Below are 288,358 nucleotides of genomic sequence, written 5' to 3'. Positions count from 1 at the left end.
CAAGGTGGGTTGCAATGAGATGACCTTTTAAGGCCCCTTCCAACACAAACCGTTCCGGTGACAAGGGCAAAATTGAATTTCTCTGCCAGTCGTTTGGGGCAGGAGAGATCATGATGCAAATCAAACTCTATTGTCCTGTATCAAACATCCTTTTTTATAGGAGAGCTCATTCTGCTGAGGAAATAAATCATCACATGAGAGGATGAGGGCAATGTCAATATTAGTCTATGTTTTTTAAGCCAAATTGAGCTACAATCCTCATTCAGTAGAGAGGTCTGTTGGAAAACACCTTTCCGAGGATGGGGATCACTGTTTATTGAAGTGTCCTGCTCTGAAGGAGGGTTACATAAACCAGGGCAGGTTCCAGAAGACTTTTAAGGACACACAATAGCTTGGCTTTTCCCCTGGCACAAAGAGATTTACCTCTTGTCCTAGACATGGCAAATTTCAAGTGGTAGCAGCCAGAGAAGCTGTGCCAGAATTGGGTCAGACCTGAAAACACCCAGCCTTCAACCTGAAGTTGATAGAATTGGACCAGGCATGTTTTGACATCAGAGAGCTGACCCTGGGTGCTGCTTGCAGGTGGAGGATGTTGACCTTTTGATGAACAGTTTTGATATTGAGTCCATGAAGAGCAACTTCCCCTCCTCTTAGATCTGTCCCAAATCCAGTGCTTGGCCTTACTTCTCACTGAACAAAATTGCACTTGAACAAGCAGAAAAAGGGCAAGGCCCTCCTATGAAGAGAACCTTGATTTATGATTACGTTCACAAATTAAAATTTTGAGTGATTCAGGCATGTTGCCATTTCTCTGTGAGGACTCTAATCACAAGGGGTTTGTGAAACCTGAATGTTTCACGGATTGCGCGATGAGTTATTATCAGTCCAACGGTTCTGATCAGAAATTGTAATTTATAATCAGAGCTCTCTGCTCCTTTTTCAGATGCTTCAATCACCCAGGTGAGAGAGAAACCACACATGAGGTCAATGGCTAATCACAGAGCCACCTATGAGGCAATCCTTTGTCACTAGAGCGTTATTCACCCCGACCATTGTGAGCATATTTATTAAAGAATACACGCTATCATAATCAGCTCAGTAATGACTCCCTTCCAGTCTGGATCATTTTCAGAAGAAGGGGGAAAGGACAGTGGAAGAATCATAATTGCAACATGATGAGAATACCTCCCGCCTTCCCCTCCCTCGCCACTCCAGGAGCTCAAAGGGGTAATTGGATATTCATACAGAAACAGGCTGAGCAGCTCAATCACTGCACACAGCAGCAGAATGCTCTGCCTTTTGTTCACAGCAAACTTGAGGCGACTGTTGCAAAGGCAATCATTTCCAAAAAGGCTTTTTATTTTTCTGAAAAGGCACCACAGTTACTGAGATGCTTCAGAAATCCTGAGAAAAGAAGGATGATCTGCACAGGATGTGCCAGTGCAAGGGATATTTGTCTATGCACAGCATTTGGGAAGCTAAATTAGGTAGCAGAAACAGGTGACAAGAGACACGTGGAACTGGAATTTACCTCTGGCATTATCATCAATATGAACTATGGAGACATTTTGTTGCCACAGGACTTAGCAGACCCTCTCAAACACACAAGTTACTCAAAAGGGCGAGCAATTACCCCAAAGATTTAGTGGCTTTTCTCTCAGCCCTTTATTTGTGAATGAATTTCTGACTCAAAAAGTTGACTGTTTCTTTTGTGCAATGTCAAATGTTTAAGTGGATCCTATTGTATGTGGCATGTTGAGAGTACTGCAAATATTTATTTCAGTAGTAAATTATAATTTCCTGTTTTTCCACAGTGATTGAGGGAGAATGCACATCAATTTTACAAAATTGTTGTCATGGTACCAGGATGATTTTCGTTGTCTGTGCCTGCATTTCCTTTTTTTTTTTTCTTTTTGTATTGCAGGTTTTGTGTGGTCATTCCCAGAATTTTCTAACATGCCTATTTTTCTTCCTGGAAAATACCTCCACCTCAGTGCATTGAGTTGTATGAAAATATCCTGAACTGAGGATCTGATCAGTAACAGAAACAAGTATTTTCTCTGACCAGTAATAGGTAGAAATAATTCGCACTCAAATGCACCACAGAAAATCAACTGAAGCAACAAAGCTGGTGAAAAAAAAAGGCTAAATTGAGCAAGATGCTTGTTTCTGTGTGTCCATCCTTTCCTTTTAAGGCCTGACAACCCTGAAAATTTTGTTTCTGCCTCTAAGCACCAGCAAGGTACGATGAAACAAGCAGCACCCGGCAACAATTCTGAACCTTGAGCTGAAATGACAACTGCAAAAGGACCAGAAGGGGAGGGCAGTTTCTCCAGGAGATTCCCCGTCCGAAGCTCCCAGGTCATTTGGACAAGCCATGGGGCTGCAATACGCAATCCGGGATGGTATCACCACCGCTGGAAAACATTTAAGCAGGGTCAAAAAAACCCCAAAAACAAAACCATAAAGGGAAAAAAAAGATGTTGGAAGACAAGAGAAGAGAAAAGCCAAAGCACACAGCTGTAAGAGGTAACAAGGAACACGTGAAAATGAAAACCAGCTCCATGTATGTCAATATTTGCCATCCCCGGCAGCACGACCCGCAGAACAAAGGCGACGGGTTCCCCGCTGCCTAGTGACAGAAAGGAAAACAAACACTTCCTCCAGCCCCGGCCCGGCTGCAGGGCCCGCCGGTAATCTCGTATTTATGTATTCGGCTCCGAGGCTAACCCCAGCTCCAGAAAGGCCCGGCATTCGGGCAGAACAAGCCGCTCTTTGGGAGGCTCCCGGCGGGCGGCCGGCCGGCGCGGCGCTCCCCGCTGCGGCCTGCAGGAAGGGCCGGCGCTGCCCCGCTCGCCGTGCCGGCCCCGGCGGGGGAACTGCCGCTCATTGCTGGCAACAAAGGAAGGAACAGAGCCCATATGTTCCCTCCTTTCTCTCCCCTGCCTCGGCGGGTTTGGCGATTACCGCCAGATCCCACGCTGGAGGCAGGGTGTGGGGGGGGATGACTTCTGGCCTTCGTTCTCCTATAAAAAAATGATTTTGCGGGGTGACTCCCGGCCAATTAGTCAAATCAATGATGCATCTGTCATTGGATGGGAACAGAACACAAAATCTCATTGCTTTTCACACTGCCTCGCCCCCCAGAAAGAACTGATTGGAATGGTGCAGGAGGATGAGGCCTGGTGGCTCTTCATGGCCACCTTTATCCGCCATGCCACTGTCCCTTCCCTGTCTCAGGAGCACTCATGCCACAGGCAGCTCAGGCCCCACAAATCACTTGTGACTTTCCTTGGTAAAGATCAGGATTTGGCTAGTTTGGCTCCTAGTTTGGCTGGTTCGGCTTTAAGCCACCTCACACCGGCCATGGGAGCCGTGAGGCTGCAGGGCCGAGGGGCAGAGGAGAGCAGCAGCGGCCAAGGCCTGGTGGCCATGTGGAAAGGAGAGATGCCGGAGGAAAACCAGCGTCTGCCAGCACTGTCCCCAGCCGAACTTTTCATTTGGGATCTGCTCAGACATCCTACACAGGTTTTCTTGTCACCCAGTCACATCTCGCCAAGGGGCAGGCCCGTGCTGCTGGTGCTGTCTCCTTCTGCTCCCTCGGAAGAGGAAGGGGGAGAGTGTGGGAAGATGGATTCATTTGCAAATGTAAATAGTGGCTGTCAGAGAGGGCAAGGGATTAGCTTTACATAAGAAGGGAGAGGTGGCACTGCATGCTGTCAGGCTCATTAGGGAAGCAGGAACCGTGTAGCTGGGCTGTTTGGTAATGATCTACCCACTCCGGCCTTCCTTTGTTTCTCTAACAACACCTCCAGCTCAGGCCAGGCTCCCACAATTTCCCTTTAAAATACTATAGGCCTGAAACATTTCAAGGCAGGTCAAGAAATCTAATGCACGTGCAAAAAAGTGTCTGTACAATCTGCTTTATTTTTACTGTAAACCTACATTGTGTTCAAGCTATTTAAACACGGAAAGGAAAGTACAACTGGGAATGGTGCTTACCATGAACACACTCCAGCCAGCATCCACCAAGAATCATCCAGTGGTGGATGCACTGACACATGGAAATAGATTTAGGTTGGATATTAGGAAAAATTTCTTCTCAGAGGTGGTTGTTGGGCATTGGAACAGGCTGCCCAGAGAAGTGACGGACTCACTGTCCCCAGAGGGATTTAAAGGACACTTGGGGACTTGGTTTACTGGTGTACTTGGCATTGCCAGTATTGATCTTGGAGGTCTTTTCCAACCTAAATGGTTCTGTGATTCTAAAACCCCTCAGCTAGGTCCAAGCTCTCATGAAAAGTCATCCAGACAGCAGGTGAGGGAGCCCTAAAGGCAGCCTCAAAGCTCAAGCAATCAGAGGAGGCCCCCCCCTCTCCTCTCTGCCCCTGGCTGTGTACCTGTCCATCAGCAGCCTTGTCTCAGTGCAGGATGCCATGGCAAACGGGATCAGCTCACAAGCCCAGCCAAAAGCCAGGCCTGCAGGAGAAGAGTGGATTTTAGCAGGATCAACATACCGACTGTGCTCAGTGCACAGCCACCTGATGGAACACAAAACACCCAGTGTGGAGGTGCAGCTGAAGGTGGGAGAGTGCAGGTGGGGAAGAATGGAGACTGTGAGCTCAGCAAAAGCTAAATTACCTTGACAGGAACTCAGATTGTGCTACCCATTTTGGGCCCAACAGGTGCTTCAGGCCAGAACAGATGTGCTGCAGAAATACACCTGGGAATTTCACCATCCAGCTCCTGAATCAAGCCCACAACTTTGGCTAAAACCCAGTATTTTTTTTTAAAACATCTTATTCATTACCACTGCAGCTGTGGATGGCTGGCTTTTGAAAGCATCCCCCTACCCCACAGTTCTTTTCTCATTGAACCCTCTTACTTCTCTGCAGGCATTTATACCCATGTAAAAGCAAAATTCACTTTAAGACTTCTGTAAAAAACAGCTGAAAATTGGTCCAAATTCAATACTTTTAAAGCTTTTAGGAGGGGTTTTTCTAGGCAGAGAAGTAGGTGCTGGATGGATTTCTGTTCTTTCTTTCGTATTTAATGGGAGAAAAGTGCATTCTGAATTTCTTTTTTTCACAGGGACTAAGCTCCTCATAGTGTGAAGGTGGGGAGGGGAGTTAAAATAAATAAATTTTCTAGTCCTTCAATAAATGCATGTGGAAGATTTTCTATTAAAAGTCCCTTTTCACATTCACACAAAGGAATTTGCATTTACATGCTTCCACGCTCAGGGAGCCTCTGGCTTCATCACCTTGTCTTCCCGACTGTGAGAGCTGAGGTCATGATGCCCAGGTTTAACTAACCAGAGTTTCTCATCCTCTAGGAGATAGGGTTTTGTTATTTTTTGCTAACAACTGCACATTTGCTTGCAAATGCCACATTCAGGTGCAAACAATAGCATGTAGAAGAATATAAATTTTCTATAACAAGTCATGCAAACAAGGCATCATTCGCATCACAGCTCAGACAGGAATACATTAAAATACATGCAAAGCAGCCAAATGAACTAGATTGCTATATTGATGGGTTTATTTTATTTATTATTCTTTCAGCTCTGTCTTTGAGCTAATAAAGCTTTATTATGCACCTCTCTGCACTGACAAAGAAAATAATTATATTTACATGGAGAGAAAAATACTATAATATATCCCAGACCACCTAAGACATTTTCTTATTTCTGGGGGGTCTACAAAGGCACTTTATATCACCTTGAAAATATGTTAATTCAAACATGAATAAAAATTATTGCCAAAAAAAAAGAAAAAGGAAGCTCTACCTGTGTTCTCTGAAGACAGCTAAGGGTCTGCACAGTGCTATTGTTTTTTGAGAGGAGACTAGCAGTAAAAAGGTCAGAACAGTATGAAAAGGAGAGAGTACAAAATAAACAGAAAGCATAGCAGTTCAAGGTTTAATGCAATTTTCATTTAGTTTCTCCTAGAAGTGGTGAGAGTTTCAAAGTACAATGGATTTTTGCCCAGGACTTGAATTAAAGTAATCTTTTAAAGTGTGTGATTATATTGTCTTAATGCAATGACTTCTTGCTTTTACACCCTTCTGTTCTTCTGGTCCCTGGTGTTCAGCATGCTCCATTACCACTGAGGAAATGCAGAAACAGGACATATGAGAAACATAATTAAATTGAAAATCTTCTTAGAAATCTGTGCCATCTACTCTTGCAAGCTAAAACTTGTTCAAAACTGTGTTGATGATTTTTTGGATCCATATCTGAAATGGACAACACCATTTTCTTTCCTTTTATGATCTGCTGAGTTTTTTTCTCCCTTTTCCAATCTTCCTTTCCTGGAAAAGGATCTAAGCTCTTCATTAGAGAACAAGCTGATATTTTTGGCCTGTAAAGTGCAGCCTAGGTTTGGTTTCATTTTGAATTTCCTGAAAAAGTGTTTTACTCAATTGAAGAGAAAATGAGAATTCATCCAGCATTCTTCCTCTTAAATTCTAAAGTGTATAACCTCAGCTAAGAGATAAGTTACTGTGGGTGAGCCCTATTTCCTGGAAAATGAGGCACAGTTTTGTTTTGTTTTGTTTTGGTTGAGTGTGGCTTTGCAAGTGGTAACTTTGCTGGCTTTTGCCTGTCTCCCACATCCCATTCCCGTGCTCTCCCGAGCCGTTGCCACTCTTTTGGCTCTCCCTACAGAGGTATGTAAAAGCAAGGCATAGTTTTTCAGGCTTTGAACTTTAATTAAATAGGTGTGGGCTACACAGTGCAAATATTTCCTCTTGCCCAGGAAAGTGCAAGATGACACCAGGTGTTATTTGTGCTCTACTTCCTGTGCCCCTCATCCCACTCTCTCTCTTTCTGCTATCCATATGTAATTCTTCAAGACTAAAGATGAAACCATTTGCTCTGGGAAGATTGGCAGACTTGATAGATAAACAGACTGATTTAGGGAAATTAATGTTTGCTAAATATCAAACTGTTGTGAGGCTGTATGATCATGAAATCTTAATAAAAGCATGGATTGATTGCTGTCCATAAGCATAGAATCATGGAATCGTTATGGCTGGAAAAGGCCTCCAAGACCCTCAAGTCCAACCCTTGCCAGCTAAACCAGAGCATTAAATGCCATGTCTAGTTGTTTCTTGAAAACTTCCAGGGATCACCAGTGAATCCACCACTTCCCTGGGCTGCCCATTCCAATGCTTGGCAGCCCTGATGCAAGAATATCTCTAGGGAATCCTCTGAACCAATGTGTATTGATAGGCATCCAAAGCCAAAAATTATCAGATTTAATGGCTAATTAGACTTACATTTCACATTCATTTCACTGAAGAAAATAAAGATGCTTCCATGGAGGGTACATGGGCTAGCACACTATATCCTGGTAAGATCCACATTGTTAATATGTGGATTTGCCTCTTAATCTGAGGCAAAGAGACACCTTGACACCTACCTGACCTTGCCCAGGTACTAACCAGGCTAGTTTTACTCAGGTTTTATACCTCAGTAAAACTGACCTGCAGATCTCTGCTGCCATCAGGTCAAACTCAGTGCCAGACCCTCAAGAGGAATAAATATTTCAACAGAAATTAAGTTTTGACACCTCTTTAATAAGAACCTTTTTCTGTTCTTATACCTTCCTGCTCCTACCGTTTTAAAGGGTACCAAGGGACAGGAAGATTTTTTTTTAAAGCTAAACAGTGGCAAACTTTCTAATTTTTTGTCATCTATGATAACACCAGATAGGAAAACAGAGAATTGTACATATCTGCTCATATATGATGATTATGTCACTCTGCACTGAAAAGATTCCCTCATACGAATAGTCTTTGAAATGAGCTGTAGAAGAGTCATGGCTTTGTGTTGTAAGGGACCTTAAAGACCATCTAGCTTCACCCTCCCTGCAATGGGCAAGGAAGAACAAACTCTGCTTGAATTAAAAATGAGATAGTTAGACAAGTCTGGGAATCCAAGACCATTTATGTTTTCTCAAAAGTACTGACTAAAAAAATCCTATTTTAAAAATTTGTTTGGCTTTTCAAGCAAAAAAGTTTCCTTATTCACCAGTTTTCGAAAGAAAGTAGCTTTAAACATATTCCCTGTTAACCAGAAATTAACCCTACACAAACAGTAAAGACTTGGCTGTGAAAGTGGGTTTTGCCCTGCTTATGAGCCTCCTGAAGAGAAAAATGCAATATAAATGCATCAAAAACCCAACTCAAGAGTCTAAGTCTGCAAATTCTTGCACCTGCACTTATATGTGGCAAGTAAGATCACAGCTCAACAAAAATTAGTGGGATTTCTGCCCTTAGGTACAACGAGGTCACTGTTTCTCCCTGTGAACAGTCAGATTAAATGAGAAGGACTGTGCTTAATAGCTACTCTGCAAGTAAAACTACTTGCAATAGATTGTGCCCCTGTTTTTAATTCCCTCCTAAATTAAAGAGTAATTATTTCCGAGTGTCAATTTTATTATCTTGGTAATTTGTCCGTACATGAATCACTATGCCAGCTGGGCAGGCAATAATGTGAGTTCCACTTGTCTTAAAAAAGGGGTTCAACCAAGCAAAATGCTGAACATCCTTTGCAGATATTCTGCTCTTTTGAAGGAGCAGAGCAGGCTCTGCATGGCTGTGGATCCCCAGCTGTTGCCAGCACAGAGCTGAAAGAGCAATCTGCTGGTGTGAAAGTCTGAGCAAGCTTCTGGCTGGAAACATTAAGAGAAAAAGGAAGAGGATAGGTTTTTCCAGTTTACACTGGAAGAGGAATTTTTAATAAGCAGGTAATAAATAGTTTTCAGAGTCAAGAGGGGAAATCACAAGCCGTCTGCTTTCTTTGCATGAAGTCCAAGTTACATTTCCGCCCACATCTTTATCATTACACACCATGTCAGAAAATAAGAGTGGTTATTGACTTAAGCACATGAAGCATTAAAAGCCAGAACTGGAAACCAGTGCCATCCTGTCATGCTTTGCTGGAAACTGCCAGAAATGTAATGCCTTCAGCTTCAGATGAGCTGTGAAATGTGGACCTGAAGAAGCTTTATGGGAACTATCATCATTCCTGTTTGAGGCAGAAGCATTGAGCAGCCTGGCAAAGTGAACCTTAATTTAGACAGATTGGATCCAACCTGGCTTTAAGGAGGAGAAAAACTAGATTCATGACAAATTATTTATTTTAAGCCATTGCCAGGCCACATCTCAGGATTTTCTTTAAACCTTTCATATCAGATGACGTGTCATGTGCTGCGCTTCACCAGCAGCTGCAGCTTCCCTGTAAATATTTTATATGGCTTTGATTAAACATCTGTTTTGCTGGCACACGACAGCCCGTGCTTGACCTTGACTCCTGTCAGGATAACTCACACCTCAGGGCATGTCAGTGTCTGGAAGTGCATTTGAATCAATCCCCAGCTTCAATAAACTGGGACATCTCACCATTGTGTGTCCATGTGAGATGGATCTTCTCCAGGAAGAGCAGTCTGGTGGAGCAAGGCTTCCCCTCACACGTACTGCTGTTCAGCTCCAGCAAACATGTGCAGCACAGACGATGGCAATATGCAGGAACAGAAGGTGTCCGTCTTCTGGAGGAAGCGAGGCCTGAGTGGGAACTGGCTGCTGCAGGTTTCTTCCAAAGAAAATCCAAACAAGGACTAGAATGTGAGAGCTTCAGAAATAGCATCATGTTGCTGCTCAGCGGGGAGTGAAGTTATTCACTGCCACAGTGAAAATTACCTTGTGCTCTCACTGTAATGGTTTTGATATCTCTGTGTCCAGGTGAAGATAAGATTGATTTTTTCTTCCTTCCTGAGTTTGATTTAATGCAAGACAAAATATTTTATAGGGGCAGCAGTCATGCTGTTTGTATCAAAATACAAGTAGAGAAAGAAGCTACAAGCTCTATTACAGGGCAACCAAAAATAATAATAGGAGAACTGGGAAAATGAAGAGAAATAAATAAGATGCAGACTGAGTTTGCTGCACTACACGAATCAAGCTGCCTGTTTAAGGCCAGGCTGGATGGGGCTTTGAGCAGTCTGCTCTTGTGGAAGGTGTTCCTGCCTGTGGCAGGGGGTTGAAACGAGATGGTCTTAAGGTTCCTTCCAACCCAAACCGTTCTGTGATTCTCTACAGCTTTAATTAATCACATTTATCAGATTTGAGTTATTCCAAGAACTCAAAATAAGGCTCTGAATTCTTATTTCAGCCTTTCCTTATCTGAACAAAATACTCTGCTAGTTCAGCAGAGAAGATGGAGAGTGTCCGTCAAGGATCAGAGGTGGCTCTGCCCATGTCCCAAAAGCGCCTGACACACTTAAAGAGCTGGTTTCGCACAGCAGCAGCAGACAAGCTGCAAAAAATTAGGTGCCAAGAACTGAAAATCTGTAAATATCAGAAGATAATCACATGCCTAAGAGCAATCCTAAACATAGTTATAAGTAGCTGTTTCTGTGACCTGGAAGCTGCTGAGCGCCAACAGCTTCTGTCACTCGGAACCTTCCCAATGCATTTCCAGTTAAAACTGCTGTTAGCAGCAATGCAAGACAAGCTCTGGCTTTCTGTAGTGGACCAAAACCACCAGTGGACCAAACACACCAGCCTCCAGCTTGTCAGCCTTCTCAACCTCTACCTCTCCTTTTTTTGTGGGGCAAGGGAAAGAGGTTGTGCATCTCATTCCCACTCTGGTAATGGATACAACCGTGGTCAAGGCTCCCCCAAATCCTCGGGCAATTACAGGACACATTCTTCAGCTATCAAGTAGCAGGCTTGAGATTTTTCAAATGCTGTCATTCCTTCTTGCTGTAATGTTGAAAGCTGTAAGGTCATGAGCAGGCAAGTGTTTCCACAGTGAGTCCTCAGCACTTGTTGCAGCTTCAAATCCACCACAACAGCAGGGGCTTTATAAGCAGAACAGCTATCAGAGCTTCAGGTGGTGAAAGGAGAGATGTGTGTGCTTGCCCCGTGTGTTATATGGCTGTGCACACTCTTGCTAAGAAAGCTGGACCCGTTAGCAGATTTATGACTTGCTTTGCAGCTCTGTAGGTGACTCAGAGAACAGCACAGTAGCTTCCTGTGCCGGTATTTTAAAGCAGGTTTTCTGTTACTGTCGATCACAGGAGCCGTCTGTAAGCTGAGATCTTTCCAGGGCTTAATTCTCAATGTGAGGGCTCAGAAGGAACCCTGCTTTCAAGGGGGAGTGGGGGTAAAAATAAAGTCAGCATAAGCTGTTTGTCCTTGAGCAGCTACGACGGTTTCAATTTCCTGACAGAAAATGTTGTCCATGACAGAAACGACAATTGCCTACAATTCAGTGAGGAAATGGTTCCTCCATGCATCCAGTAAGATTTGAGTGCCTGTGCCCTGCATTCTTTCAGGGTTCAATATTCCACTTCAGGGATGCTCTTGCTAATCAGTGGGTGGCTGCAAGTACAAGTGCTTTCACCTGGCATCTTGGAAAACATAATTTAGATGTGAAATGTAGACCGAGTTTATATCCTAGAAATGCATGTGTGCCTTCAAATGTATCTCTTCAAAGAAAAAAAAAGAGAGATAGGTTGAGAATGAAACTTAAGATAAAACTTTGTTGAATATTTTCAGGTCCTGGTGAACTCTTTTACAAACACACAAAACAGTGGCAGAAAGAACTGTGAAGACAGGGTCCATGGGAATCTGTGCATCTAAGTGTTCATCCCCACGGGGTTTTTTTGGTGACAGAGCATACATTTCCAAGGTAGAAAATTAAGTCTTTCCTCAAGGCTGCTTGAGTACAGGCCCACACATTTCTCAGATCCAAAATCAGTTCCTCCTAATCACCTGCCTCTGTCCTTTGCTTAAGACAGGACAAACGGATGTTCCCAGTTCCTACACATCCGTTTTATAAGGGATTATGATGAGAAAAGCTTATTAATCTTGTCAAGTTGTTCAGAACAGTACTCAAAGGATTATTTAACAGCGGGTTCTCTCTTTTTTTCCACCCCTCTCATCCATTTTATGCCTTTTCTGTTTGCTCAGCAGTTTATAACCTTAGTCATGGTACGCTGCCTCTCCCATAGAAACGACAGTGCTTTCAGTGACAGGCATTTGACATGCTACAAGGAGCAAACATAGGAAAAGGTAGGGCTAACAGGATACCAGGCAAAACCAGGGACAGCTTTGCCTTTCTTCACATGCTAGAAAAGTAGAATTTTAATTATCTAAAGGGAATTTTAATTACCCAAAGTTTTTTTGCAAACAAGATTAGTTTGGGGCAGTTTTAATAAGGTAAGCATTTTTCTTTTCTTTTTTTTTCTTTATAGTCTGTGTATGTGTCTCTTTCTTCACGTTTCTGTTCTTTCCCTACTTTTTGGCTGTCCTATGTGCCTTAACAGTAATTAATCTTTCCTCTTTCAAAAGCACTCTCCATCTGGACCTTCTCTCAAACTACTTCTGGTCTGTCATGGGAATTGTGTCCAATAATTTCTCACCATTTTAATGTGCTGGTTTGGGAGAGTTCATTTATCATAAATCTGGTTTCAACAAGAAAAGAAAAAGAGATGGCAGGTTCATATATCCAAAAGGAAACAACACTGAGAGTGATGGACCTGAGATATATTAAAAACAACTGGAATCTGTAGCCACACTCAGTTATGATCGATGAGTATCCAGAATACTTTTTAGCAGCAATAAAACAGATGTCCTGTAGATGAGCTGCATGAAAGTTAGAAATAATTGAATATCTGAGTGTTAATTTCACTGTTTTATTAATTAAAGGCTAACTGCTGTCACCCTGTGTTCACAAAGTTTCTTTTATCTACCTGTGTATCTGGGATATGAAAGCGAAATGATAAATGGCATTTAACACTGCTGTTAGAAAGGTTTTACAGAGAAAGACTACAAAACTATTACAGGAATAATTTGTGTTTCTTTTCTGGGTTGTTCTGAAATAATCTTTTATTTTGGGAGCTGTACCATAATGTAGAAAGATAAAGTACACCAGAGCCATAGAAGAGCCGAGGAAGGGACCTTTAAGATCTTTTCATTGCAAGCCCCTGCTCTGGGCAGGGACACTTCCCACCAGACCAGGTTGCTCCAAGCCCTATCCAACCTGGCCTTGAACACTTCCAGGGCTGGGGCAGCCAACCTGTGCCAGGGCCTCACCACCCTCACAGGGAGGAATTCCTTCTCAAAGACTGATCTATCCTCTTTGTTTCTTTCGTGGTTCACCCTGCTTTTCTCAGTCAACTTCTTCTGAGATCACCCCGCTGTCTCCAAGCCAGAACTGCCTGAAGCTCCCCAAAGCAATGAACTTAAATGTAGGGAGAAAATAAATCCCAGGGTCACAAGACACTGAGTTTCTGATCACTGAGAGCAGTTTTTCCTATATCTCCTCTATGGAAGGCAAAGAACAAAACAAAAAAAAAGCTGCAGATTGTTTTGGCCTCAAGAAATAAATCTGATGTTTTATAGGTTTTCATGAGGTCTCTCGTTGTTCTCTTTTTGCAAATCGCTTTCTGCTTTCTCCAGAGCTATACATACTTTTTTCCCTTAAGATAGCCAGCTTTTTCTTTAGTGGAACTAAGGGGTCATAACTCTAGCTCTGTGCCAAAGAAGCAGACAAGTATCTGAAGTTCCCTGATTAATATACATATATCCCTGAGTTTCAGGCCAGAGCGAGTGTAATTTAAAATTACAAGCCTCCAGCTTAAAGAATAGCTAACAGAAATGCTGACAGAAACTAAAGCTGCTCTAGCAGCAAGCAACTGCAAACAACTGAACGTTTTTATGCCCTTGAACTATTAATTATTCTGCCTTAGAAGGATTAGAAAGGACTTCTGAGTGACCCAAGTTCTCCTTTGAAAACAGAGAGAGAGAAATACAGCATTCCCTGAGTCCCTGACTCAAGTTTAAGGACTTATTTGTTAAATTTAAGGCCTGCCAAAACCAAGCTATTATTTTCTAGCTGCTTTGTATCCAGCAGCTTCTTATAAGAAGTGACTTATGGAACGTTTCAGGGCTTTTATACCAGCAACAATAACCAGCATAAAACTTGTGGGATAGGATATTAGCCTGAAATGTCCACAGGATATATTCATACACAACAGTTTATGTAACAGCAGAAAATATATGAGGGGTTTCAACATAATTAACAATGCCATTAAAATTGTGGAATACCATTAAATTTGATTGACATGCTGTGAATAAAAATAACCTAATTTAGCTTACTTTGAAAGGTCAAGTATTATTTAGAGAACTTGAGTGGACTCTCCTGGTAGCACAAGGATTGGGTTTAACGAGTTCAGTGTCAGTATTAGACTCCTCTTCATCTTTAAAACAGATGATATATTTAATTTATCAGCTCATTTTGACTAGGACAATTCCAGTCAAATTCCAACTTTTAAACTAAACCTAGTTTTCGTTTGGCTCTGAAAAGAAATGTAGCAATTTGCACTCAGGAAGAAATAGTAACAATAATTGATATGAATCGATTAATCAGTACAAGTGAAAATAGGTCTAAATTTCAGCCTCCTGTTTTTTTAAATCTTGTCACTTTGATGCAAGATTTCTGAGATTTCAAAGGAGCCAGTCTAGAGCTTAATGCAGATAAAGTGACTTTGCTTTTATTTACTGGTACACAGGAGCTCCTTTTTGGAGAGGAGTACAGATTTTTACAAATGTTTAGCCCAGGCAAACATTTGATGACAATTAGTAAGAAAGAAATATTTTCTCAGAAATAATTTTCCCTCTCCGGGGAGAGGAAAGAAAAGAGTTTTATTTTTGTGGGAAATAGTTGAAATATGAGACAAAAGTGTTTTGTAAAGGTCTCAGAAGTGTGGTGTTTTATAACTTTTGGTGGTGTTTTCCAGCTCCACCGCTCACGTTTCAGCGCACGCAGCCTTATCCAACATGGTATTCATGCATCTTCAGTGCTTTATGTAATGTGAAATTCCCAAGAAAAAGGATGGGATGACTCAGCCTGTGGGATGCAGCTGCCTGAATGGCCAGGAGGAGAGAAGCTCTTCTGTTCCAAAGACAGTGGTGCACTGTCACACTCCTCGTGAGCACTGAGGGACAAAGCCCAGGAGATGGACAGTGGCTTCTGCTCTCCATGAAACCCCTGCATTAACTGCTCCCTTCTCCTGGAATTTCTGAGGAGAGTGGCACAGCTCTTGGAGCTTTCAATGCCAACTGCTGAGCTGAGCCATCAGCCCTGACCCCTCATCCCTGCAGCAACCAAGACTCCAAAGAGAATTCCCATGTCCCACTTACTTATGGGTCAGCCATGACCTTTCCCTTCTTGTCCCAATGTTGGCTGCTCCATGGTTATCTCCAGCTGGAGAGGACTTCTCCATATTTTCCCTCATCCTGCCATGGTAGGAGTAGAAAATTCAAGCTGCAGCTACAGAGCAATATCTGATGATGTGGTGGAAACAGGGCCTACTCTGTTATTTTCTTTGTTATTGGCATTCCAGTTCCAGCACAGAATCTGACCTGTTAAGGTTGATTTTCCTAAAACATTTGTTAATGATTGATGTTCCTTCTTCAGGATTAATTTTAAAAGGCTGAGAGAAGTTTGGACCATTACATTAAATTTATTAACATGTAGTTTTGAGAGCATTTCTGGGCATGCATGCTAAATTTAAAAATTCAATGTACTCGCAAAATTGCAAGGATAAATCAAATAACAACCAAAGCATTTCCTCAGACCAATGGGTTTAAGTGCTCTCAGCAGCTGGAAAAAGTGCAGACTCTTTGCTGTGCAAAATTGGCATGTATGGATTTGGAGCACAGACAGAGCTTTGCTAAACTACAGCGATCTGTCATGTTTAAATGTGTTTGTTGTTAGCAGGGCACAGGCAAAATTCCATTACTGTGGTGTGCTGAGAAAAAGAAAACTATGCTCATATTGAGAAAAGCAGGGAAAAAAAGCTTTTAGGAGCCAGCTTGAGGTAGAAGGGGAAGTTGTATCTCTATAGCATTTTCTATTTTAACTTTTTAGAGGGGATTTTTTTGGCAAGAAATGGAAAATAAATTACCAAAACACAAGAATTCACCACAGCACATGATCCTCAGAGTCAAATTTAGGACTGTACCACATGAAATCTCATATTTTAGAATTATGTATATAGTTTATAAAGAATCTTAGCTATTAAAAATAGCTCCTTAAGTTTTCAGTATGAATTCTGCTGCTGCAGGGTCTGATGGAACAATCAAAAACCAAAGCATGAGCAATTCTGTTTTATTCTTTATGTTAATGATGTTTCTAAAATTCCTTAACTTCTACAGGCATTCATCAAACTTGGGGAAATAAAAGAAAAAGAAAAATGAGATAGCACACAGAATCCAAGTAATATCTTCATTTTCTAATAAATTTTCTCTCCTCTGAACACCGTCAGTCCTTTGTTTGCCTTTCCAAGATGTAGCTGTAAACCACTTTATCAGATACAAATAAAATTTTCTTAAATTCACCAGCAGAGAATAATGATTTGGTTTTATGGGCCCATAAAACAACCCAAGTCTGTGGGCATTTTGATATAATGCTGTCAATTAGGATCTCTAATGTATTCTGGGAGATATCATAACAAAAGTGGCAGCAAACTCATTTTTCTCTTTCAAAATGATCACCTGCAATATGCAATAAAATGCAAGGATGTACTCATAAAAGAGCCATTGCTGTATCCTCCCTAATATATATGCAAATATTTCTTCACTTTGAAAACTTTGAGGCACACGAGAAAGCTGCTGGAAATTAATATCAGCTTCCAGTTGCCGTATAAATCAGAGCAACAGCTCTTCCCTGAATAAAGTACCTGCTTAGGGGAGTAAGCTGCTTTGATTAAATGGTGATGGGAATTGGCCCTGCTCGGCATCATTGCCCGTCAGAGGCAGAGCTGGCTCTCCTCCTTCCTCAAATCCTAGGATGGCTCCTGGAGCACCTTGTGTTGTTGTCCCCTTGTCACCATCACCTCTGCAAGGGGAGAAGTTCTGCAGTTTAAAGCACATTTTGGTCTTTGACCACTGTGTCAAACAGATTACATTGTTCTGAGGGAATCCCAGAAGTTGATAGGGCATGAAAATACCCTGGTTAAGGATGGCTGAAAACAACTTGGTTGAATGCATGGAAAGTATGCAGGTTGTCATCTGGGAACCTCCTCTGAAATCATTGCTAGTTGCGTGTTCTCTGCTTTTTGTACCAAAAAAAGCACAATAATTCAGCAGGAGACTTCACACTTCACAGCAGCAGGAGCCAGCAGGATGCTTACCCACACGGATGCATTTCTGGTAGAAAGCAGCCTGAAGGAGGTGATCAGCATTTTCCCAAAGTTTGGAAAGAAATACATATGGCTCTCTGGGACTGAGTGGTCACAACAAAATGATTGCAGGGGAGATGGAGCAGAAAGTCAGGAAGGTCACGTTGCGTTGGTGCCCACAGACAGGCTGCATAGGTAGGGTACAGCCAGGAACTATAGCAGCTTGAGCAGCAGCGATTTTTTAAGGTTCATAAAGTATTCTTGTCCTCAGTAGATGGAGAAAAAGATCATTTTATCTCTTAAGGAAGAGGGTAGAGGAGAAATAATTTGTTCACAATCGATGTGGAGGCACAGGGAAACGCGACATTTATTTTAATGGGCAGCAAGGACCAACAAATAAAGATAGTGCATCAAAGTCATTCTCACTTGTCCTCCTGGGTATGCACACTTTTCTATCCAAAATCAGCCTTTTTATCCATCCCTGCCAGAGGAACATTGAAAACAAAACCTGGTGCTCAGAACTCAAGCAGCTCAAGCCAGCTAATTAACAGAGGGGTTCATTACTGCTTGCAACCAAGTGTATTCTCTTTCTAGACTAACCCTGAGTGTGTCAAGTAGTGATGCTCTGGTGGAAGTTTATTTCACAGGACAATTGATTTCCATGTCAGAAACAGCCCTGAGAAAATAACTCACGGCAAATAATGCATTCCACGAGTAAAGTTTCTTCATTTTCCCATGCTCATCCTCCAGATAAGGAGTCCCTTGACTGCAGTCAGCCTTTGGAATGTTTGGAATACTGGCTTGCCAGCAGGCAGACAGCCACTTGTTGCAGGTGTGTTCTTCCAGAGCTGTTTTGGCTGCTAATCCACAACATTTCCTTGCTGGATGCAAAAATCGTATTCAGAAATAGAAGTTTGACATCTTTTGTTTTTCTTCCCTTTTGTTAGACAGATATCAGCCTTTCTGTGAAAGGTTTTTGAGTAGGCACATCTTGTTTTGCACACCCGGGTTTGTGCTAGCACAACACATTAAGTAAAAGAAAGAGAAAATGGATTCTTTCCATGGCATTTTCTCATTCTAACAGTTGCCAGAATTTCATGATACTTTTAAATGCTGCTGCTGGTAAAAGACACCACTTTGGATTGACAGAATCACTCCTTTTCCTTCACATAAAGGCCACCAAGTCCTTGACAGGACAAGATACTGAATCCCAGTGCAACATTACTGCCCCACATGGATGTTGGTGAGTTTTTGCTAGAGCTGGAGCTCAGCAGCAGTCCCAAAAGGATCTGTGAGTGTGGGGTTTTGTACCTGTGCCCCTTTGCAGCCTGCACGGGCAAAATCCCCCCTTTGAAGACCCTGTGTGTGAAACCCACAGGTAGCTCTGGCAGTCAGTGAGAACGCTGAGCTGTGCACAGGCAGCCAGCACCTCCCCTGGCTCTCAGGGCCAATTACCTGCTTATCTCACCTAATGGAGAGCTGAACCAACAGAGTTTAAAGGGTATGTTTGGAGAAGCACATAGAGCTCAACCCAGCTCCCGAGCCAACAAGAAATTGCACTTCCAGTCTTGCTGAAAAAAAATTTCAACCTCCTTAGGGCTGGTCATATTTTCATCAACAACGCATTTTTGTCCAAAAACCCTCTAAAAAAAATACAATTGCTAATGTTTGCAGCAAGTCTAAATCAAGCTCAACTTCTGAAAATCACTAGAGCTGTAGTTTGGCTTTTACTACCTCACTGGTAATCAGTAAAATCTGACTAAATACACAGAATTCTTCAATGTTACCTGCTGTGCTTGCTGCTGCTGCCCTGCCTTGAATATGAAATGCATTTTCCATTGTGGTGGATCTAAACAATTAAGGCAATGGGAAGAAGCAGTCTATTAATTGTGGTACCCATGACTCTGAAAATAAACAAGTGCCTGACAAAAAAAATCAAAATATGGAAAACGTGATATTTTTTAATTTCAGGAAGCACACTACTGAGGGAAATAACTCCAGGAGAGGCATAAAAGCATATCAGTTTTAGAGACATGAAATCTGCTACGTGGCTCTGTTTGAATGGCACTGAGCAAGCCTTCTTTTTAGCTGGTGCCTAGGAATACAAATTGTCTACTAAATATCTGCAGCTGCAGTCTGCTCTGCTGTTGAAGTGTCTGCCGAATGTCACTGCTGCTTGTTTTGTACAGCAGAGCGAAGGGGGAAGGCTTCAGAGGAAGGCAAAAGCCACAGGAGCAGCACTCAGACCTGTGTATTAAGCCTGTGGTTTTTAATGTTTCCCCCTTTCAGTTCCTCCTGGTTCTGGTGGTTGGTTTGGTAAGAGGCAGGGAAGGGGCAGCACGGGGATGACTGAGCAGCCTGCCCTTGGTCTTGGTGTTCTCTTTGAAATAGTTGTTATTTACCACTTGTAATACAGTAGGATCTGCAAGCCCTGGCCACGGCCCAAGCTCTTTTTCAAGGGACAAATGCAGACTGAGGGGAGTGTTGGCTTTTAAAGGGCTGAGGGTTTATTGATTTGGTTAGGAATGCCTGTTGTATGCAAAGCGTGTTGCACAGTGCGGCAGGTCCCGTTATAAATAACGCACAAATGGCACTGGCAGCCAGGCCGAGTGCAGAGCACAGCTTCAGCTACTGCTGGAAAAGAGTCACAGCCTGCAAAAAGAGTGCTCTGAGCCTCGAGGTACAGAACTCATGTAACCCTCTGGGACATGTATCCTTCACCTTCAAATATCAGTGAGTAGCAACAGCAGGAGAAGAAGCCACAGGAAGGTATATCCCATTGCATTCCCAAAGTCAGAGCTTTCTTTCAAGTCTGTCTTATCTCTAATTCATGACTGCTGGGAAACCAAAATCACTTTTCTTTTTTTTTCTTTTTTTTTTCTTTTTTTCTTTTTTCTTCTTTTAAAAAACTGAATCTCTCGTAATACAGTGCTAGACCACAAGACAGAGATCAAATGGTCACATTTTTAACATTTCAATATAGCAATTTAAAATAAGATCTCCGTGTTGGGTCATGCAGAGGAATGCTCTGATTTTGTGATATGTGTATGTGGAAACCTCAAAATACAGGATGATTCTCATAATCTCTGAATTCCTTCATTCAATATCACATAATATAACCACTGTTCAGCCGTGAAGTATTTCAAGAAATAGAGACAGACATGCAGTACTTTAAATAATTTCAGCTACTTGTATTTATCAGAAAAAAAACCCTTAAATAACAGACTTACTTAAGGTGTAGTTAACAAAAATCTCTCCAAGTCAAGGTATTCCTTAGTCATGCTTTAAATTCCAGACATTATACTATTTAGACACACTTGGGATTATCTTGGTTGTGTTTTGAATACCTAATCAACTAAAAGATTATTTTTGAAGCTTATAATTTAACTTAGATTCTCCAGCAAATATACCCCACTTGCATTTTGCTCATGTAACACTTCAAATTGGGGATTTTGATCTGAAAGAGAATTTCCTTTATTTCCCATAGTAAATATATTACTGAAATGTGGTTACTCAGAGCTGGGCAACATATGCTACGTGTAGTAGCATGAGTACAGATTTTTGTGACAAAATATGACAGCTGAAGTGCTAATGAGCGACAGAAATGTGCTGTTCCATGAAAATATCTGAGTTGTTTCAGACTCTCACATTTCCCAACAGGAGAGAAATGGGAGTGAATGAACCATGTACAGCAACACTGAAATGAAACCCCATTTTCTGCAGATTTTTCAGGCTGGTTGAGTATTTGTGGGTATATTAGAACCAGACAAATCTATGGACGACCTACTTTCTGAGAGCAGTTACTGAAGTGGGGTGCAATTCAGGGTTCTGTGCCCACATATGTCTAAAAACCACCTTCAGCCACCCAAAATTTGGATGTGCAGCTATAGGCACCTCTGTGAGATGTATTTTTAATCGAGTGAAAGAGGCAGACCCCTCTAAAGGCCAATGGAGCGTATAAAATATGCCCATAAATGTTACATCCAAGGTTCTTACCTCTGTCCATGACCCCAGGGAAAGCTGGGACACTGGTGACAGACAGCCCAGATAGCTGACTTGGCTTAAATGATTTTTTTTTGAGTGTTTTTAGTGCTAGAGGTAGGTGAGGAGTCACGTCCTTATTCCCCATATGTTCATTTATTCTGAGATAGTATAAAAGGTGATAGGGCTGGAATGATAGTTCTGCTTTTCCACCTTCTGAATGTGGAGATTTGCACTTAGACTTACCTATTTCATTACTCTTAGTGTTTTATTTTCTGTATAATCACACATGGCTTGTACCAGACAGGTACTGAGCATTTTATTAAACTGCAGATGGAAAGAGCTCAAAGTTTTTAGAGGCGACGCACTGAAATTTGATTTAATTTCCCACAGCTACAGGAAAGCAAAGCAATTGCCACTATAACTATTGAATGTTGGAACATTAGTGTGTTCTCAAAAACATATTGTTAGTTTATGGGGTCACTACCTGTCTCAGAAAGATAATTCTCCTCACGGTTTGGTGATTAGGAGTTGCTGAAAAGAAATGAAAATCTGAGCTAAGAAATAACTCCACAGAAGATATTTGTAAATATAACACTGGGTCGTTTCACTTAAATTAAAATTATTTAAGAATGTGCAATTTATTCTGGCCCATATATTGTATCTACATTTTAAAAATATTTTATCAGTGAATGGAAAAACTCACAACATAACTGAAAGCCAAGACAGATAATTAAATCTAGGAGAAATTGTTCAGTCTGAATGTATAAACACCATTGGTATTGCTGATAAATGTAGCAAAGCTGCTTTTCAACCAAAACCAATAGTTTTATTGAAGGATTGAATGTTCTGATAAAGCTTCAAAATCCCTTTGTTCCACAGACTTTTTGGACATTCTAGTGCTGCTTCCCCCAGGCCCGACTGCTGTTCTCCCCCTCACCTGCCCCTCCAGAGCTGAGGCATAAATCCATTGGCTCAATCTGCTTTTTCAAGCTGGGTTTCCTTCTCTTTGCCCCTTTTCCTGCAGGTGCTTTTCCCTGGTATTGTGAGAGCTCCCATTTATTTCCCTTTTGGATTTTAAACCAGCACTTTGGAGCAGTTCCCACACTGTTTGCTCCCCCAGTTGGCTACACAAAGCTGTTAGGGACTTTTTATTCAGTAGAGGCAGCTGGCTAGGCAAAGGCAACGTTAACTACTATCATAGCTATAAAAATAAAACAGAGTTTAAGACCATAACTGTAGCAATAACCTTGCCCTAAGAGTATAAAACAAAATGGGACCCATTATGGATACTTTTTTTTTTATTGCCATCTGTCACGATTTCCATTTGGGACGATTCTGGAACAGTTTAATATTTTCTTCACACTGAACAAGCTTGGAATAAAATGCAAGTTAGAAGGAAACAAGATAGCATTAAATCAGCTGGTATGTGCAAACATTGCCATCATCATCCTGATTTATTCCTTCCTGGCTTTTAGGATGATGGCATGTGGTCTCCATTCCAGTGAGAACATCCAAGTTGGGAAGCAGGGAGCAGCACAGAAGTCCAGAGCATTTCTGTTTGAGTAAGTCTCCTGGAAATCACAGTAAAACAGAAAGGACACAGAAAATAAAGCCTCTTACCTCTGTCAGTGGGCATTTCTGCAGAGTTTTGGGTTATTCTTCCTGATCCCAGCTTGACTCATTTCCTCAGTGTTTACTGGTCACCAGAGAGGACCTTCCCTGAGTGGAAATCTCTGATCCCTTCTCCCCTCTATGCCACTGACTGCCTATTCCAGGCTTTCCATGGAGAGGAGGTCCATCAGGAAGGAGCTGACCAAAACAGCTCTTTGTGCCACTGTGAAGGTCACAGCAGAGAATCTGAGATCCTCTGTGGGCAGCTAGGGAAGGGGATCTGACAAGAGGATAAGCAGTGGTATAAAAAAAACTTTATGCCAGAAGAGAATCAACGAATCCCAGAATGGCTTGGGTTGGAAGGGACATTAAAGATCATCTGGGTCCAATATCCCTGTGATAGATAGGGACTAGAGCTCTAGTCTATCTCTACATAGAGAGATAGTGAAAAGTACAAGAGATAGTGAAAAGAGAGGGGGTAAAAAGACCACAATATGAAAACCAGTATTCTTTCCCTTTTAAAATGTCAAAACTGTTCTTAGGAATGAGGTGAAAACTAGTGAAAGGACCATTATAAACAGAAGTAATGCACTGAGGGATAAATATGACCTACTGGGAAGGAGCCAGCCTAACTTGTGCAAATGACAAGTGTGAGCCATGTCACTGGGTGTTTTGAGATTAATGATCTGGCTGGAGGAAAAGCAAGAGGACATCTTCCAGAGCAAGGGAAAACACACTGCTGTCTCCTCATTGCAAACCCCAGCCCTGCATCATTCTGGCAGCACCCAAAACCCACTGCCTGCCCCCAAAAAACTTCTCTCTGCACCCAAAATCTGCCATCTGCACCTGCTCTGTGCAGCAGTTCAGATCTCACCAGAGGGACAGACAGCACCTCTTCATTACCCACTGCTTTGTCAGCCTGTGGGCCACCTGGAAGCTAGCTGTGCCATGATTGTAAGGCTTGCTGGCCAGGGCACTGCTGAGCATCACACAGCCAAACTTTCTGGCTGTGCCCTGGCTGTTCACTGCGAAGATCCACAGGAAATGCTGCCAGCAGCAATGAGTCCCCATTTGTAATTAAAGAGCTGTGCTGGAGCTGTCAATGCTGACCCCACTTAAGGCAGGGCTGCTGTATGAACCTCTGCCATCAAACCTGTATCCATTCCAGGCCTGCAGAGCTGTGGCCTGTGATTTACACCAGCTGAAGAGCCCAGCCTAGATGGAGTTACACTATCACTGTGTACACATCTCATTTCTATTCAATCCCACTTCCACCTACGAGACACTACAGGCTGCTCGGGGTAGATGGAAAAACTTAACTACAAATACAATCAGCAGTTTTTGATAGCATGGCTGTGCAGACCCACCTATGCTAGAATTACTTTTATGGAGTCTAGGAACAGAAAGGGTCACACAGCAGGTGAAAACAGTCCTTATCAACCCCCAAAATATGAAACTAAAGGATTTTAAGGGTAGAACTTGTCACTATATTAATATATCCTCATCTGGATTGGTGCATGCAGTATTTTTATATTTCAGGTGAAATGATTTTAACTTTACAAGGTTTGTTTTTGAGAAAATAGTTTAAATCCAAGGTTGTTTAATCACCAGAAAACTGAGTTAAATTAGGTATATAGTTAAAAATTCTTGCATACACTTGTAATTTTTGATTTCACTGACTCTTCTTTCCCAATGAGAGGAATTAATGTAATTTAGCTGTAGAGAATTTCCTTGACTTTATCCCCTCCTTTTCTAAGGAAATCAATCTGAATTTGAGAATTTATTATTACCAGGACAAATTTTCAGTGCCACTAAATTTAGGAGTGAAACAAAGCACTTGGGCAGAGATCCCTGGAACAAAGTAAAGCAGCTGCTGACCTGTCAGTATAAAATATCCTACAAATGCATAATTGTGTGACATATGTTCACTGGAATATTTTGACACAATTTTGGCTCAGCATACTGTGTATATCTTTCCCTAAATGCTATATATAAACTCTTGTTTAATATTCAGAGAATTGTGTACCATTTCCCAAAAGCATAAATTACAGAGATAATATTTCTCTGTCATTAAATGTTTATGTCCTGAAATAAAAATTCAAGGTTAAAATCATCTCCCAATGCCTCACTAAAAAGGAAACCTCACAGAAAATACACATGTAAGTGTATTTTCAATTCACTTCTTCCTGCAGCAAAACTCTATCATTGAATAATTCATCCCCTCCTCTCCAAGCTCCAGTTTGCCCTCTCCAAACAAAAAAATGCTTCCAAAAACCAGAGGTTTCCCCCAGCAATCTTCTTCTTCCAAAGGTCTTGACCGGGTCACAGCTGTCCCCAAGGAAACACAAAGAAATCCCAAAGTGTGAGGCAGCCTGCAAGTTCCCCAGCTCATATTGTCACCTCTGGCTTGGCTTTGACCACAATTTAGTGTCACAAACATCTTTCCCCTAGTGGTGTTTCCAAAGAGTTTCCTCTGTGAGGAAAGCATCATATCATGGAATGGTTTGTGAAGGCACCTTACAGATCATCTCATTCCAACCCCCTGCCATGATGTGGGACACATTCCACTGGACCAGGCTGCTCGAAGTCCCGTCCAGCCTGGCCCTGAACTCTTCCAGGCAGCCATAGCTCCTCTGGCAACCTGTGCCAGTGCCTCACCACCCCCAGAGTCAAGATTTTCTTCTTCATATCTAATCTAAAGCAGATAATCTCACTTTGAAGCCATTCCCCCATGTCCTATCCCTTCATGCCACTATCAGTCCTTTCTGTCTCTCTTGCCCTCTCTGATGGGGCATAAATAATGGAATATTTACAAAGGGGGAAAATTGTTTGCATGTTTCATGACAGACTTTATTTGCTCACCTTTCCAGGGTCAAACTGAGTTTTCAGCATCCAGTTCCCTTGGTACTAGGCAGACATGTCAGAAAAGTAGCAAGATACACAATGTGAGTTTTCAGAGGGAAAAATGTAAATTTTCCCCATAATTTTTTATGTTCTAAAGATCCTAATGTTTTACTAAGTAATAAGTTCCATACTATTAATTTTTATATGATCTCCATACTGGTGAATGAGTCTATGCCCAAAAATTATTTCCCATTCTGCTGCTATTTTGCTAGTATAATGTTATTTCGGTCAGGAGCAAAGCTGCTACAGTCAACCATTGTCGTCAGTGAGTTGAATCAATATGTTTCCAAGTCTTATTTCAGTCCCTGTCATTCCCACTGCAATTTTTGTGGGTGTTCTGGTACAAATCCCACATGCAGAAGCAGCAGCACAAATTGTGAGAGGCCAGTGTCTGGATCCACGCTGTGGGTTTGGGTTTTTGTGCTTCCAAAGGAATGAAACCCTTAATTCTAACAATAACTGTCTTTTTCAATCGGGCCACACGATTACTTTTGTAATTTAATATGATACCTTTGCAATGTTCTCCTGTCATTTGTTGGTTATGGACCATTGAAAAACGCCCAGAATGAGAGAGATACAGAAAATTGCTTGCAACTAGTGGAAATACCATTTCATTCTGTATTGGGATAGGATGTGTGTGTCAGTCAGTGCCCATGAAAAATTGCATGTCTTTTCTTTTTATGATCATTATTAAGGCAAGTCAGAGAAGAGACATTATTCACCAAGTCTCATCAGCTCAGGCTGTGCTGCTGCTGGAATGTGCTATATGCTGGAAGCTATATGCTGGAAGCAGTTGCAAATTCATTTTCCAGTTTCCATAATAGCTAGAATTGTACATGTTATGTTATACAGCTGACTACTAATAGTAAAAGGTAACTGAAATCTCCTAGTGTGAGCAGAGGGCTAAAACTACTAAGACAACAGAAATACAGAGCTTAGGGTTAAAGAAAAAAGAGCAGATGAGGGTCAAGAAATGGCTTAAAGTAGGTATAGTCTCTGCCTCACTGCGAAAGGAACAAGAAAAATTCTGATTTTTGAAGATTGCCTAAATATCTATGAAGGTTTCTCCATTCCTAATGTTTACTTTTATAGATAAACCTGCTTTTAAGGAAAAGGGCTTGTTGCAGAAATTATGGGGTGAAAGCAGATGGCCCATGTTATGTAGCTGGGCACCTTTGGTGGTCATCATGGCTCTTTCTAATATTAAAATAAAACATTAAATATTCTTGGATTTACCGAGCAGTTTGTGAAGCTCTGTGACAGTCTGAGCAAAAGCTGTAATTAGGATTATCTGGTAATGTCTTAGCAGGGAGGGACAGTGATGTGGCCACACTCACACTGAGAGCTGAGATCGGCATTAATGAGTGTCCTTGGGCTTCTTTTGCCTTTTGCCTTCTCAGTCCCCAGCATTTCTCCTTCTCATCCGGAAATCATCCCTGAAAAATTCAAGGCCGAGGGGAACCATGTCCTAATTGAAAACAAAGCCCTGTTGACTAAGAGGATCAGTGCATTTTACTCAATTAGAGTCTGTGTCTGAAACAGTGAGCCATAATTTATCTGGGAAAATTCTGCCTGTAGTTATCCAGCAGCCCTTCAGGCTGACCTACATCCTTGGGGAATGAGGTTTGTTCTCGCATTCCTTTGGACCTGTGTCTACTGAATGCTGCTGATGGCTCCAAGGAGAGGTTTGGGAGCTGCATCTCCTTTCACTGGGCTCACTGTTTTCTGTTGTTTGCAGCTGCAAACTGAGCAAGGGGAACAGAGCACAGCAGTAACTGGTAACCAGTTGACTTCTCAGCCTCTGTGGGCAATAAGGTCAATTTAACAGAAAAAAAGGGGATCAGCAAAGCATTCCACAGTGCCTAAATTTAGACTTGCTGTTTGGGTTCAGTTCTTTGTCAAAGCACCTCTTTGTTTAGTCATCACTTAATCCTTTGACTGATGGAGGTCTTCAGGGCTTCTTCTGAGTTGTTACTTTCTCTGGTCTCTCTTTAAAGCATTTAACATTTCTAAATCTCTATAAAAGGACTCTTATGATTATCTGCTATTTTTCTATCAGTATTCTGCCTCTTTGGGTGCTTGGAACTGGACACATTTGGGTGTCTGGATTGTGTCAGTCACCTGTGCTTGACACTGGCTTACAGTTCACACATTGACACCTCTAGAAGATGAGCTGTAAAGCTCCTTGGTACCTGAGGGACATCACCTATGACGCTGGTACAGGAGCCAAATATATCAGTGTTCCTTCTTGGCAGCGGAATTAAAGGCACTTCACCAGTAAAATGACAACAGAGGGTGGACAGAAGTTTCAGGATCAGTACAGAAGAAAAGATCATCCTCAAGGTGCTGGTAAATGGCAGAATAAATGAAAATGGTTACTGGAGAGACATGGTAGGGAGAGAAACATTTTTGCCTTGTAGGGAAATTTTAAAGGCTTAATGTCTCTCTTGTTTCTTGTTCCCCCCCCTTTTAGATGAGGGTTGTGTTCTGCCCTTTAGCTGAGCCATTACTCCTGTTGATGTCAAACTTTTCAGGAAGGAACAGTGTATTTAGGAGTGAGGCATCTGAGCTAGCTGTTGCTCCCATATCCTTCCTGTCTGTTGGCCACCTCCACACCCATACATCATTTTCCCCTTCCCGGTACCTTTTCCGCTCCCTCTTCCTTTCTCTGCAGTTTTCCTGTTTGATTCCCTTTATGGCCACATTTACCAGTTCTCTCTGGCTCTCTCTTAGATCACTTTGTGTCTGTGAATAGGAGAAAACCCCAAACACAATCACCTTCAGGGAATCCCTTGCCACTGGAGGAAATAGTAACTTTTTGTGTAAGAAGGTGCCAAACCAGGTGACCAAACCAGCTCTCAGCCCACACAGCCACTGCCTTGTATCAGGGCAGATTCCAATTTATATTTGAATGAAATATTTGCTTTGTGTGGATCACTGGACACCAAGAAAAAACTCTTCACTGGAAGGGTCACCAAGCATTTTATCAGCCTGCCCAGGGCAGTGGTGGAGTCACCATCCCTGGAGATATTTAAGACGTGTAGATGTGGCACTTGGGGACATGTTGGACTTGGTGGCCTTAGGTGTCTTTCCAGCCTAAACTTTCAATGCTTTTATGATTAAGGTCTAGATATGGAACCTACCAGTAAAAAAAGTTCTCCCAAGATGCAATCTTTTTTTTTTTTTTACTGCTAATGTGTCTGCTGTTGTACTTATTGGAAAACCTCTGGGCACGTGGCTCCTCAGAGGGGTTTTGGAAGGCTGGTGGAGAACCTGACTGCCCTGCTTTTCTGCCTGAGGCTGCCTGAGGTAGAGTGCCAGGTGAAGTGCTTACTGTGGGGTGAACAGGAGATAAAAGTGATCTAGCACTCCGCTGTGTTTATTGATCACGCTCAGGATGTGCTGGCTTGAAGACAAACAGCCCAGAAATCTCAGACAAGAATAATCTTTATGTGAATCTGTAGCTATGAAATACAGATTTGGAAACTTCCCATATATAATGAAACCTTTGCACTGGTTGGACAGGTTTATTCCCAGCCATGGGGATTGCTCTCCTGCTGTCCCTTGCTGCATCTCCCAGAGCCAGTCATGCAGCGCTCCAGAGGACTTCACATTTTAACAATCCTCTTTTCCCCTTGTACAGCTGGGAGGGACTTCCTACATTTCATGTAATCAGCATGCAAATTTGAGAGCTGCCCATAAAATCCTCCAGTAAACAGGATATGTTTGCTCTAAACAGATTTCATCCAGTAACAATTCACTATAAATTCAGCTACCATCAACAGACTCCTGTTTTCCCTCCTGCTTCTCTAACATCTTCTTCCTGATGTAGGACAACAGGGGAAAATTACTGCTCTTTGTCCCCAGATTGAGGTATTTAAATAAAGCTGAAGACACTACCAATAATGGTGATACTTTGGGAGTCACCTGCACTCCTTTTCATTGTAAATGGAAAGCTGTAAATGGAATTATGATCGGAATCAATTGGATTCAGTAAAAGTAGTTCATAGGTACTTCAGAAAACTGAAATGGGCATAGGTTATTAGACATTTAATACCTGAGATAAAAAGCAATTTCGCAGAAGCTCTGTTTACTGAGGTGTTCTAACAAACTATAGATAAAACAGGCTTTTAGTGTGTTATTTAATCAATTGTCCCTCAAATTGACTCTGCCACTCTGTTAGAAAGGAAAAATAAGTCAAAGGGGAAATTCCAATCCTACATACGCTGAAATTCCTACCTGATAGTTTTTGATGCTGCAGATATGGATAACAACACATTAAGAAAGCCATAAAACCAGTGAAGAAAAAACTTCACTCAATGGATTCAATGCTGTGAGAGGTTGGGATGTGGCAATGAGTCTGACTGGCCACTTACAAAGTGTGGGTTAAAATGTACTCTCTTGGTACTCTCTTGATTCATAAGCGGATGTTTTGAGATAAAGGCTCTCAGAAGTGTGGGTTTTTTTGGTTTCTAAGTAGTCTTTTTAAGGGGTAAATGCACAAAGAAAGTAGATGCTCAGAGACAAACCTCAACAGCAACTTGGGCACCAAGCTGGCGCTGCATTAAAATGATTCAAGGCTGCTGGCAGAGCAATGAGAGGGTAACAAAATGGGCTGATTTATTTTAGAGGGAACCCAAACTTTATGTTAATGGTGACAGTTGACAGTGAAAACACTGCTGAAATTGAGTGTGAGACAGAGGTTTTTTTCGATAGCCACAGGATGTCCTTGGAACAGAGTCTGCATCTCAATGAGCTGGGTGCCACTCACAGTACATTAGAAAGAAATTAGTTAGGGTTGAACATAATTATAACGTCAGGGTAGTTTCCAGTCTGAGATCCATCGTTCTGGCTGGGAACCCTGTCATCTTGAGCAAAAATTAGCTTGCTTACAAATACACAGCAGATTATTTCCAGACCTAGCATGATGCTTCTCTCCACCTTTCTCCTTCCTCCCACTGTTTCTTTTTGTTTAAAGCCCGGCTATGAGACTCACATCCCATCTCAGTTGCTTTTGTCAGGGCAGCTAATGAGCTGGGGTGGGATGGGAAAAAAAACACAGTGGAAATGGGGTCATGGAGAGGTTAAACTTCATGAATTTATTCATTGGGATTCAGCTCATGCCCTCCTGAAATGAGATGTCATCATTAAAATTGTGGATGACACTGTTGCATAACGACGCTAGAAGGACCTGGAGGAAATTGTATTTGTTTTGACTTTAATATATGACTGCGATAGGAAAACAAGCCCAAATTGTACCAACCATGTCAGAAACATGCTGAAAACAATCTGTGTAAGGTGTTTGTAAGGGAGAAATGCTCCAATTTAATTTAAAAAAAGCCCCAACAGCAACAACCACAAAAAAAGCAAGCAGTGATATCAACATTCTTTTCTGCTTTTCTGGAATTACAGTTGTGAGATGTGAACAGCATGGGTCTCTTGGGAATAAAATTGTTGTTTATTCCATCACAGTACTTTTCATATAGCAGAAATATTGACTGTGTTGTTAACAAAGGAAATTTGTTTGAAAAGGGAAGAAAGCAGAGTTACAATTGATTGTGGTGGAGCCTGGAACGGCCAAACTAATTGGAGGTGGTACCTGGAGCTGAGCAAGGGATCACAGGGGTGGAAGGTGCCCAAAAGGGTCAATCCTTTGGGAAATCCTTCCCCCTGACCCAAGGCAGAAATCAGCCAGACCTGGGGCAGACCTGACAGGTGACATTCTGGCTTCTTCATAAAGGCTTGGAATCCTCTCCCAAAATGTTTGGTTTAGAACATCATTATCTCCTTGTCTTAGGTGGTTTTCAAGTGGCTAAAAGAAGTCTTCCTTGCTGTAACATTGCTGAGTACATCAGTTTGTGCTTCATCTGCAATTAACCTTTTTCTCTTTGACCTCTGTGTATTAAAAACTGTCCTCTTATCCCACCCTTAGTCTTCTGTCCCTTTATCTTGCAACACCCCTTTCCTCATGCTCATTTGAGGGTGTCTCCTGGCTCCCATTTCCTTCTGAATCCCTGAATTCCCCCTTGGCTCCCATCACTAAAAACATCTCCAGCCCTTTCTGGCTCGTTGCAGGATGCAAATCTAATAAGCCAACTCTCAATTTGTACATCCAGCTCATTATAACTGGAAGTCTCTGTTATGAGTGGTATTTTCCCAACCATCCTTGAGGCTGCCTTAATTTTTGAGAATTTATGGGGCTCTGAAGGTAAGCGAGTTGCCCACAGAAAGGTTGCTGGCTCATCAGTGAGATTTACAGCCCACTAATGACTCTGTAATAAAGTAAATACAGAATTGCTGGGCCATTGAGGAGCTGTCACAGGAGGAAACTGACAGCAGTTTCTGTTCCTTTCCAAAGCCTCTCTTGCTCCTGATGTGAAAACAAAGCAAAAAAACCCATGCAAACCTAAAAAACCCAACAAAAACCAACCCAACTTGGTCTGTGTTTCAAGAAGAGACTTGAGTTATAACAAAATAGAATCTTTCCAGTTCAAGATAAAGCTCAAGCTTCTGGTGCTCTGCTTTGAACGTCGTCGATGAGATGAGAGGAAGCCAGGCCTGAAAAAATACTGTGGAATGCTAAACAGGATTTCTACGAAACAATAACGAAATGCCCTGCAGAAGAAAGCCTGCTTGCTGATTATCCCCCAGCGCTGTGTAATTGCCATCCATTGTGTCATGACTCTCCCGTTTGGAGCAGCCTGGCTTTTACAACTGAGGAAACAATGTATAGGAGGCAACGTCCCAGGAGATGCCAATTGTACTGGCAGGGAAGGAAAATGTGCACACATCCAGTAGATAAACCAGGCTGTAAATTGATTTTAATGGAATTGAGATTTCCTAGGAAACAAAAGCCTTTATAATTTTCTAGCAGTGCCTATGGCGCTTTCTCTGCTCTGCATTGGTGATGCCTGCTTGGATTTTGTATTGATCTGGCAGAGATTGACTTTCTGGAGAGCCCTTATCACCACACTTCATTGGTTTTGTACTCCTGGGCTTTCAAAGGCATTGCTGGAGCCTTCCTCTTCTAATCAGCTACCCTGGGAAAGAGAGAGACTGTAAATCGATTTTTCTTTTCTCTTCTTCAAGTCCAAACATTATAAGATGAAGAAAATACCATATTTCTCAGTGATATTAGCTAATAAGTGATAATGCATCAGAACACGAGAAACTTTTTAATCAGAGCCTGCATCTGCAGAGCTCCAATGCTGAGAAGTGCCAAGCACCTGAAAGGCAAACCCTGCCTTTGCAAAAAGCCCCTCACACATTGAAAAGAAGCTATTTTCCACTTGTCTCAGTGCATTTAAGGACTGTAACTGCATAACCCTAAGCAAGACAGCCACAAAACGCAGGTTCTTTTAGTGGCACTTTGCTTGGGTGACTTTTTCAGAATACTGTATGAGCTGAGGGCTTTTTTTTTTAAAGCTCAAGTAAACAGATGAAAAAATTTGGTGCAGAGAGGCAGAATAAAAAATCTGACCTGGAAAATATCACATAAATGGAACTGCAAAAACCAATCTTAGTAAAAACCTGGAGGAAAATGCCAGCCAGAATTACACATTACCCTGAAAAGAACAAAGCTCTTTTTCCTAGAGCTACTGAAGCTGCTATTCTACATCTACAGGAATATGGTATGTTTTACATCCCAGGCATCCTCAGCTCACTCACTTCACTCCTTGGGACGTTCAATCTGGAATTTGTTCCGTGCAAATTGCCCGTACATGGTGGACAAGTGACAGAATTCTGCAGATTGTAACAAATTAGTCCATTTGCTTTCATTTGCTCTCAAGTATTACTTGGAGATGGAGGAGGTTGGTAAGTGGAACAGCAAAGATTTTCCAAGGAAATGGCAAAAACTTGCAGACATAAGCGCATGAAAGCTGAACTGTAAGGTGGTGGTAGGGTACAAACTGCTGTCCAAACTACAGACAGCTAGGGCAAGGAAAATCTGTGTCAAAGAAGGAAATTTGGGGGAAAATTAACGCTGAGATACTCCTGGAAGACCTAATTCTGCCAAGGGGCTGTTTGAAGTGGGCAGCTGGTAAGTAGGGCTTGGAGCAAGGTACAGAAATGTCATAAAACTACTTCTTTATTTTGAATGATTGCCCTTTTCCCACAAAGAATTATGATGTTGTTTCAGGAACTCCTTACAAGCTGAAACAGAGCAAGCCAAAATCAGCAAGGCCCATACACCCCTTCCTTTGAGGAAGGCAAGATATGGCATTTCAAAGCCTCAATCTTCTGGTCTCTCAGAAGGCACTGCTTTTTCCTTCTGCCTTTGAAATCCTGTTTGAAACCCACATTAAATCATTTAAGCTGAAGGATGATAGATTTAGAGTAGATTTTAGGAGGAAAGTCTTTGCTGTGAGGGTGGTGAGGCACTGGCACAGGCCACCCAGAGAAGCTGTGGCTGCCCCATCCCTGGAAGTGTTGAAAGCCAGGTTGGATGGGGCTCTGAGCATCCTTGTCTGGTGGAAAGTGTCCCTGCCCATGGCAAGGGATGAGAACTGGATGATATTAAACATTCTTTCACACCAACCTGTGATTCTATCATGATTCTATGATGATTCTAGGATGATTCTATGATGATTCTAGGATGATTCTAGGATGATCCTAGGATGATTCTATGATGATTCTATTCCCATTCCAGGCACAGCCTGTAGGGACAGAGGGAAGGTGGCTGAGCCATGTGGCCATGGAATGATGCCAAGGTGCTGCTTGATCATTCAGTCCCTCACCTGGGGGCACTGATACCAGGGACAGAACGTGTACATTGCCTGTGAAGTGTTCCACAATGGTGCCTTTCATGCACAGGTAGAAATTACATCTGTGCTAAAGCTCCTGACCCCAATCCATAATCTCCATCTGAGCTCCCTCCAAGAAGGAAAAAAAAATAAAAATGTTGGCATAATAAAGTTATGCCTGACCTCAGATCTTAATACAGAGAGACAAGAATCAGAAGGCAGAGCTCTGGAATGACAAGAACTACCTCATATTCTCATTTCTGGCAACATTTCTGCTGGAGACCCGAGGGAGTCATTGTGTCCCTGTGTGCCCTGCTTTCTCCATGTAAACAGAGGCAGCAGTGCTTACCCTCACAAAGGTATTTTGAGGTCTGTCACCATAGATTGCTGTGGGCATTTGGAACTGCCTGGGAAAGTTTGTGGTTTTTGTTTCCTAGAGAATAACCAGGATGTGCAGCCTCTACACAGCTTTGAGCTGTTTACACATGTGTCTTCAGCTCAGCCCATTGCCAGTACAAAGTTCATGAGGACTTTGGGAACCTCCATGTATTTATTGTCCCTTGACATGCATGATAATCATCCTGCAAACAGCAATTTTGGAGCTCCTGGCACGATTCTGGATCTCTCTTACAGGCAGTTTCCACCCCACTTGCCCTTTTGCACCTGGTGGAGAGGGAGGAGGAGGGAGAGAGATCTGAGCAAAGACACAATTCCTTACAGCCCTGCTCCATCTCTCTGGGAACTGAGGCACTGGGACAGACACCTTTCTCCATGCCCAGCTGTCCTGAAGGGGGTCTGAGACCTTGGCTTGCTGAATGGTGCCTCTCCATGTTGTCACCCTGGTTCAGGCTTGCTGTCACCTGCTCTTCAGCCCAGCCTTGCTCTCTGCTAAATGAATTTGACCTTTTTAGCTCAAAGAAAATCCCACGTGTCTGTATCCACAAGGATATTATTCTCCTAGAGGAGAAGTGGGCTGAGTCATTTTGGGGGATCTATTTCCTAGACCTCCTTACTCAGTCTGCTCCTTAAGTCTCCCTCCTGCTAAATTTGCAGTGCCTCTCATCACACGGGGCACAGACACTTCAAGTCCCTTTGAGAGCTCCAGATCTTTGTTGCTGGGGAGAAAAAGAGAAGAAAACAAAATAGGAGAAAAAACCCCTTGGGGAGATGTGACCAACATGTTTTAGTTCCCTGTGCATGGCAGGGGCTTGGAAATAAATTATATTTAGGGCCCTTTTCAACTCAAACCATTCAATAAGTCTGTGAAATTCAAGGACCAGAAATGCTATGCAGAAGCACATGGTTGCTGCTCCAAAGAGCTGTTCTTAAAGGCTCGGAGATAAAAGATGAAAATACAAACACTTTATTCCCAATCTAACCCTCCTTTAACTCAATCATTTTTCTAGTTTCAAAAGTTCAGGCAATAGTCTCTTGTTTTATGTGGGTGATTAGATGGTGTTTCTAGTGCATTGTCATTGTGTGATTTGTTGAGGATTTATATGTGAGAAAGCTGTACTTTGCCTTGGTGTGAAAGCTTGGAGCAGAATCATTTACCTCCAGAAGGTTGCATCGGTCTGACAAGTGCACACTGACAAAAAAATTCATTGCAGTTGATTTTTCAGGACAGTCAGATTATTACACATCATTTTTTTCCTTTTTGGTTTGGCTTTACTCTGTTTTTTTCCTCCCTTAGTTTGGTTCATTAATCCTATCCTTTCCATCCTCTTTCCTTCTCCTACACACCATCCTCTCAGGTTTCCTGAATGATGGTTGAAATAAAACAGGGAACAGCTACTTTTACTGCTACCTCTGGCAGCATAAGTAGAAGCAAAAGGCTGATGAGGCTTCAAATAACTGCCACAGGTGCCTGCAAGTTGATTTTTAGTTTTTCTTTCATATTTCTTGATTTGGAATTAAAGGCAAATCAAACAACCCAACGGCTCTTAGATGATCTTGAAGGTTCCTTTCAACACAAACCATTCAGCGATTCTGTGATACTGTGGAGAGACAGCTGGTGCTCACCAGCTCCAAAAGTTTCTTTCTGTGAGGCATGTCTCTTAGCAGTATAATTTCTTCTGCTGTGGAACCCAATTATCATCACTCCTGCTTCTCAGATTTGAATGGATTTTCACCGAAAGTTTTAAAGCAACAAATGGCAGAGCTCATACGCTACCCAATAATTAAAAAACAAGGGGAAAGACAGACCACTTAAAAGGGTTTCCTGCTGTGACAAATCCCATGGATTATAACATTTTCATTCTGCTCTAAAACACTGTCCCACTGGCAGTAAATTCTCCAGCAAGGGTAGTGAGTTGAAGGAGAGTTTGCCTTTCATTTGTTTTGTGGTCTGATGCACAATCCCCTCTGCAAATGAAAGCATGATGCTTGGTGATCAATTGATCCAAAACATATCTTAAAGGAGCAGCTCTGCTCCCCCTCCAGTGCCTAATTTCAGTTGTCTAATTAAAGCAGTAGCATTTGCATTTCTGAGGTACGTGGCTTTTGCTCTGCACAAATAAACACCATGTCTGTGATTTAATTCTCCTCTTTTTTCCTCTAGCAGCTCACTTTTCATATCTTTCTATACATTGGCTTCAATTTATTTATTTATATTATCTTTATTTTTAACTGAGTATCACAAGCACTCCCATCCCTCCTTCCACCATAAATTTTTGTGGCAGGGACCAACTTTTTTCCTTATCTGCCAGCAGTCTCTTAGCACAAAACCCTAGGTAAAGCCCACTTCACAGTAGACAGCACTCAGATCTTCATGGGCTCAACCTTTACCTTTCATTTATGTCTTTGTTAGCCTCAGAATAGACCAAGTTCCCAGCTCATTTTCTCTTTTTTTTTTTTTTGTCTAAATTCTAATGAAAGGCACCACTCCTCCCATCCTCCCATTTCCTTCTGAGATTAATTGAAATGCAGCCATCTAAACCCCTACTAATTTGTTTTGAAGCCAGCTATTTCCTCAAACAGTTGCAGAAGATGAAAGTTGTTGATAGGAGCTGCAAAGATTTTTTTTTTCCATGTTCCATTGCTGCATGCCACTTAAATCCCTGGCTTTGCTCCCCTATCTCCTGACACATGTATCTGAGCTCCCATGGATAAACCCCACAGGGCTCACACAGTCCTCAGGCTGACCTGCCCGGGGTTTGGTTTGCTTTCTGCTGAGCACTGTGCTAAGAGGCTGTGATTGTGGCAGCAGAGGAGCTGGGAGCAGGGTTTTTAGCATTTAGGGTTATCATTTCACATGCCACTCCGGGGGTCACGTTTTCCCACCCTTTCCCAGCCTGAGCAGCTGCTGAGCCAGCTCTGGAGGAGCCCTGTGGGCAAGGCAGGGAGGATGGAGGGCTTTCTGCTTCAGCTTGTAAAAATTACCAATGACAAGGAACATTTACTGAAAATGGGAATTCAGGGTAGCGCCAATTCAAGGGAATAACAGGGCAGATTTAGGTAGAAAGGAAGAGAATTTTTGTGATGAGGGTGGTGAGGCACTGATAGAGGTTGCCCTGAGAGAGGCAGGGGATGCTGCATCCCCAGAAACATTCCAGGCCAGCTTGGATGGGGCTTTGAGCAACCTAGTCTAGTGGAAGGTGTCCCTGCCCCAGGGTTGAACGAGATGATCTGCAAGATCCCTTCCAACCTGATCCATTCTGCCATTCTAGGATTTTATAATTTTACCAAGTCATTCACTGAAAGGTTAAACCCTGCCTTTGATATTTGCATGGTTGCACTGTTGTATCACTAGCTATTCTCTTCCTGAAGGCTGCATGTGACCAGATTGCTGGAAGAAAGCTCCTGCTCCTTTTTGTTGTCCCTGCAGTTAGCTTGGTTTCATCTGAGCCATTCCCATTCTTTGCATGTCATGCTCTGCAGGCACTCGCTGCCAAATACACATCCTAAGCTGGCTGTGTCAAAACCTTTGCACAATTATTTTCTTTCCCCCTTCTCAGATTTAGATGTTTTCTTTCTGGCACTGAATCCTAATTTCCTTCTTTTTGTTGCTGTCCATAGTTTTCAGCATGTTTGGGGTGGTCAATCCTGTTGGTGTTGGGAAGTTGCTTTCCACACAACCGACCGTAAAATGAATCCTGCATTCCTAAAACCTTTCAAATCACTGTAAAAACTACCAACTAGGTCCATTTATTTGCTGTACAGGGTTGTGGGTTTTTTTATTATTTTATTCAATTTTTTTTTCTGTTCTAGTCTAGGACTTTGCATCTCAATGCTCCCATTGGAAAAAGATAAAAGGGGCACCTAAGGGCCACATAAGCAGGGAGACATGTAACCAGTGGGCTCTGAATCATGTTTTTTTCCCCTGCTTTTGTTTCCACTGGCATTGGCAGTGTTCATAACCCAAGAGATTCTGTTAGAAAATGGTCTTCAAAGTGCAATTCCGTTGCTGCTTGACTGGATTTGTCTATGGGTTTTTTGGCCGTCGCTGAAGCGTCAGCTTGAAAATCACTAAAAACCAACAATTTCTAATGAGTCAGACTTTACCAAGAAGGTATTTAAATAAAGAACAACAAAGTCCACTTTTCTCTCCACCCCAGCTGCTTTTGATCCCATTGAGTACTGTCAAATGGGTTGGAGTCATGCGTGAAGTTTGTCACTTCTGAGTTGCTGACGGTGCCTACCTCAACGCGCGACACGCCGCGAATTCTAAACGGTTTTATTGAAATTTATTGAAGTATTGCCATCTGCCTGGTGGCACTATTCTTCCCTAAGGCAACTGGGAAAAACGGGGCAAAGTGGCTGTATCTTGTCATTAGGGATTTTATTTCTGGGAATATGAGCATTCCAGTTGCCCAGCAAAAGCAGTCGCTGTGCCATATTCGGCTCCTCTGTTCCATCACAAGTGTGCTACTGAAATTCCATTTCCCACTTAGGACCTTCTGTAGTTCTACATACATAAATAGGCAAGAGGAATGATTTTTTTTTCACATTCATAGTTTTATAAAGACTTCATAGCTGATAAAAATGGCCTTCTTGTTTCCAGGTTTGCAAAGGACACCCTCACTGTTTCCCAGCATGTTTCCATCAGTACTGAAAGACCATGCACAGTGAGTGCTGCCCATCCATGATTTCACACATCAGGAGGTATAACATCTCATTTACAGATTCCTTCAGATTCCAAAATATTACTCAGGATTTTTTGTGTTGTCCTGAAGACTTTTTCCAAGATATCAAAATAGTTTGGGTTGGATGAGACCTTAAAGAACATGTAGTTCCAACCCTCCTATTTTGGGCAGGTACACCTTCCAGTAGACCAGGTTCCTCAAAGCCCCATCCAGCTTTATCACAGAGGAGAATAATCAAGCAGAATAATAGATGGCTCGGCAAAACCTAAGTTTTTTAATCAGAAATATGTTCATCATTTACCAAAGAACACCTATTACAAAATACCCATCCCAAGCACCACAGTATCACTGCTTCATTATGTGCTTGAGACCATTTTTCCCAAGGTAATGTAAGGATGGAAACTCATTGGGAATGGCATCCTTGTGGTAAGATATTAAATGGAGTTTTTGTTTTGTTTTAACCTTCAAACCCACCACAAATTACGGTATCATTTTAAGTGGTGAAATGGAGAAGGTCCTTTTTAATTCAGTCTCTCTGCCTGTTCCACACTAGAAAGAAGAGTTATTTTCTTTGGAGACTAATGCTTCGATAAGATCTGTCTGTATCCAACCATCTGATAGGCTGGGAACTCGAGATCCAATGTCACCTTTCATTTTACTTACTCCTTTATCTGTCCGTGGTGCAGGGATCTGGGGATACAGTTACTCCAAAGTTTTCAGAATATTTTCTTAGCCATAATTTATAACTCAAATCCCTAAATAATTATATTTTTTAAATCAAAAATTAAATAGATTTCCTGAAAGTAAAAATAAAATTTAAAAAATAATAAAAAAAATGTTTGAAAGGACCAAAAGCTGCAAATCATATCTCCTAGGGATATCTCTTAGCTTTTGGAGTGTAAAAAACATGAAGTTTTGCCACTGTTACTCAGTGGCCACATATGTTGTACTGGCCTAGAATTTTGACTAGAAAAGTAAGAAATTGGTTAGTTTGGTAAAACATTAACCAAGCTAACAAGCTGATCCTGGCTCCACATAAGTAGATGTCTACCTTTTTAATTTGTAACAAAAATTTCGTGTAAAACACCTTGGACTAGGATTTTGATATGCACCTGTTCCCAGTATTGTATTTTGATCTGACCACCTGACTCTAATTTAATGTTTAATGCTCTGTTTTGAAATTCAGGCTCGCTACTTCAAAAGAAAATGGCCTGGAAAGAGGATTTAAATAAATAATGATCAGTCAGTTATTATTATTCAAGAGAGGCTGCAACATGATGTATATTTTAACACCAGCGGGGTTTATATAATGAAATTAATGGACTAGCAACACAATTACTAAAAATTGCAAAACAAAACACGGTTTGGGGCCACTTATTTATTTATTTCTGTTACTGTGGCTGTATCTAAAGCAAGGCTTTACACAGATCCTCTGTGTGGCATTTTTTCTGCTCTGATTTGACCATATCCTGCCTTCCCTGATTAACTCACAGACTTACAGCCCTGCCTCCTCTGTTTAAGCTTTCAGATTAGAAGGGGTTGCCTAGCACGTCCCTGGGCATTCCCACTCCATCTCCTTTTATCAGACAAAGTCATCAGGAAGGAGGAATCGCAGGAATCTCACTCTGGGCTCCTCCAGCCATTAAAGCTTGACCTGTGACTCTGGCATTCCTCAGTCTCCTGTGCAGTCATTCCTCTGGTGCCACAGAAATTCCCAGGTCCTGCTGGCAGCAGGGCCAGATGCTTTGATCACCTGCCTTGCAGGGCACACACTTCCTGAAGAAGAAAATGACCTACACTCTTCCACCTCTCCAGCTGCAAAAGCAAAACTCAGTGGTTTCCTCAGCTTCTTCCTGAGTCAATAGGGGGTAAAATAAAAATACAAAAAGTTTAGGCATTATTTTGACTATTTATGTCTGCCCAGTGAGGAAGATGCTCAGCTGATGGGATTGCTTTAGAGGGATGATGAGAAAAACAATCATCCCACATTGGTGGGGGTTCCCTGCACTAGTTTGGTTGACCATGGGAAAGGTGGCTTTTATCTTTTTTTTCCTGACCTACCACCTTCCCATGGATCCTTCAATTCAGAGGCCTATCCGTAAGCCTATTCCCTGTCTTACACTAGATTTTCACATACTGCTACTTCATACTCCTTTATATAGCAGCATGGATATTTACATAACCAAATGATAATTTATATTTTCAGATGTCTTTTGTTTTCATTAATTTTTTAGAAACATCGTTCTGGTGCTTTGTTTCACGAACACAACCTCACAAATGCTACTGAGAAATAAATCAAAACAAATTGCATAAGGAACACAGCCCCAGTAGTGCCAAGGTTTTCTTTTTTTGCACTGCACATGCAAAGTTTGTCTAGTTAATTAAGAACAAACACAGCACAACTAGCTCCTACAACAGGAATTTAATTTCCTTGAAGCTAAATAGAGCCCAAACAAAACCCTTCTTGTTACAATTCCCATCTTCAAAGGAGTTTATTTATTTCCTTTATAGGTCTGGACAGCCTTGAGCTCTCTGTGTTTAGATTAAATCAGCTCCAGAATCCTCCTGTCCCTCTTAGCTGTAAACAATGCTGGAGTGGGAATGATACCTCAGGATTGAAGCTGAAGTCAGTGGGATGAAGTGGAAAATGTGCCAAGAAGCTGGAATAGCCCTGGCCTGGAATCCCACAGCCTTGAGCCCCAGCAGGTCTCCAGCACTGGGGAGCAGCTGAGAGCAGTGCCACAGCTCCCTGTTTATTTGCTGGAAGGGGAATCTGTTCCAACCACAGCAGAGCAGCACAGTGGAAACAGCACTTGGAAGCACGTGAATGTTGGCCAGTCTCTGTGATGCACTCAATGACCTTCTTCATTTTCTCTTTTTATTTGGTCTTAAAACTGAGAGCTGCCCCTCCAAGTTACAAAACTTAAGCTACTTTTGTCCACTTTATTCTTATTTGCAATGGGTTTTTTACATCCTTCACAGATTACTGAAATAAATCCCAGCACCAAGTCTAAATTTTTGACTAGCCACAAATATTCCAAATTTTTTCTTTACAATATTAAAAAATAAAAATATTCTTGAGCCTGTGAGGAAACCAAATTGTCCCTTTTTTTCTCTGCAGGCTGTTGGTGGTGAAGCAAGGTGGAGGAAATGAATCCAGCCCAGGAGTGATGAGTGCTGGGGGTCTGGTGAGGGGCCCAGGGGCGGCACAGGGAGGGGCACTGCAGCCTCAGAGGTCACCTGGTGTCACCCTGATTTTTTAAGATTTTCTGAGCCTTCTGATGTTGACATTCTTGTAACAAACTTTCTCACACACTTTCTGTAAATAACTCATTGTTTTGCATTCTTTTACGGAGGAGGAGAAATTTGATGGGCTGTTGGTTTGTTCAGTGTCATTGGAGAGGTGGCACTGTCACCCTCCAACCCACTGTCACTTTTGGAAAACTCTGAATGTTGGAGTCAGAAAATAAACGTTCCCTCTTTTCCTCACCTTGAGAGCAGCAGTGTGCGCTTGTGTTCTTTCGTGTCCTATGGTGACAGCCTGGCACTCATTTCTTGTTTCAGGACACCTTGGGATGCTTTGGCATGCAGAAACTTTGCCTCTAACGGGCCAGGGGAGGCCAGGGATTGTGTGAAAGTTGGATGAAGGAGGGTGGGGAAATTGATTTCAGGGCATGGTATCTTCCTGTTGTCTGCAGGGGCTGTTTAATGGTTTTTGATCATTTTAAAAATAGCCTGGTACGTGAAAAGTTCAGTTTTCATCACAAGGTATGGCCTGTGCAGAATGGACTTCTGCTCAGAAAGAGGGTCCCTGAAATTTAATAGCCTTGGCTCTCCATCTTGTAGCTCCTGGAGCCTAGAGTTTTCCAGCCCACTGGTAACCTAGTTTAAGTAATCCTTTGATAGAACACAGGTCGTGCTTGGCATCCTTTCATCAAACTGCTTTTTATGCCATTAAAGCAAATAAATAATAGGCAAATTGGATTGCTAGTAATAAGCAGAGAGTAAAACAGTGTTTATCAAGAAAATGATGATGAATTATCCTCTGAACTCTGCTTAGGATGAAGAAATCCATGAAGAAGAAAATGCTAATTTTATTTTAAATTAAGATGAGTTATAAATGTATTTTAATACTCCTGGAACCAGGAGTATTAAAGATTGCCTGCATTGACTCAGAATGGAAAACCTTTCAATTATTAAAATAGAAATTACAATTACAGGATGAATTAAGGGGAGAACATGCTACACATCAACTGCATGTACAGCCCAACAAGATTATTCTCCTCCTCGAACAGGGAACTCTTGCTCTGGGGTGAGCACTGGCCAGAAGAAGCAGAAAGCTCACACCAGGACAATGCCATGCTGAGAGTGCTGCCCTTGGAAGAACAGGAGGCTGATGAGGTCCCTGATGGCATTTCAGTAGCTGAGGAGAACACAATAATCATGGAAAACTTTAACAGTTCTTTTAAAATCATTTTTGAAAAGGACTTATTCTCCTCAGGATACAGTGGTGTGTGAGAAATTCTATTCTCCAAAGGCCATTTCTTTTAATGAAAATTATGCTTAATTTATGTAGATAGAATCATTTTAAGCACTTTAAATTCCATTTTTTATTATTATTGTTACAAATATCTGATAATTTTTAGTTTTTAAAAGCCAGAAAAGGTGTCTATCTCTACCAAGCCTGTCACTAAATTCTGTCACCATACTGGGCATGTTTTGCAGGTTGTCTGCCTCTTAATCTCTTCTTATAATTGCAGAAATAATTGCATGTACCCTCATTTGCACAGTACTTTCAGATCCAGGGGGGAATATACTATAAAAGCATTAAGTGTTATCTTACTGGTGACAAGTGTATTAAAAAATTACTTCAAATTCTGCATGGGGAAAATGCTGCCAGACCTGAAAGCGATTTTTATTGCATCCTTTTCGTATTACACAGCCAATAATATATCTGTCATAAAGCTTTAACACATGCCTCTTTTTTTTTTATTTTTTTTAATTAGATGTAATTTTGCAATTAGTTCCACAGTACAGCTCAGGAGACAAATGAGACCAATAAAAGTATTTAGCTGTTTCATCTGTAAGCGTGCATGATGGTTCAAACATTACCAAACTGAATTTCCAACCCTCCTCCTTGCAGACTGGCCATGAGCTGCTGGTGAGCTGCACCTCGCCTGGAGAAGTCATTCCTGTGCTCTGAGCTGTCCCACCATCATCATCATCACCATCAGCACCATCATCTGTCCCACTCTGGGGTCTGGGAAAGCCACATAACCCACCACTGAAATGGCCTGCTTGTTTTTCCAGTGAAGAAAAGCAGGAAAAGTCGGATTTGGATGGGAAACATTTCCAAAAGACAGAGTCAGTCACAAAGAAGGCTTTGGCACGATAATGCTGGAGAGGAAATCCTATCAGTGTGAGCAAGAGCTAGAATAAACAAGTCACTACAAATACTTCTTTCCCCTTTAATAAATATTTGACTGAGGTCATCAGCCTTGCCTGAACTGGACCTGTGTTTGATAACACAGACCATTCCTCCCTCTCACAGCTGAAAAGTGGGTTTGCTTGTTTTAGAAATCACAGCTTGCAAATCTGTTTGCTCCCAAAATCTGCCCTGTACATCAGCAAACAACCAAGAGCTGTTAGTACTCAGGTATACTGTAAAAATCCAATTACATGGTCTCTGTCCTTGTTACTCAAAGGTACTTAGTGAATGTTTATTCTCTATCCCAGCCCACAAATCCAATTTTTTTACTGAAAAGTCGTGATGTTCACAGCACCCAGAGCCATGTGCCCAAACTTCAGCAGTCCACAGCCATGGCACCGTGCCATGCACACCACTGATGATGCAAAGGGGATTAGGGGACATGGATCTCCACTTTATTTGTCTCAATGACACTGTTTGGCTTGTAGGAAAGAAGTAATTCAAGTATTCCTCTGCTCCAAACTGCTTTCCTTTTGTTCAACACAGTTTTAGATTGCTTAGGTACAGGGGATGAAGGATGGGAACAAACCTGAGAGGCTCTGAAGTTGGTTATGGCCAGTTGCAGTGTGTTCCACTTCTGCTTTGCTTTATTCCCCTTCACCTTTGACAGCTGATAACTCCTGAGGAAACTGCATGGATTCCTGGTGGCCAGCAACCACAACAGCCTCATTTTCCATACCCTGATCCTGCTGGAGCAGAAACTTGTAAAAATGTCATGCTTCTATCTGTAATGCAGTGTTTCACAGAGCCAGAAATTCACAGGAAATACAGCAAAGCTGTTGCAGTTCTATGGGAGAGACTTGGCCAAATACATTATGTCCTAAAAGCCAAAGAAAAACACAGCACAAATTTCCAGGCTCTCTGAGAGCCAAGGTGTTTGTTAATTTTTTAATCTCAAACTGTGTTTTGTAAGTTTGGCAGAGAAAAGACTCAGAGATCAGCAGAGTTTGCAGATTAAAATACCACCACCATTTATTTTAGCTGAGGAAAGGGCATTATGGGCTGGAGCTCCATAAGGAAATCCACAGGGAGGGAAATCCTCAGAGCCCAAAAATTTGTGCTTGCCATCACATCTGCTGCCATACCACATCAAGTCCCCCTTCCACAGGCCATGGGATAGATATTGAAGGGGAGGAAAATTTCTCAAGCTTTTTTCCACTGCTATATTTCTTCTAATATTATTTGAATCAGTTTCTCAGTGTGTTCTCAGCAGATCCAAAGAGTGAGCAAAGTCTTTCTGTGGCTAATCTACTGACCATAAATTCTCAGACAGCAGTGAAAGCTGGTGTGACCTCATGGATAAAGTGTTTGCTTCGTATTTTGAAGGTCATAAATTCAAATCCTGTTAATAGTCTCTTTTTATTAAATGTCTCATAGCTTATTTTCAGTGGTATAATTACACACTGGGTCAGTTAATTATCACTGAATTCCTCCAGCAACAGCAAAAAGGGCAAACCACCCGCTAAAAACAACTTAGAAAGTAATACTTACAAAATGATTAGCAATTTAAACAGTCCTATTAAATGAGACAATTAAGTTTAAGTAGTTTTCTCATTAGAGTGATTTTCTGTGCTCATAAGTGTACAGAAGCCTTATAAGGCTTTGTGGGACCTGGGGAGCTCGATGCATTTCCATGAATGTGTGTTCCAGGACTGGGGCTCATATGTATGTAGCTGATGAAAGGATTTGGGCTGGGGGAATTTATAAACAGGCACAGGGGAGAAGTCAGTCAGAGAGAGAGAGAGAGAGATCTATTTTCTGTAATAGACTCTGATTTACCTTGCTGAAAGAGATACCACAGGCCTTTCCTGGGTTTATTGGGAAGGGCAACCCTGCCCAATGCTGTGAGAGCAAATAATACCTTGTTGTGAACCCATGTTGAGAACACAACCCACATAAAACCTCTGTTCTGTGGGCCTTTGGGGTTGTGCTGCTTCCTGAAGCAGCTGTAACACTGTGGGTGAGAGCACCTCAATTTTCCCAACTTGGGGGAACATATATTTGTTTCTTAGGGCTCAGTGCCAATGTTTTGGCTTACACTAAATAATGCTTAAAAAAATGGATAAAAATCCATGAAAAATGTATATATATATATGTATAGATGAAGTACAGCTAGAAAGTCAGCCTGTGTCCTTCAGTAGTTTTTTGGGGTGTTTAGGAGATTTCTGATTCCCAGTTGTGTTTTATTTCCCAACAGCCTCTTTCTTTGCAAGCATTGGGAGTATGCAATGATGCCAGGCAGCATGGAAATGACAAATTATTCAAGTGGCCCCCTGGGCAAACTCAGGCAAGCCCAGCCTGGCTGTGACTCCTGGGAGAGCTGGGTGAGAGCAGGAGAGCTCTGTGTTCACCATCAGGTGTGTGCCAAGAGAGGGCCATGGAGCAGGGGAGAAGAATTTGTCCTTGCCCTGCAGCTCTGCCAGCAAGTTGGATGAAGAGAGCCTTCAACAGCTGCCAAAGCCTAAAGCAAACCAGCCCTGAAGGGTTTTTATACCTGTATGAAAGTGCACAGCTTTGTATTTAGAGAGCAGGGCTTTTTTGTGACAATTTTATCTTAACGCGTCAGAATTTAAAAAGAGATGAGTGGCATGAATAGGGAAACAAATGCATTCTTTCCAGAGGTGACTTTCAAACTAAAGCCAGGACCATTTGTCTTGAGGTTCACTTCACATTAGGATGTTTTTCTCACAATATGTTAAGCCCTAAGGGGAATGCTAAGATGAAAAATGCGTTTTAATTATTTCGTATGGGTTAAACAAAGAGACTTGAAACTTTATCTCCTCTTTCTGCAGCCATCCATGCATGAAATTAAGAGAATTCTATAATGCACACAGCAGAGAAAGAGAGCACCAAGAATACAATGAGGCTGAAATCCAGAACAAACTCTGCCCTGAATAAAGAGGGGAGCAACTTCTCTGTGTGGAGGTAATGGCACAAAATTCCCTTGCGAGGTTTGTGCACGAGACACTTGTGTGTCTCTGCAGTTACCTTGCCCTGTATTAAAGACTGAATTAATTGCCAGTGGCAGAGAGGAATCTATCAGAGCAAATTGAAGCTGTCAGTGGCAACACACAGCGATATTGATAATTTCACAGGTGAGGATTTGCTTTCCCCATCTGTTGCTCAGCGTGGAAATACTTAGTTATCCCAAAGATGTGGGACATAATGTCTGGGGCAGGAAGAGGAGAAGTGCTATGAGGGAACCTCATGTTTGCTTCCCTTCTCTGGGGTAAAAATCACAGAAGGGTTTGGCTTGGAAGGGACCTTGGAGATCATCTGGTTCCAATCCCCCTGCCATGGGCAGGACACCTTCCCCTAACCAGATGAATCACTCTTGTGGTCTCTGTTCACCCTCCAGGCTGCGTGGCTGAAGCCAGAAAAGTCAATATTCCCTTCTCCCAGCCCTGGGGCTGGTTTGGCAGCCAGGGCTGGGCTTAGGCAGCAGCAGAGGCTGAAATAACACTCAAAAAGTGCTCAGTGATCGTGCTGAGCTCTGCTGCAGCGGCTCTGAGGTCCTGACTTGAGGTGCAGGGATAATGGGAATGAAATACTGATGAGCTGAGGGTAGCAAATGACATTTTGGAGTGCTCTCTGGGGGGAGATGAGCAATTTTCAGACACCTCTATATTGCCCTACACAAATGTGCAATCAGGAAAGGCAAACCTTAATGTTATGTTTTCACTGGGAATTTAAAACACCTGTTATATCCCAGAGGAACTGGGCACAGCCTGTGTGTTTGAGGAAGATTGGTTTGGCTCCTGCACTAGCACGCTTTTTGATCATTTCTCCCTAATTGAAATGTAGCTCCACCAATGACTAACTGTTTCAAAAAAAAATCTACTGTCACAAATTTTAATTTATAAGATGTTACTTGTCAAAGAAATTTTCTGTGTTGCTTACATGATTGAGTGCCTAGTGATAGCTCTTTCGTTTCCAGAAGACTTTTTTAATGGAAAAAAAAATAAATTAGAGAAGATATTAGAATAGCTAAATAGGGTTCATGAGTAACAAGAAAGCAGAACTGTGTATTAGAATACAAGCTGGGTAAATCATTCATTTCACATTCAATTAGGAAAACTATATGATAATTCAATTTTTTTTCATATGTTTTATTTCTCATTTGTTAACTTTTTTGTTCCCTAAGCTGCAATTCAAGAAGGCCTGAAAGGAAGAAAGTGCAGTAAAACTGGTACACAGGACTGTTATATGCACAGAAACTCCTTGAAAATCAACTGGGTTTCTTTAGTCTTGGCTTGGATGATCTTTACTGGGGTTGTAGAACATACAATCCACTGCCAGGAAAGAATCCTAAACAGGGTGAACTGAGAAAATGGCATTCTTGCCCTCTCCCAGCTGCAAAAAACCCAAATAAAGTCGAGAGCAGACATATTCTGTTACAAATCAAATGTCTGAATACCAGTGCTATCAAAATCCATGATTTCACTCCTCTGTGTCAAACTGTGGCCACGATTATGGCTCCCTGAGAATGGCTTCATTTGCAGTTTTTCCTCAGTCTGTGTTTATGTTTTTAATTTTGTTTGAATTCCATGACTTATTTCATAGCAATGCAACAGTGAGCAAAAGTTAATTAGCCCAAGCAGTGGAGAAGGGCAATTAGCACTCCCTGGCTCCTTGCAAGAAGACAGTGCATCTTTGGAAAGCATGGGAAAAAAGCAGGAAGTTGGGGAGGGGTGTGGGGAATGTCAGTATATTTACCAGATAAGGAAAGGAAACATTCTAAAAACAATGCTGCAGTGCAAAGAATCATGGCACTAGGCTCTCAAGGGGCACCTCTTCCTCGCTGTGGATGCCCTTTATTCTGTACCCACTGCTGTTTCCCAGCCATGCTCAGAGGCAGAGATCAAAGGCAGCAGGCTGATGTGGGGTGCACTGGATGGGAGCAAAGAGAAGAAGCACACAAGGAGAGCAGCAGCAGGTGCCTTTACTCTTTTTGCATTAATAGAGTCAGACACACACGTGTCTGCAGGCTTGGAATCAGATCCAAACAAAAACTGGGAAGGGAAGGACCACAAGGAGTTAACAGCTGCACTGAGCAGCTTTGCTGAGTGGGTTTGCTCAGGAGAGACAGTTCATAGATTCTGAGCATTTGAAAACCCTCAGAAATGCCTGCCTGCCATCAGCTGTCTGTCTGCAGGCAGCCCCTGGTGCTGTGTGTGTTTGAACTGTTTATTTGGATTGTGTTTTGTTTACTTCCTCTGGTTTGCTCCCGTGCCGCCCACAGAAATCTCTTGGCTCCTGTCCCCAAAGGACAAATAGTGCAGCAAAATAAATATGTAACATGAGAGAGGAAAAAATACAAATGGGAGAGGCCACAGATGTATCTGATATGACAAAAAAAAAGGGGATCATGAGCTCAGTTTCAGTTCAGCAAGAGAGCTGCTTGCCTGGCAATTGCCTCTGCCCTCCTCCCTTGGATTTGCAGTCTGAAAGCTGCCGCCTTTCAGATGAACCAACCCCAAAACCTACTGCTGAGCAATCATGCAGTGCAAAAGGTGAGAAAATGGGAGAATTTGTCCCAAGGCACAGATGAAAATGTGAGACAGAGGTGTGCAAACCAAATGGGGGTGTGCAGAAATTGCTGATGGTCATGATGTGTGCAGGGAGTCAGGGCTGTGTGCTGGACTCTGGAGAATGAAGGTTTCAGGAACAGCCTGAGAAATCCTTCTGGAGGGATTTGTGCTGTGCCAGCGAAGGTTCCCCACGCAGATGACTGCTCCTCAAACCCTGCCACTCTCCAAGCTCCCAGTAGTTTCTATAGATAAAATCATCAAATCACTTAGTTGGGAAAGACCTCAAAGATCTTTTAGCCCAACCATTAACCCGAGGCCATCACTGAGCCATGTCCCTAAATGCCACACCCACATGTCCCCAATGTCTGCAGGGATGCTGACTGAACCACTGCACCAGGCAGCCTGTTCCAGCACTGGATGAGGCCTCTGGTGAAGAGGTTTTTCCTAATATTCAGTCTGAAGCTCCTCTGGCACAACTGAGGCTGTTTCCTCAACCTGTAACTGGTTGCCTGGGAGAAGAAGCTGGCCCCACTTGGCTTGGCTCCTTTTAGGGGGTTGGAGAGAGGGATGAGGCTTCCCTTGAGCCTCCTTTGCTCCAGGCTAAACACTCCCAGCTCCCTCAGCCCCTCCTCTGGAGATTTCTGCTCCAGACCTTCCACCAGTTTTGTTGCCCAATGTTTCAGCTTTAAGCTGGCCCAACAGCAGGGATAAGCAGGATCAGCTCCTTGGGAGAATCTTGACTCGCAAGAAAAGGTTTCAGGAATGCTGAATGGAATGGGTTTTTTGCCGAGCCTCAGAAGGACAGTGAGGTGTGCATTTTGATAGAAAAGAAACCAAGGGGGCAAAGAAGTCACCTCAGTGAGCCCCAAGAATAGGATTTATCCCCTGTCCTGCTGAAATCAGTGGGCACAGGGTCACCGACTGCTACTGCAGCAAAGGGCTTCAGTCCACTTATGGAAATAAAGAATGGCTTTCAGTTCTACTGGTTTTCCATGGACTATTTATAAAAATAAGTCATTTCAGATGGTTTTAGTTGCTGCCATTCATTCTCGTGTCCCAGAGCTCCCTGGAAACTCGCGGTCCCGAGCTGTTTCAATCAACAGGAGCCTTGGATGGCAACAGCGCTCTCCATGACTTCCAAGCAGGGAAGACGGAAGCTTGCAGCAGAAAACAGCACAGTGTAGTCCACATTAAAGCATCCAGTAATGGGCACACAGGAGAAATGAGGGTAAACAAAGCAGTGTGCTTTCCTGGAGGTAGGCATGATGTGCCTCAGGGGTGCTGTGAGCACAGAAATGAAGTCCAAGTGACTCAGCATCCAAGACAAGCACATTTATCTTTGGGACATGTTCATTGTTCTGCCTGCATAATGGCACATTATATTCTATTAAGAGCAGAGCACGATGGCAGGAGTATTTACACATCTCTAATGCATACAGCCCTTTTGTACAATAAACCTTCCCTTGTTTTCCCATCCATGGCAAATGCAGTTGCTCTGCTCGTGTATTTATTTTTCTCTGCGGTGATCTGTAATTCTGTTCAGAGTTTCAGTGTGTGTCTCATACACCACAAGTATAACCAAGTCCTTCATGACTCCCAAATTAACTTTTCACCTCCAGTTTCCTATTTCCTATGAATAAATACCAGCTCCATGACCACTGGTGTGCAACAGTCCTGGAACCCTTTGGTGTGCACTGCTACAGGAAAGAGGAAGCAGGGCTTCAACTCCTTGGGACTGAGTCATCTCCAGCCTTTGGAAGTGTAAACAGTGGGAAGCATATTCAGAAATCAGAAATGGACAAAACAAAAGTCTGTGGAGACAGAGGAATCCACACTGCAAAGGAGTGAGCCCACTCCAGAGATGAGAGAGCTCCCCTGTCTGAAGGTGGTGTTAAAACAGCAGCAGTAATGAGGGCATAGGAAAGGCAAACCAAAACAAACCAATTAAACACACTGTTTTATGTTTTGGCCTCCCTTTAAGCCAGCAACATAACAATTATGGGCAAAACTGTTTTTAAAAGACTGCTTTACTCAGGAAAACTTTAAAACCTGATGTGCTCTGATAAGAAAGATTCTTTTAAAGTAAACCTGAACCAGGGGTTTAGGGGTAAATAATAGAGGCCTGAATTAAAATTCTGGAAAGGTTTTAGGTTAGGTCAATGAGCTTACTGGCACCTAGAAAATATATCTGTTGCAAGAGAAGAAGCACAACATAGCTTATGACAGGATATTCCCTTATCAGTTTGAAAATGAGGCTCCCAGACCCTCTTCCACAAGATCTCAGATATTTTATTTAGTGATGATTCCTTGCAATGTGAGTGAAAAAATCCTATGAAGAACAGATTATCCCTCTGAGGGCTGGGACCTAGACACTAACACACAAAATCATTTTCCTATTTGCTTCCTTTCCTGATGCCCTGGGAATAGAGCAAGAGAAGGGGTTGCTGTTGCTGTTAGGGCACTCTCTTTATGAGAGCTGCTTTGACAAGAGGGCTAGCACTCCTCTGAAATTTTTCAAGCCTTCTCCCAATGTTCTGCCTCTTTACATCAGCCTAGAAGTCTAGAAAAAATCTGGAGAGGGACTGGAACCCATGGTTCTGGTGAGGGATGCTCAAATCACAGCACCCAACTGTCTGCCTGCAGGGGATGCTCCAGGTCCCCACTGCCCTTTCCTGCAGGTGCACTCTGCCCCAGAGCTCAGCTGTAGCTGACACACAAAATGCTGATCTGCAGCCACAAAGCCCAAGTAAAGCCCCCTACAACAGCCCTGTTTTGATTTTGCCTGTTGTTGTTTGGTTTTTTTTTTGTTCTTGCTTTCAAGGATCCAGAAAATTATTAAGTGCAAGTGACTAAGAGAGATTAATTTTCTCAGAAACAAGATTATCAAATGCTAAGAATCAGTATAACCCCACTATGTGAAAGATTCCTCCACAGTCACTAACAAGAAAAAAAAAAGAACACCAAAACCACAAACAAACCCACCCACCCCATACCACACTCCCCCAAAACCCCTCAACTCGACCAAAAACCCCCAAGCCCAAGCTAAAAGCCTTTTCTGCCTTGAATGCTCCTTTTATGGATTTTAACTCCCCTGGGCTTCACCCACCATGCCCGGTGAGGGACACAGGTTCTGCAGGCATTGGAGCAGTGATGGATATATTTATATCAATGTAAACCTTGGAGAAAGAGTTTAAAAGGCAGTTTTTATGTCTGGGGGTGAGCTCTGAGCAGGGAAGAGCCAATATCTGGTCAGAAGGAACAAGGTGAGCCTATTTTCATTTAGTTAGAAGGCAAGTAAAAATAAGGAATATGTGACGTTATTTCTTATAAACTACTTTTTCTTGCAGGAGTGAGCTGCAGTCCTAGAAGAAGAGGGGTTTTATATTTCTTGGTGCAATGAGTGTTCAGTGAGACTGAAGGCTGGCTTCTGTCCTTGAGAAATGTCTCCTGTGACTGCATGTGAGGGAAAAGAAAGATAAAAGGCATAGTGAGGGTAGAAGAAGGGTGGGAGATGATTCATGGAACTCCCCAAGGTTTCATTCAGAGGTGTGGGAAGAGAGGTGCAGACCCCTTCAGTGTCTCTTAATCCACCACAATGGTTCTCAGAGTGGGTAATAATGTTTTAGATTGCAGTTAAAATGTGAAAAGATTAAATCCAGGATTCCACTGACAAAGGAAAGGTGTACTGCTGCTTTGTTCTCTTGCTACTGATTACAAGGTCTCTTGACTTCATGATGCTAAGCCATGAAACAGTTTTAATAAACCAGCATATAGAATTAAAAAATAAAACAGAGCCTTATTGCAAATATAAATTTCCAAGGCCTGTGTTCTGTACTTAATTTGTATTTTTCTAATGATGCAAAAGATGTGTAAAAATAAAAGACAATTATGGGAAGGGACTTGGCTGTTAAAGCCATATTTCTGCAATAAATTGCTTGCAGAAACATGATAGTAATTCTGTTGAGTTCAAATACAGTATGATCATGAAAAGTGTAATTAAATTACAATTTAAAATATGTGCACCATCTGCACTGCAGTGTGGATCGTAGTGCTACACAGGGAATATTGACGATGAGTTCTGCATTGTGTAGTCAAATAAAATCTACTGAAGCTCTGCCTATTTTCCAGTCCCTTCAACATTTGTTATTAGCAGAGCATTCCCCTTGGCTCTGTCTAACTTACTGGTGTTACACTTCCATGCCTCCATTATTGCCTCCAAGACTTTGCAAAAGCTGAACTTGTTTTTTCCTTGTGTATGGTTTCCCTGAGATCTTAAAGTAAAAGGAATAGAGATGAACTTGCAGGAGAAGTTCTTGCTGGGCTGTGCTAATGCTAGTACCAAATAGATGAAAGGGCAGCAGCTGAACTGTTGCTGTTAGATTTTCTGGAAAATCCCTTCGCCAGGATTTCTTCTCCTGGGAAGCTGAGAAGCCTCAGAGAAGAAGGAAAACAATATTATCTCATTTTCTTCTCCTGTGTTTTGCTGCTTTGGAATGTGGTTTGGAGGTTGTTTATCCAACAGGAGCCTGTTTCATTGGTTTCATGGGAATTGTTTTAACTTACTGACCAATCCCTGTCCAGCTGTGTCAAACTCTGAGGAGACAGTCACGAGTTTTTAATTTTTCTCCTTTTAGCCTTCTGCCTGTATCCTTTCTCTACTCTTTAGTAGAGTTTTAGTACAGCATTCTTTAATATAAAACCATAAAATAATAAATTAGCCTTCTAAGAACATGGAGACAGATTCATCATTTTTCTTCCTTTGTCTGGGGAACCCTGAAAATACCACACTGAACTTGGTTTAGAGCTCTGCTGGGGACATGGGGTTATCTCTTATACTGCTGCTGGGTTTTTTTTTGACCTTGAGAGAAAACCACAGGAAACACACCAGGAAAAGGGCTGAGCTGCTGAGCCAGCATTTTCCAGCTATCAGAAGATGCTTGCTTGGTTTGATGCAATGGATGGGATAGAGCTCCAGCAGCATGTCACCAGGCAATGGTACACAGGCACCTCCAGCTCCCACTGGGTGCTGCTGCAATTCCCACTGCTGGTGGCTTCCAGCAGGAGCTCAGGCTCATTCCAGGAGGATGGTGTGGAGGGCAGGCAAACAACAGAGCCATCAGGGGCTCTGGTAGAGAGGGAGGAGATGTAGGCACAGTTTGTGTGATTGGGAGTGGCTGATGGGCACAGCTGTGAGCAGCAGGTGAGCAGCATTGAAGGTAACGAGTGCCCAGGGCACTGACCAACCACCAAAGGGAACAGAGGGCACACAGGTGCAGGGCATCAGCGTGAGGGGATAAAAGGCTGGGCTGAAGGACAAGAAGGGCAGATGCCTGCAGCCTTCTGAGGTGGTGGGGGTCTCTGTGGGCAGATGCCTGAAGCCTTCTGATGAGGTAAGGGGTGACTCTGTTTGGGAGGATGCTTAAAGCTGTCTAGAATTGTGTGGTGTTACTCTCTGTGTCCCGGCCATCTCAGCTGTGACAAGGAGAAATTAAATGGGGGCACTCTCCAAAGGGAATGAACAAAAGCAGTGGGGGATGGCTTAAATGTTCCAGGAAGTCATTTAAGGAGACTGGGCCATGCACTTGGGCATCCTGTTGAATCAGAAGTGCAAACTGAGCTGGTACCTTGTTGCATGGTTCCATGAAATTTCTCTCTCATGCCTTTTCTGTTTAAGAACAACCACGGGAGAATTTTGCTGCTTTGTTGGCTGAGGTATATGGAGCAAAGCTTTTTGTGTATTGTGGTGAGTTGGTGTTTTCCTGAGCTACTTCTCTGCTTTAGTGCTAATTCCTGAGAATCTGAGTACTTTCAGGACTGGATTTGCCACCTCATACTCTTGCAGACTCGAACAAGGGGAAGAACTAAAAGTAGGGTGGAAGGGGCAAGCACAACTGGTTTTTCAATGTTTGTTTGGTTTGGTTTTTTGTTTTTTCCAACTGGTTTTGAGAAAGATAAAAGCTTTATTTTGAGGCAAAAGAAAGGCAAGAATGAAGAGGGCTTCAAGCAACATATTTCACACAGGAATGTTATGTAAAATGATAAACAAGGGGGATTAATTTAAAGGAAAGAGAAAACAACCAACCACTGTTGGGGGCTGATGCAGAATTGATGCTGCATCAGGTGTCCCTATATATTATGCATTAATGCCACAAGGGAGCTTGGCTAAATCCAGAAATATAACCTCAAAGCTGTGATGTCATAGCTCAGTCTGAGGTGACTGCATCTTCTGCAGGACTCATTTTTGCATAGATTTTGATTTGAAATTAACGAAACATTAGGCAACTTTCAGTAAATTTTGAAGTACACTGGGTAAAATCAGTCATGAGTAGAATCCCACTACAGCAAGAAAATTGCCATAAATACTGTGGGTCTATAAAATCCATTGATGGAGAGTCTTTTCTATTCTAGTTTGGGCAGGACTCTACTGATAATTAGCACCTCTGAGGGGATTCCTGTTGCCTGTGTTAGCTGAGAACTGTGATCAGCTGTGGTCAGAAAGCTGTGGAGCTCCTCATGCTGAGGAGAGACTGTTTCAGTAAAACAAAACCACTGCTTGTGCCCTACAGAAAAAGTCAGAAATGCAATTGTATTGAAAATTCTAGGTAAAGATCTCTTCTTGAGTAACCAAAATATGCTATGTAGAAAATTCTAAGTGGTTAAAGGAATGTAAAAACTGATTGCTTCCTACTTCCTGTAGTGTGCTGGCATCAGGGTGTGTGCTCCTGGTAGGTATTTTTATTAATTGTATGTGGTCTTTCTTGTGCATTTAGAAATATTTCCAAGTGATGATTTCCTTACACCTAAATGATGCTAATTTGATTGCATAAATATCATCTCCTAGGACTAAGAGTACAAGTAATGCCTGTTGATGTGATTTTTTTTTTTTTCTGTATCAAACCTAGGTTTGCATTTTTATCAATTCTTAAACATAGATCACAGGTTATTTCCCTATTAAGATCATTTAAAAAGTCCCCCACCAAACCATTGAGCTGACTGTTCTATATTGGCTGTTTTCATTTTATATAAAAGAACAAGAAAACTTCATGTCCTTCTTCAGGGTGAAACATGGCTCTATTAGACCAGTTTTTAAACAAATTTATTGTTTGTCCAGAACAATTATACTTAGCTCATTAAGATTATCATGCATGATTTGCATGTCTAATAAATAATGCATATTCCAGCAAGTCCCTGGAACCCCCAGAACAAAGACAAACTCCCAGGGGACTTCTGGCAGATAGAAAATTAACATAAAATATATATAAATGTCTCAATAACTTAGCACTTAGGGCTTTCATTGGGGTGCCTGAACCAGGTCCCTGCCTGCTGTGCTGCTCCTATTGTTCAGGGCTTGCCTTGCCACAGCTCTCTGAGCTGGAGAGGCTTTGCCTGATTGTTGTGGTTTTGGAGTATAGCAGCTGGCTGGTTTTATGTGCAATGTTTAGCATTGTGTAGTGCAAATTATTATTAGCAGTTGGGTCACAGCAAAGCTGGGTGTCAGGGGGGCAGAATTGGCAAGGGGTGTTCCTGTGAGCTTGTGTCTTTCAGCTGCAAGGGGCAGGCAGTTGTGCTTACCTGGCCTCCTGGCTGGGTCTAAAAGTCTTTTCCATGCCCTGGGTGGGTTTTCCTGTGCCCCTTGCTGTCATGCCTGCCTGCAGAGGCCAGCCAGAGCTGGGACATTCAGCTGCTCTGGCACCAGACCTCTGGCCAAGGCTGCTCTTGCACCTGCACGGGGAGGCTGCAACATCAAAGGCAGCACATGAAAGGGAGAAAAACCCCAGTAAATTTGATTATTTGTGTAAATCATCATAGATAGGGCATCTTTCTTTCTTTGATGTAGCCAGTGCAGCAAAAGGTGGGGAGGTCATACTTGAATGTAAACTGCTTTCCAGCCCCAGCACTGATCCTCCTCCAGAGCAAGGCTGTGGTGCAGTGCCTTCCCCCTCTCATTCCTCCCATCAGAACTTCCTTTCTGCTCAGTCATTACTCATTCCTCTGCTGGAGAGGGCAGTACCAAGAGATGCAGTACCAAGAAATATCCCAGTCCCTCTTTTGGCATCCTCAGGGCTTCAAAATAACCCTCCAAATATGAATTGTAAGGATATTTCAGTGAAGCTTCAATGTGCATGCTGAAATCTCCTGGGAATTGAGCTAGAGGTGCCACAATAAATGGTTTTTGCCAAACCAGGTTCCTGCTGGAGGCAGGTGCCCTGACCCTGGGAGATGCAAACTGGGCTCCTCTCGGAGCTGCCAGGCAGCCCGGTGCTGGATGTCACTCTGATCTCAAGTCTCACCCAGATCAGAGTGAGCATACTGGTTTTGAACCAATAAATGGTAAATTAAAAAGCTTCCTCAGTGTCCAGAACCTTTCATAAAAAGTATCTGCTGTTTTAATCATACTTGATCAAGATAACTGTAGCTCATTTGCTTCAGCTAATTAGCTGGGCCATTGTTATCAGTGTCTGGCAAATAGTGTGGAGTTTTATCCAGGGGAAGTCTGCATCAAAGGAACAGGGAGAAACCCCACGTTGCTGGTGCATGGCACAACAGGCTTGGTAAATGAGCTGCAATCTTCTCTTTGCTGCCCTGCATGGCTTGGAATCCCCAGGGCAGGCTTGCTGCAGGAGCCCTGGTGAGCACAGAGCCTGAATTGCAGCTCAGGCTCACTCTGACCTCACTCCTGCAAGCTCCTAATCGTGAGAGAAATCCTGGGGAAGTCTGGGTTGTCTTAATGGAGCAAGATATTTTTAGGGTCTGATGTTGTTCTTGTATTTCTCATGCCACAAGACCTCTGTCCTCCTGTGTTTTTAACTGAAAAGCATCTTCCAAATACAGAATTCCAAGGCCATTTTTCTCCTCTGTGTAATGGGGGAAATGTTTTAGGGCTGTGAACTTGAAGGGATAGAGATGTTCCTGAAGTGGAACTCTTTATGCCATTCTGCCATTATCATTCTGTGGGTGTGGGTGAGTTATCAGTAATCACTTTGGAGCTGCAGGATGTCCAAGCTCAAGTCCAATTGTTTCTGTGGACTGGGCAGACAACTGGAGAAAAGCAGAGATGTACAGACAAATTACCCATGGGATATTACAGTGATCTGTCCCATAGGGCTGTTGAGTGGATTAATTAGTGATGCTTGGTAAAAGAGTCACAATTAATGTATTTTATTAGTCTGCTTTTTTTCTTTTTCCCTTGTATTTCCCCTCTCCATGAAATTGCCTGTGAGAAGCCTATGGACTTTTAAAAATGCATGTAATTGGGATAACAGTCTGGATTTCAAATGCTCAGACAGCAAAGCAACCTTCCTGCCTGCAGGTCACAGTCCCAAAATGATGCTGCAAATGCTCCCTAATTTCCTCACCTGCCCTCTGAGCTGCATAGCTAAGGGAGGAGCTGGCTCTCACCTGTCTGGGGCTGTAACACCTCCAGCTCTGCCCAGCTCTAGGACACAGGTGAGTGTGGGACTCACTGTGAGGAGGGCTGGCTGCTCACCCAGCCTACAGCCTGTGCTCCACTCCAAAATTTTTGCCATCAGGCAGCAGCAGCAGCATCCTTCAACAGCTTGTGCATCAGTGGCTGAGTTTGCCTTTAGCAATGCAGTGATGAGCTGCTGCAGGCAGTCACCTACCCTCTTAAATCCATGGAGATGGCTTGGAGGGAAAAAATGCCAGTGGTGGTGAGTTTAGAAAATAAAAAGCACGTTGTTGGGGTAGTGTTTGAGCCTGTACTATTGAGGGGAAACAGATGATCTTTCAGATCAGACTAGCAGCGACTTAGAGATATTGTGGTGTTTCAATCCTGAATTCCAGACAGCTCTGAGAGAGGAAACTGCCATTTCCTATCCCATAATAATGCATAATTACTTTAAAAATACTTCAAATGCATCCTGAGGCACAGAAAAATATCCTACATCTTGAATACAGATTATGCACAGAGCACACAGGATGAAACAGGAAAAGTGTTCTTTGAAAAGCACGACTCATATACATTTGTTTGGCTGAAAAAAAAATTTTGGCTCTTCTAAATTAATTTTAATTGTGCAGTCAATTCATGCTGGAGTGGAAGTCTCTAGTGAGGTAGAGAAAAATACATAATGTTTTCTTTACATGCAAGTGGCATTTTAAAGCATCACACAAAGAAAGAAAATTACATCTGCATCATAGATTTCCTATTTCATAGCAAAAAAAGTTGCACTTTAAATCTCATGATTTAAAGCAATGGATTAAATAATATGCATGAAAAGAGACCAGTCACTATAATTTTGGAGAAATTATCCCTTCCTGGTTTCAGAAGGAACCAGGCACTTTATGGGGTGCTGTGTCAGGGAGGGGAATTAAAATTCTCAGCAGTTAATTGCTTGGGATTAACTTTTAAATTCCCTGAGAGATATATCCAGGAAAAATGTTTGTTTATTTTTATTTCTGGCAAAGCTGTTTCTTATGTGAACATCTCACTGAAGGTAAGATCCAGGTGTAATTTCCAGAGGATTGAAATGAAACAAAGTGCCTCCACAGATGCACTGATAAAACAGTGATAGGGCAGTGAGTGCACACATTTGAACTCCTTCTGGCTTTTATCCCATCTGATTAATCGTGGGATTAAGGAAACATCTTAGGAAAGGCTGCAGTGTTACGGTGTTGTGAGGGTCCCCAGGACAAGGTGAGAAATGAGAATTGACTCCAAGTTCTCAGAAGGCTGATTTATTATATTATGATATTATATTAAAAGGAATTATATACTAAAACTATACTAAAGAAAGAGAGGGTGCATCAGAAAGCTGGAAAGGAATGATTAATAAAAACCTGTGACTGACCAGAGTCTGACACAGCTGGATTGGGACTGCTCATTGAGTAAAAACAATTCACATGGAACCAACCCAAGATGCACCTTTCAGGCTCTGCAGTGAGCTGGCTGCAGCCTTGGGAGATATTGGCTGGCCAAGACCCCTCTCAGTCAAGGTAGCAGGAGGATGCTGCTCCAAGTGCTGCTGGAGAGAGCTCTGCCCTTGAGCCTGCTGGCACTGATTGGCCCTGATGGGTGAATTGCTTAGGACATGGTGTTAGGCATCAGGGTGCCCAAAGTGAGCCTTGCAATCCCCCACTGATGTCCTTATCCCTGTCCTCTCTCTGGCAGGGTTTAGTGGGAAGGGAGAAGGGCAGAGCTGGAGGCTCAGCCCTCATCAGGAGCTGCTGCTGCTCAGATCCGAGGGGCCTGACAACATCAAAGTATTGGAAATTACATGAGCAGTGCTGCAGGTAGCAGCTTGTGAAATAGCCAGTGACTGATGCATGTGAATGACCAAACCCATTAGCTTTTCCTGCTAATATTCCCACTAATGATTTCCAATTGGTTTCTCTAACAAGGGAAGCAAAACCAAACCCATTTGGTCTGTGCTAAGCAAAGCTGCAGAAAATGGTAGAGTTTTCATAATTGCACCTTTTCTCCTTGCCTTTCTTCCCCTGAAAGCATGCAGGAAAACTGATAATGGGCTCTGTGCCAGCCTTCTGTAGGAGGCACTGAAGGGACAAATCCATCCCTGCAGGGATGCAGCCAGGCCACACTGTCTGTGCCTTCAGCCCCTGGGCTGCCACTGCAGCTGTCCCCTCCTGTCCCAGCTAATTGTCCTGCCCTAGCACAAAGGGGCTTTGCCCTCAAAGGAGCCTCTGTTGAGCTGCCACACAGGGGGTTTTTGTGGCACCCTTTTCTGCCCTGCTGCACCTTGGCTTTTGCAGCCCCACCACATAGAAAACTCAACTAGGACGGAGTTTTTGCCGTGGCCTGCTTTCTGAGATAGCTGGCATCAAGCTCTTTTTAAGAGACTGCAGTTTTCTCTTGAAACTTGCAGTTTCAGGAGAAAAGACCCAGGAGAAGCCTGGGTTGTGCTGGGGTGGGCGCTGCTGCTGCCGCTGCCACCTCAGACCTTGGTGCTGTCAGGTCACCCAGGTGATGATGCTCTTTGCTTGTACCTCTCTTCCCAGCTTGCTTTGCCAGGGATCCCTGGGCACCCTCTACTCTCATCAAAAATGCAAAAAAAGGGAATGCCTGGCTGTGTTTCTGCTGTTCCTAAAGGTGCTGTGCAGTGCTCAGGGCAGTCACCTCACTGGGCAAAGGAGGTTGAGCACTGCCCTTACTCAGGTACTTTGCTTCAGGGAGGATGGTGCTGGATGGCTACAGAATTATTATTTACACATCTGTGTACTGGGTTTGTTTATCAGAGCTTGCCCCTGAACTGAGTTGAGGGAAGTTGTTTTAAAATTGCAGCCCCTGTACCCTGGAATGAGCCACCCAGTGCTCAGGTTACCCTATTTATGGTTGTGTCTCAGACCCCTAATTAAAAACAACAACAAAAAAAAACCAACCAAAAAAAACCCCAACAAACCTCAAGTAGACATATCCAGTTAATCTGATAAAATGTCAGAGTACTTCTATGTACAAGATAATCATCTGCAGACTTCCTATGAGTGCTCTCTGGGAATAATGGCAGCCTTGTTCAGGGAAAAGACCTGGATAAAACAGCACCTTTTGGGGCAGGTAATCACTGTGATAAAACAACCTGCATCAGAAATCAGCTGTAGCTGATTTCCAAATAAATAGCTGCATCCCAATATCACTAAAATTAAATGAACATCCATCTGCTGTATGTAAAAGTGGGTGTAGCCCCTGGTCCCCAGTGCAGTCCCCTCTAAACCAGGGAGGCTGTGAACTGATGTAGTTAGAAACTGTCTTGAGAGGCAGCTCCAGGCAGGGCAGAAAATGATGGCTGGGGGCTGGACCAACTCTTCCTGCACTTCCAAGTGCCTCTGTGCTTGTGGTTTTCACTTCTACAAATACCATAAATCACAAGCTGGAATATTCCTTGTTAGAAGTCAGCTTTGCGGTGGGTTTATTTACTGCTTATTCCAGAAACAGTTTCTTAATTCTGAACAGGAGAAAATAGAGTATTTTTTCTTATTAAATAATTCTGGTGATCCTCTTAATATTATTAGCTTGTTGGGTTTTCTTGTTTGTTGGTTTTTTTGGGTTTTTTCCCCTAACTGTTCTCATTTTGAGGCAGCACATTTATGCGTGGGAAGGGAATGGTCTCAGTAAAAGAGTTCCTGACATGGTAAAATTTTGTCTTACAAATGGCATTACTTCATTTCCATTCAGCTTCTCTTTTCCTGTCTCATCCTCTTCTGGACAAAGAGACACCAGGAAACATGACTTGTCAGAATCATAATTAGAAATAACTTCTTTCTGTAAGGCACAGCTTCCAACATGACTTTCTCCATTTCAGATGAGATTTTCAGCCCCCTTCTTCCCTATGCAGATTGTTAACAGTGGAACAATAAGGAGAATTAAAAATATATATATATATAAAAGCAGAGTTTCAATGCAAGGAGTATTTTGCTTCAGGAAATCCCTCTAAATCAGAGGCTGCCTTGAAGGCATTTTGTAATTGCCTGGTTTAGATTTTCCTACACCTCTGTCTCCCATCAGAGCCGGGGTAGAATTGATCAGAAGCATGAGGATGACTGTATTAACTTCCTTTTGAAGCTCATTTTGAGCTGAAATTGGAAACTCGAGACAATCTTTGCTCTTGAGAAAGTAAGAGTTGCTTTATAAAACTGTGAATGGAATTTAAATTCTGGTCCCTTCTTTCTTAAATTTTCTTTTTCTCCTCCCCCAGTCCCTCCTCATTTTCATGAACAAAAGCTTGTGAGGTGATCACTTTTAGTACACTCCAATGATTCTTGCAGGGAGATATTTCACTGTCAGATGTACCACTCAGAAGCATGAAGAACATTCCACTGAAGAAGCTTATTTTCAAATTAAAAGCAAGTCTTTTCCTGCTTGGGGAGCAATGTTTCAGTCCTTCACCCAGGAGAGCAGCATCTAACTGGTGTTTTAGGGGTACTTATTAGCAATAAGTCTAAATCCTGTGTGATGAGCTCAACGGGCTGGGGCATGGTGCTGACAGCACCAAGGTTTTGGGTTTGATCCCCCCTTAAGAGCTGGACTTGATGATCCTGGTGGGTCCCTTCCAGCTCAGAATATTCTGGGGTTTAAGTGATCTGTGATTTAAGTGATTCTCACATTTGTGCCACTAAAGATGAAATGCCTCAGACCAGAGGCAGCAAATGAGGACAATTTTATAAAAATTTCATGTGCACAGGAAGTTTCAGATAGTCTGGCTCAGATGCAATTTATTCCTTTTCTTTGGAAGAAAGAGCTTTCAGCTTATGCCTGAGAGAGGGAAAAAAAAAATAGTGTTACATCTTTCTCATGTTGTTTTGGATTCTTTTTGTTTCCTTTTCATTACCAGGATCACCTAATTACTCCCTGTACATGTGTGTTTCCTCTTCACCCCCCCATCATCTCTGCTGCATCCTTCCTGGGCTTCCCCTTCCATTTGTTTTCAGCTTCAGCCCCACTTCTGGGCTTACTGATCCCTATGTCCTTGTCCTAATTTCTTTTCCAGACTGAACTCATTTCCTTTCTTGGCCATATTTCTCCTGACCCAGTCCAAGCTTCCTTTACACCTGCCCAGAGCTGTTTTCCTGCCAGACCCCAAATAGAGGAGTTGTGCTATGAAAGCCTCTTAAAAAGGCCAAACATTGGAAGAGAAAATGGTTTTGTTTTCTGCACTGCTCTGAATTCATACAACCTGCAGTGATCCAGGTGTGGGTGCCAGTGAGGGTTGCATCAGACCTTGGGTAGCCTGTGCCCTGAAAACATTCCTGAGCACAAAAAGGCAGATGCACAATTTCAATAAATTAGTGTAGCTCAGTTGTGATAATCAAATTCTCTCTTACACCAGATGTGGATTTGATCCCTGGAGGAGGAGGATAGCAGGGATTATGAAATAAAGCACATTGTGTTTGCTGCTTTGTTTGTTTTCAGTGCAATAAACTTCCAGAGCTTTGTTTTGCATTATGATGACATTGCTGGCACGTCTGCACTCTGTCCCACGGAAAAAATTCATCCTAGCCTGTTCTGCTCTGAGCACAAACTTCTCCATTTACACTGCCCTTTCTGGTTTCCTGTCCTGCTCTTGGAACTTTGGTTTCTTTGCTCACTTTAACTTAAGAGTCCCCTAAAGGCTGGTCAAGCACAGTGCATTAACCCTGTTGGGACCTCAGTCTGACCAGAACTCGTAAGGTTCCCTTCCCTGCAGCTCCCCTTGCTTCAGGATTAGTTTGGTGCAGTGTTTCCTGCATCAGCCCTGTGTAAAAAGCATCAGAGGAAGCAACCTGGAAGTTCAGACTGGAGGAGGAGTCTGCAGTCCAAAACCAGCTTTTGTTTTAAACCAAAATAATTCAGAGAGTATCCCTCTGCACTCCTCCTTTTATTGTGTGTGTGTGTGTCACCTGAGGAGGGTCACAGAGCTGGGGCTGTGCTGTCTCAGGCTCTGATCTTGCCACATCTTAAAGGAATGAGGCTTTCAGGGCTGGTCTGCCTTTGGGACACTTCCAAAGAAAAGCTAAGTAAGTGCTAAAATGAGTGACTTTGGTGATTTAAGAGGTGGAGCTTCTGTTTCTGTGCTAATCTCCAGCCAATGCCCCAGCATGGTGCTAAGGAGAATTATGCTTTATTGCTGTTATGTTCCTGAGGAAAGGAAAAATGGGGATCTGTTGGCTCCTGTCTTTGTTTTCTGTCATTCTAGGATATATGCTATAGGGAAGTTTTGTCCCTTAAAAGCAGAAGAGCACAATTATTCTGGGGCCAGTTAAATTTGCACAATAATTTGTTTTACAAGTTGTGAGGTCTTTGCAATGCATCATTGCAGCATTATATTTTTATGGCAGGTCAGGCATAGTGAATGTGCCCACACTGGCCACTGCCTCTGGGTGATCCTTAATGAAACAGGGAACAGAATCCAGAAGAATAATTTGCAGGATGCAGCTTGGTATGCAGCCAGGTGTTCTTGCTGACTCTTTATACAACAAGCTGAAACTTCAAACCCTGGTTCTTGTATCACTTTTGGGAGGTGTTTTTGTGTCCATCTTCAAGCCATCCTCCTGAGCTCACATAAGCAGTGCTTTGTGCAAGTTCTTGTTTTGGTTTGATGCACTTAAATGGCCTTGCAATATGCATCTGGTGCCTCTTTCTGGGAATGCATCCTAGCATGCTGTGGGTATGCAGGGACAGATTAAAAAGATAGCTGAGGAAAAGTTACTGGCATAAGGAGCCTAATAACTTGTGTTGGTATCTCTAAGGTGTAAATGTGGGGAACAGCAAGAGGTCCTGGCTGGTTGTGGCAGAGGGCAGCTGGCAGCCAGAGAAATGGAGCTATTTACAGGCCAAAGATTGTTTTCCCCACTTGACAGAACAGCTGTACTACTGAAAAAAGCAAAATGTCAAAGTCAGGTAAACACTGATTTCACACTTATTTCCTGCTGGTTCACGAAGCCCAGACAGGGTCATGCTTGCAGTGTTGTCCTTTAGCAGATGCAGGCTGAGTTTGATAGAATATCTCCTGCTGGACTGCACACTGTCCAGTGCATTCCCTGGGCTCCATCAGCACCTCTGTGATGGAGATCAGCTGCACTTCCCAGATGGCTACAGAGCATCTCACTAAACTCATCTTTCTTCTTGCCTTTTGAGGCTCAGGGGATGTTTTTGGAGTTGGAGGGAGTTTCTCTACCTCTAAATACAAATGGCCATTTCAGTTCCAGCCTTTGGAAGTCATCATTCCCTCTGGGGTGCAAGTCCAGAAGGCTCTAGTGACAAAAACCTTAAGGTATAAATCCTTTTTTTGGAGCTTTGTTTGCTTCCTTTTGCAGACACTTCACCCAGCATCAGGCTGATGGGCTGCAGGCACAGAGCAAGGCAGGTCAGCATGAGGAGAACTTGCAGAGGCAGCTGCAAGGCTTAAAATTGAAAAAAAAGAAAGAAGCAGAGCTTTAGCAGAGCCTAATTCATCACCAGGCAGCAATCACAACAGTTATATATAAATGCAGTCTGTGCAAAATGGAGCCATGGTAATTAAGCTTGTGGCTTCTTTTTTTGTCTTTTTTTTTAATGTGGCTGGAGAAGAGGTTTTAAATTGTGGTGTTTAAAAAACCCACCCTCCTCCTGTTTTTAACATCCATTCTGAATGTTTTACTGCTTCTTCCCAAAATGAATTTGCCTCCATGTGTCATAGCCATTCCCAAGGAGAGATGTCTGCTAGCATTAAAGCCAATACATGAAACACTTGGGCTGTGATACCCATTCTGAATATTGTGGGGCTTACTGGCCTCAGTCACCATACAGAACTCTGAGATTTGGAGTTGGGTGTCTGCAATGCAAGATGGAAATGCAAGGGAAAAAAATTCAGGCTGTCAGACTAATCTGATGGAAGCTGGACAGGCCACTTTTAGATGCTAAAAGAGATACAGAATGTGTTGTACTTAATAACTGGAAATTTTGTGGCTTCTTTTTACCTTACTTCTTCAGTGTCTTAGTTCACAAAAAGCTTTACAAAATCAGCATGCTGAGCTCCAACCAGATCAAAAAGCAACATTAACAGTTATTGTAAACCAAAACATGGTATAAAAAGCTTTATTGCTTCCAAGATAACATAATAGCTCTACTTATAATAGGAAAAAACATTTAAAAAAGGATGAGGATCCTACTTATAAATCCATGGCTAAACCTAAGAAAGTTCTTGTTTGCTGTTGAGGCAATTCCAGACATTCACATGCCAACCTACATTATCCTGTTTCTTAGGCTGTAGGAAATTCCACTTACATCATTGACTTCCTGCTGCTGTGGAAAATGGGTTTTGGTAATGGTTCAGAGTTAGAATTATCCCTCACCTGCCTTGTGCTTCAGCTCTCCACCATGCCAGTTTAATCACCCAGAAATTATTAGCGTAGTCTTTTTCTTTCTCCTCCTTTCATTGCCCAGCATTTCCCTCCTCCTATTTAACAAAATCAAGTTTCTGCAAACCAGTAAGTGCTTTATTTGGCTTACATTCCCAGGCCCAACAGTGGATTTCAGGAAGGTGATCCTTACCTTAGCTCTGGAATAAATATTTATGGCTGTTTACAGTGAGCATTTTGCAACTCCTGCATTCCCAAGCAAGGGCACTTCCACATGAGCAGGAGGTGCCATGCTCATCCCTTCCCACCCCCCTTTTTTGGGTTTGCTTTACATCTGATGTGTTTGACAGAACCTCCTTCCAAGGGCAGAGATTTCCAGCCCAGGAAATATTCTTGTTTACTCAGATGATTTTGCTGAGAAAAATGCCCTGCTGTGATATCCAATGAGAAGAGAACAAAGCAGGAGATGTGATTAATGAGCTGATTGTGGGGATGAGTGGGCAGATTAGGCACAAGGGCAAAATGAACCAGCTCAATCTGGGTGCAGAGAGGGTTCCTCAAAGTGATCAGGTATTTGCATGTGCTTCATTCTCGAGCTGCTGTCATCATTCAGGATCTTGGATGCCACTCATTAATAGTGAAACTGGGAGGCTTTGCTGTTTGCCAGCCTACATGGGTAGTAATTAGCCATTGGAGTGGAGTCCTGTTTGTTGTAATTAACTCTCTGTCAAAATTTCTTTGTTCATTATCTGTGGAGAGCACTCACAAAACAATCAACATCCATTTTACTAGATACTATTCAATGACCTAATTGTCTTCAAGATATTCCCTTCTGGTGTTACCCCAAACTCCCTGACTGCTTGCTATCTGCTTCCCCTGAACATGCCTTGGAAGGACTGGATGAGGATGGCATGAGTCTGAGGGCTTTTTAAAATATTATTTATTTATGGCATGTGTATGAACATGCTGGAATATCTGAGAAATTTCATGCAGAGTAAGTAGATAACACATAATTTTAGTATTTGTGTTTATGGGCATATCCAGAGGGGTCTGTTAGAAAGGATTATCAGAGGCAAATATTCATGGCAGGAATATGAACCCCTTTAATCACCCCCACGAATCACATAGTTATTTCACCATTTCAAGAACTCCAAAACCAGCAGAACCTCCCTGTTTCCCAAACCTTACTCTTTCCACTTCCCTCTCACCAGCTGGAAACAGGTGGATTGCTGGCTTAGATATCTAGGTGGTAGAAAAATATCTGCCTCTGCAAATGCAGGCAGGGTCATCCTGTCATGCCACCAGACAAGGCAGTCCTCTGAAGGACCACTTACCTGCTGGAAATGTCACCAGAAAAGGAACTTAGTGATGAACAAAGCAGAAATGCACTGAGGGAAATGAAGCCTAATTGACCTAAAGGACATTCTTCTTCTGCCAAATTCAAATGGAAACCTCCATGAGGAATTGTGTGCCTTTCTCATCCCGGGGCTCCCTGATCTGCTTCCATGCACAGCGCTGGGATTCACAGTGTTCACAAACCTTCCCCTGTTTATCCTTAGGCAGTGCTTGGAGAAAAGGCATTTTTAGGGATAACTTAGTGTATTTTTAAGAGCTCCACCCAGAAGCTCGAGGTATCATCCAAGGTTTCTCACTCTTAGATCACTTATAAAGGAACAGCATCAAGGTCTCTCCAACACCTGGCCCTGTCCCCTGCTCCTTCTGTCCCCAGCCTCTCCAGTGACCTGCTCAGCCCAGCATCAGTGTCCAAATGCTCACAGAGGAAGGCTCTCCACAGGGAAACTCACAGCAGCTGCTGTGTAAGTCCCTGCAAAGCGTGGCTTAGCCGAGCCTTGTCCCAGATTTTCAGCCTCTGAATTTCCCTCTTAACCTTAAAGGAATTGAAAAAGGTGGAATACAGGGAATTCTTCTGTTTCAGGCAAATAAACCACCTCTTTAAGAAATCAAACCAGATTTCTCACAGAGCTCACCTGCCTCCATTTCAACAGCAGGCAGCCACCAGGTAGAGCGTTGCTGCTGTCTGTAATTGTAAAGCAGCTTGGATAGTATAACACAAATTGGCTCCCAGGAGTCATACAGGCTAAACATAATAGTCCATCAGCTCTAATTTTCTTTAAAAGTGGTTGGTTGGAACTGCATTAGAGGAGGATGTTAAGGATTGTGCATTACAGAAGCTGCTTGCTTGAACTTCTCTCCCAAAGGACAATTTTTTTTCCTAGGTATGCACTCTTAATTGCAACAGCCCCCTTCTGTACCTGTGTTCTTAGGTAGGGAGATGGTTTTTTTCCCCTCAAGTTTTGATTTAAAAAAACCTATTTTTTAAATTCATGCTGAACTTCTCAAAATGTCTCAGGGCAAGTTCCACCATTCACTAAGTGAACATGTGTTTTCCTTAAAATGTGGCAAAAAAAGAAAACTCCTGCCCACTGAGTGGCCCTTGCCTTTTCTGAAAGTGAGGAGGTCCAGTTTAGATACTAGGGAAAAATTCTTTACTGTGAGGGTGGTGGCACAGATTGCCCAGAGAAGTTTTGGCAGCTCTATCCCTGGAAGTGTTCAAGGCCAGGTTGGATGGAGCTCAGAGCAGCTTGGTCTGGTGAAGGTGTCCCTAACCAGGGCAGAGGGGTTGGAAGTCAAAGATCTGCAAGGATCTTTCCAACCCAAACCATCCTAGGATTATTTTTGTGTTTGTAAGAATGGCAAGCCTAGCTCACCTCCTTTATTTCCTCCTTTTTTCTGCTTTGTTGCATGTTTACTTTTAGTCATCTCCTCCATAAAGTGAGGGACTCAGTCACTCAGAGCAGTCCTCCCTGCCCCTGTGTGCTCACAAAAGGGCTTTTTGTGGGCTGACCTGAGGGCACTCATCCTGCTGCAAGGTACATTCCCATCTCCTTGTGCCCCAAAAATACAGCAACCATTCTAAAAGGAGAGTATCACATTTGCTGGCTTCAAAGCAGCAGCCTCTTGGCTTTCTCCTTCCCAGCTCTCCCAGCCAGCCTGACTTCTGAAAAGAAGAGAATCACTCCACTTTAAGGGTGGATTTTTGAGGTGAGTGGTGTATAGGGTACTTTGTGACATAGCACAGAAGACCATAAAGCTTTAGAAAAAAGGTTTCCTATTTATTGCAGAACACCTTGTTTTCCTGTGAGACTAAAAGACACAAAGACCTCCTTTCCCTCTAATCAGGTTACAGCATCACAATATGGCTCTCTTTATAAGGGGCCATTAGATCTTTTCTTTGGGGCAGAGAGAGTTCTTCCCATAGCTTTGATGAATTCACTCTTTTGTCTGCACCAGAAGGTGCTTCCCTCCAGCAAGCTTTTTCAGGCTCCACAAAACAATCTCAACTGCCTGGAAGCTGCATGTTTATTTTACTCCCTTTGTTTGCAGAGATGCTTGCTTACTTTCTGAAGGAAACACCACACAAGCTTCACACTACCTCCAGTGACTTTTTACCTGCTGGCTGCATTTTTTATATGCCACTAGGTCTCTGGAGAAACCTGGCAAAACTATCACAGTACTCTAACAGTGTAAAACTTTTCAGAAAGGCTGTCAGGGAAAACTTTGGTGCTCACCACCCAACCTGAATTCTGGACAGCAGAGGCAGCGTGCTGCAATTTCTATCCAGCAAGGCCTCAACTTTAAGAAGGAATCCTTTTCAAATTAAATATTTGTCCTCATTCAGTTGAGTAGTGTGTGTATGGCTTAGTATCATATGAGTTTGTTCCTGATTTGCAGCTTCTCTTCTATTTAGAGTTAAGCTCTAAATAAATAGATACAGATATGTAGAGGTTAGAACAGCCTGTTGCTACAGCTTTCCATTAAGGAAAGTCATAACAGAAAGTTGTTGTTACTAGGTACCTTTTTACATGTGAGGAATTTTCTGCCAGAACCATTGAAAAATGCTAAATGTTCTTTTGAGCTGAGATTTACCTATCTGCCTGAATTTATGGTCAGAAATAAAAACCCTCTGTGCTTTTTATTGTGGGATTCTTCCATTATTGAAGTGACATTGGCTTCACAGGGAAAAGAGCCACCATGAAGCAACTCCTTTCTGAAAAGAGGGTAAAAAATGGCATAACTCAATAGGCAGAGGAGATGTTTTGAGGGAGCTGTAGTGACCTTGGATGGAGCAGCACTCTCCAGGAGGGAAGCACACCAGTCACCTTGCAAGCATGTGAATATCCAACAAGTGACAGGTTTTTCTGTAGCCCCAGATGATATCTACAAAATGAACAACATCTCATTGTGTTATACCCAAGGAGTTTATAAACTAGCCTGTGCCATTTGTGGATACTCACTGCAGCAAACAGGGAGAGCTCCAAGCCCTTGGACTCTCTGCCTGTGCTCTGCTGCTGCAGAATTAGTGGGCAAACAACATCCAGGCTGGTTCACTGGCTGCAGATGCTGAGGAAAACAGGTGCTGGGTGGGATGAGGGTGAAGGAAATTGGTTTCTTGGCTGCCCTGCTGACCCCTGGCACTGACCTGGTAAAGATTTGAGGAGAGTGGCCCAGTTTATCCCCTGTTGGAATTAGAAGTGATTCTATTCCACCTCCCTTCTGTTCTCTGCTCTGTCTGGCAGGAAACCTTTCTGCTGGCAGTGCCTGCACCTCACCTGCTGTCCTGTGCCTGCTCCTCCAAAAGTACCAACACTCCTCCTGCTGTGAAAGGCTGAATTAGAGTGGAAAATGTCAGTCAAAAATCTGCTAACTCCTGTTAGGTACTCTGAACTAGTCAGTGGATGGTGAAATAGGGGTTAAAGATGCCCACAATGAGATTGAAGGAAAATTGGAGGACACCACCTAATTGTGTGTTATATTTAAGGGGAAAAAAAAATTGAGGCATTAAATTTGTGCTATTAGGTGCTTTCTGTAAAGCCAAAATAAGATAATGGCATCTGAGTAAAGGCTGAAAAATCCATGTTTTCAGTCATAAAATCACATCATGAGATGTCCATGGTGCACTGCCATGTGTGAGGCTCCCTCTGACTACAGCCCACACAGGATCTGGAGAAGATCCTACCTACAGCTGCCAGCCTGGGCAGGTTAAGTTTTGCAACCCCCAGCACTCCTTCAGGTAATTTGAGGTTTATCTGGCTCTGCTGGTTTATTTTTGTTAGACTTTATTTTAAAATGTAGCTTCACAAGTCATTCCCCATTCTACATCTGTATCAAAATGATTTGGAATTTAGAAGGATAATTAGAGTCTCAAGGATTTTTGCTGGCAGTACTTGGCACAAGTTAAAATGTTACCTTTCTTCCCATCTCCTTCTAGATAGATATCTAACACATGACAATTTTTTTTCACCATTTTAATAACACTTTGAAAAATGGAACAATAGCACAAATTATATGTTGCTTCCAAATTACTTCTGAGACAGAATGAGATTGCAAAAATGTTTTAACCTCATGAAAAGCATTGGCTGCTACTCAGTATTCTGCTCAACTTTGTTATCACAGGCAGAAATGCATGATTTCTCTTCCTTGAAGCCACTCTAATTCTCCTTGCGTGTTATGAGGTCTCCTTCCTTCAGGAAATGAATCTTTGTTCCACTTGTAAAGGAAATTTTCTCCTTCCTAGATCACAGTGAAAGAATTTTAGTGGTTTTTACAGAATTTAGGGTTCCTGTCACTGCACTTTAACTCCAATTCCAGCAATTCCATGGGCTTTCCCCATTTTGTTTTAGAGCTATAAGGGCTTTTCTTGTTGTTTGTGACTTTTTTCAAGCTTGTTTAATTGAAATCTTGAAAACCTTCTTTAAGGATCACCAGAAGAGCTTTTTTGTTATTTCCTTTTACCTTCAAGAGCACATACCTTCAGTACAGGTCTGATTATTTCCTTTACTCTTGCAGATTGCTGAGCTCCTTCAGCCTTAAATCACCTTGTTCCATTTGATTTATTTCCCACATACCTAAATTTGCTAAACAGCCTGCATAGCCTTGTCTTAATTAACAGCTTCTGGGCCAAGCAGCCCTATAATTTAATTTATTATTCTTTGTACTTCAGAACTTTTAGTCCTGCCTTTGTGTGACTTCTGAGCTGTGACTCTGCTGTCCACCTTTAAAACTGGGACAAAGATGCTCTTGGGGCTGCATTAAGAGTAGAGACATGCAGAAAATCCCAGCTGAAGCTGGGGTGCTTTTCAGGCACTGCTCCCTCTCTCTGAGGTGTCTTCTGTGAGAAGCTAAGCAGGAAAATCAGATGTGGGCAGAGTGGTCAATAGAGGGGATATGCTCAGGCTCTGCTATCATCTCTGCAAGGAAGATGATGCTGTTCTCCAGGCTACCAATTTAATAGCATCCTTTTGATCCCACTTCCTCCCAATAATGTGTTTTGCTAGCAAGCAATACTAATTATTATGGCATTGAGTCGAATGACCCAAACCAAGGAGAGTAAGTGCAGCCTGGTGGCAGAAAACAAACAAGAAAGCTGTGGCAGCACAACTGAAAAAATAATGGGCTGCTCTTCAAAAGTCTTCTCAAAACTGATATTGCCATGCTGCATTCATTCAGCAACTTAAGGACAATCCTTTTCAGCCAAATATTACTCTGGCAGGAAAACTTAAGGAGAAAGTTAATAAATCTAGCAATGTCTAAGAGCCTTTTGAAGGATATTTGCAGGAAGATGCCCCACTCAGCTGCTGGCAGTCCATCAGAGCTGCGGGTCCCCTCTTTGGCGTGGCAGCCCTGGAGCACACATGGTGCAAGGCAGGGATGTTCTGATCCCTCCTGTGCCCTGCAGCATGATCACCACTCTGGTTCTCCATCCATGCACACATAGCTGTCTCACTGTCTCGTTTATTTGTGTCACATTTGATACTTCCAAATCTGTCAAACACCAGCCACTGCCTTTGGAGTCATCCAAGGACTCAGGCTCGAGCTTATGACTGAGCACACAACAAATCAAGCAGCAGAGATTTGGTGATGGTGAGGGCTCACTCTGGCTTCTCTATGAGGTCAGCCCAACCTGATTTATTAATGTTTTCCATTCATAAACCTGCTGGTCTTCACCACAGCTGAAAATACAGCTGCAGACACTGAGGTGTGCTGCTAATCTTTGGGAAGTGCATAACAATAATTGAATAGATGCAACTGCCTCAACAAAATCCAGCTTTAAGGCTGGTTTTGGACTGGCAGATATGTGACCTGTGTTTGCCCTGATGTTACTGGAAATACCCACAAGTGGGGTCTGTCAGGAGTGTGTCTGCTGGGGAAATAGCAGTTGTAAAAGCAGGAATGCAGGTGGATGTTTCTGGATCTGATGGAGAGGGGAAGATGAGGAGGAAGCATCTGCCTGAATCACCCTGGGTGTCATTTTTCACCAGTACTCTTGAAGAGCAGCAAGCTGAGCAGACTTGCTCTCATCTCCCTTCTGGGTGATGGCCGCTGTTTTTACGCTCAGCAATTTCATACTGTAGCTATTTGAAGCAGAAATTATCTCAAGATTGACAGGTCTCCTTTTCACAGTTGTAATTATTCTAGAATCTTCATGAAGACACAGAAAACCAGGACTATATTCTACTTCTTAAAAGGAAAAAAAAAAAGAAATGAGCACTTTTTATCTTCACAGCTGCTGCCCTCTTTTTCAGGGAGACAGCTTTGCTGTTCCAGTCTGTTGGGTTTATTGTATTTACTTTTTTCCTCAGATTCATTCATTACCACAGATAACCTCAGCTTTACCTCTTAATGATCTCAAAACAAGTTGTCAGAATACCTGGGGAAAAGAAATGCTCTGAAATTACTGTGAAATGCTGGTGAAATTGTTGCTGGGGGTGTCTTTACTATTTTGACTATGACTATAGTCATAGATTTTGACTCCTCTCCATCTGTCACCTCCTAAAGCAGCTAATGCACACCATGAAGCCAAAGAGTGGGGCAGAGCTCACTTTTTGTGCTGACTTAATATCTTCTGTCCTACCTTTGACCTCAGCTAAAACACTTAGGAAGGAAGAAATTCATCATCGCCACCACATCAAAACTTCTGGCTCTGTAATATACACTGGCAGTATTTATTTTTCTGTGCTACTCATCTTTATAGATCAGTCTTACTGGGATTTTTTTTTTTCTTTCCCTTTCTTCTTTCCCAGGCCTACAACAGTTAATTTTCCTTCTCTGGGGGAACTACAGAAAGTGGTGAACCTAATTATGAGAGAATAGCTGTAGCTACAAAAATTATAATTTCTGGTAATGACTTCTTCATTATCTTGTCTTCTGCAGCATGAATACAAGACCCATTAGCTTCTGTTGCAATTAGGTGTGTGTTGATAGGCAAAGAAAAGAATATCCTCAGCCTGAAAATAATAAAATCTAGGGCAATTCAACTAAACATTACACTGACAACAGACAAATAATTGATGCTTTGTCTATGACTTGCAGAACAGCCCAGTTGTATTAAAATAAGAAAAATAAGAGCTGTATTTATTCAGATGCTTTTGTTTTTCACATGTTCCTTCAATATTTGAAGCCACATCCTTAGGAAAAAAAAAAGCAAACTGGAAAGCTGTAAGCTTGCCAGCAACTTTGCAGACCTCAACCTTCAAATCATCTCTCTGCAACTAGGTGACAAATAATTTATTGTTTTACTGGATTATGCAGATGTTGAGAATAACATGAGGTTTTCTTGGTTCCACTGTGTCCTGCTAGGCAGCTTGGGCTCGCCCCCACAGCCCTGGGATTTGGCTGGCCTGGCTCTCTTGGATTCTTTGATGTTCATATGCTCTGCTGGACTTCCTGGGATTTGCTCCTTCCTGATTAGAAAAAAAATAAGTACTTTCCCAAGCCCATCAATTCCTGGCACTTCTCTGAGCCATGAGTCACAGGAGGCTAATTGAATCAGTGGTGCTCAATTCCCTCCATCCCGAGACCTGTCTCTGGCAGCCCACACTGACTTCAGGGAATTGCAGCTGAGAGCTGCTGATATGCTGGATATATATAGGAGAGAGGAAGGAGGATTGTGTGTGAAAAGGAGTGGAATGGTGACAGTTAAGTGACACCTGAGTAAATGTGGCTTTGCCACCACGTTTGTGAGGTCTGCTCTTTGGGATTTTTGTTCAGACTGAGACAGATTTCACACCTCCCTGATTATTTATTCTTTGCCATCTCTGCCTGAGCTTGCTGTGTTTCTGTGCCTTGCCCTGTCATCCCTGGTTTCAAACCAGACAGACGGGTTCAGCCATGCCCCACCTCAGAGGGACCTTCGGGAAGCATGGCCAGAGGATGCTCCCAATTCCAGAGATGCTCAGGGCTGTGAAACTCAGGCTAGCTAGGTAATGCTCCCAAAAAATGAGTCATCAGCCTCTTCCCCCAGCTCCTGTGGTAGCTGTTACACTTCTCAGAGGAGAGGAGAAATGCCGCAGTCGGGAGCCTGAGCCACACAAGAGCCTAGGGGATGGAGGGGAGGCCACAAGTCTCCACCTGCCAGGCAGGGCTGCAGCCATGGGGCAGGCAGTCGTGTTCCTTCTTGCAGGCTCCCATTGAGGCAGGTTTTGCAACACCTCTGGTTGCAGTTCCTGAGGTTTTCAGAGCGGCCAAAACACGCAAATGATACAAAAGAACGAGAGAAGTTGAATCTTCGTGTTTAGCTTGAATTTCCACTGGGGTCGGGAAGGAAAATGAGAACTTCAAGAGGGTTTTGTTGGGATGGGTCCCTTTAGCACATCCTCTTCCTCCTGGACAGACAGAACTTCAGGCACTTATTAGTTCTCAGGTAGTGACACTTTTTTTAATGCCAGAAAAAGCCTAGAAGAGAAAAACCTGCCAGCTGAGACGATCTTAAAGAAAAGCCCTATTGATTTGCATTTACGTGCAGCTGTCACTGTATATAGCCAGCAAAGCAGAGGCAACAGGGCACAGTGCTAAAACACTGCAGGAGTCTCAAAAATCACCTTCCTCTGCTGCCATCCCAGTAGCACAAGGTGCCAGGGGGAAAATGGGATGCAGAGAATGCCAACACATGGTGTTGGTGAGGGGCACAAGCAAAGCCTGGCCAGCTCTAGGGGTGGCCTGGGGACTCCATTTGTGTGCAGAGCAGGGAGGGTGGGTGGAATGGGGCTGGACAGCAGGAGCTGCAGCTGCTCTCCTCCTGGCTGCCTCTCCCCGTGTCCTGTGTCAGCCCCTGCACGCATAAAGCACTTTTGTTCCAGCCCAGAAATTGTCAGGGGAGCGCTGGACAGCATCCCACCTCACAGCATTGGGAACCCCATGTGCTCCCTCTCACACCCACACAGGCACAGATGCAAGCAGTCAACGCCTGGGTCCCACCAAGAGAGTTCCCAAAGAGAGCTCCTGGCTCCAGGCTGTCCCTCAGGGAGCACTTGGAGGGGTGGGAAGGGATGGACATCTCAGGAACTCCAGCTGTATTCGTGGGGAAAACCTGTGTCATGACTGAATGAATATCTGGTAGCAGACTGAGTTAATTCATTGCTTTTTTTGTTCCTCACTTGGGATGGAATATTTGGCCTTTACGTGCGGTTCTGGGGTTTTTCGAGCCCTCTGAAACACTTGTGAGTGTAGAGTGACATGTACCAGCGATAAAAGGGACCACTTCCCCAGCACTAGGTTTTAATTCTGCACATAACAAACACTTCTTTCTTTAGTATTTCTTTCAACTCCACTTTTGAAGTTGATTTATATCTGCCTCCTGTTTTGCTCCAGTTTCAATCTCCTGGCGGCATTCCTGGCCAAGCCAGCCTAATGCCCACATGAGCCCCATTAAGCCACATGCTTCTGTATAGGCAGCAGTACGTGTTTTTTCTGGGCTGAGCTTTGTTTGCCAAATCTGGGCCTGTATTCACAGATAATGACTTCCTCTTTGTCTCCTTCTCCTTCTGTGAGCTTTTTTTCCCCCCCCACACGCAACCTTTTCAAAATGTAATGTGACCCTCATAGCTCATTTTTATCAGCCTTATAAACCCAGTGTAGTACAGCATATGATGTATGTAAATTCATGCACCTAAAGGCAGCGAGGAATAAATATTCTTGTCCTCTGTCAGGAACAGAGGATACCTCGATGTCATTCAGAATCAAGGTTTTTTCCTACCTGAAAGTATTAGCTACAACAGTCCTATATTTAGAATAAAAAAGTAGAAATACCTTCTTTTCAAGATGTCACAAGTCATTTTTTTCAGATGGCTTCAGATGATTCTTTTCATTTTGAGATGTACTTTTATGGTATATTGAAAGGGATTTATACAATAAACCCCTTTAAGTCAAAATTTTAAAAAAGGGGGACCGAACAAATAAAATTTGCAACATTATTTCACAAAATGCCTGGGAGCTTTAACCTGTTTTTCTCACTGATGAGAAAATATTCTGGGGGAATGCAAAAATATACTTTCAGCCTGGTGTTCACCACAGCCATATTTGCAGAGTTGTATCTCCGTGCTGGATACAGGATGGGTTACCAAGGCAGGCTGGGTGAATGGCTTGGGCACAGCATCATGGCATGTTTTGGGGCTGGAAGGGGCCTTAAAGACTGCAAAGAAACTGATGCCTTGTCAAGGCTGACCTGGACAGAGACTAGACAGAGCTGAGGGATAAAGTAGGGATTTATGAGGAGGCCTCAATGGATCCACCTTGGGCAGCGCTGGAGCCCAGCCAGGGCCATGCCTGAGTCTCGGATGTTGCTGAGCTCTGCGACCCTGAGATGTGCTAAAAGTCTGTTTCAGCTTGCACGTTCAAAGGGTGAATCAAAGCTCTTCAGTTTTTGGTCTTGGAATTGTTTATTAAATCTTATCTATAAAAATTTCCTTCTTGCTCAGCCGAGGTCTGCTCAGCAGGACAGCCAGAGGCACTCTGCCTGCCCCTGGGGCAGTGTTATCTTTATATGCTAAAAACTACATATAACATGTTTACAATTATTTTCTAATACTTATCACCTGTAGACAGTGAGATTCTACTCTAAACTGATCTAAAAGTGCCAACATCACTGCTGAAGATGGAGGTAGAGAAGAAGAAGAAAGATTTAAGCGTGTCTAGCCTTTCTATTTTGTCCCTATAACCCTTATACTCAAAACTTACGTTTACACTTTGTGATAGATTTATTATTATACTATTTAAGTTGCTGTGGCTTTTAGATCTTCATGCAAAGCTGGTAATTTGTTCTAAGGTTGGTAATTTGTTCTAAGGTTTGTAATCAAATCTGCTGGTGTTCTGGGCTGTGTGCTAGGGTCTCTGAGCATCTTGGCAGGGCTCCCGGCAACTCCAGACTCCCAAAGGGGTGTCCTGAGTTCCGACACTCAAGATGAACCCAAAATGGTCACAAAATGGAAATCAGTCATGGGGTATCACACTTTTACAAGTTCTGGTCCATTTGGCATGTTGGAATTAATTTTCCTTATGAAGGTCCATCCTTCTTGTTTTCCTCTCTTCAGTCCACGTTGTTTATGCTCTTGGCCCTGACATTTGTGTCACTTGTCCTTGGTCCCCAGCTAGAGAAGGAATTGTTTTGTCTCCCTGCTCTGTGCAGAGAGCTCACCATCCCCTCATATGAAGCCCAGACCCACACACTAAAGCAGCACAGAATCTGAAAAATATAAAAGCTCAAACCTGAGGCATCTAACCCATCTTTGCCAGGGTAGCCAAGTGCACTGTCGAGCTGGAAGCTCACCTTTCAGGGGCAGAGTTGGTTCAGTTTGGGAATGCTGGGGAAGCGCTGCCGCAGGGAATGGCCGTGGCACGGCGCTGCGCCAAGGGGAGCTCGGGGGGCTTTGAGGTTTCACCTTGTCACACTATACCCCTGGCTGGGAGGCTCCCTGATAGCATCTGGGATTTCTGAGCACTGCAGGGACTTCTTGTGAAAGGAATCACCTTGCAGTGTTTGTCCTGGCCTGAATGCACTGGGGCAGGCAGCTGATAAGGGAGCTACGAGCTTGACATCAATGCACAGCGGTGCTGTCATAACAATGCAGCCTCTGGGTTACAGCTCCTCAGAAATAAGGAATGCTCATTAGGGGCACGGATAATTGGGAGTGGTTTCCCCAAAAGGAAAGCCACTCCAGGCACTGCAGCGTGGAGGGCAGACCTTCACAATGGTGGCATTGTTTAGAAGTCACTGGCATCCGCAAACAGAAATCTGTTTAACTCACTGTAACAGTCTAAGGGGGACCAAAAATAACCAAATCAGGAACCTGTTATCCTCCTGCCCCAAAAGGAGTCAACAGAGTCAGCAAATCTCCCTGCCTCTGTAGGTAGAACAGGGGGGTGTTTCTGAAGGTGTTAATAGGAGTGCCAGGGATTCCCTTTGAGTTGTCTCCTCTCCTCTGGTAGATGGGTGATCAGGCTCTCTTGGCAAATATCAGCACCCGTGAGAGCAGAGCTGTAGGAATATTTTTCAGCAACAACTGTAATGCAGAATACTGTGGTGCACCTTCACTTCAAAATATTTATATTTAGGCTTAAGTGCAAACGTTCCTTTGAAATCTCCTAATTACCCTATACCTCTCAAGCTCTTTAAAATTTACAAGCACAAAATAAAGCCTTTTGAGAAAACTAATCAACCTACAACTGAATTAAAAGCATTGTACAGACAAGTGCCTCCAATATACAGACACACAGATAGTCAGTCTCTACCCTGGAGCTCTTTATTTTGTCTTAAAAGCAGGGTCTAAAAGACCTGCTGGCTGAGCTAAAGTATCTTGTATCCTTCAGTTTTATCAATAATTATTAAGTGCTACAAGGGAGATCACACCCACGTCCTTTGGGCCATATCCTACACTTGTCTGATGCCCATGTTTGTTCTAACTCCTTTTCTCCTCTCTTTCTCTCCCCTGCCCTCAAGAGCCCTTCTCCCTAAATCCCTCCCTCTCTGTGACATGCACCCATGGGCACCCATTATGGGGAAAAATGAGAAGACAATGAAATAAAAATGAAAGAATTCATAGGAAGCCTCTGCAAGTGTCAAATTGCAGAATGGAGACAGTTCATTGCCTCTGTGGAACCAACATCGTTTTCAGTTTTAAAATGATAAAATCTGCAGGCATGCAGATGTTTCCTTGTCATAAATAAATAAGTTGATAAATATATGGCCAGGGAAAAAAAATCCTTGCTAGCCACCAGTTGCACCTCAGTAGCTCCAGTTCGCCTGACACTTGACAAACAGAGAGATAGAAGTGAGTTATATGTTGCTATGGCTTTATGGCCAAAAAAATAAGTGAAGGAGAACAGGCATTATAACATTTAGACATTTCTTTCCTCTCTGTCCCTGAGGGATTTTTTCAGTTTCTGCATTGAGAAATGGCAAAAGGAGCAAAGAGAGAGGAAATCCTTTAATCGCATCCTTTGCTTTTAATCCGATCCCTGGGACGCAGAATTCATGATTTGGAGAAGAGGTTTGTACCTGAATTTGTACCTGCCTTGCCAAGGTAGCAGAGTGGCCAAATTGCAGCCAGGGATAGCTACAGCTATCTTTTGAAAAAAAGCCTATCTTTTTTAATCCTTGCAGCTTCTATTCTATTATTATGGAGTTTTATGGACTGCTGCAGATGAATTGAGCTCCTTTTATTTTGGAAAGTTCAGCTTTCATCATCTTTTATTCCTTCTTGGGGAGTGTTAACGGGTACAAAATGGAAGGATTGCTGTGACAGTGATGCCACACTGGGAAGCCCTCGCAGCAGAGGCTCCTGAGCCAATTTGGATGTTAAAGCAGCCCCTCTCTGCTGCTCTTTCTATCCTGACAGAATTATGATATGCTCCTCAGCCTACCATACATTATTGAAGAGTTCTCTGGGTAAACATGTGCTGTTGCAGTCTCTGGCTGTAGGAGAGACATTACTCAGCTGAAACTGCTGTGACAGCAGCCAACTCCTTGCATTTCCGCTTCTAACTCCTGCTCAAATACAAAATGTGACTCCACCATCGCTGCTATGATCACAGGGAACGCACCCTGAAGACAGAGGAGAGGATTTTGCCTGGCCCAGAGTTTCCCAAACAGCCTCCAGCTGTGCCAAGGGAGGTTTACATTAGATTATAGGAGCAATTTCTTCCATGAAAGGGTGGTCAGGCATTGGGACAGGCTGCCCAGGGAGGTGATGAAATCACCATCCCTGGAATTACTCAAAAGGAGTGTGGATGAGGCACTTGGGGACATGATTTACATGGTGGTGCTGGGCTAATGGTTGAACTCAAAGATCTTAGAGGTCTCTCCCAACCTTAATGGTTCTGTGATTCTGTGCTCTTTAATGACAGGCTTTTGCCTGTCTTCACTGGCCATAAATAAATTTAATGCTTCAGTCTCTGCAAGACTGATAAAACTGGCTTAATTTTATCATCATCTCTCACTAACTCATCATGGACGGTGTGAAAATCATCACTGAATGAGCATCACTGAAGGTTTTAGATTATATGGACAGCTCAAAGGATCAGGGCAACTCTGATTACAAGTGCTTGATCCCATCCAAAGATAGTTCTGTCTCTAGTGCCCCTGCTGAGGAGGTGGAGCAAGACACACTCCAGGCTGCATCTCATTTCTACCTATGGCATATGAACTAAAGTACTGCAAATTTTGTCCAGTGTTTGCATGAAATAGGGTAAAGCATGCTTCTTGCTGATTAATTAGCATGGAAATTTAATACTAGCTGATTTATTGGCTTGCAAATATATTTTGGCCATTACAAGAACCTACTGGACACCCTTGCAAGGTGAAATCCTGGGAATTTTTCCAATCATTCAAATCAAGCCAAGATTGACTTTGATCCAGTCTCCTTAGGCATCTTTCAGTATGTTGAAACTCTTGCATGTATATTTCACATATGAACATAGACAGCATTTTATGGTAAGCTCCTGGCTTGATTAGTCCTATCTATACATTTTTATTCTAATTTACAACAGCTGGATACATGGGAAATGCTTGGAAACAGATGAATTTGCATAAGATCAGATTTCCTCCACCTAAAAAATGATAATAAGTATGTCAGTGAAATTCATGCTCAAATAATCTCTGGTATTCTACTAAATTTTAAAAAATTGAACACGCAGATTCCTCTTTGTTCACAGCACAAACATTGATTTTATTTTTCCCTTACCTCCTCTATTTCCAAGTATAATTTGTATTCTAGGTTCTGGTACCAGATGCTATTATCTTGAAAAGCACTTGATATTCCTAAGTGTGTAAGAGTCAATTCTATAAAATTTTCCACAGGTTCCCATGTTTCCATGCAGCACTGACAACTTTTTGCTAATTAGGAAAATCAGGTTTGCCCAAGGAGGGAGAAAACACTGTCAGTATAAACAATGGTGAGGTCTTTCTCTCATCACCTGAATCACACTTTTTGTAATAGGAAGGGAAAATGTGATGCTCTTTAGAGGATAGAAAGAAATGTAGTTTTGCCAGGAGCATGGATAGAGAGATGCTCTTCAGGCTATGATGAGCAAAGTGTTGTCTGAAGTGGACATGCAGCAAGCTTTCAGACATCATTTTAGGCTCTAGGAGGAATGATGGCAAAGCTCTGCTCCATAACACTGAGCTAGCAGTGAATAGAACAGGGTGTTTCTTTTTTGTGGTGCAGATTTCCAAAAGGTAACAGGATCCAAGGTGAAATTTGGCTCAATAGGGTTAACCTTGAATGGGAAAGCAATGCACTTATGTCCAGTTAGCAGAAACAGAGAGAAGAGCTCTGTAAAAGAGTGCAAGTGTGGCTGCACTGCTGGCACTGAAGGCAAGCTGGGAAGGACATGGGCAGAGTGCTGCCCTGTACATCCAACACAGTCCACAGGGCATGTAGTGATCATGGATGTCTGGCTTTTTTAAAGAGCAGGCACATCAGGTGGCATCAGCAAGGCTCTAAGGAAACACACCAGCCTGGGAAAGTGAAAGAAATCGAGATGTATTGAGGGTGCTGAGCACAAACACTGTAGGAAATGCGTGAACAGCGCAGGTGGATGATAAACAGGAGGCACCGCAGCGAAAGCAATTTATAGAGCATTTGCTCAGTAGCATGAACTGATTTTGTAATCAATGCTGATAACAGAGCAAGGATCTGGGCTGCTTTTACCTTGAGGGTCCTTTGTTCAGGAACAAAGGGATGCAGGACCAGCCAGGCAGCATGGGGTCCCAGAGGTACCTCTCGTGCAAGCAGGGCAGGATAAGCCTCGGCAACATTCTCGAAAATACGGGCACCTGCTTCAGTGCAGGGGGTGTCTTGTTCACCTCATGCACACAAATCCACCTGCAGCAATCATAGAGCAAAATACCAGCTCCATTTGCAGCATTTCGTGTTTATGCCATAAATTTATTGGGGATGAAGCAATGCATGTGGAATAAGGCAACAATTCCTTGTGAAAAAGGAGTCGGTTTGCTCTACAGCAAACTGCTCTAATACAAAGATAACGGGATGATCCTAATCAAGGATTGCAGCTATTGTTCTAAGAATCAGTTATGAATGATTATTTTTCTACATTTAGTCAGCATATCCTCCAGAATATCCCATCTGACAGTGGTCAGAAAGCTGGTGTGCGTGGAATTTGCCTGCTGGAGAATTTAATTGTGCCTTATGGGGATTCCCTTCTGTCAATGATTTGTTGGATATTGATCCATACAACTGGAGGACCTTTTCCTTTTCTTTTTTTAAAATAATTGATCTATAACCAGGCATTTGAAAGAAAACAGACCAGCCAAGGAGAGCTTTCATCTTTCAAAATTCTGCTGTTAAAAACCCTGCTAATAATCGATCGATATCTCGGATCATGTCCTTTGCTGATGGAAAAAAAATGAATATTATTTCAGGGAGTGAACTGCAGTTGGAGCCATCTTTTAGGGTTTTTTTTATTATTTCATAAGACATCCCATTATTTTTGTGGTGCACAACAGGTGCAGGGAAGATTATTCAGCCAAGGGCAGAAAGACCTAAGCACACCACGGCTGCAGTTTAGACAGTGCCACCTTGATTATCCAAGCATCGTGGGGACACTGAATATGTTTGCATAATTAAGGCCTTGGCTAATGGTAGTGCTTTTAAATGCAATTAATAGCTTTCTGGGGATGCAATTATTTTGAAAAACAAGGAGATTGTGGTAAATGAGGTCCAGATAACTGTGGTAGAACTAACAAGTGTGTTCATTTTTGATACGATCAAAACATAATAGCAGATGATTTCCAATCACAATATGCATTAAATTCAAGAGAAAGCATGAAAGCAAAATTACGTTTATAAAATGTTGAAAAACAAATTTAAAAAAATGTGTTAAGTAGGACAAATTGAGAGAATAATTTCATGAGCAGTTTTCATTCTTACTCATTTGAGAGGTGGTGATTCTCACTTTGTTCAAGGTACCTTCATGCATGTGTAACAGAAATAAGATACTTCCTTTCAGTACAATTTGCACTTTTTAAAAATGATCAGTCATAGAACAGTTTGGTCTGGAAGGGGCCTAAAAGACCTTCTAGCTCCAAACCCCTTGGGCAGGGACACTTCCCACTATCCCAGGTTGCTCAGAGCCCCATCCAGCTTGGCCTTGAACGCTTCCAGGGATGGGGCATCCACAACTTCTCTTAGGAAAGATATGCAAATATCATGCAAATCCACCTAATGCAGCCCCTTTTGGAGAAGGGAGGCTACACCTGCACAAAGGCAAAGCATCCCAGAGCTGTTTTCAGCACCCCCAGCACAGGGCAGACATGGGCACACAGGCTGGGGTCAGGGGCAGCCCCCAGGCTGGGCAGGGATGGGGGGACACAGAAGGCTGGCTTTGTGTCCAGAGCTGCTTGGAAATATAGCCCATCTTTTCATCTGCTCAGAGACAGCCAAAAGGGATGTACATAGATGCTCCAAGAAAATACTTAGAGTATTAGTTTTCGCAAAATCTTTAACTTTTTTTCTTCCCTCTTTTAAAAAATAACAGAGAGCTACTGTACCCTGCTGAGACCAACATCTGTGCAGACAATTAAACCCTTTGAGACTCTGAGCAGGGGGGAAACTCAGAGGAACTGGCCCTTTTCTACTACATCCTCTGAAGGATTACAGATAAAGAAAAGATTTTGCAAATAGCTAGGCACATACATAATTACAAAGAAGTCCCACTGATTTGTTTTTAAATAAATTTGGTTAACAATGAAGTTTTATTTTCTGAAAAATACTGATATTGGCACTTGGATCTGAAATACAGCACTAACATCTTTGTTGTAAACCTCTTTTGGTAGGGAGCCAGATCTAAGACAACAGAATAAGAAGCTGAATAAGTCCTTGGGTTTTATTCTTCAAACTTCTCAGGAAATGATTTATAAAACTTGATTCACAATGATATGACCCCAAGAGCTCATTATGCAGCATTGTGGTTTCTTCTTTTTTTTAATGTTGTTTAGCTAGAGTTGGGCAAGTGAGGCAGAATATTTTTTCATGGTATTTTCGCTATTTTTTTTTAACCTGGGATTTTACTTAAGAAAAGGATTTCCAGCATGGAGGGATGCCACTGTGGTGGTTCAAATGTGGAGTGAGTTCAGTCCCTGCTCTTAATGGCTCTTGATCTCAATGAACAAGGCAAACACTGAGAGAGGAAAGATAAAGGAAGATGAATTAAAAAGATTGAATTGCAGACACCTTTTTATGAGAACTTTATGCTGAAAAAACCCCCAATCTTTCTGTTGAAATTATTCTGACCCAGGGCTGAGTATTAATAGCTCTTAGTGCTAATTGCTTTTATGTGCTTCCTAGTGCACACATCATTCCACAGAAACAGATATCCATAAATCCATTAAATTACTTTTATTTTCCTGGGAAATGCCCACCAAGAATTTCAGGGTTCCAAGCAAACAGACAGATTAGCTGTGGTTCTCTTTCCCTGCATCCACCCTGCCTGCCTGTGCCCTCCCTAGTGCTGCAGGAGAGAGTGCCAAAGAACAGGTGGGTGTTTTTCACACAGGGATTTTGGCAGTGCTTTGTAAAGCTGTGATGAGTGGAGGCAACACTAAGGAAAAGTGTGCTGTGGGAAATATGTGCCATCTTCAATTTGAGATGCTGGTGTGTTTCACTTCCTGCCACAGAGAAAATCTGACCTGCCAAGATGCAACCCCTTGGCATATACTTAAAAAAAAAAAAAGGAACAAATCAGCACAATATTAGGAAATGATTTGACAACATTTCTAAACTGTCAAACAACTCTCTACATACAAATCCAGCTTTGCAACAGCCTGAGAAACTCCACGGGCACTCAAGAACAGTTCACCTGTGAGCAGTGATCTGCCAAACCCATTTACCCTAAACATAAACACAGCAGCTCCCTCTGACACCCACCCAGCACAATTACTGCTGCACACTCCTGATGGAGCGTGGAAATGGACACACTTCAGGAGAAGTCAAGTTAGTTTTAGTGAATTTTAAGGAAACATGACCTGCAGCAGGAAGAGTTCAATGCTGAGAAACTGCAGGGCAAGGAAGGGAATTATCTCATTGTCATGGCTCTGCTCCTGGTTCTCTGCCCAACAACCACATTTCCATGGTAGGGAAATCTGGTCAAGGCATGACCACCAGGTCCACAGCACACTGCTCTCCTCCTTGGCAAGGGCAAGGAAGCTGCTAAACCAAAAGCTTCTCTGCCTTCACAGGTCTTCTGCATCCCTGCCAGGCTTTGCCCCCTATTTTAAGGTCAGTGCTCTGTCAAGGGAGTTATAAAGGAAGATTGTAGGTAGAAGATAAGGCAATTAATGTTTGGATGTGTCCCCCTTGTCACCTGTGCTGTCACCTGGTTGTTGTCTGCAAACCTGAGCTGGGCTGGCAGGGGCAGCCCAGCAGAAGAAAAGTCCAGATAGGGAGAAAGGTTTGGTTATAAACACACAGACAAACCTGCCTTTCTGAAAGCCTAATCATACTTCTTGTTTAAACATAAACCTTCAAACCAATCTGGCTCACAATAACACTGAGATATAAACATGATGGTTTCAAAAGACACCAGAACTGGAGCGATGGAAATGTTTATTTCAGTGTGAAAAGACGAGGCTTCCTAATATTTAGTGTCTTTTAAAATATTTGCTTCAAAATGAGGCTTGGATTATAAAGACAAGAATTTTAAGAGCAAATAATTGTTTAGTTAAGGTTGCACACTGGATTAACTTCATAACAGGATTTATAGAACAGATAATTAGGAGAGTTCAGCTAAGAAATGCTCTCAAGGTGAAAGCACACTCCTGCCAAAACAGAAATAGAATAGGAATAGTCTGAAATAGTCAGTTTTAGAAACCTGCAGTGCCTCCCCATGGCCAGGCAGGTGCTTTCCCTGCTCTGGACTCTGCATTCAGTGCATTTTGTGGGGAGGAATTAGCTATGGCAGTTTGTAGAGTTACATTGGTTATGTTTATTACAATGAAGGGGCTGAAACTTGCTGTCCCTCTTTCCTGCCATGCCCTGGAATGGTGACTAGGGAGCAGGGTCACAAAACCAGAAACATTGACAGAAACATTTTAAGTGGGGAAGGGAGGGTGGTAAATCCTCATTACCTCAAAATTAAATGGAAGGAGTCAGCTGTAAAACAGAGGAATGGGTCAAATGGAATGGACAGTGGCATTTTCCATATGGATAGTGACTCCTCAAGAAAGTCAAGCAGCTTAGCCTCAAATGAAGATTGCATAAAAAGAAATAAATATATAAAAATACATAAATATATATAAATAAAAAAATATCCCCCACCCCTTGCTGATATAAGTGATTGTGTGCTAGAGAAAAAACTTCCAGACAGAATTTATTGGCCCCAATGACCCTGATGGATCCTTCCAACCCAGCAGATTCTAGGAGTCCACTCTGAAATAGTGCAGAGCATACACTGCAATCTATACAAGAGGCATTCTCTAAGGAAAAATCATGGCAGAAATTTTAGTGATTCCCAGTCAAAGACCATTTCAAATATTGCAGAGGTGTAAAAGAAACACCTGCTGGGCTCATTCTCCCTTTTCTTTCTCTCTTCTTATTGCTATTTCATTCCCAGACAGACCCACACACATAAATATCTATGTGAAATTATGCATACCAAAGAGGTTTATTATTAAAGTTTCTAACAACCTGAAACCTGGGACATCAAAGAGTTTTGGAGGGACTTTGCTCTCTGTTCTGGGTAGGGTTCAACTCTTGCTGTATTTGACCCAGGTTGCTCCAGCCCTCTAACCACCACCAAAATAAATTTCAAGAGAAAGTTCTTTTTTGGCCCATCTCTGGGTTAACCTGTCATTTTGGTATTTATATATAATTTTTTATATTTATATTTAAATTATTTATATATAAAATTTAGAAATATTTTATATTTGGTTCCTTTGCTGAGGACTTAGCCTCCCCAGCATGGCTGCTTCTCCAGCCACAAGTAATCATTCCTCATTTATTGTCACCTGATGTGAGTCCCAGCTCTCACTGACAATTCCCATTCAGCACTTACTGTGCTGTATTTCACCTTAGAGTAATGAAAGTACTCTTCAGGATGACATTAAATAGTGATATAAAGTGACTGTGACTTACCCTTGGGGTCCCTTCAGAATGTGTTGGAATTTTAACATTACTGGCAATTTTTGTAAAAATTAAGTTCTACCTTAGTTCCTTAATCGGTGAAAGACTAAAAGTTTAATTAACATAAAACATGATATATTTCACCTTCTGCACAGCCTAAAGGCTCCAAGGTTTTTCACTGGCATATCAAAAAGTCTTCCTTATAAATCACCATATGCTACTAAAAGTAAAGTCATAATAAACTTGTCCTGTGGTATTCTGAGACTGATTTAAATGTGAGATTTTTTAAAATCAATAATGAAATATAATAATTTACTTTAAGGTTATGTAGTATAAGGCACACTTACATCTCACACTACTCAGTACAGAGCCTGTGTGCTGTTTGCCCTTGAATGCTTCATAATTTTTCTTAATATCTTTTAAAAGACTTGAGGGAGGTTGTTGAGCTTTTTTTCCCCCTATAGAGAGTACACATTTCTGAATATTATGCAGATAGTGTCTCTTACCTAAATTCTTTCTAAGTAGACTTTTCCCCAGCTTTTTTTCCTTTATCTTCTAATATATCCACGCTGAAGTAAGCTGCTACTGTAACCACATTCATACCAAAATTTTATTCTTCTGAGAGCCAACTGATTTGGACACCCATGGCCTTACTTCTTCAAAGTTTCAGATGTTATAGGTACTTTATTTCTCTTCCTTGAGCAACTGGCATCATGGCAAGAGAGTCAGTAAAGCCCCACTTAGCATCAGGGTGACTAGCAGTAAAGCTGTTGGGCTGCAATGAACAGATTTGCCTTCCAGATTTGTAGATTTGCTGAGCTGTTTTACTGGATAATAGGTGGTATTTCTCATTTAGAGACTCTAAGAGGTTTAGGTTTTAGAGATTTTAGTTTGCTTGGTTTAATGAAGACTGAGTAAGTGCCCAGCAGCTTCACAGTGACTGTGTGCAGTTGCATGATGATGTGTTTCAGGTTTTCTGGATTCCAGACAAATAGTTTATTTTCCCAGTGTCTTACTGTCAGTAATTGCATCCCATCTAAACTCCATCAAGGGTATGGAATACAGATGCTTGAAGGAGTAATGAGGTGCATTCCTTCAAATAGAAAACAAAGCCAGAAAACAAAAGCTTTCCAAATGTTTAAACAGATTATGAAAAAAACCAAAAAGGGCAAAATTGTTTGAGTTTCTGGGACATAGCAAAATTAGCACTTTTAACTAGTTAGTGACTATGTGCTCATGATCCAGGCAAAAGATTCAGACTGGTTTCTCTCCTCAGCTGAACTCTACCATCTTGTGGGTTCCCAGGAAATTACAGTTTCAGTCTTAAAATCATCTTAATAAACCAGCTAAAATAGTTGACAGCACTGCTTTTGGTTTTTTTAATGACTAAGTAGCATATTATGGACAAAATACTATTAAAGGCTTTTTTAAAAAATTTATCCTTTCAATTTGTGGCTTTCCAAGCTATCACAATACATGTGCATTCCACATATTACAGTATTTCCCAGTTACTTTGCAAACTCCTGATTTGATCAGTGGGAGTTTTACTGTGACAATAGAAAAGAGAATTATACAAGCCCTTTGTTGCAATTTAGGGTTTTGCATCTTGCAACAAGGAAATCAGAGCACTTAAAACAAAATGAACCAAAAACAAGCACTTGCTTTGAGATTCTCTTTCTTTCTCCTGGTCATTGAAGTTATCCTTAAGTGCCAGAGATCAGTACAGTTTTGGCTTTGAACTGCAGGATTTCCACTTTTTATGTGGTAGGGATTTTTTACAGGAACTTTTTCTGTTCAGGACTGATGGGACTCATCCACTCATTTGATGGGAATCTGACTTTGAGTCCAATAATGCTGAATTTAACACTTGAACTGTAGAGGATAGTTTTCAAAACCTTTTAAAATGTGGTAGCTGCCGAGTTCAGCAGGGTTTTACCAGCAGCCAGGCCATGAGCTATTAAAAAAACCCCCAAACCTTAATTAAAAAAAAAAAAAAAGAAGAAAAGAAAAAAAAAGCCACAATATGCAGTTAAAAGCCCTGTGGGGTGCTCTAGCTGTTAAAGGAAAAAGAAAACATGGTGTTGCAGAGCAGGTGTTGAAAAATTAAACTACTGAGTTCAGACCAGTACATTTCTAGGCTATAAAACATGGCTGGAAAAACACTTCAATGATCTTTTTCCAAGTGGAGAGAGTCTATTAAGTAATAAATATCAAAAGGCCAATTCAGCTCTCATTAGTGTGACTGGGATGGGAACTGAGAATTGAATCAGGCTCTAAAAGTCAGATGCTGCTGTCCCTGTCTGGGAGGATGTGATGCTCAGTGACACATTATGACTACCCCCATCTGAATTGTTTAGTGTCAGAGCAAGTGAAATTTGACTGATATGCCATGTTCAGTCCTCATAACAACAGCAGGACTCCTGGTGTATTACCTATCTAATAATGAAAAGGTAAGGTTCAACACCTATTGATTTAAATCAACATTATTCTGCCTCAAGGACTGCTAAACTGCACCCTGAGAAAAATGTTCCAGTAATATTTTTATTCCTGGAGCATCACAGGATAAAGTGGTGGAGCAAAGGTGTCTTCCACTCTATCTGTCCCTAGCTGAAATACAGTGGTGTTAAAAATTCAAATGCAGTTAGTAAGAGGAACCAACAGAGAAAAAGTTCAGTAAGAGAACCAAAGAAAAATGGATTTACTTATTTACTTTACACCCTGCACCCTTTTAAGTAGGAAATGTCTCACATCAACGAAGACTTCAATGAAGTTGGGATCTGTAGATGGTCATGAATCATTTAGGTTGGAAAAGACCTTTAAGATCACAGACTAAACTGCAGTGATGGAAGTGTGGGCAGGATTCCAGCTGCCTTCAGGGAATAATGAGAATGCCCAGTGCCCAGTTTTGCATCACTCAGGAGGAGCATGGTGCATCAGACAGAGCCTTTGTGCTCTTACCTGCAGCTCATCAGAAAACACAGAAACCTGCCTGCCAGATCTGCTGAATTCATAACCAGTTCCTGTTCTGGCTGCAGAATAGAATTCTCTCCCTGTTGTGATATCCATTTGCAACCCTGAGACCTCTGAGGGCTGTGTGAGATAATAGGTATGCACACAATTTTCATTAGACTTACCCAAGGAAAAAAATTGCTTAGGAATCTTTTCTTCCCTACAGCGCTTTTCACTTCATTCATCAGCCCTCTGCTTCTGTACTGTCTGTGCCTTCCAGCACAACATTTCAGCAGCATCATGGCCCACTTTAGGCAAAAACAGCGTTGGAAGCACATTAAATGTGACAGCCAGATGTGTTGATCTGTTGACAATGGACACTGAGGTCGTTATTGAGACTTTGCAGCGGAGCATGAGCTGGACAGTGTTGGGATTGGATTGCTTCTCCCGTATCTGGAGGTGAAAGCCTGATGAAGTGTTGGGAGGTGTTATCAACAGAGCTGGAGGCAAGACAAAAAGTGCAAAAATGACCTATTCTTCACTTTATTTCCATTCCTGCAAGTTAAGAGCGGTGGAGCGCTTCTTAGCACAGCCTTAGCTCTGCTGAAATGTGTTTGTGTTAATCTAAAAGGGGTCAAAACTCAACCCACACTTATGCTGATGATCCACCAGAGTAATTCCACTGACATGCACAGACTTTATAATAAAGGTATTGCTTAATACCTCCCAAAGCTGCTTCAATTTTGATGGGCTTTTTCTTAGCCATTCAAATAACTTTTAAAAAAGTGCAGTTGGTTTTAAAACATCTTCTAAGTTTGGCTACATTTGAAACAGCTCTCAGTAAAAAAAAAAAAAAAAAAAAGCAGTTGTAATGAGAATTATTTTTAAAAAAGTCCTGCAATTATTTTCGTAACTGAAAATTGTCTGTAAAGTTTGTACAACTTTTTATAAACATTTGGATTTAAAAAAGTAACTTTCTGAATTGTAAGGAATGGAATTTTTATATATTGAAACACTTCAGAAATTTAAAGGGTGTTCTTTTTTCTTTTGTGACTGACTCATCTAGAAAAACATTTTTACATCTACAGGTACAAAAGGCTTAAGCAAATTATGTTGTTAAAGAAATTCTGAGATATTTACATTTATCATATCAGATCATTGATATAATTGCAAATATTAACTTACTGGTAAACTGGCAAACAGATTTTGTTTGATTCATTCTTGTTTGGTGCAAAACTTTGCAATGTATAATTTTCTTTTAATATAATGCAAGGGGAACACATGATGCTTCTGCGATCTAATATTGACAGACTTATGAGTTTCTAGAGTAGCAAAAAAATGGGGCTTTAAAACCTATTGTCCAGATATTCTCCTGTTTTCTGGGTATTCTTTCTTGCCCAGAATTTTAGCAATTATGCTTGCAGTATTTAAAAGGCTGATGTTTTGCTTTCCTATATTTGAATTTCCATACTTTTGCAACAGCATTTTTTATTTTGACATTTGAGAGAAGAACCCAGAGGGAAGCACAAACAATGGGCACAGAAGAGCTTGAACAATGTCAGGACAAGATTGTGCCTGTTCCACATGAAATATAGTTGGTTAGTAATTCTAATCAGAACTGGGGAAAGAACCAAAGCCCCTTTCAGGGGCAGAATGTTTATCTGTGCTGCGTTTTGGACTTGGAGGTCAAATTTACTTGGCAGATGTGAAAAATTCCATGTAGTGAGGAAAAAACTCCAGTGATTGGGAAGTGATGAATGCTCAAAGACTTGCTCTAGTGACGATGCTATCTGATGTTCTTGATGCTATCTTATGTTGGTAATCATCCCCCTCCAGCCCATATAATCTTATTTCTTCGTGGATCACTGTTGGATTTTGCTGGCCCATAAGACACGAGCATTTTTGCGATAGAAGTTTAAAAAAGCACCTTTCGAGAGCACCCAGCGAGCTGCTGGCTGCCGGCAAGGGTCGATGCCCGCCTGTAGGTGGAGTTAAATGTCAAAGAACCGGTGCAGCGCCGTGGATCCCGGCGGGCGGCAGCACGGATCAGCCGCGCTCGGTTGTCCCGTGGATTTATCCCCCAGCTCCTCGCAAGAGAGGAGGATGTGTTACACCAAGAATATCTTGCGGATGAATTATCTCCCACTGAACTAGCGCAGCTAGGAAAGGCGGAGCGCTGCGAGGCACAGGAGCCCTTCTCCAGGCCGGTAGCAGACGCTGAGAAATGGAAAGCTAAATACAGGCAGACCCCAGCACTGCCACGCAGGGAGAGGTGCTGTGTCCATGGGGTCGGAGCTGATCGCGGGTGTGAGGATCCATCCCTAGAGGGATTTGCAGGAATTACTGGCCCGAGGTAGCTCTTTGTGTTAGATGGCAATACGGAGCAGGAACCACCCGTTCTTCCTTACTGCTTCCAGTCAAGATTGCTGCTAATGGTCATTTGACCTCCCTTTCTTTAATCATATCCAGGGTCCTAGCGGGGAACAAACTGCCTTTGACACCACATCCTTCTACACTTTCCTGCTTTTTTTTTTTCAACTTCTTTTCTCACTTTTCCGTCTTTCCCATGCTGGAAAATACACTACCAGGTTCTTTAACTCACAGAGATAAATAAACTCTGTAATTTGCTGATCCGTTATGCGGCTATGCTGGATTTACCTTTTCACTTTAATTGCTAGCTTTACCTTTGGGACTTTAATTGCCATCTACAGATTTGTGTTTACGACCGTTGCTTGTATTTAAACAAAAACTCACACAAAATTAAAAATTTTGCTGCCTGCGCCGCCGCAGGGAAAATGATCCTCCTCGATTTTCTGCAGGCTTTTTGGGATGGAGGAAGGAGGGGGCTTTTCGCTCGGCACCGAGGTTCCCGCGGTATGCTCCGGCATCCCGGTGATGCTCCCGGGAGCCGCGCCGGGCGGCGGCGGCAGAGGGCGCTGCCGGCCCGCGGGAGGCTCGCCCAGCGCCGCATCTTCCCGGGATAACGGGACCCGCAAGTTCTCTCCAGAGCTGCCTCCGAAGTGAGCGGCGCCCGCCGCAGCCCCGTGCCCCGGTACGCGGGGCAGCCCGCCCTTCCCGCCGGGTTCCCGCCTCGCTGCCCGCTCCAGGCGGGGGCGTCCCGGGGAACGCGCGCCCCGCTCCCGGCGCGGCCGGGGCTCCCCCCGCTCCCCGCCCGTCCCGGTCCCGCCGGGGCGGCCCCTCAGGTGCGGGGGGCGGGCCGGGGCGGGGCGGCGCGGCGCGGCGGCCAATGGGCGGCCGTGGGGGGAGCCGGCCCGGGCGTCAAGAGGGCCGGGATCCATGAGCGCCGGGCAAAGTTGGGTCCGGGCGGCCGCGGATCACGGACCGGCTCGGCCGCCGTGCGCCCGGGCATGCCGGCGGGGCGGCGGGCACCGCGCGGGAGCGGCGGGCCGCGGGGGCCCCGGCGGTAGCGGCGGCTGCTGAGCGGCGATGCGGCGCGGCGCCCCCGGCCGCCCCCCAGCCCCGGAGCGGCGGCGGGAGGAGCGGCGGCAGAGGCAGAGCCGGAGCGTCCCGTGAGCGCGGCGCCGGCCCCGCTCCCGTCCGCGTCCGGAGCGCAGCGTCCGCGGGTGCCGAGAGAGGCGGCGGGCAGGGCAGGGCAGCGGGAGCGGGGCGAGCGGCGGCGCCGGGACGCCCCCTCGGGGCGCTGCGCCCCCGGGTCGCCATGGGCCGCCCCCCCGCCGCCCGCGGGCCGCCGCCGCCGCTGCTGCTGTCGCTGCTGCTGCCGCTGCTGCCGCCGCTGGGGAGCGCCGCCGCCGCCGCGGAGCCGCGCCAGGTGTTCCGGGTGCTGGAGGAGCAGCCGCCCGGCACTTGGGTGGGCACCATCGCCACCCGGCCCGGCTTCACCTACCGCCTGAGCGAGCACCACGAGCTCTTCGCCATCAACGCCACCTCGGGCGCCCTGCACACCCGCGCCACCATCGACCGCGAGAGCCTGGCCAGCGACGTGGTGGACCTGGTGGTGCTCTCCAGCCAGCCCACCTACCCCAGCGAGGTGCGCGTCCTGGTGCTCGACCTCAACGACAACGCGCCTGTCTTCCCCGACCCCTCCATCGTGGTGACTTTCAAGGAGGACACGGGCAGCGGGCGCCAGCTCATCCTGGACACTGCCACTGACGCCGACAGCGGCACCAACGGCGTGGACCATGGCTCCTATCGGATTGTGGCCGGCAACGAGGAGGGTCGCTTCCGCCTCAACATCACCCTCAACCCCAGCGGTGAGGGCGCTTTCCTGCACCTGGTTTCCCGCGGAGGGCTGGACCGGGAGGCCACCGCCACCTACCAGCTGTTGGTGCAGGTGGAGGACAAGGGCGAGCCCCGTCGGCGAGGGTACCTCCAGGTCAACGTCACCGTCCAGGATATCAATGATAACCCCCCCATCTTCAGCCAGACGCTTTACCAGGCGCGAGTGCCTGAGGACGCGCCCGTCGGGGCCAGCGTTCTGCAGGTGACTGCGGCCGATGCCGACGAGGGCACCAACGCTGACATCCGCTACCGCCTGGAGGGAGGCGATGGCAGCGGTGCTGGGGACGGGGCTGGCAGCCTGCCCTTCGAGGTGGACCCCGAGAGCGGGGTGATCCGCATCCGCGAGCGCTTGGACTACGAGGTGCGGCAGCAGTACTCGCTGACGGTGCAGGCCATGGACCGCGGGGTGCCGGCGCTGAGCGGCCGGGCCGAGGCCCTCATCCGCCTGCTCGACGTCAACGACAACGAGCCCCGGGTGAAGTTCCGCTACTTCCCGGCCACCTCCCGGTTTGCCTCTGTGGATGAGAACGCGGCCCCCGGCACGGTGGTGGCCCTGCTGACGGTGAGCGATGCCGACTCTCCGGCGGCCAACGGGAACATCTCCGTGTCCATCCTGGCGGGAAACGAGCAGCGGCACTTTGAGGTGCACAGCAGTAAGGTACCCAACCTCAGCCTCATCAAGGTAGCGGCCGCGCTGGACCGGGAGCGCATCCCGGCCTATAACCTTACCGTGGCGGTGGCGGATAACTACGGGGCCCCGCCGCCGCCTCCGGGCTCCCCCACATCCGTCTTTTCCCCGGATGGAGCGGTGGCAGCTCCCGTGAGCCGCTCCTCGGTGGCCAGCCTGGTGATCTTTGTGAACGACATCAACGACCACCCGCCCGTGTTCGGGCAGTCGGTGTACAGGGTGAACATCAGCGAGGACGTGCCCCCGGGCAGCTACGTGCGGGGCCTCAGCGCCACGGACCGCGACTCGGGCCTCAACGCCAACCTCAAGTACAGCATCGTCTCGGGCAACGAGCTGGGCTGGTTCCGCATCAGCGAGCACAGCGGGCTGGTCACCACGGCCGTCCCCGAGGGTGGCGCTGCCGCGGGCACGTCCAGCTCCAGCAGGCTGGACCGGGAGACTGCTTCTCAGGTGGTGCTCAACATCAGTGCCCGTGACCAGGGGGTGCAGCCCAAATTCTCCTACGCGCAGCTGGTGGTGACCGTCCTGGATGTCAATGACAACAAGCCTCGCTTCGGTCAGCCCGAGGGTTACCAGGTGTCCTTGGCTGAAAACTCCCCATCAGGAACTGAGCTGCTTGTCCTGAGTGCCACTGATGGGGACCTGGGGGACAATGGGACTGTCCGTTTCTCCCTGCAGGAAGCCGAGCCGGCGCTGGCAGCAGTTGGCCCCTCCTCTGTGACCCCTCGCCAGATGTTTCGCCTGGACCCCGTTTCAGGCAAGCTCAGCACCATCTCACAGCTGGACCGGGAGGAGCAGTCTCACTTCTCCTTGCAGGTCTTGGCCACTGATTTGGGCTCTCCTCCCCTTTCTTCAGTAGCCCGAGTTAACGTGACCATCCTGGATGTGAATGACAATAGCCCCGTGTTTTACCCCATTCAGTATTTTGCCCACATCCAAGAGAACGAGCCCGCCGGAACCTACGTGACCACCGTGTCTGCCACGGACCCTGATCTGGGCCCCAATGGGACCGTCAAGTACAGCATCTCAGCTGGAGATACCTCCAGGTTTCAGGTCCATGGGCAGACAGGGGTCATCACAACAAAAATAGCCCTGGACAGGGAGGAGAAAACTGCTTACCAGTTGCAGATCGTGGCCACTGACGGTGGCCATCTTCAGTCGCAGAACCAAGCCATTGTCACCATCACTGTCTTGGACACACAGGACAACCCCCCTGTTTTCAGCCAGGGCACGTACAGTTTTGTTGTCTTTGAAAACGTTGCCCTGGGTTACCACGTGGGTACTGTTTTTGCTTCCACCATGGACCTCAACACCAACATCAGTTACCTCATTACCACGGGGGACCAGAGGGGCGTGTTTGCCATCAACAGGGTGACGGGGCAGATCACCACAGCCAGCATTATTGACAGGGAGGAGCAAGCATTTTACCAGCTGAAGGTGGTTGCTAGGGGTGGGGCGATAACTGGCGACGCTGTGGTCAATATAACCGTCAAAGACTTAAATGACAATTCCCCACACTTCGTTCAAGTGGTGGAAAGTGTAAACGTTGTTGAGAACTGGAAAGCTGGGCATACCATATTCCAGGCCAAAGCTCTTGATCCTGATGAAGGTGTTAATGGCGTGGTCCTTTACAGCCTTAAGCAAAACCCAAAGGGCTTGTTCTCAATCAATGAACAAACTGGTGCTATAAGCTTAACGGGGCCGCTCGACATAAATGCTGGGTCTTACCAGGTCGAAATCCTGGCCTCGGATATGGGGGTGCCTCAGCTGTCCTCCACCTTTATCCTGACTGTCTCCGTCCATGATGTAAATGATAACCCGCCTGTGTTTGACCAGCTTTCCTATGAAATTACTATTCTGGAGTCAGAGCCTGTGAATTCCAGGTTCTTTAAGGTACAGGCTTCTGACAAAGACTCGGGAGTGAACGGTGAAATAGCTTACAGTATAATTGAAGGAAATGCTGGGGATGCCTTTGGCATATTCCCAGATGGCCAGCTGTATATAAAAAGTGAACTGGACCGTGAGCTTCAGGAAAGATACATTTTACTGGTCGTTGCCTCTGATAGAGCAGTAGAACCACTCAATGCCACTGTGAACGTCACTGTGATTCTGGAGGACGTAAATGACAACAGGCCCCTGTTCAACAGTACCAACTATGTGTTTTATTTTGAGGAGGAGCAGAGAGGTGGGTCGTACGTGGGTAAAATAAACGCTGTAGATAAAGACTTTGGGCCGAATGGTGAGGTCAGGTATTCTTTTGAGCATATGCAGCCAGATTTTGAGCTGAACACAGTAACTGGGGAAATCAGAAGCACTCATCAGTTTGACAGAGAAGCTCTCATGAGACAGAGGGGAGCTGCAGTATTTAGCCTTACAGTAATAGCCACAGATCAGGGGTTGCCAAAGCCTCTGAAAGATCAGGCAACTGTACAGATCTACATGAAAGACATCAATGATAACGCCCCCAAGTTTTTGAAAGATCTTTACCAAGCTACTATATCAGAATTGGCAGCAAATCTGACACAGGTGCTGCGAGTTTCTGCCTCAGATGTTGACGAAGGGGTTAATGGGTTGATTCAGTACTCTGTAATCAAGGGAAATGAAGAAAATCAGTTTGTAATAGACAGCAGCACAGGCCAAGTGACCTTAGTAGGCAGACTAGATTATGAGGCTACTGCATCATATTCCCTTGTCATCCAAGCTGTAGACTCTGGAGCCGTTCCCCTGAGTTCAACTTGCATGTTGAGCATTGATGTATTGGATGAAAATGACAACAGCCCTTCCTTCCCTAAATCAACCCTCTTAGTGGATGTCTTAGAAAATATGAGGGTTGGTGAACTCGTGTCATCTGTCACTGCCACTGATTCTGATTCAGGTGACAACGCTGACCTCCACTACAGCATTACAGGGTCAAACAATCACGGGACCTTTAGCATCAGTCCCAACACCGGGAGTATTTTTCTTGCCAAGAAACTGGACTTTGAGACGCAATCTCTGTATAAGCTAAATATAACGGCGAAGGACCAAGGGAGGCCCCCGCGATCCTCTACCATGTCAGTGGTCATACACGTTCGGGATTTCAACGATAACCCCCCTCATTTTCCTCCGGGAGACATCTTTAAATCAATTGTTGAGAACGTTCCCGTGGGCAGCTCTGTCGTTTCCGTGACCGCTCACGATCCGGACGCGGATATTAACGGGCAGCTAACTTACGCCATCATCCAGCAGATGCCGAGGGGCAATCACTTCCGTATCGACGAGGTGAGAGGGACAATATTTACCAATGCTGAAATCGACCGGGAGTTTGCCAATCTCTTCGAGCTGACGGTCAAAGCCACCGATCAGGCCGTTCCCGTGGAGTCCAGGCGCTTTGCCCTCAAGAACGTGACCATCCTGGTGACGGACCAAAATGACAACGTGCCCGTGTTCGTGTCGCAGAACGCCCTGGCGGCCGACCCCTCGGTGGTGATCGGCTCAATCCTGACCACGATCATCGCCGCGGATCCCGACGAGGGTGCCAACGGGGAGGTGGAGTACGAGATCGTCAACGGAGACACCGAAACCTTCATCGTGGACCGCTACAGCGGAGATCTAAGAGTCGCCTCAGCGCTGGTGCCTTCTCAGCTCATCTACAATCTCATCGTTTCTGCCACCGACCTGGGCCCTGAAAGGAGAAGATCCACCACCGAGATGACTATAATTCTGCAGGGGGTTGACGGACCCGTTTTCACTCAGCCAAAATACATCACCATCCTGAAGGAGGGCGAGCCCATTGGGACGAACGTGATCTCCCTGGAAGCGGCGAGCCCGCGGGGCTCCGAGGCGCAGGTGGAATATTACATCGTGTCCGTGCGCTGCGAGGACAGGAGCCTCGGGCGCCTCTTCACCATCGGGCGCCACACCGGCGTCATCCAGACCGCTGCCATCCTGGACAGGGAGCAAGGAGCACGGCTCTACCTGGTGGATGTTTATGCCATTGAGAAGTCGTCTGTTTTGCCCCGCACGCAGCGAGCAGAGGTAAAGGTTTATTCAGTAATTATTTGTCTTTTCACTCCTGTGTAATTCCAGGATTATGGTGGGTTCTTCACTGAAGTTGTGGTGTCAGTGTTGGACGTGAGCATTCAAGCATTCACTCTGAACAGCTCATGTCATGGAAGTTCTTGCCATCCCTGCCTGGCTAAGTCCTTCAGATGATAGGTCTCCTCACACTCCTCCAATTTTGGCTGCTTTTCTACCTAACTCACTGATGAGTATGAAAATGCTTTTGTGTCTTTTCCGGGATGTGACAGGTGGTAAATACGTAACGTTTTAGTTGGAAACTTCCCTTATCGCAAAGCCATTTGCCTTGACTGAAGGGTCTTTAAAGGTTTTCTGCCTGACTAACTTGAAAAGCAATGGGTGGAAATCAGGTTTGGAATGTCATCTGTGAAGTACAAGTGTTTTATTTGCTGTGTTTTCAGTCACAGAGCTAATCATTCACACTGCTCCTGCTGTCTTCTGTGTTAATATTGAGAAACCAGGTGTGAAAAGGAGTCTTGTGTTTGCTTTAAGTTGCAGCATCTCCTGGAGCTGCCTGCTGCACTTCACCACGGCCTTTGACTTGACATTCCTTTAAATTTGGGGCTGGCACTGCTGAGTGGGCCAGCCAGGAGAGGATGGTGGTAGTGTGTGGTGGTTTAACCATTTCCCTCTCAGTGCTTCACAGCCCTACAAATCCCCCAGCCATACCTCCTCCTGGGAATTAAGTGTTGGTTTTGATACTGTGGTGGTTTGGAGGTTTGGGGTTTTTTTTTGTTTGATCTTAGCAAAAGTGGTATTTCCAATTCTTACTTGACAGCTGTGGGTTTTTTTTCTCTTCATAGCTGCTTTTGTTGTTTCTTCTGCAGGTTAAGTATGATCTGTGTGAGATGTTGCTCTCCTATACTGTCAGGGACAGATCCTCTCTGAAGGGATTGTCAGGGATTTTGAGCACTGTTCCATCTCAAAGATGTGATCCCATCCTGCTGTGTGTGCAGTGTGCTGCTGATGGTCATATTTTGACCAACAGTAGAGTATTGGAAAAAGATCTGTTTTGGCAGTGCTGCTGGTTTAAGTAATTCATGTTATTTTAATGAGAATATTCCTGTTGTGTAGGGCTTCATACCCCTGCAATTTGTAAAAGATAGACCTTTATAATTTTTTCCTTACTATTGTGTTATATTTTGTCTTGGTGGACTGTTGTTTTGAGGGTCAGGCCTTTGCCATTGGGCATGTGGATCACGACCCTTCAGCTCTGAGTTTGAGCAAAGAGTTTCTTGGCTGGGGAAGGACTCATAGGAGACGCAACCCTATGGCTGCAGTATTCTTACATATTGTAAAAGCATTTAACATGAGTATTTGCTGAGCAGGGAAGAGAGCAACCATTGAAACTTCAAACAACTTTTACATTGTTGAATGCAAACCACTTCTGAAATCACAAGCAAATGTTTTATTCTGTAAAGAACCCTGAGAGGCATAATTGGAAGTTAGAATTTCCTATTACTGGTTGTATCTTTATAGCCCCTAAAATGTGCCTTCTCCCAAATGTAATTAGCTCACTGTGCTTCTTTATAAATGTATTATAAATTATAATCAGCTTTCAACTTTCAAAAACATAACCATATGCAGTCTTGCCCTTAACTGATGGAATTTCTCCGGAAGGCTTTTGCTGTCCAGCACAAGAACTGCTACAGGGACATTCTGTGTGCAAGCTCACTGTCAGTGGGTGCTGAATAAGCAGCTTTTTTTCACATATTTATATATATTTTCTGTTTGATTTTGTTTGTTGGTTTTGGTTTGGATTTATTTTTTTGTTTTGTTTTGTGGAGACGGAATATGAATATTGTGTATTTTCTTTCTTCTCTTATGAAGAGTGTTGGGTTTTGTGTCTCAGTATGGTTAAAGAAAAGGGAAAACCAGTAACAGGATAGTCTTAGCAATGTCTACATGATTATTCTTCATTGCCTGCTATGCTCTCTGCCCTGATGCCAGAAATCATCTTAATTGCAGTGTGGCATGTGAGCGAACCACTGAGCATGGGGATCTGCCCGGTGCTAGACGTGCAGTCTGAGATTGGCAAGGAGAGCAGCGGGAGAAAGGAAGTTAAGAGATCTTTTGTCTAATACAGACTGCAGCAGTGGGTTTGGGTGACAGATACCTGGTGTGAAATAGAGATATTTACACTTTTGAAACAGTCACTCAGCTCTGTCTGGCCAGCAGGCAGTATAAAAGAAGAGCAGGCTTGCGTGAAACCACTTGCCCGAGAAGTGAATTAATCCCTGTCCTTGGGAAGTGGTGTGATTTCCCCCCCTTAAATTCTCTCACTCATTTATTTACCTTCTAAACTAATATCAAATCTATGGAAAAGATCCACCTAGTGCCCTAACTGAAGAAGAAAGTTTCTTTTCAGTATTTCTCATCCATCCCTTGGAGGTGCTTTGTGAACAGAGTGTCCAAGGGCAGAACTTTGCAGTGGCAGGACTGTGGGGAATCCTTACTGAACCCAGAGCAGCTGACATGCCTTGAAACCGAAGGGTTCTGTTATTTTCAGTAAAGTAACAAGGAAATTTTAGGAAACAAAAATGTTTGTTTACAATTTGTGGTTTATTTTTTCATCGCTAGCTTTTTATCTTGTGTATGTTTCCATGTTTGTTGTTACTATATGGAAAGAAAAGTGGTGGTGGTGGTGGGGTGTGTGTCAGGAAAATGCAAGTAGTGAGGTAAGGCTTTCTTCAGATACCAAATATTTGAGATGCTAAAGGAAACTCAAGTGCTTCTTCCAGTGTATTTTACAGCTAGATGGTGTAATTTTGGATGGTAGTTATTGGATCTGAATGCTTGTTTTTTAATTTTATTTTGGATTTTTATCCTATTTATAATCTACAGAATGTGTTTGGTGATCAGTTTCAGCTTTTCCCCCTGTTGTATTAATCATTAGGTTAATACAATCATTGCTGTTGATCTCATGTAAAAATGAGTTATGTAGGTGTCCTAGAAGGGTCCCTTCAGTTTGCCATTCTGTACCTTTTTTAATGTTTCTGCTGGGGAAAAAAAACCCTCAGCAACTGCTAAACTCCTTTCTCTTAGCTTTCCAACATAAATCCTCTTTTAACCTTTTGGGCAGGGATGAGGGTGTTCACCACCATGATTTTCTATTTAATATAGAGTGGCTAATGCCTGCTGGAATCACTTGCACACCTGATGGCTCCCCTCAGCCCTGCCTCCCCAGACAAGGACTGCATGCTGTGGGAGATTTTGGGTGGCCCTGTGTTGTACCCTGCTTTGTGTCTGGCAGCAATACCTCAATAAAAAACAATACCTCATCTTCTGTGCTGTGGAACTAGGGATTAAGAGGAATTAGTCAGGATCTCCAGTTGGTGTGTTTAACCCTTCAGTGGGTGGCTTCCTTGAAGGCAGTGGTGGCCCTGTGTATATAATTTATAGTGATTTATGGATCATCTGTGCCAGTTCAGAGGGGGTAACACTTTGAGAGGTGAACTCCTCAACAGCTTTCATGTACTTTAAATAGGTTCATGGCTCCCAAGGAAGGGAGGGGAAGGGTGCAAAAGAGGAAAGTGTATAAACTTCAACTGAAAGATTTTGTGGTGGTATTGACTTGAAAATGGAAATACATGGAGGGGCAGATCAGTGGTCCTGTTGATGATTTTTACCTGGGAATGTTAACATCCTCTCAGAAGAGGGGGATTGTCTTCATTTGCAGGCAGGGTGAAATGAGACTCTGGGTTTTATTTTTGTAGCTTCATCTTGTGAGTGCTTCACGATTGCTGTAGGCACACAGCTTGTGGTGATTGGGGTGGGGCTGTGCCTGAGCCCCATCCCCAATGAGCTGCAAGTGTGAGCAGCAGGTGAGCAGCACTGACAGCAGTGAGCCATGGAGTGCCCAGGGCACTGACCAACCACCAAAGGGAGCAGAGGGCACACAGGTGCAGGGCATCAGCGTGAAGGGGGTACAAGGTTGGGATAAGGACAAGAAGGGCAGATGCCTGCAGCCTTCTGAAGTGGTGTGGTGTCACTCTGTGTGGGCTGAAGCTTTCTGGAATATATGGTGACACTCTGTGTGTCGTGGCTGTCTCAGCTGTGACTCATTGACACTGTTGGGAATCTTGGACTTCCAAGCTGGGGAAGTGCTTCTGAATCGGGTAAGATGTAGGGATTTCAGATAATGCTTGGTAAAGATCTTGAGGTTAATGAAGGAAGGCAGAGTGAGTGGCCCTGGTCCCCTGGAAAGGCAGTCACAGGAGGGTTTGCCTTGACTCAGCAGGGACTGCAGCCATTGCCATAAGCCTGGGATTGCTTGGTGTAAATAGCTGCTGTGGAGAGTTTTGTCTCAGCCTGGGCTGTGTCCTGTGGCTGAGCTAGCTCTCTGACCCTCCTGCATCCCTTGTGCTGGGTTCTGCTGCAGGGCTGTGGTGTCCCTCACCATCCTACTGAGAGAGGGAGAGGGGTGGCCTGGTAGCTCCAGACACTGAAGGTGCTGTGCTGCTTCTCCAGCCAAGCTGGCTAATGCAAGGCTTTAAATTTAGTAAGGGAATTAGAAACCCACTTCAGAGAAGTCTTATCTGGCATGTCTCATATTTACCAGCACAAATGAGAACAATGGGGTTCTCCTTGTATTCATGCTATTTATAAATTAGTTCGTTCTTTAATGATATATGGCACATCAATTGTTGCCTGAAAAAGGAAACTGCTTATGAAATGTTGGAGTAAACAATGAAAATCTGCTGCCTTGTCCCAGCTCCAAAGACACTTTTTTTTTTTTCTTCCTAAAACTGATATTGCTGGTTCTAAGAAATGTGTAATTATTTAAGTTACTGCTGTCATTTGCATGATCTGAAAAAGGATCTCTAAGCTGTCCTTGAACTAGAGTGGGAGATGAATGTTCCTTATGTGGAAAACTATTCAAAACCAATTAGTGTGTTTTGGTTCAAAGTTGGCCCTTTTTTCATCCTCTCTAATTTCTTTAATGAATCTGCCTCGCTACATGTTCTTAATATCTAGAATTTCTCATTTCTTTGCTATTTTAGCAGCCTTTGGGCATTTTTGCATGTGAGGTCACCTAATAATTTTTATGTTAAAAATCACTAGACTTCTAAAAACAACATTCTTTATTACGGAAAATATTATTTTTCATGCGTCTCTAGTGCAAACACTAGAAATAATAGCCAAAAAAACAGGGCAAAACGTTCATGTGCTTATTTTTGCTAAGTGTTAAATTCTTCATACAAATCTCCAAATGGTTCTGGGGTCCTAGAGATGTTAATAAGCGAGTCCTTTTCCATGTAAGATGATATCCCCAGGGCTGAGGGGGTGCAGTGTTCTTTCCATGTGCTAGGTGAAGCAAGGAGTGGCTGCCCATTTGCTCCAGGAGTTGGTCACCAAAGCCTGTTTTGCCCTCTTGGTGTGCCCAGCTCTCACTCTGACTGTGTTGGTGGTGTCTGAGACCTTTGCTGTTGTTCTTGTCCTGTTCCTTGTGCAGTTTCTCTGCACCTCACCAAAGGATGCTGGTTCCCTTTTGACTGGCAGAAGTTTCCATCTTCTGAGTCTTTCCCAGTTTGAATTGCCACTTCCCACCCCTCCAGGAGCAAGGTGTCCATTTAATTTCTATCCAAGCAAGCCCTTGGCATGACACAGTTCTGCTGGCACAGTTTGTTTTAGCTGTGTCTAGACTAGGGAGCAGCACTGCTGTTACCCCAGTTTGGTTTCTTACTCTGTGCAAGACCTTGTGTGGAGACAAGCCCCAGCACACTCATGTCCCAGTTTAAAAAAGGAATTGATGGGGACTAAAATTGAAGTGAAAAAAAGAGTTTTGCTCACGTGTTCCCCAAGTCTGGAAAAGCAATGCTAGATCAGAATGGTGCATCGGTGCCATACTGATTTGTTTCAGTGAATTTATAGCCTGGCTGGGCTTTGCCAAGAATAATAGCAGATACGTTAGAGAAACTGTGTCTTTGTTTTACTGCAAAGTTTCTCTCTACTCTAATAAATCTTATTTTTAATTAGACCCTCAGTCTAGACTGTCAGGCAGGTTTGTTTTTACAGTGCTCTATTTTTGTTTACTTCCTCGCAGGGAAAACATTCCAAAAGGACAGTAGAACAGATGGAAACTGATAGCCATGATCACACTGTAAAAATACATCGAGCTGCATTAGTTAATGCAAAAGAATTTCAAAGGGCCTGTTATGAAGTGGTAATTTATGTGCCAACAGCTATGCAGAAAGTAATGGAAACAAGAGTTTGCCTCAGCATTTCGTGTCTGGAGCCATCACACATGCATGCTGATGGTAGGTAGGCTGTGGCTTGTGTTGACACAGCCTTCATAAGTGACCTTGATCTTAAATAAAGGTGCAAGGGTTCTGATGCACTTAATGCAGCCATCCAGAGCTACAGACAGAAAGGCATTCAGCAGCTCTGAGCTCAGGCAGGTGGAAGGAGCTTCGGGGGCTCCTTTTGGAGAAGAGCATCTTAGCTCTTTTACCTTCTTCTCCTCTTCCCTCTGTCCCAAAGGTGGCATCATCCCAAGTCTGGGTTCCCTGCAGTGTCCATGTGAGGATAATATCACTGCTAAGAGCCCTGGGAAGCTGATTTGGGTTCTCTAATGGAGCTGAAAGATGAAGACAGGGTTTTTCTCACAGATGTTTAAGTGAAATGAATGGGAATAGGTTTGTGATGTGCCATCTATTGAGCCTTGCAAATAGTCCTTCTCCAGCTCTCTCGTGGACCCTGTAGGTGCTCTGAAGTTTCCCTGGGTTCTTCTCCAGGCTGAACAACCCCAGCTGTGTCAGTCTGTCCTGACAGAAGAGGTGCTCCAGCCCTCGTGTCATCTCCTTCTTATGAAATTGTTTATGAATGGCACTGATAAAGCTGATGAGCTGGAGCCTTTGTGCTTTACAAGTTACTTCTGACTCCTTTCCAGGCCCTTAGTTGGATCTCTCTTTTATGGGGCATCTAAGAGTGCAGAGCGTGACTGTCTCTGCTGCTGATGGGAACCAAGAGGGGATTTATGAGCTGGGTTAGGACAGCAGCTGCTCTTGGAGGCCTCCATCACCAGATGGAGCCTCACAGCCCGTTCCTGTGCCTCTCCTGGAGAGCAGAGCTGGAGCAGCAGCCCCCATGTGCCTGTCCTGCCTTTGGGAGCAGGCTGTGCCATCCTGCCAGGGGCTTGCTGCCAAGTGCCACTGCGGAGCTGCTCTGGACTGGGTCGTAACTCTGCTCTGATGCTGCTGCTGATGCTAGCTTATCATCCTCTGCTGAAGCAAAAATTAACAAAAGACAACTTTCAACCCAATGAGTTATGCTAATGAGTGCTTGTTTTGTTTATAAAATCGTTGTAAGTTTTTTCCTCAAGGATTTCTTTGGGCATAGTTTGCTTGAATTTCAATGCTTTTGAAGCCTTTTCAAGATGGTTTTTTTTTTTTTCTGTCTAAAATATAAATGAGAAAAACTTTAATTTAAGGTTTTAAACAAGTGCTTTGTACCTAGTCCTCCTCTTTGGGTTTTAAGGCAAGCTTTTTTTTTGTTCCCTGCAGTAGAATCCAGGAGAAGACTATTGGTTCTACGAACATGTATATGATATTTCACCTACCCAGATGTGTAGTCCTCTTCCTAGGCTATGAATAAAATTTATATCCTACTTGTACCAAAGTAATTTAAGTAGCATCCAGCACTGAATTACACAGAGCCATGCTAGTTGGCTTTCAAAACAAGAATTTAATCTGCAGCATCCTGAAGCATTTGGGGAGAGAAAAAAAAATATCCAAGTTCCCATCCCAGGGCACATATGTATATTAGGACAGAAAAACCACTTGTGTGTTTGCCATGGGCACTGTGCATGGGGAAATAAGTGATTCTGTTTCCCTCCGAGTGTGCTAGGAGATAAATTGTTCCTTGGAGAGAGCTGAGCTGAGTGCTTTTCATGTCAACTCCTTTCTGGATCATTTTTGATCAATTAAGAGAATTCTCCTGAAATAGTTCAGAGGAATAAATAAGATGCCAGAGCTGTGCTGCACATCTGTAGTATTTGTGTTTAAAGCTTGAATTTTCCATTGGGGTTTTCTTCTATAATCTTATCCTTCAGGGTTCCTGGTGTTTTCCCTGTTTTCATTCTTTTTTTCTTTTCAATACAACATTTCTTTTTAATCTATCAAAGTGTCATGCTTCCTGAAATATTGAAGACATGTTGCTATTACAGGGCTGTTTAGAAACAGAAGGCCAACTCAGTAGTTGATTGTACTCTTAATCTTTTGAGATCTGCATTTCTGAGTGTATTTAAATGACTTTTTTTTTTCCTGAGCATGATTCTAGTCCCTTTGAAAGTTGCCTTCTAAATGCTTTTATGCCTGCTTGCTTTGAGGAAAGAATTTGAGATTTCAGTGAACACATTAATGAAAATCCAGATTTTTAACCCCAGTAGGGTCATGTCAGATTGTCTGGAAACTAATTTATGGCAGTGGTGATTTTCTTACCACTGTGTTCTTTCTTTAGCAGTGCTCTTAGCTCCTGCATTTTAAACTTTTGAGGAATTAGCCTGTTTTATTTTTTTTTAACCTATACATTTCTAAACTCCAGATAATTCCTGAAAGTAGTGTGGGTTTTTTGGCACCTCTTTCTTTTTTGGGCCGAGCAACCAAGTGAAGTTGCAGTTCCTCAAAACAAGGTTGTGTGTTTGTGTTGAGATTGTAATTAATTAAACATATGCACCAATACCTTGTTATTTCAAGTCCTGGAATTAAAAAAAAAAACCCAGAACATTGCCTGACCTGCTCCAGCAGAGAGGGGAGGAAGAGGGAGGGGACTTTTGCTTGCAGGGCAGGATGATATGGGGTAGGAGCAAGCTGCATACATGCCTGCCAAAATGCTTGGATCAGACTAAAGGAACACAGATGGCTGAGGCTGATAAAGGTGTCTCTTATTGTGTTGGTTTGTTTTTTTGGGTGTTTTTTTTTTCTTCTTTCTCCTCAGCACTGTTTTGAGTTTGTGTGTGAGGGACGGGTAAGAGGGGAGGAAGACAACTGCATTGTATGATGTGTTTATTTTGCTACATTTTACAGCCTAGGAAAGGAGTTGTGTAAATTCAATACTCCTCAGTAGGACGCCAGAGGCTGGAGCTAAGCCCTCCTTTTTGGTTTCTGTAATAAATGAACAATAATGGATCTTCAGGGATTTATGTCATGCTGTCCAACCTTCAGTTCTTATCTGCTAATAGAAAAATCTCCATCCAGTGCCTAAAGTAGCTCCTAAAAATTGGACTTGGAAGCACGTGGCTGCCTCTGCTCATAACCCCCTCTCCTCTTACGTGGCCCCTTCGTGTCTCCTGGACCCCCAGGTGATTTAGCACTGTGATTATTTATTTACTGCCATGCTTTATGATATCTGTGTGTAAGCATTAGGTGCATGTGTGTATGTACAGATGGCACCCATGCACAAATAAATGTCTGACCTCCAAGAAGGTGGTGCCCAGCTCTGCCTGGTGCGGAGCCAGGCCACCGCAGGACAGGAATGTGTTAAGGAATAGCAAGTGCCACAAACTTCAAATCTGGGCAAAACCCAGTTCTTCTTAGCATTTGTTATTTATTGTTCTAGAAATTAACTGGTCACTGCTATCTGGAAGTGTTATGCCTGAACTTTCAAGCTGCTTGCAGAAATAAATCACTGCCACTGGCCGTGGTGGCTGTTCCAAGTCTGTCAGAGCTGTTCCACCCATGAGCAACACCATCCATCAGGGCAAGGCTGAGGAGAAGGGAGTAGAAGCAAGGTCTTTTTTCCCTCCATGTGTTTAAAGCAAAATCTTTAGAGAGGCAATTCCTTTAGAGGGCTCTAAGATTCTTGTGAATGATGGTGGTAGTGTAGCTGGAAATCTGCAACCTGTTCTTCCCAGTGAGCACGGAAGAAAAATGCTACATGAGACTTCACACTAGGGCAAATAAATTTTATTTTGGATATATTGTTTTTCAATTTGCAGTCATTAAGTTGAAATATCACAGGTTTTTTTCATAGAAACCAAGATATTAAAAACCTAATTGCAAAGTAATTAATGTAACTAAGCTTCATCCATATCAGGGCTACTTTGGTCTGTTGTCTTCTGGATGCTCTTTTTGTCCTTCCTTGATCATCCCACATATGTCTGTTTTAAAAGCACCCATGGAAATACAGTTTACAACAGTAAAGCTGCTCAAAACTGATAGAGGGAGACAATCTTTCCTTCTAAGATTTAGTGCCATGAAAATGAACGTGCTTTTCTGATGCCATGAGGTCTCACATGTGCAAAGAGTCTCTTCTAAAAATATACCCTAATATTATGATTATTAATTGTGGCTACCACTATACAAATAGAAAAATACATGCAGTCCCACTAGATTCCTTTTTCTTTAAAAAAAAAAAAGCCCCTTTGTGTGAGTAAGAAAATGCTACTTTTTTTTTTCCTGTGAAAATATAACATTGTTATTACAGCTTTGGCTCTCTAATGGATGTATGAGCATGAGAAGCTGGAGTATATGAAAGTAATTTTTACTAAACAGTGGACTGGCTTTCCTTTGAGTTATGCTAATTTTCCTTCTCTATAACTCTTTTATTTAGTTAAATTGCTCTTAATTTCCATTGGTATAACCAAGCAGAAAATAAGGCCGAGTACATGAGAAGGACCTGCTATTTGTGGAAATTAAAATCTGTATTGAAAGTGACATGGGGTAAACACTAAACATCTAGCAAAAAGCTTGGCCCTTGCCAAGGCAGTAAGGAAATCAAGACATTCTGCAGTCTCTAGTTAGGCACTTGACATGGCTGGAACTCTGTAGAAAGCAATAGAAGGCAATGGTGTTAGCACAGTACTACAGGGAAGAGAACTGGGGATAAACTTTGCTGTGAAGTGGGCTGCGTGATGGGGAACAGTTTTGTGGGAGCCTGGGTCAAGAAGCCAAACTCCAGAATGCAATTTGAAAACAAACACACTGCTCCCTTCTCATATAATTAAAAATAATTGAGTATTAATTTAGAGGCTTTCTGTTGTGGCGTGGTTTTAAAAAGACAAAAATTGGCTGTTTTGTCTGACTTACGTAGGTACTTGTTGTCCACAGAGGGACCTGTGTGCCTTGCATAAAGTAAACCAACTACATTTGGGATTTGGCTAAATTTCAGTAGTGGATCCCATAGTAGATGCAGGTTTCTGTTTACACTGGGAATAGCAACCAGGAAATCCTTCTGGAATGCTTGAGAATGGGTTGGTGGTGACAGGTCTCCTTTCTGAGGCTCTAACTTCACCTGCAGATGGAAGGGCATGAAATAGACTGTGTGAAATTCAGTGGTTCATAGCTACTTCATCATGTTTAGGTAGCAATCTCCTGATAAGAAATTCAATTTGCTAATAGTTCTTAAAACTTTCATTTCAGAAAGCTGTATTGGAATGAAAGAATTGTTCTTAGTGGGCTGAAATATACCTTTCACCACCACTCCAAAATCAATTTTAATATGATTACAGCAAGTATCCGTGTGTGTATTTCTTCAGCTGTGTGTGTATTTCTTCATTTGAAAACCAGAAGGCTGGTGTTTAGAATGAAGGATTCTGAAACAGAAACAGTGCATTAAATTTCCTTTGCAACTTCCAGAGACACTGATTAATTGGGACAGTCAGCATGGCTTGCTTTTAGAAAGAAAAAGCTTAATGATTAACTAAATTCTTTTTCTGTCCCCCCACTGAGCATATAAAACGGTTATAAAAGAATGTAGAAGAGGCACAGTTGGAGTTGTTGTTGTTGTGCACAATAAAAACACAGGCAAATATTTCACAATATACTAAATGTAGCCAGAAACATCAATTTCCATGTGATAGCCATCAAGATCTTAATATAATCATGTGTGCTCCAGGTCATTTGATGGTTTTGGGGGAGAAAAGCTGTCACACTCTGTGGATTTTAGGTTAAGTAACACCTACATTAAACGATTTAGCAACACTTCTTTTTGTGTTTTGCTCTGCTGGAATTACAAACCAGGGATTTGATAAATTTTTACCAATTCTAAGCCAAATGACATTGCTCTAGCCTGACATTTCAAAGTGCTTGGTGAAAAGTAACAAGGCTTGAGATGTGCCCTTGCCAACATGAGATTCCTCTTCCTCTCCTTCCTCTTCCTCTCCTTCCTCTTCTCTCCCCCCAGTCCTGTGTAGGAAAATAGTAGGATATAGCTGTGTGATTCATCAGCTTTACAAGTGCAAGAGTTTATGTAATGTAGTGGCAGCCTTGAATCCATTTAACAGATGTTGTGTATAGATTTAGGTGAAAGTTACACCAGGCTTTAATTTATATGTTTTGAAAGATATATCCTTTGTTGAACTACTTTATAAATATGCCATTGGAGGCTTACACAGTCAATGCCCATCAGCAGCTCAGTGTTCTCATCTAATAAGTCCCCTAAAAGTCATTTTCCCTCTAAGATGTTAAGCTCAGCCAGTGGTAATTTTCCAATTGGCTGCTTAAGCATTTGAAATTCCATTTTATCACAACAGAGGATGGCACTAGGTCTGTTAGGGTGGGTGAAAATCTCCTCAGAAAGATTTACAGCTTCAATCCGAGCCTAACATATACTTCTGAGGGATTGTTTGTGTTACAGGCTGATAGGTTTTGTCTGGCTCCCCTGGATTTTGAAAACACTGGTGGGACGGTGACACGCTGATGGGATGGTCTGGTGGTCCCTTGTCTTGAGGATTTACTGTCTTCTGAGGAATGTAAATTCTGCTCCAGGCTGGTTTGCATTAGTTTTTAATGATGACAGTGGCTCTGTTTTCTGAAAATGGGATACTCTGGACATTGGTATAAAGCATTCAACAGGTTTGGAGCATCTGGACAGTCTCCTGGGATTTGGTTCCTTTCTTGGGTGGCTGTTTTGGGGTGGGAAGGGATTCCTCTGTAAGGCTGGACCTTGCCCTCAATGGGAAGGGCCACCATACTGTGTATATATCCTTGACATGACTGGAGCCACAGAATAACCCATTTTCTTTAGGGCTTTCTCTATACTGAGCCTTCATCTGTTCTGTTCTCTGTCCTTATATCTTTCTTCACAGTTGCACTTAACATTTCTCTTTAATCAAGCCAAAACTCGTGCTTCTAATTTTTGACATCATAACTTCTGTTAGCAGCTGTTCTTTTGAAGCCAGAAATGCTGCAGTGGTTGGGTTTTACCTGTGCCTTGCAACAAAGCTGCCAAAAAGTAAGAAAGTTATCTAAAGATTTAGTGGTGCAACAGCTCTCTCATCCTGGGAGGATAATGGATTCCAGGAATGAGTGGCATGAAGGAATGTAGCTGCATCCCAGGGCTCCAGGACAAATCAGGGCTGTCCACAGCCCCAGTGGTTGTTGAGGATGAGCACTTGGCTGACTGCAAAGGGATTTTCTCCAGGCATGGAGGTTGAGAGCTCTGGCAGCAGAGCAGATAAAAACCCTTGTGTTGTGGAAATGTCCTCTGTCAGAGTGTAGAGACCCTCCTGTGGGAGAGCTGGGGAGATGAAATCAGGGCAAGGAAATGGGATGTGTCACCTTCCCCAGGGAAAGGGATGGAGCCTCTGATCCATTTAAATACCTTTACTGTAGAAGACAAGTACTGTTCTTTTTTCTTGAAATTCTAGTCTAGTTTTCTCTGCCATTGGTGGCACCCAAGGGACTTACTCCACTGTTAATTTCCAAATGTTAATTATCTATGTTTGTGTGTGTTTGAGTGAGTAATCATTTGTATTTATTGTTTTTGTTTAACACTTCTTCCTGTTCTGTTACTGGCAGCGGTATTTGATTTATTTCTGTGATTAATTCTTGCCCCTTTGAAATCCAGAGCCTTTAAAAAAAAGAAGAAAGAAATCCTAACAATAATAGTAGCATTCAAACTCCTTTATCTTCATTTTGTTCCAGTGCAGTGGTGGATATTCCAAATTCTCCATGGTAATAGAGAAGTATTTCAGAAGCAAATATCTTGCCAGATCTTTGCATTTTCACTACAATTATTGCTAAGCAGAAAGAGTACTTTATCAGCCATAGGCTTTGTAGCGCCAGAACACGGACGTTTCAAGCCGATGCAAATGAGAATTCTCTTTTCATTGTGAGTTTGCTGCTGAAGCAGTGCAATTTTTTTAAGAACCAGGGTCCTTTTCTTAGAAAAACTCGCCTGGCATCTCTTTGGTAAGCGAGCGGCGCAGGGCATCCCTGCGGTTCCTTCCAGGCAGAGCAGAAAGGTCTCTCCTTCCCTGGGCTGCCTCTGTTCCGCAGGGATTATGTGCTTTAGCTGTTCTCCCTTTGTGTGCTGCATTCAGGGCTCTGCTGCTGGGGCAGCACCGGCCACAGCGGGACTGTCCTGCTGACACGGAAAGAGCAAAGGCAAAAAAAAGAGCTGAGCGCTTGGCTGCTGCAAAGACAAGTAATTAACCAAGGATTTTTATGGGTTTGAATCATGGAATGCTTTGGGGACAAGGGACCCTAAAGATCTTCTAGTTCAATTCCCACAGGGACACGTTCTGCTAGACCAGGGTGCTCAGAAGCCGCCCCCAAATCAGTTCAGCATTTATTTTTTTCTTGGACATTTGCTGGTCTCAGGTAGACATCTATGGGATCCACATCTATGGGATTCACATCTATGGGATTCAGGGCGGCCCCGATGAAGGGGAGAGAATGATGAGGAGGCATCTGACTCCACTTTATCAGAAGGCTAATTGATTACTTTATTATTCTATATTATTCTATGTTACGTTGCATCTAAACTGAACCTGCCAAGCACTCAGCTCTGCACACCTGCACTCCTCTGGTGACTCAGACCCAACACACACACTCACACTTGGCCCTGATAGGGCAAGGAAACAAAACCCCATCACTTTGGCTAAACAGTCTCCATATTGCATTCTACTTCTGCACAAACACAGGCACAACAAATGAGATAAGAATTGTTTTTCCTTCCTCTGAGGTTCAGAGAATGTGAAGCCCAGAAATATTCTTGGGAAGAACTGTGCCTTGCATTTCTCTGTGAGGAGAAATGTGGGGCTGCAGACATCTCCCACGTTTGGTGTCACATCTGGCCTCCACTGCAAGCAGAGAAATCATCTGTTGCTCCTGGAAGTTCTGCCTGATCTTCCAGTGGCACGAATAAGGGTTTGCTCTTACACTGTAAATCTTTCAAAATCAAGGGTTTGGAACTGCAGAGCTTCTCTACATCAGTCAAAGGCACATTTGAGTTGCAATAACAAGTACATTGTTTTTCCTGTGATAATGTTGTGTTTTTATTGTTTCATTCCTGTCATTTAATTCCATAACTGACATTCCACTTTGGACAGAATTTAGAATTAGCACTTGTATCATTAAACTGGTGTAATATCTGTTTATTTTACTTTGAGACTGAGATCAACACTATCCTTTCAGAACAAATATTTATGTATTTATTTATTTTAATTTAGGCTTTTTATACTAAAAATAGCTCTTGTTGGATAAGGGGTAGTAATGAATGCAGCACTGTCCTTGACCAGGCTAATTACCAAATATTTCAAATCAAGGATATTCATCAAGTGAACCCATGAAAGAAATGATCTAATAAAAAAATTATGCTTAAAGAGCTTTCATCTCCAGTGAGATTACTTGCATGAGTCAGTTGAAAAACATTCACCTTTGTTCACTGACATTTAAGAAGTAAGTAGCTTGGAGCTACATGTTATGTTGTAGTTATTTAACACTTGTTTAACTACCAATTGTTCTGTCTGGAATACAGAGGATTAATTCTGGAGAAGTTATGTATGATAGCTAATTTGATATTTAAGGCTTCCTTAATTGCTAGGGTAAAGGATTACTGATGGTGAAACTTTAAAAGAATTGTTTTGCCAGTTATTAGTAGTAATAAACCCACCTCAATTCCCTTTATTAATATGGCATAATATCTTATTAAAAGTTTGTGCACTTACCAAGTTTTGCCTGCAAGGCAGTGGAGACCTGGGCAGACACTGAATCCAGCCACTCCAGTATAATGCAAGACAGAGTGCGTGGAATGGTCTGCATTTGGATTAATGCTTTAAGAGTCTTTTTTTTTTTTTTTTTTAATTAAACTTCCCCCTTCACCAGGGTTTGATGGGCATTCCTGCCAGGATAAGAACATGCATGTTGGGTGGAAGAAGAAGCTAAAAAACTGTTTAATGTGTTTGTGAGAGCTGAACTTTTATGAGAGTATTGCATTTGGGTCTGTGATGTATGTGTGCCCCTGTGTCAGCTAAAAGAAATTTGTGGAGAGGAGAAGGAATTTTACCTCTCCTTACCAGCTTCAACAAAAGTTTCATGTTGACAGATTACTTTTTGAGACGTAATTTTTTTGTGGATAAACATCTCAATCCAAATGGAGTTTGGATCAAGTGTGGAGGATTGTAGAAATGGGTATCATCATTGTATCATCACCTTTGAAGTATTTTTATGGCTGGCACTGCAGTTTGTGTTGCTGCTGTGCCCCAAAAATGATGGTGTATCTTCCTAAGGGTGATGTATGGATAACTCCTGAATGTTCCTTAGGATGTGCTCCTCCACAGCTTTGTGTCAAGGCCCAGGAAAATTACCAGGGAAGCAGAGAAAGGCCACTGTAGGGAAGGATAAACTTCTGGTGCAGGTCCACAATGCTGGGCTTGAGTCCCAGCACGGGCTCTGTCACGCTAAGGGGATTACTCAGTCTGTGCCATGTCAGCCACCCAAAATGTGTCAGAAATATTAGTCACCTGTTAGTTCAGATTACTGAGCTTTCCATCTTTGTGTTTGGCAGGTTTGGAATAGGTGCTGCCAGTATTTCCCTGTAGTTTGAGAGGTAAGTTACCTAGCAGCACACCCTGTAGGGAAGTGATCTATACCAGCGTTTGAAACCCCTGCATCTGCCCTGTTTGCTGGGACCTGGCCCCTAAAATCAGAGAGCCCTGGTGTCTGCTGCCCATGGTCATGTCTAAAGGAAGTTTTCTATCCATTTGACTTTGAAATTCTCCTTTTAGCTAAAGGATTGCCAAAGACTGGGACTCTATCAGTTCAATGTTGTGCTGATTCTGTGCTCAGTCTAGCTAAAGAGCCCGCATAACAAGAATATAACCTTGCTACTGAAAAAGAGCCATCTGTGTGGGAAGTGTTTGTACTGCACTGCTTTGAAGTATAATGAAGACACTAGAATAAGCAAACCAAATTTTGACTGCCTTCTAGATGATCTTACTCAGTTCTGAAAGCTCCCTGCTTGGCTCTGAAGCGTAATGTTAACTTCTGGAACTGTTCAGTCCATATTGCAGGATATTTTCCTGTTACTAGTGATTGTTTCTAGCAGGTGGTTCTTACACCCAAAGGATTTTTGAACTGGTATAAAAGACAAAGCCAATACTTGAATAAGCAAAAGAGGAATGAAGATGCAGGAGTTAAGATTCAAAAGGATGATGCCTATGAGCGGAATCCTTGCTGCATGAACCTGGGGAGCTGCCCAGAGCTGCAGGGGGTTGTGTTGAGAGGAGCAACAAGTTTTAGGCATAGAATACCTGGTGTAGCTCTGTAGACAGAAGCAAACTGGAGGTGATGCCTGTTGGATAGAAGTGATGGTGCCTTGGGTGAGTAAATATTTTGACTGAGCTGTGACTTGGGTAACCTTCTGATTAATGACAGATGTCATGTGGATGTAACTTATTTTCAGTGTTTTTTTCGGTGTCTGTTTTGGCACTGCTGATACGGATAAACACCCTTTCCTAATGACCCTTGTTAGGTATTTGTTCTCATCCCTGTTTCATTGCATGGGGATATTAACTTCAAAATAATATTCTATATATTTCATTCAAAGTTTGTCTTAAACTGTCCCGAGTGAAAGCAAATGCTTGGTTGTCCACATAGTATAAAGCTTTGGAGATTTTTATCTAATATGAGCCTGCTTCTAGAGACATAGTTCAGTTTGTGTTCTTGTGAGCTGCATGGGATTACTCATTTCTTGGAGGCAATCAAGTTTTTCTTACTTAACTTGCTGTTGACAAGTGGCTTTTTTTAAACGTAATGCTCTTAGAAGGTCATTTGACTTTTGAGGGTTATTCACGTTGTTAGCCCAAACACTAAAACCTTGTGTCCTTGGGTTCTGATTAGTGACACTTTAATAAAGTCATTTGAAGTTCAGTAGACTGAATTTTCCACCTTTTCTAATGTTTCTATGGTCACAGGGAAGCGACCTGTATTCAATCTTTTAAATGCAAATCTTTTGAAAGTTACTGTGCAATTTTGTGTACCAGGCTTCTTCATGGGTTACAGAGAGTCCCCCTATTTTTAAAACAGCTACAGCAGTGTCTTTTCTCTTTCTTTTCTGTTTTCCTCCTCTCTTTCTTTCTAGTGATGTGACAGCAATTGACTAAACTTGGGTCTTTTGGGTTAACAAAGGATAGAGAATAATCTTAAAGGTTTTTATTGCCTCACTTGTTTTTTTGGCAGGGCCGGGACAGACGAAGGCCTTTCCACTTGATTAGATAATAAGGCTAACGTAGTCTTTGAGTGAAAAATATCTTTGCATTCTGCTTGTCTTTTTTCACCAACCCCAAAAGAAGGGGGGGTGGCGAAGGAGAAAACTATGCCTAATCAGCAACAATTAAATCTTTCATGGGGAACTCACTTTGGAGGAATTAATGCATTTTGTATTGCCTAACAACTCGAGTGAACATTAACAACACGTGAGAACTGAGAGGAAGAAAAATTATGGCTTTTTTCTTCTTTTTTTTTTTTTTTTTTGGTTCTTAAGGACCAGGGAAGGGCAGGTCATTGACTTTTGATTTTCATGGGAAGATTGACTCCGGAGCGCTCGCATATCCAGGAGCAGAGCGAGGGGGTATTGACAGCTGGGCTTTGGGGAGGGGGGCTGAGGGAGCAGGCATGGCTTGGTGGGGAAAAACAAGGGAAGATGGAGAACAAAGCCCAGAGAGAGGGAACAGTAGCTGCAGTGTCCCAGGCTGAGGGGCCGCTGCTCCTTGGGGCTGGATGTGTGCTGTGCTTGGACTCACTGAGCTGTGGTAGAGAAGTATCAGTACAGTGAAAGGGGCTGCCCTGAAGTGAGGAATAGTGTGCTGTGAAAGGAGCTGGAGAGGTTGTGCCTGTCCCTCCATGTGTGCTGTGGAAGGGTAGAGAGGGTGCTCAGTCAGCCCTTTCACACCTTCTCATGGCTGGAGAGCAGCTTGTGCCAAAGAAATCTGGGAAGCCAGGTGTGTTCTGCCAAGATGTCTTAGTAAATTCTACAAGCTAAGAACCAAAAGTAAGGGTTTTTTTTTTAATCAATATTTTCAATATTTCTTTCATTTGACACCTGCTTTGCTTGTACTCTGTGATTAGAAATAATCTGAATGCTGAGGCATGCTCGTGTAACTATACCAGTCCATCTGTTCCCCCTTCCCATGTCCTGGATGTGGACACATGGATGGATATTCATCCAGTCTTTGTCACCCCCTCTCCTCAGAGACAAAAATGCACAGCCTGTCCTGTGCTCCTTGTGACCCTCCTGCCTCTGCCAGCACGTCCCAGACTTTTCCCTCCTCCTCCTCCCTTCACCCTGCGTGCTCATTCCCAAAACGGTCACAGCCCGCAGGACCTTGAGTCGTCATTTGTCTCCTTTTATCCCATTAATCCCGTGTCTTTCTCATCCCTCCCTCTACCTCTGCCATTATTTCCCACCCTCACTGCCTGCCAGCAGCTCTATCCCCAGCCAAGTTTCCCTCTTGCAGTGGTTTTTCCAACTTTTTCCTCTGGAAGGTTTTGGTCCCTTTTGAGCATCACGTGTGGGATACAAGATTGTTATTCAGAATAAATGTTTTTTTGCCCTTAAGAAGTCCACACTTGAAGTGAAGTTGCAATTCATCAAAGCCTAATCTCATAAACTATTACAGTAACTTCAAGGCAAATTAAATTTGTGTGTGGTTTTGCAGGTAAAGGAAGCATGGAAAGAGCCAAAACAAACAAGTTTGGCCCTTAAATGCTCCCTAAGGCAGGACTCTCTCCACTTCTTTAGGCTTTTACCTTTATTTTGGGCTCCAAAATGTTGATACCCTTTGGAGCAGCTAAACAAATCCTTCTCCTTGCTCAGGGTCCCACACCTGGTTGTGTGACCTACTTGTGAAGGTTTCACCACTGCATGCTGAAAAAAACCACCACCTAAAATCTCAGAACCATTTCCTTTTTTCTTTTTTTGTTTTTTTTTTGGTTTTCACCACTTAACCAAGTTTTGGCAGCAAAAGCCTTGTTGGCTGTGTCAGAAGTTTCTTCATTCAGTTAATTCAGGTAATTTAGAGCTTGGAAACTGATTGGAAGCTGGGAAAATACTGAGAAATAATAATTTCCTTACCCAAAAATAATGAAGAAACTGTGAGGAAATCAGATGTGCTAGTTGTGTGCTCCTGGAGACCAAGGGTGACAAGAGGTGATGGCTGGGTTTTTCCTTCCACTCTCTGAGGCCAAAGGAAAGGCAGGGAGGTAGGAGCTGTCTGCTAGTAGCTTTTTTCCTGAGTTACAAACCAATAACTGTGTGTGTGTGTGTTTGTTTTTTTAATTTTTCTGTACTTTTCAGACAATTTAGCACAGTTTCACTGAGTATGAATTCACAGATGATGATGCATCTTCATACATCTTCATAGCCTGATCTTACAGGCAAATTTTCATGAATTCTTTTGAATTGCCTGTAGTGGGCTTGTGAATATGTGTCAAGATATGCAAACATATGAAAGTTGTTTGTTTTATTTAGATGTGTATGTGATGTTCCTCTGAGAAGTGCTGCCTCCTTTAATAAGCAATACTTCTTGCTGTTTATTTTTGGCTTTTTTAAAAAATGTCTGTTTTGTCATTAATTAGCTGGTCTGGTGAAAGTATTATTTAAGTTTTTTTAAACTCCTGTGAAGTCCATCAGCTGAATTTCCCTTTTTAGAGAGCTGGGGTTCCTTTCACACATGCAGCCCTTAATTTACAGAGTTGCTCTGAATTGGAACAGTTCTCTGCAAAGGCACAGAGCAGCAATCCAAGGCAAAGTCCATGGTTTTTGATGCTGGCTGAAAGCAAACCGACCCACACTGCCCAGCATCCAAAAAACCCTGGGGTTAGTGCTGCACAAAGATCACTATAGGAAGTGGCTGAGTTGTTTCTTTTTTCCTTTCCTAGCGCTGCCTTTTATCTGAATCCCTGCTTTGCTTGAGCTTTAGAAGTCAAATGAGCAGAAGAAATGCAGGAGATGATTTGAGATGTGTGTGGGAAGAATGGGAGCTGAAAGATTGGCTTTCTGGGGACTTCGCTCAGTTCCTGCCATCCCAAAGAGACCACGGGGAGGTTTATTCTTCCTGACTGCATCTCTGCAGCAGAATAATTGCTTTGAGGATGGTGCTGTGGAAAAACATTTATTTGTCAGATTGTCTTTGTTTTATTGGCGGTTAAAAAAAAAACCCAAACAAAAAACAGCTCCAAAAAAAGAGGAAAGGCTAGCAGCAGTGAGTAGGGAATTGGTTTAGCTAAATGAAAGCGTTTTATGGATAATTTAATAGGTGTAAATGGCATTGTGAAAATCAAACAGGAATGTGGGCTCCTGAGCTTTAATGAATGCTCTGTGTTTCACAAAGTGGCAACTGTGAGTGTTGGAGCATCGCTGTGCCTTGTGAGCTCCCCAGTCTGGGTGGGAGCAGGGATCTCTCTGTGCTGGTGGTGTGGTGCGGGTGGAAGGATGCAAAGGAAGGAGAAGGATCAGGAGGCTCTGTGTATCAGGAGGCCCTGGTGCACTGGAAGCTCAAGGCAGCTGTGTGGGCACCACAGGAACAGGACTCTGGCAGCAAGTGCCTTCTGCCTGCTGGGGCTACCCCTTACTGGGTATTTTCCATCTGGAAAATCTGTGGGCAAACCTGGATTCCTTGGGATCTCCATAGCACCTGCTGATCAAATGCTGTCCTCAGCTTAGACCTAAGGTGCCTTAATCAATTAGTCCTGGGGAGCAGCTCCCAGCTGTAATTGGCCTGATCTGTAATCTTTATCACCTCGTCCAGCAGATTATCCATTTTTAGCTGATTTGTGGGCCAGCAGCCATGCCCATGCTCTCTCAGGTCACCCCCTCTGCTTGCAGCATTCCCGTAGCTGCCTCCTTCCTTTCTGGCAGCTCGGTGCCTCTCTAAACTGACGAGGAGAATCGACTGGAAAAGGAACATCAGGTCAGGAGAAGATGATGTTTGAGTGTTCAGAGAAAGCTGTGTATTATTGCTGCTCATTCAAGCAGCAAAAAGAAAGAAAATCTGCTTTCGTTGAATCCAGAGCTAATGTACTAAGATGACAAACCGTGCTGCTCCGTGCTGTAGATGGACAAATGTGGTGCAGTGATGCTACATAAAACGCAGTGATAGCTGAAAAGAACTGAAGGCACAAAAAGTGAAAAATTAATTTGTGAAGATTTTGTATTTCTGCAGCAACTGCCATTTTCATAACAAGCTGTTTCATAACACTGTGGCTGTCACCCAGCATATTTCTTAAGTTGTAGCCCTTTTGTCTGAAGTGGAATGAAAAATTTCTGATCCAACCCATTGCGTATATTTAGTGAAATTATTCTAACAGGACAGTTAGGGTGGAAAGTAATTCCTAGACATTCCTAGTTAACATGATCCAATTATTTGTCACACCTTCATTTCTGTCTGGTTACAAAAAGTGAGAGTGTTTTCACTGCCACCCCCATCCTCCAGACTTCACTGCTGGCCTTTCTCTACCCCATGCTTTCTGACTTTTTGCAAGTGCTGGCTATTTTGTATTTCTACCCCTTTCTAACCTCTTGCACACTGAAAGGGTGGAATCTCTGATTTATCACTCCCATTGTTTGTGTTATGCTAGGCCTCAAGTAGATCTATTCTCTATCTTCAGCTTTTATTACTAATAGTTTTCCCAAGTTTCCTGGCACTTTGTTTTTAGTGGTTGTGTGGTTGGCTATTGCAGAACTGTAATTTTTCTGGAGTCAGTAAAAATCCCATTGCTGTTGGTAGCAATTAGGATTTCAGGATCGTGATGAACAAGCTTATTCTCTCTGTGTAGTTTCTCAACTTTTTTCCTCTGTGCATTATTAGAATAAAGGCACACATTGCTCCTTGGAATTTGGGATAGGCAACTGAGCTGATGCAGTTCTTGTAAGTTAGACAGCTTTTATTTCCAATGCATGTAAGTGATTAAGTGGCTTGGCAGCTGGTCAGAGTGATTGCTTAAGGACTGCAGTATCTTTCAAATGGAAAACAAGCCAGTAATTTAGTGATATCATTGAGAAACATAACATTCTTTCAAAGCAGGCAAAGATGTTATGCACGAGGGATAGACATCATCCCTGCTTTTGGCCTCTGCTAGCTCTTGCATTCCTATATGCTGCTTTGCTCCACAATAAGCAAAAATGAATGTTGAGTATTTTCTTTAATCCAGTGCAAACTTTCCTTTCTCTAAAGCCATAGGAGGCGTTAGAGCACATCCACCCTGGAATTACAGACTCTTGCTTTGTGCTTTGTGTTAATTGGATTAAGTTGTTAAGTGTTATCTCTTCAAGAAGAAGAGACAAACTCTCCCTGGCAGTGTTAGTTAGCGTGGGGCAGCCTGTTTGTGTGAGTGGCTGGGCTTCCTTGCAATCTTTGGGAAGCAGACTGGCAGTGGCAATAGATCTTTGCACCTATGAAAAACAGTACAGGTTATGATCCAGAAATCCTTATCCTTCACAAGGCAAGATGAGCAGCAGCATGGGAGGACACAGGCACACCAAAGTGAGTCTTCTGAGTCTTACTCCAGTGCCATCCCCGAGGTTTGTATAATTTTAAATTCCGGATGGCTTTTTTACTGACAGTGCTTGCACACCAGGCGAGTGTGGTCCAGTATGGACGGGGGAATTTCTGTTCTAGCTGCAAAAGCCACCTCATGGTTGTACAGTGTTGCTCTAATTGCACACTGTTCATTTTCAGGGCTAAAATGAATCACTGTCAGGCTTGTACATAATTCCACGTTTGCTCCTAATGCAGTGGTTGCAGAGCTTGTCTTTAACCACACACACACTTGTTCCATGGGAAATACATTTTCTCAACAGTGGACAAGGGAAAGCTAACACAAAGCGTGTCTTGCTCCGATTTCCTTCACAGAAAGGCTTGGAAGTGTGAATTGCCTTTTGGAAGGCCCACAGCAGTGCAGGGCAGTCTGGAGCACTGTGTGTTTTGGGTGGTGCTGCAGGTCTGGCCGTGGCAGTGCCCAAGGCGCTGGGGATGGCTGGCCCGGCCGCGCTCTCTGAGCGATGCCCCACCGCGGCTTTCCTTACAAATCAAAGCAGCTCTTAGGTCCTGCCCAGCACAATTCTCATGTCTCATTATTCCTGTGAAGGTAAACCAGTCTAAAATTGGCACTGGCTCGCAGACAAGAGCGGGGCTGTTTGTCCGAGAGCTGCCTGCGTCGCAGCTGCTTCCTGCGATTGACGCCGTGGCATCCGGAGAGGAGCAGCCTGGCTGCCTGCACCGTGCATGGTTTGGTCTGTGCTGCGTCTCACACGCTCTCCTGGCTGGGTGCTGTGTTCCCCAAGGGGATAAAAAGCCTCCTTGTCAGCGTCTCTGGGTTATTTGGGAGATGAGGTGGGTGCTGTGGCAGTGCTCCTGCCAGCACGCGCTGCAGTGCTTCTCCATTCCCTCTCCTCTGCCTGGCTTGGGTCTTCCCTGTCTGTTTTATCCAGCAAAATACCAATTACTGGATCATTTGGCCTTGCTGGAGGGAATCAAAGGCAGGAACTCGTATGTGTAATCTTTAGCAATGGGGGAGGGCACGATGATAGCTGGAGGATCCGTTTTAATGGGATTTCAGATCACGCTTGCATTCCTTGTGTGGCTTACAGCTCCTTCCTTGGGCAGGGCAGGGCTGTCCGGGGTGAGGGATGCTCTCTTCCCCCTGCCCATCAGCCTTGGAGGTGACCACCAGAGGTGTCCCTGCATCCCTCAGGCTGGTACCCAGCCTGGGAGCACTGAGGGCAGAGAGGAGCAGCTGACCACAGGCGATTGGGCAAATCCCACTGAGGAATTCCTGTAAATTGAGCCTTGTGGTCCTGAGAGCAGGAGTGAGCCTGAAGGCTCAAGCGAGCCTGATGTTTAACAAGTCACTGTAATCCAGCCCCTCAAGCTTTATCAAATGCCAATTGCTCTGGTTTTGGTCTGTGTGATGTGATGTGAGCTTCCTTAAATTACATGGAGTAAGGGCATTAAGATAACTTCTATTTTTCTTTAAGTCCCCCTAAAGGAAGGTGTTTCCTGAGAGAGTGCCAGAAAAATTCCTATTTGTTTGATAGGAAGTGTGTGTGATGTTAGGAGAAATTACAGCTTTAAGCAGCCAATGTTTGTGGAGAACGTTTGCTCTTGAGGAGGTTTCTTAACAGTACAAACTGTTAAGGCACACAAATGCTCTCAGTAATGACAAATGACGAGAAAAACCCCAAATCATGTAACTAGCAGACAATTTAGGCAAGAATTTGTTTCTTAAGCCCAGTACTCCCAGCTAGTAATTTACCTGTAGTCTGGGATATCAGGGAACTGCTACCAGGTTTTTTTTTCCTAGCATGGCAGATTGTAGCTGCCGACTGCATTGCTAATGTATCAGTTTTGATACATTAATTGAGTCATGAGGTAATTTGTTCTGAAGAAAAGCCTACCTTATAACTGAGTCAGAAATGGAGACGAAGCTAGAATTTAACAAATGGTTTTTCATTCTGTCCTACTGGTAGAAAGTAGTAAGAGAAAAATTGATTAAGAGTGAACCAGAAAAAAATTTATTTGAACTTACATTGCAGGGAAAAAAAAGTACTAAAAAGTCTATTAGCTTGATTTAAAAAAAAAAAAAAACAAACAAAAAAAACCCCTTGTTTTCAGTCCTATCATTCTTCTTTCCATTAACAAAATAAACCCTCTAGACCCTTCCCCCAGCTAATGTTATCCTGCACACAGCGACTTTCAAAAGCCCATTGACAAGCTGCAAATGATGTGTGAAGCAAACTCCAGGATTAAGTTTATAACCTTTCCCCAGGGGGAAAGAATTTGGAGGCAGGAATGAATTTGGGATGGTGAAACAAAAGGGTACGACTGAGATGGTTCAGGAAAACTCATATTCATATTTAGCTAAATGAAAAATACTAGCCAATCCTAGTTTATGTGGTATCCCAGGGGTTTTCCACACAGGTATGTAGGACATTATTCTACAGCTCCTTCTTGCAGGTTTTACTGCTTTTGCTAATGAGAAACCGCATTTCTCTCTCTTCAGCTTTGCAGCTGGGATTTGGAAGCACAATAAATAAAATACAAATGGTAGAAGACAGAGGGTTTGTGGATATTGTTTGCCTCTTGGGTTTTGAAAGGCATGTACCTTCCTCCTGGGGGTGTTGTCATTTCCCACTGAGTTTGTTGTGGGGTGGGTGTGAATGGACTCTGGAGGCCTTTAGACAATTTAAAATCTCAGCTGTTAATGAAGTGATGGAGCTAGGGACCCTCTTCTCTGCAGTAATCAAAGAAACAGCTCCTTCCTTCACTTATCCATAGGATTATTTCCTTTCATCTGCCAGTATTAGTTTCTTTTAAAGTCGTTTAGTCTTTGCTTCCCCCCCCATATAAATAGAGAAAAGTTGTTTTAAGCAGCTCGGTGGGGAAAAGGCAGCCTCGTGACAGATTGTTGACAAAAAGAGGTCCAACCACTGGAGATACCTCTGTCACCCTGGCATCACTGAGGACCCTCCTACTTTGTTCTTTGGTTGGTTTTAAAATGGGTTATAAAATCAGTAAGAGGCATAAATGGGTTCCTGGGAGAGTTACAGGTACTCTGAAGCAAGGTAAACCTGGTGGGGTTCAGCCATTCCCACAAGGTGAGCTCACAGAAAATCAGGGAATGGTTGGAGTTGGAAAGGCTTTTTGAGGGTCATGTTGCCCACCCACCCTGCACTGAACAGGGGCACCTTCCCCAACACCAGGCTGCTCAAAGCCCCACACAGCCTGGCCTTCAATATTCCCAGGGATGGAAGGTTTCCACCTCTCTGGGCAGCCTGTGCCGCTGCCTCACCTGTCCTCATCATGATCAACTTCTTCCTTATCCCAGGTCTAATCTACCCTCCTTTAGGTTAAACCCATTGCCCCTTGGCCTGTCCCTAAAACTCTGTCCCTGTTTCCTTTTAAGTTCCCTTAGAGTCCTGGAAGGCCAGAGGGAGTTGTGGTGGTCTGACCAGAGCTGGCTTCCCACGTGTTGCTCCACAGAATCTGACGCTCGAGCTTTTGGCTCATTTTTGTTTCCTGAGAGCACACTTAGGAAAATGAAAAAAATCAGGATGACTTGTTAGCAGCTGCCAAAAATAGGAGTGGGGAGCTCCTCTATGAAGCTGAGCTCCATCAGCAGGACAATACAGCAGGACACACATTCCTCTTGCCAACTCAGATGTATGCTTGGAATGAGAGGTCAGGCCCCTGCGTCCTTACTCCATCTGATGCTCTATTATCAGAAATATGATGAATTACTGTCCTCTTTATGCTTGTGCCAGTCCTCTCCCCCTCTAGATATCGGAGCCTTGGATCACATGTCTCCAATTTTAAGGACAATAGCACCTTTCCTCTCTGTGGGTCACTGTGTGGTCTTGGCACTTCTGCCTGGGCCACTATTTTTCAGGGGGGATTGTAGTTTGGAAAGCACAGAAATGTGTTCTTTTAAGAATCTAAGACAGAAAATATTTGGCAAGGTTTTTTTGTGAGATATCCTTTGGAAATATGATAGTTCAAAAGTAAATATGAAGTAATAAATTCAGATTGACAGGAAAAAATTTTTTAGTAATAGCCAGTCTTTTTCATATAGGAGTGAAGTTGGTATCATCTATCTTTTTAATTGCAAAGCATGAGTTCATATTTGTGTTTCCAGCCCTTCTCTCCACTCTCAGCCCTCATTCCAGCCCTCAGCCCTGCCTGCATTGCAGATGTTCCTGCTGTGTCCACATCAGGGATGATGGAAAGAGGCAACAAACGGCTCACAGAAACTGGCCAATTGAATTATGGAAAATATGCAAACACACACATTGTCTTCTGCTTTTCTCCCAACTACAAGAGTTTCACTCCCAAGTAAAAGAGTAAGCTGTAATGCCTCCCAGAATTTGAGGGCTGCTGTGGCTGATCCCTGTCTCCATGTGTCACAGGGGGTGCTTTCCAGTGATCTGTTTGGTGTCTCCAGGTGGTGACCTAAAGGTGACAGGCTGTGTGTCCCTCCCCAGCTGTTGTTCTGTCAGGGATGCTTCTGTGGGGGAGAGTGGGGACAGCAGGTGACGTTTTGCTCAGAGGTGGAGTTACCCTGAAGTGGGAAAACAGGGGAACAGCTGAAGGCTGTGTTTGTGTTTGGCACCCCGCAACAGCCTGCTCCTACACCCCCCACTATTTTTCCTGTGTTCACTGTCAAGCCCTGGGTGTGATATTTTGGCTGTGTTTACCAAATATCATGGTCAAAAAGCCATATGGGTTCTTGTGTGGGGAGAGGCCGTGTGTCATCCTGTGGCTTTGGGCTGTGATACCCACCCAGCACTCACTTCTGTGCTGCCACTTGAGCTCCCTGCATCAGCAAAGATGTCCATCCCACGGGCTGTCCTGTTTGTGTGTCGGTGTTGTTGCACCTGTTGCTGTTGTCCAAGCCAGAAGTGGAGGTGATGGCAAGAGCAGACGGAAGCCGCAGCCATCCGTGGGGAGATGTGGCAGCAGCCAGCTGTGAGAGTCCCTCAGGCTTGGATGAGAAGCTCTGGCTGTGTGTCTGGCTGCCTTGTTTTCCAACAGGCCATTTTTCCCCTTGCTGTTCCTTTGTAGTCCTGTTTTATGAAAGAAATCAAAGAGCAGATTACTGTTCTCTGTTGGGAGAAAGGAAGGGGAGAGCGTTGCCCAGATCTTCTTTAGAGGTTATCTCAGATGGTTTTCAGATGATGGTGGAAGGGGGAGTGTGCCAAGAAGTTGAATCATACAGTGTCATACCAGAGCCTCGAGTCTTCCAGAGCACTTTTGTGTCGCACATAATGCCCACATCTTGGATGCTGAGCTCTGAAATGTTTCCTCGGTGTTCCTGTGGTGCTTTGATGAGAAAAAGTCTTTTTGAATTACAGGGATTGGTTAGCTGTCTTTTAGAAAAACAAATTCCAAGTGGTCTTTGTTAACCACTGAATGATAGGGTTTTTTGTGGCATAAAATAGGAGTTCACTTAGACTGCACATTTTTGTTCTGAAATCGGCAGGAGGAGGAAATGCTGATATGGGTGTATACTTGGGAGGAAGATTTATCAAAGAAGCATACATTCACACACCCTCTCTTTTTTAAAGTTATGGTCAGTAAATGATAGGCTTCCTTCCCTTGTTTTTGTCTGCCAAATAGATTTCTAACGAAATTATTTATATGCACTTCCATTTGAAAAATATAAAGCATGGCTGGGTCAGTGCAAGGCCTCAGCATCCAGTTTAAAGTGGGAGATTGGGAAACTTAGGCACAACCTCCAGCCTTTCCTGCAGTACAATTTCTCTCTGGGAAGGGAAGATGGATAAAGTGAATTTCACATTTTATTGTGGGTAGTTTGCATATCAGTTTCTTCCTGTTTAATTTAACGTGCATTGATTGCAGTGGATGTTCCTTGCTGTTGGCTGGCTTAGCTCCGTAACTTGGACCATTTTTATGACTTTTTGGCTGCTTCTGCTTGAATAAGGCTCATGGTGATTGTGGCAGTAGGATTGGTTGTCATTCTCCACTCCTTGCAGCATGAACAGGTTTTCTCCTGCCTCGTCCATCATGACAGCAACTGAGGGTTATGAGTTGTTAGTCAGAATTGTGAGTTAGAGTTACTTAAAAAAAAAAAAATACAAGCAAACACAGAAAAAATGCATCTCATCCAATCTGCAGTCCTAAAATCCTAGATACTGAGGGAAGTATTTTCCCCACACCAAGCAAAAATGCATGTATAGAAATGCTAGACTTCTGCTATTTATATTGTTGAGCTTGCCAAGACAGTCAGGATGTAAGTTTTGCAGCCAGTGAACCTGTGTGTGTGTGCTTGCACAGCCTTTCTGCATCAGGGACATGCTTCCTGTTTTCTTCTCAGTGTTCCTCCTAAAATTAGTTTCTTTAGGACAGTTGACAAAATACTATGAGTGAAGGGGAAAAAATGTTACTGATCTTAGTCTTCCTGTGAGGCTGATGCTGGTGGTGATTAGTTATGCCACTTGTTTTAATTGGTGGTGTTCAAGCTGTAAAACCAAGGATGTGCTTAACCATCAACGACCAAACCTTCTCCTCAAAGGCTTGGTTTGTACCTGGCTTGAGCAAGATGATGTCATTCTGGAGACATGTCTCTCTTCTTACACTTTACCAGACTTTATACTTTAATGGGCAGCCACAGTTAGTTTTATGGTCCCCCTTTGTCAGAAGTGTCACGCTCGCTCTTCCCTCCCTGCTGTCCCAAAGGTGCAGTGGCAAAGGCAGAAAGCCGGGCTGCCTGTCACTGCCACGTTGGCAATGTGCCACCCTGGCAGGGCAGCAGCCTGGGGGATGAGGGCTTTGTGGGTGCTGCTCCTTCATACACCCTTCAAATGGCTCTGCATCCCCCTGACAGGAGATATCTCAAGCCTGAACAGCAGGACTTTGGGATCCCAAGGGACTTCTCACCTGGATCTGTCATCTCAGAGATCACTTGGTTTAAAACCCTGCGTGTTTGCGCACTTCGGTACTCTGTTTTAATATCTTCCTTTTTAAAAAAAGTGCAGAAAAAATAGTGCAATGGACTGAATGAAAGAGCAGGAGCCCCAGGGATCTTTAGGTGGGATCCAGCTGTGCTTTGCTGTGCTGCAGCAGGAGCAGCAGAGGGAGCACAAGCTAACACATCATTCCTTTACCAAGAGCTGTGCTGTCATCACTGATGGCATTTTGCTCGATGGATGAAGATCAAGACTGAAAAAAAAACCCTCCAGACCAGTGAGTTTGCCATAGGATAGGAGGATAATATCCCCTGTATTAAATGTGGAGGGATAGCAAATGGAAAAATATCCTATTACAGCTTCTGTTTTAGATTTTGTGCTCTCTGTGAAGCTCCAGGTTGGATGATGTCAGGGCAGTTTCACGCCAGGCTGCAGCTGAGAGGGGATTGATGCTGGGTGGTTTTGGAGGGCTGTGGTGCCATCCTGCCTTGTGGTGTTCTCCTGATAGACCTGAAGCAGCAGATGAATAATTGTAGGTATTGAAAAGGAAAATGATGATGGCAAACGACTGCTTGAGCTGTCTTTGGTGGGTGAGATCAGAGCCATGAGCTGGTCAGGTTCTTTCAGCGCACTGGAGCCTGGCCTGGCCTCCAGGCAGGATTTAAAGCAGAGCTCTGTCTTTGTTGAGTTTACAGTCATGCACAAAAATTAAACATCTTTCCCTTGAAGTCCGTTGTGTCCTTTCAAACCTGGGCAGTGTGGGCTCTCTTTGTCCATCCTGCCAGGGCTTTCAGAGTGGATTGTCATCAGCAATGTCACCAACTCTTATTTGTCACTGTTGCCTTAACCCTTAGGCGTGCAGTTTTGTCACTTGTTTTCCCCATAATCAAAACTTTGGACAGCATTGGATTTCCTCCTGCCAGTTCCCAAAGCAAAGTCCCAAATAAGGTCAAAGAGGAGAGATGTATTATCTTTTTTCCCCCTCTGGGAGTTTTAATAAACCAAATGCAAGCTTTAGTTTTTTCCTTTGGATTAGGAGTTGCCAATAGCAAATCTTTGCTGTGTTGAATTATTCAGCAGAAAGTAAAGGTTACTGAAATGTGCTCAGATCGCTCTGGCTGGAGACCAAGAGCAATAACTTCAAAAATCCCTGGCAGTGCTGGGGGCAGGAGCCATTTTTGGTCTCAGAGAACAGAATTGTCTTTGTGCAGATAAAATAAAAGCAGTGGTGTGCTTGGGCAAATTCACCCTTTGCACCTTGCTGTTTCATTCAGCAGTCTGCTTTGTTCCTGAGCCCGCTGCTGAGTGTACATGCCGATAGGCAGGGGCTGCTAGGAGTGCACAGGTTATCTGAGCAGCTCAGGCAGCAAGGGCATTGTTTTCCAGAACATTTGTCCAGCATGCATTGCACAATGCTCAGAAGTTGCATGCAGCCAGTGGCCTTTATAGTATTCATTCCCTGTGAAATTAATTACCAGCTCTATAGATTTTTTTTAACTTGTGATTTCCTTGATGGCTGCTTGCAAGTATCTTCTGGGAGCAGCTCTTTATTCTCCTGAGTGTTGATTTTTGGATGTTGGAGAAGCTTCCCTGGTGTATCTCATTCATAGTTCTCCCATGAATCTCCGCAAGGATCAAGTGTACTCTGAGCACGTCAGCTGCTCTTCCTGAAGTTATCTAGGGTTTTCTGTGGTCTACTGCTGCCCAGGAGCCCATCTCCCATGGCCATGAGGAGGGGATTAGGCAAGGAGTAGCATCAGGCTGAAAGGCTGGAGAGACCACTGTGACCTCCAGCCTGATCCCTGGCTTTCACAGGCTACAGGGCTCCTCTGCTTATTAAAATGTGTCCCTGGGATATCTGGTCTTCTCTAACTAGCTATGTACCTCCAGCACAAGTAGGAAAACCTTGCCTGGTTTTATTCATGCCAGTTGTTTTCATTATGGGCAGTTTCATAATAGAGCAAGGTGAGATCCAGTTACAGATTGGTTTGTGTGAAGAATCTACTTAGAAAAGCATGGAAAGTCTAGTGGAAGACTCTGGCATTGAATATCTGCTGCAGAACATGGTGACCTGTTACAGTCTGTGTTCTTACATGACTCCCTTTCATCTACCAGAAGCAGGAAACTTAAGGACCAGAAGCCACAAATTGACACCACGATGGCCTTTGCTGTTGCCAACCATTGGGAGAGAGGTGACTTTATTCAGTGTTGGTGCTTTACCCATAATACTCTTAAACACAGTAGTTTTAAGGAAAACCCCCAGGTGCTGATATTGGAGAGATAGATTTTATTTTTCTCCTTTAAAAATGATGTTGGCTGTGTGAGTATGATTTGTCATGACTTGGTTTAGCTATAGCCAGCTGTTTTTTATTGAAAAGCTGATCTTGTTTCACCAGCAGGAGAGATCAGAAGTGAGAGAAGTAGCACCCAAAGAGCAGAATTCTAGCATCATCTATAAGCTTCCAGCACTGGCTGGTTTTGCTTTTAACCTTTCCTGTTTGTTTAATATAGAAGCTGGAGATTAATCTGTGTCATTTTTGTGTGAGTGAGCTGTGAAGGTAGCTCTCTTCATATGTGCTTCTGTCTTACCAATATCCTGTGTGGGGAGAGAAAAATGGACATTTGCAACAGAAAACCACTGTAATTTGTGACTTAAGTTACTTTTTGAGGTAGCACAAAAAGCATTATATGAGCATACCCACCTGTGCAGTTGTTAAAGAAAACTCGGAGCTTTGGGACTGGATTTACACAGACGGTTTTGCAATTGAAGGATTTCTCTGTAAATAATGAGGCAGCCACAATTGGCTTTGTCACTTCTCATTTCTTTTCCTTTTTCTGCCCTGAGGAGCAGGTTTGGCTCTGGGTCTCTGCTCATGGGCAGTGTTTGGCAGCGTCCCTCCTGGTGCTGCTCACTGCTGGTAGCTTGGCCTCTCTGCCCAGGCTGGATGCAGGGCACCTCTTGCCAGGAACAGTAAGGAACTGAAGAGCTGTACACCTGGCAGATCCATTTGTTCATTTCCTCAGATCCAGGGAGAGTTTACTTTACCCTAATCCAGTGTTCAGTTAGTAAATTCTGCTGAGGCATTGATCCTGTTTCCAAAATCCTTTTGCTGGGTCTTGAGGGAAATTGAGATGAGAGCAGGATTACTTGATCTATCAGAGCAGTACTTGAAACAGCACATTTTAAAGAAAAAAAAATGTGATCTAAGAAGCTAGAAACCCCTTTAGTCTCCAGAGGAGCTGGAAGGAGTGGTGGTTCTCTGCACAATTGATGGAGCTGCACAGTAGAGCTCCCTGCCAAAAAGCATTGTGTGTGCTGCAAGTCAAGGTGGGTCCAAGGGAACCTTGGACAATGTATAGAAACCACATCCTGCTCAAGAAATCCTTGAACTGAAAATGGCTGGGAGCTGGGAAGTGTGGGGGGATTTATTCTTCTATATGTCCCAGTGCTTTTTTTTATTTCCATGGTTTTACACTTGCCTTTTCACTCAGAATTACAGAATCACAAAATCATTTCAGTTGAAAGAGACCTCTGAGATCACAGAGTCCAAGCATTAACCCAGCACTGCCATGGCCAAGCAAACCCAAACCCCAGCAGGGTGATCTATTTTTCTTAAAAAAAAAACTTTTCTATGCACTCTTTTCATAAATTCTTTCACAAAATGATAGCTGTATGGAATTGCAGTTGGGCACTTTTACTGCACTGGTGAAGGCCTGAGCAGGTGAACTTTTGGTCTGAGCATTCTCATGCTGCTGCAGAGCAGTAAAGGCAAGGAGAGAACGGCTCCTGCAGCTCCATCTCTTCATTGGACAGCAAAATAAATGTCACTTTGGGCTTGGAGCATCAAGGGAGGGATTGCTTAGTCAGTTGGACAACTTTTTAATGGCAGAGCTACTGATGCTTTGTAAAGACATGTCCAGGGAGTTTATAAAACAGTTCTTAGCATATCTATTTCTCAGTGTGCTTGCAGCAGTGCCTGTCTGGGATACCACAGGTACACTTGATCCTCTCTTTGGGCATGGGGATGAACCAGCCAGCTGATTTCCAGATTGCTCCAGTCTTACTTCTTTTGTGTTTGTAATGCAGGACAGAAGGCCTTGGCATTGCTTTGAGGACTGCTAATCCTAGCAGGGTTGAATAACTCAGATGTACTCAGATTTTAGGCCAAGCCATGGTATAGTACAAGTAATAAATTGCAATTCAAGCTGCAGTGCCCTAAAATAGGAACAAATGTGTTCTAAGCTGGAAAATCAATTAAGGTGTTTACAAATGAATAGCAGTCAGCTGCAGGAGGTTTCTTTGTAGTGGGTTACCTTTCTCCCTGTTAATAACTGTGGGTCCTGTAAACCTTCTAGGTAGGTTTAAAACAAATAAAGACAAGATGTTTCTTTTCCCCTCTTCTCCAGTAGATTGAAAAGGAAGGAATGGTTCGTTTCCAACCACTTGTGCTTCTCTAGCAAATGCTTACCTGGGATATTCTGTTAAGGCACATGCAGCCCAGGGCACTGCATTGTTCTGGCAAGAGCAGGGGCTGCCAAAAACAATACTGAGCTGAGGTTTCAGGTTCATTCCTTATCCACTGCTGCTTTCTTGATGTGCATCCCTTTTTCAGTCAAGAGGATGTGCTTCACAGTCTCAGGACGGGCAGTGTTTTTCTGACCCCTGGGTTCATTTCTGAATCTTTTTTTTTTGGCCATAATGAAAGCTTTGCAAAAATATTTCTTTTGATTTGAGTTCACAGTTCTTCAGCTGCTGCATCTGTGCAGGGGTACAAGAGGTTGGCTTTTACAGCATTGTGGGAGGCACAACAGAAATTCCTAATTTCAAAAACCTGGGCAGAACCTGGTTAGCTGGCTGCCTTTCTCAGAGCATCTTCTTTAGCGTAAAAGACACCAAGGGTGTATACATATATTAGGGAAAGACAGCAAATAGATTTAAACTCCACAAAGGAAAAAGCCCAACCAAACCTGAGATATTACTATTATAAATATCAGGTTCTTAAAATTTAAAAAGTTATTATTTTAAATTTCGTTTTGGTGTGTTTCTTTGATTAGAAGTTGAAGAAGCTGTCTTCCATCACGTACTCTGTCATCTAAATAGGGTTAAGAATTTCAGTCTTGGGTAATGATTTGTATTTTTGTGAATGTTTTGTCACATGATGTAACTGAAGCTTGAAATCTTAATGTCCTTTACAGGTGGCGTGCCAAAATAGATGATTAATGTTCTCTGAACTTTACAGATGATAATATGTCTACCAGAGACAGATTTCATCAAGAGAGTGAAAGGGGTAATTAGAATGAAGGACAGCCTTGCAGAAAGGGGAGACATTTGTTATTAAGAGCGCTATAAAAATATTTCCTTCTGTAAACACAGCTGCTGTATGAAATGTTATTTTAAAATATATTGTGAGTGTCATGTAAATGTCTAATTGACAGCTGAGATGTTGCAGAATGTGATCTGTGCATGTGGGTCAGCAGAAGAAAGTGATAATTCACTGATGGGCCTTTTTTGACACAGTAGTCGCAAATGCAAACTCTGTGTGCTTCATGCCGGCAGATTTAGATAATATTTAGCTTTTCTGATGGGATTTAAGTTGTGCAGGATGTGCCTCCTGCCTGCAATGCTGGTTTGAGCTCCATCAAGAGCCTGATTAAACCCTTGTGCAGGGCAGCAGAGCGGTGTTTCCCTGCGTTTTCCCTTGCAAGCCTGGCACAGCTGCCTTCGGTTGGCCATGTGTAGATGGCAGCATTTACCTACCGTGCTTTCCTCTTCAAAGCCTTCAGGTGATGGGGATGAGCAGTTCTCAGGGCTCTGAAAAGCAGGCTTTCAGAAACAAAAATAAAAGTTGGCTATTGGGGCTAGAAAAAGGCAGTGCTGGATGTTGGTGGGTCCTGGTGAGAAGCGCTGCTCTTGGAACCTGCCTCTGGGCCATCCCACTGGAAATGGTGACTTTTCCTTTCCCAGAAACAGCATTCCTATTTGTTGGGGTCCCATCTGAATCTCATTGTTTTTCACAGTGAAAAATCTGTGTGAGGGCCTTGCAAAGTGTTTTTCCCTATTAGAGATTTGCCCTTTTTTGTTAAATGGCTGCTTCCTCGTTATTCAAGTTTAACTTGCATAAAAAATGTGAGGAATACATAAATTCTTACATGTGTCTCTGACATGTAGATTTTTTTTCTTATGTATTTAAAATATTTTAGGTAATTTTGTGCATAAGGATTAGATTTCCCCCCTTTCCCCCCCCAAAAAAAAAATCTCTGTTGCCCTGAAGTCCAGATTTTCAACAATTAAGATACAGTTTTTGAAAAGTAAACACTGCATGGCTCAGAATTTGAATGCAGCACAAGGCAGCCTTTTTCATTTTGCAGCGCTAGTACAAAATTAAGGAGAATTTTCAAATTGTATTGCTCTTTTCTTTTTACCCTAGTCCACCCCCCCACTCTGAAGGTTCTTCTAATCTGTTGAACTGTTATTATTACTCCTCCCATCATGTGCTCTTGTGAAGCTCTTATGCTTCAGAGCAGGTGAGTTCCTGCCACTTGTCTAATGCTGCGAGAAACCCTCCAAACTTGTGATCTCATGGGAACCTTACTGAAAACGACCATATCTCTTTCCTTCTGCCAGCATCCCATAATCATACTCCATCAGAAATAGCATCCCAGTGCTGCTCAACCCCTTGTGGCCAGGTCGTTTGTGGAGCTACCTTGGTGATTTCCACCTTGTGAAATGAAACAAACTTGTGCTGTATTGCTAATGCACTCACCTGGGGGGGAACACCTTTTCACTTTCAGATTCCAAACCAAGTGTCATGATTGGCATGTTGGCCTGAGAGGAAGGAGCTGAATCTATGTATTTCCTATCTTGCTGATTCTGTGTTGTTTGATTTAAAGAAAGTACCTGTTCCTGCAATCTAATGCAAACTCTGTTGCCTCTTGATAAATGCAGTAATCTTATTTTCAGACTGTGGTTGTGGGAACAGTTTTACTGCAGTGGGCTCAGCCTGCTGGACAACACTTGGGTCAAATGATGAGGGAAAGGTTCAGTATTTGCTAGCAGGGATCACAATTCATCCTTCCACCTTCTGTAAACTCAGATTTGGAATGTACTGCACAGACTGCCTCTGCCCCAAGGAGTTTGCAGTACAAATAAAATCAGAGCAGAGTGCACCGAGGAAAGCAGAAAGGAAATACCTAAGATTGAGGGGGAAAAAAAAAAGAAAAAAAAGAAAAATCTTCAGCTTACTATTGTTGACTCATATTTCTGGCTATTATATTGAATATAAAATGATATGAGAGCAAAAACAATACCTGGAAACTCCGTGGTGTCCAAGAGTAGGAGAAATCTCTGTACAGGGTTTTAGTGTTATAAGATTTTTATAAGAGTCCATGACTTTGCAAGTTCTGTTGCCATAAGGATTGGCAGCGAAGCATAGTAAAGCAATAAAAGGGCAAGGCAGGGAGCCAAATACTTCTGTTTGTAATTGTGGTGGTGATGTGCAGAGCAGCAGGAAGAGCAAATCAAATGCAGATGGTTTCTGTATGGAGGCCTGACTTTGATTGGTGATAGTGCTCAAGGTGGTGGTGATACTGCCCTACCCCTGAAAAAAGGCTCTCACTGGGTATCATTTAAAAGGGATTGCAGGGAAGTGTCCTGCACGTCATGGATGGTGCTGAGCTGCAGTCTGAAGCTGCACTTTGGTTACCCTGCTCTCTCACTGAGGTCTCTGCCAGGTCTTACCCACCACTGGCAGTCACACTTCACCTGAACTGCTTCCTAAACTGCTGTGGCATCGACAGAGAGAAGGCTGGGAGGAATCCACACATTTTCCAGCACAGAGGCAGGACCTCACGTGCCTTCAGTGCTCCTGGCAGTGACTTCTCCTGCTCCTTCCTAGACTCCTTCCTCCCAGTGCTGCAGCATTTCCTCCTAGGTGCTAACCTAAGCTGGTTTTATGTAAGTCCTGTAAGTCCTTTGGTTTCTAGACAAAAAAACCAAACCAAACCTTTTTGTGCTTTAGGGCTATTATAATACAATTTCTCCCCATCTTCATTTTCCAGACTGAATCCCATCTCTTTCAATATCAGTTTGTGGGTCATGTCCAATGACTGTAGTCATCATTGCTCCTCTTTTCTGAGTATTTTCCTTTGGTTCCAGGTAGGCACACAGCTTGTGGTGATTGGGAGTGGCTGATGGGCTGCAGCTGTGAGCAGCACTGACAGCAATGAGCCAGGGAGTGCCCAGGGCACTGACCAACCACCAAAGGGAGCAGAGGGCACACAGGTGCAGGGCATCAGCGTGAGGGGTGTACAAGGTTGGGATAAGGACAAGAAGGGCAGATGCCTGCAGCCTTCTGAAGTGCAGTAGTACCTCCACCATCATTTCCATGAAGCTCCTGGTGTCCTGCACTGGAATTTGATGCAGGGTTTGTAGCCAAGGTGAGCCTGTGAGCAGCAGCACAGAAGGCTTTTTCCCCATGCCATATGTGTGGCTGGCCTAGCCTACATCTGGGGCACGTCACTGGCCTGTGTTCAGATGGGAAGAACGTGTGACATCTGTGGCTCTTCCCCTGTGGCAAGTGTTTGTTGCTCCCTCGCTGCGGGAAATTAGGTCTGTTGTACACAGTTGGCTGGGTTTTATCTCCTGGTTGTCTCCTAGGTGCTTGTGAGCCCTTTCCTGGGCTGGCTGGGTGGTGCCTCTCCTTTTGTGTTAAAGATAATATGTTAAAGAATGCTATACTAAGCTATACTAAAGGGTAGAGAAAGGATAGGATACTTACAGAAGGCTTAACAAGCTACTAATGAAAACTTGTGACTGACTCCTCAGTCTGACACAGCTGGACTGTGGTTGGTCATTAAGTCACAACAATTCACACCTTGGATAAACAATCTCGAACCACATTTCAAAGCAGCCAAACACAGGAGAAACAAATGAGATAATATTGCTTTCCTTTTTTTTTATTTTTTTCTGAGGCTTCTCAGCTTCCCAGGAGAAGAATCCTGGGCAGAGAGGATTTTTCAGAAAATATGACAGTGACAACCCACAGTGCTGCCTGCCTGCTCAGGAAGGGTGTGGAAGCATACACACAAGAGCAATAAAAGCTCTGAGAAGAGTGCAGGTAGAGAATAGGGCTGGTGAGGGAAGCCTGGGGGAGTTGATTTTTCAGTGGTTAGAAGACAGACACTTTCCTGGTTTGTGTACTTAGATACAGAGAGAGACAGGTATTAACAGCAGGGGAATCAAAGTAGCAAGGTTCAGGAAACTAATCTTAGGCTCTTCATAAATTCTTCATGTTCAATTCTTCATGTTCAATTCATGCTTTTGTACACCCATAATGGTGGTAGCTCAGCCCACTGACAGCTGTTTGTGCAGCTGCAGGCAATGGAAGGTACCCAACAAGGGCTCCTGTTGGAAGCTGCACCCCAAACGTGTGTGTCACTGTCACTACTGCTCCAGCAGGACAGGAAAGCACAGCTAGACCAAATTGCTCATCCACAAAAATGTTTGGACCTCTTCCACTTGGTTCTCATGTATTTGGCAGAACTGAGACTGAAACTGAGATAAAAACCTTGTTTGCCAGGCCTGGAGCAATCCCAGTGGACACTTGGGAGAGGGATCAGCCTTTCCCAGAGGGTGCAGCTCTGCACAGTGCTAGCAGCAGAAAATGAAGAGGTGGTCTCTATTAAATATTGAATTATTTTTGCCTTGTATTTGAAATCATCTTTCTGAGACTTTTTGTAGGCTTTGAGGATACTCAGTAGCTTTGAGGTATGTCCCATTTTGAATCCCCTCTGAACTGAGTATTAGTGTGACACCTTCAGAAACCTTCCTAAAATATCAGGGAGGGTCAATGCTGGCAGCACACTTTGTTTTAAAATGTAGTGCTTTGCTTGTCCTGATCATTATGTTTTGGGGAGATTTCTACTAAAATACATTTACCAGAACGTTTTTATTAAAGTCTTTGTTTATAAAGTACAATTGCTAGACAATGAATTCTTATGATGAAGCCTCTCCCATGGAGATTATTCCTTTTGCTAATTCCTGGAAGGCAGCTCTTCAGTTTCACACAAATATTTTGTATTTGAAATCATAAAACCCTACCCACAGGTTTAAAACTGAGCTTTTGTCCAGTGGATCACTACCTTAGTCACATCAGTGTGTTCATATGCGCTATGTGAATTTAATGTTTTGGTTTTTTGGTGTTTTTGGGGTTTTTTGCTTGGCTTGAAGTTGTGAGATGCTATCTGGTCACGGGTTTAAGGTTCTTGTTGACAGTGCTGAGCAGCTGTACACAAGCAGATGCAAAGGCTTAAGAGCAGATGACATAATTGCAGAACTGCAGATGCACTCATTAATTCTTGTTTCTAAATCTACCTCTTTCTTTTTTTTTTCTTTCCTCCTTTTAAACTGCACTCTGTAAGTGCCAAGTGTGTTTTCCAAAAGTGTCTGCTGAGGATGGCTCCCTTTAAAGCACAGCCCTGCAAACAATGAAATTTAAGGCTGTATCTGGTAGTAAATGCAGTAATAACCTGATTTTTTTCTTCTCCTGTGCGTCATCTCTGTGTAAATTATCTAGGTTACTGGAGCATTTGGCACTCAGCAAGCATTGCCTGGCCCTGTGCCAAATGAGACACACAACTTTCCTTGCTGTGGTGCCTGAGTTGTACAAATAAGCTGCTTTTTGGGCCCACAGGAAGAAAAACATGTCAATTGAAAATGGTTAGTCACCTTTCCTTGGTCACATTTGAGAGAAAAAAGATGGTATCTCAGCCATTGTGCAGAGTTACACAACTCCAAGGGGCGTGTGGTCAGAGCAACATAAATCTTTGCAGTTGGCATTATTCTGTAGCATGGTTGCTGTTTTCTGTTTTGTAGCAGATGACTCACATAATGGACCCCTTTCTGGCATAGTTACTGCAGTCAGTGGGATTTACAGCAGCAGGATTTTTGATGTAAGTTAATTATGATTTCAATACCAGGAAATAAGCTCAAGTTTAGAAGAATTGAAAAAAAAAAACAAAATTAAAGTGTTGCTCTGTTTCTGTGCAGTCTGATGCTATTATTTGTCCATCTGATTATCAAATATGTGGTGTTAATTGAGTAAGTCTTAATAAGATGCATACATAAATGTACCCAAAAAACCAGAGGAGCTGAGCTGTCCTTGTACATAAATTAGAAAATTTAATGAGCTGCAATGATATAAGTGTGGTACAGGAAGCTTGATTAGAAAGCACTGGTGAGCTGAGTGCTGTGTAGGATAAAAATTAGTGCAGAATTTGATGTTCTTTGTTGTTTTGTGATGATTTTATTAGTTCAGCAATGCATTTACAATGTTGTAGCTGTATATTAAATTAAAGAACCACAAATATTGGTGATCTTGATTTGCAGCACACTTTCTAAACCTGCAAAGTACAAAGTTAATAAAAAACCAGCACGTGCTAAGACCAAAAACTGAAGGTTTAATGTTAGTTAAATGTGTGCTGAAGTGCAGTGAATAAATCTGGTTTTGAAGCTACTTGCATATTCTTAATGACCTTCTGTGCAAAGAAAGTAGAGACAGTGTGCTTTGTAAGTTGCTTTTTAACGCTGTTCTGATGTCTGTGATGCTTTACAAGGGGCTGCCAGAAACGTAGGAAAAGACTTTTGTCTAACAGAAGTGGAAGAAGGATGTCTTTGTAAGTGTCAAACTCCTTTTAGAAAGTTGTTTTGGGGGTCCTGTTTGATTTCTGCTGGTCATTAGGCACATGTTCATCAGCCTGAAAAATAAGAAGTGGCTTGAGGCAGCAGGTAGAGATTTACCAGCGGTGCCAACAGGTGCTCATGGGAATGTCCAGGAGACCTTGACCCCAAAAGGCTGAAGGAATGTTGGAGCATTTGGGCCCCTCTGGCACTGTCACCTCTGCTTGGTTTTGCCCCTCCAAGCTGTGCTGTTGATCTGGGCTTTCAAAGTCTCGTTGGGAGGATTGTTCTACTTTGTGGGGTTTTTCTCTGCAAGAACTTTTTGGGGTTTTTTGCTTTTGCTTGTTTTCCTTTAAGGGCTAAGGTGGGAGAAGCTGTAGGGCTGACACAGGGTATAATTGTCAAAGACCTCGATTGTGCTGCTCTCTGAAGTTGATAGACTGTGGGGGAAATGCAAGAGGGTTTTTGGTCAGCCTGGTTCCCTCCAGCTGTGGGTCAGACCCTGTCTGCAGCGAGGGCTTTGTGGGCAGGATGGATCTGGGCAGGAGAGGCGGCTCTGCAGCTCATTTGGAGCTGCTCTGCCGTCCAAACATAACATTGACATCAAACCCAGAGAGATGAAAGCTTTCCCTGTGCTTTGGGACACCAGGATGACAGAGCTGGGTATCAAGTGAATCACAGAGTGGTTTGGGTTGGAGGGGACCATAAAGACCATGGGCAGGGACACCTCCCACTCTCCCAGGCTGCCCCAAGCCCTGTCCAGCCTGGCCTTGGGCACTGCCAGGGATCCAGAGGCATCCACAGCTTCTCTGGGCAGCCTGTGCCAGGGACTCCCCACCCTCACAGCAGAGTTTCTTTTCTATAGTATTTATTAATGCAAGGCAGACTGTAGGTTCTGGCAGTCTAGACAGAACCATAATGTTTCTTCTGGCTTTTCTCATTAATTGTGACAGATTTGAGGGGTTTGCATTGCTGCTCAAAGAGGTTTCAATTAACCCTTCTAACTTGCTTGTGTTGTAGGCTCGTTTTCATTCACTCAGCAGTGCTTGCCAAGTACCTCAGTCCATGCTGTATCTGTGTGCAAAGAAAGGTATTAACCTTGCTGGAGATTCAGGATTTGTTTTGGGGTAACTGAAAACAAAATGTGAATCCAGCCTTCAGTTAGCATTGTTACAAATATTCCCCCTTCATTTCTTTCTGCTGTTGTTATTTTAACCTGGATTACTGTGCTCACAGCCTGTAGCTTTCTCCCTGAGGCATACTGCAGATATGTACAGCATTGGGCATCTGTGACTTACTGGGCTTCGAGAAGTTGTTGGGTGATGCCTATGTAAGAAATGCATTTGGGAAAATGCACAATTAATAGTTATCAGAAAGTGTGTTAAATTCACCAGCAATTCATGCTTTTGAACAAAATTGATCATTTTGAGACCAATTATGACGTGTCAGCAAATGGCACACAGCAGGGAGTGTGTCAGTCATTCATAGACCATGAGGAAAAGGTAAATAACAACTCCTGCTTTTCTGTACTCTAGGTTGGTCATAGGAAAGCCCAAAGGAGGGACTACAGTTTACACTTCAGTTTTTGGGGGCTGAGGTTTCCTGCAAGAGGTTCTGTTCCTGCCTTTGTTGGGTAATGTCACGCTGTGACTGAAGCCAGATCTGCCCTGAATGCACTGTACCAATCACATCTCCTTACACCTCTGTCCTTGGTTTCTCCCCTTTGCCAGACAGATACCAGAACATTTTAATATTACAAAGATGCCTTTAATCATGTTGGGGAAAGTCTGATGGAAGCTTCTAGAAGGCAGAAATTGCCATTATTAATTTCTCCCAAATGCTGATCTATTAAGCAACGTGTTTCTAGATAGGTGTGGGTATTTTCAGCTTTAGAATGGCTTTGAACAGAACATCTGCATCTTTACTTGCTGTGCCATTTCTTGTAAGAGAAACAAGTGCCATGTAAAGCACACCATGATGTCTTTGGGGCATGATGCTGTCCCTGTTGCCCTATCACTATGAAATTATGAAATTATGAAATTATGAAATCATTATCATTATGAAATTATGTTGGCAATTACGTTGCTGTCTCCATTAACACGACGAGCTAGCGGAGGCATTTGAGTTGTTGCCATTTTTTGATTTATTCAGAAGTCTTTGCCTGCCTTATTGTCCTTCTTTCAGCTGCTTGATGACTTTCTCAAAAAGCTTTCAGATTTATTGCACTTGTACCTAGAAAATACCTTTTTTACAGGAAAGCTTTGCTCTACCATCTTTTTGTATTACGCTTAGGAAAATAAAATAAGGTGTCACACCTTATGGAAGGATCAAACCAGGCTGAGATTGAGGAATCTTGGCAGGGAGGGGGGTGTGAATGGTACAAAAAAACAGGAAACAAAACCCTTCAGCATTGTTTTTAGACTTCTCCATGATGCCCAGGTTTGTTGCTGTAATTTTCTTACTAAGAGTTAATGTGCGACTTTCTTAGGGTTTTTTGTATTAAATTTTGCCTATTCTGTTTCTGTTTTCCTGCCCTGTAATATAATATAATATAATAATTTAACTGTAATCCATTCAAATTTTGTCCTCAAAATACTTTCTTTTTTCTCAATTGTCTATAAAACTATTGAAATGCTTCAATTGTGAGCATACAATGAATGATCGTTGTCTAATCTGTTCCACATGGATAGTGGGCCAGTTTGTACATTCAGTACACAGCACTCCTTAATTCAGTTAAAACCAGAAAGACTGAGACTGTTGGAACCTACAAGATCTTTAGAAAAAAATGTACTTTAAAAAAAAAAAAATCCCATGCCACATCATAGACACCCTACTGAAGAGACAAATCAAAGAAGGTAAAACAAGGGGAAAACACAAGGAAATTGAGCTTAGGTTCAATCTTCAAAAGGCAGAATTATATCTTTTAGTTGTGTATTTAGGGATTCTTGAACTCTGTTAAGAATTTCTGAATCTTTTATGGTTGCACTTGAACATTTATTCTGATTTGGTTTGTTTTGTTGGGTTTTTTTTTTGGTTTTCTTTCTGTGTTCCTCAGAAGGGAACTGGTGATTCTCAGCTCTTCTAAAATTCCTCCCCTACATTTTAAATATCCAGAGACTTGTAGTAATGACCAGTGGTGGTGAACTTCCAAAAGGATCAAAGATCTGGCACAATCAGGGTAATAACTGAAAAACCCAAGTGCTATAGTACAAGGAATATCTGAGTCACTTCAGTGGGGACATCAGACAGGGACCCGAGCATGAAAAGGTTCTTTGGTTTCTCCTGGGCTTGAAATACCATGGGAACCATTCTCTTGTGGTATATCTGCTTCCTGCCACACTGAAATTAAGATATGCAGAAGTGCCAGTGCATTTCTTTCTTCTTTCTTTTTCCCTTCTAAAGGTTTACTAAGATTATCAGGACTCAAAGTTTTTACCTGATTAAAGGGAGGCTTTGGTTTGGTACAATTGTCAGCTGCTGGTGATATTTCTGACCCAGTAATCAGGGCTTGCTGAGGACTATCCACAATAAAATAAACAAATAAATACAAAAAGTCAGTGAGAGGTTGGCTGTGGTGCAAAGTCAGGCTGCTGGGGGGAGAGATGTGATGTAGGAGTACGTCAGGATCTGGGCTATTAAAAGTTCTCATTATTGATTGTAGCAGCCAGAGAGCTTAACTTCATAGTTTGATGTAGGTTCTGCATCTAGGGAAGATGTAGGGGATGTTCAGGAACCAGTAAATGTCAAATCTCTGAATTTATGCTCAAATAAAACACTTCATATTCTTTATTAGGGAAGATGACTATAAGAATCCCACATAAGCACACTGTTCCAGCTAATTCTGTGAAAGTCTGGGGTTGCTTCATTTTCCTTCAGTGCACAAGGTCATGTGTGTATTGCAGATATGGTGAAATGGTATTTTTCAAAAGGTCTTTTTAAACACCTTTTAATTAGTCTTTAATGCTTGATTTTCTAAATTTGCTGTGTCAACTCCAAAGTCCAACAGCTGAGTAAGAAAATTCAAAAGGTAAGTGAGGGAATCAAGAATTCTTGGCTGACATGAAGAGCTCTAGAAGTGGAGTTTCAGCCACCTTTCACATTCCTGGGCCAGAAGAAATGTGTTATTTGGCTACTTAGAATATTTTTGGAGATGGGCATTTGTATCTATATGCAACTTTGAATCTTCATGGTTTGGTAAAAGACTAATATAGAGGTTTTTATTCAGCTTCAAGAAGGGCTTTACTGCAAAACCTCATCAGCAGGAAGAACAATTTTTTCCAGAAGAGATAATGTAGGCATGTTGACTTTAGTTGGGGTGAAACACTAGGTTTTGGAGGCATGTAGGACTTTGGTTTTTGGTCCAGGTGTAGAAGTTGGCCCAACAGACAGTGCATCAGCCTCTTTTATCAGGTGGGGCTTCCTTAATAATGGTACTGAAGGTTCCACAGCCATGGTGGACCAAAAAGATAACTGGGGAAGGCAAGGTGTGCCTGCAGGTCCAGCTGCCACGATGGAGACTCTGAAACAGGGGAGGAGAGCAGAATGAAGGAGGGCTGGTGTGCCCAGTGGGTTGAAGTTCCTGCCCCTGCCCTTGTAGCCTGGGTTGCCAGCTGGCTCTGCTGAGGGCAGCCACATGAAAAGGTCCAGCTGTGGCCACAGAAGAAAAGCTTTTCTGGCCTCAAGTGGCCACAGGGAAGGGAAGGGTCCCTCCCTGACTCCAGATGTGAAGCTGCTGCACAAGCCTGTAGTCTGCAAAAGAGCAATATGGTGAGGAAGGCATTTCCCTGAAATTTGGGGGAGGATGCTGAAATATTTGGAATTTCTAGCCCTGATAGTTCCCTGCTAGCAGCCTCTTGGTGCTGGGAGCAGGGAGAACCTTTAGTCATTTCTATAAAATGGCCTTGTGCTTCTAAATGTGAAACAGGAAAGCAACACGCTGGCTTTGTGTGTTTTATTGGCTAAAGTTTATTCAGGTTCTTAGAGGGATCCTTCTCAGCAAAGTGCCACATGTGGAACCCTCATAACTGCAAAGCATCAGTCAGCATTCAGTCCTGAATCTTAAATAAATCTTAATTATATCTCAAATATCAGATTGTTTTCTGCAAGGGAATATAGTGTCTCTAGGGAATATAGGCTCTTAGTGACTCTAGCAGTGCTTTTTCTGCCAGGACTCTGGGTAAGGAGCTTTTCATTTGCTGTTTGGGCAGCCTTCAGTGATGGGATGGATTTATCACATCGTCCTGATGACTGCATGTGTCTTAAATGTCACACCTGTAAGTTTAATTAGGTGATTTATTTAATTTAGAGGTGTGACATTCCCATTCTTGAACTTCTAATGCTTGCATTTTCTGACTTTATCCTTTTTTTTTTATTATTTTCTGGCACAGACTGAAATGTTCTTACCCATTCAATCCATTTCTTATTACATGGCAGTAGTACTCATTTAATTAAATGCAAAGTTATAAGCCAAATGGGTCCCAAATGTATACTGCTTTAAGAAAAAAACAAAATTCCAAAAAGAAAGAAAGGAAAAAAACCTCTCTAGCAAGTGTTTGCCAAGTGTTTGTGTTGGTTTGGCAGGTATTTGGAATGGAGTTTGTGACCAGAGGTGGTGTTAGAGGCAGAAGAAGCAATGTCTTTATGAGAAAGTCACCCCTCTTATCTGGGGCAGTGCTGTAGGGCCATGTGTGTGTGCATATCCAGCATCCATGGAAAGGATGGGTGGGTGGAAAAGTTTTTCATGGTCCTTAGTGCCAGCCCAGCTCTGCCTTGGTGCCACTGGGTTGCAGTTTCTGGGCAGAGCTGGGAGAGGCCCTGGTGTGCTGGTTAGTCCTGTTGCGATGGAGTTCAAAGTAACTGATTCCTACAATAAATCTGGTTTTAAAACTGTGTGAATATTGACTGAGCTATACATGTTACTCATTAACCAGTCCTGACAAAATAACCTGTATTTCATTATGGTTCTGCTGGTGAGGGAAGGGGAAAAATAACTGCTGGTGGCATTTCTTATCAGTTTTATCCCTTGTACCAATTTGATGCTTATCTCTCATTTGCTGTGAAGTTGGGTCATACTGGGTTTCTATGTTTATGATTCTGTATGTTTTGACGTGTGTTTTAAAGTCAGTGTGCTGTTACTTTGTTAAATTGGCCAAGGTTTGAGTAGTGCTTTCCCTAATCCAGTTTTAATTCCCTCTGCTGCATTTGAGACTGTCTTTTTTTAAGGGAGCAGAAAATGATGTAGTGCTTAAATTGCCTTAAAATACTGATTTCAGAAAGAATTTGAATTTTAGCATTGCTTGCTTTGCCTTTAGCAACACTTAATTTTTTAAAATCTTCTGTGTTGGAGATGTCAGTGTCCTGCCCTGGCTGGTGGCCTTCTGCTGGGACAAGATTGTTTCTTTTCAGTGTCTTTCATCTGGATTTTGGCAAAAAAAGTTAGCTACAACCACAGTAGGTAAGTAACACATTTCCAGACAATGCCTTATTGTCTGCACAGGCTGGACGCAGAGACCTTGCATACTACTTAAAATCAAGATTAAATTACCAACCTTTTGGGCATTTTTATGTAAAATGCTCTTTATTATGGTTTTCTCATAGCTCAAGTATGAGTCACTTGCAAGCCATAATAGATTTTGGCTATGCTGCATGATGAAGTGTTCTGGATGCAGTGAAACATTTAATCAAGGCTCCAGGCAGTGCAAGTCCCAGTGGTCACCTTAACAGATAGGGGGAAAAAAAAAAAGGGAGAGAAAATGAAACAATTATTGCACCTTTTTTTTTACAGCACTAGGATCAATATTTCTTAGGGACAGCAGAAGGAAGTAGCTTCTTTTTGAATTTTTGTTTTAAATGATGATGAAAGCATATTTACACCTGATTTAGGTATAAGGAAGACATTTTCCATGGTGAGGGTGGTGAAGGCACAGGTTGCCCAGAGAGGTGGTGGATGTCCCATCCCTGGGAACATTCAGTGAAGATGTCCCTGCTCGTTGCAGAGAGCCTGGACTAGATGGTCTTGAGGGGTCCTTTCAAACCCAAATTTTTCTATGATTCTAAGATTTTTTTTGATAATGTCAGTTAAATTCCAGTGGCTTTGAATCTCCCCGTACTTTTATTATAATGCTTTACAAAAGTGTCTTGGTTGAAAGTCATCAAGCCACCCTACTAAAGTGTACATAATAGGATATTAACTCCAGGAGGGTTTTGCAGTGTTAAAATGCTGGAGTTGGACCCCACAGATTAAAATTACCTGGGAAATTGCAGCACTACATATTAATCATAACAACATTTATAGGGGTCCTTACAGGTTTGTTTAATGGACAAAGCAAAATGTGTTTCCAAAGTGCATTGAGCCCTAAATTTCCAAACAATTTCAAGGCTGGTAATCAGTAGTAATTCCTGATTCTGTGAGGTAAAAGGAAATATTTCGATAATCCCTATTCTAAATTACTGCTGTCTTGTATACATTGTTCATGTTTTATTTGCTTTGGGGCAACTGAAGTGGGCAGTGGTGGGGTCTAGGACAGCTTTCACATCCTGTCTTTTATCAAGCTTGACCTCAGACATCAGAATTAAGTCTTTTAAACCTGGCTTTTTAATTTTATTTTTTTTTTCCCCAAACAGTGCCTTTTTAACACTTTCCCCCCACATTTTCTCCCTAGCTGCAATCTTCCCCCTGTTAACAGTGGGATTCTTAACAACATTACATTTCTGTTTAACAGGTTTGCTGGCCTGCAGCACAATAGACTAATGTGATTTTTATTGTGCTAGCATGCACTGGGATTGTTTGCCTCCTGGAAAATGGGATATTCAGATGCCTCATTCAGCCTCAGCTATTGCCTTGTCCCAAGATATTTCTTTATAAATGGGCTTTCCATCTTGTTGTGAAAATTGTAAATGTGCATGATCAGTAGTTCAGGTTTTTCACCTTCCTGAGCTCTGCTATTATTGGGTATTCAAGTACTTTCAAAGCATAAGTGTTTATTTTTTTACCCTCAAACTTACTGTTTCCCAGTGATTTAGAGCAAGGTGGGAAACTGGTTCAAGATGGGTTATGGGGTTTTATATTTATTTATTTATGTCAACTTTTATTACTTTTAAAGAAGATTTTTCTTCTTTTTTTCCTGAAAATGTATTTCCAGATATGCATTTTACTCTGATCCTTTATCTCCCCATTCCCTTGCCTCTCCAGTTTGGAGGAAGCACCCATGCACTGGTCCTCAAGCACTGAGTGTAACCATGACTTAACTGGTGTGAGTGGCCAGTCTGATTCCTCACAGCTAAAAAAGGAAGCTACCCATGCTTCTATCTTTTCCAGGATTAGGGAATCGTTGTTTGCTGGATGAAGAAGAATTGTGGGTGAGCTGATGAAGGCATGAAAGAAAAAAAAGACTAGTGTTGGCCAGGTTCTTCAGTCAGTTACATGGATGGGGGGAATGAATAGTTGTATTCTTCCCTTTTATGATCATGAATGATATTACTTAGAATATTTACCAAGGGAGGGGGAAATAAAATCCTTTCTCTTTTATTCAGTTCAAATTGATAATGTGCTGCCATGGTCTCCAGCAAAGAAGAAAAAGCTCCTTAATTTTGTTTCAAGATGAAGGATCATCTAATGGCTTAGGCATAAACAAAAGTCTCCAGGGTGATTTGTGGGGATGCTGCTCATGGATTATTAGCGGGGATCTCCTGAGAGAGGCAGCGAGCAAAGGGAAGAAGAATGACTCAACACCATATAAATGGAAAGAAAAGCTGTTGCCTCTGCACTCTGTTTGATCTTGAATCAAATAGTTGTAGCTTTTGAAGAGGCATGGAAGGCGTGAGGCATCTGGGAGTTCCTCCCTCCTCCCTCAGATCGTGTTCTATCTATAGATCTCCGACCCACTGTGTGCCATGGATGGCGTGGCTCCGAGCAAGAATCACTCTTTGGGGACTCCCAGGGAAACTTGCCGCTGCCACGTGAGCTCATTCATGCTTCCTGTGTCATCTTTTTTTCCTCCTCTCGCTGTCATTTGATAGGTGGAAGAACTTCAGAAAGCTGTTCTGTCTGTAAAGCCTCCTGAGTTTGGAGTGAAAGCAAACGAAACGTTAATAACCGCAGTAAAACAGAAGGGCAGGGTCTGGCCAAGCGAGCCCGTTGGTTTAGGGAAGGTGTCAGGATTGGTTAGAATTTGGCACGCTGCCTTGCAGGGCAGTGTTTGATTTTACATACCTTTGTAGCTCATAAACCCAGCCACTAAAATAATTTCTTTTTCCAGAATAAAACTCTCATTTTAAGCTTTTCATGTTGAGCGTGGAACTTGTCTAGCCTGTTCGGTAATGGTTACCTGGGGTACTGGTATTTTTGACGTGGAATTGGTGGTTTTGCTCTGAGAAGTGAAACTTCATCTTTTAGCAGCTTAATTCAACAAATTATTTTAAATAAACTGAAGAATAGCTTATGTCATAAATGCTTTAATAGATCTGTGTGCTTTAAAATGCTTTAAAATTTGAGGTCTTGATATGATTCTTATATCTGTTAACAGCTGAGTTGTATCTGAATAGAGAAAGAACTATTTTTCTAGCATCTACATTCAGAGTAAATTGTGGCAGAACTGTTTGAGGTGAGTGGTGCCCTGCCTCAATCTGTTCTGAATTTGTTTGGAGAGGAAAAAAAAAAAACCACAAGAGGCTAATTTGAACAGCAAATAAGTATCCTAACAAGATCAAGGCAATTAATACTACTTCTGCTTTTAAAATGTCTGTGACAACAGGCTGCAGCAATCAGATTGTCACAGATGAGGATGGGCTGGCCATCTGTAACTGTGGCAGGGGCAGGGAATTAATTTGTGAGAATGTTATTAAGCCTGTGAAGGAGAAATTTGATTCATGCACAGGGAAATTTGTGGTGTTGTTTGGCTTTCTATATTGCAGATCTCTGTGGTTTGTTGTACGCCTCTCTTTTTGCATCTTAGCTTGAGTCAAACATAAAACAAGCACTCAAACAAAACTAATAAAAAAAACCCACACAAAGATGGTCTGCAAAGAAATTGATATGTAAAATTACTGTGTTTATTTTACAAGGGTTGGTAAATAAACAATGTGTATTTGTCTGAAGAATAAGCTCTGAGGGAAAGCTTTGATTTTCAGTCTTTTTTTTTCTAGACGTATTAAATGTGTGAGGGAAAAGCACTGTACTAGAATTTGTACAAAAGAGTAATTTTGTGGAGATGTATGTACAGGTGGATTGACCAAAGCTTTCTCATTTCTTTTCATTTTCCCTTGAACGACAAAAGCAAGACAATATTATGAATCCATTAATCAGTTTTCCATCACAGTCTTAACAGATTTAAGACAGTCTGTAGCTCTTTGTGTTCTCATGGCTTCTGCAGAAATTCAAGGCTGTTCAGAGGAGCAAAGCCCCCATCAGTGCCTGGACCACAGGAGAGGGCAAGTTAGAGAATAGACAGGTGCAAAGACACTTAACTATCTTTGCTGTTTCTGTATTTTATTGTATTTGAGTCTTCTGAGCGGCAGAAAGAACTTTTGGGTCCTGTATTAAAGTTGCTGTTGATACAAATGGGGATTGAGGATTTGCCAGATGGAAAGTGGCAGAAATTGTTGTTGCATAGTGCAGTACTTTGAGTGCTGTGAGGTGCTTGGTTCGTGTCTGCCTTTGCATCCTAGATTGGTGCTGAGTGACGAGTTTGAGGTCAGGGAAGAATATTCCTCATTTTGGATGGATTTGGACAAGGAGGTGGCAATTATCACTTTCCATGTAGCCTGTGCACATTGCTCCCTGCAATTCTACTGGCATGTAATGGTTCCTTCCTTCCAGGTTTGGATAAATCCCTTCAGCTCCCTTGTGTTCCATCCTGTGGTGTATTTGAGGTTTTGAGGCCTTGGTTTCCTGGATGTCTATTCTTGTACTTGCTGCTGTGGCTGGTGGGTGGCTTGTCACCAGTGTGGAATTTTCTTGTTTCTTCTTCTTCTCCAGTAAAGGTGTGATAAGATACTCTGCTATCCTCCAGTGCCCTGTGGCAATGGAAGACTTTGTGGTTGTGGTTCTCCTGTGGGCTTCTGCTTCATGTTGGAATTTATTGAATAATTTCAAAGTGAAATTAATTGGTGAGCTCCTGGATGCTCAGTTTACATCTGATCTCATTCAGGATGTAGGAGACCCTCTCTTAATGAAATGCAACAGACTCTTGTTTGGGGAAAACGTGGATTTTTTTCTCAAATCTTTTTTCATAGATGTCTTAGGCCAGGCTGGATGAGCCCTGAGGAACGTGGTCTAGTGAGTGCCATCCTCATCCCTGGCAGGGCGGGTGGAACTACATCATCTTTTAGGTCCCTTCCAGCCCGCACCATGCTGTGGTTCTATGATTGTTTCAGCTAAATTTCTGCAAATGAGTGCATCCAAGGATCTGACTCCCAGGTCTGCAGTTCTGTTTGGAAGCTGAAGCAGTAAATTCTAGCAGAAGTAAAAAGATAGCTTTAGACACAGATGCAAATTGGACTTAGCCAATGGTGAATTAGGAAGCAATACACATTATCTAAGCCTTGTGGATGAGTAATAAATGATGGTGTAAATGCTCTTTAAAAATGCTGTGTTATTTTCTACAAATTCTGATCCTTATTTGAGGAGTTCTTATTTTTCCACCATCTAAAGCACGTCTTTGGTATAAAATACAGTTTCTTTCTTTGCTTGTGAACTGATTTTTCAAAATAAATTTTCCTCTTTTATTCTTACTTTTTTCACTTCTCTGGAATCTGACTTTATAATTAATTATAATTAACTTATTTGTCCCCCAACCCTTAGCCATCTGTGTTCTTGGATCCTCGCTATTTCACATTATTCAAGCTGTAGGCAATGCACAGCTCCTATCCCAAACCCCCCAGAAGTTGTCACATATTTTTCATATCATTTGTACAAAGGGCAATCTCTCATCATGAAAATGGGTTCTGGTGGTGAAATGTCACCCTGGGCTGAAACATTAGCTGTGAATGACATGTATGGTAGGAGTAGATGAATTGCAGAGCTGTGCAGCTGCTTTACCTTGAAACCCTGTCTGGGGAAGTGCTGCACTTCGGGGAGCAAAGCAGGAAGAGTGTGCTGTGCCAGCTCCACGGGCAGGGAGGGCTGGCAAAATCCTTCAGCCGTCATTTCTGCCACATCCCTCCCATTTCTGGGATTAGTTGTCACCCAGTCTCCTTGAAAACCAACCTAGGCTGGTTTCTTCTCCCAAAGTTTGTGTCTGGTGAGGTGGCTGTCAATCACTGTTCATGATGCTCTGCTCAGCACTACTTCTGCTGTCAGGGATAGAAATTTGACAATAAAACCTGCTGGGTTGATCTGTCTCAGGCTGTGAATTGTTTTGTGTACCATTTTTGAGTCTCCAAAGGGATTAAATAGGGAATAAATAAGTAATGGCCTTCTATAAAGGACCCCTGTTCTGTCTCCACTTCCAGCACATATAGCCATTATATTAATATTATACTAATACTAACATATATTTCCTCTGTGTTTGGGATCATCATGGTGATCAAGCCAGAACAGTTTGGCAATTGGTGGTCCCTGTGAAAACAGAACAGAGAAGAAAATGTTATGACAGGGACTAGAAACAGCAGAAATCATAGACTTTGGATCACCAGAAATGCCTCTCTTGGTTATATCCAGAGCAGCCCAATCCATATTTTCAACTGAGTGCCTGGAGAATCCTTGGGGATAAGGGCATAGCAGATACTGTAGCATCAATAAGGTTTTGTCTGTCAGTCCAGGTACCTTCTTAAAGTCATCCATACTTTTGCCTTTTAGCTTCTCTGTTCCTCAGTTCTTTCAGCTACTCACTTCCTCCTTAGTGGGTCTTCAGAGTTTGGTGACTGTTTAATATTTTGGGTCCAGAACCATACTTTTTTTTTCCATGATAAATATAAAACATCTGTGTCGTCTTTTTCTATTTTGGTATATTACATTCCTGACCCAGCAACAAGAGAAAACATAGCTCTGCATCTTTTTGAATTAGCATCAGCAGGGCAGCAATCTTGCTTATGAAAAACGAGGGATAAAGATCACAAAACAACCTTTCAGGAACTATCATTCTTACTTGGAAAGGCATACAAATATGGCATGTGAAAAGAACATTTGTTGAGTTTTGGATAGTCAAGGAGAGTAGTGGGCGCTCCTAAAGCAGCGTTTGTTTGTAATTAGAGGGGAGTTTTGAGAGAGAGAAAAGCAGATTATTTGTTATAAAATATATTAAGTGCAAGGGTGTTTTTTCCCCCTCTCGGAACGGAGAGTTGCCAATATATAAACATTTCAGAGAGAATTTTACACCACCTCATCTTTATGTCAGGCAGCATTTAATGGTTGAACGATCTCCTGCCCCGGCACTTGGCAGTTCCTCTCCAGGGGCTGACTTTGAGGATTACAGTGACAGTCTATCAGTGGATCTCTTCCAGTATAAACTAGACTAGGACCATTTAAAATCAGTTGCTATCAACAAGTCAAATGAACTTTATTTGTCTTAGAGGCTTTCCTAGGAGTATTTTATAACAATGTGGAATTTTAATATCCGGATGGGCTTTTCCTATTGTCGGTGGGATTTGGGAATGTGCTAATTCATGTGATTAAGAGCAATTTACCTGATTTCTTTCAGAATTATTTTATTAGTAACGTTCAGGTCCAATCCATGTCCAGTGCTCACTCCAATTTTTTCCTACTCCTGCTTTTTACAGGTAGAAATAACACTTCAGGATATCAATGACAACCCACCAGTATTCCCCACAGACATGCTTGACCTGACTGTAGAGGAGAACATAGGGGATGGATCTAAAATACTGCAGCTGACAGCCATGGATGCTGATGAGGTAGGAGCATGATTTCAGTTTTGAGTAAAAGTGCCATTCTGGACATGTTTTTACCCATTTTCTTCATCCCTTTGTGTGAGCTTGGCCTTAGGAATCATGGCAGTCATTCCCAAAGTTCTGTCCAGTACTGTGGAGGTCTAAGATAACTTTGAAACCAAGATGTTGTAGTTGAGCCCAGTTCCAAGGTGTGCAATAAAATTAATCTGGGACAAGCCTTGGAGAACAAGTAAAACTCTGATAATGCCTGCTTTCCCTCGACTAGACCTAATAAAGATCAATATTATCCCTTCCAAAAGAAGTTGTTATTTTACCAAAAAGTGGAGTAAATGAAACAAGGAGAAAATGTGTGCTCTGTACATGAGTTTGTTTGCAAAAGATTTTTGCCCTCTGAAATTCATTATTATGAGAATGCTGCAACTAAGATACTGTGAAGAAACTACCATGCCATTGATGCATTCATTTATTTTAGAAACTTGAGTTATAAAAATGTTAATCATGCTATTTTTGTTTGCTTGAACTGTTGCTTTCCATGAGGAAAACTACTAAAAAGCGAATATAATCATACAAAAAGTTGGTGTTGGCATTAAAATACAGAGTTACACTTGACAACAACAAGCAGTTCTTGTTTTCCAATAACAGGGCAATTCAACCTCCTCAGGAAAATTTTATTCCTGGCCTTTTTTCTGTTAGCTTGGTTAGTCTTCCTGTGATTGTTAATTGGTGTACTAATCTTACTACTACAGAGGGAACCACGGGAACACCCCCAGGAATGGAGTGAATGTGATTGTAAATATTTTGGTTTTCACTTTATTTTCCAGTAGTAGCCTGATACACAGACAAAACCCAGGATTTTGGAAAGGTGCACTTGTGTAACAAAGATTCTAGCTGCTTGTCTTTCTTTTAGGAAGCAGTAAATACTGAGCTACCACTCTGTGCTGTGGTATGGCAAATATATCTAAGATTAGAGCAATAATGCTCCAGCCTCTTTTTAACCATTCCTGAACTGCCCCTTATCTATGATCCATTCTGAATAATCACATTCCCACATCCAGTGGGAAGTGATTTGTTACCTTAGAGGGAAATCAGTCAGTGTTTTTATCAGTGATTCCAATTTCCCTGCCAGAACATTTGTAACTCAAACTCTTTACAAGGAGCCCAAGCTTTCCTAGCGATGCGCAGCTTTGGACTGAGATACCTTTTTATTGCCCCTTGCTTTTTGAAGGGGGAGGATTTATTTTGAGGGCAAAGTATAAACCAGTATCACACATGGCTGTGAGTTTAGCTGCACTCTGTTAGAAGGACTCTGGCTGGTCAAACACAGGGTGAAGAATGTGGTCACCTCTGGAAATTCCCATGAGATGTGATGGCTAAGCCACACAATTGGAGGAAAGCCTGTGACATCCCCTAGGCACACCTGAGCACACAGATGGAGCACTGCACACAGCTCTGCCGGGCTGGGCACCTGCAGAAACCTGTTTTCTTTCTAAATTTCCTTTTATCAGTTAGCTCAGTCTGACTCTTTGAAAGAGCACCCCAGAGAGAAAGTTTGGCACGGGGCATGCTGGTAAGGTCAGGTAACTAATGCTTGTGTCTCCTCTGGCAAACACAAGCAGGTGTTTATCTCTGTCAATTTGCTTTTTTAGGCAGGAATATTTGAAACAGCCCTAGAATTCCTTTCTGCCTTCTCTCTTTGATCTGCTGTTCATTGCAGAAGTGCCACTGGCATGTCAGCAGCAGGTTTCAGCTGTCAAACCTGAGCTCTGGCCTGGCACCAGAGGAGGGCACAGTAAATATCTGCTTGCATTTCCAGGCACCATCAGCACACAGGGTTTAGAATACTGTATCTGATATTAGAGGCTACCAAACCTTCAGTGTCCTTAAGCCTGTCTTGCAAAAAGAAGTACATGACATCTTTCTGTGTAACATTACTTTTCCTTAATTTTCCTTTCAACCAAAATGCTCAAAGTCCACATGAATGCTTCTTTTTTTTCCCCCCAAGAATAAATGAAATTTTGTGACCCAAAAGCAAATGCTTTTGACTTGCAGCACAACCCAAGAGATCAGAACTGTGATTTTAATGATGTCTGATTTGTCACTTTGGGGTTTTTTATTTACATGGGTAAACAGATTTCCATGCAGAAACTGACCTTTGAGGGGCTGCTGCAAGCACAGCCTCCATGAGTTTCTCCTGACCATGAGCTGTGGAAGTGCTGCCACGTGGCTGCCCTAGGTCCACCCTGCTTCCATGCCTCCCTTCCTCCCTCTCCTGCTCCCTCCATCCTCCATCCCATCTCCAGAGAGCAAGAAAGGCAGGGCTGATCCCACTGGGGGGATTTAATTTAACCTTAATTAATTTAACCTTCAAAGATAATAAGGATCAATGTTTATTCTTGTTTTAAGAAGTCACATGGCTCGGTTATGCTGGTTTGAAACTAAAACAGGTAACAGAGTGTTTTGGTATTGGTTGGATGAAATCCTTCTACAAAGAGTAGAGCACAAAGTATCTGGGTAATTTTATCATTTCACATCTCATAAATAAAAACTGTGTGTATGTGGGGCTGAAGCAGGGACTGGGCAGGAAGGCTGCTTATTAAAGGAAACCGTTGTGAAAAATAATCCCCGAGCGCAGTTCCTGGAACGATCCTTGTCTTACTGCGAGTTATGATGTGGTTTTCCTGGGGAATGAGGCCATCTGACCACTTCTGTTCTGGCTTAGGGAGCCAATGCCCTGGTGACATACACCATCATCAGCGGTGCAGATGATAGCTTCCACATTGACCCCGAGTCGGGGGAGCTGATCGCCACCCGGCGCCTGGACCGCGAGCGCCGCTCCAAGTACTCCCTGCTGGTGCGCGCCGACGACGGCCTGCAGTCTTCGGATGTGAGGATCAACATCACCGTCAGCGACGTCAATGACCATATCCCCAAGTTCTCCAAGCCAGTGTACTCCTTTGACATCCCAGAAGATGCCACTCCAGGTAAACAGGACGTGGAAATACGACCGCTGGGCTCTCAAGGGGTTGCTTTCTTAGTTTAAAGCTGGTTTCGTATGCAAGAGCGTCTTTTGATGCTTAAAACAGGGGCTGTAGATTAAAAAGTGTTTAGGTTAAAAAAAGTTTTCAAATACTGGGTTATATTACATGTCTCCAGGTGAGAAATGAGCGTTACTGCCAAGATTTTATACAGATTGCTAGTACAAAAGCAGTATCTACCAGCAGTATGTTCGAAACTTATTCTAAAACATGAATAAATCAAGGAGATGCAAATTATTTGGTGTTAGCTTTCGAGCTTTTATTGTTAGGGTTTTCATAAGCATGGGAGTCTTAATTTGGGGGAACTAAGGTTACCCCCATGCCTCCAACTTTTGCACTCTGCCCCACAGTCCGTGTCCCAAAATTTGGTGGTGTTTCACATTAAAGAATCACAGTGCAATCAGCTGTGCCTCAGGAATCTGATCTGGAAGTAATTGAGATGTCTGTGTAGCACAGAGTGCTTTGGTTGCTGATCCCCAGCCATGCTCTTTTCTCTCAGAGCCTTGAGTCTTGGTCTGTTTCAGCAGGAATAACCCTGGAAAAGGCAAGCCTAATTCTCTCCACATGAAAATGAGACTTCTCTCGTTAATCATGTACAGGGTGTGCATTAGTGCTCTATAGCCAGCTCAGCAGTGATGGATGCTGAAGGAACAAATAGGCTGTTTTTGTATTAAAGTACTGCATCTTCTCCTGCTCTGCTCTCCAGAAGTCTGGGAGCAGCTGGCTGGCTCACCCAGCGGGGAAGGGCCATGAGGTTTCCCTTTTGAGGTTCCACTTTCTATCCCAAAGAGTAATCCTCATTCCCCTTGCAGTTAAAGAAACATTAAAGCTTGAGACCGTCAAATAGGTATGAATGATACCAGCATATCCAGCTGGATTAAAGGGGGTTACAGCACTCTTCTTTGTTCTGATGATATAAGCAGTTTTATCATGTCTCTTGAAAGTAGTTAACTGTGCTGCACGTAGTTCATCTGGTTCCAGGGAAAGGAAACCTAATGATTTTCTTGGAAATGAGCTGATCTTAATTATAATTAGTGTTCGAAATACTAAAAAGTGACACTTGATTTCCAAACTGTAGTCAGATAGGTCAGCTATGCAGAAATGAAAACACTGGCACAAATTCACAGGGCGTTGAATTTCAGAAAACAGCAGAGAACAGACCCCTATAGGGTTTCTAGTTTTCTAACCACAGTTACCCTGAAAAGGCACTGTTTCAAACAGCAGGGCTGGGTTATGCGGTTTGTACTCACATATTGGGTTCTGCATTTGGAAAGACACGTCTAGAAGGTTCCAGAACTTGTGATTGTCTGCGGCAAAGGGAGTCATAGTCCTTTGAGTCATAGGAAGGCAATGCCTAGCAGGACAAAAGGTATTTTTGCCCCTGTTGATATCTAGTCTGCATAATATAAAAAACATTCCTAGCCATTTCTTACAGCGTTTGAGTAGAAGCAAGAACATGATGTCCCTATAATTATTCAGACGGTGTTGAGGCTTGAGTTTCCCTGGGAGGGCATCTCTCATCTGTGGATCTGCTTGATGCCGCGCTGTTGCAGGTGCCTGATGGTGCTCTGCTCTTGTGCCACGTAGGTTCCTTGGTGGCAGCCATTCTTGCCACCGACGACGACTCGGGCGTCAACGGGGAGATCACGTACACCATAAGTGAGGATGATGAGGAGGGAATCTTCTTCCTGAATCCCGTCACCGGGGTCTTCAACCTGACCCGGGCGCTGGACTACGAAGCACAGCAGTATTACATCCTCACCGTCCGCGCTGAGGATGGGGGAGGCCAGTCCACGGCCATCAGGGTGTACTTCAACATCCTGGACATCAATGACAACCCGCCCGTGTTTGGCATGGCCTCCTACAGCACTTCCCTGATGGAGAACCTGCCCCCGGGATCCGCCATCCTCAACTTCAGCGTCACTGACGCCGATGACGGTAGGAGTTCCCTGACATTCCGTGTCTGTGGTCCTAAGGCTGTGCTTCACCACAAGACTTATTAGAAATTGGGAAAATTAGGGCTACCCATAAGCTGCTGCTCTCGTATGCTGAAATTCACATTTAAATTAGACCTGAGTCTGCCAAGTTTTTTTTCTTTAATCAGATGTTATCTCCAGTCATCTTAAATGCACTCTAACTTTTAAGTCTATCATGAAGATCGTTGTCATCTACAAGTTGTCGATAGTGGAGGTTAAAAGACATATTGAAAGAGATCTTAGGAAAATTTGCCATTGAAATAAGCTTTAATATTGGGATTATTTATGGCATCTAGAGGGTGTTAATGTGTTGAGTGTAAAAGGTACAATTTTTATAGTTTGCTTAGCCATTTCGCCATATAGTTTGTGCCCAAGCAAGGAGAATTACAGATTATGACCATAAAATGCATAAACAACATTCCATCGTGTACCGCATTTTCTGAAGTGTCCACAGACATTACCCTGTGTAACTTAATGCAAAACTCTTCATAACTCACAGTGACTTTACAGGTGAAGGTTATTTTTGTGACATGTTGAGGAGCAGCCCTTTCTCCTCTCAGCTTGACAGGGCTCAGTGGAGCCCATGGAAGTGTCTTTCACTGAAATGTGCTTCAAGGACAAAGCACCTACGTGCTTCGAGGAATCCCTCTTTGTGCACCTAAATTGACTGAACCTATCAAGGTTGCTCAGCAAAGCAGTTTTGCCTCAGGAAATGCTGAGTTGTTGGACTCCAACATTTATGTGGGGAGATAAATTTTCCGCTGATGGGTGGAATTTTCTGTGGTATAAATTGTGTAACTGGTTTTGAGATCAAGCTGAGGAAGGGAGAAGAGATTCCATGAGATAAGCCAACAATTCAGAAGTCATAACTTTGTGATGCTGGCTGGTTTTGCATGAATCTCTCTTTCACCACACTTGTGAAGGCGCTTACTTTACATAAAGTAAACAAGTTGGAGGAGGAGCTTGCTCTTGTATCATGCATACTTGGGGAAGGGATTGTTCCTCCAGACTTGTAGATAAATGGGTTTGTGTCTATCTCCTCTTTCATATCTTATTTTCCTGTCGGGACTACAGCACTTGGTTTCAAACCTCTTTGGAAGTTAATTTCAGTTTGCTGTTATGAGTCTGTTTTCCTTTTCTCTCGCGCCTCATACATTAATTTCCATCTGTGCACAGTGGATGGGAGCTATATCATAGCACTGACATATCAACTCACATTCATCACACACTCAGTTATCAAGGAGGCAAATGAGTACTTGAGGAGCAATGCGAGGAGAAGTCAGATATCTTGCCTTTTATATTTTCTGGCATGCTTGCTTTTCTAGCAGGCTGGATTTAAAATTAATAGGGCAGAAATATCATTCCAAGAGCATGCCAGGTTGAGTTCTCCCATAGGACTGTAACTTAAGGAAATGTTATGATCTATTGTTGTTTCTGTTTCAAGCCCAAACTTGTTATCTTGTGTTGTCTTATGTTTATCTAGAGCACAGAAATAGCTAGTGCTAGTATTATACTCTTCTCCATGTGCTCACAGATAGTGCACTCAATACAAATATAATTTCGTTGATTATTTATGTTACATGATCCTATAGTTTGAAAGAGCTCTGAAAAGACATTGTTTTATAATGAGGTATGGCTGTTGTTTTAGGATAAACACTGATAAAAGACAGAAACATGGTGATAGTGAAACTGCTCCAATTCTCATTTTCTTGTTCAGCACACCCCTTGGGAAACAGCAGCTGTTTATCTCAGCTTGGACTGTTTCATATACAGGTCCATAGCAAATATCAGCTGCAGCTCTTGGATATTTAATAATATCATAATATGTACTAAAGAACTCAGTTACCTTAAACTGATTCACTTTGAAATTCAGATTTTATTTTTTCAACAAAGAATTAACAGGAAAAAGCTCAGAGGAAAGCACATGCGTGTTTGTCAGTTTGTTAAAATTTTTCATAGGTGTTCCTCCAGGCAAAGCTGGTGTAATTTCCCAGCTGAATTCTGCAGGTATTTATAGAATTGCAGAGGGGAAGTAGTTTTGTTGGGTTTATTTTTTTTTAGTCTTATTAGTAAATAAATAAAAACAGAAACAAAACTCTTTAGAGGAGTCTTATCATGAAATTGGTGACTCCATGTCTGTCCTTTCAGTGTTTTATCAGATGAACCCTCAGATTAAATAAACCTAAGGTTCAGCAAAGAGGATGTCCCTCCATTCTCCCTAAGAAAAGCTCTGCTCCAAACTTTGGAAGGGGGGATGGCTGAGGTGCACAATGCCAGCTTGGCATGTTGGGTTTGAAACAGAGAATAGTTCATTAAGTGCCCTTCCTGGCTCCACTGATATTTAGGCAACTCTTCTGTTTTATAGTTTCATTTATATAAGCATCAGCAGCACGGAAACCTATGAGAACACAGGACAAAGAATGAAATGTTCATGGAGGTGAGATAAGGAATAACAAACTAATTTTTTCATAGGAATAGAAAGCACCATAGAAAACTCTGGAGGGGAGAAGGGGAAATAGAGTATTTTTTTTAAAGTTATTTTCTTTTGCAGGACCCAAATCCTACCCATCTCCAGAAAAGTACTTTACTGAAGTCAAGGCTTTCATACATATAATTAATCATTTGAAAATACAACTGAACAAAGAGCAGAGTAGCATTAGACTTTCACTGTCTTTCACTTGATTCAAGTAATGGAGAAACACCAATATCTGGCAGATAAATGTATTAATTTCTTTAATTGCATTCAAATATTTTGTCTTTCATGTGTTTTCTATTCATTTTATAATTTGACTCCTTCAGGATGAAAAAGAGAGAGGGAAAATTGCCAATTACAGTAGCCACTGGGGGAAAGACACATAAAAACTAGATTTCTCAAGTCTGAGCATAATAAACAGAGATTAATAAATCTAATGCAGGGATAATTTTATTATCAAAGCAATTCACTCAGAGAGAAAAAAGCTTCTGAGTAAAAATGATAAAATGCACAGCAATCAGTGAAGTGGGCAGCTTTCTTTGCATGAACAAGGTAGTTTGAGAGGTAAATTAGTAGCTAATGTTTTATTAATTTACTAATCCTAAACACAGTCTTGAATATGCAAAGCAAGAGCAATTTTTGAAATTAATTAAAATAGGGGTAAGATAGATGGAGGAGAGAACTTTTTCCACATTTGGATGTTCCCAGTGATTAGAGTGAACTGTGGAATTGACACGGTAGCCCACATTGTTTCCTACAAAGAATTTTTAAGGATATTTCACAGCCCTGTCCAGGTTCAGGATGCATTTCCCTTACTGGAATGATAAATCTCTCCCCTGACCATAATTGCTGAGTGAGGGCTGTTCTTTTGATATTTTGGAATACCATGCCATATATGGGAAGCATACCTTTCCCCAGTATTCACTCTTGGCTTGCTCCAGCTAGGCTTGGGAGTTTCTGCTTGTGGCTTTTTTTAATTGAATGGAAAAATTCATGAAATAATTACATTAATAATAACGTTGCTTAGTTGAACTGGGAAGAATGGAGGAAACCAGATGTTCAATGAGCAGAGAACTTCTGAGTCTTGGTTTCTGAAGGAAAACCCTCCAAATCCTTTATCCCTAACCCTTGTAGATGGGGAAAAATTACTTGTGGTGCCACCGTGGAGCTCCTGCTGAATGAAAAGCAGAGATGAACCCTGCCAAGTGTTCCCTCTGTGGCCTCTCCAATTAACATCCTCCCTCTCTCTTTCATGAATATTATCTTGTCAGAAAATAATAATTTCAAAGGCTTCTGGTCCACTGTGAAACTTGGCTGAAAGTAGCAGATGGATTCAAAAAACGGTGGTGAGGAGGCTGAACACTCAATGTGATTGCGCGGTCCTTATTTCTGTGGGAAAGCGAAGGAAAATTTCCTCTGGAAACAAGGCCAGAAATATTGATACTTAGGGGATACCAGTGGCATGAAGTCATGTCATCTACCTTTCTTCTCCCTCCCCAACCAGGTCCCAACTCTCAGCTGTCCTTCAGCATCGCGTCCGGGGACAGCGCGGGGCAGTTTGGCATCGACAGCCGCGGGGCGCTGAGCATCCGGCAGCCCTTGGATCGGGAGAGCCAGTCCTTCTACAGCCTCGTCGTGCAAGTCCATGACATGGCCCCCCTGCCAGCCTCCAGGTTCACCAGCACAGCCCAAGTTTCCATCATCCTGCTGGACGTGAACGACAGCCCCCCGAGCTTCATCTCCCCAAGGCTGACCTACGTGCCGGAGAACACGCCCATCGACACGGTGGTGTTCAGGGCGCAGGCCACGGATCCCGACAGCGGTCCCAACAGCTACATCGAGTACAGCCTGCTCCGGCCCCCAGGGAACAAGTTCAGCATTGGCACCATCGATGGGGAGGTGAGGCTCACCGGGGAGCTCGACAGAGAAGCTGTGGCCAACTACACCTTGACTGTGGTAGCCACGGACAAGGGCCAGCCGTCCCTTTCTTCGTCTGCGGATGTGGTGGTGGTCGTCCTGGACATTAATGACAACAACCCGCTGTTTGCCCAGAAGCTTTACAAAGTGGAGGTGGCGGAAAATACTTTGACAGGGACGGATTTAATCCAGGTGTTGGCTGCCGATGGAGATGAGGGGACAAACGGGCAGGTCCGCTACGCCATCGTGGGCGGGGATGCCAGCAATGAGTTTCGGATCGATTCCGTGACGGGGGTGATAACTGTGGCCAAGCCTTTGGATAGAGAGAAGAAACCCTCCTACACGCTGACTGTTCAGTCATCTGACCGTGGGAGCAGCCCCAGGACTGATACCACGACAGTCAGTATTGTCCTGAAGGATGTTAATGACTTCATTCCCACGTTTGAGCTTTCCCCCTACTCTGTGAACGTCCCCGAGAATTTGGAGATGCTCCCAAAAGTTATCCTTCAGGTGGGTACATTCAGCAATAAATACGTGTCTCTGACCATTACTGGCATGCCTACAGTGTTCTTCCTCCAAAATTAAAAAGGCAAAACAGGGCAGAAGTTGCCTCTTGGCTTGAATAGAATTTGCAGTTTCTGTTGGCTTGTTTTCCTTTTTGTGTGTATGGGTGAGCTTTTTTGTTACCAAGAGTTAATATTATTCTTTGGAGTTCTGTTTGTGTTTCCTCTGCCTATCTTCACACTTCCACTGGGACTTTCAGAGTCTGCTCTATCCTCTCATCTCATTCTCAACTTCCATGCAACAAATCTCTCAATCTGGTTGTTGCCTGCATGGGATGATGCTGTGTGCCAAATACTGGAATCCGACAGCAGGACGTGCAGTGCTTGCTCTCATACAGAGCTTAGCTTATACCAGGTTTTCACTGAGCCCCCAGCACAGTCTTCCTGTATTTACACTTGACAAAAATAAATAATCAACTATTTAGTATTTTCAAACTATGCTTTTAAATCCACCACCACTGTGTTAAGTATTTTTTTTTCAATTACTGCTAATTTATAATTGTAGCACTTGCATTAATTCAGCCCATTAATTTGAATTATTATTATAGAGAATGCTTTCTCTATCCCAACATAATTTTGGAGTCTTTGATATCTGTTCTGTTTGCATGGCTTGTGCAGGTTGTAGCAAGGGATGACGACCAGGGGCTGAACAGCCAGCTGACCTACGTGCTGGTGGCTGGCAACGAGGAGGGAGCCTTCACCCTGTCGGGCAGTGGGGAGCTGCGCCTGGTGCGGAGCCTGGACCGGGAGGCCAAGGAGCAGTACCTGCTGCTGGTCACAGCTGCTGATGCAGGTGAGGCAGGCAGAGCATCTCTCCTGCTGGGCTCCTGTGGGAAACATCGCATTCCGGACAGAAAGGAAATGTTTTTGTGGTGGTCTGAAAATTTAGTGCGTGGAAGTTGGGTGGTTGTGTTGGACGGGGATCTCCGCAAGGAGGGATGGGCTTGCACGATGTCAAAGGGAATTTGGTTTCTGGAAACCAGGATTTTGTTCCTATGTCCAGTTTTCTGCTGTTGGTAGTGCTCAGTACTGATTTAGGTAGGTGGATTTTTGCCCTGCAGAATAAGTGGTCCTACCTAAGTAATAAGAAATTCATGTGTGACTACAGAAAACTAATTTAAATGGCAATAGAACCCTGTATGATGTTGGCATCACAAATGTGCAGAGGTCACATCAGTGGCCAGAAAACAGCTATAGACTACTCAGTTAATCTTACTGAAATCTTAGCCCTGAAAATAAATAAGAATTTGCATTTCAACATTTTAATATTCTGCTTTGCTCAGCATCCAGTCATATCTTTGCACCACAATACCAAATGTATTCCAAGTTCTTTCATTTAAAACAGCACATGAAGTCTTGTTATGAAGATTAATTACACTTTCACTTGAGGTGTCCAAGCCCAAAATTTTGGTTTCAGATTTTGGTGTGAGTATTATTAACAAAGACATCCTGCATCATACTTTGGACTGATCTCTGGTCTCCCATGGTTTGATGGATTTAATTTACTGCAGAACTTGTTCCTGCTTTCTAGCAGTAAAAATAGAAGCAGAGCCGACTTGTTGACAAGTGAAAACAGTTTTGTTTTCTGCCATGCTGTGTGCAGTATCTTGTGCCAGTGACAACAGCTATGGCTTGTATTTTCCTATTGCAGCAGTGCTCAGGTATTCCACAGTCTGAACACAGCTGAAGCTGAAAAACACAATTTTAAGGCTTGAGGTATCATTTGTCTTGTACTTTGGCTGGAGGTAACTGTGTGCTTTATGGTTTTTACACTGGCTTTCTATTACTCTGTAGCCTCAAACTGCTCACTTGTGACTTGGACCTGCTAAGCTTGAATGTCCTTATGTCCCTTCAGAAGCTGAGGCTGGATTTGTCTTGATGTCTCTTTGGTCTCTCAGTCCAAGCTGGCAGAAGTCAGTGAGGGCTGTACCGAGCAAAACACCCAAAGACTGAACTGATAAAAGTGGTGTCATGCAGCCAACAATTATTGTCCTTCTTGGAAGAGGGAGGGGAGCAGAACCCAGCTGTACCCTGCGCCTAGCACTGCGTATAACCAAGAGTTGGACCAGAGCACGGGCTTTACCTGGACTCTGGTTCCTAAAAACCCCACACAGTCCAGGAGATTTAGCCAACAGTTCAATCCAGCAGTCCCAAATGAAAATATTCACCTGTGCTGGGAGATCTCTGAGTTTCAGGTAGTGCAGGGAGACATTAATACATGAAGTGTGTGTGCATGGGACCTTTGCCATAAGTGGCTGACAAGAACAGCAGCATGTTTTGTGAGTTCCTGCGTTTAAACACGTAGATATCGCACTGATTAAACACTTCAAAACTTCTTTTGAAATTTGCTGTGTTCTTTAAAGCTAACTCACAAGTTCCCATGCCATCCTGCCAGTGTTAAAATGTACTAGCAAGTGCGTTCAGCAGCAGCTGTTCAGTAGTAACTTAAAGCTAACTGCTTTAAGTAACTTAAATGTGACTGCTCTACTGTGCTTCAGTTTACAACCTGACTGATTCACAGCTGCTGTGATTTGGGATCATTTTCAACCAGGCTGGTGAGTAACATTAGCTATCATCTTCTGGTTGCACTGAAGAGTTCTTCTGAATTCATACCAGCAAAGAATACTTGGGAAACTATGCAATCGTGATTTATCCAAATCACACGAAAGTGGAAGTGGCAAATCAGTGGCAAAACTTAACTTGATTTCATGCAAGTGGGATGGGGACCATAGGCACAGTAGGTATCCAGGTGGTACCACACTGGCTGCTGCTAGTCAGTGCATTTTTCATTAAATGATGTATTTCCTGCCACACTAGCAAAAAAGGTGGGAATGACCCAATCTTGAAATGGATAACAAAAGCGTTTGGAGTATTTGTGTTCTTGAGCAGCTGTTAAATGTTTATAAAAGTTCTCGCAGGCACGTCCAGCTCTTTGCCTAACATAACCATTTCTACCGAGTCTCTTAGTTTGTGTTTGTTTGATAATTCCTAGTAAGAAGGATTTTGCATACAGACCATTCATCCAGAAATACACAGGCAAAACAGGTAGGGAAGCTGTGCCTCACGAAGTGTTGGAAAAAGCAGACTTGTCTGAAATTGTCCACATCCATATTATATTTGAAAATGAATCAAGGAAAAGGTATTATCCTTTGCACTTTGAGGTTGGCTTTTATTAGCTGTAACAAACAGTCTTTCAAGTAGTCTTTAGCAGCCCAAAGAACAGTCTTGCCATATATGGTGCATCTGATTTAAGGTTTGGGGTTTTTTTTACAGATAAAAATCATGGTACACATCCAAATGCAGTTAACTCATGAAAAGTCCATCAAGAGCAAAATACTGTCTGTCCAGCCCTCTTCCCATTTTTCTTAGGGTCTGCATCTCAATTTTTATAGGCTGCACTGACTGGTTTGAAAGATTCAGAGATGATATCCTGCTCCTAAAGAAGTCTATGCCAACTCTTCCTGCTCTTTCCAGGAAGCAGACACAATACATACGTAGAAGCACCCTTAGATATAAGAACTAATGGATGACCAATTTAGTTTTGGCTGCCTTCCTGGTCTCCTTATCCATAATCAAGGATTTCTTGATTTTCTTAGGTTTATTTTCACTTCATCAAATTGTGACTGTGGATTCTTGCTGTGTTACCTTAGCCTGTGTAAGGGAAGCTGCTGGAAGAAGGATGACTTGTAATTTTCCATTATTTTTATCTCGAGGTGTCCCTCCAAAGCACCTTTGTAGATTTACAGCATGTTTTGGCAGCGGGCACGCTGAGTATAACAGCAAGGGAAGGATTAGGACGTGGCAAAGCGTGGAGCCAGTGGGGCTGCATAGGATACAGTGCCTGTGCCCTCAGGGATCTCTGTGCTCTTTCACAGCACAGAGGAGTGCTCTCCCAGAGCAGATCTCAGCCCTGGGCATGTGGGAAGACTTGTGAGTGATGGAAGAGCTGAGCTGCTCATGAACACTGGGGACAGCTCAGGTGGGGACCGCTGGCGGGACCACGTGCCGCAGCAATGGAAATCCAGGTGGTTGTTGGAGAAGTGCTTTCCCAAGCAAGGGCTCCCTCAGGCCCAGGGAAGTCAGGCATGATCTATGCAGTGTCCTGGCTCTGGCCCAGCCATTCCTTGGCCTTGGCTGCTAATCCTCCGCCCGCTCCTTAGGGTGGATGGCGGGTCGGCGGAGAGTCCTCCCTGCGTGCTGCGGGAGGGAAAGGACGGACAGACCGACTGCTGGCGCTGGGCTCGGTGATTTGTGTCCGTGCAGGCTGCACAAAGGGGTTTGATTCCTACCTTGGTTTATCATCACTCTTCCCTCACTTCTGCGCTCCTGCTGTGCTCTTACTGCAGCACGGCCTGGGATACTCGACCGCCGCTCTAGGCAGGGGGGATTTATGCGGACACGCAGAGCATCCAGCGCTGGGAACATTCAGCATCTTGCAGAGCGGTACACCTGTGGCTTTGGTGGAGAAATAAAACATAATTCAACCCCAAAGCTCAGCCATCCCAATTTAGAGACCCTCTTGCAGCTCAGGCTGTGAGACCAGAGTGCATGAATTATAAATACAGCGACAGGCAAAGTGATGGACTGTGGAATAACAGGATAGTGTTTAGATTGCAGATGCTGCCCCAGAATGTCTGCTAGCATAAACGCCAAGAAACCTACACACAACTATTTGAATGTGTCTTCACGGGTCTGCTTCTACCACATAAATCTGCTCTGCTTTGCTGTACCTTTCTTCATGGCAAAATGGTTGGGAAAAGAGACTTTCTGCCTTTTTTTTTTTCACCCCATCTGGTGGGGATGCGGCACTAGGTAAACATTCAACTCTGGCGGCATGACAAGAACTGGTGCAGCTGCTTTTATCATCCATGTCTTTAACTCTTTGAGCAATTTTCTGGACAAATGTTAGCATTCCAACAGTCCTCCTCCTTTTATTTATTGATTGCAGGGATGTGGAGTAGCACATCTGGAAACCTGCTCACTGCCCAGGACTACTGTTTAAATAAACTGCAGCCACCACCTCTTGATTAGGTTGGCCAGAATGGCACATTGCCACAATAAAACCAAAATCAAATCGTGATGTTTCTAATTAGAAGCTGTGTTCCTGTGTTGGGGGGGGGGGGGGGGGGGGAATTATTTTATTTTTTTAAATAACCTATTTACTGATTTAGATAAATAGGCCTGAAAGAAATTAATCCGTGACTGGTTATTATATTTATTTAGCTGTTCTTTGTATACATCCCTGGCCTGGATGAAAAACAAACATATGTTTTTTCTTTAAGAAATGTTGGTCCCCAACTTATGCATTCTTTCCTTCAAGAATGTAGGAGGGAGACCAAGCAGAGAGGTTATATCCTTCTCAGGAATTCTCTTCTGAGCTAGGCTTTTGGTTCCCTTCAATCCTAAAATCAAATGAAAGGTGACAGTGCAGTTGTGTTGGTTTTTTAACACATTTCAAGATGTTTCCCAACAGCAAAAGGACAGCTGTATTTTCTAGTAATGTTTAGAAAGTCTTATGACTCAACATTGTGTGAGATTTAACTGGCTAGACTAAATGACACTTGTACTCATCCTGTTTCCTTAGCAGACACTGTATTTCTATCTAACACAGAGTCTGCAGTGTGAAAAGATGTTGCCTGAAAAAAAAAAAAAATTATTTTTACAACAGATTTACTATTTTTAAATTTTGATGCTGTCAAAACAAACAAGCAACTCACTTATTTCAGCTAGAGATGTCCTATTTGCCAGGTTTTCTGTGCAATGTCTAAGTACACCCATTGCTGAGGCTTTGGTGAGCTAAATGAAGCTGATGTCTGCTCACCTTGGTGCTTAGCAGTTGACAGAAAGATTGCTCTCTTCTGTGGTCTTGTTTTATGGCACAGCTGTTTCAAAATGACTTTTGGGTTCTCGCCCAGCTCCATTTCTTTCCTTGTATTCATGGAAGCTCTTCCTTGTGTCAGTGCTGTCTGCTTTAGCCTACTTTTAGTGGTTTTCTGTTTCACTGGCTTTTATTATTTTTGCTCTTTCATTATTGGATCTAAAACTGTTGATGGAGTAGTTCTGCCTGATTTTTTAATTTATTTCTAAATGGCACCTTGGGACAACTGAGATGGTGACACTCATCAATGAGTTCATAGTGTTCATATTGTCTAACCAACCTCTAAAATCAGGAGACAAGAGAATTGAGAGTGGCATTTTGTGGTTGTGGCAATCTAATAGCAGGGTCTTGCCCTATCACAGAGCCTAGGAGCTGTTAGCGCTTGGACATTTTTCCCTAGAAGAAAAAGCTCCAAAAGCTATTTAGGAAAACCCTTTGTGGCAGAGTCAGTCCAACATGCCCTGAGGAGTTATTGTCAGGGAAAGCAAGCTAGAATATCATGTTGAATATTTTAAAATTTTCAAGTTAGAATCGTCAGTTTTTCAGTTTGCAAGCTGTTGCACTTCCTCCCTTACCTCTTCATTCATCCATCTTGCTCTGATTAGTTTGGAACTTCTACATCAAACTTAATTTTCAATTGTTCTTCTGCTTACATCACTTGCCTGTGAAATTCTATTTCATATCTGCTAATGAGATCTCTGACTGTAATCTGTTTTGCAGAAGAGTACTTAGAGTAGTTGTTAAGCAGTTTATCAGCCTTTCAGAAATACTAAGATTTTTCCAGCCTTGGTGATCTTAAACCGTTTTTTAAATTAAACATTACACCTTATAAATTGTGAGTCTGCTAGCTCAATCTTCACATACAAAGCTTCAATTTCAGGAAGCCTTAATTGCAAGGATAAAGCAAGTAAAACATGCACATATGGCCTGAACACTTAGCCTGCTGGTTAATCTTCTCTATTTGTACAGGGTGTTTTTAAAGCGTAATTCAGAATTGTGCATTACAGGAATTTCGCTGTGGGATATTCAGGAGTCACAGGCTGTCAAAAATTGCCTCAGTCAGCAGCCCCTGCAGGAGCCAGCTTCTCTGTTTTTTCTGTTTACAGCAATAACTTATAACAAGGAGGAGTAATTTGGTGGTTTTAAGAAAATATTTTTTTTAATGTCTCTGCCTTTCTCCTGAGTTGTAGTTCCACTTTCTTTCAGTCTCGCTTCTTCCACCCGAGGTTTTGGGTGGGGCACATGGTCGTGCCTGCTCTTTTTGCAGGCACAGGGAGATCATGAAATGATTTTGGATAGAAGGGACCTTAATCTCCTGGAATTCCAACCTGCTGCCACAGTCAGGGGCACCTTCCATTAGACCAGGTCACACCACGCCCCATCCAGACTGGCCTGGGATGCTTCCAGGGATGAAGCAGCCACAGCTTCCCTGGGCAACCTGTGCCAGGGCCCTGCCACCCTCACAGGGAACAATTTCTTCCTTACAGCCTGTCATGTGCCATGATTTTTATGAACATTAAGTTCAGCATTTTCCTTAATTGTTCTTATTTTGAAACATTTGGTAGAAGGCAACTTATTGCTCTGGAAAGAGATGCATTTCTGGCTAAGAAATATGCAGTATGTATGTGTAAGATGGTTGAACATCTTGAAACTGTGCTAAATATATATTATACTTTTTCTTTATTGCATGGCTTTTGTTCTCAGTCTGTATTCCTGTAGGTCTGTAACAGTGCTCCAGCTTTTTTTTTTTTTTTTTGTAATGCCTCTCTGGGTTAACAGCTGCAGGAAACTGCTCCTGATCAGAGGAAGAAAACAGGGATAGGGAAATGTGTATATACACCAGAGGCCTTAAAATTGCCTCTCTGTGTGCCTGCAACTCCTGTTCTTTCACCAGCATATTGCATTTCTTGCTATGTGATGTTGCCCCTGTCCTGAAGCACCAAAGCTTAATGGATTCATAGGATGCAGTCAGTCAGGAATTTTGGTATCCACATTTAAAACCCGTGTGGATAAGAGCAGATGAGAGATCTCATCGTGCATCACTGTTGTGGGACAGAGTTTTCTTTTGCACTCTCAGAACAGGTGTGAGTTTCTGTGTTCATGCACACGCACCAGCGTAAGGGTGGCTGGATGTGTTGTTGCTTGAACAAGGTTGGGCTCTGGTCTAGTGAATAATTTATTATTTTGTTTTCACTTTTTATGTTCTCAAATTTAGTTCTGTTTGCTCCCAGCTTATTTAGGCTGCTAGATGGGGGTTGATATTCTCTTTTCTTAATGCCTGATGTAGTACAGAAAGTCCCTGGGTTTTTTTTTTTTTCCCTTGTTAGATAATCCTTGCAAAAGTAAGGATCTGTCCGAACTATCAATATATTCCCTTGGTTTTTGAAGTTTTTTGTTAAATCAGCTTTGGGATCAACTACTGCTTTGTCCCTAACTATGAGATAAACTCAGATTTGACACACTCAGAAATTTTGAAAATCTGAGTTTCCTGCATGTCTCATTCAGTCACTCACTGAACTGCTTGAGAGTATGGATTGCTTCTAACTGTTTAATATCTTTTATTAGCCACTTATTTCAGCTTTTGTCTCAAAATAGTCCAGGTTCAAAAGTTTTTTTAAGACTTAGCATGACAGCCTGCGGTGAAAAATTGAGTAAGAAGAAAACAAAGCACAGTCACCATACCCAGCCAGGACAAATATTTGTGGTGCAATCTTGTAGGAAGGACTACTTTTTCTCATTTCACAGTTTCTTCTGTGTTCTTGGAAAATTAGTTAAAGTTGTCCATGTTCCAGATCAAGCCTAGTGTGCACTGGAAATGCAAAGTGTAGTGCAGGCTAGTTGCATTTTCACTTAATGTAGCTCTGTGTTTATTTTAAAGCTCACCAGCTGAGTGAGGCTCAGCACACTCTGTCTGCATTTAAATGCATTTAGAAAGATTGGCCACTTTATTGTGAGAAAGGCCTTGTTTACTTAGTGAAAAAGTTAATTCTCTGTGATAACACATACAGCTCCTAGTCCTGGGACTCATTCACTGAGTGTTTGACTGGAGAAGTGAAATCCGCTTTGTTGCAAAGCAACACGTTTCACTGAGGCAAAAATTCCATTTCTGTTAAATCGCTTTCCAATTTTCAGGATAATGATGTGTTTAATTTACCACAAAACATGGTAAACTGCTTGCAGGATGAGTCTTGATTAGTCAGTAAGATTCATTTTATTTAATTTTAATTCTTTTTTTTTTTTTAATTTCATTTTACTGAAAAGTATCTGTGGGGTTTTTGCTTAAGCTTATTGTTAGTTTTCTAGCGCGTGATTTTGATATTTTAATGCTGGCAAAAACTTCTGAGTTCCTGGTTTCTGAAAGGAATGATGGTTTTGCTATCTGCTGTGCTAAGCATGGTGCAGACAGGACCTAGAAACCATTAAGGCTTCAAACAATATGTGGATGGTGTGCTGGACACATTCTCCTATTTCTAATTTTTGCTGTGAGCCAAACAGCACCGCGCAGCCGAGATAATTTTCAATAGCATCATCTTTTCCTGAGCTTTCCTGAAGAACCGAAATGGCTTTGCAAGTTTCCTTTCATGGCTTTTTCTTGCTGCTCCAGTGCACTAAGTGCACTGATCACTCCCCAGTCGCCCAGATGTGGTGTGGAGAGCTCAGCGTGTACCAGAGCAGACACTGCCACATATTGGGGGATTCCAGGGAGCCCAAACAGCTCACCCTCCTAATTCCCCAGATCAAGGGACAAGCACATGGTGCACCCTTCTTCCAAGGCTGCTTGGATGGACTGAGGCAGAGGTGAAAGCCGTCTTTAGGTGTGTCCCTTGTTGGTGACTTTGTGTCTTTGAACATTGGCACAAGTGAGGGCAATGAGTGGCTTATGATGAGTTCATCCAGAAATGTGTATTGACCTCTCTTTGCTGGTTGTGCAGCATTTGAAAAGCAGAGATTGTCAGGTTAAATGGTATTTCTCCCCACTGACACCTTCCTCCATTCTGTTGTCCTTTCTTCTGTTGGAATTACTGCACAGAGCCAATATTTTTCATCCCACCTCTCCTGGACAGAGGGAGGAAAAAATTGAGATCGCTTGTTACAACTTTTAAAGTAAAAAATTACAAATATCATAGTATTTTTTGTGGTGATCAGCCTCAAGCAAGCATGGGTGAATGGAGCAGAAAACCTGCTTGTAGCTCTTCATCAGTCCCAGTCCCATCTTGCTGGGGAGAGCAAGAGAGGGGAGCCACAGCCCAGTGCTGGCCCAGCCCAAGGTGGCCTCTCATAACCTCTCTCTGTAACTCATCCTCCACCACAGCCTCCCAAGGTCTGCTCCTTCTCTTCATCCCCAGACACATGTTTACTTGCAGATGTAAGCAAAAAAGCTGAAATTTTTGGAAGAAAATCCGTGGGAAGCAATTTTCCCCCTGAACTCAGCGTTACTCTTTTGACACTATCCCAGGTTAATCTCTATTTCAACAATGACGTGCGGGGACGTTTGTGGGACCGTCTGCTTAGTGTATATGTACAGCTGCCACCTAGGAAATCAACTGTGCAGCTCACAGAAGCAGACCTCAGCACACAGAGATGGGGAAACCCACAATTATAATGAAAATAATATATGAATGGCACCATCTTATAAATTTTAAAGATGTGATGCTCACTGAATGGGAACAGACAATTCAATCTCTCCTATTCAGTTCACACTGTGAATTTTATGTTCTTTCATTATTCATCATTTGGTTCCTTCACTCCTCCATCCTTCTAGACAACTCTTTTTCCAGCTTGGATATTCTAAGACTCTGTGAGATGTAGTATTTTGGGATTTGGAAAATAAAACCTACTAGTTGTACAGCACTAGAGAAATGCTCTAAATGAGGAGTGTCTGACAAAGAAACACTTGCTGCTTCTGCTGAAAAATAGTCCAGGCTCTCATGAAAAATCATAGAAATATTTAATGCAAGTTCACCAAGGGAAAAGTGTATGTTTCTTTGTGGCTTTAGCCCTCAGGGCTGTTTTTAAAAGTACTCAGAGGCTTATGTGGCTGTGTACAGCAATTTTAGATAGGTTGTAACATGTCTGGTTTATTAAGAATGGTTTGGGGTCATCTTGTGTGTTTGGCTAATATTGCAGAACTTACACTAAATTTACTGCAGTTATTTATGCAAAATATTAAAATAGGGGTGAAGCTCTATCATAATAAGAATTAGCTGACTTGAGGAAGATTTGCTATTGAAGCAAAACTAAGAAATCTGGGAACTCAGCCTGACCGTGGAAACTACTTCCCTCACCACAAATATGACTTGTACATTTTATGAAACCTGCTTATTACCAAGGGCCAAATTCTGTGGTCCTTATGCAAGCACAGCTTTCACTGGAAGTTCACTGAGGACGGTAGAATTTGGCCCTGAGCTATTTCTTTTCCATATGAAATTACTTCATTTGTAATTTCCTCTTCTTATATTTCTCAGTAACTGCAGAAATGTGAGCTAGTCATTTAATTTCGACCGAGTAAAAGCTTTGAGGACTCTCTGTGAAATTGCAACTTTGTCTTTCTGTGTAATAGAATAAAGGATTAAATTTGTGGACGTGATATTTTACTTAGAGGAAAAAAAATCCTATATCTGGATAACTACACAGACAGGAAACCAATGTAAATAACGTGAGTTTTTCCATCCAAGTAAGATGAGAAAGGTTTGGGGTTTAGAACCGAGGAGCAATGACTTGGGATGTTACAAACAGCTGAATTAAAATGGGACTTCTGGGATGTCTCTGTGAGCACTCTGCAGCCACAAGCTAATGTTGATGAGGTCTGGGTTACTTATGTTACCCCAGCTAATTTTGTTGGTGTGCTGCTCAGCCTTGGCTGGCAAAGTCCCTTTCCTGAGGCTGACACAAATGAGCCCACGCTGCATGGTGCCTTGCAGACACTTCCAGGGAGGAAGGGGAATTGGAGAATAAGGGACTGGGGCATGAGGCAAAGGTTGGGATCTAAAGGCACTGCCACTTGTGTTCATTTTTGTGACACAACCCACGGTGTGAATTTTCTGGCCTTGGCTTTGTATTAGCAAATATGTTTGAAACAGCGAGTTTCAGGTTTTAGCTTTCTTTTCCAGGCTGAATTGCATTACTGATGCTCTTTGAATGTGACTTACCCAAGATTAATTTCTGAATTATATATAAATTGTTTAATCAGCTGCGAAACTTTACAACTTTCAACCTTTCATTTCATTAGCTGCGAGATGAATGTCAATAAAATGCGTTTGGAAGGCCAGAGCTTGATGACACATGCAGCAAATGCCTCTGAGGACTCTCTTTCCTTTAATGCAGTAATAATAAACACTTCACAGGCAATATTTCAGCAATCAAGAACACTTTTGCAGGCTTTTCTATCTATATGTGTTTGGCTAAATGACAAAATCGTGAGTTCAAAATAAAAAAGGCTAAAAAATGAGTCAGACTTATTGCCTTAATGTAACCTTCCTGGCTGAAAGCGTATTAATTGGCAGAGTGAATTACCTCAGAGCAGAGCAGAGAAAGGCCTCTATTGTGTGATGTGAAATCTATACTCCTTGGCTTGCACGTTCTTTCCTCGGCCTTGTGATCCTTCCCCTCTGATCAGCAGCCTCCAAGCCCAGCCTTGTGAGATTTATAACACCTTTCAATTGGGAGCTCTGTCATTCAGCCCATTTGGGCATTAAACCGCCTTACTGCAAAGCATTTCGTGGTGCAAAATCCTCCTGCCCGTGCTGAGGCTGCTCCCTCGCTTCTTCAGCCCTCAAGGGTTAACAAGTGGGAAAACGGGTTGCTGTTTCTCCTTTTATGTAAGAGCTTTGTGTTTGGAGCCCTTGCCAGGAGCAGATGAGACCCAGGAGCAGAGCCTGCCCCCTTCCCAGCCCCGAGGCTGGGCTGCAGCAATACCCTTGGATAGCAGCGACCCAATCTTCGGCGGGGCCGGAGGGGCAGCCTGCGTTCCGTCAAGTGACAGCTCCGTGCAATGCGCCTGCCTCGCGGCAAGGGCTCCGCCAGTCTCCAGCCCAGAGCATTCCGTTATCCTCGCTTCATCCCGGTCCAGCAAGTGCTGAATTGGTGATGCTGAGATGGAAGGGGAAAGCAGTGCAGGTTTGGGTAAAAGAGGCATGGTCGTCATCTGTCTTTTGAGTAGAAGCGGCCATAACTTAAGTGTTTCATGCTCTGCTATCACTTTTTCCTTCTCCTTCCTATGTATTCAAGGAAAGGAATGGTCCCTTTTCTCCAGGGGAAGAATTTGGTTAGCAGAAGTTAGCAGAAGTTGCCTTGGTGATTCTTGGCTGAAAAGAAGTGTGATGAACGGACTGACAAAACTAACATGAACTTGTAAAAATCTTCATTGTCTTTTTTTGGGTTTGACAAAGGCAAAGCTGAAGAGGACAAATACTGTGAGATTGCACATGAATAAACATGCTATTTCATGCTCCTTGCTGCTCATCAGAGTTAAGTTTAGAATAACAAGGAGGATGAAAGCCCTGGGTTAAATGAGTTCAGTCTGATTTCCTGTAAGCCAGTATCCCATTGGAGCGAGCATTATTTGCTGCTATAGATGGTTGCCTTTATGGAGAGAATGAGTCTGAACAGGGCTGGAGACTCACTGCAACCTTCTCACCCGCTCCCAGAAGGTCTCCCCAGGTCAGGGTGCGACCGGCAGTGGAAAAGCCACGTGGAAAACTGGGTTTGCCACTGTTTCCACTCCATTTGTTCTGCGGGTGAATAAATTGAGGGCTGGAGTCTTCACGTCTGTCAGCGTGCCACCTTTGAAGGTCTTCTTGCCGAGGAATAGGAAAGTCAACCACATCTTCAAATTGGTCCTAATTGTTACAGGAAGGCTTTCTGAGCAGTTCCAAGACCATCTTTTTCCACTGAGCTTGTATTACAAAATATTTCTGGAATTAGATGGAGCAAGAAAAATAAATAATAACTTTTTTCTTTCTTTTTTTTTTTTTTTTTTTGGTCTTTCACAACTTGTACTTTATGTCAAGATGACTTTGAAACAAACCTGACCCTGTCCTCTGCGTTGAGCTGGCTTCCTTGCTCTGTGAACTGTGACATGCTCAAGCGCTCGGCTCCAAATCGGGGCTGGCAGAGCTCCGATTAGCATGCTGGTGTTTGTAACCTCTAGCACTTTGTACCCCCCCTTTCCCACAGGATCTCCTGCCCTCACTGGCACTGGAACCATTGCTGTCACAGTGGATGATGTCAATGACAACGTCCCCACGTTTGCCTTGAACATGTATTTTGCCACTGTTCCGGAGGATGCTCCCACGGGGACAGATATTTTGCTCGTGAACTCCTCGGACGCCGATGCTTCTACAAATGCTGTTATTAGGTAGGTCGATTACTGCTGCTCCGTGTAACGCTGCCTCAGATCTCGCCTGAAGATTCCTTTTTCCCCAGTGTCCATCACCAGCGTGCCCTAAAGCTGTAAGACAAAAAATAGGACAGCTTTGTGTGTGTAACTAAGTTACTTGGGCAAATCTGTCTTTTTGTTGTTTGTAGGCTTTTAGAGTTACATTGAGGACAAATAGAGTTGTGGGGTTATTTTTTCACTGAGTGAAAAGCAAGCTAGTTCAATTTGCAGCTGCACCCACCACAGGCCTTGCTGCTGCATTCACACCTTTTCATGTAGTGAGGAATTTTCAGTGAAAGCAAATGTGCTCCTTGAGTAAAGCTTTGGTCAATTAATGTCTTCAGTTTAGCATGAAAATTACACATGGTGAATCATTAAGTTTAGGCCATTCAGAAAACCAGTAAAAAGCTGGAATTTGGCAGTTTTGCACAGGGCTCATTGATGGAACTTTACTGGGCATTGGACTGCACACTGGCCATTCCCAATTCCGCAGACAAGAGTAATGAAGATGCTGAGTGGCAGTGACAAGCTGAGGATTATCCACTGAGGACAGATAGATTGCCAATGGAATGGAATGTAAAGCAAGTTTGTATTAGTTCTTAATCTTAGCACATTTTACAATTGTGGCTGCAAACATCACTGTTTCCAAACTCACAAAGGAGGATATAAAAGCACCTTCCTTATTTACCTTTGTTAGTTCACCTCAGTTCCTCCTTCAAAGAGCATAAGAATACCACAGTGTCATTTTTTTAAAAGGAAGTAAAATAAAACAGAACTATGTTATGGCAAAACACTGTCTACAAAATACTGAAATATTTGCTTTCGTACTAGCTGCAAGCCAGAAATAGAAGCTTGACATCTATACATCTTTAGATATTTGAAAATCATCCAAAAATACCATTTATTAAATTGTGAAACAATCAAGCTTTTAATTCTGTTCACTCACAGTCTAAGAAACTATTTCTGGCAAATTCCTTATATAAAAAACAATTCCATGCAGAGCATGAATGACTGTAATGATTGTGTCCTGTAATCAAAAATTATCAGAGTGCTCTTGGATTTCTTTAGTGTGGTTAAATTGCTTTAATATCTCTGCCATTAGTCTTTGTCATTCACTCAGTACTGCATCATAGCAGTTAGTTGATAAAAATATTTTTTCCCTTCATAAGTAGCTATTAAAACACTGTTTTCAGGTTTTGTTTTACACTCTTCAGGTTCAGGAATGGACTTTGTTTTTCTTGGACAGAATTTGTCCAGATTCAGCATTTAAAGTAGATCTTAAAGTATGGCTGGTATTACAAAACTGGTGAAAGCCAGAAGGACCAGAACATGTAAGGTCGCCTTGTCAGAGGTGCTGAGCACTCAGAACTCCTTTTCTGTCTTGTTAGAGTCTGTTCAAAATTAAACCTTTGGTTTCCAATAGGGATATCTAAGATCCTTGGCTAACATTTTCATGCAAAGTCAAAAAACGTGCTGTGCTTTGAAAGAAGTGTTCAAGTTTCTGCAAAGCTGTCACCTGTCCATACGTGCCAATTCTTGTTCTCTTGTTTCTGGTGACAACCTGTGAAGTCATTAAGGAGGGTGATGGGGTTGTAAATGGCAATGCAAACTTGAGCAGTCCTGTTAAAGACAGTAGACATAAGAGTCAAAATGCCATATTTTAAGTGTTTGGATCAAATTCCTTTTATGCCACTTGCCACCATTTGAGTTTCAAGGGGTTTTTGGTTTTCTTAGTTTTTTGGGGTTGAGTTTGGATTTTTTTGCAGTTGTGTTGAGACATGTGTACACTGTCCAGTTGGTTTGCATGCAGGTACAATTCAGAATGTCTTATGACAAATGTAATATGTCTTTATTGTTTACTTTAAAAAAAAAAATTAAAAATTCATGGTATCTTTCCAGTGCTAACATGTGGAAACACAGAAAAGAAAGTTACTGTCTTTGCAATACCCCACTCAGGGTTAAATCCCTGCAAATCACAGATGAAATGTGCCTGGTGCTGCTGTTTAGGGAGATCTAAGTGGTGCTTTAGGCTTTGTGCACATTCTTTCTATTTGAGGTGCACATTGCTATGGCTGGAGAATAATTGCATATGGCCATCACATTATATCATAATTAAGCAATTAAAGCATGCTCGTGGCGTTGTGCAGAGATTAATGACTGAGCAGGAGAAGTTGCCACAGCCTATTACACAGGCTGGCTCTCAACCCTCTCAGTACAGCTTCTGGGCTGTGTTATTACTGCTGTCATAACCTGTTCTGGTCTTAAAGAGGTGAAGATAGGAATATTAATCTCTTTCATTAAAGCCACTTTATTCTGAGTCTTTCATGGAAGCATACCTCAGAAGAGCTGCTGCTGTGCTGTAGCAGAGGAGCAATGCTAACCACAGCTGTGTTGGGTTACGATATTGAATATGAGAATTGATCATTTCAGCCAGTTTTTGTTTCCATTATTTTCTCAAAAATCCATTATCTGGATTATTAAAAAGGGTAATATTAACCAAGTACCTTTAAAAATACATCTTTGAGAGTTGTGCAGTATGAACACAAGTTGGATAAGCATTCCAAGAGAGGGGACAAACTCAGTGTGGTAGGAAGGCAGAGGCAGCCCCTACAACATGCCTGTAGTGAGCACACAGTTCTTATCAGATCTTATCATATGTGTACACACCCAAACACCCCCACCAGTCTGAGGGTTAAACTCTGGTCCCAATTAGTCTCTGTTAACAGAGCTCTGTGGTTACTAATTTGCTATGAATTACTATAAATTCACATTGAAGTCTTGAATAGCAAAACTGTCAGGAAACAATATGGATATTAAATGTTCATTTTATTTTGTAAAGCTGTCATCGTTTTATTTCAAAAGACAGTACTTTTTCTAACTATATTCTGCAGGTTCAGTTAAGAGGTACATCAGCCTTTTGGAGTAACAGCTAATGCATTAGCCCAGGGAAATCAGCACTAGAGGACGCCTCCAGCAGGCAGTTTTGAGAGTATGTCCAATGGTATCTTCAAATATCCAAAAGCTCAGTCAGCTCATGTATTGGAAATCTGTGTTAAACAGCTATGCTTGGAAATCCCCAGAAATGTTATTTATGACAGGCCTTGAAATTTGAAAAAGTCAAACAGCGAAGACAGATGGAAAGTCAGATGAAAATGTGACAGTCTGTGTTGATACCCGTCAGCATGGTGGTCTGAAGAGTATAGGAAATGGTTATTATCTTAAGGCAGCAGGCTGCCTTTTGAAATACTAATCCAATTTTTCTCCCTTGGTTTTCCTCTCCAACAGCTACAGGCTTAGGGGCGGCAACTCCCAATTCACCATCAACCCTTCTACGGGCCAGATCATCACCAGCGCTCTCCTGGACCGGGAGGCGAGGGAGAACTACACCCTGGTGGTGGTGGCCAGCGATGGGGGCTTCCCCAGGGCTCTGTCCAGCTCCACCAGCGTGCTGGTGTCCGTGGCCGACGTGAACGACAACCCGCCCAAATTCCAGCACCACCCCTACGTCACCCACGTGCCATCGCCCACCTCTGCAGGTAACTCTGGCACTTCCATCAACAGGGAATCGGGGGATGGTTTGGGAAGGAACCCTAAAGATCATCGTGTAGCAGCCTACTTGTCATGGGCAGGGACATCTTCCACTAAATCAGGTTGCTCAAAGTTCCATCTCAGCCTGGCCTTGAACACTTCCAGGGATTCTGAAGACATTCGCGGCTTCCCTGGGCAACATCCTAATGAAATGCTTAGCTTTGCCACAGAAGTTTTTCTGGGATGTTTCTCTGCAGCTGTTTTCCTGGGATTATCTTTGTGCTGCGTGGAAATGAGGAATAGCAAACCTCAAGTTACCATCCACAGTTTAGCAGGTTTTTTCTATTGGGTTCCTCCCATCCAAATTCAGTTATGTTCCTGTAGTTACATAAAGTACACGCACTGTAAATGATCACCCACTCAAAAAAGTTATTATTTTGCTAGGGTTAGGAAGACAATGGCCTGTTTTTATTTCTGAAAGTCTCCTCTGAGCAATTCCTAAACGGGATTTTGACAGCCTCTTCCAAAAATGCCGTGTCCGTGTCAGATGTTAATTATATTGCCTTTCCTTGAGCCAAGTGGTGAAGTAAAATAAAATAAAAGTAATCAAGCAGCAATCTGACTTTTGTGGAGCCTACACCCAAATTAAAGTTACTTCACTCAACACAGGAGTTAATTTCTGGTTCAGTTCATGTTCCATGTTTTCACATACTTACACATACGTGGATATGTGATGCCTACAGAGAGCATTCCATGACAAATGGTTTACAAAACAAATTTTCTTTTAACAGAAAAAAAGATTATTTCCATGTCTTGGATTTTGTCCCTTAATTTTAAACAATTGCAAATACTTCTCCTTTTTATGGAAGAATGAATTTGTTTACAATTCTTCTGTTTCCAGAACAACATTATGAAATGGTTTTATTATTCAATTGGTGAAACTTTGTGTAATCTGACTAGTGCCTTTGTCTGGTTGTTTTTGGGATGTTTCTTCAAATCCTTTTCACAAGGGGTACACATAGGTTGACTTGATGTTTTCGGGCAATATCTTTTTGGGTGCTTTTTGTATGAAATCTCTTATAACTAGAAACCTAATCTATGTTTACTCTGTTTTTAACTTATCAAAAACGTAGGGATGTATCCTTTTTTCTTACTTACAACTTCCTTTACTTTTTGGTATTTTTAATAGAGTTTAAAAAGAGGAACTAGTAATAATATTAGTATTATAATCTGAATAACTGAAGCACAAAATCTTCCTTTCCTCCTGTCCCATTTCTCACAGGGGTTTGAATACTGTTCTTGTCTAAATATTCCTGCCCCTGGAGTACAAATCACTGCACATGACAAATAGTGACATGAAGTATAGTTTTAAGGGATGCTGTCAAAGTCATTCCTGCCTCTAAATGATTTTCCCTTAAGGGGTTGAAAACAGCATGATTTTTATACAAAACTGGGTGTTTTCTAAATTTTAGTAACAGTAAAACATCAACAGTGTTCTGCAAATTGGTTAGGCAGTGTCAAATTGGAAAGACATATCATGCTTTAGATCTGTAATGTCTGGTGAGGAAGAACACCCTGTGTTCTCCTTGCAAGTGTGCAAATGTAGAGGATAATGCAAATGGTGCACATACAGTCAAGCCTATTGTGAAGCATAAATTCAAAAGATCTGAAAAGTCTGAGTGTAATCATGTTATTGTACTAGTGTGCAATAGTTTTGTATTCCTATTTTACCAGTGCACTTTTAAAAATGCAGTCCTCTTAGTTACTGTCCCTGGAATACTCTTAGAAAATTAGAATTAAGGGGCTAGTGGGGAGAAAGAAGGAGCACCTGGGGAGCAGAAAGAGAAGGGATTGCAAGGGACTGTGGTGTAGGGTAAATGTCTGTGGATGCTGCCTGTTCTCTTATGTAACCTTAACAGTCCTTGAATTCCAGGGTGGAGGTTTTTTCGTGGATAAATAGGCTAAGAGTAATTTTAAAAATCCAAATAGCATTCAATCTTACTGGGTTTATGGTTTTTATCGTGTGAATGTTCTAGGAGCAGGCTTTCCTCCTAAAGGCTGCAGGTCTTTCTCCCAGTTACTGAGATCTGTATGTCCATCTCTCTGAATGCAGTCTTGTTTTCCAACTCACATTTTTTGCCTGTGTGCATGTCTTGTGGACTCACAGACTCACCTGCCCCTTGCTGAACTCACTTTTTTGGGACAAAAGCAGTTCATTTTCAGGGCAGTGTGAGGAAGAGCAGGCTGCTCCAGGATGTGCTTCCAAGTGAAAGGCTGGCATGATGTTTCTCACAGTCAGTGCATTCATTAAAGGACTGACCTAGCTTTGTTCTGCATTTCAGGCTCATTCGTGTTTGCCGTGACTGTCACCGACGCAGATGCCGGCTCCAACGCCGAGCTCCATTATTCCCTCGTGGGGAAGAACTCTGAGAAATTCCACATTGATCCAGCAAGGGGGGCAATCCTGGCTGCAAAACCACTGGTGGGAGAGTCCGAAGTCACCATTTCCGTTCACGTGAGGGATGGTGGCCGGTACCCCAAGACAGACTCTACCACTGTCACCGTGAGGTTTGTGGACAAAGCCGAATTTCCTCGTGTTCAGGCAGAGCAGGAGACCTTCACATTCCCTGAAAACCAAGCAGTCGGGACACTTGTCACCACCGTCTCTGGATCTTCAGCCAGAGGAGGCTCCTTGTCCTACTACATTGCCAGTGGTAACCTGGGCAGCACCTTCCTGGTGGACCAGGTGACAGGACAGCTTTCTGTCGGGAGGCCTTTAGATTTCGAAGCCGTGCAGAAGTACGTGGTGTGGATTGAGGCCAGAGACACGGGCTTCCCCCCCTTTTCCTCCTACAAGAAATTGGAAGTGTCGGTGATTGACGTCAACGATAACGTGCCGGAGTTTGAGCAAGATCCCTTCATTGCAGAAATAGCGGAGAACCTGTCCCCACGGAAGATACTGACAGTGGCTGCTGTCGACAGAGACAGTGGTCTGAATGGACAGCTCAATTATGAAATAATTGAGGGCAATACTGAAAACAGTTTCAGTATCAATCGAGCCACTGGTGAGATCAGAAGCGTCCGTCCCTTGGACAGGGAGAAGCTGTCTCAGTACACGCTAACCATAAAAGCTTCAGATAAAGGCAGTCCGCTCCAGAGCACCACTGTCAAAGTTATCATTAATATTTTAGATGAAAATGACAATGCTCCAAGGTTTTCACAGATATTCAGTGCTTCTGTGCCTGAAAATGCTCCTCTGGGTTTCACAGTAACGCGAGTCACAACGTCAGATGAGGACATTGGGGTGAACGCAGTCAGCAGGTACTCCCTAAGGGATACGAGTCTCCCGTTTACCATAAATCCCAGCACTGGGGACATCACCATCAGCAGACCACTGAACAGGGAGGACACCGACCGCTACAGAATCAGGGTCTCTGCGCATGACTCGGGGTGGACGGTGAGCACAGATGTCACCATATTTGTCACAGATGTCAATGACAACGCCCCACGATTTACAAAACCGTCCTATTACTTGGAGTGTCCCGAGCTTCCTGGGATTGGGCTAAAGGTCACCCAAGTTTCAGCCACCGATCCAGATGAAGGGTCCAATGGTCAAGTCTTCTACTTCATAAAATCCCAGTCCGAGTTCTTCCGCATTAACGCAACCACGGGAGAGATTTTCAACAAGCAGTTCTTAAGGTACCAAAACTCCAGCGGTTCCAGCAATGTCAACATCAACAGGCACAGCTTCATCGTGACATCGTCAGACCGGGGCAGTCCCCCGTTGGCGAGTGAGACCACCGTCACCATAAACGTGGTAGACAGCAATGACAATGCACCGCTCTTCCTCGCCCCTAAATATTTCACTCCTGTCACTAAGAACGTGAGGGTCGGCACAAATTTGATTAAAGTTACTGCGGTGGATGACAAGGACTTTGGCTTGAATTCTGAAGTGGAGTACTTCATCTCTGATGAGAGCAAAACTAATAAATTCAGACTGGACAGGAGTACAGGCTGGATTTCTGTGTCGTCTTCACTAATGGCTGATTTGAACAAAAACTTCCTGTTTAAAGTGAAAGCCAAAGACAAGGGTAATCCCCCACTCTCGTCCGAGGTAGCTGTTGAAATAGTGGTGACAGAAGAAAATTACCATACACCTGAGTTTTCCCAGAGCCGCATGAGCGTTACTATCCCGGAGAGCTACTCTGTTGGAACGGTGGTCAGGACGGTTTCAGCACGAGACAGAGATGCTGCCATGAACGGATTAATCAGCTACAATATTTCCTCTGGAAATGAAGCTGGAATCTTTGCTATTAATGCCACCACTGGTACACTGATACTCGCCAAACCGCTTGATTTTGAGTTACAGCAAAAGCACGAGCTGGTTGTTACTGCCACGGATGGAGGATGGGTGTCCCGAACAGGCTACTGCAGTGTCACTGTTAATGTCATTGATGTCAATGACAACTCCCCAGCATTCAGCCCTGAGGAGTACTTTCCCACCGTGCTAGAAAATGCCCCCAGTGGGACAACTGTTATTTGTTTAAACGCCACTGATGCTGACTCTGGATCTAATGCTGTGATTGCGTATGCCATCCAGTCCTCAGACAGCGACCTCTTTGTCATTGACCCCAACACGGGAACCATCACCACCCAGGGATTTTTAGACTATGAAACAAAGCAGAGTTACCATCTAACAGTAAAGGCTTTTAATGTTCCAGATGAAGAGAGGTGCAGCTTTGCTACTGTCAACATCCAGTTAGAAGGGACAAATGAATATGTGCCCCGTTTTGTGTCCAAACTTTATTATTTTGAGATTTCGGAGGCAGCCTCCAAAGGTACTGTTGTAGGTGAAGTTTTTGCAAGTGATCGTGATATGGGCATTGATGGAGAAGTCCACTACCTCATCTTTGGTAACAGCAGAAAGAAGGGCTTCCAGGTGGATGAGAAGAGCGGCCAGATCTACGTTTCAGGACCTCTTGACAGAGAGAAAGAAGAACGAATCTCTTTGAAAGTCCTTGCAAAAAATTTGGGGAGCATTCGTGGCGCAGATATAGATGAAGTAACCGTTAACATCACAATCCTGGATGCCAACGATCCCCCCGTTTTTACCTTGGGAGCCTACAATGTACAGATCAGCGAGGGTGTTCCTCCGGGCACCCATGTCACGTTTGTCAGCGCCTTTGATTCGGATTCTGTCCCCAGCTGGAGCAGGTTTTCCTATTTCATCGGGTCAGGCAATGAAAACAGCGCCTTTTCCATCAACCCGCAGACGGGACAGGTGACGGTCACTGCAGAGCTGGATCGAGAAACACTGCCTGTCTACAACCTCTCCGTGCTGGCCATCGATTCGGGAACGCCCTCTGCGACAGGAAGTGCCTCTCTGGTGGTAACTTTGGAAGACATCAATGACAACGGCCCTACCTTGTCCACCAGCCAAGGAGAGGTCCTGGAGAATAACCGCGCGGGAACTCTGGTGATGACGCTGCAGTCATCGGATCCCGATCTGCCTCCCAACCAAGGTCCTTTCACCTATTACTTGCTCAGCACTGGCCCTGCCACCAGCTACTTCAGCCTCAGCACGGCTGGAGTCCTGACCACGACGAGGGAGATTGACAGGGAGCAAATCAGCGATTTCTACCTCTCGGTGGTTACCAGAGACTCTGGCATTCCTCAGATGTCTTCCACAGGAACTGTGCGGATCAAGGTAATAGACCAAAACGACAACCCATCTCAGCCCAGAACAGTAGAAATCTTTGTTCATTATTATGGCAACCTCTTCCCAGGTGGAATTTTGGGCAACGTAAAGCCTCAGGACCCGGACGTGCTGGACAGCTTCCAGTGCTCCCTCACCTCAGGAGTCACTAGCCTTTTCAGCATTCCCGGTGGCACCTGTGAGCTGCACTCGCAGGCCAGGTCCACGGACGGCGCGTTTGACCTGGCCGTCCTCAGCAACGACGGGCTGCACGGAGCCGTCACCAGCAGCGTCCGGGTCTTCTTCGCGGGCTTCAGCAACGCCACCATCGACAACAGCGTGCTCCTCCGCCTGAGCGCCCACGGCGTGCGCGACTTCCTCACCAACCACTACCTGCACTTCCTGCGCATCGCCAGCTCCCAGCTGGCGGGGCTGGGCACGGCCGTCCAGCTCTACGGCCTCTCCGAGGACGGCAACCACACCTTCCTGATGGCGGCCGTCAAGCGCGGCAACAACCAGTACGTGAGCCCCAGCGGCGTGGCCACCTTCTTCGAGAGCATCAGGGACGTCCTCTTCCGCCAGAGCGGCGTGCGGGTCGAGGCCGTGGACCACGACTGGTGCCTGCAGAGCCCCTGCCAGAACGGGGGCAGCTGCCTGAGGAGGCTGGCGGTGAGCCCGGCCGTGAGGAGCCACGAGAGCGTGCCCGTGATCGTGGTGGCCAACGAGCCGCTGCCGCCCTTCGTGTGCCGCTGCCTGCCGGGCTACGAGGGCAGCCTGTGCGAGACCGACGTGGACGAGTGCCTCCCGTCGCCCTGCCACAACGACGGCACCTGCCACAACCTGGTGGGGGGCTTCTCCTGCAGCTGCCCCGAGGGCTTCACCGGCATGGCCTGCGAGAGGGACGTCAACGAGTGCCTTTCCAACCCCTGCAAAAACGGTGCTGCCTGCCAGAACTTCCCGGGAAGCTTCAATTGCGTGTGTAAAACTGGGTACACAGGTATGCTTTTACTGCTCCTCCTACCTTACAGTCCAGAAAAGATGGTGAGAGCACCTTCTTAGCCCAAGATTGTCCGAATACGAGCATCCCCAGTGGATGAAGAGGTCGTGCAAAATGAGGTATTAATAGTGTGAAAGCTCAGAATACCCAGGTGCCTGCAGTATTATTATATTTTAGCTCTCTCCCAAGGCAAATCTCACTTACCTGATTTGCATTAGAACAGAAAGATTTTTGCGAGGGCTATTCAAACCCTTTTCAATGCTTAAGTATGATTTTTCTGTACGTGTTATTGTTATGCATATTGCGGGAGTGTTTCAAGTCAGCTAGAAGTGTGCCAAACAAGAAAATCAGCCTCTGCCCCAAATTACTTGCAGACCAGAAAACAGATGAAGAATATGGGAAAAAAAAACCAGAATTCAGGCAAAATGGTCAACCTCTCTGTTCTGTATTTTGTCCCTTTGTAATTTATTTTTTTCATTAAGCGCGGAAATGTCTGCAGCATTCCTACCCCTTCTGAGTATTTTGTCTCTGATATTTATTCCACATTCAAACACAGCAGCATTGTAACCCAGAAAAGCAGGCTGCTCTGCGCTTCTGTCATGCATAGGATGCTTAAGGAAGGTCTGAACAATTTCATCCAGTGCTTATAGCCACTTTTCTTAGAAATCTGAACAAAGAAAAAAGTCTAACCAGAGGAGATTAGGTAAGGCTTTCAGTGCCTTTTCTAAGAAGTATTTCTGCATTGAAGAAGCCCCGAGGCAGCCCAGCTCAGCACAGCTGTGTCTATTCTGGTGTGGGACTTGCCACCACCACAACTCACCTGTAACCCATAGAGGGATCAAGGGATCCACTGTTCCTTTGGGTTTTTTACTTAGAGCAGGTCTGTGCAGGAGACAATGCAGGAGAATGTTAATTTCGAAGTAAATGTTTAATTACTTAATTTAAAGCACAGCTGCAGCAGTGGATACATATTCAGTGCAGTATCAAGGATACTGATGGGATCTGCATGAACCTCACAAATTTGCTCCTGAGCCTCAGGTCAGGAGCAATTGCTGTTAATTGACAAGCAGTTCTAATTAAGTTACAAATCCAAGATTTTATTTCATGTTGTGTTAGCATATCAAATTATTTTGCCAGGAGCATGGCAAAATAATTCTAGGGCACCTATGCCCTGTAACTCTTGAGGTCATTAGCACCAGAGAGTACTTGGGCATGTGTTTGCTGCTGCAGTGAAGAAAAACACTTCATTAACTCTAGCAGCAGACTACAGTGTATGCCTCTAGACTGTAATTTGAAACATTTATGAAACATCCAGCTGATTTCTTCTGGTATTAAATTCGTACATTAATGCTCAACCCTTATGTCAGCTAAAAATCAAGCACTGCATGTGACAAGTTTAAAAAAAGATGAGTATTTTTTGCTAAGAGAATGTGATGAGACACTCTTAGAGTTTGAAGTGTTGGGTTTCTTTCGTGCCATGAATTAAATGTGGCATCTGATAGGAGCTTTCTTAAACTCCTTGTCAACACAAATAACCTTAAAATAGACTGCCACTGAGGCAGACGTTTCTCTTTGGGAGTCAGATGTTGTTTAATCAGTTGGCCATTGCAGAATCAAGAGTTATTAAAGTGTCCTGAGATTAATTGATCAAGACAGAAAACAAATGGCACCAGTGTAATTAAAAGACATAATATCTTTGGAGTTTAATATCAACAGAGCTTATTAGATAAGATCACAGTTATCACACAGTATATTTACGCATTTTATGTCTGCAAAAGCATATTTGAAATTCTTCAAATTGAATATTCAAAAGGTTCTGCAAACAAATGTCAGAGTACTGATTGTTTGAGAATGCTTGACATAGAGGCTATTATGTCATTATTACACTGCCAGCAGAAAGAGAGCACAGCTGCTTGGGCTCTTAATTTGCATTCATATGTGATTAAAGATAGCCACAGTAGATGTAAAAATAAAGCCTCAAACTGTTTCTTCTTGAATCTAAGTCTTGAGTGCCTCAACAACAGCAAAGCAGAGGCATCCAAAATAGTGCATTTCTAATTCAGTTCCCCACATACATGGTTTTGTTGCTTCTGTTGGAATGAAAATACAGTCTCATAATTAAATTTGCATGCTTGGTAAAAAAAATAACATTTACATGGTAGTGCATGCGAGTAGAAATTAGAATTTTCTGGGACAGACTCTCTGTTCGCTGTAAATTAGAGTACATGAGCTGTAGACCTTTATAATGGTGTAACCTGAAAACTGAGAGTCTTACTTTTCCTTGATTTATTCTGTTTTGTCAGCTGCATTTCACTTCATCATACTGCAAAAGGTAATGTCATTTTTTTCACTGGATAGGATTATAAAGACTGATTACCTCAGAGCAACATCATTAGGGTTTGAGCAATCTGTTATAATTATATCTCTTAATGATGAACAGGTTTTGTTTTTAAAATAATCACTTTCTGGAGGGAATATGCTTGGTGATTTACAGTAGTTGTCTGCCCTTTCTTTGAACCCTTCATTTCCTGTTTTCCAGGATTCATTAAGATGAAGGAATGTACGGTTGTGAAGTTGTTTCAAATGCAAGATTAGCATGCTAGAACTATAAAAGATGGGCACAGAGAACTGCAAAAACTAAAACTCCCAAATCAGCTGAAATCTTAGCTGAAGAACATTCAGCTGATATCTGTTCCTGTTACATTTTTCAATTAACAAAAAAAAACCCAAAAACTCTGAGGAACTTAGATTTTTGCATAAGCCCCTGCCTGTGATAACATCAGCTGGAGGTGATGAATGATAAATGTTGAATGCTGTCTGTTACCAATTAGCCAGCATTCTCCTAATTTTCACGGTCTTCAGAAAAAGATCTTTCTGATGCAGAAATGAATACCTTGCATCTTTCAGAATTTCAGCCTAGAACTGATCTATAAACTCAGCTAACTGCAGTTTTCATCTAGGCTGATTTGGATGGCACTTTGAGCAACTTGGTCTCGTGGAAGATGTCCCTGCCCATGGTAGGGGGTCGGAACAAGATGGTTTTTAAGGCCCTTTCCAACCCTATGATTCCGTAATTCTGTTATTCTAAACACGCCTCTATTGGTTTCAAGAGCTCTTCAAACAATAGTTAAGCATAAAGAAGATGCTGTTATTCATAGGTTAAAGTAAGTGCAGCTGAAATAAATATCCATATTCTCTTGCTGACTCAGCAAATGTGCCAGCTTCAATGTTACCTGAGAAAAGGAGTATTTAGTTAGATTGAACTGCAAACATCTGAGTAAGCTTGTTTAGCTCCACTTGATTTTTGTGAAAACTGAGCAGCATCACTGAGCTATTTTAAGCATATCTGTCTCACTCTTGCTATGTGCTCTCCTTCATGAGTCAAAGACCTCTACTACAGACCATAAATTGGAAACAAAGAAAACAGCAAAATCTCACATAAAAAGTTAACTCATCCTTCAGCCATGCCCATTAGAGAATAAAACATAAATAAATACCCCCGAAGCATAATTAGATTCAGACACTGGAAAAGTTTCCTGGATTTATGGTGCATCTACAAGTGACGTATTAACCGCAGGAATCCTCCAGCGCTCCATTTCCACCCTGCTTGCAGTCACACATGGAGAGCTGCTGCTCACATGCAAGAGCTGCTTGCAAACTGTAGGTTAAACAAAAAAAAAAAAGTAGAAGAGGGGTGAAAAACAAGAGGTTTTCTCCTTCCTTAGGTGACTCAAGTCGTTAAACTCTGAAAAAGGTTTGTAAAGCAAAGTCCTGGTTTGCTACAGTTTTAGGTTGCACCAGCAATCTCTAAGGACTGGTGCATTCCTGTCCTGGGAGATGTAAAATTACAAGATATATGTGACATACAAGAATGGACACCCTCTGTGCAAGCTCATGTTGTACTTTCAACTTAAACGTACTCATATGGTGTAAGAAATAAAACAATTAATTATCGACGCAGAAAGAAGCATGCAAGACAGTCTTAGCCCTTGCTTTGTGCATATAGCCTGGCTGAGATGAAGTTCAGGAGAAGTCTGGAAGACTGTGGCTGCTTTTGTGAGTTTTTGCAGTGAAACAGGGAGGACAAACATAACCACACTTTGAAGTTTTTGCTGAGCACAGTCAGTGACAGCTGGCACTGCTGGCGACAGGAAGACAGGTTCCAAGAGTGGGATGTAGTGGAAGTGTTGCTAAAATCATCAAAGCCAAGCATTGAAAACCTTAGAAATGAAGACCAGTATTTTTTGTAGTTAATGCTTCCATGCAAAGAAAATTTTAGTTTCATACATAGAATGCGCGTGTCTGTATTTGGTGTCTGTTAAAATCTTCACTTTTTCTCTTGGTTCCCTTCCTTGCTGAAATGAATTATGTGATTTCAGTTTGTTCTCTGGGGAATAATATTTACCACATGTGACAATGTCTGCTCAGAAAAGGACTGTATCCAGGGTAGCTTGTTTTAGCTCCAGAGGACTGTGGTCTCTCCAAGTCAGGAAGGAGGTTGTAATTGATGAGGAGAAATAAGAAAAATCATATAATGTACAATAGCAGTCTCTGTTCAGCATGACCTGCTTGTGCAGGGTCCAGCAAGGGCTGTCTGTATCTCCTTTGCACTCGTGAGTATATTGCACTCAACAGGAAGGAAAAAAAGATACAGTTTTACAATTCTTTATTTCAGCATTGCCTTTAATTGCATGATCTCTCTTTTATAGACACCAGTTAATAAAATAATTCAATTAAAACAACAGTCCACCAGTATGTATAACCACAATGAGAGACTTGAAATGTAGAGTTACTTCCTCTGGGCCACACATTATGCCTATGGCAGGGCTTGGAGCAGCCCAGCATCCTGTCTGGGATTCCTCTCTCCATCCCAGAGCTGCTCCCTGGCACCCTCTCTCCTGGCCATGTGTTCATAGCCTCATTGCCTACAACACCAGCCTGACTTTCCTATTTCCCTGAACAGTCTGACCTGGAAATTGCTTTTGTTCCCTCATCACAGGGAAAACGTGTGACTCCACTGTCAACTACTGTGAGTGCAACCCCTGTTTCAATGGTGGGTCCTGCCAAAGTGGGCTGGAGGGGTATTTCTGCCACTGTCCCTTTGGTGAGTACCCTTCTCTCCTCTTCACCTTCCCCTTCCCTACTCATATTTCTATTTATTTTTAGAAATAATAATAATAAACCCATAAACGATTTCTGGTTTGAAAGTGATTCCAGGTCTGGAAAAACTGCATGTATTTAGAGGTTCAAGTAACTCATTTTTCTTCAGAAGAAAATTAAAAAGTGATGTGGTCACTACAAGTACATATTTGTCATTCCTAGTAGCAGGTCCTTTATCTCTCGTAGAAAAACATAAGACCCAGCCAAACAACTCAGTGCCTAAAAATTTGAATATTTCTGAGCAGATAGATAGAGATAACTGTCCAAAAGTAAGAATGGATGCTTGAAATACTTAAATCAAGACTATTGGCTTCCTAAAGAAGAAACTTAAACACAGCTGGATCAGGGCTGAAGTACCTTCACCACCAAGAATATCCAAAGTTCAGTCTGAAGGAGGAAGTGTGATGATAACAAAGCTCTCCTGATGAATAACAGGCCCTTTTAGTGGAGCTGAAGAGTAAGACCACTGTAAATAACATCAGTATTTTACATCAGAGGAGCATATAGTAGTGCCAAAATAGTTTCATAATTTTTAGAATTTAATTATCCCAGATTTGATTTGTGGAACGGACCCAATAAAAACACAGAACAACACGGATATTTTAAGGCATCGTGACACGATTGCAGCAAGATTGATTCTGAATGCAGATTAATCCAGAATTGCCATTGTTCATATGGAAAAGTATGAATGTAAATGTAACAAATTAATTTAAAAAACAGAAGTGTCCAGAAATCATCTACAATGTTTCAAGGTTGCTGAAAACCCTCTTATAAAAGTATAGGTCTCCATATGCATTTGTAACTAATGCTGAATATGTTTTTCTATTAACATGTGGAATAATTTCTCTATTCCCTTTTATTTCATTTATTGTACATTTCCTCAGCATTAATTAATTTCCCATTGTAAATGTAACTAATATTCATAAATTAAATCGGGGTTTTTTTCTCATTGTTGCTGCACTAAAAGAAAATTCAAGGGAAATTATGTGACAGAGCTCTGAAAATAAGCATGTAGAATGCACCAAAATATGAATATCAGTAAAAACATGAGGAGGCATAATATTACAATCACTCAAATGCTTATTTCATGAGTATAAAAAATGAACCACCCAGTGAGAAACAGTCCAGATAACAGCCACAGAGCGAAAAATAAACTCAACATGCACATTTATTTCCATAGCTGGATTAATAAATGCCTGATGATAATTAACAACCATGTCTTGACAGAGCTGTCAAGCTGGCTTGGTTTGGTGTTTTCCAAAGAAGCCACAGAGCTCGACAACGTGCTTTTCAATAGATGCATCTGTCCTTTCTAATTCAATTTTTAAGTTTAAATATAATGTACCTAAGCCCCCAGCTGTGGGTAATACCATTCTTCTGTTGGTTGTGTGATTTTAATTGTACATAAGGGGTTCCACAGCCGTGTGGAGAGCACATCCATACTTCACTCCTGGGAGAAGGCACGGTGAGGAAAAAACTCCCCGATTCCAGACCTCACTTTGTGTTTTTCAGGTGTTTTTGGGAACCACTGCGAGCTCAACAGTTACGGGTTTGAAGAGCTGTCCTACATGGAGTTCCCCAGCCTGGACCCCAACAACAACTACATCTACATCAAGTTTGCCACCATAAAGAGCAACGCCCTGCTGCTGTACAACTACGACAACCAGACCGGGGAGCGGGCGGAGTTCCTGGCGCTGGAGGTCGCGGAAGGCCGGCTCAGGTTCTCCTACAACCTGGGCGCTGGCACCTACAGGCTGAGCACAGCCAAGAAGGTGTCCGACGGGCACTTCCACACCGCCATCGCCCGCCGGGCTGGAATGGTGAGAAGGGCTGAAATGGGCACTGGGAGGCCAGTTCAGCCAAATCACTTTGGCTTCCAGGCCAGCTCGGAGGGGACGGGAAATTAGCGACGTCGCGTTTGCTAGCAGAAACTCCAACTTTGGGATAAACCTCCTTCGTTTCTGCCTCGTTCCAACTGACTCAGAGCCCTGTGGTGGTTTGTTTAGCGTGATGATGATGGTGATAAAGTGTAATGAAAAAAACATGTGCAAAGTGCCCCCAAAACTCTCAGTGTGAAAAATGAGAGCCAGGAATAATTAATGACATAGATGACTACGCACGGGGCTAATTAACTGCTGTAGATTACAGGGATGATTATCAGGGAATGCTAATGAACCACAGTAATTGCAAAAAGCCTCAAAATCATTTTTCTCAAAATTTAGCACATAGAAGTGGACAGACTTAAAATTCTGGGCATCCATGACCTCCTTGAGCTAATTCAGAGATTTTTCCAATCTCATCAGACTGGGAGCCTGGTTTTTCTTTGTAGCATACATATAAAGAGTTAAAAGGTGCTACATTGAGAGAATTTTTTGAGGGGGAAGGAGGGAAGTTAGTTCTCTCTCTGTCCCCCAGAATGCATCTGAGGTGAGGAATTCTGCCAAAAACTGGGACAACTGATTACCATATGCCTGGCACTCTGACCCCTCTCCTGCCTTCATTTTTTTTCTCCAGTAAATGTTTTCTATTCCTCTTCTCTCATTTTTTATTAATATTTCCAAAGCAGAACATAAACCAAATGCTGTTTGAATCCAAGCCAAGTTTTTTGACTCCACAGTGTTTGAGTTAGAAATGAAACCAAATCTATTTGCCATCCATAATCAGTAACTATTGCCCAACATTTCCCTTTTCAGGCAGACATGGCCAGCTTACGTGGAATTCATGTTTGGAATTAAAGTCATAGAGCAGTAGTATACAGTGGGGTTCCCCATTTTGGTTTGTATATGTCAAGCTGGAAGTGATGGAGGGAATAAAAGCAGTAAACTCTTCTACCCAGTGTGGCTCCCTTCTAGTCCTTGCAGCGTCTTGAGCCCTAAACTCCATTTCCATTTGTAGTGCAATACCTGATATCTCCATTTGTTCTGGGTGTTGGTCTCTTCTCCCAAGTTACAAGCAACAGGAGAAGAGGAAATGGCCTCAAGTTGCAGCAGGGGAGATATAGATTGAATATCAGTAAAGAGTTCTTCCCCAAAAGGGCTGTCAATGCCTGGAAAAGGCTGCCCAGGGAAAATGGTGAGTCACCTTCCCCAGAGGTATTAAAAAGATGTGTAGATGTGGCACCTGGGGACACGGTTTAATGGTGGCCTTGACAGTGCTGCCTTAGTGGTTAGACTCTTGAAGGTCTTTTCCAACATTTAGGATTCTATGGTTTTGTGAAATCCAGTCTTCGGCTGGATTTGCAAATCCAATTTGTGTGTGTTTTTAGGACTTATATATCCAAATTAGATGAAGAATAATTGTGGTGTTGAGCAATGACTTTGGTTTAATGTGCTTTGATACCAGATATTCAATATGCATCTCGCAAATTTAGTGATTTACATCACAGCTTCCTAATGGTAAAGCCTGAAGGTGCACTTTAATCTTGACATGCACCAGGTTCCCATTTTAGAAACTAAAGTAGAATGTTACTTCTATAAATAAGATGTAAATGGCAAAGTATAAGGACACAGAGTAAAAGTTGCAACAAATAAATGAAGTACACTGAAGAAAAAAAACAGAGAAAGAAAATGTTTTACTTGTCAGTGTGCCAGAAGACTGACAAGAAGAGAGAACATAAAAAGGGCTATTTATAGAAATTTCAGCCATGAATACTTCAGGCTAAAAGCAAATATTTAAGACAACCTATACCTTTGCATGATTTGTTTGTTTGTTTGTTTTTAATGTTTAAACCTATTCAGTAATGTCAGCTGTTTACAAACAGCATGTGAAGAGAATCGCCTTTGTCTTAGATATTTCTGCTGCAGGAAAAATGTCTCCCAGGTGTCCAAAACTGTATAAAATAGGCCCCCTTTAGGATTCCAAATCTGTCATTTCCTACAGCACAGCGGGATTTTATCGGAAACTGGTAAAATCATTAAGTTGTCAGTCCTGAGCTATTGCAAAGTGACAGGATAGCAAGGCTCATAATGTGGCAAGGTAACTGTAGAGTAATGCTTAAGTAACAAGCAGGAACATTTGACTAACATTAGAAAATAAATTGTATGAACTCTGTTCCAAGTAAAATATATTCTCAAATATCCAGCCCTTCAGCTGGGGCTGGAGCTTGGCTTGCAGAGCACATAGCGATGTAAGTTAGGGAGATTATGCTGATTGAGCTAAGAACAAAAAAAACTCATTTCAGTTTTTGTTGTTGATGTTCTGAAGGAAAAATATGTATGCATGTGGTGGCATACAGAGCAGCCAGCTTATTATTCTTTCTCTGAATTGTTTCATTTACACAGGGCTATAATCTGCTTTGGAACTGCAGACTGACATTTCTTGGGAGAAGCACTTTGCTCATTTGTATGGAAAGAAATTCAAGATAAGCTTCCATTAAAAATAGCAGATTGAACAATTTAATCGTACTGTAGGGCATGATTTAGGGCTAAGAGCTCTGAATTTATTTGGTCAATACAGTGTGTCAGCTTGCATGGCCAATCTGTGGGGATTTCAACAGGCTGTTGTTACCAAACTTATTTGCAGGCAGTAGAAAAAACCTCTGCAGAGTAATGATGTACTGATAGCCAGTGCTGCTTGCTCAGCTCCCATAGAGCAATCTAAATCAAAATATAAACCCAGGCGTTTTTAAAGGTGGCATTTGATTTAAATTTGCTGTAAAACTCTACCACACATCTAGCTGAAACATGAGGAGATGTACAACGTGGAGATTATGTTTATTTTTCTGAAAATTTGTTTTAAGGAATAACTAACCTTCAGGGTTGGTTGGGGTTTCTTTTTTTCAGCGCATCTGTTATTAATAAATCACTGTGGGGACAATTCTTTGCTAAATAAGGAATAAAATAAAAACTCCTTTTCAAATCAGCAGGAGTTGTTTCATGATTTTAGTGACAGCTTTGGTTAGACTTTTATAGATTACAAATAGAAGTGCCGTGAGTAGCTTTAGTGTAAATAAGTTGGATGGGTAGTCTGAGAATCACAGAATGGTTTGGGTTGGAAAGAACCTTAAAGATCATCTGGTTCCAACCCCCCTGTCATGGGCACAGACACTTTCACTAGACCAGGTTGAGGCAATGTTATTGTCTTGGACTTGATGGCTTGGGGGTAAAAATAGTAATAGTAATAACAATAATTAAAGAGCAAGACTGCTGTGAGTAGTGGTAATGCCTGGTACTTCTCTAAACATCAGCTTAGTCCCACTCTAGGTGTCCAGATGCTTCTCCATTATCAAAGCTGAGACCCCTCATGGCCTCTTAGGCAGGTCCATTTGGTTACTTTTTGAGTTTTATTGAGTGGTTGGTTATTATTTTTAATTAGTTATCTCAGTGTTTCTACTCCCAGGGTAATTTTTTTTTAACTGGTAATCTCAATGTATGTACTCCCAGCTTTTGTAACATGCTTTTTATCAAGTTCAAGATGTTTAATGTCATGGTAAAGCCCCTGAAGGAACTCCCTTAGTGATCGGAAGGGGCAGCTTTTTGCTCAGATTATCTGAACCATATCAGGAGTAGGATATGGTATGAGCCAAAATAACTTCAGTGTCCAGGAGTAAAGCAAACAAATATGAAAGAAACCCTGCCCAAATGTGAAAAAGTGGTGTTTAACTCCATCTCTGTGTGAAGCAGACAATTGGCTTCTTCTCTGTGTCCACACCGTGGCAGAGCGTGCAGCTGAGCAGTGGCTCTGAAGCACCCTGCAATCCCAAGTGACATCATGACATTCAAGTGCTCCTTTCTGGCCAAGTCCTTGATAAAATACACCTAAACATAAATAGTTCATGTGGCTGGGGACTAAAGCTTGTAATGCTCAGCATGTTTGTGTGTGTGCCTTTTGCAGGCAGCATCCCTGACGGTGGATTCCTGCTCTGAGGACCAGGAGCCAGGCTACTGCACTGTTAGCAACGTTGCTGTTTCAACTGACTGGTAACTATTTCTTCATTTTCTGGGGTTAGTTTGGGGTTTGGGTGGGATTTTTTTTGGAATAAGTTAAGAAGAAATCTCCCTGTAAAACCAGAGAAAGAGTAACGATAAGGCTCCCAAGTGTCAGTTTCTTCCATCTTTGTGGAAGCAAATTAAATTTTCTGCATGTGCTCCTGCTTGCTAGTTTAGGCTACATTTCTGCATGGAAGTAGATCATAGCAAGCAGTTTGCTCAGAAGTACCCAGTTCTCTACACCATCTCTGTCCCCAGCCTCTGGTGGCAGTCAGGAAATGCATGGCCATGAGTAGTTTACACTGTGGTGTAAATGAGGTTATGATATATTGCCTAATGATTTGGAGTCATGTATTTATTTAAACTGCACCTCTCATTGCTCATGGAGATGTAGGAAATAAAATCACCTGATTAGTGCTGTTGTTAAAAAAATATTAACAGTAATTACTTTGACATTGTTTTCAGGTGTTTTCTGTTACAGTTTTCAGTTCATAAACAGTAAAGAAATCAAACTTTATTTCTGTTGTTTACTGTAACTAACTCAGTAGCCTGTGGGTCACATCTTTGGAGATAACAATAACTTTAATCAAAATCACTTTGGCTAATTTCTTAAAATAATCACAATGCCATACAGGGTTTCCCTGCTACCAGATGTGTTACATCTTTGTAAAACAATGACTCCATCTTCCTGCTGTTTAAGTATCATCTACAATCTCAATTATAGTTGGGTAAAAAACCTTATTTGTTGTGATCTCAAGCACAGTGCTCAGTCAAGTGAATAGAAATTTTGACATGCAAGCTGAGTGTGAATTTAGAGTTGTGCCCACTATAACTGTTAGTTCAAGTGATGTTAATCTCTGTGTCCCCTTCTAAATGTGAAATACCAATTTGGGAAGAGGAATTTTAGCCACAGGCTGTAAGTGATGGTTGCAGTTCCTGTGCTGTCATCACTATCCTGATGTCTGGTACTGATTAGTCATTTTTCTCTTTCACAGGACTCTGGATGTACAACCAAATCGAGTTACTGTTGGTGGCATCAGGTCCATAGAGCCCATCCTTCAGAGGAGAGCACAGGTGGAAAGCCATGATTTTGTGGGCTGCATAATGGAGTTTGCAGTCAATGGACGTCCCCTGGAGCCCAGCCAGGCTTTGGCAGCCCAAGGAATCTTAGATCAGTACGTCTGCTATATTCGGGATCAAGTGGACCCTGTTTGCAATGAAGGAAGCTGTCATGAATGCTGCTCCATTCAGACACCAACAGTTATTTCTTGTTAGAAAAAAAACTACAGTAAAATGTGGAAAATGTAGGAAGAAAGTGAATTTGGATTAAAGGTTCACTAAAGATTATACAGTCTTAAAACCAAAAGCATCATTAGATTTCTGCTGTCAGTGATTATTCAAGTTGCTTTGTGTGAAATTGAGTAGCCCCTGTCTTTATAAATTCCACCTGGTTTTGACTGTACTCATACTGTTTGCTAGCCTTCTACTCCCTTTTATTTCCTCTTAATCCACCACGTCTGTTCTCTCACTTTGCCTCTCAAGTATCACCGAATTTCCCTCATATCCTCCGAGTGGTCTTTCAGAAATGATGAACTGTCCAATTCTATTGTTTTTTCCATCTCAGTATTTGAAGTCACAGTTGTAGCAATAATGTCAGTCTTCCATCCAGATTTCCTCATTCACACTTCCTCTCTCAACCCCCGTGTTTGCACTGATCACTGTAATACAAAGGCTCTGGCAGTCTGCAGCATAAAAAAATGCCTGAAAAGGTTTCTTCTCTCTTGCATCACAGATAGTAGGAGTTTGGCTGTCTCTGAATTCCTTCCTCTTTTGTAAGCCTGCTATAAATTGATGCTGAAAATTTGGATCTGCTTAGAAACTTGAGCTGTCTGCAGGGGTTCTTAGAAATACAGAATGGTTTGGGTTGGGAGTGACCTTAAAGGTCATCTAGTTCCAATGGCCCTGCCATGGGGCTTCCACTAGACCAGGCTGCTCTGAGCCCCATCCAGCCTGGCCTTGGGCACTTCCAGGGATGGGGAGAGGAACCACTTTAGCATCTCTGAGGGGAAGAAACATTTAAACAGAGGACACTTCCCAGCACATTTGCTCTGCTTATTTGTGTGCACCTTTTTCAGCATCTGCTTTTCTGCTTTCTTCCAGGTGTCCCAGACTGGAAGGCGCTTGCACGACCAGCCCCTGCCAGCACGGTGGCACTTGTGTCGATCACTGGTCATGGCAGCAGTGTCACTGCAAGGATGGACTGACAGGAAGGCACTGTGAAAAATGTGAGGAAGAAATCACTGTCTTTAACATACACCTGACTGTGGCTCTACCAAAGGCTGTTAAGAGTTTCTTTTCAGGGCCACAAGATAACGAATTTTATAAAATAATGAAAACAAGCAGCATGTTGCCTCTTAAGTAGTTTAAAAGTCCACAATGGACTGTTGTCCTTTTGTGAGCTAAAAATGGCAACAACCTGAATACATAATGTTTTCTGTTGTGCATATCACATTTCAGGTAACTTGCACTTATTTAAAGTCCTGCTTCCCCATAACATATAATCCATAACTAAAATAAAGGGATCCCATAGGAGGGATTTGCCTGCTATGGGGAGGTAAGAGGGTAAGCAAAAACCCCTTCACGTAAACACTGAGTTCATGTGCTTATGGCTTCTCCAAACTCAAGTCCTTTTCATCAAATTGACTGTGGATTATATGCAAGAAAATATTGTAAATGTAAATGAAAACAAGGCATTTACGCTCGGGGGTGATTAACTCTCATAGGAGTAGCCCTGTAAATCGGTGTGGGATTGTTCAGGAGAGCAAGGTGATTTATTTCCATGTAGTTGTAGTATAATGACCGGGCTTTGTTTTTTTACATGCCCCATTATTGTTTAGCTGATTTATATGCTTTTATTACACCAGTTTACAAAAGAATTTAGCCATAATTTTAACAGCATTTGGTAGTCAATGCTCTGCCTTTTTTATTCACTTTTTTTTAATGCCATAACAAATAGAAAGTCATTATCTCTGCCCTGAAGAGCTTAGAGTTCAATATATCATGAAACCCCGATGCAGTAATGGAAACAGTAACATCCCTGGGAAGGAATTACAGTTCTGAGAGCCAAATTTTTTTCCCTACTCCCTCACTTGTTCCCTAGCGAGTTTTAATTTACTCTTGACTGATAGCAGCAGTAAATTACTGGCACACTCCCACTCTCAAGCGCACATTCTGGTGGAAGCCAAAGAATAGAGGGGCTGCCATTGCCATTCACCCCCGCTCCCCCCTGCCCTTGACCCGCTCTGACCTTGATCTGTGCCCGGAGCCACGGGGCGGGCGGTGGCCGGAGCTGCGTGCTGAGCGCTTCCCTGTGCTTGTCCCAGATGTCACTGCGGACACGGCCTTGTCGCTGGAGGGCAAGGGGCGGCTGGACTACCACATGAGCCCCGGCAGGAGGAGGGACGCCCTGATGAGGCTGGGGGCTCGGGGCCCGCCAGGCGTGGAGCGCCTGGAGGTGAAGTTCATGACGAGGAGCGAGAGCGGCGTTCTGCTGCACGTCCAGGAGAGCAGCAACTTCACCACCGTGAAGGTGAGATTGCAGCTGAGGCTGGTTGGGTTTGGTTGGAGTGCCTCGTGTGCAGCGATCAGAATCGCGTTTTTCCATTACTCTTTCTGTTTCCTGTATGAAATATTAGGTCTTTAAGTGAGACTAGGCGTTGCTCCAGTATCATTCATCTTCTCAACAATTCCCTTCCTATTTGCCAAGGTATCAGAAGATCTTGATGGTTTTATATCTAATCAGTTTTGTCTAGACTCCAAATAGTGACTGTTTTAAGGCGACGAGAACGGTGCTCATTGCCATGGTTATTATCATCATTACACTTTACAGAACAAATCATTTTGTTATTGGCCTTTTATCTTCTGATTTTTTGAGCCTTGAACCCAGACCCTCCTTAAGCTAGCAAAGGATTGCCAAAAAGTTTTCATTAATTCCTACCAACATGGCTCAAGCTTATCAAACTAGGAAGTGAGGGATAACTTGAATTCGTGAGGTTACTCACAGACCAATGTTAATATCAAATTATTTTGGCATACGTAGCTGAATTAATGCTTCAAATGCCACACTGTTTTGGGGCTTTTTGTTTTTTTTTTCTTTCCTCAAAGAGCTTATTGCTGCAGAAGTTACCTTTCTCAAGAGAAAGCGATGGTTTGGTTCCTGGCGATGACTCAGTCCATTTACTCATAACTCTAAATGAGTACAGCAGTGATGTTGGCAAGCCCCTTTATTGGGTTGGTATAAGCTCCAAGTTTCCTTGACTGCTGCAAGGCTTTCCAACTTTTTCTTCCCTGACTTTTAGAGAAATTGATACAGAAATTCACACTTTCTAAGCTTCAGCCCCGTGGATATCCTCCACCTGCCTGGTCAGAGTTACGAAGCTTTCCTGACACACCGGCTGCATTTAAGAAGCAAGTCTGCACTACTTCCCTGGCATATGCTTTTACCACATCATTTCATAGGAGGTTTCTGCCTAGTTCATATTAGCAGATAAGATCTCATTATTTTTGACTTCTGGAGAGAAAAAACCTTTTTCTCCCCCCCCAGCAGAATTTGCTAGGTGAGCTCTCCAAGCATTATTTAAAAAAAAAAAAAGAGAGAGAGTTGCATTTCCTGGCTAAAGCACTGGTTCTGTGTTTATGCAAACACTCTTGTTATTGTTAATATTGGTGAAGTTATACAAGCAAGCAGAGGGTGTCAAGTCCCAGCCCCAGCTGTGCAGGGGAGGAGAGCAGAGGTTTGCCTCGCACCAGATGCAGAAGTTTGAGGAAGGAGAGGCTGTGCCGGTTGCCAAGCAGTTGTCAGGTGATGCTAGTTGGTAAAACTGCAGTAATTTAACTGTAGCTAGTGCAGTGTGGCCTCTGCACTGCTCCTCATTCCCAGAGTGGGTGTCCCCATGAATATTCCCCTCAGAGGTGGCCCGAGATGCCAATGAAGACAAGCAAAAGTCTCCATGTCATCTCCATGCAGTTCTGGTGCAGCAGTTGGCTTTAGGGACCTGTCTTTACAATGCTTGTCACTCTTCAAAACAGACAATTTTATACCTTGATTCTTGTGTCTTTTAATATGCCTGTTACCCAAAATATTAGCATTCAGAGAAAACCTGCCATGTGTTTTTAATATTGAACCATGCTAGGGAAAAGCTTTGAGTCCTGTGGCTACTTCCATGCCTTCACATTTTCCTCTTGTAGCTAATTGGTGTTGGTGTGGCTGGGATTGGGGTAGAACTAGAGAAGTGATAATAAATCAGACCCACTGAGATTGTGAGCAGTTGATTCACTAAATGATGGATGTAAACTCCCTGCAAAAAACCCAGGAGAGGTCTTTATCATATAAAGGGATCCTTAATCCAGGAAAGGTGCAAGTGTTTCCAGATTAAATAATTGTCAAATTCAGATGGAAAAGGCTTCCTCCAAAATCCACTACAACGAAGAGGGTGGGGCATTCCTTATTACCAGAAATCTTTGTCACAGCTTCTTTTCCTACAAGTGCACGTTGCAAGTAATTCAGTTAGAGGTAATGGGATGAATACAGTGGGTTAAAGGTGAAATTGCCTGTCTTGTCCTGTTTTATCTAGAGATCTCATCTGCAGTAAGATTAAATTAGCATAAATGCAGCTCTAAAAATCTCTGAACTGTACAGGTAGAGGGTCTGGATTATATTTTACATTTTTAGTTATACTAAAATACTCCTGTGTGAGGGGTGTTTGGGCACTGGCACAGGTTGCCCAAAGAAGTTGTGGCTATCCCATCCCTAGAATTGTTCAAGGCCAGATTGGATGGGTCACTGAGAAGCCTGGGATAGAGAAAAGTGTCCCTGCCCAAGGCAGAGAGATTGGTGCTGGATGATCACCACTTCCAATGCAAACCATTCCATGGTTCTATGCATATATCATGTTATAGGAACTCATCCAATGCAAACCATTCCATGGTTCTATGCATATATCATGTTATAGGAACTCATCAGAATGTAACCCTTTTAAATGACCTCCCACTCAATAGCTGGTTTTAAGACCAAACCCAGTTTGTTCAGCAAATGAGACTTGGAGTATTAGTAAAGTTGAATCAGCCCTGTAGTTAGGAATATGCTTGCTTTAGTGGTCCATTCTTTTCATTATATTCTTCTTGTCAGTTGCTCAGCCATTTAAATAAAACCCAGAAATTTGTGTTTCTCAATGCTGTCAACTTCAGCCTTTGTTTCAAATTTAGAAACATGTTCTGCTTCAAGGCACCATTCCATATCGTTTTCTGGTTGAAGCAGTCATGGACCAGTCTTGTCTCTGGAAATTTTCTTTTCCAAATGCCCCTAGTATGTTATTTATGGGTCTTTTAGCATTAGTCACATGCAATTTAAAAGATAGAGAAATAGGTTTAAAGGATCATGAATTTCTATGGAAAATATCAGTTGCTGACTGGTAACTAATTCTACAGGTCTTTTCTAAGGTGAAATTAAAAATTTTGTTTCTGTGCTCAGTCCTCCCTTAAGAGTATTGTCTGGCATGGTGTATTCCTTTCTGTTTGCATAAAGACTATAGCAGTAGTTTTTGCATAAAATACAAGGCAGTATTTTTATGGGGCATAAAAGAAAGAATAAGACATAACAAACCAATACAGGTTGCAGACATAAATATATGTATATATTCAGCTCAGTCAAGCTTTTTATAAGTTGTTCTGAGAAATGGTGTTTAATATGTTTCAATAGCCTGTGGGCTGCATTTGTAACAGTGGGGTTTTCCTTGAGCTGTGTGATAGTTTAGACACATGCCACTTGTGTTTTATCAGTAACAAAAGCATCCTGTCTGCCAGGCGAGCCTTATCAAACAATACATTTTCAAATAGTCTAAATTACTGCCTTTGAAAACGAAGTGGATGCACATATTAACCACTGTTGTATCCTCCATCCAAATGGAATACGTGCTAGATGCATTCATGGGGGCAGCTGCCAAGACATGAGCGTGGTCTTACAGCCTTATTAAAGCTGGAGTGTCTGAACAAAGTCCTTAGCTTGCATCACCGGAGAAGCAAATCCAGAACATTTAACAGTTTCTGGAAAGGAGAGCAGCATTCTTGTAGCCAGTGTGTCACCTCACAGTTCTTCCCAGGTGAACCTTATTTTTCCTGGAACAAAGGATGCAAGGCTTTGAGAGCTTCCAGCAAACCTGGGGCTGTGACCTTTCCTGGACTCTGCCTGCGCACGTCCCGCACGCTCGGGGTACGGATCTCGGACTGACCGAGCTGCAGTGGGGAGTGTGGGACAGAGAGAAGTTATTCCATTTAAAATGTGTGACCAAACATGCAGAGCACCAAAGGAAACTTGCAGCAAGTCCCAGAGCCATCCTCCATGAGCTTGTGCAGTTCTGTACACCCTTAGGAGGTCAGCCAGCATACCCAAATTTATGCAATATTTGAGAAACTGGCAGGGTTGGATGTGGGGGATTCTTTTTAAGCTCCTACGTCTTAAGTGCAGAATTTGCACCGATCTCATTTTGGGATCATAATAAGAGGTTTGAAATCCCACATCTCATGATTCAGTAGAATTGTGAGGCATCATTCTTAAGAGAAAAAGCCATAATATTCCTTTTTTTTCCTGGCTGTTCACAAGTTTTAAAGCAGTTTGCTCAAAAAAGTCCTGTTTGAAAATTCTCACAAAATCACGCACTTAGCAACTCTTCAGAAAGTTTTCTGAAATACCACAAAAGTTTTCTGCAAAATACCAATTAGCAGAAAAAGCAGATATGAAATGGGGCTCTTGCTCAAGCCCTGCCATGCCTTATGCATTCCTGCTGTGTTGTAATAGGAACTGGATGCAGTTTTCTTGGGCGAGGACAACATCTGTTCACTCTGCTAAGCATTTTCCACACTTTGCTTGAAGGAGAAGGAAGAATTATTCTTTCTCTGGTTAAAATGTGCTGTCATGTGCATGACCTATAGCTGGCTGCTCAGTAGGATTAGCCAGGGGTCGAATGGGTGGCAGCTCTAAAATGCAAATTTTCTGCCAAAGTTTCTACTATGTGATGTATGTAGTTCTGGCCAAATTTTTCATGCTAAATAATTAATGCCTTTTTAGTACAAAGCAATTATTTGGGGAAAAATATACCCAGCCCAGCTTTCTGTTACCCCAAAGCCACGTGTTACTGTAGCTGTACTGAGTTGGCATCACACTGGTTACCTGTGCGTGGGAGTTATGTGACACGGTTTTAAAACCACACATCATGTGTTCTTCTGAGCAGATAAAAGGTGGGAAGGTGCACTACATATCTGATGCTGGAGTTGCTGGGAAGGTGGAAAGGAACATCCCTGAGGTGTATGCTGCAGATGGCCAGTGGCACTCGGTCCTCCTGGAGAAGAACGGCTCTGCCACCATCCTGTCGGTGGACAGGACCCACAGCAGGGACATTCTCCACGCCACCCAAGACTTCGGTGGGCTCAACGTCCTCACCATCTCTTTGGGAGGAATTCCATCCAGCCAACCTTTCAAGAGCACAGCTGCAGGTGAGTTGTTTTTCTTTTTTCCTCAACTACTGTAATTCTTTATCAGTAATTAGTGTACATCCATCCTTTGCCAGAAAACATGCAAATTGAATGAGTAAGGATTGCAGACTTTGTTCCTTTAGTGACCACTGCAGGCTTCTTATTTCCAAAAGCAGACACTCCATCTGCAGGGCCTTTTTGAGACAGGGGGACTGCTTGTCTGTACATCAATTGCTATATTTATAGCTATATATATTGCTATTTTTGTATAAACTCTTCTCTATGGAGAAGAAGGGATGTATTCTTTAATACATCCCTGAGTCATAACCTTGAAAATCAACGCAAATCTTTCATTTGGGCAAAAATGCTAAACAAAAACTTTGTAGGGATTTGGTAAGTACTGCAAGAATTACCCTGTTTTTAATATGATTAAAATATTTTCTGCAACTCCAAGGTCCTCCTGCTTTATCCTGTTGTCAATTGAAGAATAGGATTTATTTCTGAGCAAGGACAATAAGGAAACACCCTCTGACTGATGTGTAGCTGTTAAGGAGCAAATCAGTCTCCCTTAAGAGTTAAAGTAACTGTCTCAAATCCTGGCAAAAGAAGTAGATAACACATATTTGATATAATTTCCCAAGTACTAGGTAAAGATGGAAGTGATTTTTAGCTGCAAAACGTGAGATTTTCCAGACAATACAGATGTATTTTTCACATATTTCTGTATTGAAAAACCTTCCTGGCTTCATGAATTGCGACCAGATAAAGTATTTTTGAGTGGAGTAAATTCACACTTTACACTTGTGTATTGTGAATATGTATGAAATGTGGTACAAAAGCTTGTGGATGCTGTGCTGACCTTTACCCTTTTTACATGTATGTTTTATGAGCAGCATGTGCATGGAAAAAGCAGAGGCTTTAGGAAAGCAGAACAAGGAAAATTGAGGACACTAACCTCTCACCACTGCCCAATGCTGTGGCAGACAAATTAGGAATGTCTGGCTTCCATTAAGCAGACACACAGTCCAAAATCCCTTATTCATATGATTTTATTTTATTTTAATATTGGATTACATTGGGTACGACATACCAAGGTTTACAAGGCTCTGGTATAAAACTCTGCATGAACTCAGAGTCAAAAATATCTGCAGTGCTGTTAAAGGCAGACAACACACGAGGTGACAGGGCTGTGAAGTTACTGTGTCCAATAAAATTTCCAAATCCAGGTAGATGTGACAAATTGTTTATCACATCACATCAGTACTGCAGGGAACCACCACGCATGCAGCAAGGTGATCATCGCTTTTGCTTGGGCTGCCAACTGAACCTAAAGCTTCAGTCCTGAGGATTCTAAACCTTTAATAGCATCTCCTGGAACTCAAGTATATTTGCTGCTTCATGACAGAGTGGTATCCATCTCTGTGTACCATTTTGCCACAGCTCCAAGCAGAGATCAGCGTAAGGTTGCACTACCTCAAAACCTTTCCAGAGAGGATTTAGTCAGGGGAACACAGAGGATTATTAGGCTGGCAAAAGACTGGATTTTCCTGTGACCTCACTCAACCACTGCATACAGCCTGGGGATAATTCCATCTCCCTGGGCTCTTACAGCACTAAAACTTGTTGTAGGGTAGCACTGCAATCAAGGTATGGGAATTTTGGGAAAAGGCCCCTCAAGATGCAGAGAAACAAAAGCATTGCCATGAATTTGGGGGACATAAGGCTTAGCTGAAGGATGGTAGGCAAACTCAGATAAGTTTGGTGCTATCACATCCAAGCCATCTGCCCTTGGGATTCTCTGTTGGAAATGATAGGAAGTTTTAGAAATATGGGAAAATAGGGAGACAAAAGCGTTTCGGTGTATTGAATATACTGAAATCCATCAAATATAGTGAATATATTGAATGTACTATATTTCAGTCATTAGACATCGTACTTATTCAAATACAATTTAAAGACGTTAAGTGCCGTTAGAACAGATGTTTCCCTATGGTAACCATGTGAATTCTTGGCTCATTTAGTGAACAGTAGAGTATGTACTGAGTAGGTTACAGTGAGTATGTACTGAGTAGGTACAGTGAGTATGTACTACGTTGTTGACCGTGCATGCTCACCCTTCAGCTCCCAACAGCTCTGTCCCTTTTTTCCCCTCTCTCAGGCTTCAACGGCTGCATTTCCTACATCAAGTACGGCGGGGAGAGCCTTCCCTTCTCCGGCAAGCACGGCCTGGCCACGCTCTCCAGAACAGACCCCTCGGTGAAGGTGGGCTGCCGCGGCCCCGACGTGTGCGCCAGCAATCCCTGCTGGGGCGAGCTGATGTGCATCAACCGCTGGTTCGCCTACCAGTGCGTGCCGCCGGGCGCCTGCGCCTCCAGCCCCTGCCTCAACGGGGGCAGCTGCGAGCCCGGGCCCCACGCCGGCTTCACCTGCAGCTGCCCCGAGGCGTACGCGGGACGGACGTGCCAGACTGTGGTGGCCTGCCTGGGGGTGCTGTGCGCCCCCGGCCACGAGTGCCGGGCGGGCGTCGACGGCGGCCACGTGTGCCTGCCGGCCGCGCACCCCGCCGAGCTGTCCCTGCCGCTCTGGGCCGTGCCGGCCATCGTGGGCAGCTGCGCCACGGTGCTGGCGCTGCTGGTGCTCAGCCTCATCCTCTGCAACCAGTGCCGCGGGAAGAAGTCCAAGGGGCCGAAAGAGGAGAAGAAAACGAAGCAGAAGAAGAAAAAAGGGAGCGAGAACGTGGCGTTCGATGACCCCGACAACATCCCGCCCTACGGCGATGACATGACCGTCAGGAAGCAGCCCGAAGGGAACCCAAAACCCGACATCATCGAGAGGGAGAACCCTTACCTCATCTACGACGAGACGGACATCCCGCACGCCGCGGAGACAATCCCCAGCGCCCCGCTGGCGTCCCCCGAGCCCGAGATCGAGCACTACGACATCGACAACGCCAGCAGCATCGCCCCCTCCGACGCCGACATCATCCAGCACTACAAGCAGTTCCGCAGCCACACTCCCAAGTTCTCCATCCAGAGGCACAGCCCGCTGGGCTTCGCCCGGCAGTCCCCCATGCCCCTGGGAGCCAGCAGCCTGACCTACCAGCCCAACTACGGGCAGGGCTTGAGGACGACGTCCCTGAGCCACTCGGCGTGCCCCACTCCCAACCCCCTGTCTCGGCACAGCCCCGCGCCCTTCTCCAAATCCTCGACGTTCTACAGGCACAGCCCGGCCAGGGAGCTGCACCTCGCCATCAGGGAAGGGAGCCCGCTGGAGATGCACGGGGACGTCTGCCAGCCCGGCATCTTCAACTACGCCACTCGGCTGGGGAGGAGAAGCAAGAGCCCGCAGACCATGGCGGGCCACAGCTCCCGCCCGGGAAGCCGCCTGAAGCAGCCCATCGGGCAGATCCCGCTGGAGACGTCTCCCCCGGTGGGGCTGTCCATCGAAGAGGTGGAGAGACTGAACACACCTCGCCCCAGGAACCCCAGCATCTGCAGCGCCGACCACGGCCGCTCCTCTTCCGAGGAGGACTGCAGGAGGCCTCTGTCCCGGACCAGGAACCCGGCCGACGGCATCCCCGCGCCCGAGTCCTCCTCCGACAGCGACTCGCACGAGTCCTTCACCTGCTCCGAGATGGAGTACGACCGCGACAAGCCCGTGGCCTACACCTCCAGGATGCCCAAGTTGTCCCAGGTGAACGAGTCGGACGCGGACGACGAGGACAACTACGGCTCCAGGCTGAAGCCGCGGCGGTACCCGGGGCGCCGCGGGGAGGGCGGGCCCGTGGGGGCGCAGGCAGCGCCCGGGGAGAGCTCCCTGCCCGGGAAGCTGGGCCAGCCAGCGGGAAGCTTCAACTGGGACAACCTCTTGAACTGGGGCCCGGGCTTTGGGCATTATGTGGATGTTTTCAAAGATTTGGCATCGCTTCCTGAAAAAACAGCAGCAGCAGCAGCAGCGAGTGAAGACAGCAAAGGTGGTACAGCCAAGGCTGTTTCCAAGGAGGGGGAAGCAGAACAGTATGTATAGGCTTTGTCTCCTGGTACTGCCACAGTGCAAAGCCACGGGGACTGCTCAAACCATTATATGGTTGTAGAAAAGCCAAGGTCAGCATCTGATCCCCAGGCCAGTCTGGTTGGAGGAGACTTTAAAAATAATAACCATTATGCTGCTGAAAGAGACTTAAGACGTTTTTAATTTAATTACGCTTGGATGAATTTATTTCTCCTGCATGCATTGTATTTGCAAACCAGATATTCGGCATGCAGCCTTTGGAAAGGGTTTTCCTATTTACCATTGTTTGGTTCGTGGTTCTTAAATTAATAATGCTTTGTTCTGAAAATGAACTAATTTTTTGTTTCAATTGTGAAGGATGTGCATATTGTCTCCAGCTACTAACACGTTTTACGATGCAAGAGTACTGAGGATTCCATTTTCCTTAAGAAGTGCATGGAAGTAAGATGGTGAATGAAGGAATTACAGTAGTGAGGTGTCTCAGAAAATGTAGTTATCATATCCTGCAGTTGCTCACATGTGACTTTATGGAATAAATCAGCTTGAATAATTGCTGGCAACAGTGCTTGCTGTAAGTCTTATTCCGTACAAGAGGTGCTAGAAGCAGCTCAAGCCAGTCAGCACTTTAGGAGTTGTTTTTTTTTTTTTTCTCCTTTTCAGTTTGTTTATTTGTTCATTTCAGGTTTCTTTCTTTTTTTTTTTTTTTGTTTGTTTAGTTTGTTTGCTTGTTTGTTTTTCTTTTTTTGTTTTTTTTTTTTGGACAAAGTTGTGTGAGAGCTTCTGAATCTCTATGAAATGTTTTTGGGGATGCTTACATAATCCTGGTCCCTTCCTGCCCCCCCTCAGTGATTCCTGATGGTCATTTGTCAGCCCAGCCCAGCCCCCTGGCTCCCAGCAGCGAGGGACAAACCTGTCCATTCCCACATCTCTTGGCCTCCCAGCTTGGCTGTGCTGCTGCTGCAGCCTGTGCTTCTCCCCTGATTCCATTTTTCCATCTGTACCATGGAAAGGTAGGAAGAACACTTGGCTCCCTGCCTCACAGGGGTGTTGTGAGGCTAATTAGTTAACTCTTCTGAAGTGCTTCGACATTATAAAGCACTATAATAACTATTATCATAATTATTATTAAAGCACTGCCTAGCCTCTGTGACCTTGGAGTGGCATTTTCTGCATTCTATGATTTTCTATGGTGGAAACTTTGAAGAATTATTTATTGTATAGAAAATTACTGCACTCTAGCATTTTGGAGCAGATATGAGGGAAAACTACTTGTAGATTCATTAATGTAGCTTACCAGTTGCCCCCAGTTCCCTAAAGTTGTAGGTGAAATAGAATCTCACAAAGTCCTTACATCTTCATGCAGATCTGATGAACCTGTTGTACTGTGTAAAAACTTCAATTTTTTTTTTTTTTTTACCTAAGCTGTGTTTTTTATATCAATATTTTCCTATGCTGAATAGTTTTCTTACTTTCAGGGAAGGTAAGAAAAATACTTTTTTTACATTTGTTACTTATGTAACATCCATATTTTTCACATTTTGATAAAATTGTAACATACTGTATGCTTTCTACCTGTAAATGCCAATAATAGAATTAAAATATTTATTTAAAATCTTTAGTGTGTGTTATTGGAAACCTTTTGTCTTTTCTCTCTAATTTCCACTCCTTGATCTTCACTTTTGGGGTTTAAGTTATAAGGTTTTTAAGCTATATAAACTTTTTAATCAGAAAACAGGCTTTAAGAAGCAAGTATGTAGGAAGAAGGAGAAGAATATCATGGGGTTGTTGAGCATGAGATAATGTCAAAGAGCACCAAATCTACTTTCATATTTCTAATAGAACAATAAAAGCTGTATTTTAGTCCATAGGGTTTTATTAGCAGCAATGGTTTGACATTTGTGATCCACGATTTCCACCTCTGCTCCAAGCTGGAGCTTTCCAGTACACAGACAGTGAGGAGTGTGAGAACAAGGTCTTTCTGTCATAAAGCAGCAGTTCAACAATAAATAACTGCATTCCTTTATACTTACAAAGGGATAAATCAGACTTGGACAACTTCTTGGAGAATGCAGAGAGTGAAAAAGTTAAGGCTGCAGGCAAGAGGTGAGTTCTGAGGTTACACTTTGAATTTTTGGTAGGTGTAAAGAGCTTAGAAAAAGGGCAACAAACCAAAGGTGGGGGGGGGATGCAGTTTATGTATATCTTGTTTGGTTTAGAGTTTACTTTGTCTCAAAGCTGGCAATTAGGAACGAGTTCTTTTTGGCTAAAAGTGCTCCCAGCTTCATCATGCCCCTCAAAAGTGAAAAGATAATGGGCCAGAGTAGCCCATATTGGTGTGTAAGTAGTTTCATCTGAAATAACATGAGTTCCACAAGTGATTTCAGGGTTTGAGGAGCTGCTGTAATTAAACATCTGTTAAAAAGCTGTATGTTTAGTTTGAATATTATCCTTTAATACAAATTGTACCACATCCAAGCAGTGATTTTAATAACACATGAAAACTTTAGCAAACGAAAGCTTTTAAATGTAACACCAAACATATTGAGGGCCGTGTTCTGCCTGTTAAGCATTCTGAATTTATCAAAAAGTTTTGCTAAAGGGGAATAATATGCAGTGTGGACTTACACAAAATACATGTCATAACTTTAGCACAGTTTACAATTTATCGAGGGTAGTGAGTTCCTCTCAATTTTGACACTTTATGGCAGACAAATGTATATTTTACTGGTTTCCTCGTTCCCCTGTTTCTGAAAAGGCGTAGAGATGTTTTTGACACTTGAACATACGATCCATTCCTGCTCTTTTTTTTAATAATTCTTTCATGATGAGGATCAGCAAAGGGTTCCAAGTGAATCATGTGGAGCAATCATCCAAAGTTACCAGTTGTGAGGGAGTGAGCTGAATAATTCCCCTGGTTCATCATCACAGCTACATGGTCCTGTTTCAAGATCTGGGACGTATTATAAGTCATAAATATGCGGAAAGAAAAACAGTCTGCGGTGCACAGGAGCCTCCAAACGCATCTCATGTCAGCAATTTGTCTCTGACCTGTCTTTCTGCTGGTAGAGTGCTTGGACAGCCTTTGCCAGCTCAGGTGGAGATGTTTTCTCCTGATGATGATACTAAGTAGATGAAAATGGACAGAGAAACGGCAGATTTACCTGGCGTTCACTTGTTTGGAGAATGGAAAGGAAAAGGTGAAAAGGAAAATATAAGAATGCTGGGGTTTGTGGTAGGTGAATAAGTGAATAAAAGGAGTGAAATCTAGATTTATCCGATCCAAGACTTTTCAGTATTTTTCATCAAAGTTTTGTGACTTTAAAACCACAAAATTAAAAGCAAAGCGCCTGACATTGAAAAGTAATGTAGAGTCCCACGTTTTGGTGAGAACATCCCCCCTCCAGGATCAGACTGTGAGTCTGTGCTGCAGACCACAACCTGTGTCAGGGAGTATCGGTTAGCAGTGCAAAATCCAGCTGGAGCCACATTACTCCAGTCTGGGAATGAGGAGGCTTGGGGCTGGAAGGGGGTGCAGGATCGCCCTGATGTCTTCAGAAGCAGGAGATGGAGCCAGCCAAAGGACTCAAGCTGCCAGTGTTCATAAGGTAAATTAGTTGTGGGGGAAGCTCTTTGAGAGTTCTCTGTGTTTTTATTGCAGACTGTGTTTTCGAAGCACAAAATTTAAGTCATAGTATTATTCTTCAGTGTTAGAATGTGTAAATGGTGTTTTCTTAACTGGATTCTAGAAGAGACTTGTAGTTATGGATCCTTTGAAACTGGGAAGGACAATTAGGAGAAGAAGATGATAAAGAGAATAAGTTGCTATTTTATTAAGTAGGATTGAGGGAAGAAAGTGAAAATGTTGATCTCTCTACTTTATCATTCTGGCATTTTACTGTTCACCCTTTTATCCTTTTCTATGACTGTCTATGTATTAATTCTACCATTCTTTCCCTGCTCTGTGAAATTAGTGCTTTGTTCACCCCAGTGTGCTCACTTTGGTTTTCTGTAAAGAGTACTTAATGAGGATGACTGACAGCTTGTGTTTAGGTTGTCAATACCACAGCCTTTTTAAAAAAATTAGATATTTGGCTTTTCCTACATTTTGCATGAACCTCACCTTCTATTCAGCCATCTTACAAGAGCTTTTTCCAGCAGTAAAATATGGTTGGATTCTTAGTAATTTTTACAGCCTTTTTCCAGTGGCTTTCAGGTTTCATCCCCCTGTATTTGAGAGGATCAGCAGTGAGTGGAGTCTTTCTAAGTTGCATTTCGAGTTTAAAATCACCTTTGTCTCTGGGCTTCACAAAGTATATCCTCAAGAGACTCTGATGAGAACCCTCATAGGGAAGACCCTGCATGGTGCCCTGAGGCAGTCAAATGTCAGCATTCCACTGGCATTCATAGGGATTGCTCTGTGCCTGCTTGGAGCTTGGTTTCATCCTGATCTTCCACAATCCTCTGCTTCCAGGGTGGGGCAAAATGAGGGTCCAGCAAGGTGTTGCTTTCCTTCCTCCCTTGCAGCTGGCAAGAGATGGAGAATGTGTGGAAATGGCTCCTCCTAACCTCTGGGAAACTTTAATTTACATCCTCTCAGAGGGAGCATTTTCAGGGAGACCAGACAGTGTCAGCTGGAAGAACATAAGGATGAAAGCCCCACATCAGAAAATTTGTGTCAGTCAGGACAAATCAACAGCAAAGGGGTTAAAAATATTCCAGTCTTTCCAGAGTGAGCCCCAAGGATGATGTGTGGTGTCTTGGATAACTCACATGTGGTGTCATCAGTCGGGAGAACAAAGTGGAGCAGATATTGGAGCAGGCTTTTGAGGGAAGTGGTGGAATCATCATCCCTGGAAGCGTTCAAACAAGGATGTGTCACTTGGGGAGATGGTTTTGTGGTGGACTTGGCAGTGCTGGGTTAATGGTTGGACTCTGTGATCTTGGAAGTCTTTTCCAGGCTAAGTGATTCTGAGGCATGTATGTGTGGCAGCACACACCTGTGGATGTTCGTTCCACGTGGCAGTTAATGCCCTGCAAATTCCCTGCCAGGACTCCAGGTTTGGAAAACAGATCAGCAACCTGCCTCTCCCCGGCCACAAAAACCCAATCCACTGTTCCCTGTGACTCTTTGTGCAGCCCGTCAGACAGGGAGCAGGGAAAATAAACAGGTCCCTGTCTCCCCATTTGTTAGTTTATTTCCCCTGAGCCTTTTAAAAGCCAGAGTCTGATTTAGTAATTAGTGTTTCTCCTTGCGTATCTTGTGCAATTAGCTAGAACAGCAAATTAGGGAATAGGAGATAAACATTAATATAGAAAACAAACATTAATATAGAAGAACATAGGGGATGAGGAATGGATATTGATGAATCATTCAAAAAGCACATTTTGGTGCAATAATCTAGAATCATTACAAATAAGCTTCGTAATTTCCTTTAAAATACAACTCTCGTTCAATAATGCAAGTCTTTATTAAAACAATTTGTTAAACCTTGGCAAAGAAACTCTGTGACAGCATCATTTTACAAGAATTCCTTGTAGTTCGTGGAAAGCTAAGGGAGAGCTGGACTGGTTTGTCTCTCTTAAAACAACTGATGTAAAGCATATATTTATTTTTTTTTACACCTGTAGGATTTATCACAATCATCAGACCAGCTGGACTTTGCAGAGCCGCGTAACCCCCTGTGGCAGGGAATGCCATGGCTGTGATGGTGACGCCTCCCTGCTTTGCAGGAGGGGCTGCAATCAACGTGACATGTTGCTCTGAACTCCTGCCAGAGGCAGCCTGCTGGCTTTGAGAAAGAGCAGCAAGTTCTGATAAAGAAAACCCACCCTCCTCAGCCTTGGAATGCTTGGACCATGCTGGTGTCCCAAGGCAGCCATGGCTCTTGATATTGCCAGGACAGCATTCCTAACTGCCTGTGAATTCCTGCCTAAACGCTCTTCTACAAGGGAGAAAATGCTTTTGTGAGGGGAAATTGATTGGTATTTCAGTCTGAGCCCATTGCTGTCACCAAGAAAGAGCACAGGCAAAAGCTTTAGTTTAGGAGGGGCTTTAAAAATCACCCAGTTCCAGCCCCCTGCCATGGGCAGGAACACTTTCCAGTAGACCAGGCTGCTTCTAGCCCCATCCAACCTGGCTTCCAGGGTTGGGACAGCCACAGTATCACCCCTGTATGGGTTCATCTAACTCCTGTTCTGGTTTTGAATCTGTATAGTTTCATATATTTCTGGGTTTGAGTCTATATAGGCAAAATAGGCTGGAAACTAAGGGGACTTTTTTGGGATTTAATCAAAGCTGAAAGCACTCAAAGGTAACAGTGTGTAAGAATGCAATCCTTTGAAAGCCAAAAATTAGTGTCTCTAATCTACTGGAGCACCCCAACATTTCAACAATTGTTTTATGGAATTGCATTAAACTCTGGCTTCCCAGAAACGCCACAGGAAATCCAAATAACCAGATTATTTTATCCATGTCAAATGCACTTTTATTAAAATTATCCACGGAGTCTCCAGTGCCCTGGCTGCCTTTACAGCACCATCCAATCACTCAAAGGCACAAGTAGGAGAGAGATCCTGATGGAGCAAATAGGTCCCTGAGGATGACAATTGCTCCCTACTGCTCCTGAGGGAGGTCATTCCTGGTAAGCACCAATGATGCTTGAAACTTTTAGCCTTAGGTTTATTAGGGAATTCATTCCAGATGGGGCAAATCATGCCCTAGATATGGGTGTCACTTGGAGTTTTTCTAATCCTGTTATGTTTAGGGATTGGATCAGTTATTTTCTCCAAAGTGGTTTGCAGCTTGAGTGGCGTGAAAGAGGTAAGAAATGTTGTTGTTACTCCAACAGAACTGATTTTCAATTGAAGTTTTTAATTACACTGAGGTGACAGTTTATTATCACGAGGGATATTACATTAAATTGTGTTCATTTTGACCCTTTTCTTGCTGCTACCAGAAATTCTGTTGTTGTTTGTTGTTCTGTATCCCATTTGGCTTTCTCAGGGTTGGTTTTATTCACCTGTTCTCAGCATTAAAACCAAAGGCAGCCTTTTATGAAGCTAAGGCTGCAGATACCATCCCCCTGAAACTTTCCAGTGCTTTCTGTGGCAAAGGGGGCCCTTCTTTTTCATTGATTTGAGTGCACTCACTGAATAATTGCATCTGATGAGCTTCTGAAGCTTTGTCAAAGTTTCCCCTGCCTGCTTCTTTTGGTTGCTTCTGTTTTGACTTTAGGATGTCCCTGGATGTTTGTCACGGGAAATGAGCTTGGCTGTTTGCTTTGGTTTAAGTGACATTCAATACCCTGAAGAGAGAAGTGGAGTATGACAGGTCTGTAATTGGGTCAATTTTTCTTTTTCCATCCATGAAATAGCCAGGCATGCACATATCTGACTGTTCTGCTCATGCAGTACACCATGTCCTGGATTTTTAATAGTGTTTCTCTGTAGCAAACGTTTTGAAATGTTTTTTGGTGTTTTTTTTCTTTTTTAACACTTACAAATGACTCTTGTAGAGCACTGAGAGTTTTTAATCTGGAAAATGTCAGCGACAAGAGAAAAGCTGTGGTATGACAACGAAGAGAACCTTTTCCAACTTGTCTGATCAGCACTTCCCTGCCCTTTGGCAGGAGACACTCAGTGGAAAACAAATCTGCAGACTTTCCAGTGCCTGGAAAACAAAGGCAATGGGCACAACTGTGGGGCTCTCAGCAACGAGCAACAGGTTGTGCAGCTAAAATCTGCCCTGGATCAATGGTTTGAATAGGATGAAATAGTGCAGGTTCCTGGGTCTAACCACCACCTCATGGTGTTTCTTGCTCTGAGGGGTTTTGGAGTCCTGGTGCAAAACTGGCCTCTCTTTGCTGGGAGCAGGGGTGCCTGGCTGGTTTGCAGCAGCTGGGGAGCTGGCTCTCTGGGGTTAGTTAAGGCATCTGTGGGTAGCTGCAGTGGGGGAAATATGGATTAGTAGAAAAAATTGTTCCCTGTGAGGGTGGTGAGGCCCTGGCACAGGGTGCCCAGAGCAGCTGGAAGTGTCCAAGGCCAGCTTGGATGGAGCTCTGAGCAGGCTGGGATAATAGGGGAAGGTGTCCCTGCCCATGGCAGGGAGGTTGGAATGAGATGGGCTTCAAGGGCCCTTCCAACCCACACTCCCCTGTGATTCTGTGATTCTATTCTACCTGCTCTCTTCAACCTAAAAGTAAAATGTTTTCTCCAAAAGCAATTACACCACTTCTACATCTTTGACTTAAAAAGGTTATGTGTGGGACATCAAGGGGTGAGACAAACTGAGTTTTAGTCAGCTGTGGCCTGATATCCAACTCATGTGATATTAGCTGATAACACTTCCATGGCACCACTGGATTGCCTCCTCAGCTGCCTGAGTACAGGGAAGAGATCAATCCTCCCCCACTGCCCCCAGCCCTGCTTTGTATTTCATACACCTACAGCTGTAGGACATCTGCTGAGACAGAAGATCCTACATAAATAAGATGTTAATGTAAAAAATGTTATTTACATTACCTAACATGAGAACTGTTAGGGAAGTGTCCAAGAGCCTGTGTATCTTTCCTGTGACGGCTGGATGGAGATTCCTAAACAAAAAGCAGCAGGCAACCTAATGTTTTCAAGGGCTCCTTTAGGTTTTCCTAAACTCTTAAGGGGTCTGTGGAACAAAACTTTTTGGGTTCCTTCTAAGTGGCCCTTTATGGTCTTAACTGCTCTATTGTGCTTCACTTTCTTTTGGTTCCAGTGGGCTCTTTCCTCTGCTTTTTGAGGATTAGCAAGTGATGGGGAGGGTGACTTGCAGATGACCTTCCATGCTGACATAACACACATGGAGGGGAGAAATCCCTGTCCCCCTTTGAGAAAGCTCCAGGGTGCAGCTCCCAGCCTGAGCCTTTCCTTGTGTTTCCCTTTCTTCTCGGCCAGATTTGCTGCTGAGATAATCAACCATCACACAGATCTCCCCTGTTTCATCTTTTTACTTCAGCCTGGGGTCCCTTTTCCTTGGTTATGCTGATGTCACCTGCAGACATGACTGACACCAGGATTTGCCCGTGGATTAGGATAATTTTTGTTGTTGTGGAGCAAGGAGCCCCCAGGTTTGCCAGGGCAGGCGCAGTCAGCGGGGCAAAACACGCCGTGTCAGCAGGAGGATGGGAACCAGTGAAACCAACAAATTATTTGTGGTTGGATGTTTGTTTCATGACTCTTTTGTCACTCAACCGCCCTTCTCTTCATCGTGATTTTTTTTTTTCCTTTTTGTTCCTGCTGAACTGCTCTGACATATTTTCCACTCCATACATCACTGAGGATTGCTGCCCTGGGAGCGGCTGCGGTAGGACAAATTCCTTCCTCTTTATTCCTGATTTCTGGTATTTATAGGGGGGAAATGGCCCTTCAGAGGGTGACTGGGTGCTCCTGGGGATCAGGGATCACCTTGCAGCTCTTCAGCTGGCCACGTTCAACCAGCACTCCAAACTTACTTGCTCACCACAGAAATAAAGGTAATGATATAAAAGACAATAGTAATACAATTAATAGGAGTAATAATAAAGGTTATAAGCACAAGACAAGTTGTGAGGTCTCCTGCTGCTGAGGATCTGTGTTTTGAGGATGTTCTGGTCATTTCCAAACTAAGTTGATCCCAAATGTTCAGAACTTCCATGAGGCAGCCAGGTGTTTGAGGTTACCCCTGCCATTTTTAGTCTGGCTATCCAGAGCCTTTCTGATGCTTTGGAGCCAGTGCAGGACTGCTGTGTTTGCAGCCCACTTGGAGCTGATTTACATGAACCCCCATTTCCCAGCTGGCTTCCCAGGGGCAAATCAAGCAGAAGGGAGTCAAACCTGGCTTCTTGTACCACCTTGGGGGAGCTCACAGACTAGAACCAGCAGGGCTCCTCCTTCCAGACCCAGCCTGCCCGGAGCCATTCCGACCTCAGAGCGGGGTAAGGGGTGCCAGGTTGGTGGGAAGAAGCAGGCTGTAGTAGTGGGAGAGGCACAGCACAGCAGGGATGGTGCTGCTGGGTGGAACCAGAGCAGAAGGAGGAGAGAAATGAGGCAGAGGTGCACGATGAGGCACTGAAACTGATGCACACACACTCAGACTCATCCAGTGCAAGGTACCACGCGATGTTCCTGAAGTCATGAGTTGTCTGCTGTCCCAAAATTGGTGTCTGTGGAAGGACTTCCAGCATTGGGAGCGACTGCAAACACGCTGCCTGTCCTGGGATGCTTTAAGGAACATGTCCTTATGGCACTTGCTGGTCCTGGTTTGAGTGTTTCCACCTGGCCTGTGCTGAAAGACACACCACGCTCAGCAAATGTCTCTGTTGGACTCTCAGCCTTGCAGAACGGGGTCTCTTGGAGTGCTGCTTTTCATTTGGTGCTATTCCTCCAAAAGCAGCTGCAATAAAAAGAGCTCAGTCAAACACTGTGCTCCAGGCTTGTGTGCGTGAAAAACAACGTGCACGTGCAAAACAGGCGGAGGAGAACTTGTATTTTGTTTTCTTAAAAAATCCAGATGCTGCTGCCTTTTACCTTAATGGAAGTTCAGATTATTCCACTAACCAGCCCATGCTTTGCCAAGGTCTGCCTCTGATTATTCCACAAACCAGTGCCTGCTCTACCAGGGTCTCCCCCTCTGGGGTGTGCTGCAGTGGCTGGCAGCTCTAGCCCCCCTCCCAAACCCAGGCTCCTGGGCACAGAAAACAGAGGTGCATTCCCCTGGCAGTGTTTAGAGGTGAATAAAGGTGCTGAGACATCCTCCCTGGGATAAGAGAACCTACAAAAGTTCATAGGCTGAAGTGGAAGCACATGAGAAGTGGTAATGGGTTAAGCACTAGGATGCAGCTTATAGCACTGAAACTTTCCCCTCCTCAAGAGCTGCACAAAAATACTGCAGTAACCTTCATCAATATGTCTAATTAGCTTTCCCCAGGGCCCCTGGGGATTTGGGGTCAAGAATAAAGAACAAAGAGAAACATGTATATAAGCCATGTTTTACACCATAATGACCTGGTCACCCACTAACCAAAAATGCTGAAATAGCTCAGTAAATGAGTTTGTCTGATGCAGAACCACATGAAAGACCCTTTTAAGGAGTTCCCCACTGCAGACTTGCCACTCTCTTGTTTTTTTTTTTTTTTCTCTGAGGACACCAGCTGTGGTTCTTCCTCTCCTCCTCTCCTCTCCCTATTTAAAAAGTGCCACATTCTTGCTGAAAACTCCATTCCCAAAGCAAAGGGAATCGCTAGTTCCTGACACTTAAAAAAACTTTCTCACTTGAGTCTCATCTTAGTAATGCAGCAGGAGGATGTAGCAGCCTTTGCCAGAGCAAGCTTTGTCCAGAAGAACTCAGGCTATGGGGCCCTTTTGGGATATCCTTCTGGTTTCTGCTCCAATTAAAGAATTATCCTCCAAATCACGGGTATAAGCAGTGATATGTGAGTAGCATTTAGGCCCATTCCCTAGTTCCACAGTCTGCACAGAGCTGGGGTAATTGATCCACATTTTGTTGTTCAGTCTTTCCTGGCCTGGGATGGCTTTTCCCCTGTGTTAATATCACACTTCTCTGAGCAGTTTATGTGCTCTATATATGGGTGATCAAATGGAGCCAGAAGCTGTAAACCTAGGAAAAACCTCGGAGAACATGTAGCACTTACCAAGTTGCTGATGGAGGGACAGCCAAACTAAAATGTGACCTTCTCAACGCAGCCCCATGTGAACCCTTTCCTCTGTCCACGTGGAAAGAGAATCAGAGGAGGGTTTGGGTTGGAAGGGGCCTTAAAGATCATCTGTTTTTCAGCCCTTGTCATGGGAAGGGATGGCATTCACCAGACCAGGCTGCTCAGAGCCCCATCCAAGCTGGCCTTGGACACTTCCAGGGCTGGAGCATCCACAGCTTTGTGCGTAAAGCAGGGCCCTTCTGTAGGGGGATGCAATATACAAAAATAAAGGTAGTATAGAAAGCAACCTTACCACCAAGGAGTTGCAGCAGAGCCAATTATGAGAGATTAGGAACAGGCCTGGCTCTAACAGGCTGCAGCTGTGGCCAATATGAAGAAGAGTGTCATAACAGAGTGGGTTGGTTGGTTGGTTGGTTGGTGTGAGAAGAAGGAAGAGTCAGTGCTTAGAGGAGCTGCCTATGAGAAACATTGAGGATGTACAAAACTCCAGCAATATGGAACCTTTGCAATATAATGACAGTAGAACCCTTCCAGTATAACAAAACAAATTATAACAACAACAAATGGTGACCTCAACGTGACTTCGGGAAGAAGGACTCAAATACCAAACTACATGACCCCATGGATTCGGGAAAAAGGACCAGGGGAGAATATACTAAAGTAACTGTAAGAACTGGAAAAAGAATAGTTCTATTGTTTAGTACAATGTGTTTACTGATTAGTGGAGCTGTTAATGTCTGTTAAGGATCAGTATAAAAGATTTTGAAGATAAGTACTTTGTAAACTGAGAAAAGCTGCAAAACTGAACCAACTCTTATAAATATATATATTTGTACTGTAATATGTTGTCTGAACATTTTCATAACTATAAGTTCTAAATTAAATATATGAATGTGTCCTAATGTGTCAATTTATTTGAACGCGTCCTTCTAGAAATGCTACAACTCTGTAATTAAAAGAAAAAGAGGGAATTGTAGGGGGATGCAATATAAGAAAATAAAGGTAGTATAGAAAGCAATCTTAACCCCAAGGAGTTGCAGCAGAGCCAATTATGAGAGATTAGGAACAGGCCTGGCTCTAACAGGCTGCAGCTGTAGCCAGTAAGAAGAAGAGTGCTATAACAGAGTGGGTTGGGTGGTTGAGAGGAGTTGGAGTGAGTTGGCTGCTGCAAGAGTAAGGAAGGGTCAGTGCTTGGAGGAGCTGCCTAGAGAAACATCGAGGACATACAAAACTCCAGCAATATGGATCCTTTGCAATATAAAGACAGTAGAACCCTTCCAATATAACAACAACGCCCTTCCTCGTCTTACCCATTATGTCGTTCCTGGCTAAACTTTTTGTTCTATAAAATCAAAAAAAACCTAACTCAGCATCCAGTGAATCCAGAGTTATCAAGACCTAATTACTTTAGTTTGCTTTCATAATAACAGGAAGCGTAGCAGAGCGTTGTCCAAGTGGCTTATTTCCATAAATACTGCTGGAAGAGTCTGCTGGCATTTGCATGGTGAATGAGTTCATTGAAATAAAGATAGGCTTATTATGGATTAAGTGGGAGCAAACACTCAACTTTAAAGCAGGAAAAAATAGCAATATTATTCTTGCTATCTGCACATTGTCTTTACAAGAAAACTCCTCTTTGTGTTGCTGGGTGGTTCTTTTATTTGGAGGGGAAGGGTTGTTTTTAATATTCCATGATAAGAAGACCCTGAAAAAATAAATAAGCTTGCTGGGACCGGGGGGAAGGGGGACTACCCTCAGTAAACCATTGTGTTTCCAAAGCTTTCCTCTATCAACAGCCTGGCTCTGGAGTCATGACTCTGGATGTTTATTATTGTATTAGCATTGTATATATTGACAGTCTGACCAGTAAAACTCTGCCAGAGTCGTTCCACGAAATGCTGGTGAGAGAAAACAGCACTGAACCACCCAAAATAGCATTTGCTGAAGCTGTTTTTGTCTCTCGAGGAAATAGCAAGCTTCAGTTTGTTCAGATGGTCCCTTTCTTTCCCATTTTTCCTCATTTTTTGTGACTCTCTCCTATGTCTTTTTTTTATTTTTTAAACCCATGTTGCGTCTGTTGGCATCATGTCAGGTCACAGAACACTTGGTTGCATTTTTTGGGAGGGAGTGAGATAATCAAGATAATATCATCCCAAAGTTCCTTACATTTCTATAGTCCTGAAATGCAAACCAGAGTGAAAAAATCCTTTTCAGAGAGGCAAACTGATATTGGCACTGAGTGAAGGGAACAACCTACTGCCTACCCAGACCTCAGTGCCTTGGAAAATCTGTTTGCAGGTTTTCTTTTTAGGCTGAGTTATCTGGATGGTGCGAGGTGGTGTCCGTTTCTAGATGCTTCCCAGCTGACATCACCCATTTCCAGGTGTGCCCTGGCTGAGAGCACCTTGGTGCAGTGGGCAGGAGCCGTGGGGCCATGGCTGCAGAGCCCCACTGGTGCTCTCAGGGACAGAGACAGAAGCCAGCAGTGCTGGTGTATGAAATCCACCTCAGGCTTGTAGCCTCATAAGGAAAAATATGCCCCAACAGAAGGCAGTAATTGGCAGAAAATAAGGCAGAAGGAGGACTCAGCTCGAGCCTCTGTTCTCATTAGTTTTAAATTAGTGGGACTGCGTTGGCTTCACGGGAGTTATTTCTGACTGAGGCTCAGATAGCTGAGCTCACAATCAGATGCAAGGCTTATGGAAACCTTTTTTTGGGTGCAGTTGTGTGGCACCCTGTGAAAATGGCCTGGAGAGTGCTGTGCTTTGCTGGGCTGCCTGGCAGCACCACCCAGCAGCACCGTGGTACCCTGCCCACAAAAGAGAAGGGAAGCGCTCACACATTTTGCATCGTCCCAAACTCCCCTGGTTTGCTGGGCACCACCATCAAGCACACAATGCCTTCTCCACAGAGCTGAGATTTACTCTGCAGAATTACTCTGTGCTTTGAGAGGTCTTCTAACCACCAGAAAAACTGCTGGTTCAGCTAAATGCAGTCTGCTGATGAATAGTTTGTGCTGGAGGTGCTGCAGGACAGCACTGCCGTGGTTATTTGTGCTTGTTTTAGTCTCTGTGCTGTGCACAAGCTGCACTGCTGCTTCTGCAAGCCTTTCCTGCCATTCCTCCAAATGGCATCTTCACTCAGCAGCCAAGCTGGTGCTCATAATTAATTACATTTAAAGTGACAGGGGCTCAGTTTCTCCTGCAACGTTTCTTTCACTACAGCATTTATACTGCAGAGATGCATTGACTCCTCTCAGTCAGTACCAGCTAAACATGACCAAACATTACTGAGGCTTTGCCATTCCTCTTTTTTTTTCTTTTTTTTTTTCTTGTTTTTTTCTGATACCTCAGTTACACTGATTGCATTTTAATCAGAGAGAAAATCAGCAGAATCTGAGGAGGCAGAAGAACGGAAACTTGATAGAGTCAGTGTGCCCCAGCAAGCCAGGCAGCTCCAAAAATCTCTCAGCTGGCAGTCAAATTTTCATAGTGTGGGCTTTGCTGGGCTTAAATCTGTCCCTCTGTAGTTCTGTCTCAGGCTGTGCTATCTCAGACATGCTCAGGAGCAGAATCTGATCTAAAAATTAAGAGTGAAATAAAAATAGAGTTACAGCAGTGGAACTATGACTGTGACTGAAAAACCTTGCTACAGGTAAAAATTGTGCTGTTTTGCTCATTCAGTTTGTGCTCATTCAATGTCATCAGAAGAAAACAGGTAATTTGAAGGAAATAAGAAGTGATAAATGTTTTAAAGCCAGAATACCAGAAGCTATTATTTTATTTTGAAAATCTTCTTTTGCTAAATAGGCAGGCAGATAAAACCAAATAACTGTACATTTACCTATATGTATATACACACTGAACAAGCATGGGTTTGCTTCTTGACCATTTGCAGTGATTTAAGGTTCTGGCATTACTTGAAGTCACTTGAACTCATTGAAAATAGTTGAAATCACAGTGAGAAAAGCTGTGTTTAAGTAAGGCCTGAAGCTGTTGGACCTTTCCAAGCAGAATAAGATCTTCAAAGTCCCAGGAATCCATCATGAAAGTGTAGTCCCAAACTTACCTTTTAAGGAATCTCATGATGTTTCAGATAAGACTGGAAAGAATTTCCTGACTTTCCAGCATTTACCCATTTCTATAAACAAATGTAAACCCTAAACCTTTGACAAATCACTTGAAGGTTTACCCACTGCATGTGCAACAGATCTGGATGCAGTGCTGAGCTGTTCTGCCCCGGAGGGGGGATTCAGAGACGCTGCGGTGATTTCCCGACCAAAGTCCCCCATTTCGGTGTGTCCCCTTGTATTTGTACCGCAGCCTCCACGCACACAGCTGGGATTCAGCTGGGACTGGAGAGGGTTTGTGTGCAGTGGCATTTTGGGCAGCCTCAGAGCTGCCTTTCCCCGGGCTCAGCTGCATGAGCTCACTCTCAGCCTGCCCTGAGCGTGTGCGATCCAGCTGTTCCCCGTACGCGCCCTGACCTCGTGTCACCACGTTTCTCCTCACAGAGAAAAGCAAGGCACAATTCTTCCCAAGAGTATTTCTCAGTTTCACATTCTCTGAACCTCAGAGAAAGAAAACACAATTCTTATCTCATTTGCTGTGCCTGTGTTTGTGCCAAAGTAGACTGCAACATGGAGATTGTTTACCCGCGGTGATGGTGTTTTGTGTGTGTGTCGGGACTGTCGGCTGACAGTCACAGGATTCTGTGCAGAGCTAAGTGCTTGGCAGACTCAGTTTAGATGTAATATAATTAATATAGTATAATAAAGTAATTAATTAGCCTTCTGAGAAGGTGGAGTCAGGGGCATCATTCTCTTCCCTTGTCGGGGTTGCCCTGCAAATTCCATAACCCTGAGCGCTTTCCCCGCTCCGCTTCTCTTTCCAGAAGAGGAAAGAGGAGCCTTTTTTCCTTGGCTTTGTCCATCAAAATCAGGCATGAGAAACATCACCTGGTGACTTATACCCTAAAAAGGAATGAGAAAAAAGCAGGAAATCAGAGCTAAGGTTTGGTCTGGCTGTCCCTGGCAGAGGGGCTCTGGTGCTGGAGGGTTACAGATGGATTTGGATACCAACTCCTTATGCCTCCAATGTCACTTTAATCCTGTGGAGAGTCCCTGCTTTTGAGTACCTACTTTGCAGTAGGATCGAGGATATTGTGTAATGAGGTGTTTGGTGGCCATTTCACAAATATTGAGGCGGATTTGCTAGGAAGGCAGATGGAATTTCTGCTAATAGTGTCAAATACATTTTCAGCTGGGCACTCTTCTGAGGGGAAAAACCAACCAACCAGACAAACAAAGTGAAGTTTTCAGATTTTTTTTTAAATGACCCAACCCAACATGAGTAAATGATCTTCTGCAGAAGGAGCTTTAAAGCAAGTGGAAAGAGTGAGAAAGGAGGAGAGAAGAGACAAAAGCTGTCAACAGCCCAAATTCTCCTCATGCCGATGCACTTCCTTCCCAGTCGGCTCATCTTCCATGAGGCTTTCCACAAATCGGTGTCAAACAATTATCTGTGGATCTCAAGTCTAACAAAAATAATCCTTTATTGTTTAACACTTAATTGCAGGTCACCACTTCAATTTTAAACTGAATAAAAGTGATTGTGACCTGTAGGGGAAAAGGAAAGCACATCCTCCACCCAGTCTAGGAGGAATCACTGAAGTACACAGGAAGATCTGGGAACATATTTTTCTGGTAACTTGAAAATCAGAATTTTGCAATTATTGCCTGAGATAAGTTTGGCAATTGTTGGATGAAAGTCTCTGTGCTTGTCAACTTCAGAATGGGCTGAGAGTCCACTGAAAATTGCTTACTGTCAAGTGAATTCATCCTAGCAGTGTCCTCCTGATTTGGAAGACAAGGCACTGGAGCAGTACAAACAAAAAGAAAGGTACTTGCCTCATGGAAGATACTGAATAAGTAATTAATTCACACCATAAAAATATATTAATAAATTTCAATAATTAATGCCTGATTCCAGAAACAAAGTTGCAGCTGGATGGTTTGAGCACCTGGCAATTAGAAAAAGAACGTGGCAAATTTTTCCCTGCTGTGACTTTAGCAAGCCCATTGATTTTGGCAAAGCCAGCCTGTGGGACCTCCTCAAACTATGGGATGGGCTGCCATAAGGTTGGGTTATCAATTTATCTTTCTTGAGCATGTCCAGCTCCATTTTAAAAGAAGTTTGGTAGGCTTTTTTGTAAACTGTTGCTTATTTACAGCAAGTAAGTTTAATGTAAAAATTACAGGAAAATATGAAGGCTGGACCTTTGCACTGTGACAGACACTTTAGCCACAGCACAGCCCCACTTTGATATTGCTTAAATGCTACCTGTTCTTTTTTTGTCCTCTGATCTCATTCTGCTTTCCCCCCTGATGGTCAAATAACATCGGTCTAATTAGAATCAGGCGAATATTTTGTGTCGTGTGTAATAGGTAATATAAAGTACATATGTAATGATTTAACTGAACATCTGAGTTTTGGATAAAGAGAAGTTTTCATCTGGCATTAACTTCCCAGTGGGAGAAGAGCAGTGACTGTTGCCAGTCCCATCAGAGCTCTCTGATGGATGCTCATTCTGTTGGAATTATTCAAGCACAGAAAATTCAAGCGGGTTTTTTGGGTTTTCTTTTTTTTTCTTTTTTTTTGGTAGCTCTCATTTGTATGGGAAAAGTGATCCTCAGAGATACCAGAAGAAAATAGAACACCAGAAAATTTTTGCGATATTTCTGTGAGAGTGTCCTAATCTAATCTCTGTTTGATTATGGGAGTTGGATCAGTATAAATCATTAGCAAACTGGGTCTCTGGTCTCACAAAGCAAAACACAAATATTTAACCTGGCAAAGGATTTTTCAGTCACAATCCCCCAAAAGCCTTAGAGAAAGTAGGCCTTGAAATACTTTGAAAGTGATAATATTCTGATGTGCCCACTGCTTAGGAATAGCAGGCAGGAATTCTCTCCAGACAGGGATATCAGAAATAGAGATCTGGGTGTTAAGAAAGAACCCATCTAAATTCCTACTCTTCTTCAGAATTTGAGAGGTGAAAATAAACACAGGTAATTTTCTGTAACTCTGGCTGTGTCCACTGCACCCAGGTTGTAAAAGAGTGCAGGGAGAAGAGGTGGCTGATCAGTCAGCAGAGGAATGGTAAAGGGAGAGATCCTTTACTGCTGAAAGAATGGTATTAATATTTATACTCCCTCCAAGCTGTATGGCTCTGTCAATAGCAGCGTAAAACTATAAATCCTTTCCCCCCCTTTTTCCAGATTTATATACCAATGGTGTATTTTTCCTATTCTGTCCTTAAATAGCTGGTTGCTGCTATTTCTGTTTCTCTTGGCTTGTTTAACAGAATCTACAGAACACAATGACAGCACTTTAAAAACTTAGAAAATATGCACACACAAACACCCTCTTATGTGTATTGGCAGGTTGTAAGAAATGTGTGAATGTCATTCTCAGAAGTCATCACCCGACATAAAGGATCTAACAGGAACTGAGAAATTTATTTAAATTCCCATCTGTAACGTGCAGGATTAAACTGCACTGTGGGAATGAAAAGAGAAAAAGAGTAAGGGATCTTCATGCTTTGTGAGACAAACCAACTATTCACAGAGTTTTCCATGGGGACCTTTTTTCCATTTTTATTCTCCATTTGAGTTCTCTCGTCTGAGAGAAAGGATAAAGTGGATCACCTCTCTGAATCAATATGGAAATTTCTCTGCTTATATTTCAGATGTTTTTGCCACTCTCCTGATTTGGATAAGAGTGGGAGGAACCTTCATGAAGAATCAGCTCTAGGCAAAGTTCCCAGAGTTTGGTCCCATTCCCTCTAGGCAAAGTTCCCAGAGTTTGGTCCCATTCCCTGCAATTCCAAAGGATTCCAAAGGCATTGGGGTTTTTATTAGGAACGAGGGCCACAGCCTGAGCAGACCCCTCAAGGCAATGCTGATTTTCATGAAGCCTCCTTCTGCACTTGCCCTGGAGCACTTGTACAGCACAGCAAAGGTGCAAACACGTGGCAGGGACTTTGCTGTGGGCTGCATGATCCCCCAAATTACTTCAGACCAAACACAGGCCAAACCTGCAGAGAAAGACCATTGCAGGAACCCAGTCCTGTAAAAGCAAACACTTCTTTTATTAAAAAAAAAAAAGGATTTTTAACCCACCTTGAGTAGAGTTTTGAAAATTTCATTTGTTTTTCAGAGACTGGAAATTGCATTGGTTTGTGCTTAGCTAAGACTCCAAGCTTAAATTCCAAATATATTTTAAGTGATGCTCACAAGCATGACCAGCCAACCCCAGTCCTAGGAACACACACTGATTTTCTCTTATGACCAGTCAGGACCTGGACATAAGAGAAATATATTGAGCATAGCTCTCCCTATGTATTTTGAATACTATGAAAAAAAATAAACAATTGGATTAAGGGATTGAATTGCCTTGATCTATCCTCCTGCCTCGTGGAGCTGCACCCCATCCTCTGGTGGTGTAATTAATTTCATGTAAAGCAGAAGTTGTTCTATTCTGATTTCCAGAGGCTCAGTGTGAAAGCACTGCTGTCAGATAAGCTTTTGCTGCTGAATTTATGGGAAGAATATTGGGATGCATGAACTGAGATATCTGGGGATGTACACATTCAGCTGACTCCTATTTGTCATCAATTGTGCCATTGCTGCTGACTGTGGGGAACCAGATTTGAAGTGCTGGGTCTTACCAGAATCAGGAAAGGAGAAGAAGAAATTTGTCTAGGTGTTTCATAAGCTGGATGGGAGCTCCTCTGTTAATTGAGGAAAGTGGGCACAGCTGCCTTATTTCTCTAAATTAAAAATACCTTGGCTTTATTCCCCCCTGTAGGAGCCAGCCCAAACCTAGGAATTGCAACAGGCTGGAAACAGCTTTGCACCTTCAGGAATAAAGGGTTCTGAGTCCTGCTCAGGTATGCCCAAGTGATGGGACATGGCATGGCCAAATTTGAAACCAGTCCATAAGGTTAGGGGTGGACAGAACAAGTCTTGCTGACACCTGCAGCCAGCTGGACCCTGCCATCCCTGCGTGTCCCACGGGAGCAGACCACGTTGCTCCAACCCTGTTCCAGCACCTCACAATAAAGAATTTCTTCCCAATATCTCATCTAAACCCACCCCCTTCCAGTTAAAAGCCATTATTTTTTTTTTTTTTTGGTAATTTTATCATTTTGTGGCCTTGCTGCTGAGGAGAGCAGCGCAAACCCTGAAAGGTGCTTGACTGCAGCTTCTGCCTCCCCTTTGAGTGCTGTACATGGCTCCTAAGGAAAGTGGTGGGGCAAATTCCTTGGCAGAAGGATCTGGCAGGGGCAGGGTTAAGGAATGAGTGCTTCCCTGGAAAATTCCTCTTGCAACAAGAGCCTGTTGCAGGGAGAAGAGCCACCTGCAGCCCATCAGCATGGGAGAGGAGGGGTGGTGAAGGACAGTGGCTCTTCTGAGAGGTGTCACAAAGCTGCACCTCCATGGAGATCCTGAAACTGAGCCAGGAGGACCTGGGAAGGGAGAGGCTCGTGCTTAATCTTTTATAAAGAATGAGGCCTTATCAATGCCATTGTTATTGTCACTGCTAAATTATTATTATTATTTCTTCTTTACGCATATGTAGCTCTTCCTTATCTCCACTTTAGGAGTTTTCTTGAACTCCAGCATTTTTCCTCCTCATTTCTTTCTTCTCTTCTAGAATTCCTTTTGGCTTTTTTTTTTTTTTTTAATAACAGCTTAAAATAAAAAGATTTTTACTTCTGTAACTTGGACAAGTGGATATTTGAAGGAGAGCATAAATGCCATCTTTCATGGTGCCTGGCTTAAGTAAGCTAAGCTTGTTTTTACTCCAGGTTGGTGAGTCTTTATTGACTCAAACAGAGGTGCTGCTGAGGTTCTGCCCCTGAATCTCTGGGGCAGGGGTTGACAAGCCCATCAGACACTCTGCTCAGAGCCATCACCTTGAAGGCTGGCTGGGGAATCAGGCCAAGGGCTGCTGCAGCAGGAGCCCTGGCTGTGTCTAATCTGCTGCTGAGGGCTGTGCTGCTTGCCAGAGCTGCTGCTCCTGGGCTGGCAGAGAGCAAACCATCCAGATACCCTTTGGGCAGCCAAAACAGCACAAAAGCTAAACCCAAGGAAATGTTTGGCTGCCTTTCCTATTGCAAATAGCATAGTCTGAGATAGAGGGCCTTCCTAGAGGAAGGAAATTAAGGGTTTGCTGATGCTGATTAATTTCTGAGAAGATGGAAGAAATCTGTTTGTGCATGGGCTGGAGGTGATATCATTTTGTCTGATGTCTGGGGAGAAAGAAGACTTCTTCAGTTTGCTCATTCAGACGTGAAGCCCTGAGAGGTGAACAGAGAAGGCGCCCCATCACATCAGCCAGAGAACTCACAGAGAGCATAAGGCCATGAAGTCTGGATTCAGCAGGAACAGCTGACTTTGAAGGACAGAAACACCCTCTTTGTGGCTCTCTTTTCAGGCAGCAGCCTTTGGGCAGCTGTCTGTAACAGGGCTGCCCATCAGAGCAGGGCAGCAGAAAGCTCTGTGTGCCCTGCCTGCCGTGCTGCTGTCTGCCTGCCTTCCTCCCTGCCCCAGCCCCAGCCTGCTGCCAAGGGGTTTGGAAGCCAGTCCTTCCATGTTCACACTGGAAAGGATGCCCAGAGAAGCTGTGGATGCCCCAGCCCTGGGAATATCCTAGCCCAGGCTGGATGGGGCCATGTGGAACGAAGGACCTTTAAGGTCCCTTCCAACCCAACCATTCTGTTTCTTGGTGTTTATTAAGAGTACTGTGGAGCTGAAGGAGAGGTTTTACCCAGGAAGGTGAAGGGAGGCACAAGAAAGCCAGGCTTGGCTCAAGGTGAGGCTTATCTCAGAGCATGAGATAATTTCTTCCCAGAGCTGGGAGCCAATTGCTCCACGCTGCAGGCACAGGGACACTCTGAAAGTGGTGGGAGATGATGGTCACAGTGTAGGAGAAAATCCAGGGATGAACAGGAATTTATGGATATGGTAGACTGCAAAAAGGGGTCTGATGGTGATGCTTTAAATTGATTCCCTAGAGTAATTTAGTGCTGGGGACACTGATTTGTTCGGGAGGTGGAGTTAATGTTTCACCACTCAAAACATCAGAGGGATGCGAAATCCCAGCCAGGAGTGATGCAATAAATCAATAGAAACTGGAGAAGTTTGAGAAAATGTTTAAGAGCACCAAGTACCGCCCATTTTGAATGCAGCAAATGGATGCAGCAGGTTAGGCTAGGTTGGGATCAAAACTGAAGGTTCTTACCTAAACTGCAGACCCAATGCCAAAGAAATGCTGATTTGGGGTACAAGAAAAAACATTTTCCCCTCACTGCTGGGATCAGAAGCAGGCTGTTATTCTGTAAAGAGCCACCTTGATTTTCCAAATCCTCCTTGTTTACATCTAGTCTGTTGGTGTTATCGAGGTTTTCTTCCTCAGCTGTGGCATGAAACCTGGGAGGAAACACAAATTGCTGTCCTGGGGTAATGATCTAAACCCCACTCTCCCTCCTGTGCCTGTCTGTAATAATTGATTAATTGATTCCATCATCATGGAATTCTCTTTCTTCCACACAACATCCTGTTGGCAGCTCTCCCTTAGGGACCCCAGGTAAGCAATTGTGTGAAGGGGCCACGGCTGGCCATGGGACACGGAAAATGCAGTGTCAGGGCTTGGGAAGTTCCAGACATAAGGCTTAGATTTGGAGGGGGAAAAAGGGGATTGCAGGAAGCCTGGGGCCTGGATGCTTTTGTAATGCCAGCTCCATGACTGCTGCACTCCTAATTAAATCCTGCTCCCTCCCAGCCCTGTGGTGGAGGGTCACTGGAGCCAAAGGGGTTCAGGAAAGCTCTCGTGGCAGCCCCCAGGTTCTGCCTGAGTTGTTCAAGTTACCTGGCATTAGTGAGGATCTGGACAGTGGTTTCAGTGTTTTACAGGGTTCTCTGGTGTGATGGTGAAATTTGTATTCTCTGGGGGAAAGCACCTTATCCAAATTGTCATCTTCCATCGCCAGTGGAGTGCAGAGATGGGAGGGAACCAGCACAGAGTGAGAAAGTCTCTCTGCTTATTTTGCTATTGTGTTGCAGCATCAAGAACGCACTGAGCACTTAAAGCAGAAGTAAAATGTGAGATAATAAGCAGCCAACAAGTGGAAATTATAGATACCACATCATTGATATTCTTAAACTTTGCATTCATAATCATAAGATTGATTTGACTTTGACAAATTATTTTTATATAGCAATGACCCTTATAATCACTGTAAAGTTTAGTTTAACCTTTATTCTACTTTCTCCCTCATTTACTTCTTTTTCATCCATTATTTAACTTGTTTTTTGGAGTTGACTTGTGTGCTTTTAAGCCTGATACATGTGTTTTTAATATACTGGGAAGATAAAACATTACCTCTTGTCAGTCCAGTTGGAGTCTGTGGCCAAATCTCAACCTTACAGAACAAAAAGGAGTCCCTGTTATTCTGTGTATATGGAATTATTTCATTCTTATCACTTTTTGTCCGGGTTTGAGTTAGTATAAGGGCTTCTCTTCTTTTTTCCCTTTCAACCTTCTCCTCCTGAGGGAAGGTGTGGCTGTCTGCTGGTATTTTTCATCTTTCTGGGGCCTGGGATACACTTGAGGGAGCACAAAGAAAGAAGGATTGAGGGATTAAACAACAACAACAACAAAAAAATTGTCATTATGTCAGATGAAGAAGCTTTCTGCTTTTCACAGAGAGCACCCTGAGGATGGTTCCTTCAATACCACCCATTTTTTCTGCCTTGGAATCTGTTTGTTCAGGCCATGGCTATTCTTGCTGTCAGTATGAGCTGGTCAGCACTTCCAAGGTCTCTGTGATATAAATAATATCCATTCCTGTCCCAAAGCTGGTGAACAATTGCAGAGGTCATTATTCTAATAATGAGCTACTCTTTCCTTACCTCATGAAAGTACATATTCACCCTGATCTTTAAATTTAAAATATTTTACCAGACAAGTCTTTCAAGGCTGATTTTTATTATTTCTTTTTCCTTGAAATGGTGTATTGGGAAAACAATGTTTTATAACCCTAGTGCCTAATTTCCAAAACAGTATATTCATAGGACAAATGCCAATAAGCTAGAATGTTACACAAACAAGAATGCTATAAATTGTGTGTGGACTATTTACATAAAAACTTCAGCTTGAGAATTTACACAGTAATTCATTTTTAAGCATTTTACAACACATTCAGTAGGAAAGAGGAAGGTAACAGAGTTAAACCATTCCTTTTGTAACTCAGAAGTTTAGAAAGGAAGATTTGTCAAATGGTCAGTCATACTTTGCATAGTCATGAACAATAAAACCTGAAGTTGCTACAGCTGGAGCTATTTGACAGAAAAGACTCCTAGAAAAGTTCTGCTAATATGTGGTTCCACAGAAACTACATTAATGGGTATTACAGCTGAAACATAAACCCACCTGTGTATACAAAAATGAGATTTTTTTTTTGTTTATCCTCTGTTGTTTTCCCTCTCCTGACATAGGAGGCTATAATAAAACAAGAAAAATTGTGATTTATTTAAGCTTTTTAAGACAAGGGAGAGAAAAGAACAAAATTTCTTATTGTGACACACTCCTTTTCGAGTAAAACTTCAAAACTTGTGATGATCTGACAAAACACAAAACTCATTTTACTTCCACAGAGTGGCCACTGCAACACACAAAAAGAAATGTGAATCTAAGTGCTTAAATCAGTTTTGCTGCTTGAATATTCTCATTCAGAGGGAAGTGTTTTATTTCTATCTCTAACAATATTTTTTTTCTATTCTTTTTGCTCAGCTCAAAAAAAAAAAAAAAAGCCCAAACAAAACTATAAAAAGCCCAAAACTATAAAAAGAATCAGAAACTTAATATCCTACCATTTCTCAGCACCCATGGTGTAAAATAGTTTGAAAAGATGCCTTGATCTCAATACTTTTTAGCACCACCTGCTATTCCTGGAGGTGTGGTAAATTCCTGGGCACTGCTCTTGTTCAACACAGCCTGCACAGATTGAACAAGAGGTGTAGGAAAGGTTTTTAAAAGAATTCTTTATGCTGAATCCAAATCCAGCCTCTATTTTAACAAAAACCTTTCTGAAGGCACCCTTCTTGTATGGAAATGGGTGGTTGGTGAATTCCCCGGCTGAATTCCCCATTTCCAGCCTGGGTTTAGGTTTCCATTGTCTTCCTGGTGACCAGTTACACATTCAATTGCATTCAATAACTTCTGGTTTTGTAAACTGAAAAACAACTGTGCTTCAGGGCAGCATCCCAATTCCCTTTGTGTCTTTGGGGACAACGTGATGCTTGGGAAGAGCATTCCAAACAATTAGGGTTAAATTAATCCTGGAATTCAGAGGTGCTTCTTTCATTTGGCTCTTTGAAAGGAGAACCCTCTTTCACCTCCTTCTGTTTCTTCTGTCATCTTTGCCAGAATTAGAGGCAGGAATATGGAAGCACCAGTGGATCTGTGCCTGTATAATTTTGTTAGATGGGGCAGGGGCTTTGAGTCTATGTATTTATGTAGAGACAGTGAAGTGAACCAATTGTTCTGAGTGTGTGACTGACTGGAAGCTGGGATTTTTATGTTTACACTCGTCTGATGTGAGCCTGTGAGTGTTTAGGTTTACACATGTGAAACTGACTGGAAAACTCCTGGGAGCTGCAAGCTGAGTTCTGCTGGAGTCAGGAAAGGCCAACTGAACTCAAAGAGAGACTTTCTGTGATGTTAGACAGAATTGATGGACTAGGGATCCCTCATGACATTTTTCTTCCACACTGAATCCTGATTTTGGCCACTGTTTTGCAGCATGCCAACTTGATTTAATGTACAAACTGCTTGAGCTGTTGGATATGCCCATTACTGTTTTTTATCTCAGTTTCAGGTTTTAAATTTTATGTCAGTAATAAGCACCTACATTTCATTACATGTTAACAGGACTGTCTGATTGTAAATCATTGCAAATCTTTTTCCTTCCTTAGCAGAGGAGTAAACTTCATTTTTTTTCCATGTGGCTCAAGTGCAGTAATAGGATGAGAGAGAAAACAGTTTACTTGAGCCTTGGATATAAATACAAATTCATCCTCTTCAGGATAAACTTTAGTCAGGGTTAATCCAAATTTAAATTTAAGTCTTGCTTTGGCCAGCACTTCAGTGTGCTTTTAAGTGCAGCAGTCATAAATAAAGTTCCAGGAGAACAAATCACGTTGAGTGACATCTCTTAGGCTGTTCCCTGGAGCTCATTGTCCTGCCTGTGCTGATGTACAACCTCCTCTCACAGACACTTCAGTATGGTTCTTTTCAGCTGATAAGCATGCCCAGGTACAGCTGCATTTAGCTGCTGTTCTGTGCAGTGTCTGAGCCCTGCAGGGGTGAAACCTTTCAGTGTTGGAAGCCCCAGGGGAGCTCTGCCTGAAGATGTGGCATGGGCACCTCTATGCTGGATTTGCTGTGTTCCTGGGGTTTCCTTCTCTTCTCAGCTCTGTCCATTATTCTCCAGTGTTTTACAGCTGTGTCAGTCAGCCAAATAAAAAATATTGCATCTTCTTACTGGTGATTCCCGTGCCTTTAGACTCTTACAGCTGCAACAACACTGCTGCTGTTTAACTATTTACATCAAACTCTTTTGCTGTTCTTACTCATTCTTCTCAAAAGAAATTAGAGTTTACCCTGGTAAACACTTTTCTTCAGGAAAGTGTATTTCTGTGGCTAGGTAGTAACTTAATTGTTATTTCCTGCAATTTAACTCTTTGATTTTTTTCACCATTTTAAGAAAGGCTAATGAATTTCATCCAAATTTATGCCAGCAAATCTAGGTGGCCTTTAAGAAACATTAAAGAAGCACCCTATAAATATCAAGTTATAAATGTTAAGCTCTGTAAAGATAAAACTTTAATACAAAAAACCCAAATGCAACAAAATTAAACAAGGGCACCAGATATTCTCTCTGCTCCACATGTCCTAAAGCTCAGCCTAAAATTATCCAAGTCAGCAGCTTCACTGTTGAAGGGCAGGTTTTCAAACTATGAAAGAGCTCAGGTTTTCAAAATATGTCCTGTTTAGCACAGGCAGGGCTCGAGATGTTGCTGTGATTTGGGGGAAGATGAGGCTGTTTAGTCTCTTCTTCATCAGCAGATTTGCTGCATCCCTCCCTCCTCTGTGTGGCCAAACCCAGGTTTTTTTTGCCCTGACCTCATGGAGGGATGGCTCAGCATGCTGGAATGATTTTCTGGCACTGCAATGACATGGTAAAATTCAGAGGGATCCAAGCAAAAGGGCTGGCACTGCTATGACAGGCAAACCTTGGGTGACACAAGGTTTCAGGGTACTTGCAAATACATCTGAGCTTTGCCTAAATTCTCTTATTCACACAGAAAATACCATGAACACACTTTCTGTTTGGCTGGGGGTTCATGGCAGTCAGATCTACACTTTGATTATTCATTGTTAAAACAGACAGCTCTCCTGCCAGGAAGGTGTCTGTCCCACTCTGGGATTGCCAACAGAGAGCAGGTTAGATGGCAGGATTTTTTTCAGGGACAAAAAAGAGAAACAGCAAGAAACAGCAAGGTGTTCCTTTCTCATCACAGTTTGGAGCAAGGAAAGAAGAGATCAGTGTGTCAGGCTGTTACTCAGCTGTGGTGTGACATGGTCAAGGGCTGTAGCTTTTTGTGAGGCTAGGAAGGCTTTCATGTCTGCACAAACAAACAAGCTGGTTGGCTGGGGTGATGGCTATTAAAAAGAATCTGAATAATTAGCTTGTTTAATAGAGACAATGTTAAAGGCAATTATTTTTCCTTTATGTTTTCAAGATGTGCTAATGTCTTACAAACAGTAGTCAAGGAGTATTTGTGTGCAGAAGGTGTCTGTGGTCAGTCAGGCTGAACTGCAGTTCAGCTGAGAGGCAAACTTTGAGATTTTGGCATTCCATATGAACTTCTCGTGATGTTTTTCAGTGGCTTGCACCTATTTCACTTCAAGCTTTCTCATTTCAGTTCCCTACCTCTCCCTTCCAGGTTTCCTCATCAAAACTAGTCATTTAGATACTGTGTTTTAACCTGAATTTACCAAAACTGTAAGTAGCTTCTTAGAAAGAAGATACATCATTTTATGATGTAGACTCTGAGCAAGACCCTGAACAAGTTTCCAAAGACAGCATCACTGCAAATGCCTGGGTCTTGCAACACTGAAAGTATTCAGCTTTAGGAATCTGTTTCATGAGCCTCATGGAGGGAAAAAAAACCTATAAAATCACTGTGGAGAGGTTCATCTCTGCCCATGTTATCACAAGGATTTCCCTTTTAATGGGGAAAATATTATTAAGCTCAGACTGTTATGAACAATCTAATTTGTCTGGGCACGTGATATCCATGAGGAACAGATAAAAGATTTAATGGTTTCAGTCCTTGGCAGTATATTTTGTTCCAGTAACCACACAGAATTTAAGCTGTTTGTGTTAAACTTGAACAAAGCTAAACAGAAGAGAGATCATGCTGATTTTCACAGCCAGTCAGAAGAATCCTTTTGGAAACTTACAAAAGGGTGAAATATTCCCTTCCCCAGAAAAAAAATTCTTTAGTATGAGTAAGCTCCCATTTGTGGGGTTTCTCTGAGGTTGTTCAGGACAAGAGAGTATCTTCCTTCCTCATCAGTGGAGTGGCTGCCAGGGACTGAATGACACTAAAGCAAAAATGTGGCACCTCCTGCAATCTGAGTTTCCCACAAATTACTTTATAAACATCTTTTTGCCACCTTTTTGTGTGAGCATTAAACGAATCCCCAGGATCAATCTTTCTGGTGCATCAGTCATTTCCATCTTTTGCCAAGTTTTTAATCAGGCTGAGCACAAGTTAGTGAATCTAACTTGTTAGGGAAGCAGAGAAAATAATAATTTATGAAGGTTTTGGCACCACTGAGGGGGTGTGTTAGAGCTTCTGGACATACCTGAGTGTAGAAGAAGAAAATGTGGACAATCAGAAGGGGATTCATGGCATTTAGAGCAACTCTGTTTCTCACTTGCTCCGTCTGACTTCCCTGGCTCTGCTCTGTGTGCAACAAAATTCACATTTTCTGCAGAAAGGAGCAGAGGGGAGGTTCTACAGAAACTCTATGATCAACCTGCCATGTAATTAGGGGATAGAGAGATGATTTGCTCCCCATCTTTCCTGTGCTTCCTACTGGCAGCCCACCTTGTCAGAGCTGAAAAAAACCCATGAGCCGTGGCAGAGATCCAGGTGAAGAAATTAGAGGGCAAATAGAATATTCAGTTAAATGTTGGTAAAGGAATATTTGGAGAGTTTGCTCAACTTCTCCTCAGCTCCCATGCATTATTAAAGTCACTTGGAATTAATAACTTTCCAGTACTGGCTGGCAGCTGAGGAACTTCCATAAAGATGAATTAACTAAGAAACGAGGGAAAAGCTCACATCAGAGCATAATGGCATTATAATTTGCACAAGAACATTTGTCAGAGAGGAAATTATTACTAAATGCTACAAAAGAGTCCTATAACAAAGGAATCTTATGGGAGGAAATGTTCAGAGTTTTTTATGGTCTGTTCTCTATTTCAGGGCCTGATGTAACAGCTAGCTCTAATGTGCACAGTCAAGGTCATTCAGTGGAACTGGAGCCAGCAGCCATTTGTTCCAGCAGTCCCTCTATTTCTTCTCAGGTCTTACTGAATTCCTGGAAGATTTTCTCCCCATTGTTTAACAGAGGCTGTGTGAGGTCTAGGAGTCGTCTCCTATTCTTTTCTTTTTATTGCCTCCTTTATAATTTCTCATTCTCTGGTTTTTGCTACCCCTCTGCAGTTCATTTTCTCCCAGAGAGGCTACGTGCAAATTCTGTCCCAGGAGGACAAAGTCTGCAGATATGGGTGCAAAAATCTCGTCTTTGCTTTCAGAGTTTCATGCATCTTCGAGATGTGTGGTTCCTGTTTGAATTTCTCTAGCGTGCTCCAGAATCAGAGCAACTTTCTGTCGCTGGGAAATTTCCTCAAGCCAAGAAATCTGGCTGGAAGTGGTGATGTATTTTGCCTCCTGCTTGTGTGTCTCCACACTTGTGAGGTCCTGCAGTGTTTTGCAAGTTGTAATGCTTGGAGCATAGCTTGGGACTATTTGGCATTACTGGATTATGAAGGCTGACTCTTCAGACTGCGCTGCCTCGTGTAAAACACGAATCCCCGGGCTTTGCATTTACATGTGTTTTACAAAAATTCCTCTCAGACGTGTCACTGCTGCTCGTTGGAGGCATCTGAGCAGCCCACTATGTCATCCTGGAAACCTGCCACAGCTCCTCAAACCAGACTAGCAGCTGTAAATGCCGTGTGGAGCTGGGCTCGTCCTTTGGCAGGAGCAAGAACCCTGTCCTGTCCTCAGGAAGATGGGAATGCAGCTCTTGACTACGCATCCAGTGAGAACTTCCTCTCCATGGCCATCAGGAGCTGCAAGTGTCTGCCTGCCCAACCTTACATTCATTTAAAGAAGCTGTATTTTTAAGTGGTTAGAAATATTTGCATCAAATAAATGAATCCAAGCTCTTTCCCAGACTGGGTTGTGCTAGAGTAACTCTGCTCAGCAAAATACCTAATTATCTTTTCTAGGTGCTATGATTTTATATTGACAGTGTTTTCCTGGTTATTTCTGGATTATAATATAGCTCTGTTTGAGCTCAATGAAGCAGTGATATTTTCAATGTGGAGTTTGGAGTGTTAGCTAGAAAAATGGCTAAAACTTTTCAGATTTTCCAGATCAGCCTGATCCTCAATTCAGAATTTAAAAACATATTATCCTCTGTTTCATTTTCATTTTCCCTCGGAAACGGCAGTGTAACTAAGAGATCTTTCAAGACCTTGTTGTTATAAGCAGCTTCACAAAGAAAATAGGTAGTTTATAAAAAAATCTCTCTCCCATCACCAAAAAATTAGCTACACCAGTTCTTATTCAGGAAAGTAAGTGCCCTTAAATCATGAAATTGCTTATGATATAACCAAAGAAAGTGTGAGTGAAAATGTAAACACAATGACGACTCGTTGGTGCCAAAATTACAGCTTATATTACACCAGCTGATAGCTAGCTGCAAGTCAGAAATATGATACATTAAAATAAACACTTTGAGATTAATCTTCAGCTATCTGGCAGAGCATGAATTAAAGCACATTTCAAATAATGTCAACATCAGTTTAATTCTCCTTCCCTTACACTCTCTTCCATTACTCAGCCTCATACACATGTTTTTAGTTGAAGCCCAAGGTCGGGAATGGACTTTTAGCTGGTGGACCCACTTCACATGCCCAGACGTCTGGGAGCACAGCAATTTAGCAGGAAATCCCCCAGGTCATCTGGGAAAAGACTGTGACTCTCCATCACTTGCTTTTGGAATAGATCACAGCGAGACCGTGGAGCAGTTTTGGGTTTATTATTCATCTCAGTTTCTAGAAGAAATCCGTCTGATGTTTGAAATTCACGTTTGTCTTGGGGCTCTCATTACTGGATATCACCTACAAGAAAACTTTAGGGTCTCATTGCAGCAAGCTGCACGCCAAGCAAAATTGAGTAGTGTTTGAATTTAATATTGGAGCAAGGGCAGATCATAAGGAAAATAAAAACCACTCCCCTGTAATGCAAGATATACTTATATGGCTCTGTTCTCTTGGAAATCTGCTCTCGTTGATCTTTGTCTGACTCTCTGCAGGGTTTCCTTGGTCAAGGAGGCTAAAATTGATTCAAGGCCCAAAGCTCTTCAGCTCAGTGTTGACAAAACCTAGAATCCAACGTCCTTGTGTCAACACGCTCTGACTTTCTTGGATCTTCAGACCACATTCTGCCGTATGACCAAAAATGGAAGGTGGATCACAATGAGAAACATATGGCTGGGAATGGAATTTCAGACTGGAGGAGAAGAAAGGAGGAGGAGTAGGATGGAGATTGAGAGGAAAAGAGTGGAGTAAAGTAGAAAATGAGAAGAGAAATTAAATTTAGGCTCCTCTGTTAGGGAGAAGAAAAACAACCCCCTCAACTCTTCTGGTGACCTTACATGGGAACCTCCCAGCACTTTCTTTTATGTCTTCTCTCTCTCTTGCATTTATTTCCCTTCACTGCTATTTCTATAAGGTGCTAGACAAGTTTTGAGTTATTTACCTCCATTCCAGGGCATTCCAAAGGGGTGTGCAATATGTCTGAGCTCAGAGGCAGGAGCAGCTTTTTAAATGAAGATGTTTGGCTGTGGCTCTGTCGTTCGAGGCTGTTCGCAGAAACGTCTGAGGCAAAAACTCATTCAATTAATTCAAAATTAGAGCTGACTGAAGGGCAACAACAGCTCTGCTGTGTGGCAACTTGTGAGGTCCAGCAATTTGGGTTTGCTCAAGCACGGCCTTATCTACTGGGAATTTAAAAATGTCCACTTTTCATTCTGACATGGAGCAAAGTTTGGGGCTTTTTGTTTGCTTTCGCAAAACGCCGATATATTTTTACAGGGTGCTGGAAGCAGCCTTTCAGCAGGGAAATGTGCTTTCAATGTGCTTCAGTCCTTACAGGAAAGGACATGGACATGGCCTTGCCTGGACATGGACCATGCTGTCCTTGGTGACACTGTTGGCCCTCTCCTGTGGCCAGGGCAGGAGGAGCTGTCTGGTTTCTGTGGGGGCAGGTTACAGCTGTGACTGACTCTGCTTATATCACATAAAGCTGCTCTTATCATGTTTTAAGCAGGCTTCTCATTTTAAAAGGACTAGAGAAAATGGGACTTTCCCAGCTGGATGGAGATGTTTTTTGCTGTAGCCTTCCAAACTCTGTCATACAAAGAAATAGGGGGGAAAAAAATACTAGAAAAGAGATGCATGTGATTAATACCAAATTCCCCGTTTCTGGTGATGATACAATGCAGATTATACAATTACACTGCTAAAAACACTTGATAAGCAAAATACCATCCCTTATTTTAACAGAATTCCCTGTGGACATCGTGGGAGCAATGGCTCAGAGGTAACATTTTAAATGTAGTGTCTTCAACTGGATCCTGCTTCTAAATTCACTGCACATCAACCTAAATCAACATCTAAATCCTTATAGAGCTCCTACTGATTGCACCAGGTACAATATACACATAATTTTATTTCATATATATTATATATAGTAAAGTGCAGCTGGTTCTAAGTGATTCTTGATGCATCAGCTGAGATTTTAGGGGTGGAACACAAAATCAGGTTCCTACTGACAAGGGAATCTTCACACGTTCTTGAGCGTGTAAAGAGATTTTGGTATGGGTAAAGAGCCTGGCAAAACACTGATGTGTCAGTCTGTGCTGAGATCTCCAGTAGGCAACCAGGTTGTATCTTTAATGAGTAGGTTTTGGTTTATAAAATTAATGATATGATATTGGTCAAGCTTTTGTGACTGCTAACTGCATTTACAAATGGATATCTTGGAGCATTCTGTGTTTGCTTTTCAAACAACAACAACAAAAAATAATCTGGTTTTGGACAGCCTATTAAACACTACGCAGTGCAGACTGCTTCAAAAATAGCATAAGCTAAACATTGATGGTTTTTAATAAACCAGACTTAAACACTGAGTAAGTTTAATAAAGCGGATACTTAAGACAAGCATAATGAAAGGTGAAGGTCTGTTTTCTTTTTATTTCATTTCTTAACCTCTACTCTTCGATCCCGTGTTTGGTTTGGGGTTTAAAATAAATCATTCTCTTAAATGAAGTAATAAGAGAAGTAGAGTGAAGAGCTGACCTGTGCAAAGAAATTTATTGCAGAGAAACTAGCGGGCAGGTAGAAAAAAGTTCCTATATTAACTACAAAACAGTAAGTGCTAAGACTTTAATAACTTCATTGCAATGAAAATGTTTTTCATAGAGTCAAAACAGATTAGTTGCAAGAAAAAATATTTAGCTCTTCTACTTGAAGCCAAATGGTGAAAATTTCAGTTAATCTAAATAGATTTATGGCTCTCATCATAGTCTGTTCCCTCTGATGATTTGGCACGTTTTTTGCTGTAACCAAACACCTTGAGACTGTACTCAGGCTAGAGAGAAAAGTGATCATGCTTCCCTTGCATGACCTCCTGTCTCCCATCTCCCTTGTGTCTGTGTGTCTGTGATGCCCTCACACTTTTCTCAGAGCTGGTCTGGAGGAGCTGAGGGTAAATTCCTGCCTTTTCTCAACTTCAACAAGTTGAGGGGGTATTGGACTTCACATTTTAGGCTGTTTGCCTCTTTTTGCATTAGTAGTTTTTGCAGCTGCTCCTAATTTCTTTTGCTAGTTCCACCAAGCTTCAGTAAAGGCAGAGAATTCCCCCCAAAGCTTCTGTCAATCTATTGAAAACAGCCTTGTGCTTTGAATGTTTCAAGCAGAATTGTTTCTAGACACAATAAAAAAAAAAATTAAAAAAAAAAAACAGTTTCAACATAAAGTGGAAAGGAATAAATTTCAGTTTTCATTTCAAAGAGAGACATACATGTGTGAAATCCAGCTTAAATTTATTTATAGGTGAACATGTAAATAAATTGAAACTAGAAAGGGTTTATTGGTAATACAGCAATATGAAGATACTGTGTAGAGAGGCTTTCCTTTGGAGACAAGGTATGGAAAAGGTGTTGACAAGTGGAGGGAAAGGAGGAGGTTGTCTGGTTTGTGTTCTTAAGTACAGATGGACATTCAGTTATGATCATTAATAACCTCTAACAAATTTATCATGAGGTGCCTCTGTACATCACAGTTGTACAGGATACAATTTGAAATTATTAGATGATAGTGCCGTAGTAACATGTTACTTTAACAGTATATTTTTTGGTAATTATTTTGTTTCTAAAATTTCCTCCTAGGGACAAAAATCAAAAGTTTGCCTAATAATGACATTTAAACTGGGATCACTGGGTTAATGGAAATATCTAGTTACAGTGGGCTCCCACGACTGTGAGTTGTTGACTGGAAAAGATGCCTAAGACATATGTGGGTTTTGCTTTATTGAAGAGAAATTTTAGAATTGGGGTTGCTTTTCCAGGTTTAAGAACGATGTTCTGCTAAAGCAGAGCGATGTCAGCGTAGGTAAGAGATAACTCTGCTGACAAAAGTGTTAGTGAGGTTAATTAGCAAAGTTATCCAAGAAATTTTTCTAGCCAACACATTATTTGGAGGTTCTATTGAGCTTCTGTTTAGTCTGTTTTTCAGATAGGCATTCCAGATGAAAGCAAATAGGAAAAATATGTAAGCTTCAGATGACTTCCCTAAAGACAATCTCTTTTAAGTCAATTTAAAATTTACAGACAGCCAATGAAAAAGAAATGATTTGTACATCTTTGTAGAAAGGCAGCCTAGATGTCATGAGATTTCCATTTGGGTATGGAAATTCCCTTCTTAGATAACCTACACAAGCTAAGAATTCAATGGATGATGATCTGAGAATAAAGCTTAATCAAGATTTTGAAAAAATATAGTCAACAATTAGCCAAACTTTTGCTTTTAGTTATAGTGGTGTCAGTACTGGACTTGACTGACAGCTTCATTTATTTCCTCCTGAGTGGAAAACCATTTCCCTGTGCTCCTACTGCCACCAAAGTGCTCTGATTCTCCAATATTCTAAGCAGGAAAATATGTTCTCAGATAGGCTGCATTGTCTTTCCTGAGACATTGCAGCTGTCCTCTCTGTTAGCCTGAATTCACAAAAATAATTCACAGAAACACAAAGAGAACCTCATTTCAAGAAGGATAAACCTGCCAGGCTGATGCAGATGGGAGGTGGGATGGCTGTGTGCTCAGCAGGTGAGGTGGGGCCATTCCCAGCTTTCTTTAACACCTTATGGAGAAGAAAAAGAAAAAAAGCTTTCATGTTTTTCCATCCCCAATGTTGATAGACAGCACTGGGAAATTCTGCTTGAGAGGCAGCAGCAATCTGGGGAGTTCTGTTTAGGTTTCTTACTGGTTTATGTGACAACAATCTCAGTTCCAGTTTCTTACTGGTTTATGTGACAACAATCTCAGTTTCCCTTTGTGGGAAAAGGGGATTTTTGGAACTGTGAAAACGTGCAAGTCCTGCATAACATCACTGTAGAGGTTCAGACACTGCTTCTGACAGGACTAGCAGTGATAGCATGCAGGGATGAGTCCCAAGTGAGTGTTTATACGAGATAATCTCCTTCCCCCTCTGCAGCCTGCACACCTTCCCAGCCTCATCCCAGTGATTAATTTCACGTGAGCCTCACTTTCTGCTGGGTGCATCAGTTCCTTTTGCCACTTCAAATCCTGAATTTATCATGTGGCCCCCTAAAGTAACACCACTCCTGACCCCAAAGTCATTAACTGTGCAGAAGAGTCAGTGCAGAGCTGTGGTAGCTGTGAAAATCCAAATATTGTCCCTTTAATTGGGTCCCAGACTCCTCTGAGAGGGAAGGATCAGCCTCTTCCTCCAAGTAACAAGTGACAGGAAAAGAGGAAACAGCTTCCAACTGTACCAGGAAGGCTGAGATTGGATATTAGGAAAAATCTCTTCACTGAAAGGGTTGCCAAGCACTGGAGCAGGCTGGCCAGGGAAGGAGCTGGTGTCAGCAACCCTGCAAGTGATTAATGGGTCTGTGGATGAGCCCCAAAAGCTGCACATCTGCTCCATGATCCTTCCCTACTGGAGAGGATGCAGTTGGGTTGGTCTAATTTAGGTGTTCTCAATCTTCCTCTTGAGGTGTTTTTACACAGTCCAGACTTAAAAGCTGAATTATTCTCTTCCTGGCAGCAGCAGAAAGAAATGGTCCTGCTCATACCAGTTCCCAAATGCCTTGCACCTTTTGAAGGACTGCTCTGAGAGCTCCTGGGGAAGGAGCACAGCGGTTTTCAGCGCAGCCACACAGACATTTCCTGATGCTGGTGCTGCTGGGACCCTTCTCTCCCCCAGCTGGGCTCTGGGGAGGGGCAGCACACAGCTGTGCTGACTCCACAGCAGCTCCAGAGCCCAGCTGTGACAGCCACACTTGGCTCAGTGTTTCTGTTTCCTCGCTGATCTCAGGGGATGCTGTCACCTGGCAGAGAGGCGTGGGTGCCTCTGCCTCCCCACAGCACCTGGGAACCTCCAGAAAACCCCAGGATTTCCCACCCATCCATGCAGACCCTGATGGGGATTCATCTGCCCCACACTGCCCTGCTTGGGGAGGTTGGAGGCAGCTCTGGAGAAGGTTCTGTGCAGATGCTGCCAGGGGCTCTAAATCGGTGATGTCACACTGGGCTGGACTGGGAAACTCGCAGAGCTCATCATGCCCAGCTCACCTTTGGCTCTGCAGAAGCAGGTGGCACAGAGGATGCCCAATTTTGGTGGTCCCATGTGTTTTATACACCAGCATTGACACCCTGGTCTCTTCTCCTCTGTCCACCTCATTCCTTTGATCCCATGGGGTTTTTCCTCTCTCTTTTTTTTTTTCTAGGTAAGGTTTGTGGTGGGCATAACGGAGTGAGTTAAAAGGTGCCAAATTAAATTGGTTCACAAATTTGGAAGGAAGCCAGTCAGGAAATAGCAACTGCTTTCATAGGAAAGCGTGAGAGAGGGAGGGAGACAGGGAGGATCTGTCTGCCTGTGTGCACGTGCAAATGTAAATCACGTGCCCAAAACCCAAACTCCAATGATTATAAATGTTTTGGATCGATGCAGCGATCCAAATCACTTTGTGAGTGATTTCCAATACTTCTTCCTGGAAAAAAAATCCCCTTGTTTGCTCACAGAAGCAGCCAGATGAGCAGGAACTCGTTGGGTGCATTTTGGACATTTCTGCTGTGCTGGTGAGGGAAGGAGCCCCACCTACACCTTCTTAACTTGATGCACGGTAGAAAACAAGGATGATGTGCCCACTGACTCCACAGCAATGGTCTACATGGCTTTAGCTCTCCTCTGAGCTCACAAACACAGCAGCCATGAGGAAATCTTTCCAGCCACAGCTTGCCTCTGCTTTACAAGTTGATCTCATTTCATCTGCTCATGTGACTTCCAGCAAAGTCAAATCTGCGGAGGCTTCCTCTCACTTCATTCTGCCCTGAACTTAAAATAGTCAGAAAGCTTTTATATGGCTCGCAGCAGAAAACAGCCCTGGTGGCTTTCTACCAATTACATCATGATTATGCTGTAATCTGTGTTTTCTATGTGTTCAGAAATGTATTTTTTGCCACAAGTGCCTATTATAGTAGATTTATGGAAGAGCACGGGGCACACTTTCTGCTTTGTAAACCAAATATTTTATTATATCAGACGCCTGCCAAAGTTCTCCTCATATATTTTGTGTCAGGCTGTTGTGGGAAACAGCACAAAATGGAATACATTTCTTAGTTTCTCATGAATATTAATCTCTGAAGAGAAGCCCAGACTATATTCCACCAGCTTATTCTTGGTGCAACTCTAAACCAAACCTATGACATCTCTAGATGAGATTACAACTCTTGAGAAATGTTACTGTATACTTCTTTAGTTCTCTGTTTTCCATGGCACACAATGCATGGAAATACATGGATGAGCTATTGAAATAGTGGTTGTTAAATATGTCATTTATGCACCTCTGCTGAAGGTCTTCAGCCTTTTTCACAGTGTGTGTTTATTTCTGCTGTTATTATAAAGTGTCTAATAAATGCTTCATAATAGTTATATTATACATCTTACATCAGTGTAATGTTAGAAATCAGGAGAAACTAATTAAATGACTTGCCAGAGCCAGAGAACAACTGTGTGGAATCATTAGCAATAAAAATCAGAAACTGTGGCTCTTGGACCTTCATTCTAACCATCAAGCACTAGTTTTCAATTCTGCAAGGACACTGTTTTGGGGAGGAAATACATAATGAAACTGCATTGAGGAAGTCTTTTTCAGCTTCCCAAGTCTGAGGTGTTTTGATTGAAAGAATCCTATAATCACCATATCCATATAGGAGTAGTTGATAAAGGCAGGCAATAGGTGGGGAATCTTTTATGTCTTTGGCATTTGACTGGGCAGAAGAGAATTGGTTGCACTCAGAGGAGAGGTCAGAGCATCTTTCACAAGAAAAATACTTCTGGAGCTCAGTGTGGGACCTGCCACCATTGGACCTTGGCTTTCTGCTCCTCTTTCTCCTCACCTTCCTTCTCAGGCACTTTTATTCTCGTAAATGAAGGTTATTAATAGAACTAAGCGCTGTAATTTTTTCATCTCTAATTAAGCCTCGGTCTGGCACTTTTTATACAATGATTGCTGCTAAAATCCTTTCAGGTATTATTCCAGAGCTCATAGCTCCTTGTGCTGAAACAAGAAAAATCCACAGAACGCTGTGTAAGGACATCAAATGAGACACCTGTCATGTGCTTTCAAACTGGGACCCTTTTTTTATCTTTTTGGCTTTGAAAACATCATTCACCTGTTCACACAGCTGAATGACAAAGTCCTGGGCACTCTCAGATGCCTTTCTGGTAACAGCACCTTCCCTCACTGAGACCAAAATGAGGAAAGAATTACTCTGCCTTTCATGGCATTGATAAAGGGTTGTTGAGTCACAGCAAAGGAAGGATTTGTGAGCAGCATGTAGTACTTCTGGTCTCCTTTTAGTCACAGTGCTGTTCTGACTGCTCTGCTGCACTCATCCAGACCTGTTGGATGTTTTCAGTCTGTGTCACCACTCTCAAAAGCCTTTCTAATGCAACCATGAGATGTATCAGAGCATTTTCTTCCAGTAGATTCCTTGAAGGCATCCTAGTGATGAATAAAAATCGGATAAAAATATGATACATCATCCATGGTGTGTTAAAAAGGGCCCCAGAGTTTTTGAGACTGCTGCATAGTTTGCATTTCATTTAAATGAATGCTTTACCTCATTACTTAACTAAGTAGACAATCTTGGGGAAACCTCATGTTGTGAGCTTTATTTCAAGTTTAAGTTAATTATTCATATGATTATTTTTCTTTCCTAGGTACCACCTTTCTCCTTTTTACAGTCTGACAATAAATAATGTACATAACACGCCTGTATTTTTGGACCAAGAAAAACACCCTCAACAGTGAACTTATTTTGTGTATGGCAATCAAAGTTCAATAAATATAAAAAATTAATCTGTTTTTCATTTGTGTAAGCACAAAAATGGATTTAAGAAAATTCAGTCCCCTTCATATTTTACACTCTTTAAACTCCAACTTGGCTTTAGTGACATTTTTTCCAACTTAAAACCTTGTTTGCCAAGATTCAAACTGAGTGAATTTTTATTGCACAGTTATAAACCATTGGCAGGGGGGGTGGGGGGAGAATTATATAATGGAAAAAAGTTGAAATAGCCTTTGCTCTGAAAGTGCAAATAGCATACAGCACCCATTAGAGAGGGAGGGGGAAAAAAAAAGGTCATTGTTAATATTTTCAGTGAAGTACTCCTATAATGCTTTAAAATGCACCCAGGGTGCTTTTCACAGATGGAACCTCTGCACATCATTAAGGAGTAATGACCAATGGAGAGGGCAGCTAATGACAGAAAGGGGCAAGCCACCAGCCCTGGTTTTTAGGAGCCAGGAAACACCAAACCTTTGGAGAAAAGAGGAGTATTGGGATCCTGATGCTGTTCAGGTGTGGTGCTTTGGTGGCCAGGTGAGCATCATGCTGCTCCTGGCTGTACCAGAGGAGAAAGAGGGGGTAGAAATATGTAACTTCTATAATAATCACTCAGGAAAACATTCAGTTTCATAATAATTGCTCAGGAAAAGCTGGAAAATATTCAGATTCTGTTAACAATAGTTTGGATAGGCTTCCAATTTTTATTTTTTTTTTCTTTTCAGGGCTGGCAGCTGCCAAGACCTTTGCTGGTTGCTGCTTTGCATTCTGGGGTGCAGCTCTCAGTGATTATTTATCCCAGCGAACCACAGCCCCCAGTATTTTTCAGCATGACCTGGATGGTCAAATCTTTGGCTAGTTCAGTGATTTAAACTGAAATACCATCTGGCAGCAATATAAAAGCCAGTCTGGTCAGAGGTGAAGTGGAAAAGTGGGGAAGGATTGGTACAAAAGATATGACTGGAGAACAAAAACGTGCATCAGGACGGGTGTCAGAAATTCCATGGTGCCATCTTAGGGTTAAGTTTTAGGAGGCTTGTCTCCATGAAGGAAAACACACAGATTTGAGGGGAAGAACCAGTGGTAGGGAACTATTTTCCTGTGGTGGGACATGACTATTGTAGTTTACAAATGCATAATAACGAAGGGGAACAAAAACCATTCATCATAATGCTCTTGCAGCAAGAATCAGAGCCTGTTTTAAAGTCAAGTGTCTCACAGTAGATGAATTAACCTGACAGAATTAGGAAAATACTATGGAAACTGGAAAATGTACTGCATAAAGCTGACTCTGTTTTGCCAGTTCATACTCCAGTGCATTTGTATAATTTTTATCCATAAATGAAGCAGTGTGTGATCTGTGTAAATCATTTGTAAGGACTGGGAGCTGCAGGATCTAGAGCATGAAGTGTAGGGAGCCAGAGAAAAAGCTCTGAAGGAACAGTGATGCTAATGTGATGACTGAGAGGTAACTGCTTGGTTAACTGTCTGTGAAACAGAAAAAGGTTAATGCTACATGAGAAACATCATTATTATAGTGCAGCTTCCCCATAGATTTTAAGGACACTATATATAGATATGTATTTATATATATAGTCATGATTTCATATAAACTTGTACATCAATCTATGCACAAACTTGGGAGCAAACAAAACATTTTACTTTTTTTATTTTAACCTTAATTTTTCTATTATTATTTAAAATTTATTTCTGTTGTCCCATCTATGAATGGGAGAGCAAAATGTTCTCAATTCATGCAGTTTCATGTGACTTTTATTAACGTTTGGTCTTTAATTTGGTGAAATTCCTTTTGCAGTACGTCTTTTCCATGAATATGATTTAAATCAATGTCTTCAGGTTTCACTGACATAAAACTTAAAAGAGAAGTTTGCTAATGGTTGCTCTGTTCTGAAAGACAGTGGTCAGGACAGCAGGAGCTTTAGGTTTCAGTCTTTCAAAGCGAAATTTTTTGAGGCAGAGTATGTTCAAAAAGCAAATACCCAAAGGCTCCACACTCAACACCTGGGGGAAAAAAAAAATCATGGCAAACTCTCTCAAGGTGCAGTGCACAAAATATTTTGCTTATTCAAGGGAAATCTCCCAATTTAAAACAGTGGAGCCTTTGCCCTCCATTGTTCAGTGATTCTGAAAAACTCCTTTTTGTTACAAATGTGATCTTTTTGCTTGGGCCTTCAAATCCTGTCAAAGTAAAAATCATAAATAAAGGTGCAACAACCTCACACAGCAACAGGATGGATCTTCAGTAAGGTTCAACATGAGATTATCCAGAAGCATAAAAATAAGTGGATATTCATATTCAGTAAATCAAACCAGGCTTGTATGCTGCAGAAAGAATGGGATCTAAAGCCTTTGAAAAAAAAATAAATAAAAGGATGAAATGGGTTTATAATCAGCTAAAAGGGGGCCAATAGAAAAAATAAGGAGAGATTATTAGTGGAGAGCAGGTAAAATTTCTGTGGAAGGCCAACCAGAGTAGAGGAGGAATAATCAGTTCATAAATTCAATTTAACAGTTTTTAGCTAAAAGTTCACTTATGCTGTGTAAGGGCTTTCAGATGGTCCCACAGGATAGCAATTTCTTTCTTTTTCCTTGGATAACTGCAGTCCACTCTTCCTAGACTGCAGTTCCTTGGGTCTGACATGAGCAGTGGTCCAGATCTCCAGCACAAACCAACCCATTCCAACGTGGGTAACTCAGCAGGCACACCTGACGTGAATTTCCTTGAAATGAGCTGGCATGTGAGCTTTGCTCAGGCAGCATTATGGTGTTTTAGTCCCTAGGACTGATCACCCAAGGGTTTCAAGCACAAACCTTTTCAAAAACCGTGTCTTCCTGGATGTCTTCACCGTACATGCAAAGACCAACAGCCTTCCCCCAGCTTTTGGCAGAGTAAGAAGCACCACTACTCATTTTGAGGCCACAAATATTTGAAACTTAGTTGTTAACAGAAGAGATTTTTCTTGAAAAATATATAAAAAAAAAAATTTCCAGATTTTAATCCGCATTTGTCCGCTGAGCATCATTCCAGCACTCTGTCACGGCTGCAGGAAGGTGCCTCCCTGTGATGAAAGTCTTGCTAGATTTTTCTGGGGTGTAGCTCTGAGCCTGGCTCTCTCACTTTCTCCTTTTTCAGATGAGGAGGAACAGAGGAATTCATGTCAGTGACTGATTTAGAACTGTTTTCCACAGCTGCTGGAAGAGCAGCAACCCACCCATTCCCTGATACAGGTATCAAATTAACCAAAGGCTTGTGGGGGACTATTTTTCCTTGACATATCCCTACAAACTCTCTGCCTCCAAGAATTAGATGGGTCAAAGAACCTTTTCATGGTGAAGCTTTTTGGTTGGAAATGGGATTACCACGGGACAGAGTGGTCCTTGGGCAAGCAGGCAGAGACTTCAAAGGCAAACTTGGCATTGGAGGTTTGGCAAGTAAAGCACTGGAAGCCTCTGCCAAGCATCCCATGTCCAACAGTGCCCAGCATCCTACACAGGAGGAAGCTGAGGGAGACTTTTGATACCTTAATGAGCTAAAGAGACTGTAAAAAAGTAGTGTTTATAACATGTGTGCTGTGCCAGAGACCAAAAAGAATCCACTTTTTCTCTCTCTGTGTGCAAAGGATAAAGAGGTAATTCATGGCAGAGAAATGAGTAAAAATTACCTCAGGCTCGCAAGACTTTTGTTTTTTGTTTTGTTTTGAACTTTTTTAATCTGCCTTATCAATTAATTACCATAAAATAATGTGTATCTTTGTTGAATTTCAGTGGCAGCTCTGGCTCTTTATGATTTCTGTCCAAAGTGAACGTTTGAGCTTTCTCAGCTGAAATGACAGAATATACCATTTCCATGAAAAACCAAAGTCATGAAAGCCATGCAAACAGCTTTCACTGACCCTGCAATCACCTATCTTTGTTTTTATAAATGGGCCAGAGGGAAAAACAAAAGATAGCTGGTGATTTGGGCTGCCCCTGGCACTGCAGCCGGCTGTGCCTGGGCAGGTGCCCGTGCCACTGCCCCTGGAGAGGATGGCTGGTGCCACTCTGCTCCAAGAGCCCCTGGAGGCTCCCCTGGATGCAGCCATGCCCTCCTGGAGGGCTGCTCATCCAACCAGCCTGACTCAGCCTCCACCCTCAGCCAAAATTGGTGGGAATGGTTTTTGTGAGCTCGGCAGCGCAGTGAGACACTTGATGTGAAAATTGGCATGAACAGGCTGAAAGGCCCGTTGAGAAAACATTTTATAGGATCATTGATGATTCTACAAGGAATTAATAACACAGGTCATTATTAGAAAGCCCATTCATTATTATTAGAGCATATGATAATGTAGATTGTTATTAGAAAGCCTGTATAATACAGATTATGTAGAAAGCCCATTGAGAAAACATAAGATCACATAGAATCACTCATTACGTCATGAGTGAATGAATATAGAATACTTTTACTTTGCAATGAGATAGCCTGTTATCTGTGGAATTTCCATTCCTTTTCTTTCTACCAGCATTTAAAATATACTCACACATTTTATTTTATTTTGTTCTATTTTATTTTAAATTTTTGTTTCATTTCATTCAGTATTTTATTTTATGTAATATTTTATCTCACCTATATTTGTATGTTTGATTTGTCTTGATGGAAATGTGCCTTGAAACTTGCTGCATAAGCCGTTCTCCAGTGAGAAATGCAAACATATAAATTCTTAAAATGCACTGGTGGCATTTTGAAGTAAAGCTGTGAATGGCCACATCAGCTGTGCCTCACCTCTCCTTCCCCCTCTCTTCCCACTAATGCAATGCTTAAGGTCTGATAAGCTGAGCTTGTCATCTCCTGCAGGGGGACTAATTTTCCCCCTGCAAAGGAAGCTGAGGAAACAAATAATAGTGTAAATCATCACATTTTGTTGCTTTACTTAAATTGCAAACTGGTTTCGTGTTGCTTGGATGGAAGCTCTTTCCCCACTGCAATAAGGTCTATTCCGACTTCAGCAGCTCAGTTTAGCTGACTGCTCCAGGCCTTACCCCGATTTTCCTCCTCCATTCATCCCTAATGCCCAAAACATAGCTGCAGGAAAAATGCTCCATTGCTTTTTCTGTTGCTGTTTCAGTCAAAAACATTTGCTTGAAGGTGTGCTGCTGCTGAGAAATGAGCCGTGTCTGTGTAACGACATGAACTGTCTGTGTAACCTCCCACCCTCGTTTTTCCCTGGCACCCACGGAGCAGCGCTGCCCTTTGGAGTCCAGAATTCTGCTCGCTGCTGACAGGAGGCACAGGATTGCCACGTGGAATGTCACCCTCCTGGCCAGGGATTCCTGACCCAAGGGTGTCTCTGAGGAGTCCCCAGTGCCATCAGGCACGGGGCACGTGAGCCCCGAGAGGACAAAGCTCCTCTTGGTGGTCTGGGGCTGTTAAAAGCCTTAGGTCAGAGTTTCCATCTGTAAACATTCTCTTGCCTGTTTATGCTCTCATACAGCTTGATTTATGGGAGGTGAAACCCACTGTATACTAACTAACTGTATGCTAAGTCTCTTAATGAAACTGATTAATTACTGTTGATTGCAGAATGTGCTCATCAGCACTAATAACTCAGATGATCAGCTCATAGCCCCCATACCATTAAGTTCAGCTGCGTGATGAGCTCATTGGTTAAAGGTCAGAAAAGTGACTGTAGATTATCCCACCTTTTGGGGAAAAAAAAAATAAATTCATAATTATAATATTGCTCTTTTACAGCATGCCTCCAGAACAGATGAAAAGTGTCCATTACATTTCTGTCTGGGTGACATCACAGACCTCTGGTACACTCAATGCATGTTTCTCAGCAAAGTTAACAATTTCAGTTAATTTGCAGAGTGAAAAGAACTTTATATCAGGAGCTGAGGGTCATTCCTGATATTTTGACACACACGCCTTCTTAGTGTGTATCTTAATGCATATCTTTTTATTTTATATTTCTTGGCTTTGTGGTACTGACATGCATCTTCTCAAAAGGCTGGATTTTCCAGCAGCAGCACTTTAGGGAAGGCAGTAGATCTTCTGCTAAAAGCATGATTTACCTTTTCCTTTGTAAAACAAATTTGGACAATTTTTGTGCGTGGTCTTGCCTTAAAGCAGCACAAGCAAGACCTTTGAACTTTCTGAGGGATTTCTCTTTCCATGTCTGTGGCATGAACTGCTCGTCTTTTGCAAATTATTCAATGTTTAGCCAAATAACTATTTTTTTGGCCCAACTTTCCTTTTTTTTTTCTCAAAAGCCAGATTCACTCCCTTCAAATCCAGAATGTCCCAACTTTATAGCTAAGTTGAGATGGGAAGCAGAGAGTACCATTATTGCTGTTCAATCCTAAGCTCCAAGTACATAAATGTAATGAAGTGATAATACAGGGATGAAAAATATTTTGTTGGGAACATCCAGCAACCCTCTCTGTGTTTGCTAGCAAAAATAAAATCACAACAAACCATTGTGGTGAATTGAAATCTAAAAAAATCAGTAAATGTTTTTAATTTTTTTTCCTATTTTGATAAGAAACTAACCATGCTGTTCCATTTTTTCCCCCCTTTTCCTGGTGCATTTGTGGATAGAAGTGTGTGTTGGCTATTTTACGATGTGTGATGTGATCACAGGTACAAACAGTTTATGGCACTGCAGTCATCCCTAGAAACATCCAACATCAAAAAGAGAGCAGCCTCTCTGGCTTTTACTGTTACCCTGCTCAGAAGAAATTTAGCTCCTGGACCTGAAGTAGCAAGCAGGCATGAAATGTGATATTGTTTAATGGTGAATTTGAAACCTTTCACAGGGGGAATCCGAGAGAAAAATGACCTCTGAGCAGCCAGAAATCACTGGCTGCCAACTGCTGACATCTGTACTCCTGGTGATGCTCTGAGATTCCTGACATATGAGGTTGAGTAAAGCACAGTAAATTGATAAACCAAACATCAGAGCTCTGGATTTCAGCTCAGTTTCTTCATATTGAAATAGGGAACAGAAGGCTTCAGCAGGGCAACTGGTTTTGAAGGGTTTTTGCCTTTGATGTCACTACAGCCCCAATTCTGTTCTGTGTTTGAACTGGTTAACGCCTCCAGATTCAACCTTTCGCGCCATGTGAGGAAATGTTCCCTCACTGACCTGGCCTTGCATTCCTTCAGTCTGAGATTTTCTCAGTCTCAAAATATCCTTTATTAACAACCCAGAATTTCAGGGCCCAAATCAAAACTCTCAGCGCAGTCGATCCAGATCCAAATGTTACAGCTCAATTTCTTCCTGTTCATGACTTTCCTACCGATACTCAAACAGCTACAGGAAAATCCAGTACATTACCCTCATTTTCCACTTTCTGCTACAAAGTTTTTATCTTTCTGCATTTGTTTTTATGGTAGGACAGTTTCTGGTTTGAATTTTATCTAGCATAAAAGCTGCCTAAAGGCACAGACCTCGATTCTAGCCCGTTATTCCTTTCAGGTTTTGGCCGAAACTGAAACATGGAGGAAAACCAATTGTCCTCCTTTTCCTGTTCTGAAAGATAAGTGTGACATGAAGCACATGTCTCTCTTAAACTCTCTGGCATGTGCCTAGAATTGGAGGTCAATAAACCCAGCTCTGGAACGGGGCTGAGGCAAGCATTATGGATTAAAGATTTGTCAGGAGGGCCAGATTCCAGGCAGAGGTTTTTCTTTGTTCCTCCAGAAGGGTTTGCTCGTGCATGTTACTCCGTTTTATGGCCCTGCTTTTCGGTGCTTCTAGATCCTCACAGGATGCAGACGTGCTTCCCCGCTGCCCTCGTGCCTTCCCCACACTCTTCATCCTCACTGCACAAATGTCCAGAGGATGTAGACATGGGTGTCCATGTCAAGACTCCCTCGCCAGACCGGAGGACATCATCACTTCTGCGTTTCCAGGACTCTCAGCCACCCAGAATTTGCAGATTCTTTGTTTTCTTCAGCACACAGGTGGAGCTGAGCTTTCAGACAGAGTTGTAGCACCTGGAAGACCCACCCAAACGAGCCCATGGATTCATCCAGCTGAAGCAAATTAACTTAATTTCAGGCAGAAAAGCTTGTAACGTGGCTGGTGAATTACACCCACTTTGTGCTGCTTCGTTTCCGAGCGCTTTTCCATTCTCCTCTCCTTCACATTGGTGTGGTTTTTGTTCCTGGAAGTGAAGTGGCAATGGCTGTGCAAGTCCTGTTCAGAGAGGGTCAGGAATGCTCATGGGAAAAAAGTCCTAGTTTTGCCTTCCAGTGCCTCCACTCCTGGGGATTTCCTGTTACTAAATAATGCTCTTAATAATATTTAAATCTCCCATAAAAAGAATTAAATTAATTCTGTCGAAAGACTGTTTTCCTTCCTGACACTGAGGTGGGAGATTAATGATCAATTGATTGCCTGCTCCTTGCTCTCACCCTTTACAAAAACACGATAAATATAGATTTTAAAAGATGTGAGAGAGGTGAGAAATGAAAACTAAGGACAAGCTGAGGCTTGTTCTTGCTCTGAAGAGCCTCAAGCCCTGCCTGGGGCTCACCCCAGGAGAAGCAGAGTGGCCAGGCTGATTGCCTTGCGTTGCTCACCTTGCAGTTTGACTTAGCCCCTCTTCCCTCTGGTATTTTTGCCTTTCCTCCCCCTTGACATTACATCATTTTTCACTTGTCCTCTGGTGACATCCAGGCAAAAGGTTTCTCCTTGATTTCAGCCTCCTGAACTGCTGGGAGGTGATTGAGGGGCAGTGTGCCAGAGACAGGGACTGGGACAAGCAGAGGGTTTGGAGAGCAAATAACTCTGGGTGAACCAGCCCTAGAGGGATTGAAATGCAGAAATATCCTTACCCAAGGACAAGGAAAATTAAATAAAGGACTCAAATAAAATGTCTCTCTCAAGGTTTGAGTGCCAGCTTAGCACCTAGGTGCTGAAGTAACATTTCCAGGGAGAGAGATGTGTGCATCCAGATAAAACCATGCCTTAGTAGCCAATCCTGAAATCCCAGCCTTCCAAAAACAGACTTGACTGCTCAGCAGTCCTTTAAACCTCTGCAATCCAGATGCACTTTGGTTTTAGCTGCTGTTCTGATTTCACCTTGCAAGTATTTGATACCTCTTCTCCTTAAATCATCGTGCCCGAGTGGGTGTGCAAATATGTGCCTACGTACCTTCCACATTTAGTGGCCAAAAGGGACAAAGTGAACTTGAAATAGGGATTGAGGCTGAGGAGGAATTTTTCTATCCCAGGTACTGTCCTGATAGCTAAGTAAAACTTCTTTACTTTCTTGCTGACTCAGCCCTTTAATGAAAGGGAGGTTTTAATTTGACTTCAGGGCTGAAGAATGTCTTTGGATTTGTCTTCTAGAAGTAGAAGAAAATATGGCTCTGCAACTTCTACCCCCTCTGCTTAGCTGGAACCTCTTCCTCCACGAAGAGAACATGATGAATTGCATGGTCTTAAATATAAAAAATGCCCATTAAAGTATAGAGGTCCTTTTCTGCCTTTGTATTCTTTTGAAATATAAAACATTATTCGGCCCCAAGGTTTCTTATATATTTACTTTGGCCCTAATGTAAAGAAGGCAAATGAAGTTAATTTCTGAGAGGAAATAATGTTATTTCTCCTTAGAAGAAAGGAAGTTACATACACTCCAAGAAGGTTTCTAGGAGCTAATTATCTCAGCACTAATAACTGCAACCTTAATGGCCAGGTCTTGCTTCTGGTCATTTAGGAGAAACCTTTAATAACAATGTCCTTTGAAGAATCTTCTGTATAATTTTTAAGTTGGGATTGCTTGCTTGCTATTTTTAGCTGTCCTTTGAAGAGCTCCCATCTCTCCTGTGCCATTTCCTAGGAATTGCCTCATGAGTTCTGACATTTTTTAAATAAATGACTATAGATATGTAGTTTTGCCAATAAAGGTAAATTCTGTTATTTTCAATAAAGGTATATTCTGAAAAAAAAAAAAAAATTAAGGCTTGATTCAGATGTTTCCTGTACCAACCATATGTCCATCAAAATCAATCAATAATTTCACCGAGTCCAGAATAAAAAGAATAACTTATTTCTTGCTTTTAATATTTCTGACATGAAAGTTATGCTTTTGAATTAAATATAAATTGACTGATTATTGGAGTTGCTGACCAAAATGCCTGCGTATGCACATTTTTACAACTAGCATGCAAATTTAACATTCAAAACCAAAAACTAAATTTCATTTCTCCAAATTAAATCCTCTAGAATTTCTCTTTGAGTAAAAGCAGCAGCAAGGGAGAAAGTGTGGTATATTTAATAGTCCCTCTGTTACTGCTGGCATTTTCAAATTGAAAATTCCTAGAAAGTTCATGTCTTATTCCTGTAATGTCTGCTTTGCCCCAAGGTGTTGGCTCTTTTATTATTAACACCTAAGGGCTGATTTCTAACAGTGGGCATGCAAAAACACACTGTTTTATACCTAGAATATCAAATATAAACTTATAATCAGCCCTTTGCTTGCATCAGCTACTCCCTGAAGTGGCAGGCATGGAAAAGGCGCAGAAATAACTGTTGTGCACCTCTGAAAACCGCACCAGCACTGGAGAAGGAAAAATTGTATTTATTCCAGGTTTTTCTGCACCAGCCTGGAACTGACTGAGCAGAAGGACTGAGAGGCATCACAATTCCCATGCATGTCAGCCTTGGGTATAAAACCTGGGAACACAGAGGGATAAACTGCGTATCAATAATTCGGAAATATCTAAATATTAATATTTCAGCTCCTCCAGCTCTTGTACTGTTTTATTTATTCTCCTCCTATGCTTTGAGCTGCATGCTGAAGCCAGAGACCCTTCCAATGGAAGTGGTGGCACGCTCCTGGCTGGCCTGTCAGCGCTGTCACACAGCCCAGCGTCCTGGCAGTCCCCAGGTCCCCACTGCTGATCCTGCACCTCCTCCTGGCCCTGCAGCTGCTGAGGATGAGCTCATGGGAGCCACAGCACTCTCTTTATTTTAGAAGGGCTTCCAAGAGCAGCCTCCTTCCCAAGTGAATATTTCCATAGCTGATGTAGCCCTGTCATGGTATTTTCTGTTTATCTGCAGCTGAGAGGAGGGTGTATTAAATTACTTGGTAGCAGCTAGGGTAGACAGCTCCATTTTGTCTTTATTAAATCACACGTCGCTGAGAGTTCAAACTGCTCGAGCAAAACAGTGAATCAAAGTTCAGGGCTGCTCCTCTGATTTCAGCTGACTTCTATCACTTTCACTGGATTGGAGTTATTTGTGGAAGCAAACCCTTCAAGGGTATTATTGTGGTATAAGGAATGGAATCCTACATTATTTTATATTTGATATCTGTTTTTTTCCACTTCACGTCCCGTTCTTTAGAAAAGTCTTTCATTTAATTGGCTTCAAAGAAGAATTTGCCTGCATTTAAGTTATCAAAATTTTAGGCATAGCAGATAGGAGTAAAGCCAATTATTTATACTTTGTTTTTAGTACACCAAAATGATGAGAATATAAAAAGCAAAAAGATTAACCCAAACTCTCTAACATTTTAAGGTCTCAAAAAAAAAAAAAAAACAAGATTAAGGCTTTGAAAAGCATCCAAGTAATAAATGCACAGAACCAAAACGCACAGTTTTAATAACTTTATGACAAAAGAAACACAGGAGCTGATGGGCACAGGTGCTAAGCTGGAAAAACTTCAGCAGCCCTCCATGTTTGTGAACTTTTAAAAGTCAAGGGCTCAGGTGTAATAAGCTGATGATGCAGTTTGATTCTCTGATGCCAAAACCCAGCGAGGTGCTGGGGAAGGGTAAAAAAAGGGGTGGGAGAAAAATGTTCCCAGCCTCCTGCCTGGTGTCACTGGCAAAGCCAGAGCTGCTCCCCTCTTTAGATAAAGCACACACTGAAGCTTTGAAGTCACAAAATCCCCCAGATGTGAGTGCTGTGGGGCTGCAGAGCACTCAGGCTGTTTGGGCAAGACTCTGATGATCTCCCCTGCCCCAGAGAGGAGCAGGTCTGAGCTGGTGCAGACGTGGGGCAGGCTCAGTGTCCGTGGGGCAGGGCGTGGGGAGTGCACCTCAGTGAAGTGTAACTGCTGCCTTCAGACAAAAATCTGGTTGCAAATGTAAACATCCTGAGCTTTACTTAGATTTCTGTCAGCAGATTTGTTCCCGGGTTTTGCTCAAAATCAGCTGCTGGCTTTTGGGGAGGGAGGGGTGACATTTATTCCCCTACAGCCTTGTGGATTTTGCTGAAAAGCAGAGGAGATGATTCTAATTCTTCTGAATACCAACAAAGCCACTTACAGATGTTGAGTAAGCTGTTCTTCTGCAAATCCACTGCAGACTTAATTTAGTCTGCTGCACTGGCTAGAGAAAATAAACTCAGCTTTACTTTGAAATTTCTGGATGCATCTCAGGACTGACAGGAAGCGCTGCTCCAGAAACCAGCAATTTTGACACAGTAGTGAATGGCAGATAGGAACAGTTGGGAGTGCAATGCTTACTCACAAGGCTCCATTTGAAGTCACTTTTCAGAGTAATACCACCTGGATATGGTGGTTCCTTTGTTTTCCTGCTTTTCTTCAAACCACAGATCTGTACAATCATTTCTTGTAGTGAAAGATAGGAATCAAACCCCTTTCCATCTCTTTCACTCCACTTCTTGCTGCCTCTAAGAATCTGGGTATGAGGCTCACAGGTAGAGCTCTGTCCATTCTCCTGGACAGAGGAATAACAAAGGATGTTTCTTTTTCTTCCTCTGTGTTGTTTCATTTCTTCCAGCTTCTCTGCTATTTCATCCCTTGTCGCGATCACAGTTATTTCGGAAAGAGCTTAGAAATGAGGGACCGCTTCAGACCTGAGTGAGCCACCACTGAACGTGGCATCACATTTTCCTGTGAATGTATATTTAGCTGGAATGCCCCACCAAAGCTCTGTGGGCAGCACAGAGTGACAAAGGTGTGAAATGATTGATTGGCGCTGCAGAGAAGCTTCTGTTCCATCCCTGGCCTCCGCCAGCCCCGCATTTTCCGTGCGCCTGGGCTGCCAATTCTCACACCTAACGGGTCAGCCCTGGTTTGTCTTGCTCGAGCAAAATTCCATCAGCATTTCCAAACTGATGCCTGCACCCAGGCATTTCCTAGCTTGCTGAGCAAGGTGCTGGATGCTGATGGCTCTCCAGTGTGGCATAGTCTCACTCACCAATTATTCTTGGAGGCGCTTCTCGCTGCCTTTCCAGGCAATCCTGGTGCTCCTTGTCTGCTTTATTCATTCTCCTCCTATGCCTCCTTTGCCTATGTATTCTCCTCTCCCATAGCCTTTGACTGCTCTGTTTCATTTCTGTTTAATTCCTACTGTTCTTGCAGCAACAGCATGGCAGAAACACAATGATTCTTTCTTCTGATTTTCTTCTTTCTTCTGACTTTTCTTCTTTCTTCTGTATTTGGACCTGCTGCATGGGCTGTTTCCAGGCATTGCTGCCAGCAGCACGTTTTGGGTAATGTTTTCGTGATCAAAGATATTCAGTGCAAATCCTGGAGGCCTCTGGTATTATCTGCACTGTATTATTGACAGATGAAAACGTAAATTCAATTTATATTGAAGGTGAGGAAAAGGATTGTGGTGGCTGTTTGCAGGGGTCCCAGGATGAGGGAAGAGAGGAGAATCTTGACTCCATGTTTCAGAAGGCTGATTTATTATTTTATTATATATATTATATTAAAAGAAAATTATATGTTAAAACTATACTAAAAAAATAAAAGAAAGGATTTCATCAGAAGGCTAGCAAGGAATAGAAGGGAATGGAATGATAATAAAATCTTGTGACTGACCAGAGAGACCGAGACAGCTGGACTGTGATTGGCCATTAATTAAAAACAACCACATGAGACCAATCACAGATGCACCTGTTGCATTCCACAGCAGCAGATAATTCTTGTTTACATTTGGTTTCTGAGGCCTCTCAACTTCTCAGGAGGAAAGATGCTAGCAAAAGGATTTTTCATAAAATATGTCCATGACAAAGAATGGCTCCAGAGTAGGAGGAGGATGTTCTTGCTGCTCTGATCCAAGTTTGGAGAAGGCATGGCTCCTCACCAGGGGCCCATGGGCACAGCACATGGCTGATAATCATTAAGTCAGCATCTTTGGGATTGGTGTTAGTGAGATAAATTTTCCATCCCGGCAGCTCAGCCGCTCTGGGGATGCGCCTGTGTATCCCATCACAGCCCCTTGCTGCCAGGAGCAGAGGGAAGGCAGCCCTCAGGACTGCTGCCTAGCCCTCCCTTTGACTTTTGCTCATTGATCTGGGGGGAAGAACTGGGGCTGCTCAGCCAGAGGAAGGATGCAAGGGACCAGAGTGCTTGTAATTTTGTCTGCTTCACTCAGACTGAGAAACCTGAGATACAAAACTGTAGGGTGCAAAGACTTTAAAAAGTTTGGCAAAGCCTGGAAAAGACAGAGAGGTTAATACATTCCTGTGCTAGGCTGTAGCCTTAAGTGGTTTGCAAGTATTGATGGAATTAAGGAGGGAAAACATGCTCCCAGGTTTTTTTTTTTTAATAAAAGTTGAGGAGCACAGGTTAAGAATTCTGCTTCTTATCTCCATTTGTTTTTTCTCTTTTGTTCTCTGCATTGAGAGGCAACTTTTACCTCAAATTACCAGCCTTGCACATGGTCTTTTCTAAGCTTAAGCTCCTATAGAGGCTGTAACATCAGTCTATACATGCAAAAATCATTTCTAAAATGGATTTTCCAGGTGCAAGTCCAATCATCTGTTTAACCAGGTGTGAGAATCTATCAGCTGTGCACGCAGGTGTCAATGCTTGAAAAATGACCCAGTTTGCTCCTCCACAAAGGGTTTGCACATGGATCTGTGTCACTTCAGTCAGTTTTCAGGCTGTGTTCTGAGGATTTAAGTGGAATTTGGGTGATGGTTTCTGTGCTGGAGGCTCTCTGTGCAGGGCAAACGCTTCGCAGGGCGTATGCACAGATGGGCAAATTTGGCGGCCCCCGAGTCAGTCTGGGCTGGGTGCCCAAGTTGATGATCTTGCCCCACATGTGCCTCCTTCTAAAAAGTGTCTACCTCTTGTCAGGCTCATTAGTGAGGGGTGGTTTTGGCTGGTTTGCCTCTTTTTTTTGAGTGAAAACATAGCGTTTCTTAGAGTTTCAGTGTTCCCGAACTCAAGGATTTAATAACCCCTGATATCTAATACCTGGCTTGGCTTTGCATTAGAAACAATTGCTTGCAAAGTGTATATCTGTTGAATGAAAATGATTAAAAGAAAATACAGGGTCCTTCATGTACTATTTTTGGGCAAAAGAATGAACTTGCTGCTATTTTAAATATTTCAGTACAATTTATATTAGCTATAATACCATCAATAAGGCTGCTCGAAAATTAAGTGTCATTCTTGGCCTGAGCCACTGGGTGTGTTGTGGGACCAAATGCCATGTGCCAGAAAAAGAATTAAAACCAAAACCACGGTCAAGTAGCTGAATTTATGGAGAGAGCAAGCAATATGGGCCTGAACAGCCCAGCTATTTTGGACAAACAGCAATGCTTTCACCTGGGGAAAACTTAAAGTTCTCCTCCACCTTAGCAGCAGCTGTGGCATGGAGGGGAGAGCAGCAGCACGCCACAGCTGTCACTGCTGGTGATGCTGTCACCCTCCAGATGGGCAAAGCAGGCCATGCTGGAAAGCTCTGAGGAGGAAGTGGATGGGAATTAGCTGCCATTTATGTCCCCAAGTGTCAAAATAGAGTGATTATTTCTCCTTTATGGGGAAGCTGAACCACCCAGCTCTGTCTTTGCCTGATTTATTCAGTGTCAGTCTCTCCTTTCCCCAGGCAGCTCCCGACTCCACATCCTCCTGCACAAGTCAGTTTTCCTCCAAAGTGGAGGACACTAAATACACTGTGCCAGACAAGGGCCTTCTAAGGCATTAATGCTTCCTTATCTCCACTGGAAATCCCTGCCCTGCTCCATCCCAGGAGAGCATTTCCCTCTCTCACAGCTGCATCGCACCGATGGTTTCCCCATCCTCCTGCGCTCTGCTGCGGCCATGCGAATATTGGGGGATTTGGCAGCGCTTCCCAGCTTCTGGCTCCAAGTGCAGGTCCTGGACACAGCCCAGATCTCTGCTGGGATGGGATCTGGACGTGCACTTGAGGTCTTTTCCTCCTACCTGTCCATTCTGTAGTTTCCATGGAGCTAAGTGCAGAAATGCTGGCCAAAAGGAGCCTCAGTGCAGAACATTTTGGCCGGGTCTCCTGCCCAGATAATCAGGGAACAGAATCTTGGAGAAGTCTGCTCCTTATATCAGTTTAGACACAGACATATAAACCATATAATTTATTTTTTTATTTTCTCTCAAGTGTTTAAAATGGACCCTGCTCTCCCCAGCTGATCCCATTTGACATCTGCTTTTTTTTTTTTTTGTTCACCCCTCCTTCATGACATAGAATATTTTGTCATTGCTTTTTCTACAGGGCAGCAAAATCCATATTCTCTTTCCATTTAATCTATTTATCTCCTGGGCATCTCCCACTCTGGAATTTGTGGCCTCCTCTTTTCTGAGCCTTCCTGAAGAGCCATCTGTTAAAATTATTCTCCCTACTTTTGTGTAGCCACTTTGCTCCACGTTTTGAATAAATCTAGCAGCTCTTTTTTCACACACTATCAGATTTCAACTACCTCCGCTGTCTCTTATGCAATCTAGACTGACATGGTATAGCTGCCTGCCTTCCTTGCACAGTAACCTCCTCATAATCATCTGAGGGTGACAGACTGCTTGAAATTATTTCTAAATTCAGTTCACTCACAGATTCCCCTCTCTTTTAAGGGCACTGGCAGAAAAACTTGCTGCTTTTGTAGCATCTCCAAACTCAGAGGCAGTAAGGGCACTGGGAAGAACAGTGGTGCTGCTGAAATGTTCTCAGTGAGAAAAGGGATGTGCTCTTTGAGCTGATCCACTCACACACTGAAGTGTCAAGTCCAAAATTAGGATAGAAATCCCCTGAGAGAAAAAGATATGTACTGCAACGTGTTTGGCTCCCAAAGGATTGTTCTAACAGGCATGCCTACTCACTTATAAATATTCACTGTAATGCAGTTGTTTCCTTGCAGATCTATCCCATCAAGGCATAATTCTGGGCATTAATTGTTCTTCCTAAAATCTCAGAAACAATCAGTTTTTGTAGCTTTGCAGTTAGGCATGGTTTTGCTGAGTTGGTGAACCTCTTTAACTTTTTAGTATGCACAAAAGACCCATGACACTGAGATTTATGGCACAAGCCAATAAAAAAAAATACCTCTGGTGGAATGCTAAATATTCAGAGGGGTTAGAAAAATAACAGCCTCTATCTATATGTGGCAAGCCAGTATTAAAAGTTAAAATCCCTTCAAAGAAAGCTTTAATTTAAAAAGCAGTATAGCATTTAACCTTCAGAGAGAAGGCGGAATTTTTTCTCCTGTATCCTCATATTTACAAAGACTTGTGATATACTGCAGGGGGAAACTTCAGGACTCTTCAGACATGTGGAAATAAGACAGCATGTAAAACCTCATACCAGAGCTCTGGAATCATGGCATCACCAATTCACTCAGACACTCAAGGGTAAAATAAGATCTGAGCCGTGCTGTCATGACATCACAGAGTTTTTCCATTAGCTTGAACCCCCCAAGACATTTTACTTCTCTAAAACTTTCTCTAGTGGCAGTGAATGTGCAGATTACCAATACCCTGCAAATAGATCTTGTATCAAAAGTCCCATTAAAGTCAATGGGAGCCCTGTGGCCAACCTGTCTGTATAACGCACTTCAAGTCTGGGCCTGGATGGCTGACTGCTTTATTTTATATGTGCAGGTCTTTTAAGAGCATTTTTAAAAACAGAGCACCAATATTTTGCTGGGAACACAAGCTGGGTTCAGCAGACTGGGTTTTTTCTTTCATTTTCAGAGTCCTTGCTTGGATCAAGCAGAGAACACCGCAGAGGGGTCTCAAGGACTGAATTGCCCTTAGGGACAGAGAACAGAATCCAGCTACAAGATTTGGGCTCCATCCCAGACACTAAGTCTATTAAATGAGCCAGGAGGTTATGAGTGAGGAGAAAGAAATCAGCCCCTCAGCAGAAGAGTGTTTTGCAATCTGCCCTCTTTGCAAAGGTGCTGATGCAGAAGCAGGCTGCCAGGGAGGGGAGAAGCACTGGTGGGTGTTGGACCAGGTGGGACTGCAGGAAAAGAGGGGGAAAACAGGCATTTGCAGGCTTGTTGATGAGGGCAAAAGTCATGCTTTTCTACACCTTTAGATACTGACTTCCCCCTCCAGACAGGGTTTCAGCAATACATGACTTGAGATGGTCACACTTGAGGTGGAGGCTGTTCAATTTCTGTGTGAGGTGGTGAGCTTGGGAGGTCTAGGAGCTGGGAGCAGAGGTCTAGGAGCCACTCAGTCACTCTGTCACTTCAGGGCAAGTTACTTGACCTTTCTGCATGGGCTTGAGCCGTGTCAGATACAGAGAATGGCTCCAGACCAGCCTTTCACGGAGCGTCCGAAACCTAACCTGAACAAAAACTTCCTGCAGTTCACTGAAGAGGTCACCTGCATCATCTTGAAATGTCACCCATGTCAGCTGAAAAAATTATCAGTTCACCTCCCAAACACCATCCTGCCTGTACACTTAGCACAAAAATCAAGTGTTTTTAGCAGACAAAGAGCGTTTGTGGGCATAGAGTAGGTAACTGAATTGTAACTCTGCATTTGTGTGCTACAATTCCTGGTTAAAATCTTTTAAATTATGTAAATTTAAATCTAAAATTAGATGCTGTTTCTGAAAGCATGGGCCTCTGTGGGTTTTTCATATTAAATCAAGGAGTTTTGAAGCTGAAACAGGGCATGTGATTAATAAGCCTTCCTTTTCCAGTTCATTGTTAGACTGCATCAGCATGTAGTGAACACAGTCTGAAAAAAAAAAATTGGAGCATTTGAATAATTCATGGGCATCAAAATATTGCAGTTCTTGTTTCTCTTTGCTCCTTAGGTAGTAGACAAAACCATGCAGTCCTCAAACATAATTTCTACTTGCACTGCTTTCCCCCTGCCCTGGCTGAAAGGGTGGGTATTGACACAGACACCTTGCAGCTGAAACTGCTCACAGGCATCAATCAGAAATCATTTGAGGGCACTGAGTAGGTGGAAATAACTCCTGGCATTTTGTGGACATCATTGTGAAAAAGGAGAGGACATTAGGAGTTTTCAAATCAAGCGTTACCAAGCGTAAATTTCGGGCCGAGGGGGAAAGACAAATAATTAAAGAATTTCCAAAGAGAAAAGGGAAATTCATTGCACGTTAAAACTGGGGAAGCAGACTTCATGGCATGAGATCTATGCTAGATACACTGCTCACTTGAAAAGTTATTTTTCTCTTATCACTCATAGAGGAAGCACACTTGGTGGTCATGTGAGGAGCCCAATCAAACGGTTGAGTTGATTAATATATTTGCTGCGCCCTAATCCCTTAAAATCAAGATTCCTTACACACAAATAAGTGTAAAGGGCATCCTATTTTGGTGTTTGGAATGGATTCCATGTGAATTTGCCTTCCACACTGATGACTGTCACTGGGGCAGAGATCATGCTGAAACACCCATGTTGCTGTAGAGCAAATGGAAGTACTGCATGCAGGCCTTTTAAAACCACGAGATGTTCATGCAAGTTGGCTTTGAACATTTTCCCTGAGCCTGAGCAGGCAGCAATTACCCTGCAGCTGAAGAGCAGAGGTGCCATATTCCTCGTGGTTACATAAAGCACTGCCTGTTCTATTTTTTAGCAACGATCCCCTCGCCTCTTTTTTGGGTTCAAGCTTCTTGTGAAGGTTGGAAAAACTGTGTGGGTGATGTTTTCAAATTGCTCCAAGGCTCACAAAGGGTGAGTGCCCGGGGTATTTCTGCTTACAGCACGTAGGTCGCTGGAGGAGGCATGGTTGAGGAGTCAGTGGGTTTTCATAGCTAAATATTTGCTCCTTAGGCTAAGGAGAGATCAAAAGATCACCTTGTCAAACACACCATGATGCATCTGTCAAATATTCTGTGTCAAGACCACAGTCAGCCTGTGTGTTAGTCCCCAACATGACTCTGCAGGCAAGGACCCTGCAGGGAGGATGAATGGATGGTTACAGGGATCCTCTGCAGGGTTTTCTTCCACCCTCGTGCTGTAGAGAAGCCTGAAAGCCAGAAATCTTTCCCCATCTCTGGTGGGGAAGTTTCTCCTGTCCCCAAATATAGTATGCAGGGAATGATTGGTGTCTGAATTTATTGATTCAGAGTGCTGAGCAAATGCTCTATTGAAAATATATTATATTATATCAATACCACACTATGCTATACAAAAGATACACACTAAAGAAAAACCCATGTCTGTCTCCAGACAGACAGGACACAGCCTTGCCCCAACTGGCTTAGGAAATAAAACAATCCTTAGGAGAATCCAATGGCCAAATCACCTCAGGTGAACAATCTTCCTAGTACGTTCTACATGTGCAAAAACAACAGGAGCAGCAAGTGGAGATAAGAGTTGGTTTTTCTTCTTCTCTCTGTGCTTCTCCAGGAAAACCCCTGTGAGAGAGAATCATGTCTGTCTCCCTTCAGAGAAATGTCAATGCCACACCCAAACAGGTGGGGTTTTCCTGAGAAAGAGGCAGGGAATGTCCAGTGGAGCTTGAGGATTCCTCTGGGATGGCAGGGCATGCTGTCCCCTGGGCCCCTCACCTCGTCTCCTGCTGCTGGGGAAGGAAGGACAAAGCAGGCTTGTTCCTCCAGCTGAAATAATTCTCAGCCTCAGTAGGGAGCTCTCATGAGCAAGATTCAGTCACAGTTGTTGCACAGTTGTTGCACATCCTTTGAATTTCCAGTTTACCTTAAACACCCCTCTTTGGGATGTTTAATATCTGTTAATATCTATTTTGATATAGATATCAAAATATCCATACTTTGCCTCTATAGATATTCTTCCCCACCTCTCAAAGGGGATGTCTATCAGGATAATCTGAATTTCAGCCTTGCATTCTCAATAAAGGGCTTTCAGTTATACAAAAACATTTCAAATATAGCAGCAACAACAACAAAAATTTTCATCTCACGTTGCTGAAGCTTGGAGTTCTGCTTTACAGGTATTTTGCAGGATTCTTTTCTTAAAAACCTGTGGTGAGTTTTGTTTCTCAGCCTTCTGCAATAGAAAGAATGCAAGGAATTTGACATTACTGTAATCCTTTCCTTACTCAGCAGGTAATGGAAAAGCATAAAAAAAAGGAAGAAAAAAACCTGCTTCCCAGAATACTGAGTAAGATTTCTAGGAATAGATCAAACAGCAGGGTTAAACAATTTTCAGCCTTTGACTTCATCAGTTGCAACTGGATCACCATAATAATGTTCACCCAGACCTGAATGCCAGCAGAGCTCAGGGCCAGAACATCACAGATGACCTCTTTGCTCACTTCCTTGCCTCACTGGGGCCTGGTAAAAATTAAATTTACCTTTATACCAGTGGAGGAGCCAGCTGGGGCAGGAGACCAATGTTCTTTAGCAAAGCAAGGGTGGAGGGAACCATCTGAGGTGGCCACCTTCCCTTCCCTTCCCTGGGGCCCCAGCACTGCCCAGGACACCAGCTGGAATCCCAGCCCAGGATTAGCAGTGAGGCTGGAGCCTGGAGGGTGCCCTGGGACAGCAAGAGCAAAGCAGGAATAGTGTTTCTACTTTCAGCAGTAAATTCAATACTTGGAAGATTCAGGGCTGTCAGCTGACAGAAAATAATAGATGCTGGAAAATACTTCTGCAGCCAGACAAAGTGTCTAAATGCATGTTTGTCTCCAAAGTGGTGATGAATGTAGTTTAAACAAGGCAAACTTTGGGGACTGTAACCTTTTTTAGCTTACTGTAAAAACAGTTTGCTGAGCTTTCTAATGGCTTTAATACATTTTGGCTATTAAACTTGCAACTTGAATGAAGACTATGAGATTGTTTCTGGTCTAGTGGGCTTGCTTTCTGTTCCATGGATGTCATAAATAACAATTAGAAAAAAAAAAAAAGCTGATTTTTTTTCAGCATTCATCAGCAATGGAAGTAGAATTTAATAGCAACTCTAAATCATCAGGATAAATATGGCTGATTTTCTGTTCCATGTGTTTTCTGGAAACCATGCAAACCTGAAGCCAGCTCCTTAAAAACACAGCGTGCCCTGTGACATTCCCTGCTTCAGGAGCTCCATGGAAAAGGGACATGAAGGAAAAGCCCATTGGAAGCAGTTTGGTGTCCAGGCAGGACTGATGGCACAAACAGATTGGCAAAGGATTCATTTCCTGTCGTGGTTATCTTGCTCCAAAAGCCCTTCCCGGGCTCAAGCACTTTCCAGAGTCTCAGGGAAGGAGGCAAAGTGGGGCAAATGATAAGGAAATAATGGGAGAAAGGCAAAAATAGCACAAATCTTGCATCTGTGGTCCTTTTGGGAGTGGGATATCGAGTCAGACAGTGCACAAAAGGCTGCCAGCCTGCGTCTGGGTGAGCTGGTGAGGCTGCCCACCGTTTCCAGACAGAGGTTGGCTTTAATTTCTCCCTGTGAGGTAGTTACGGAGGCTGCAATAACAAAAGGATTACAGGGATATGTGATTGGATATTGGAAAAGGGCCTTTGTAACCAAGCAGAGGAGGAGGAGGTACTTAATTTGTTTAAAAACAAAAGCTCCCATTTCCAGGGAATCTGCATCACAATCTGTGTGAAGCCCTAATTCCCCAAATCCATCTGTGCTTCCCCTGGTACAGGGAATTACTGACCCCAGCAGTGCCCAGATGGCAGATAAGGATGCAGAAAAGGATTGCTGGTTTTATTAACTCCAGCTACCTGGGGGAGGGGCTCAGCCCCCCGCTGCACAGGGGGGACAGAGCAAATGCTCTGTGACAATTCAACCCAGTTAAAATACCTTTCACAGGAAATCATGACAGAACTCTGCCTCTGATGGCTTTTTCTCTTGGTGTGGCAGAGGAATGTGTGTAAGGCTGGAGGGGTGAGTCCTGCCTCGCAAATGGAAGAAGATGAATTAACAAATTTTGCAGCTGGGGTGTGTTGGGGGATGGGTGGGTGGGTAGAAATCTGTTTCTTTTGTGATATTTATCTGGGAGCTAAGGATTTCCATGAAGTTAATTCTCAGAGTCTAATTTAAATGCCTGGCCTCTCTGTATAATTATTGGAGGCACAAAGGCTCCTGCACATGCACTTGGAGTCCTCTGAGGAGGAATTCTTGATTGAATTGGGGACATTGGTTCCCAGTCAGCATTCACATAAGACATGAAAAGCTTGAGAGCAAATATCCTGTAAGGTCTTCTAAGGTGCTCCATTCCTTTTTTTGGGAAAAGGGCTGGAAGTCTTGTACACCTGAGATGAAGGATCCCATTTCCCACATCAAACACAAAGCTTTTATCATCTGCCAGATTTATATGGAGAAGCATATCTGCAATTTTGTGTAATCAAACACCCTGGTACATATAGAAATTAATCCTTTCACATATGAACCGTCTTTCCCATGCTTTTGACCATTTTATTTTCCAGTAATAGGAAAATTGATGTGAATTTCCCACTTTTGCCATTGACAAGGCAGATGCAAAGCTGGTTCATCATTCTTTAATTTTTTTTTTTTGCAATTGTTTTGGTAGTAGAAAAGAAAACAAAATTGTACGATGGCAAACATGATTTTGGATCTTCATGAAAGTGAGTTTTGAGTAAGAGGGAGGTGCAGACACACCATGTCTTCTAAAATCAATAGAGGGACACGAAGCCTAGAAATTAAAATTAAATTTTAAGAGGAGGAAAAAAAAAAGGTAGAGTGTAAGATAAAATCTGTTTGTAATGTTGTACTTTCCATTTGGTAGCCTCTGAAATGAGCCCATGGTATTTTCACTGTACAGTTCAGAACGGGCCAGGCTGTGTTAAGTTTACAACATACATCAATGCATAAAAAGGCCCTCACAAAAACATCAGGGAGTGAACAGGGGAGTACTTGTTTACCCACCAGACAAGCCCAGAGCACCACAGAAATGTTAGCAATAAAGTGATTAAAATAGCTCTCATTTTATGAGGGCCAATAGCAGTGATGAGATGAAGAATCTAAATGAGACTGAATCTCATTGCTGTGGTGATTTTTTTTAAAATTAGCATTTCCAGTCTTCATCTTACTGTGGTTTTTCCTAGCATATCTGCCCTAGAACCATGCACTTTAGGGATGAGTGACACTTTGTAGAAACCAGCACCCTGTGTTAAGATTGATGATGAGCAAAGCAAGGCAGATTGGCCCATGTAAATCTCTTTGGTGATTACAAGTCCAGCTGATGCAGGGTGGATGCCAAATGTCTATTAACACTGGGCTTTGTCAATATTTTAGCATTTGCCTGATGTTCCAACCCCCTCCTTCCCAAAAAAAAAAGACATCTGAAGCAAACAAAACCAATGCACTTTGACCTCCCTTTACTTTTTGGACAATGGTTCGTTTGGCTGGAAAGGTTTTATCTTAGTTTACTCTCTTAGCAGAAAACAGATATTTCAGCTGATGCTTTCCTTGCTTATTGAAAACAACTGTGCTGAGTTAAAGCAGAAAGGCAGAGCTGCAGTCCCTGGTGGTGTTTCCCAGCTCTTTGGCTGTGTGTCCATCCATCAGCACTTCACTTGGGCCTGATGGCCCCTGGAAGAGCAGCACAGACCTCCTGAGAGGGGGAACAGTTTGGAAAGCTGGAGAGCCACACAGCTTTTGTGTGCACTGTTTGTGTAGGTGGGGCAGAAGGAATCTGTAAGATCTCCAGGGGTGAGGACATCCCAGCAGAGCTCTGGAGACTGGGAAATGCACCCAGGGTGCTGTGGGCGCAGAAACATCCTTAGGTTGGGAGGGATTCCGTGCTTCAAGGGAAAAATACCTCAGTGAGGAAAACCAAGCAAAATTCAGGTGGCTAAAAGGTGTTTAGACTTTGCATTATTGTTTAAACTTTGCTTGCACAATGCAGGGCAATCTCTTTCATTGGTGATACCAGGAGATGCTTTAAGACCAAACTTGTAAATGCCATGTTGCCAGAAGAACGTGGCACATAGCCATTTTACAGAAATGCTGCTGGGGATAGCAGGATGAAATAAGAAATAGGACATGGAGCCTAAAGACAAAATGATAAATCTGTTTTGTCATGTGAGCTGTGAATAATCTGCTAAGGAATATAGTGGAAAGGTAATAGGATGCTGGCTGGTCAAAACTGGCATCAGTTTTGCTCCCAAAATACTCATTCAGGAAACCTTGGGATTGCAGTCAAAAACTTGGCAAGAAAAGATGAACTTTGTAGGACATAAAGGGGCTGTGCATGTACCTTACTGGGCAAATAAAATGGGAAGGAAACAAGTTCTGGTGGGTCCTGGGCATCAGTGTTTAAACAGCTTGAGGAATTTGGAGCAGCTCATTGTGAGAGACACCAAATAAAAAAGTGAAGGTAGAATTCTGAATACATGCCTTGTAAGCAATCCTTGGAGGAGAAGAATACACAGGGAAAATATTTGCCTGCATGAGAGTATTTGATGATTTGATGTTTCATCTCCTGACCGCTACTGAAAACTGAGCTGTCAGCGCTGACTGCTAAACCTTGTTCCTGGGTGTTAATGAGCAGATCAGAGCCAAACATTTTATACATCACTCTAGGAATGTGTTTTCCCACATGAATTATTTTATGTTTGTGCAAAAGGGTTCATTTCATTAAATAAAAGTAGCACAGTTTCTTCTGAAAGCCCCGTGGGAGTGCAGAACAAGGCATGATGAAGATCATCAAAGGTTTCTGAAATCAAATATGCTCCTTTACCATGTGTACAAGAAGCCTTACAACAGATACTCAGGAAATCATCCACCAGGTTAACCAATGTATAATTTAGCAGTTAGTGGTTCTACTTCTCCCCAAAATAGGAGAGAATATAGCTCCTTTTAGTCTGTTGTTTTTTATTATTATTTTTGTTATTATTAGCCTTACCTAAAAATATTTATCATGTACCCAATGTCTAATCCAGATGAGCGAGACAGACCTGTTCATCTTTTTACACTCTTGAATTGTGCATTGTTGAAGGATGGCTCAGGAAAGCTTCAGCTACAGGAAAAGGTCTTTCCAAGTAGTTTATTTTCTGTGGTATTTAGTCATTACTGAAACCACCCATAAGTTATTCAGGAATGTTTTATCTCTTCTTGGGAGGAAAGGAAGGGATAAAACGCTCTGTGTCTCACTGAATCCATCCTGTTCTCCTGCAGGTGGGAAGGCCTGTGCAGGGCAGGAGGAACATGGGAATGTTGGGAATGGTGCTGTCACTGCTCCCCAAAAGCCAAACAAAAGAGAGTGGTCTGGTCTGGTCTGGTCTGGCTGGAACCTGCGGTCACCTGCAGAGGAGCAGAGGCAGGCTGTAATTGCACCGCTGAGCTAGGCTGATAAAGCTACCCTTCAAACACAGGCCTGGGTGTTTTTTTTCCCCACCACTGAAATCTCTGGAAAGCCCTAAATAATTGACTGTTCAGGAGCCAGCAGCTGAAATAGAAGTTGGAAGTGCTGTTTGCACAGGTGGCTGGCCTACCGGGAGACTAAATGCTCACCCCCTTGCCCGTATCAATTATTCTGAGACTGTCTGTTTAATGTCTGCCAGTTTTGATAACAACAAAATCCTTTCAGAAAACTGCTGATGCAACATTTATTGTGTTATCTTTATGGGATTTAATTTTTCTTTTTTTTTTTTTTTTCCCTTTTCTTTCCTGTTTTCCTTTTTGCAGCCCTATTGTGAGCAAAGGTACTGAAGGAGCTGCCAGGAGAGTAAGGTAACAAGTCAATTAAACTACCACCCCAAATTTTCCAGGAGTTTAAAAGTAAACAGTGTGAGAGACCCTGTGGGGATCTAGGTTGGTTTACTTTGAAAGTGTGGGTGTGGGCTTCTGTACAAACAATGAAATTCAACCATTCCTCCTTGCAGTTACCAAGGGACTTACCTGTCTCTTGGAAAAACCTGACTAAGGTGAAATTTTGCCTTCTGGTCCAGACACTGCAGCAGGTCTCATACCACACACCAAGATTTGCTTAATATGAAAGCTGTACCTTTTATTAGCTTGTCCCTGTGCAAAGCAATAACCGGGATAAATCCTGTGAGATTCCCCCAAATAAGCAGATGGTGAGATCAGAGCAGTCCTGAAAACAAGCCAATGCCTCATCTTTCCATGGAGATCTGTCCAAGGTGCAAGTGGAAAGTCCCCTTCAGAGCAGATTGAGACATTTGGTGGCATCACAGGTCCTCTGCACTGGGTGTTTCTATCCGAGCCTCGACTTGCAAAGCCAAATGTTTGTGGGAAAAGCAGATCCGCTCAAGAAAGAAAAGTAAAAAGCAATAATAAATTGCTAGATGTCCTATCGGAGGGGGAAAGCAATTAAAAATTAAAACAACAACCCAAACTCTAACTTGTGGCCTCGGTGCCAAAACTGCACAGAGTTTTGGTCCTGATTCCTGATTGCAAAACACTTGGGTTGCCAATTCCGTGCAATTCGGAGCAGCAACAGGGAATCAAGCAAATGCCACCCACCAAGTGTCTGGGCTCAGCAGCAGCTCTGTTCCTTCCTCTTGTTACCTCAGTTAACCTAGACCTGTTCCCTACCCAAACTGTTTGCTTAACCTAAAGAATAATAATGATCCAGTGCTGCCAATTTGTCATGTGGGAAACGTTATTCAGTCCCTTTAAAAGAGCTCGTGGGCCAAAGCACAGGAGAAAGTGTGAAAGCCAGCAGTGAGAAACAGGAAAGCTCCAGTAAAGGAGAAGTGGTGGCTGAAAACTGCTGTAAAATCCATGAACATCTCAGAGGAGAAACCCAAGTTGCCATTTTAAGGTGTGCAAGTCTCAGTAGTTGTCTTAACCCTGCTCGATGAGAGAATTTTGGATAAGGAGCCGCTTGCACAGGCACAGGGGCTGGTAATGAACTTTATTGACACCCTGTGCCTTTGGGTGCCACCCAGGTGGCACTGGGTCATGGGGGAGTGACCCCAGAAGGAGGGGTGCCACAGGAGACAGCACTGCTTGTAAGGGCTCCTTTGTGCTGCAGCTTCCACTGCTGTCTCTGCAGTACATTCAATTCTCTTGCACCTTATTCTGACCCCAACTGCCTGCTTGCTTGGCCATGCAGAGTTGGGACTACTCTGCTGTGGGATGGAGAATGTGGATGAGCAGAGGGAATAGCTGGGAAATACAGGTGGGGAGATGAGAAGCCCTGTGCAGTGAAAAAAAAAAACACTTACAAATAGTTTGAGTACTTCCCTCGTACAAAGAAGCTGAAGCAGTGATACCAGAAGTTTTTGAGGCCACTGGTATGTACCCAGCATAGAGAGATAACCAGAAATTCAGAGAATAACTATTTTTATCAACTCCAAATGATATTACCCAAACACAGTCAAAGTGAAAAAATCTGGGGACTGTGCTAATCCAGTTAATGTATTGATGGATTTTCTTCCCCATTAACAGGAATCCTGGAAGAGACAAAGTAGAACACCACAAATGCACAGCACTCAGGAGTTCGCAGTAATTTCATGGCCAGTTATCATTTCCTGATTTCTCAGGTTCAATGTTAATGAGAATGTGATGAGATATAGATTACTAAGAGGATCATCAAATTTTCAGTCATGTACTAATGGTTAAAGGGGGGAGTGCTGCTTCCAATGATGCCAATTCTGCATCCTGCCTGAGTATGTGGTCTTGCTTCTAGACAGAAAGTATGAGGGAGATCAAATGGTCACGTTCCCACTGTAATATTTTGTTTTGAAGCCAAGTCCCTCTAGACAGGGAGCCATCCTTGACAGGCTGTCATCAGGCTCCTGCAAGGTAGGGTTCAGAGCCCACCTACCAGTGACTAATATTTTCCTTTTTGGACAGGGCTGAGTGTGTGGTTTCCAGGTCAGACAAAGTGAATCCCCCAAGGAGAAAGATCCGACTTATGGATTTCCTGTACTTTCCTATTGTCTAGCAGTGTCTGGGAGCTCACGTCAGTGCTGTGCCTCGTTATCATCAATCCAAAAATTACATTTATTTAAAGGCCAAAATGTCCTCTCAGAGAGCTCTGCTTGGTTCAGATTTCTGAGGCAAACATTCTCATTTGTCCATGATGGTCTGGGCAGTGATGACTTTTCTCTGTGCAGATCACATTTTAAAGTTCACCCTGTAATCAGATGGAATGAAAATAATGTCTTCCAATGTTTCTTTGGGTTAGTGGGTTTTATGTGACTTGGTGGCATCTGGTAATTTCTTATCATTATTGTCCAATTGCTTTGTAAAAGAAAAGCACATTCAGCAAGTCGGCATGATGATTGAGAGCTGAAAGTGGAGCACCCATTTTCCTCTCAAAATTCTATCTCTTGGAATGTCCTGGGGTAAGCTGGCATTATCAACCCCCAGCTACACATCCTGGAAGTGTTTAAGGCCAAATTGGATGGAGATCTCTTCAGCCTGGTCCAGCAGAAGGTGCCCCTGCCCATGGCAGGGGTTGGAACTGGGTGATATTTAAGGTCCCTTTCAACCCATTCTGTGATGAACTGAGATATTTTACGCAGAAAATTGGCTTCTCAGTCTTGGAGGCCTGAGACAAAGAGCCAAAAGGAGAATCTCAGCTCCAGTAACGCTTGTGGACACAGATGCTTTAATACAAACCAGGAGAAACATGTATGGCCTCAGGCAATCTAAGAATACTGTGAAATAACAATCAATTTACTTAATTTCTTGGTGTTCCAGCTGGATATATACACAAACATTGCCGGTGCCTGTTGTGTGCTTGATGAAAGTGATTCTGGAGAACGACACAGGAAAAGAGCAGAGTCCTCCTTGTGAGTCTGTCTTTATAAACATGCACATAGAGTACAAAATACTGGGGGGAAAAGATCACTGCATGTAGATGTGTTACGTGCAGTACAAGAGGGTTTAAAACAGATGTAGTGGGGTAACAATGTCACAATGACAAATTGCAGGGTCACTTGATAAACTGAGCCCTCCTCTGTTAAAGGGCACCCCACTTTTGACCTCTTCACCTAAAAAATATTTTTGCACCAGGATACTTCTCAGGGCACTGAGAGTCTCTGTCTAACAACAGCTGCCTTGGAAAAATAACCAAAACACACGAATTTCCCCCTCCCATGCAAGGTGTTTATTTAAGATAAATGTATTGCTCCAGATTGGGGTCTGCTGCAGCAGTTGGCACTGGGTTTATTACAGGTTTCAGATCCAAGAAGCCATTGCTTTCAGCGCTAGGAATGTGTTATATCCTGACCTGGTTCCCCTCCACACAGTCTGGGTCTTTCCATGATGGTCCTCTGCAATATCAGCCATTGTTCCAATGCTCTGTGCACTCCTAATTACTGAGTACTTCTTGGAAGGGAGGCTTGTTCACATCAGCTCTGCATGTTTTTCTGAAATCTGTTCTTATGGTTTCGTGGGGCAGGACTTCACAAATGAAGGATGGAGAGCAGGAGCCTATAAAATGTATTTTGGGTCTCTAAGGAGCATCCAAAATAAGGGTTCTATAAAATAAGTGCCATATGCAGAAGGCAGAGTGATCTGATTTTCTTTCAGTTTTACTGG

The 288,358-nt window shown here is 43.0% G+C and overlaps 1 protein-coding gene across 1 annotated transcript; it reads left to right on the top strand.

The window, feature by feature from the left end:
• Window positions 1-97,386: 97,386 nt before the first annotated feature.
• FAT4 (FAT atypical cadherin 4) lies at window positions 97,387-216,962 on the top strand (the record flags this gene model as incomplete). The annotated part of the gene is made up of 17 exons (XM_084204240.1): window positions 97,387-102,672; window positions 158,756-158,887; window positions 161,604-161,865; window positions 163,507-163,857; window positions 167,873-168,795; window positions 169,467-169,641; window positions 182,902-183,082; window positions 186,389-186,639; window positions 188,974-193,323; window positions 198,323-198,427; window positions 199,996-200,303; window positions 204,316-204,401; window positions 205,406-205,585; window positions 206,571-206,695; window positions 207,794-207,999; window positions 212,696-212,957; window positions 215,095-216,962. 17 exons carry the CDS (start codon window positions 97,387-97,389, stop codon window positions 216,960-216,962), a joined length of 15,051 nt encoding a protein of 5,016 aa, XP_084060366.1.
• Between the last annotated feature and the right edge of the window lie 71,396 nt (window positions 216,963-288,358).

This window comes from Fringilla coelebs (genome assembly GCF_963513975.1).
Source record: "Fringilla coelebs genome assembly, chromosome: 4".
NCBI classification, from domain to species: Eukaryota; Metazoa; Chordata; class Aves; order Passeriformes; family Fringillidae; genus Fringilla; species Fringilla coelebs.
This window is presented reverse-complemented; position numbering and strand designations above follow the sequence as displayed.